This window comes from Xyrauchen texanus, chromosome 47 (genome assembly GCF_025860055.1).
Source record: "Xyrauchen texanus isolate HMW12.3.18 chromosome 47, RBS_HiC_50CHRs, whole genome shotgun sequence".
Lineage (NCBI taxonomy): Eukaryota > Metazoa > Chordata > Actinopteri > Cypriniformes > Catostomidae > Xyrauchen > Xyrauchen texanus.
The window spans coordinates 9,517,164-9,805,521 of record NC_068322.1 but is presented as its reverse complement, the minus strand read 5'-3'; the positions used below and the strand labels follow the sequence as shown (position 1 = coordinate 9,805,521).

Genomic DNA, 288,358 nt, shown 5'->3' with positions numbered 1-288,358 from the left:
GTATGTACGTATAATTCACTTTACTGCGAGATATCTAAAAAGCATACATGTTTGTCTACTGCAGACTCTTCTAAAATGCATATTTTCATTCTAAAGTCAAATAATGAACAGTTTGTTGTCTAGATTTGAATGGTTGTCAAATTAGCCTATACCTATAGACATGCTATAAATTCTGTATTATGCAAATTCATGCGTGAGGTGTTTAACCCTATCTAGTGTGCACAATCAACTAAGATACTATACTATATAATACATGTATAATAGATATTATACTATATAATACAATATATTCAGCTCCTGAGAAATTGTTACAGTGAGCCGAGCATACATGAATATTCATTAATTTTCATCATCAAGATTCAGATTGGATGAAGGACTATTTAGCAAAAGGTAAAGAAAAGCGTTGACAAAGTTAAAACTAAACTGCAACTGTTTACATTTCCGTAACAATAGATGGTTTTGTTAAAAGTGCTTTTTAACAATCAGTGCGCTTTGTATGGTCTTGCACGAATTATTACAGCTATGCTGGGATACAATTAGTTATTACAGTACAATTAATTATTTTTCAACAAAGAGGTTTATATACTGTATATATATATATATATATATATATATATATATATATATATATATATATATATATATATATATATATATATATTAGGGCTGTCAATCGATAAACATTTTTAATTGAATTAATGACATGTGTCCCGATTAATTAATCACATATACAAACATTTGCTGAGAAAGCCCCTCATATAAATATTTAAAATGATAATTATATATATATATATATATATATATATATATATATATATATATATATATATATATATATTCAGATAATTAAAATGCATTAACTCTTGTAGCAGAAGAGTTAATCATTGATAAGACAATACAAAAAGCGGCTTTAGAATACAATGTATTGTTTACTACCATATTATTGAACATAAGCCAATCATTGGCATACAGTTCACAGCAATCCATTTCACAAGTGAATGTCAATCAGTTCGAGATTTATTATGAGGCTTGTTTAAGGACCCGTCAATTTACATCTGCGTCCAGCATCAGACATGCTTGTGTAGCGTCTTGGGTGTGTTGTATCATAAACATAACATTTTTAGGTCACTGTGTCAAGTTAAATATAGTTTAATACTTAGAACACATCTTGAGATCCCTTTGTTTGAATATTCACTCCATCAAGTGTTGGAGTGAAATATCTGTGTTGTTCTGTCTGCTGTATGGTTGTTTTCTTCACTGTATAAAGTGAGCGTTGCCATACACAGCTGATATTTCAATTACTAAATTAAAATGAATCGCACCGAATTAACGAGTTAAATCGATATTTGGGTTGTCGATTTAACTTGATAATTCAGTGCGATTAATGTTTTTAAAAATAACTTGTTAAAAAAGTGTACGCAATTAATCGCAATGCCCCCAGACCGTAATAAGAAAGATATCTTGGTAAATGGTCCGCACTTATATAGCGATTTTTTTTAACCTTAGAGGTTACCAAAGCGCTTTACAATGTGTCCCAGTCACCCATCCACACTCACATTCACACACCAATGGCGACAGAACTAGCCTGCCATTGGGAGCAACTCGGGGTTCAGTGTCTTGCCCAAGGACACTTCGGCATGTGGAGCCGTGTGGGCCGGGATTCGACCACCAACCCTGCGATTGGTAGCCGACCCGCTCTACCATCTGAGCCACAGCCGCCCCTCTTCTTATCTTATCATGTGGCTCTTTGCGCATGACACTGCAGACACTCACAGCATGATGAGAATATGCTACTCTCCGCAATCCACGCACAACTAACCACACACCCCATTGAGAGTGAGAACCCCTAATCATGACCATGAGGAGGTTTCCTCATGTGACTCTACCCTCCTTAGCAACCGGGCTAATTTGGTTGCTTTGGAGACCCGGCTGGAGTCACTCAGCACACTGGATTCAAACTCACGACTCCAGGGGTGGATGTCAGCGTCAATGCTCGCTTAAATTTGTTTTAACCTGACATGATCTTGATAATATTAATGCATACTCATGTGATGTCAATGTCATCGTCTCTTTCAGAAAAAAAAAAATCAAGCTGTCATTTCATGTGCTCTTGGGGGCCCCCTGGTGGCCACCGGGGCCCTAAGCAGCCTCTGCAGGCGAGGAGCACTTCCCAGCACATACATCCACTGATCCTACTGTTCCTTCCATGTCTGTTTCAACCTCAGCGGATGTGGCAAATTAATAGCACAGCAGCCTTTGTATTTGCTCAGTTTACTGTAGAATATCCTGATATTAATATTTCTAATTATAATTATTAATGTAATTTCCTTATATATCCTTCTACTTCTGTGATCATTGGGATCGATGTCACATCTACCCTCTTAGCAACTTCCAGCCTACACCATGGATCAGCAGCTCCTCCAGTTGACCCAGCTGAGTGGACATATATCCTGTCTGACTCAGAAAGGACTGATCTGGTAAGCAGAGGGCCACTGCCTATAAAGGAAAACTTCACATTCCCTGAAAAACCTGATGGCCGAAGCTTCCACTACACCTACAGAAAATTAATTCAGGGGGAAAAAATGTAAGTGGAGCTGCTCAATTATTAAAAAAAAAAAATGATGCAGTCTACAGCTTCTGCTGCAAATTGTTCTCTAGGAGGTCCACAAAACTAGTAACAGAGGGATAACAAGATTGTGTAAATATAGGTGTGCTACTGTTACAATTAAAACCATAGAAGGGTAAAATTGGAATGTTGTAAGCAACACAGCTATAACTAATATAATTGATAAGGGGTGTGTTAGATTTATAGTGTGCAAATAATCAAACATTGACAATATTCAGTCATATTGGTGGCACCGAGGGGCCCCCAAATCAAATTTGGCTTAGGGCCCCATAAAGGCTTGGGCCGGCCCTGGGCTATGGTAATGTTATTTCATGTGACTAACATTTATATAGCATATAATGCAGAAGATCTGAATTGGTGCAACATGCCTTTGATGTATGCAGTGGATGAATTTGTCATTGCACTTACATTATACCATGCTTTAAAATAAGAGATGAGAATAACACCTGTTAGTTAGACTTGATGATTGTCCTGGATCATAGATTTAATCGATTATTTAATGCTAGTGGCTATCAATACTATACTGATCAATTCTGTACTTTTTTTTTAATGGTTGCCACAGGGAACATTCTGATACAGTTATATTCAGTTAAACACATTGCTTATTATTTCACACTTAAATTGTGATCTCTAGAAAGCATTGTACGTTCTTCTGATATTTTGTTTTGTTTATTTAGCTATATGTCATAAAATATTTAAACCTTTTAAAGAATTAAATAAACTCATAATAAGGCTGTGCTGTTAGAGATTCAAGTAGTTGCATAGTTCATTCTTTTACTGCAGTTTCACTTTAAATATTCATTAGTGTTCAATAAAAGGACAATTTACCCACAAGCCTATTTTGGAAGGACCTTTCCTTTCTGTCTAACAGAGGAAAAGGAGAATGTTAAACATTAGTCAGATAATTTAACTCCTCACCAAAGATCATTACAAGTTGGATGCTATCACACAAATTATTGAAACAGCTGGGTAGAAGGAAAAATAATTTTACTTGTCCACAGTGTAAGACGTGGTCAAATAACAGAACCAGTCCCTGCCCTGCGGCCGCCTCCCAGGCCTCCTGAACCAGTCCCTGCCCAGATTAAAAGGGGTACTAAATGAATGAAGCACTGCTGCAATAACCGAAATCAGTAGTTCAAATACATTTTTGGCCCTTTAAGTCTTGGTTTTATAATTATATATATAATTATAAAATAACCCCCCACCTCCCAACCCATTTTTGTGTGACTTCAGCAAGCTCTGACAGTTAAATGTAAATTTTCCCGCCAAAACTGCAGTTGTGATACAAGTGTGCCACACAAGCCCTCAAAAGTGAAGCCAAAACGTCTCGATCGCCCCCCCGGTGACTGGTCCTAGTATAGGTCATAAACCCTGCCTCCCCATGTTATTCAACGGGACGTGAGACCAACTAAACAATTAAATTACACTTCACATGTCTTTTTTCCAAAGATAGTTTCTGTCATTTACTGTAGTTTCTACCACATTGATGTAATTTCAAGTGTTTGTTTTCAAAATAAGTTTGTTTTTAGTTAGTTACATGATGCTATAGAAACGGTTGTGATTGACTTCTCTGAGTGAAGTAGTCACTGAAGCACCAACTGACTTTTTTTCGGGATCTTCGGAGGACTGAGGAGATTGGAGCTTTAAATTTAATATCTAAATTTCTATAATTATTTCACACCGTCATAAGTCAAAAGTGCAGGGGCGTGTGCTTGCGATTGATTCAGCGAGAGTGAGGGCAGGGCCTTGATTTCACAGCTTTACTTACTGCTCACTACTGCGCAGGTCTGGTCCCGAAATCGCAATTGTGCAGACTTAAGTCCCAAGATGTCAGCGCCATATCGGGACACTGGCGGCTTCAGTTCTCACCAATGGAAAAGAGAGAAGGGGCGTCGTCCATCTTTTTTTACAGTCTATGTTGTGATACAGTTCAGTGTCACCTATTACTCAGTGTAGTTTTACCTCTATGGGATGTGTAAGTCTATGACTATTTATTCTCTTCTTTTTAGAAGAATGTTATAGCAGCACTACTGTGGCAGATGAAGGATATATATCTCGTTCTGTTTTCCCTCAAGAGTTTTCAGCTGTAAGCTTGCAAATGTCTGAAAGCTGGTGAGATTTGTCAATACTTGTTTTGTTGGGCATCATTTTAATAAAGTAGTAATCACATGAAGGAAACAAGTTTTAACACACAATAATCACATGGATGAAACGATTTTTAATAGACTTTATTCTTTTAATGTTTCATAGGACTGCAAAACCTCACTGGTGTGATGCCAGTATTTCTCTCACTGGCTAGTGGTTACAAATGTGCTAGGACATCTCAAAGCATTCTATGTCCTCCTGTCCTTCCTCGTTTGTTTTTTCAAGGTAGCTTGGCAAGACTGGTCTTTAACACAAGTCCGTTCTCTGCATTTTTAGCATTGAGACAAACACACATTGACTATTTCCAAACAGGTTTCCCAAACTTTTTTCCCGAACCTGTTTTCCATTGTTTGGAAAGCACATAGCCCCACCCCTAACTCATGCCATTGGTTGATCCAATGTTGCTATTGTCGGATGCTAAAACATGTTCGCTCCCCAATGTTTGCTATTTCAGCGTAATCAACTGCATTCAGTTGGCTTACATATTGTTGTCTCTGCATGGTAATAGAAATATGTTAGCATCCATAAAATTACATGCTTTCCATATAGGCCTAAGTGTAAAAAAACAAAAGCTTCCTAGTCCTGAAAATAACTGTTCCCTTTCACTCAACTTTATTGAAAGTTACATCCAATTTCTGTGATCTATTGGGGGAAACAATCACTATTATATGGGAACATTACTACTGACTAAGCAGACAAAGTCCATGTGCAATGAGTTATAAAAAAATTGAATTGATACAATGGCGTTCTCAAGGTTGCAACTTAATCTTAGTGAATTGGTCGCTGTCCAGTCTCCCCATTTACCCCTTCACGGGTTTACATTGGGTGAATCTGTCTCCCCCTCCTGTCTCGTTCTCTTTTCTTTCCTTTATTATTTTCCACTCAGTTTCTCGCGGTTTAAAATGGCGGCGTTGAGCAGCGCCGAGTCCCCACCGGCCGTCTTCAACGGAGACACTATGAACCGCAATCCGGCGCGGGACCCGGGACTGGACGATCTGGGTGCGGGGCTCGAAGCCGCCTGTACCGGAGGAGCGGCGATGCCCGAATGTCAACAAGACATTCCCGAGGAGGTACAATGGGGGAGTCGGGGTTGAAGGAGAGAGCTCGGCTGATGAGCGGAGCTGGGCTGGATGGAGATCATTTGGAAACACCGGCTGTAATGCGGATCGTGGGGGATGCAATGCATTGTAGGGGGCGAGATGATGCACAAATATATAGTCGAGCAAATGCGGATACATATGCATATTCGCAAGGTGCATTTCCGAATGACGCCATTTATAATTCTCTCCCGTTTTCAATGCAGTTTTCTGAGCCTATGTTTATCAGAAGGCCTGTCCGTTTTTCATTGGCTTTGGTTTAATTTAGCTCAGGCAGGCCAACTCGATAGCTCAATAACGAGCAAACTACAGATCGAACCATATTGCATTGTTTTGTTTTATATCCTTTGTGTCACCAGCTGGCGCGAGCTGCGAATCTGCTTTCAAATGCATTTAAATTTAAATCTGTAGCGATGTCATTGTGCTTGTACACGATCCCTGCGTTGCACCGAAAATAAATAAATATTATATATATATATATATATATATATATATATATATATATATATATATATATATATAGGGCTGTCAATTTGTAATCGAATTAATTACATGGTTTTCCGATTAATTAATAGCGATAAATCGCATTTAATCACATATACATATATTTTCTGAGAAAGCCCCTCATTTAACAATAATTCAATATATAATGATGAAATAATGATACATAGTTATCTTTAAATATAAATATATATAAAATAAAATAAATATCCAGATAATTAAAATTACATTCTTGTGGCAGAAGAGTAAGACAATACAAAAAGCGGCTTTATAATACAATGTATTGTTTACTACCATATTATTGATCATAAGCCAATCATTGGCATACAGTTCACAGCAATCCATTTCACAAGTGAATTTGTCAATCAGTTGGAGGTTTATAATGAGGCTTGTTTAAGGACCCGTCAATGTACACCTGCTTCAGACATGCTTGTGTAGCGTCTTGGGTGCGTTGCATCATAAACATACATTTTTAGGTCACTGTGTCAAGTTAAATAGTTTAATACTTAGAACTCATCTTGAGATCTCTTAGTTTTGATTTGCGCTCCAAGTGTTTTGAACGCAAGAACGTTACGCATGTCTGTGTTGTTCTGTCTTTTCTTCACTGTATAAACTGCGCATTGCAACAGAGCTGAAGTTTCACTTACTGCCCTCTAGAGTAAACAGGTGGTACTACAAGCTTGCATTTCTCAGGAATCTTCCATATAATAATAATTCCGTATTAATTGCATAAATGTTTTTTAACGTGTTATTTTTAGTCAAATTAATCGCACTGAATTAATGTGTTAAATTGACAGCCTTAAAATTTATATATATATATACTTCAAAGTTTTGACACCCAGCAAGGTGCATGTGTGCACAAATCACCTGTTCTACTATAACAGGCCTTCTCTATTACAGAAACGCACAGCTCACCTGTTTCGCTGGTAGACTAGTAGGATTAAAGACTAGGTTGTGCAAGTTATCGTTATGTGAATGCTTAGTGGTAATTAGATTAATTTTACTGGTGGCTTACTGTGCTATACTGTCTGATTATGCTTGTGCTTCTCATAATATTAATTGTATATTTATGTAAAATTAGGTAGTTTTTTTTTTAATTCATGTTTTTCATGCACTCTTGGTGAATATTGGTGTATGGTTTGATTATGAAACACAGTCCATAAAACTCATTCCCTTTGATTTGTTGTATTGTCAGCTAGATGCATTTGTTTGATTTCAGGGATTGTAAGCATGACTGTTTTAAGCAACACAAATTGTGTATTTAAGGTATACATTTTATCATGTGTTTTCTGGGAATAGAACCCACATTCTTGTTGTTGCTAGATTTGCTACAGGAACACTGCAGTATGAATATTAAGGATAAGTTGTGGATAGCAATGCAAGTATTTCACATGCATTGTGCTAATTTAAACTGTCTTGTTTTTATTGCATCATGTTGAAAACATGCGGTCTATTACTACATGGGGTTTGCATTAAAAGTGAGGCCTCTAACAAATGTCTGTCAAAACAAAAACTGTCAGGAGACAATCACAACAGTTTCATCCTTGTCATGGGTACCTTTTGAACAGGATGCTGTAAATTCCATTTCTTGCACTCATTTGATTAGAAGAGCCAGTTTTTCTGTGGCATTGATTAAAATCAAGTGCCTGCTTGATTCTTGGAATGTAGGATTTTTAATCAGAACTCAAGTTAGATGCACTTAAAAATGCTATTTCCTTGGAGGCCGTAGAGGCATTCCAAGTTTCTTGCCAGTCTCCTGGAAAATTATTTCTCTCAACAGCAATTATAATGAACTGTACCTGTAAAGTTATGCAGTACCATCAAATTGTGTTTACTTGGCTGGGACTTTTCCAGTGAACTTTGAGAATGATTAGCCTACGTTTTATGATGCTTCTTGAATTTCTTTGCAAAATTGAAAAATGTTTATTGGCTATTTGAAACAAGTGCATTGCTTGTGCATTTGCAGAAGAAATGCAATGCAAAATGGGCTGATAGCCACCCAGCTGCGAGCCTCCCAGCATTTAGATTAATTTTGTCTTTCTAATTAAAGTTCTGTTGACATTGTCAAGTTTATATAGTTGCGTACTGCGATGCTAGTTAACATGTGAAGTCTGTAGCATTGGAAGGTTTGAAATTGCAGTTGCGAACAATAATCATCTCAGGCCCGGCAGAGGTTTTAAAAGTGTTTCTGGCATGAACTGAAATAAAACATTTAAAAAACTTTCAACAGCCCCAAAAAATGTGTATCATCTCCTGATTTGTTTGAACAATATCTGAAAGATGATTCTTTAAATCAGATTTTTTTTTTATCAGAATTTAATATGCAGAAACTACATAGAAACTATACTTATAGAAACTATAAGTAAGCCGTTCATGGGTCAGCTCGCCTGAAAATGGTTAACACTGTGGCTTGGTTGTTAACATTGTTGACACTGTCAAAACAGCTTTGTTTGAGCATCCCAAACCAGCCTGACATAGCATCATTGCAACCAATGGTGTGAGTTTGTGGCTGAACTAACTGTTTGTTCAGTGGAAGACTGTAGTGACCTCCTGATTGAATTTTTTTTCAATTCTGTTTTTCGATGCAAATGTCGCAGAAATTTTACACTTCACCTTTAGCTTTGGAGTTGCACAAGCGGTGGGAAAATTGGAAGAATTTTTTAAGGTTGCAGAAATAGCACTGTTTAAATTGTACCTTAGGTTAATGGATCTAGATATGTTTGTTTTAAGCTACGTAAACACTGCCAGCGAAATTGCATGCAACACCGACACCATCCCATTCATTTTCTATGAGAGCTGGCGTGGGCACCAGATGTGGGCATGTCCAGCGACGTGACAAAGTTGAGACAAGTTTAAATTTATTCAAACGAAGAGCGACTTACGGAAGTGACAGCCAATACGAGAGAAGACTGTAGAGCTCACGTGATCCTCCTCTCTCTCTCAGCTCCTGCAGTAATGGAAAGATCAGGGGACCCACCCTCTGCAGCAGCTCATCAAGCTGGGTCCTGCCAAGCCTGAAGTACTGCTGGAACCGGACTTCATCCAGCCACAGCTCCTACACCAGCCGGTGGTACTCACCGTGCTGAGTCCGAGATTTAATGGTTTTGTGGACTCAGACAGCCCGCCGTTTGCGTTTTCACCACAGATAAACAGCCGCTGTGGCAAAGAGCACGCCTTGTTTCTCGTTCATCTTTGATATAAAGCATTTTATGTACTGATTCCATTTATATTTAGTCTTTTCCCTCCAAAATGTTTGTTTTTAGTGGCAAGAAAACTGATTCGCTGTCAACAGCAATGGAACGTCATCCGTGAATGTCATTTATAAACGTTACTAGGTAACCAGTAGTGGGAACGCCCACTAGCGACCTAACCGCCAGCCACTGGCGACCTGCAGTGACAAAGTCACTGGCAGTGTGAACTCAGCTTTACAGCTGATATATTTGATTGCTGATACATAGGACTGTCATCTGGGCTGAGAAACTGAATTTGAATTTTTACCTTAAATATTACCAAAATAAATAAATTAATTTAAAATTTCCATCAGATTTTTTTAATTGATGTTGTTTCCTTTGTCCAAAACTAAACTTGTTAAAGTTGTGTGCGAGTTTTAGTTGTTTCATATTCTCAAATGTTAAGTAAAAAGTAAAACAAGGGGTGGAAACCACTTCAATAGACAGTGGTATGTTAACATGGTGTTACCCTAGACTCAAGCAAGCTTAATAATAATGGCAATACAACTGTGTTTTTCCTTCGTTACAGTAGTAATCTTCCCTGATGGCAGTGTAATTTAGCTGAACTCAGTGGTAAACGGAGCACAACAAAATGGAACAGAATGCGATTTTGAGACACACATTTTCAAATTCACACCAAACGCTTTTGCAACCACCCAGTTTGCAAATTGTTTTCTGTGTAAACACATGCTAGATGAACGTTTTTGATTGTTTCAGTGTGTTTTGTTGTTTATTAAGTGTCTCGTACAGAAGCGCTGTTTTATAGATGCCACGTCAAGTTAAGAAGAACTTCAACCTTAAAAACACGGTTTTAGGCACCTGCTTTCGTTTTTTGTTGTATTTTCCACTGCATCTAGTCTTTTATAGATGCAGCCCTTTATCAAAAATTTTATGCACCGTGTTAGTTTTCAAAGGCGTGTTTTTTCCCCCTTAAATTCAATGAATATTAAAAATATTGTCAGGGCTAGATATAAAAGGCCATGTCTATATTTTGCATCTGTTTGCATGCAGTAACTTTTACACATTTTCTCTGGACAGGGCGTACAATGTTAGTTTTTACAGCTTGGTGAAGAAGACAACTAACAATCACTGTTTATCAGATTTAGCGCAAGCATGGGTCCCTCGCTATGCTGTGGTGTAGTTAAAATGTCTTTGCTCAAACGCATGCCCAATCAAAGGAGTGTTATCGAAAAAAGGAAGCTGGGGAAATTTTGGTTTGCTAACGCCTAAATAATTTATTTTCTTTGCAGATATGGAACATCAAACAGATGATTAAGCTAACCCAAGAGCACATAGAAGCCCTTTTAGATAAGTTTGGGGGAGAACACAATCCACCGTCTATATACCTTGAGGTGAGTTGGTTAGAGAAAGAGCTGCTCTCATTAGTTGTGGTGTGACATGTTTATTAATGCTTTGGCAATGAAAATATGGTGTGTTTTAAAATTCCATAGGTACCTGCTGTTATAAATAGAGACTATCATAAATGATAAGTGACCAGAATTTGACACCATGTCATGGATCTTGGCATAAACATTTGTTGTATGCTTGGATGCAGACACTTTTCTCAAGTTATTTTGTTTCGTTTTGGTTTTGTTTTGCTCCTGTTTTGCTTTCAGACCAAAATTTATTGCAACACTGTTAGTTGCAGTCGCTCTGTGATTATCATGAGTGTCTATTCAGTGTAATCAAGATTCTGGCAAATGATCTCACTAGTGTTTGAAATTTTAGAGCAATTGCATATGCTTTCATCTTGCTTTGAATTCAAAGGACGAAGAGATCTGATGAAGCCCTCTTTTTGAGCAATATCCAACACACCCACTGTAAAATTGCCCCTCTTGTATATGCAATAACAGCTAATGCATTTCTGCACACATAACCTAAAATCTGTATAATTTTTAAACATTCAAAACAGATGATCATTTATGTGAAAGGTAAGTATTGATGACTGATTTATATGCCACAGGCCTATGAGGAGTACACAAGTAAGCTGGATGCATTACAACAGCGGGAACAGCAGCTTTTGGAGGCCATAGGAAATGGGACAGAGTTCTGCTCCTCGCCAACCCCCATCCTGATGGATGTGAAGGGGCAGGGCGCCCAGAGCATCCCCTCTGCTCCAAACACCTTGGCTGTCCTGCAGACCCCCACTGACCCAACACGAGGCAATCCCCGCTCACCCCAAAAACCCATTGTAAGGGTTTTCCTGCCCAACAAACAGAGGACAGTGGTGAGTTGAAGTTTGTTGTTACTAGTTGCTGGACACTTGGTCCTGTTTTGCTTTTACATGTACAAAAAGCTGTTTCCATGGTCAATAAAAACCTGGAAATATCAGGGAATTATAAAAATTGTGATTTCAAGGCCTGTGGAAAGGTCAGTGATACAATCCTAAAAATCATGGAAAAGTCATGGACATTTCTACAAAGAAAGAAAATGCTCTCATCAGCTAGATTTTTCTCTTTGTTTAAAGTAAAATTAGCTGGAACACCATAGGGAATTCTGATATATGAGCAATTCGTCCTTCTGGGTCAGTGAATAGGCCAAAACAGTTCACAATTTGGACTGAATTATTCTTGAGCTAATTGGTCTAAATCAAAAAGATAAAAATAAAAAAAATCAGTATCCTGCAATCCCAAATGACTGGAAACATGGAAAAGTCGTGAAATTTCATTGGTCAAAAATGGTGTGAACCTTGATTATTTCTAGGTAGGTGGATCAAAAAATATATGGGCAAACTAGTTGTTTGTTGGATCGCAAGTCATTTGCTTGTGAATCAAACTACACTGGTCATGCTATATGTTTGTTGTTGAATGCAATCAGAATGGACTCTTTTCACACTTGCGGGTTTTGGAACGTGGAAGTATACGACTGCATGTTAAACTTCGATAGCAGTTTAGTGGGAGACCACGGCAAATATCGTTTTTGCCTTCCCATTTGCTCTAACATCAAAAGAAAATGGCAAAAATCGCGTTTCCACTACTTTTCAAATAAATAAATAAAAAATTAGAGCAATGGATTACGATAGTCAGAAGAGAGAAGATGGTAAATTTAATGTCACTTTGCTAAATAAGGTGGAAACGCACCATCACGTCCTGCAAAAAGGGTCCATTGGAACTCAATAGAAAGATGTGTTGTCAATGCACAATGATTTTTATAAGCTTTGTATAATTCATAACAGTCGGTCTCTTTCATCATGTTTAAATAAGACTGCAAAACTCACAACTTGACTTAAACATAATCTATTTTGCTTATTTGCACCATAGATTTAGCATTTTGAATATTTTTTGTGTTCTGTCCACATCTGTGAAAGAATGCAGACAACTGGTTCTGAACAAGAAATGGTTCTCTATTCCCAGCCTGACTGTCAAAATGTTTTGACGATACTTCACAGTACTTGTCAGACAGGGCTTCAGAAATAACTTTTTGAAAATTATTTCCGTTCTGACCATATTGTAGAGCTGTTGGAGACTAAGTGAAATGAGCAAATCTAGGTGACCCCCTTTACTTTGATTCAGCTTGTCTCTGTTGGTTTTGCAAAGTGAAGCTGCGATGTAAAAAGAAATCAAATGTGCCCAGACATAACTACAGACAAGGGAGTCTCAGACTTTCTGTAAGGAGAGAGGAGAGCTACATTTGTGTAAGTGGTCGTCTCATCTGTGTGTGTGTCAGGTCCCAGCTCGTTGTGGGATGAGTGTGAGAGACTCGTTGAAGAAGGCTCTGATGATGCGAGGGTTGATCCCAGAATGCTGCGCGGTCTACAGGATTCAGGATGGGTAATAACTGTTGTTATGCAGACAATTACTAGTGCGACTAATGCTAATGAGTAATAAGCCCACCCAGGACACATACTAATGTCTTCTTTAAATGTATACCATAAAATGAATGCCATTGTTACTGCAAACTGTATTTCATAGTTCTTTACACTGTCCCACCCACAATAGGGAGAAGAAGCCCATTGGCTGGGACACAGACATTTCCTGGTTGACGGGGGAAGAGCTTCATGTTGAGGTTTTAGAGAATGTGCCACTGACGACTCATAATTTTGTGAGTATGATGAAACTGACCACAAACTTTGGCTCAAGATGAATCAGAAATTACCCAAAAAGTATGAAGTAAGAGCCAACGGTTTTGCCAGTTTTATTCAGAATGACAGGACCCACCATAGGTGTGGTCATTAGCACTGGGTAAAAATATAAATTTTCTTATGCATCGCAATCCTCATTCTTAAATGCCAAGAATGATCTTTTACTCTATGTGCAGCCCTCTTCTTCAACAAGAGGAACTCACTCGTATTTACAACCAAATTTTGCGCTATGCAACTATAAACCTCTATGGTTATCCACTGGCTGGTAAATGTTCTGAATTCACCCACCAGTGATTGTGTAGTATAGTGGAGAAGAAGTTCAGCACCGAGATCCTTTCATTTTTGAGAGTAAAAGTTTGGTTTGACTCGGTCCGATCAATGTGTCCAAAAACATAAATCCACACAATCCATTTGTCTTTCTGTTCTTTACAGCCAGTTGTTAACAAAAAAAAATAAAAAATAAGCATTTAATTCTAATCACACATACTGTAGCACTGATGAGGTAAAGCCTTTCGATTCCTCTCTCATTAATATGTGCTCATTTACAGAAGCTCTTTACAGAACAGCTGGATTTCTTAAACAGACAGTATCATTTTATAGCACCTGTTCAGAAAACACACGTAAATACTTATCATGTAAATGGTAAAAATTATGCTTGTAAACAATAAACATGTAAGAAAATATAATATATGCAATATACCCAAACCTCGAGTTGGAAAGTTCTAAAGGAAGTGTTAGGTAGAATGTTAGCCTCAGTCGCCATCTACTCTACTCGGTGAAAGAGACTAAGACTAACAAAATGCCTCACATCTCCTTTTTTGTTTCACTGAAGATAGAAAGTCATACATGTTTTGAACTTTTAGGGTGAACTATCCCTTTAATTAAACTGATTTTTCTGTAAAAAGATAATGTCTTTGAGATATGAAAATGTTCATGTCCTTGGTCTGAACCATGACCGCTGTTATGATGGCTGTTGGCAGGTGCGAAAGACTTTCTTCACACTGGCCTTCTGTGATTTCTGCCGGAAGCTGCTGTTTCAGGGATTCCGCTGTCAGACTTGTGGCTACAAGTTCCACCAGCGCTGCAGTACGGAGGTCCCACTCATGTGTGTCAACTACGATCAGCTGGAGTGAGTCTTCATGGGTGATTTGATCAAATTCTGTATTGTATTACCTCATTGTCACAAAAGGGTGAAAGTTCACTCGCATATATAAGGTAACTTTTTTTTATTTATTTTTAACAAAATATTTTGCATATTGTGTGTAGATACATATATATATATATATATATATATATATTACACCGATCAGACACAACATTAAAACCACCTGCCCCTACTAGTGTAGGTCCTCTTTGTTCCGCCAAAACAGTGCCAATCCGTATCTTAGAAGAGCATTCTGAGATTCTATTCTTCTTAACACAATTGTACAGAGTGGTTATCTGAGTTACTGTTGACTTTGTCAGTTCGAAACAGTTTGGTCATTCTCTGTTGACATCTCATCAACAAGGCGTTTCTATCTACAGGACTTCCTCTCACTGGATGCTTTTTGTTTTTGGCACCATTCAGTGTAAATTTTAGAGACTTGTGTGTGAAATTCCCAGGAGATCATCAGTTACAGAAATACTCAAACCAGCTCGTCTGGCACCAACAATCATCCATCCGATTATAATATCAGCCAATCGGCTGATCAAAATTCTGATATGGGTCAGGAGCTTCAGTTAATGTTCACATCAACCATCAGAATGGGGGAAAAAACTGATTTTGACCGTGGCATGATGTTTTGTGCCAGACGGGCTAGTTTGATGTCTGTGTAAAAGTTTTTCAAATTATTTTTCAAAATAAATGTTTTATGCTCTGGGTAATGATCAAGCATTATTGATTTTCTACTGATTTAAATATTTTACTTGTTTTTTTGTACTATTCTTTTTTTACTGTTCAGTTTACTGTTGGCATCAAAATTTCTGGTGCATCACCCCATTACCCAGGAGGAGTTGTCATCAGAGGGCACGACCCCTGTGTCAGAGATGTGCCCCTCCCTCCCTCCATCTTCTGGGTAAGACACTGGACTATGGGTGTAACAATTCACTAATTTTCTCGATGCATCAATTACAATTCATGCCAATTCATTTACAACAAACTTAATTTTTGCATAAAGAAACGTTAGCAAAAAATCTAATAAACCTCTGTTCTGTTCTTAACGTTTATTGATTCTTTTCCCGAGCAGTTTTCAGAGACTTTCGAGCACCCTATTTTGATCTCTCCGCCTGATGGCCACTGACTATCACATGTGGCAAATAACACTCTTATAACACTCAAAGCACTCTTCTCTAGAGTGAAAATATAGTGTCATTTAAAATTGGGATATCCAAGCCTGAAAAAAATCATGCAAATTAATAAAATCTTATACTTCACAGTTATAGAGTGAAATAGGGAATACGGAAGAACTTTTCTTGTTATGCTCAACTCTAAAAAAAAAATAAATAATTATTGGCACCTTGCACACTTTGTTGTGTTACAAGTTGCTTTTGAATGGGTTTTTAATGTGTTTTCAAGCTACTTTTGGTGCAATAAACAATCTTAAGTAGTTTATCTTGCTTTTTCATGCTTAAAGGGATAGTTCACACAAAAATGTAAATTCTCTCATGATATACTCACCCTCCTGGCATCCAAGATGTGCATGACTTACTCTCTTTTGCTGAAAACAAGTGAAGATTTTTAGTAGAACGTTTAAGCTCTGTAGCTCCTCACAATGCAAGTGAATGGGTACCAAAATTATGAAGCTCCAAAATCCACATAAAGGGAGTACAAAAGTAATCCTGTGGAAAGTCCTTTTTTATCATAAATTCTCCTCCCTGCCAAATTGGGGGCGTTTTGCACAAAGAATATGAATCACCAAAAACATATGAAGAAGAATGTGAAAAGTTAAGGGAAGTGGAGATTGACTGAGCTGTGAGGATAATTAAAAGGAAAAAGGATTTAAATATTGATCTGTTTGTCACCCAGACCTATCATATCACTTCAGAAGATATGGATTTTGTATTGTATGAACCTACAGAGCTGAAATATTCTACTAAAAATCTTTGTTTTGTTCAGCAGATGAAAGAAAGTCATAGACATCTTGGATGGCATGAGGGTGAGAAATTGATGAGAGAATTTTCATTTTGGGGTGAACGAACCCTTTAAGACATATTAGGGGAAATATTTTAAGAATACCATAAATGCGTAAAGATGCTGACTACTACCACTGGAGTCACAAGTTCAAATCCAGGGCATGCTGAGTGATGCCAGTCAGGTCTTCTAACAACCATATTGGCCCGGTTGCTAGGGAGAGTACAGTCACATGGGGTAACCTCCTCATGGTCGCCATAATGAGATTCTTGCTCTCGGTTGGGCACATGGTGAGTTATGCGTGGATGCCACGGAGAATAGCTTGAAGCCTTCACATGCAATATGTCTCTGCGGTAATGCGCTCAACAAGCCACGTGATAAGATCCTCCGTCATCCGGATTGAGGCGAGTCAATACACCACCACGAGGACTAAGAGTGGATTGGGAATTGGGCATTCTAAATTGGGGAGAAAAGATTAAAAAATGACGGAATCTAATCATTAATCAAATCGAATTTCATTGACTTGAATTGAATCATTCTGACTTTGCAAAAAATTGCTTTGGAATCGAATCCAAAACCTATGAAATGTGAATCGAATCGATTCGCTTTCAACCCAAAGATTCACACTACTGCACGGGACTCCCCTGTTGTTCACATATTAGCGTACTGTGCATTGTCCCAAATCTGGTATTCCTAAGAATTTGGACAAGACTTGTCCCAATTTAAAAGTCGGCAGATTTATTTACTGCATTATTTTATGGAAATTGACGCTGGGCTCCTGTCTGTGTTTCATTTAGGTCTCTGTGCCATCCTACTGTGTCCCCATCCAAATCCATTCCCATCCCACAGCCCTTCAGACCCGGAGAGGAGGACCACCGCAACCAGTTTGGCCAGAGGGATCGCTCATCCTCCGCCCCTAATGTGCATCTCAACACCATTGAACCGGTCAACATCGATGTGAGAACTGAAAGATGCACACATAGTTACAAGCAGTTATTCTGTTCTATAAAGCTCTAAATGGGTAACTGACAAAATATCCATGATCTTTGATAGATTTTAGGTAAAAAATTTTATGAATCATAAGAAAATGTTTATATTTTAGGTGCTCTGACTGGTCACCATTTCTTTTAGAGCATTACTTCACACAAAAATGAAAATGTTGTCATTATTTATTCACTCTAATGTTGTTCAAAACCATATGACTTTCTTAAGTGGAAAACAAAATAAGGTGGAATGCAGAATTTAGGGGACTGACAGCCTCAGTCACCATTCACTTTGATTGGAAAAAAAAAAAAAAAACTGCAATTAAAGTGAATTGTGAATGAGGCTAACATTCTGCCTAACAACGGTTTTTGTTTTTCATGAAATAAAGTAAGCCATACATGTTTGAAACGACTTGAGGGTGAGTAAATGGTGGCTGAACTAAGTTTTTCCAAGTTAAGTCTTAATAAGCATTTCATATTAACTACCCAAAAATGTCATACTGGACATTACAAGGGTCTTTGAAACCTTTTGAACAGTTTTGGTAATATTGTGGATAAACAAATGGAAACAGTAGTCCCTGTTAATCTGTGTTATTCTGGTGCAGGATTTGATTCGTGATCAAGGCTTACCAAGGTCAGATGGAGGTAAGAGATCTTGCAAACGTAAAACATACTCTCAGATACATAGGGTTCAAATTGCTTTCCTCATCCCATGTCTTTGTGCTGTCTCTGTGTCATTGGCTTTAGAAGTTTGGGATAGCTGTTCCATTTCACTCAGTCTGCCTGTCAAGCTGACATCCCAATAGACCATTCTCTTCCCCCGTCTGCTTTGTGAATTGCTTCTGCCCATTTCTTTATCAATAGCAGCCTGCTCTAAACTACTAATTCCTGATCAATGCTTATAACACCTGTTCTTTCTGTTTGAGCGGTGCTCCAAAAACTGTCCTGGAAAAATACAACTCCGTTTAAAGGGATAGTTCACTCAAAAATACAATTCTGTCATTATTTACTTACCCACGTGTTGTTTCAAACCCGTAAGACTTTCTATCTTTTGTTGAAATGCAAAAAGAGATTCTATGTGAAATGGGTTTTGGAGCTGTTAAGTCTAACGAATTACAAAATTAACAAAAAAAGCACCTTAAAAGTCTCAAAATTAGTCCATGCGACTTTTGTAGTATATTCACTTAATCATGTCATAGCTTAGTGCCACGGTTTTCAAACTGGGAGGTGCCAGAGCATGTCAGGGGAGGCGTGGAGATTGATAATTTCACCAAGTAAAATAAAAAGGTACTTGGTGAAATTACAATAAAAATTTATTGTATACAATAAAATTATTTAATCAAAATATTTAAAATAGATAACATGCATATCATGCGAAAGCGCATCTATATATCAAATCTCTCAGCTCGGACTCAGGCAACTCTTGCTCAAAACTGGACGTGCGCTCTCAAATAAACTACGCTACTCTACATTTGCAAACCTAATATAAAGCCACACAGCTCCGCCTCTGTTCATTCATATTCTGCTTCTGCAGACGTGTTATATCAAGGAAGAAACAATACAGGAGTTGGAGTTATCAGCTCATCAATTGGCAGGTAACTTTTCTTTTTTTTGTTTTTTTTTTAATGCAGCAAATTCGTATTGTAAGAATTATATTCTGATGCTCGCTGATGATGGCATGGTCTTGTACATTTGGCGGGGGGGGGTTGGCTTTGAAAATTCCTGGCTTCGTGTAATGAACAGAACTGAAGTCATTATTCATTGAAAATCTTGGCCAAAGCTATAGCTCGTCTCTTCAAAGCTATAGTTCGTCTCTTCTTCCTTGCCATGTTCGTACTGTCAATGATAGTTTGTACTTGTGCATCTGTTTAGAGTTTCTCCTCGCTAATGTTGCATTTTACTCACTCTGACAGTGTAAAAAACTGTCAACATAATGCAAAATATTTTCCAGATAATATTTTAATTATTTATTTTTTGGGTATATTTTAATTAATTTTATTTATTTGTAATTTACAAATATATATGTGTATATATGTATATACATATATACATACGTGTGTGTGTGTGTGTGTGTACTGTGTTTCTTCTGCTCAAAACTTCAAACTTAATTCTCTGTCTGCTCGTATGAATGTAACACATTATAAGAAAGCGTTTCACCGCTGTTCAAATGCACTTTGGACCGCAACATTTATATAGATAAATGTTTTCCATCTGAAAAGACTAAATGTTAAATTAAACAAATGACAATAAAATTCAAAGTAATCTCTTCAGTAATCAAAATACTTTTTGAATGTAATTGTATTCTAAATGCCAATGATTTAAATTGTAACTGTAGTGTATCGTTCCAGAATGCTATTCTTCTCACCACAATTGTACAGTTTTGTTTGAGTGGTTATCTGAGTTACCGTAGACTTTGTCAGTTCTAACCAGTCTGGCCATTCTCTGTTGACCTCTCTCATCAACAAAGCATTTCCGTCCACAGAACTGCCACTCACTGGATGTTTTTTTTTTGTTTGTTTATGGCAACATCCTGAGTAAATTCTAGAGAATGTTGTTTGTGCATCCTTGCAATTACCTAATCAGCCAATCGTGGGGCAGCAGTGCAGTGCATAAAATCATGCAGATACCTTCAGATAATGTTCTCATCAACCATCAGAATGGGGAAAAATGTGATCTCAGTTATTTGGACTGTGGCATTATTGTTTGAATTTCCGTAACTGCTGATCTCCTGTGATTTTTCACACACAACAGTCTCTAGAATTTACTCCGAATGGTGCCAAAAACAATAAACATCCAGTGAGTGGCAGTTCTTCAGATGGAAACGCCTTGTTGATGAGAGAGGTCAACAGAGAATGGCCAGACTGGTTAGAACTGACAAAGTCTACGGTAACTCGTATAACTGCTCTGTACAATTGTGGTGAGAAGAATAGCATCCTGGAACGATAACGATAAAGAAATGCACAGTGACACACACATTATGATTCATTAAGTCACGAGCCATCACGTTATAATCTAGCTGCAGCAAGCACATGCTTGAGGGACAAGCGACCCCACGTGTGCATCAGTTGGGTGCAATCTCCTCAGATCGGGATACGCGACTCATAGAAGAGGTGCTGACCGCACAGAGAAATGCCAGTTTCGGAGTTTGTATTTATTTACATGATCTGCTTCCTTATTATTTCAACTTTTATAAAGCTATAACGCATTACATTTCTGCATTAAAGATGTAATGCCAGGGTTTTTCCTTTTAAGATGCTAGACACACAAGTTTTGCTCAAAAAAATAATAATAATTAATTAAAGCCAATTTTTTATTTTGTAAACAATATTATATCACACTTAATATTCTCTTACACACTATAAATATTATTGATCTTACATGAAGATATACAGCTGCCTTTATATTTTAAGAATGGGTTCCTTCGCATGAAGATAATCATATTTCAGGGTCCTTGGCATAAAAAGATTTTAAATCCCCTGGTATAGACCACTTTCATTGTGCTTTTTTGTCATTTTTGGAGCTTGACAGCTCCTGTCCCCATTCCCTTTCTCTATAAAAGAGCAATAGGAACATTCTACCTAATATCTCTCTTAATATTCCACGAAAGAAAGAAAGTCTTGCAAGTTTGGAACAAAATAAGGGTGAGTAAATTATTGCTGGATTTTCATGGATATTGCTGGAAATGTTCCTTTGAAGGATAGACGGCATACCATAACAAAGAAAAACTGGCTCTATATCATCTAAACTTCACTTGATATTCTCTAAACAACCTTTTGAGATTAGACACAGTATTTTGGTAGAGGGAGACAGGAAGTGAACCTGAGCTTCAGGGCCAGTGATCCCGTGTCTGTCTCTCTCCCCCTGCAGCCCCCTCGCAACACCCAGCCCGCTGCTTGAGGAAGAACCGAACGAGGACCTCAAGCCCCCTTCTGTCCTCTCACCCCAATGACATTGTCTTTGATTTTGAGCCTGAGCCAGTGTTCAGAGGTAGCTAGGCCTGTGTGCGTCGCTGTGTCAAACACCTTGTCTCGTCCTCTGCTTGTTTGTCTGTCGGTCTATCACCTTGTGTGTTTTGTTGATGTGGTTCACTCCCTCTTTTTTTTAATTCTGACTTTCTCTGTGAAAACTCAAACAATAATTTTCACTGACATTTGCTACACTCACTTTGCCTTGAAGTTAACACTATATTAACAAATTTAGTTTTATAAAACGGCACGGAACTCATTTCCAAAGGTCAAGTCTGGCTCTGTCCCCTTCTTTTTAAACGGAGATCGCTTTATGCTATTGCTTTTTGTTGCCAGTCTCCTCATCTCCGGGGCCCATCTTAGGCCCCAAACATGCTTAATACACTAGGGCTGCACGATTGTGACAAAAATATTAATTGTTGATTATTTCCCTTGATGGCGCAGTTGCGAATTTAATTTGGTTCTTAATTTACCGTCATTATAATTTATTTGCATAAATAAATAAGGCAAAGAAAGCGAGCCTGTCTGTGATTGGTTACAATGTTCCAACTGCAAAAAACATTGCAAATAGAAAAATTTGATGCAACTTAAGTAATCCTAAATGGAATGCTGTCATTGACACCTCACAATTAGTTAATTGTGGCATCTATAATTGTAAATGCAAATTTTTTGCTTTATTATTCAACTAGTTGTGCAGAAAGCACAATTTGCAACTGTTTGCAAGTACATTAACACAAACGCAAGCTCAATTTCACTTGTTGTGATCTGAAAAGAGTCAGGCCTGAACCCATCTTCTGGTCAGCCCTAAATTATTTCATACATTTTAACATATTTCACAAATGCTCTTTGTGCATAGCATCTCTTTATCGAATCTGTTGGACCTTGAATAAAAAAAACGCAATGCAAGTACATGTTGAATTTTAAGTGTTTCCACATGGGGCAGTGCAGTAGAAAACGCCACTCAAATTAAATGTAATAGTTCAGTTTAATTCACATAAACTCTTCTATTGTGAGTCAACTACTATTATTGCGTTATTAACAGTTTGAAGAGAATCTTGTTCAGAGAGTTTAAGCTTGATAAAGTGTTGACTTGTTTAAAGCTAGCTACCTGAATAATAACACATCCTATTTAACGACGCAACAGTCAATGGTAACTCCATCGCCCCCTAGTGGACTACGGGTTTAACACCACTGTAACTCAAAAACACATTGTGTACAGCAGCACACTTGTAATGCGGAGGTCAAGCATTCACGTTCACATTTGCATTTCTTTTCTTACTGATCTGTGTGTCATGGGTTAATTTTAGACTGCTGGTAACTCAATGAAAGCTAGTTTTGGTGATACTATTAGATTTTGAAACCTTGGCCACTTGGCATAGGAATGGGATCTGGCTCAGGATAGTATGTTATTCTCCATTTGCAGCATGCATCACTCAAAGCCCCCGTTTCACACTGTATCCTTGTATTATCTCCCCTATGTGACTTTATACTTTAAGATTTTATTCCTTTCTTTTCTCTCTCCTTTCTTTTTACCTGTGTCGCTTTCCTTCTTTATTTAAAAAAAAAAAAAAAGATTTTGCTTCTATATATGTCCAGTTAAAGTCTTTATAATTTGTTTCTCAATCTCTCCAAATACCAGCCTCCACAACAGGCCTGTCGGCCACACCTCCTGCCTCCCTTCCTGGTTGCCTGTCCAATGTAAAGTTGTCGAAATCACCGTGCCAGCCGAGGGAGCGGAAGCCATCGTCTTCATCTGAGGACCGCAATAAAATGGTGAGGAGCTTTAGCGGTAGGCTTGACCAAGAATCTCTCTGACCTCAGTGGATCTTATAGTCAAGGTCTGAGGTCATTGTGTAGAATTTAAATTTGAAATGGTTTTCTCTTTTGCTTGGAAGAAAACTCTAGGTCGACGGGACTCAAGCGATGATTGGGAGATCTCAGAAGGTCAGATCACCCTGGGTCAGAGGATAGGATCTGGTTCCTTTGGAACAGTCTACAAGGGAAAGTGGCATGGTGGGTCTTGCAAAAATTTGATCTGAATGTCTTCAGATTAGATTGCAATACTGTTTATAAAGTGTGTGTCTTCCTCTTCCTCATAGGTGATGTGGCGGTAAAGATGTTGAATGTCACAGCTCCCACTCCACAACAACTGCAGGCCTTTAAGAATGAAGTGGGTGTCCTCAGGTACGATAAGCCCAGAACCGCTCATAAATTCTGTTTCTTTTGTTTTCTTTTTTATCATTTATCAATGCAGTTACCCATCTGGAATATATATATTAAAAAAAATATATATATATATATATATATATATATATATATATATATATATATATATATATATATATGTTATGTTTTTATTTATTTATTGTTTATAATGTTTATTTCCATTTGTGGAAAGTGCTCGATTTGCTGTTTTGTAGATGTAGTGCTTCAAACTTTACACCCCATTTATGGAAAATAAAAATGTCATAACATAATCATACATTTCTTTTTGTCTCCTGCAGGAAAACCCGCCATGTGAATATCCTGCTCTTCATGGGCTACACCACCAAACCCCAGCTGGCTATTGTTACACAGTGGTGTGAAGGCTCAAGTCTCTACCACCACCTGCACATCATCGAGACCAAGTTTGAGATGATCAAGCTGATTGACATCGCCCGCCAAACGGCTCAAGGCATGGAGTGAGTCACTGAATCAGCAAATGCATGTTCTTCAGTTAAGAAACTCCTATTATGGCGGTGTAATGTTTATGAAGAAAAAATGTGCACAGAAAGATTGGAATGAACTGCTAATGCAACTCATCTAAATGTTGAATCATCTAAAAACATTTCCACAGCTATCTTCATGCCAAGTCCATCATCCATAGAGATCTGAAGAGCAACAGTATCCTTTGAACTGCAAACTGGTCAGCTGCAATAAATGATCTGGTTTGAATTAGTGGTTGACTGCTAGTGGATTTTGTCGAAGGTGGAAAAGGCTGATATCCGATTTAGCGGCCAATGATTTAAAAAATCAAATCTGTTCATAGAATGTTTTTTTTTACTAACTATTATGGACACATACATGGAGGCTAGTGTAAAATTAATAAAATCCCAAAGTTTATTGTGCAACCGACATCCCAATAATGACTAGATGAAAATGAAGATTTGGTACATAATGCAGGATTTTTAAATATAAACAAGCCCAAAATACACCAGTGTCTCTTATTTTTTTAATGACAGACTTTGCTCAATTAAAAAACTATTGTCAACAGTCAGCATAGATTTTTGCCGATAACTGATCGTTCAAAAATGCAACTATCGACACTGATTAATCTGTAAAACTGATATATCAGTCTACCTCTAGTTTAAATTAATTAATTTAAGTGACTCATGCCAAATTTAATTATTTTAGGCAAAGGGCTAGGACCGGGGTCAAGCCATGAGAATATATAATTTTTTCCAGCTGTGTTATGCTCATAAAGCACCATGCTATATTTTTTTTATTTATTTGTAACCGATTCTAGTAAACATTGAACTGTATATGAAATACCCAATGACGTACAGTAAGTGTTCGCAGATGCTCTTTTGGAATATCTGCCTTAATACCACCTTCCAAGATATCTTCTTGCACGAGGACCTGACAGTAAAGATTGGTGATTTCGGTCTGGCTACAGTGAAGTCCCGCTGGAGTGGCTCACACCAATTTGAGCAGCTTTCTGGCTCGATCTTGTGGATGGTGCGTATCATGGGCAGTAAAGGTCTTTACCTCTTTTTGTCATTGCAATTGTCTTCTGTCTGATTCTATTTAAAATTGGGCTTCGGCTTGCAAGATTCATTAATCTGCATTGACACTTGTGATGATGAAGCCTTGCAGTTAAAGATCTGGGGTGGTAACGGAAAGGTTTTGGGTTCAAACCCCAAAAGGGCTGATTCATGATCTATTACCATTTGTGCCTTTAATCAAAGCACTTAAAGGGATAGTTCACTCAAGAATAAAAATTCTCTCAACATTTACTTACCCTCATGCCATCCCAGAAGGCATTCTTCTGTTGAATGCAAGCAAAGATTTTAAGAATTTCTCAGCTCTGCAGGTTCATACAATGCAAGTGAATGGGTACCATAAGTTTGATGCTCCAAAAAGCACATAAAGCCATCATAAAAGTAAACCGTACAACTCCAGTTTTATAATCCATTTCTTCAGAAGTGTTATGATAGGTGTGGGTGAAAAACAGATCCATATTTAAGTCCATTTTTTTATGGACGCAGAATATGCATGCAGAATGTGAATCGCCAAAAACACAAGAAGAAGATTGTGAAAGTGGAGATTAAAGTGGAGATTGATTGAGCAGGGAGGAGAATTTATAGTAAAAAGGAATTAAATATTAATCTGTATCTCACCAACACCTATCATAACACTTCTGAAGATATAGATTTAACCACTTGAGTCTTATGGATTATATTTATGCTGACTTATGTGATTTTGAATCTTCAAAATGTGATCGGCACCCATGCACTTACATTGTATGAACTGAAAGAGCTGAGAAATTCTTCTAAAAACTTCCTTTGAGTTCAGCAGATGAAAGAAAGTCATACACATCTGGGATGGCAAAAAGTGAGTAAATGATGAGAATTTTCATTTTTGGGTGAGCAATTCCCTTAACTCAAAGTGAAAGCATCAGCTAAATGGCAAGTTTTCGCTTGCATCTTGACTGACACATTGGTCTTTTCCAGGCTCCGGAGGTGATCAGACTGCAGGATAAAAACCCTTATAGTTTCCAGTCAGATGTCTACGCATTTGGCATAGTGTTATATGAGCTTATGTCAGGGGCTCTGCCTTACTCAAACATCAACAACAGAGACCAGGTGAGCGCTTCATCCTTTTTTGAGGATGCTTGTAATATCAAAAGATGAACAGGTTGAAAAATTGGTCCAATGATTGTTGTTTGCCCTTTTGAATAGTATCTTTAGCCATTTTCTGCCTATAAACTTCTTATGCCTTAAACTATTGTTTGGTGTCTGTTATCATTTTCGAATGTTAATGTTATGCATGTCTACTATGCTGCAGCAAATGTGCAGAAATGGAAGAAATCAATTAATAAATCCCTCCCACTTCAGATTATCTTTATGGTTGGCCGGAGTTACCTTTCCCCCGACCTCAGCAAAGTGCGCAGTAATTGCCCCAAGGCCATGAAGAGACTTATGGCTGATTGTCTGAAGAAGAAGAGAGAGGAAAGACCACTTTTCCCTCAGGTATTGTTATGAACACCTGTCAGATCTCTGGATTCTCCATACAGTACACAGAGAAATGTGCTATGCCAGCAATCTGTTTAATAGCATGTAGTTTTATGTTGAGGTACATCACCACAAGATGGCAACAGAGTTGGCATCACAACATTTGAGATGGCAAAATTTTTATTTGGCTGATTCTAACCTATATAATGAACTTTACTATTCATGTGAGCATACTTTATATTGATATATTTTATATACTTTATACATACTTTATATATATATCTGGCTTTCAAAGTATCAACACAACACTGTAGTGTGGGAATATATTACGCTACAATTGCTGTAAATAATTTTTTTTGTTTACATTTTTGCTTTTTGCCAGATCCTGGCCTCCATTGAATTATTGGCACGCTCTCTGCCCAAGATCCACCGCAGCGCATCTGAGCCATCCTTGAACCGTGCTGGCTTCCAGACAGAGGATTTCAGCCTGTACGCCTGCGCTTCCCCCAAGACGCCCATTCAAGCTGGTGGCTATGGCAAGTACACACGCAAACAAACATTGTCTTTTGGCAGATTGATCAAATAATGGGTAAAAAAAGAAAGAAGAAAAATAAGTATTTCAGTAAAAATGTACAGTTGAACATTTGAAGTTAATTTAACACTCTGGAAATAGAAGGTGAAATTGAGCGCATTGCATCGTGAGACACATTGCTCATTGCTTTGTTGTGCACTACACGTTTTGCCAAATCTTGTAGGGATATTTTGTGCATAATGAAAATTGTCCACACTTTGCATATTGTATATATTATATATTCCGAATGGTTCCATTTTTTTCCTGATTCGCTTCTTTATTTCTCTCCTTTTAGGTGAATTTTCAGCGTTTAAATAGTGCTGCACATCCTCAAACGCCCTCCCTTGTCACTTTTTATGATGTCTCGTGTTCCTGCGGTGGGTTCATCCATAAACACAGAAAAGGACTTGTTTCAAAGAATGTGCTGTTTTCTTCCTCTTTACCCGAAGAGCTATGGCCTCAATGGAATTGCTTTTGTTTTATTTATTTTTTTAAAGGACTCTGCAGAGTGTCATTGCTGATTTCACAAATATACTGTCATAAACAGAAAATAGGACAACTCAATAAAGCAGCATAAAGGATGAATGACTGATATGCCAAACGAAACCCTGGTTACTGGAAGCAGAGGCAAAAAAAAATAAAGAATTGTTTGTAGTTGGAAAAAAATCTTGCACTGAAAAAAAGGAGGAGCGAGTTTGGGTTTTGCTGCCTGTGAAGAGGAAAGACTGAAATGGCACACTGATTTTGGAGCATAAGCCCCGCCTTTGCTCTGCCCCTTGAGGGGAAGAACACAGCACTGGCTAACCAGAAAACAGAATCCATGTTTGGACCATTAGCATATGATGAAAAAAATCCTTCATTGGACGGCATAAAGGGGAGGACATCAGGTCGCAGCCAATCATGGAGTATTGCAGGATGTCAGGCGATAACTTGAATGATATTAAGAAATGTTTCTTCCTCTTGCAATGGATTTATTACCTGTGATGTTGCCTTTGGCTGGATTTGCTAATAATACAGTTTTTTCTGTCTTTGGCCTTTTGTTTTCTCCTGGGTCTTAAGTTGTAGATAGACTGACTCGGGATGTTTCTTTCTACAGATATGGCTTGTAAGCAAGGGTAAATGAAGCAAGCATAGAAAGGTCACTGACCTCTTGACCAGCTATTCTAGAATGAAACATTAGGAGATTTTCTAAATTCTGTGCTTTTGTTTTTTTTGTCAAGGCAATCTCCAAGGAACCTAGTAGCTTTTTCATTTTATACAACTATATCAGAGAAACCAGATTAAATGATAAATGCCCCACACAAAGAACCCCGGGTAAATATACAGTATTTAGCCTCTGTTTAGAAGTGCATTTCTGGGGTGGATAAAAAATACTTCAAAGCTGTTTCTGTGTTCCTAAAGGATGCCTTGTGGTAGCTCAAGTTAATTTTCTGAATAAGGCAATCTTCATTGGAGCTGTCAAAGGTAATAATATTATTTGACTCTGAAGTTGCTTGTAGAACAAAAACCCAGTGTATAAAGCAAACACGATGCCTTATGAATTTCAGATGTGGGCAAAATATTTCTGTACTTGTATTTCACTGCAAGTTTCAAGTTTATGCTTTACTGTTGTTATGAGAAGCCATTCCTTTGAGTCCAAAATGGTTAAATTAAGTTATTTTTGTTCCATTCAGAAGTCCCATTGGGACTTCTGCATCGCTGGCGTTCATTCCGATACATTCGTTCACGGGTCATGGCTTTTTTTTTATCATTGTTTTCATGTTACAGACAGGCAGGCCTGCAAAGTTACATTAATTTATATTGCTTTAATTTTAATACTTTTTGTTTGGTGTTTCAAAACCTTTTGGAGTGGTGTGTGTATATATGCAATATATATATATATATATATATTTTCTCTCACTCGTTCTGTGATCGCTGAAATGGACCTTTCAAGCAGTGTGTCTGCACTTTGTAAAAATGACTGATGCAGATAAACAATTTGCCTTTTTAAAGACTAATATATTTTGTCATATTAAGAGGTTGAAGCATGGATTAAAGGATTCCTAAATGAAAAGCTTGGTAGGGCCATTGGACACTAAAAACCAAAGCTTGATCCAACATCCTTACGCCATCTCCGTCCACCTTTGCTATTGCTGGACAACTGGATCTTCAACCAAATTGTTTCACCCTATGATTTCCACAGACATCCTAAGCTCCCGTCCAACTCGCATAGTATCGAAACACTGGCTCTTCGTTTTTACGTGAACAAAGTGGTCTAAAGCTTTGGGCTGTGGTGACTCTAGCACTGTGTAGCCCTAAATTTCACCTGGACCTTGGACATGCCCTCGTTTGGAATAAATCAGTGCTTTTTTGTTTCTTTCAATGTTTATATTGAAACCTGCTATTGCGTCAGTGGCTTCGCTGCCACAGCCTACTTTTTTGTGTATGAAACAAACAAAAAAATGTCTTGCTTTTCACTTAAAATACAAATCCACAAAATGCTCGATAATACACTGATTACCGATTCTCTGGACTTGATCCGCCATTCGCGCTCCGTTACAAAAGCAAAGACACGTTTCTTGCTTTTATTCAGATGGATTTAATTATTTATTTTGTTTCTTTTTAATTATTTTTATAAGAAATATCAAGGGTTATGCTCTGTGAATCGGTTATTTGTTTAACACGCCACTTACCCTTAAGAGGAGATGCAAGTTTCTGCTTCATGACCCTGCTGGTTGTGGCAGTGGTCACTGCCCTGACATATACAGGATAGACATTTAAATGGACTTGGAGTGCCCCGTGTGTTGTGGGCTAAACAGTTCTCAAATTAAGCTGGCAAACCTAACATGGGTTGCATATAAAGATGTATTTTAAGAGTGCTGTATTTATTTTCTATTGGAATGTAACTGAAGATGGTCTGTATTTCTTTGGATTGCACCTTGTCTCTGGATACTTGGGGACATGCTTTGAGATCTCTCTCTCTCTCTCTGTATCCTCTAAACCAATTTTCCTCCAATCTTTTCTTTGTTTTTCATAAATTAGTTTCATCCAAACCCCTTTTTATTCGTTTTGCTTTTTAGGTCCCTCACCGGTCCTTTAACAGAAAACAAAACCTCCATGTCACATTCCTTTCTGTTGCCTTGCCTGCACTTTAAACCCCCGTGTAAGAACTTTCAAGTGAGAACGGTTATACAAATGTTTTGGGAGACTCTTTTCACCTGTAAATAGCTGTACAAAGAAAGTACTGTCCGTTTGCTAGGAGGCATGGAGCTAAAATCGATGAAATTACTTCATATGTTTCAACTTAAGAAATAAAGGTTAAGAGAAGACATTTTGATATATTTCAAATATTTCTGTGTAAACATATTTAAAACTGTATTATATAAAAGGAAAAAGAGCTTAATGTATTTGATGTGAATATGAAAAACTGATATATTAAAGACGTGCATGAAAACTGTCAACACTTCAACTGCATTTATTTTCGGTTTGGTTTCAATTCAGTGAGAAGCATTGCTTTTCAAAGGCACTTTGAAAGCTGATTTATCCTTAATGCAGGGTGACATTATTTTACAATTACACAATTTAACACTATATTTTTTTTGTTGTGATTTTTGCTTACAAAATAGATTTTCAAACTTGAGACCGTTTAGAAAATGTAAAGGCACTATTCTTCTTAAATGGTTGTGATGAGGAGTTGCCTTTAACTGGTTCTCTCTGTAACGCCCCTTTTTAACGCTTGACCTCTGCAAATTGTTTGTGACGGTCTACAAGAAGAGATGCTTTGTCATTTCTCCTATCTCTGAAGCCTGTTCGGATCTTTACATAAAAAAGAAAAGTTAGTGTGGTCAAAAGAACATTTTAAAGGTGTGATATTACAATTGTAAGTTATTGGACACTGCTTGTTGCTACATCTGTGGGTGAGTAACAAGTCTAAATATATTTGCAGAAATATTTTAAATTTATTGTTAATTTTAATTTTTATACTGGTGGCTGATGTATTATATATTATATATATATATTATGGCATGTGTTTGAACCTACAAAGCCATTATTGCAAGAAACATTTACTGTGCACAAATATACTGGTGGCTGATATATATATATATATATATATATATATATATATATATATATATTATATATATTATGGCATGTGTTTGAACCTACAAAGCCATTATTGCAAGAAACATTTACTGTGCACAAATAATATATTTTTTCTCTGAAGTCTGTTATTTCAGTGAGACACTTCACTTAAAGGGATAGTTCACCCAAAAATGTAAATTCTCTCATGATTCACTCACCCTCCTGGCATCTCAGATGTGACTTTCTTTATTCCGCAGGACACAAATGAAGATTTATAGAAGAATATTTCAGCACTGTAGGTCCATACAATGCAAGTGAATGGGTGCCAAAATGTTGACGCTCCAAAAAGCACAATAAGGCATCATAAAAGTAATCCATACGACTGCAGTGTTTTAAGCCATGTCTTCAAAAGTAATATGATCACTGTGGGTGAGAAACAGATCAATATTTAAGGAAGTTTTTGCTTTAAATTATTCTTCTGCCCCATTGGGGGCAATATGCATGAACAATGAGGAAAATTTATAATAAAAATAGTCTTAAATATTGACCTGTTTCTTACACACAGCTCTCATATTGCTTCTGAAGACATTGATTTAATCACTGAATTCTTATGGATTACTTTTATGCTGACTGAGTATGTGAATTTTGGAGCTTAAAAATGTTGGTACCCATTCACTTACATTGTATTGACCAAAACAGTTGAGAAATGCTCCTAAAAATCTTCATTTGAGTTAAGCAGATAGAATGAGGGTGAGTAAATGATGAGAAAATTAAAACATTTTGGGTGAACTTTCCCTTTAAGGTTGAAAGTAAAATATGATTTGAGCCCTCAACTTTTCAGGATTTGTTACTGGATCCTGCATATCTCCATCTAATGAATGTAGCATGTCCAGTTTTATCACTCTGCCAAGATGTAAAGGGAGACACAATGAAAGAGGTATCATTACAAGTACAATAAATAGATAGAAAGTTATCTTAAATATATCACTGTATCCTTAAAGGAAAAGTTATATATACATAAAGAGTTAACAAAAATACAACATGTAGAACTAGTTAAAGATTTAATAATGCATGTTTTATTAAAATGAGTTTGGCTTCTATTTTATATCAGTTTCAGAGCACTCCTTGGCTAATGCACAGCGGCGTCAGAGTATGCAACTAGAACGGACCCTGCATGCACTGGACCAGCAGTATCAGCGGGAGCTAGCCGGGGTGCGAGGTGCACAGCAAGAGTTGAGAAGATCCCTGGACCGCCTCAGACATCAAATTACAACCAAAAGATCTGCTGCTCTTCCCTTTCCTCCATCCTCCACAAATGTGTCCTCCTCAAGTCAACCCAAACAGGCTCTCCAGCAGTCCTGCTGCCCCAATCATATTGTGTGCTCCAGCTGCAACCTCCGTTTGAGGTTGGCTGACTCACTGACCCATCGTTTCACCCCCAGCCTTTGGACCATGTACTGCTGTCCCCTGACCACTTTAAATTCTGGCGAACCCCAACTCAAAGTCTATTGTATGCCCAGCTTTGTAAAGCAACGTAATCTTTCAATCTTAGACAACTCTCTCAGGTACTTGCCCTTTATGTAGTTCATATCTTTATGTACTGTATGACATGATGGCTAATTAAGATGAGAGGTCCCCCAACATTCAAGGGATGGTTCACCCAAAAATGAAAATCCTGTCGTTAGTTACTCACCCTTATTTTGTTCCAAAGCCTGCATGAGAGTCAAGTGTTTATATGAATGTTTTTACAGGGGACATTAACTTGACAGCTAGGCTGAAAAATGGTTTGCAAACACAATAAGACTTTGGCAAGTGTCAATGGGCTATTTTATAACCTCTGAAGAAGCGAATTGTTCCAACTAAAGGCTTTGTTTGCACTTTTAGTGCTGTACACATTCCAGTGCCCTAGGAGGTGTTCCTACGGCCTGAGCTATGCCCGCACTTAGAATACAGTATATCAGCAATGCTCTGGATATTTACTACCACTGTCAGACAAGCTATATTTTCTAGAAGCTAGTAAGAGCACATTCTTGCCTTATGGAGGCTGTACATTTTGAGCATGTGTTGGTCTAATGTGAGTAATGATGGTTGTGTAGTATTTTTACAGCAATTATGAACTTTTGGCCAATATTGGATACTTCTTTTGGTTTGCCAGGTCATGTCACTTAACTGTTGAGCCTGTAAATTACATTACATTATGTCTGTTTTTAAGTTTGTAAAAGCTATTATTTTTCTTTTTATACATACAATAGCAGATTGCATTTTGTGAGAAAACAAAGTTACTATGTTCTGTACAGTGATCTGCATTGTAATATTGTTATTGCATAGTTTGCTACATGTCAATAAACCATGTTTTTAAATAGTGCACTCTCGAGCACGATCAGGTTGGACGAACCACCTGATTGTCCACATTTTTTCATTTTTCACGAGGAACCTATCAATACCCTACCATAGTTTATTCCATTGCTCTATAAAAATGAAATTAGAATATCATAAAACACATCTTTTATCAAAACAGGACCTTTGGACAGCACTACCATCATAATGTGGTTTGGTTTCGTATGATAAAATACTATTCAAATGAATAGTTAACATAAGGGTATATTATCTAATATGCACCTTTCATGTGTGCAAGTAAATATTCTTAAATGGACAAGAAAACTATTTGTTTGCATGCCTTTTTATATAGATTTGGAACAATCAGCCTGTTATGCTACATTTTCAGAAAAACAAATGCATCCTTGCAGAAATATATACTTTAAATATACTGTAGATAATGTATGTGATATATGTTTGTATGTACATACTGTACTATATGGGGCAAACGTTTTAGGCGCTGTTGAAAAATGTGGCATAGTGAGGACTTCTTCAAAAACAATGCCATAAATAGCTTTCTTTCATCAATTGATGTCCTGCAAAGTCCAGTAAACATAAAAAAAGAAGCTAAATCAATATTTGGTGACAACCTTTGCCTTCAAAACAGCAGCAATTCTTCTATGTACACATGGACATAGTTTTTCTTGGTCATTGGCAGATAGGATGTTCCAAGCTTCTTGAAGAACTTGCCACATTTATTCTATAAATTTAGGCTGTCTCAGCCATGTTTGAAGATGAACCCGGAAGTCTAATTCACCATGGGTTCCTTCTGAATTTTCCTTTGGGGTTTTATAATGGGGGTTTTCAACTTATGAGTAAAATAAGATCTGTGGAAAACATTAATGACAGAGCTGGCTCAAGGCATAAGTGAACTAAGAGGCTGCTTAGGGGACCAATGGCCACCAGGGACCCCCCAAGACCCCATGAAATGACAGCTTTATTTATTTATTTATTTATTTTTTTTATATATATATTATGTCAATGGACAATACTTATACAAAGACAGAAGGCACATTCAGACAGTTAGTTGATTGAAGAGACAGCAGCATTGCAGCAAAACAGTAATGCCACAAAAAAGGACATATCCCTCTGGTGCAGAGAAAAAAAAAGAAGAAAACAGAGGAAGAGAAAAAAACAGCAAGATAAAGGTATGTTAAATAGCTAGGCTATGTTGCTTGCTAACGTTAGCTAGCTAGTTATTTAACATAACCTAGGTAGTATATCTTCTTGTTTAGGAAAGTACAAGGTACTTAATATATTATAATACAACATATTACGTTTATGCTAGTTTTAGAAAAATAAGCTTCTCTTCCATAAACCTGGTACTGATAACAGCTTAACATTATTTACATTAGCTGACCATTTCTGGATCTTTGCTATTGTATTCCAATATCATTATGCCTCAATCAGCTATTTATAGATTATGAGTTGTTGTTTAAGGTGTAGAGATGGCTTCCTGTTGTGTATAATAATTTATGTTTTTAAAATAACATTATTTTCCATCATCTATACTCTTATGAAACATTAGAGCACTGTTGAAATATTATGGAGGTGGGGCACAACCAAGTGCCAGTGCTACAGATGATGATGATGATGATGAAGATGATGATGATGATGATGATGATATAGCAGGTGAGGTTTCAATGTTCCCAGATCAATATATTTATATGGATAAACCATGCCTTTTGTGAGATCTTTTTATTTTGACAGACAGTTGTATTACCTTCTAATATGACATCTAACATGGTTAGCTTTTATTATAATTTTTCTTATTATTTTCATCTTTCATCAGGTCCATCCTCTGCAGGCGAGGAGCACTTACCAGCACCTGCATCCACTGATTCTACTGTTCCTTCCTGTTCTGTTTCAACCTCAGCGGATGTGGCAAGTTAATAGCACAGCAGCCTTTGTATTTGCTCAGTTTACTGTAAAATATCCAGAGATTAATATATCTAATTCTAATTATTAATGTAATTTCCTATAGGTCCTTCTAGTTCTGTGGTCATTGGGATCGATTTCACATCTACCCTGCTTAGCAACTTCCAGCCTACACCATGGATCAGCAGCTCCTCCAGTTGACCCAGCTGAGTGGTCATCTATCCTGTCCGACTCAGAAAGGACTGATCTGGTAAGCAGAGGGCCACTGCCTATAAAGGAAAACTTCACATTCCCTGAAAAACCTGATGGCTGAAGCTTCCACTACCACTACACCTACAGATAATTAATTAATGGGGAAAAAAATCTAGTGGAGTTGGCTCGCTTATTCAAAAATAAATAATGCAGTCTACAGCTTCTGCTGCAAATTGTTCTCCAGGAAGTCCACAAAACTGGTAATAGATGAACAACAGGATTGGGTAAATATAGGTGTGCTACTGTTACAAATAAAAACCATGGAAGGGTCAAATCATGGCAGGCAGACATTGGTATGATGTAAGCAACACAGCAACAACTAATACAATTGATAATGAGTGTGTTAGAATTATAGTGTGCGAATAATCAAGCATTGACAATAATCAATCATATTGGCGGCACAGAGGGGGCCCCCAAATCAAATTCTTCTCAGGGCCCCATAAAGGCTTGGGCTGGCCCTGCTTCATGATACCTGAACATTTTGTTCTACAACATATATAACACTTACATAGCCAAACGTGAATTTTCAAGGCACCATGTGATTTAAAAAAAACATGCAATTCAATACAGCTTTAAAATTCACGTTTAATGTATAAAAGTGTGTAATATATGTTGTAGAACAAAATGTCCATGTATCGTCAAGTAATATTTACCACAGACCTTATTTTACTAATACATTTAAAATGCCCATTATAAACTCCATAGGGGTCATACCATCTGTTGTAGGGCTCCATGTTGTATTCATGTTCAATTATATTTGCAAAGGGAACATTGAAATCTAAAATGTATATTTTCTACTGATACACAAAAGCTAAATATATAATATAACCGTATTAAGACCATTTTTTGGGGGGTGGAAAATATAATGCACCTACGACATTTGAGCAGTACTATATTGGCTATATTGCAATATTAATATCATATATTAAAACAGTCTGACTACATGTCAAACTCTTCCGGGCTGTCATTACACGCCTGAATTTATGCCAAAGTTTTCACAGCAAGTCAGCCCACTGTGTGACATCTTTGGAACGCTCTCGGGAGGCTATTTCCAGTCATGCTAGTGCAGCTCCTATCTTTTTGAATGGGGGAACACCGGAATCTCAAAAATGGTTGGTCAATATTACGATCAAAGAACATGTTTCAAATGAGAAAAAACATTTGATAATATTGGAATCATAAATTGTTCTTCTTTACCTCATATTACGCTAAAACACGAAATTTACCCGGCTTGTATAGCTAATGCGCATGCGTTATAGTGAGTTGATTGACTGTGTCTAAAAGGTAATTGGCTCTTTTACGTGTAAGGCGGGACTTCTGTTCTACATATGTTGGGCGGGCGCTCCAATTTCTCCCATTCATTTAAAAAGAAGTGATCCGTCTCTGCAAAATATTTTCTAATTCATTCCCCGCCTATCATGGAAAATAACCAATCCTAGACGAGAAGCTTTAACGCTCTACACTTTTATTGGTCTCATTCCTCTATCAATCACAGAGCTTTATAAATAGCGTATACGCATCCGTAAAAGTATTCTTTTCATGTCTGGAGTGACTGAACGTGTTTCTTTGAATTGACAGAGTGGATTAATCACCGGATATGGCCAGAGGGTATGAAAAATAATTGCAACAAGTTATTTCACACGTCACACTTAAGATATGTGTTTTATTATGATGTAGTTGTTTAATAGTTTTGTAATGACTCAAGATCAGCTGGCACAAAACGTAACATTGGTTGCTTGCATGCATGATTATGACTAAAAATAGTTTTATTATGGTTTTAAAATTATAATAACTATCCTTTCGACTGACTATAGTGTAAATCTGGTCGATTGTGCTTTTATAAAAGTTTCTCTCTTTATCAACATCCGGTGCGTATTAGAAAGGCAGACTTTTGCTCGAACGTTATGATCATTTTTAAATCGTAAATTTTATAAACTGATATCGGGCACATGTATCTGCTTAGTTAAATTAATAAATGTTATATACTTCATATTTGTTTCGCTACGTGTTACTGGTTGAGTTTGCAAGGTGTTTGTGGCCTGTTGTAAGATTTGATGACGTCACATTTACAATCATCGTCTCTTTCAACGTGTCCAAGAATCCCAATGTGAGGAACCGCTTCTGTAATTTACTGTAGGTGTCTCTCAGCACTGGGAATAGTAGACTAGGCGTGTCTGGATGTGCACTGCTAACAGTGATGTGTATATTCTGTAGGTAGAAAGAGATGAAAAGGAGCCAGTAATAGTAGTCATAGTCATAGATTAACTACTAGTATTTTGGTTGAAACGTGCAGCGATATTTGCAAAGTCAGCATTTTTGTTTTTGGAAATATTGAAATTGAGGAACTTAACGAGAAACAATAGGACATAAAAGGGCGTCACCCTTTTATTTTTAGAAGAATATCTCAGCTCTGTAGGTCCATGCAATGGTATGGTGATCAGAACTAGTAAGCTCCAAAAAGCACAAAAAGGCAGCATAAAAGTAATCCATAAGACAGTGGTTATAACTGTAGTACAGTATGTAAGTTTTTAAAATAATTTCGCCTATCCCATCTTAATATGCAGAGATTATTAATGGGCCAGTCATAGATTGATTTTCTCAAACTGTAAGCGCCATCTATCTGTGGCATTTTGTAAACTGCTCTGTTTGTTTTGAGCGACTCATTTAGACCCACCACAACAACATTACTCAACCAATGGTGTTTGACCAAATTGGGGGGTGTTCAACTGTTTTGTGAAGAAAGTAAATTTGGTTTGGTTGCATTAGTGGCACAGAAATTACACACTTCAGCTTTAAATCCAGGTCTTCAGAAGTGATATGACCGGTTTAGGTGCAAAGCAGATCAATGGTTAAGTCCCTATTTACTGTAAATCTCCACTTTCAAGTTCACTTTCACATTCTTCTTTATTTATTTATTTATTTATTTATTTATTTTTTTTTTTTATTGATTCACATTCTAAATGTATATTGCTAACTACTGGTCAGGGCTGGTCAAATGTGGAGATTTATAGGAAAAAATTACATAAATATTGATCTATTTCTCACCCACACCTAACATATTGCTTCTGAAGATATTAATTTAACCACTGGATTCAAATGAATTACTTTTATGCTGACTTTGAAAATCCATAGAATCACAAAGTTCTGGCCACCATTCATTTGCATTGTATGGGCCTACAGAGCTGAGATATTCTTCTAAAAATCTTAATTTGGGATCTGCAGAAGAAACCAAGTCATACACATCTGGAATTGTAAGAGAGTGAGTAAATGATTAGAGAACTTACCCTTTAACTATTGCTTTGAAACCATACTTTTTCTTTTGCAGTTCAAACATCAATAAAGAGCTCTCGGATGTACTGAATGAGCTATGGAGGTTAGATGTGAACCGCATGAAACCTGGAGTTGACTATAAAATCAACCTACAGGTAGGAGGTCAGAGGATGAGACAAATTTCTGCATAAATATTGCATATGTTTTTTGAAAAAATTACATAATAAATAGTGATGATTTGCATGTGTATCTGATAAAGCTTTTTGTGGCTGTGTTGTTTTTTATGGATTGAAGGGACTATTATTTATTGTACGTTTGTTTTCATACAGGGGAAAGCTGGCTTTGTTGCTCCGGGCAGTAATCATGCCAGGGATGGTGCTAGAGCTCCTCTCTTCTCTTATGTCAATGAAGACAAGCTCAAAAGCATTGATACTTATGCCTGTAAGATTTTGTTTCATAATGTATTAAATATTCATAAGCGCTCTTGTTTACAGTTTTGCAACAATCTAGTTATAGTCCGAGTTCTTTCTGGAATTAATAATTATACACACTGGATATTTGTAGACTCGTCTGTTTTATTTTTATGATTCAATAAAGTTTTCGTGTCTGTGTTGTCCTCAGACTTCTTGAATCTGCTGGACAATTATGAGATGGCTACAGGAGTGACTGAGCAGGTGACAAAAGAGGAAATTCAGGAGAACCATCTTTTCCTGGATGCCATTCTGAAAACTGAGGTCATGAAGGTACCTTATCGAATTCCCCACTGGTCCTGTGTTTGTCATTTGTTATATTCATTTGTCATTATATTCATTTGTCTGGCTTACTGTAAGATGTATCAATGCCATGTTTGGACATGCTGAAATTCTGCAACATTATTGTTCAGTGATGGGGGAATTTTTAGTTGTTACCTGGAAAACTGAGAGAAGTCATTACTGATCAGTTTTGGGAAGTAGCACTATTGACTTGAAGGGTAACTAAACACTTGCTCAGCGTCTGACTCCACCCACTAGAAATATTTGAAAACGCTGGAAAAGTGGGCAGACCCCGGCGGGGATAGAGGGAAAGAACCGAGTGCGGGGCTGAGCGGGGGGCACCTGAGACTCGTAGTGACGGATTAATTGACAGCTGCTGTCAGACTCTGTTATTATTATTCCTCAAACGGTCGCAAGACGACATGTACTTGAATCTGGCGTGGTGAGCTGGAACCTGCTTACGTCAGCTGTCACCGCTTAAGTCATGAAGTACCGCAGCAGCCAATAGGAAAATTCAACTGCAGTAGCCACCGTTCAACCTGAAGAGGGCAGCACTCAGACGTTTTTACACCATATATTGTAGAATTAAAACACTTTATACACATATGTCAAAAAAATTACTTGAATCAATGACCAGTACTAATAAAGCCCCATGCTTACAGATCATTAACTAAAAAAAGTTGGTTTAGGGTTTAGTTACCCTTTAAAGGAATAGTTCACCTAAGAATGGAAATTCTCATAATTTACTCACCCTCATGCCATCCCAGATATGTATGACTTTCTTTGTTCTACAGAACACAAACAAAGATATTTAGAAGAATGTCTCAGCTCTGTAGGTCCTCACAATGCAAGTTGATTGTAATCCATAAGACTCTAGTGGTTTAATCCATGACTTGTGAAGTGATCTAAAGGGTTTTGGGTGGTAACAAACCAAAGCATAACTCCTATTTAACCATTTTCACTTTTTCCATTTCAGTCTCTTGGCATGATCATGATTTCAAGCTTGATTACAATTCTTAGTGCTTGGTGCATGCCACAATGGGAGAAAGGTGTTTGCTGTTGTTCCACGCAGGCTCCTCAGCCTTACAGGCTCCATATGGTTAGGATTAAGTATGGGGGTTGGGTTAGGGCTGCCTGCCAGGAACAAACCCAGGCACCTTTGTACAATGGGCTCGACACATGCGCAGAATGCTATGATAACCAATGAGACTGCTGATGTCAAGGTTTATAGTGAAAAAGGAGTTTGATTTTTGGTCTGTTCTATCCAAAACTGATTGGATCGCTTCACAAGACATGGATTAAACCACTGAAGTTGTATAGGTTACTTTTGAAGCTCAAAAAAGCACATAAATGCGGCTTAAAATTTTTCGTCACCATTCACTTGCATTGTTTGGACCTAGAATGTTGAACTGTTGGTAGTGTAGCATGACTAAATGTGCATAGTAGTTGCATAGTGTGCACAACAACTACTATCCAGTTTTACTTTTGTAGTGCATAATAACTAGTGGTGTGGTTATGCACCTATTGTAGTGTACACTACCTTTTGTAATGTTATTAATTTTGTAATGTTTACCACCTAGTGTGTAATTTTGTAGTGTACTTGATGCCAACTGATTTTGCAGTGTGCACTACCTAGTGCACTAGTTTTACTGAAGAGCTTACTCATAAATTCACAGTTAAAATTTTACACTTTGGTTCATAATAACTTCTAAGCATTGGTTGAACCAGCTCATACCAACATACTGCAATGTCAAATTTAATTAGCCTTTATTATTCCAGTTCCTTAGCAGAGTGCAAATGGCAATATTGAGATGAGATCTGGTATGCTTGAATAACAGATTTGCAAGAAGAGAATTGTAGGACAGGGGTGGTGGATCAGGCAGGAGACCGTAACATCAAAGTGTCGTGACCCTGCAGACACCATTATACACATTATCCTGTAATATTGCAGACTATCAGTCCTATTCTGACAAGTTCTGTCTTTTCAGTGTGCACAAAAGTATTTAGTACGCAAAGGTCGAGCCCAGTCGGACCCAGATCAGTTTAAGAGGCAGCTCTATGACGTCTGGTTCAAACTCTATCACAGAGACAGAAGTGGGGGGTAAGTTATGAAGCTCTGTTCAACAGACTTGCATATACTGTAGAGCATCTTAGTCATCTCCTAAAAGTTCCTTCCTATTACAGCACACTTTGGCCTAACAAAGATATATGCCTAGTAATGTGTAATAGTGTAAATGTGTAACTGTTCATGATACATATTGGTACTTGTTCACATGGCCAGTAGAGGGCACTCAATTGATTTGAAATGTTTCTGCATCTTTGAAACTAAGAGTGTGATTTAGCATACGTTAACAACTTTTCACTGCTCAACATCTATAGAGGTTTATACTGTATTTGTCTGCCTGTCTCTGCAGTGAAGATTCCTGTGGATTTGAGCATGTGTTTGTTGGCGAAACCAAGCATGGTACAGAGATCATGGGCCTCCATAACTGGGTCCAGTTTTACCACCAGGAGAAAAACAATCATGTGGACTACAAGGGATACAAGGCCAGAGATAATAAGGATACGGTATTTGAATGAAAAATATTTTATCCACAGATTTTGCTCTGGTTACTGTCAACAGATTTATTGTGTCAGAAATCACATTATGTAGTGTATAGCATCAGCATTTTATTTTTTAAAGGGTCGATTGTGGCATTCAGTTGTGAGATTTTTATATAATGACTGATAAACTGCATAATTGACCATTGTTTGAGGCAACTGATTTCCTTCATATTTGATAAGTAGCCAGGTAATAAGTATGTGTTTATTAATATAATAATGCAAGAGCCCACATTTGAAGTTGGGGCCCTTTCAGGGTTTTTTTTTTTTTAGCAAGCTAAAATATCCCCTAACTATGAACTCTCAATTTTAAGAAACATTTCCAGGTTTGTAACCATCCAAGTATGTACATAACCAGATATTGTAAATGTCAAGATGATGTACTATTGTGTGGATTACTTACTAATATAGGATCTCTAGCTTTGAATTTCTATTTGTCACTGTGGTTAATTTCACAGCCAGATGGGGATGATCACGTGTTAAACCTGCAGTTCAGCTGTAATGGCCTGGTGAAGCCAGTGGGCAGCTGTTTCATTGGCGTCAGCCCAGAGTTCGAGGTGGCCCTCTTTACTATAGTCTTCTTTCTGTCAGACGAACGTATGACCAACGTTAAGGTGAAGGTGGATGAGTACCTGCTAGAGATTGTGGTGTACAGATTTGGGCGCTCCATCGGAACATCATACCCCAAAATGATAAGCAGCAACAACCGGGACCTCTAGATCTCACAGCAAGGTCACATCTTATGTTTTAAAAAATTGGCTGTTTGTCAAATTGGGTTCAGTTATCCAAACTAGCACTAATGCTAACGGTTGCTTATGAAGTTGATAATCCTAAACCCTTAATCTTGGTTTTAAAATATCTTTCAATTATGTATGTTTAAAACTGTCATATCACAAATGATTCATTCCAAACTTGGGATAATTTGCTGAGCATTGCGTTTTCTATTCTATAATCTAGTCTGTACCTCTATCAAATTATTTATTTTATTAGATGGTTATATGCAAAAAAAAAAAAAAAACTTGACATCTGACATTGCAAAGATGGTATATCTGTTTGCACTTAGGTTATTTTATGCAGTTTGGTTAGCCATATAAACTAGTTTATATATTGTGTAATGGTGTAAAATGCACTAAGGTTACAATTCATTTCAAATAATATATATATAATTTTTATATATATTTTTTTTTTTTTTTTTTAGATGATTTAATGTACTAATTGATAAGCATGGCCATAGACCAAAATATAAATGCTGCAATGCTTCAGAAATCATGTACTTGATTCTTATAATACATAGTTAAATAGTAGTTATAGTTAAATCTAAATCATTCTTCTGCTTATTTCTGCTCCAAGACTTATAGAAGACCACTACACAAGTACAAGTTACACTTCTGTTACTTGGGGTTTAATATTACAAAATATAGCCACTTTTGTATGATGTATCAAAAAAAAAAAAAAAAAAAGCATCATCAATGGGGTTGTAATGCTTGTTTTTGTATTGTGGCAAATAACTACGTGCCTTTTATGATTGTTAAAATAAAGACACTTTTATAATGGCTTGTATTTGTTTATTGATATGATGAATTCCAGAACATAATAGTTTTTTTTTTTTTTAACCATAACATTTGATTTTTAAATGAGCAAAGATACATATTTTTTTTAAATCACAGCATTGCTTTAATTTCATATTTTATTTAAAATATATTTAATGTCTTTTGAGATATTTGTATTACATGGGGCGAAAAACGACTGTCCCAAAATATTTTTTTAATACATTAAAAATGTATAGCAAAACTATCTTATTGCAGTTCTACTTGATGATGTGAAATCTAAGTGGACTAAGCTTGTAAATGTTCATAGTATCATGAGATCAAGTAAAATTGAAATGCATCAAAGCATTAACACAAAAAAAGCCATTGCACATGACACCGAGCTAAATGAATGAACCGAGTGTATTCTTACGAAAGGTATTTGTAAACTAAAGAAAAATTAATGTTCTGGAAATTTCAGTCAGAGTCTTGAAATTGTGATTCCAACAAACATTTTTCTGTTCTTTTAATCCAAGAAAATTATTTCCAAGACTTCCTGGAGCTCTTGGTTGCCTTGGTTCCCCTTTGATGGTCACTAACACGGTTACGCAGGACGATGATGTCATACTTCTGCCTCTTTAGCTTCTCTGTCAGCTCGAACTTCTCTGCGTTAAGTTGATTGAGCCACTTCCACAGATCGAGGGCTTTCTCTCCCAGCTTCTCCTGGTTGAGATGGTCAATGTTGAGGGGCTTTCGACGCTCAATAAGAGCCTTGGTCTTCCTCTCGCGTTCCGTCAACCTCTTGCCTTTCTTCTGATCCACCTTCTGAATGTACCCACCATAGCCCTTGTTCGAGAGGATCTTCTTCTTTCTGGCATCCTCTTCAGCGCGCAGTTTGGCTGCCTCCTCCTCGCGCCGCGCCCTCTCCTCAGCCAGGTATGCCTGCCTCTCTCGGTCTCGCTCGGTTCTGATGCGTTGGTGCTCCGCACGATCGGCCCGACGGCGTTCAATGCGGTTCTTCAAAGCCATGAGCTCATCCTCCTCCTTCTGCCTGGTGCTGAAGTGCAGCTCGATGAGACTCTGCAGTTCATTGAAGTCCTTTTCCAGTCTCTTACGGTGGAGATCATCAAAGTCTACCTTCTCTCCATCAGGCAGCTTTGGCGCTGAAATGTTGGGAACAAACATCTTAGGCTTGAGCTTTGGTTCCTCTGGTTCCTGCTCATCTTCCTCCTCTTTCTTTTTCTCTTGTGTTTCCTCTTCCTCCTCAGCTTCTCCTTCCTCGGACTCCTCCTCTTCGTTCACCTCCTCTTGTTCATCCTCATAGTCCTCCACAAACTCCTCTGTGTCACACATGGTGCTCCTGAGTTTTTTGTGTGAAGAGGGGGTCACTGAGGAACAATTTCACTATGCTTAGCTGACTAGGCTAATGCGTGTGAGCGGTTCCCCATGGAAGCCTCATGGCTTTATAGGGTCTGCCCTGACCATGTGACTTGCCAAATGAGTCTGTTGGCTCTTCAGTAAGCTTTTTTGACAGATGCATCAATAATCTATTTCCTTGCGGGGCCTTGTCTTGTCCTACCAGGAGCCCTTCACCCTGACCTCTGACCCACCCAGCCTAAAGCCTTTGTGGTGTGAGGTAGAGTGCCTATTTCAGACTCTAAACAGATGCACATGCACACGTGTGCATTTGGTAAGGATCCTGTTTCACACCATGTTTGATTGGATTAACCATGCATTATTATTTAGGCAGTGATTTAAATTATTTTTTTTTTTCTTTTTCCAGAAATCTAAATCAATGTTCTGCTTTAAGACTTATAGAAGAGAACTACACGAGTAACTGAAGTTACACTCAATCAAATCAACACCTACATAGAAGATTTTCAGCAGAATGAGACTGGTTAAAAGGTCTCACCCAGGATAATTGAATAAAGAGGGATAATTGTCTAACTCTTAGGAAATTGAAAAGCCTTTGTTTGATTTTAAGTGGTCTTTATGGGCCCACTGTAGCCTTGGACTGGTGGACAGACTGGAAGAATTCTAAATGGCATTTTTGTGCCCTGGAAAGATACTGAAGGAAGTGGAATCCACTTGAAAGGTTGCTCCAAACTAGCCAGGAAATTACTTTGGGGTGGGCCACAATAAAAAAATTAATTGACAGGTGTGTGTGTGTGTGTGTGTGTGTGTGTGTGTGTGTGTGTGTGGTCAAATAATAATCTGTAATATTCTGGCTGGGCCTGGGTCTCCTTGTCCATCTTTGATTACACCACTGCTCCAAACTGGCCTTCCACTGCATGCTTCTTTCAGAGTACCCATTTGAAGGGATCCGTCCTTTGGAGAAGAGTAGGGCGTAGAGATGATCCCTTTCGATTGGAATTCGCCCTGCCTGCGTGTAATTTGTGAGTGACAGGTGGAGGTCTTATTTAAAGCAAATTCCTGATTGGCAGACACAGCAAGGGGCAGCTGCATCTATCAATTGGAGCACAGAGTTTGAATTGATTGACAAGGGTCCAAAATAACTCGTAGCAATTTCTTAAATACAATACATTTACTTTTGGGGGAAAGGGAAAATGTAATCTTACAAATGATAAATGTAGCGTACAAACAGTAAGTGTCCAAAATAACTCGTAGCAATTTCTTAAATACAATACATTTACTTTTGGGGGAAAGGGAAAATTGTAATCTTACAAATGATAAATGTAGCGTACAAACAGTAAATATGACCACCGAGCCTCGATGTACACTTGCAGTTCTTAATGTCTGATTTACTGTAGTGAATCTTTAAACAGTGTTTAATTGTGAAATATGGGCCTTATCCTAATATAATTTTTTTTGTCTGTGTTGACACCTAGTCCTAATTCTTATTTATTCCTTCATTAAGTTCAATTTCTTTGAACTTGGGGAATAATGATTCTCCTTCAGTGAAGTTATGTGTGTCTTAATATCCTAGCATTAATTTCTTCATTTGATTCAGGGTTTAAAGACTTGACTGGTGCATTTCAATTTAAGATTATTAATGAATTACTGCACGGATTAATAATCACTTATACGGCTAAATTTCAACATCAAATATCTACAATACATGCAATAACCTTTAAATAGCGTTTTATCCAAAAATATATAAACATGTTGCGGGATTAATTAATCTAACGGTCGCCGTTATTACATACCTTCGATAGCTCAGTTGGTAGAGCGGAGGACTGTAGAGGTTTAACACTGATATCCTTAGGTCGCTGGTTCGAATCCGGCTCGAAGGAAATGTTTTCAGTCCGTAATGAATTTGTCTTTTTAACTGTTATGTGCATTCTCGTTTTGTAATTTTAGCTACAACGTTATATTACTTGTGTTGCTTTGGTATATAGGCATCTATTGTGTATGTTAATGATGCGTTGAATGACTGAAGTATGTTACATAATCCCACCCTCGTGCGTTACCTAAAATAACTGTATTGTTCATTTAAAAAATATGAATTATTAAGAATGTGTTATTATAAACGATTACTTAACTGATTCCTTACTACTTTGTTTAGAGTATCCAAGAGAGTGTGGGCTACTGGTAAAATACAAATAATTAAACACTGCTGTTTAATGTAATTTAAGAACGTAAATAAAAGCATTGGGTCTTTGCTCTTTTGCACCGCTGAAGTGAGAAGCTTGAATAAAATGGACAAACAGCGCTCTCATGTGGACTTTTTACTTTAAACAATTTATGTATCAATTTAGGGACAAACAATAACCTTGCTTATTTCCCTTATTTTATCATTTTATTCGGAGGTTTTATTTCCACCAAAACTTTTGCTTCGTTATTATTTATATCAGTGAGGACATGTCAGTCCAGATTAATGAATTTTGTATTTCATAACGTGACAGATGTATATGAGCCTCTGTTGTCCCTATTTGACCAATCAGTTGTATATGTGCGCATGTGCATGTATGTGTGCGTGACCACGTTTAAACATGCAGACAGGAAAAAAAAATAAATAAATCATCATCGTACTTACATTGCGTAAGATGACACGTCATACAATCTGGAGGCGTGGTCAAACAGGCAGCGTTTTTTATGCAACCGAATGACTAGAAATGTCTACATAGGTCAGAGGTATATTCAAAAAATTTTTGCATTTGAGACAAAGCTGCATTAATTAAGTGAATGAGTGGGACAACATGTACATTTACACTTTATTAAACAAGCAAAACATGGGAAAATGAGAAACATGGTTGTGAATTATAGTTTGATATAGTTTACAGTAATGTTCTGAGGACAGGGGGACACCCAGATAGAGAAAACAAAAATAAGACACAGAGAGGACCACCAACAGGGACCTTTATCAGGGAACAGAGAAGGATTAAGAGAAACATTACAGTCTGGAAAGAGAAAATAGAAGGTAGATATCACAAACAGCTGAGAGAGAGAGAAAGAGCGAGCAAAGAAGAGATAAAAAAAAAAAAACGTAGTGCAAGCAATCAGCCCAAGAAGAGCCTAAAGCAATTTACTGCATGGACAGTCAACAAATGCTTTTAAAACATTCAAAGTCATGTTTTCATAAAGAAGAGAGTACAATTGATCCACAATAATTCTTTATATCAAAAATATATAAATGGGTCTATGACTACATGAAATAGATACAGCACATACAATATTAAATATGTACATGTTGTATGTGTGTATTCGTCAAATCCTTATATAAACAAAAATGTTGCCCCAAACATGAACGCAACGTTGACAGAACATTGCAGCAGTGTACATCACAGAGCCACAACACAATTCCAAAGTTGTCTGGATGTTGCCGACCGTTTTGGTGATGTCCCTGTGATTACGTATAGTCTGAATGTTTTGCAGTGCACGCTGTGTGGATAAGCTTATGGAGAGAATCATTTACTCCCTTTCGTCACTCCCTAGAATGGGATTTTGGTTGCTCTTCCAAAAAACTGCAAAATGTAACAACTTGAAAAGGTGAGAATAAATATAGAGGCCTTTGTGAAGTCATGGAAGCCGATACACAAGGGCCTCTTCCCGTTTCTGGAATGCATATAAAAACAGGAAAACAAATGAGAATTTTATTCCAGAGAATCATAAGGTATGATAACCTAGCTTGATTTTATGCACATATGGACAACAATGACAAACCTGGAGTTTAAGAGCTGCTCTGCCTCAGAACTTTTGAACCTGTGGCAGGACCAGACTCTTCGATGTGTCGTTTTCCAGATGTCTGGAGGGTACTGCTGTGTAACCCTCGCCCTGGAAAAGAGATAATGGCAGCTATAACATTTACATGATATTAGATTTGCCATTGGTTAAATGGATAGTTCACCCACACGTTGTCCCAAACCTGTATCACTTTCTTTCTCAGTTATACACAAAAGGAGATATTTAGTAGAATGTTGTTCTTTTCTATGCAATGACAGTGGATGGCATCCAGTGACAGCTGTGGCATTCTGTGAGATAACTCCTTTTGTGTACCACACAAGAAAGTCACATAGGTTTGGAGGGTGTGTAAATGATGATCTAATTCTCATTTTTGGTGAACTATCCCTTCAAATGTGGTGGTCTTTACCTGGCTGTACAGCAGGGCCAGGTACCTGCTGTGAGTCTTGCCTGTAGCACATCATGCTACTACCATTGCCCGCAAAACCTTCATGATAAACAGATGATTTATGAATTCTTTGTCATATAATTATTATAATATCTATATGTATCTATATCTATACACTGTAGGGGTTAATGATAGGTTAAAATGACTATTTTTACAGGTTACTGTTCACTGAAAAATATTTGAATTTTTACAGATATAGATATTGATGTGTCATTGACATTATTGTTTGTACCTTGTAGTTGTGTGCTGCTGCTTGGCTGGTGGTCTCCTTGAGGGTAAACCATCGTCCTGCTGTGCCATTCACCTTGAGAGGTGGGTTGCATCTGATAGCCTGAAGTAAGTACACAAACCAACGTTGATCTTATGCTCCAAATTTAAAAAGAAATCTGGGGATTATGTTTTGTCAGTAGAATATAAATCTGGGAATGATGCTTTGATCAGTAGAATTGTTTTGTGACAAACTGGTATGCTGTCTTGACGAGAATAAACCAGTAAAATCAAATTAATAAACCCAAAGAAGAGTTTGAGAGTGTGCAAACCTGAAGATGCAGTGGCCTCCTTGGTCACATCTCCAGTTTGTAATCCCATCAAGTTTGTGGAATTCTCGACATTTCCATTGGGATTGGATGGCACCATTGCCAGCAGTCCTATATAGAATGAGGCGAATTCGTTCATGGATCTATTTCCCTAGTATTTCATACATTTAATCACATTCAGTTTTAGCAACTGCTTTCAAAAAATAAAAGTCTCATAAAACCCACAACCCTTCATATCCAAAAGCTACTGAGATCATAAAGGCTCCCAATTTCACATTAGCATTAATGTTTTTATAAGGTGCTAGAATTCAGCAGTTATTATCTTACCTAGGCCACGGTAGCAGGACAGTTGCTGGTAGATCTGTTTCATGCGCTCTATGCTGAGACGGCTCGCCTCAGCGTGATGAACCATGGGCTTGGGATAGTGTACACCAATTATACATTTAGCTGTTTTCTGGATGCTCTCTGGAGCATTCCAAGGGTCATAGATATACTTGGCTGGGAACCCCCTTAACACTGGCAAATATCGCCTTCAAGAAACAAAGGAGATTAAATTAGATCAGAAATGAAAACCTCAGATTTATTTGTTGCCTTATATTTAGTAATAAATACAGAAGATACCCATGGTAAAACCTAAAGGCCTATTCACAGAAGGTATGGATTTTAAAACTATAAAACAAGATTTTAAAATAACAATTATCTTATTTATTTTCAAAGAATGGGTCCATTTATAAATAGTTTTGGATGCCAAAAAAACGATGAATGCTTACGACCTTTCAGAGAATTCAGAAAATTTGGCACTGGACTTGGTGTCAGTAGTTTAGGTGCAAAAATGTTTTTTTTGCATTTCTGTTGTTGTTGTTTAGCCCTTACTCACCGTATGTAGTCTCCGTTGGGGTCAGTGCGGCGGCCGAAGCCAACAGGACAGTAGCAGTGGAAGAACTGCTGGAAGAAGGAGCTGCAGGAGAGCCACATCCAGCTTCCTGCATTCACACTCCAATCGGCATCCAGCAACAGCTCCTCAAAGACCTGTGAAGACAGATGCATGCGAATGCCATTACTGAAGATCTGTCTTATTAGTGTCTGAAGTGTGCTTTAAAGTATTCTTTAATAGTAGGGTAACTGAAAATGAACAATTCAGGTGTTATGGATATTAATAAGGGATTCTAGGAGCATATATACTGTATATAAACACTGATCAGCCACAACATTAAAACCACCTGCCTAATATTGTGTAGGTTCCCCTCCTGCCAACAAAACAGAGCGAGGGGGGACCTACACACTATTAGTCAGGTGGTTTTAATGTCATGGCTGATCGGAGTATATATATATATATATATATATATATATATATATATATATATATATATATATATATATATATATATATATACACACACATGCACTGTTTTGAAGGTAAAGGTGGTCACACCAAATATTGATTTAACTTTTTTATGTTTACTGGACTTTGTATGAGGTTAATTGATAAATGAAAACTATTTATGGCATTATTTTTGAAGACATCGTCACTATGCAACATTTTTCCCAAGTGCCTAAAACGATATATACATATACAGTATATATATATATATATATATATATATATATATATATATATATATATGTATAAATTAATTAATGGCACTACTATGATTTAAAGAGCTTCAATATTTGTTAATCGGATTTGTAAAAATTGTTGGTATTAACGGTCTATATACTGGTATTTTATTGACCTCTGATGATGTACAGCGTTCTAAATTTGTCTACGGTCATCTTTAAGTAAGCATGTTTAAAAAAATAGCCATTATACCTTCATGCCCTCCTCCCAGCTGATCCACAGATCTCCACGGGTAAGGAAACAGGCAACTGCATGTCGTGCCAGGTGGTGAATCCAGCCTTCTTGCCTCAGCTGAGTCATGATGGCATCAATCCAGGGGAAACCCGTCCTGCCCTCTGCCCACTTGGCTAAAGCTTCTGGGTTTTTGTCCCATGGGATCTGCACGCAAATGGGGTTACCTTCCATCTTGTCGAAGCATGGGTTGTTGGTGGCAGCGGTGTAGAAGAATTCACGCCAAAGTAACTGCCCGTAGAGTGACAGAGGAGGTGAGCTGTTCCTTTTGACCTGCGAAATGTGGAAAAGACAGTGAAATAAACTTTTGATACTCAGAAAAGTGAAATTAACTACACTGCTGGTTAAAGATTTGGTCCTGAAACCTTAAGGTTGCAAGGCCAAATCCTGTCAATCCTTGAGCTATCACTATTGTACCATTAAGCATGGCACTTTATCCCAACTTGCTCCAGTGGGAATGTTCTTTAAATGTGATGTGCAGTGGTAACATTTTGTGAAATTTCTCAATTGCCATGGTGAAGTGATAAATATTTTATTTGATTCTATTAATATTTACCGAGCCTGTTCATCAGAAACAACATCATGCTGAAGAATGTAACACACTATAATGAAAAGCTCACCTTCCTGTACAGGTCTGTGAGTTTGAAATAGAAGAGCCGACAGGAGAGGCAGCCAAATCTTAAATACGGACTGAGTCCAGTTGGACTTGCCAACAGGGAATTGGCATTCATTCTTGGACGTTCAAAATTAGCCACCCAAGCCTAAAAGAGAACACTTTTTGATTAGTGTTTGCTATGAAATTATAAAGGCTACATTATTATCCCCAAGTGAGAGAAGCAAATAGAATTCTGTACTGTAACATCCACTACCTGTATGTAGACATGTGAAGAAAGTGTAAGAGACAGTAAATGTCTTATACTCTAACCTTCCTCTCTAGATGCCTCTCTAGGCGAGTGAGGGCCTCTGTTTCTCCTCCAGGCCACACCGCTGAGGACAGACCTTCTGTGTCAAAGCCTGTTTTTAAACATAAAGACAAGTTTTAACTGGTTGTGAATTGTCATGGAAAGTTTGGCATGATTTTATGCAGTGAAATAGTGGCTAACATGGCAACACATGGTTTCTATTGTGGTTCTGTATGTTCTATTTAGTTAAAGAAGGTTATCAATATCTAAGAAAATAAATGTGTGTATGTCATATTTTAAATCTCGTGGAACAACCTTTCTTTATGTTTTTAAAGAGGTTGTTTTTGACATTTAGGTGACTAACCAAGCTCTTCCAAAGAAGGAACCCCAAACTTCTCATCGTGGTCATCGGAGAGCGGTGTGTTGCAGGACCCCATGACCTCTGCTGTGATGGTCTCTGCCGAGGTTTCCACCACCTCCATCCTGCTGATGAGGGTCTGGAAGCGCTTGTACGTGAGCGGAGACTGGCCTCCATTTAGCTCTATGATCCTGAGACAACAATTCACCAGTAAGTAAGAAATAGATCTCATTAGAATGAAATGCATTAAAAGAAACAGGGCGAAAAGAAATGAAATTCACAATAGAATTAAGAAAAGGTACAATGGAAGTTGATATATTTACAGTTTTTTAAAAAGTCAATATCAAGATTCCAGGTTCAAATGTAAAGTATATGAATGTTTACTGGGAATAAACATGTTAGGTCCTGTAACTGGTGTCTCAGTTAATATGAGCTTTGAAGTACATACTTGTCCAGATCGTAGAGCGTGTGCGAGATGCGTACTATCACCTCCACGCCTGCCTCATTGGCCAGCTTATTAATGGCTGCATCTCGCTCCTTCCCAAATGGCTCTGAGTCATACTCGTAGGACATACGAGTAATGTTCCACTCCTGGATGTGTTACAATATCATACCATTAGAGGACAACAAATGTTCACTCATGGAAACTATCATAGCCTATTTAGAGAACACACAGTACTGCAAAAGAATGCAAAGTCACGACTCATGTTGTTCCAAATCTGTTTGAGTCTGTGAGTGTAAGGGTCTAATCGCCTCTGTCTCCATTCACTTTAACTGTATGGGAAAAATATGCAATATAAGTGAATGGAGACTGAGGTTGACGTTCTACCCCTACCTCTACATACCCTTTTGTGTTCAGAACAAAATGAGGGTGAGTAAAATAATTAACTATCCCTTTAAATGTTTTCCTGTTGAAATATTATTACTTTATAATTGTAAAAATCAATTTATTGAAATTCTGTCAATAGTAACTGCATTGTGGTAAATTATGGCAGTGTGAGCTGTACCTTGAACAGCCTGGGGAAGACATCGGTGGGCTGGCCACGGATAACAAATAGTCGTGAGTTGAGTTTGCGGAGGTTGGCGTCCAAGTCTTCCAAACACTGCAGTAAAAACCTGAGAGATAAAATATTGACACACATATACTGAAAAATAATATCATAAGAAATCGAAGAACAAGGATAGTGTAAAAATAGTAACCACTGATAGATTAATGGCTATAACAGACAATTTCATGCTGAAGCTACAGTGCTTGCCAAGTTTTCATCCAATTCTCTAATTATGGTCAATTACCACATTAATATTGAATTCTCTTTGATTTAATTTCTGAGCACTTCTTTAGCACTTTTAATCATTTTAATTTAATATTGTTTGTAATGATTTTCTAACATCCCTGCATTGGACAATAGAGGCAAAATACAGAGAATATTGAACACTAGTGCCAGCTTGACACCATTACCAAGATCGCAACTCTTCATTATAAACAGCAGTGCTTTCAATGAATGAGCTGCACTAATTTAACATTCTTATATATTTTATTATACACAGGGCTGCCGTTGGCACAGAATGCCACCTTTAGATAGCTGTCATTATTATGCATACTGAGTAGAAGACTCTGCTCTCATTAACACCATCAACACACCATGTGCTATTCAGGCTCTCAAGACATCATTTAAGTTTTGCAGCTGAACTAGATGGTTATGTACAGTAAACTAGAAGAAAATGTGAGTTGTGCTTTCTCGTGCAAATCCCAGCCACAGTGCTAGGGTGTTGTGGGTAGTTGCCAGGGCAATGCTACTGTATGTGGTTGGATGGCCTATTATTCATAGTGGTTTTGTAGCACATTGCTATGTGGTTGCAAGGGAGTTCTGGGCGGTTGCTTGGACTTTACTAAGTGGTTTGTTATTGGCCCTGGAATTTTTCTTTTCTTTTTTACATTTTTAACAGTGCTTTCAAAAAGTACACAAACCAATAACACTTTTCATGTTGGACATAACCTATGGTTCAATGAGAGAAGCGCATTTCTACAAATTTGGACTAAAGAATTGTTGTCATGCGCATTATCTTGAGGGATGTTATGATGGAGCAGCTGAATGACCTCCTTGCTTCAAGGAGAGTTTTATTTGCAGTATTGGATTTGTATTGGCAATTGTACCTCGTTTTATTAAATGGTGCCAGGAGACACCGCAGAATAAGTGTAACATCTTATATAATAAGTTCTGAAATGGCCATACGCCACCAGCCTCTGCATACATGGGAGATCCTTGTTCTTAAATCTCTTCTGGCGGATTGTGAAGACCAACTTTAATGATCAGCTGTGGGTTAACCACTTCCAAATGTCAGGGGCTATGTTCAAAGAATTGTGCATCTCGCATTCTCATCACACGTGCACAAATGGTCAAAACAAGTTATTGTTTTGCAGATAAACTGTTTCAACCACATTAATGTGCATTTTAACTTGTGCAAAACTATACAAACTCCACCTCTGCCTAGAGCATTAAATTTTATGCAAATTTGTAGTTATTCGCATATCAAGCGTTTACATTCAGGATTTCTTAAGCGCAATTTCAAAATGCGCATACAAATATTTAGATGAAAACCCAGCTTGAGAGTGACTGAGTGAGTAATCTGATGCAATTCCTTGAGGAAGTATGTTGTTTAACCAATTAAGTTCATACCAACAACTACTGTTGTCAATTTAGTCTGATTTCAATCAATCAGACTAATTCATTAAAAAGAACCGCAATGCACAAGAGATTAATTTGTGAATTTGGACAGCACATTGCATTGTATATTCATTTTGCATGCAGTCAGTGAGGACAACACAATAGAATGCTGTGCTTACTATTTATTGTCAATATATTATTTAATGGCATCCCAGTATTTCTCTCTCATCACATACAATTTACAGGTTCACCAAGTTCAGCTTGGCTAAAATGTAAGCTCTATCTATATATACATGTATGTGTGTATATATATATAAATATATATATTGCTGTGGCACTGCAGATTCAGGTCCATATAGTAGTGTTGGAAACACTGCAGTGTACTGATGGATGATGCCTTCAAAATAAATTATTTTGACAAAACAGACATTACATGTGTGATAAAATTCACATTCTGAGGACAATTCTGTTATAATTTGCTTACCCTCATGTTGTTTCAAACTCTTTCTATTAGTGGTCGACCGATATGGGTTTTTTTTAATGGCCGATGCAGATACAATGCTGATATATCACACAATTTAATATAGTTAAATTCAGTGTTGTGCCTGAACGCGTTCATTGAACGATAGTTCATGAACGCGTTCATATTTTGGGACTGAATGTACTGTATTACTGCCTGATGAACGTTACTGTGTCTCAGTTTAACTTCGTTCAATAGGGTGCCAGATTTCCAGAGTCTTCCAGGCGAAACCCCGGCTAAAACACACCGTAAACAGGCCTTAATATCTAGCGGAAAAAATACAATCTGGCAACACCAGCCACCAGTGTCGCACCGCCGCATGCGTCATCAAAACAAAAACCAGCATGGAGGCGACAGCAGCATATAGGCGACGAAGCAGCAAGGAGGGGTCGTATGATAATATAAAAGAGTTTTATGACCACGTCGGTGAGGATGGAACAAATATGACATTTCTGTGCAAACTTTGCCCGCCGGCTTTCCAAAAAAAAAAAATACGCACTTCAGTCACATCCACAGCAAACCTAAAGCTACGTACACACTGCCAGCGACTTTATCGCTGCAGGTCGCCAGTGGCTGGCGGTGAAGTCGCTAGTGGGTGTTCCCACTACTGGTTGCCTAGTAACGTTTATAAATGACATTCACGGATGTCATTCCATTGCTGTTGACAGCGAATCTCTTTTCTTGCCACTAAAAACAAACATTTTGTAGAGAAAAGACTAAATATAAATGGAATCAGTACATAAAATGCTTTATATCAAAGATGAATCAGAAACAAGGCGTGCTGTTTGCCAGAGCGGCTGTTTATCTGCGGCGAAAATGCAAATGTCGGTCTGTATGGGTCCATAAAATCCCCGCGATCTCAGATACACCTTTCCACGCAGTATTTTTCTTTAAAATGTCCTTGTACGTGGGAAGAGACATATCATAGAGCACTGGAACATTTCTAACAGCAAGAATTAGCCTTTCATCCATCTTTCCGTTACTGCAGGAGCTGAGAGAAAGCGAGAAGGATCACGTGAGCTCTCCCGTCGTCTCTCCTATTGGCTGTCGCTTCCGTTAGTCGCTCCAAAGTTGAACTTTTCTCAACTTTGTCGCGTCGCTGGACACGCCCACATCTAGCGCCAACGGTCGCGACAGCTCGTATCGCCGGAAGTCGCTGTGCTCGCATTGAAAATGAATGGTATTGAGTCGCTGTCGCGCGCGATGTCGCTGGCAGTGTGTACGTACCTTAAAACGGCACATTGAACTGAAGCATCCGACTAGCCTTTCAAGGTATGCGCAAGCAATTAAAAAATCTAAAGACAGGCAAGACAGGTCCTCGGTGTGATGCTGGTAGTGACTATTCTCCCTAACAAATCAGTGATCTGCAGGATTTTGTTGTCACATTTAGTATCGGCTCGGCTCCCTTGGAACCTCGACCGAGGTGGTTCTAAAAAAGTACCAGGTACTAGCCACAGTGGAAAACCCCCAAAAAGTGAGCAGAGTCGAGTTGAGTAGAGTTGTACAGTGCAGTGGAAAAGCCCCATTAGTAATGTCATGTGGCAGTCTAACCTCTGTCCTCTATATCCGTACTGCTGTACGATCCTGCCAGCATGTCCACACATAAAGCATCGTCCCTATACAAGCAGTCAGTGATATGTGTAAATCCCAGTCTAAGCCATAGCCTCTCAGTCAGACTGTTTGTCATTGACTCACTGCCATACACTCAAAACCAAAGACGGTTGTCTCAGTCATCTGACCCAGTGACAAAGTAACAGAACCCAGATCAGATTCAGAGATATATCACGCTTCTGTTTTCATCAGCTGGAGCATTGTAATAATGATCACAGGTATAATATCATAGGGATAATAATGGCTCTGTTGCTTTCAGATGCTTTATATGGAGTTAGGATGAAAATAACAAAATAATCAAAAATACTTTGAACTTCTCTTAGACCAGTGCAGACAGACACCACACTGGAGGTTAAGTCATTCACTAAATTGGGAGCAAGGGAGCATCCTCCAGCCAAGTGCATTCACTCCAAACATCTGACCAAAAGTTCAGTTTCAGACTGCAGATGATTTTTGCACCACTCAACATGTTTGGCAGACATGGGATAATGGTAATCAGTACTTAGATTCAGAATTTATAATGTATAATTTTATTTTAACATGGTTGGCAGTGATTGGACGATGCTGGCCATTACTTTGAATCAGAATTAATTATGCTAATTTCTGATTGACAAAATGCTTCAGCACTGGCTATCACTTTGTTTGACAGAAGAGAAAACGTTGAGATTTGGTTACTAAAGTTTAGTAACAAAAAAAAAAAATGTTAACATAAGTCAAATCAAATCATTTTTATTTGTTTCGTTTTTTTAGAAGAACAGAATTTCAGCTGTATTCTCTGTAATGTCTCAAAAACATGAATAACCAACACTCCTGGAAAAATAATAAACTATTTGATTTTTTTTTTTAAATCTGACTTTCTATATCTTGGTATTATTTAAAATGTCACAATTTAGTCCCACTGTCCACATATGTGAACATACATTTTTAGGAAAACTATTTGTTTAAACATTTTTATTTGCATGTTTATTAGGGGCTACTTGTTACAAATCAAAAAGGGAAATTGAAAAATGCACACAGCTGTCACACTCGGGTCTCAGTAGGTTAATTTAAGTAGGCATTTCTGCCTTTAAACCCAACACAAATTGGCTCCATTCACTTCCATTGGAAGTGGGGGTTTTTAAAGGAGGGACTCATCAAAATACATTTTTGTGGTAATTAACATAAGGCCACAAATGCTGTAGATTGAGCTTAACTGCACCCAGAATATTCCTTTAAGTAGCTATCCACTGCTGAGCACATTACTAAGCATTTTGTAGTAGTCATTATAACCTCCCTCTATAACATAATGACCCATTTCTGTTCACCACACAATAGAGACACTGGAGGGCGGATGAAGGCGGGAGACACTAAGCACCGTTACGTCATTAGCTAGTGTTCAATCAGATGATTTTTTTCCTGTACTCATGAGACATGCAGGGAAAGACAAGGCTGAATCCAGATGTGAACAATTTTATAGAAAACAGATGCCAGAGAGGCATTGATACTTTTAGTGATTGGATACGTTAAAACAATACTTTTATTTTTGACTTCTATAGCTAAAGCTATAGTGTGTAATTTCTCTGCCACTAGCATCACCAAGAGCAAAATGCAAATAAATAAATAAATATAAAATCAAATAAAACAGATTTTAATCAGGTTATCCTGATTTCCTGATCCCAGTCTATCATTGGGTGGAAAAAAGGTAGTCCTGCCATTGGTTGAGCCAATGTGACTGTGTTGGGCAGGTCAGGATATTCAACGCAACAGAACAATGTTTTGATATCGCCACTGTTTACAATTTTCAGTGGATTGTCATAAGCAACCAGGATGCAAGTTTGCTTATGCAAGCTTCTGCATTATGTAATAAAACTATAGTGAAGGACTAAAATCAAAGAATGTCAATAATGTAGCTAATACAGCACTTCAGATATGCAGAAGCTACCAAGAAGGATATCTCTTTTAATTCAAAACTGCATCAATGAGCCTTGGGCACCCATGACACTGTCGCCGGTTGTCTTTCCTTGGACCACTTTTGATAGGTGCTAACCACTGCATACTGGGAACACCCCAAAAGACCTGCTGTTTTGGAGATGCTTTGCAGGCAACCCAGTCGTCTAGCCATCACAAATGGTGATTGGTCCTTGTCAAAGTTGCTTGCCCATTTTTCCTGCTTCCAGTAGTGTTATTCACTTCACCTGTCAGTGGTTTTAATGTTGTGGCTGATCAGTGTGTATATATATATATATATATATATATATATATATATATATATATATATATATATATATATATATATATATATTAGCAATTTAGAATGGTTACTCAAGAATAAGTGGATTCTTGGAGTGATAGCTGCTGGAAATGGGGCCTGTCTAGATTTGATCAAAAAGGGCTTTTTTCAAATAATGATGGTGCTGATTTTTACATCAGTAATGTCCTGACTATACTTTGTGATCAGTTGAATGCCACATTGGTGAATAAAAGTACCAATTCCTTTCCATTAGAGCAAAATCTGAACATTATTCCAAACTTTTGGCCGCCAGTGTATACATGTATATTAGGGGTGTAACAGTTCAAATTTATCATGGTTCGGTTTGTATCATGCTTTTGTGGGGTAAAAGGCCCCCTAGTCACCTTATTTAAAAACTGAATTTTAATCAAAACAACCTTCTGATATTATTTGTTTTTACACAAATTATGTTGCTCCATAAATTTTCAGTAAAAGGCATGTTTTATTTGTAATCTTTATACACTTTGTGAACAAAAGAAAAGTGAATTTTCTTTTAGCCTTTAGCCCTGTTGTTTCCTACGCATAAATTATCCAGTAATTAATCTTTAATACATTATTATTATTAAGTAATTAATCAGTAATACATATTTGTTGCACATTTACATGCGTTCACCAACTATTTACAAATTTTTTCGCTCACCACTTGTTCTATAAAACCATATATTTTGCCCACATATAATTTCTTATTAAATTATTATAAAATTATTAATTGAATTGAATTATTAGTTAAAATGAAAGTTGAAAGTACATACCATGTCATTACTATGCTACAACATTATTAGCCCTCAGTTTTGCATTAGATTTAGATTAGAAATAGTTTGATGTCATTGCATTTTTAAATACAATAGAAAAGACACATTCTAATTCGGAATCCCGATTACAATTATTGAATTTAAAATCAGATAGTACAGAATTGAAGAGAATATTTGAAGACAGGATAGACACTTTAATATTTGACATCCATATTTCATTACCTCCACCTGCTGATCCCAACGTTGGATGATCCCGCGAACCAGGGGTCGAGGATGTATACACAGCGGACAGAGTGCGCGCCTTCGATGGAGTCTCTGAGCGAAGGATTGTCGTGGAGCCTCAAGCCCTTCCTGAACCAGTGGACTGTATTGACCACCATCACTCCACTCAAGTCCCTTTGACCGTTAGTGTTCTGGTTTGCTATATATATACTTCCTTCACGATGTTCTAATACACACTCCCAAGAATATCCTCGAAAGGCGAAGAAAATATAATAACCTAAATAATAATAATAAATAAAGTATATATGCACGTTTAAATGAACTAGGAAAAAGTATTAGCCTTGCTCTAATAAAACATTTTCCATGATCATGTCTAATGATTTTGTACACGGCCACATTTGAATCATTTGGACGCGCGCTAGGTTGCCCGCGCGAGAGCAGAATACACGACTGGTAGTAGGACCAGCACGACGACGCGCAGCACACTTTCCTGTTGTATAACTTGTTTTTCTGAATCACCCAAAATAATTAACTCCGCTGACTATTACTTATATGTCGCCTCTTGTGTTTAATACAGATCAAGTTGTGCTTTATCTGTCTGTTATGAATGTCTCAATGCGCGCGGTCTTCCAGGTTAAATCAATATATAGTATGGCGCGTGAGCCGGAATCAGCGCGATTATGTAAATATTAATATTGGATAAAGTCCATTGAAACAGCGTTACAGGCAACTGTCGCAGAAGTAAATGACATCCCGCATAAAATCTGATTTCATACTACGTGTTCTCAACGTGTCCTGGTTGTTTTCCTTCAATGTTATGTCCACTTGTAAATATATTCTCCCACAGCGACTGTTCCACACACACACACACACACACACACACACACACACACACACACACACACACACACACACACACACACACACACACTTTCGGCCATGGAATTGAATTGGTCGGCTTTGCTCCACCTTTATGATTGCGCACAAGAAAAAGCGCGCTCTGATTGGCATAGCCCAACCGTGACGTAGCTGATCCTCAGTCACGTTCCTTCGGTGTGATTAACCAACACACCAAGGCTTCCCAGGTAAAACATTCACAAGGACAGTCCCTAAATGTCTCTAGCGACAAGATTGAAAGATTGCGTGTTATAGGAACTGCAAAGATTGAGTTGTACATCTCTTCAGCATAAAGACAGTAAAGGACGTTTTAGTTCAGTTCTCGAAGACGATTGACTGGAGAGACGGGCTGTGTCTCGTTTGAAAGACTGCATGCTAGGTAGGACGCGTCCTTTGAAGGCTGCAGCATATCGAGTGTCCTTCTTTAAATATGCCTCGTTTAAACGAGACGGCCTTCGTAGGACAAACGGAAACGGAACGTAACATGTTGCTATGACAGCACGCCACTCTTTAACAAGCGCGAGCGCTTTGAGTGATAAGAGAACAAAGCCCCTCTGGAAGGGAATGTATGAGGTACATTTTAGGAGAAAAGAGAATTTATAGTAAAACTTTTAGTATATTACTTTATTTTAATTATATATTAATATAAATATACATTGTATATACTCTGCACCCATCTACTGTGGTACTTTAACTTGAGAATTAACTTTCCTTGCGTTTGAACATCATATTTACGGGTAAACTGGCATAATAATAATAATAGCCTACTTTTTTACATTTCCGTTGAAGCAAAGAATTGTGGGTTATTAGTGCCCACGAATTCCCGTGAAAGAAGGTCGCATTTGTAAGCTACATTCAAAGTGTCCTAACTCGCATTTCTGAAACGAGACAGCCTCGATGACGTATGCGGCCGACAAATGCGACCTCCGGAGGACGCATCCTTCCAAACGAGACACAGCCCATGGACATAGTTCGTGCAACTGCGCTTTTCTGTGCTGAACTAGGGTGGCGCTGTTCACCAGTGAAAAGTGTAAATCATTACAAATATTTAGTCCTTAAAAGACAGTGTTGATAGATACTCAACATTATACTACACAGCGTAGTTTGTCTTTGAGATATATATATATATGAAGTCTCATACATATGTATGACAGACTTAATTTACATTTCTTAAGAGCGCAATATGTTTGCTTAATTCTGTTGTTACATATTATAATAATATGCACTGCTGCTGTTGTGTAATTACTATACCCACTCTAGATTTTACATTTTCTGAAGAAAATGTGAGTGATGTTTTCCTGTGCAAAGCTATACACATAATATACACCTAATTGTGTGGGGTGTTCATTGTGGATTGTTCATATTTTAATCCTTAGGGAATCTTTTATGATCAATGGTAAAGAAAGCCCCTCATGCACATATTCAAACACGCTCCTTTAGTTCCATTCCCCTCTTTTAAAAGTTCTTTCAATTCATGCCTTTTTTCAAATGTTTATCAATGAAAAATCTTTGATATTCTTTGATAGAGAAGCATTGGTCTGAGAAGTGTATAAATCAGTTCAGCACCCCTTTATTAATAATTTAATGTTATTGGATTGATGCAAGGACAAGTTAATATAGGCTATTAAATATGTATCACACTATTTTAAACTTATGCATGGCAAAACACCCCATACTAGAATTTATTATTCATCTGATATTGAAAATACAGATTACGTTATATAAATATTTTGTGTTACTAAGGCATGGTAGCAAATAATTAGAAGTAATATTCATTGTTTCATTTGGGGTAATTTAATAGGAAGACTAATGCATTGATAGTTTGTGAAGTATTTTGTGTCGTATAACAGCTCAAATTTCTTGCCGCACTGCACCAACATTTAAACAAGAAGAGTTAAAATATTTCAGAATTTAATGTTGGCCAACTAAAACTAATAAAAGGCCTGCAAAGAAATAAGCTTTATTAGAACAAAATTATCTTTGGCAGTTTTAATTGGACTACTTCCAAGATGCTAAAACAGCTTATTTATTATTGTTGCTTGGAGGCAAGTCACATCTTTATTCCTGAATTCTAGCTGCTGATTCTTCAGTGGAATGACCATGTAAACCAGCAATTAATTCTTTTAGTAATTAGTATGCATAAATACAAATGCCAAAGTGTGCAGATGGACAAAAGGCTATAGCATTTATCTTGAAATTATTATAAGCATATTTACAGCTCTCTATGGTGCATAATAATTTTTTTCTCTTTGTAACATCAGTCTTGTATAAGCATGTTGCTGTTCCACTCGAATTGTAACTTGAAAAATGACTGAATGTGTGAATTAACTTGCGCAATTTATTGGCAGAACACGGACCACAGTGTTTTAAGTAAGCTAATTAAAAAAAAGATAACTTTAATCAGTAAATAGACTTAATTTAAAAATATATTTTTCATAAGTGTTCCTTTCATTTTGATTTAACTATAATAGTTTTTGTCCATCCATAAAATTGAACTCATATGTGAATTATGCACAGACACAAAACGCTTTGTCGTTTTTCGTTTCCAGGCAACAAGTAATCATGGAAGAACATATAAAGGAGAAATCTCAATTAAGAAGGACAACCTCATGTATCCCAGCCTGCTGATGCTCACTGATATCTTCTCATGAGCACATCTGAGGTAATTTAATATAGAGCCAATATGAAATCTTGACAAATGCCCAAGATAACTATTTGTATATGAAAGATTCAGAATTCTCAGACAAATTAGTTTCACTCTGTAAGCCCAGAACACTCTATAATTTCAAAATTTCCATTGAAGGTTTAATGCAATTACACATGTTTATTGAGCTAATGTGAAAGTACTCCCACAGATTAAAAATAAATAAAATAAAAAATAATAAGTAACATTAGTTGTAACAGTTCACATTTTTGATAAGCGCATTAGACAGTTTTGAATTGGGTGTGAAGGAGCCTGAACAAAGAATTATGAAGACTCCCACTTTTCCCTAAATTTCTGACATTGTCTAAACCTTGATTTCATTTGCAATTGATTATATTTTTATAGAAAGGGCATGACTTTTGAAAAGAATACTGAGAAGAAACAACTCCATTACAACTAAACTGTACATAATGCACCACAATTTGTGATTATGAAAGTTTTTTCCCCGTGCAACAACAACAGCATTAAATATACAGATAATCATTTAATAAGTCTATTTAAATTACTATGCCCATCAAGTGACAAAAATTAAATATGAGCTGTATATAAAGGCTATTACTTAATATTACCTATAGAGGGGGCCAAATATTAAGCAATTCTCCATCACTGTATCAAACATCACTCTCTATGAACTTCTCTTCCTGCGTTAAACTTAAGGCCCTTTCACACTGCGGGCGGCATGTCACTAGACTTTGTGATCTGTGTCGCTGGTGGGCGTTCCTACTACTGCCGCCGCTCTAACATTATTGGTGGACTGCACAACTGGCCGTAGTAGCTTTTGAAATGCTGTTTAAAGATGATACTGACGATAAAACTAAGATATCATACTAATTTGAAAAGGAATCCGTTCTTATGCCTCTAACAATGCACATTCTGCAGGGGAGAGCATTTTATATGCAGCAGTGCTTAATGCATATCATTAAACAAGATGAACATTATATCAATATATGAAACAAACTCACTGAGAATGAGCCAAACTCGACATGGTTTTTCACACATCATTTTATTAGGCCATATCTATGTATGTGGTTACAGACAAATTATACAGAACAGTGAAATCACTCACAGGAACGGATGATGTAAGATCCTCTGTCTTCACTCTCATTGGTATTCGCTAGTGAATGTTGCTCGTCATTTGCATAAAGTTGAAATTTTCTCAACTTGTCTTATCGCTCCCCACGGCAATCTCTGTCGCCATTGGTCATGACAGCTGGTGTCGCCGGAATTCGCTGTGCTCTCATTGAAAATTAATGGGATGGTGACGCTGTCTCGCGCGATTTGGAATAGGGCATATGTTTGTTTTCAGTTAAGTTTTACATTAAAACTTTATGTTTACTGTTCAGCCAATTCCCACCGCCTCCTTGTTTGTCCTTTAACTGTTACAGTGGTCCCAAAAAGGGATGCGCTTACACAGAGTCCTCGCCGCTGCCATCCACCAGGGGAGCAGCCAAGGCTGTCTGTCTGGGGACGGAGGGGTCGCTGCCAGCCGCTGAGAGCCGGAGGAACCACTGCCGTCTGCCGAAGAAGGGGAGGAGCAGTTTTGTCCACCAGGGGCTGGAGTATATCCTACCATCGGAGGACCGGACGACAGCGCGTCCGGGAGCAGGCAAGCAATTTCTTCTCTCTCTCTCTCTCTCTCTCTCTCTCTCTCTGTGTGTGTGTCTCCCTCACCCTTTACCTCTCCCCATGCCTCCCCTCATCTCTCCCCCAGCTTGAGGGGGGGGTTAGTCAGACTGGTGGCACCCCGGCCTGAATCGGGCAGGGGAGGAGTGTGACGCGGAAGAGGGCATGACCGGGCTGTGATGGTGCATCGGCTGATCAGCAGGAGAGTAAGATAAATGGGAGCTGGAGGTGCCAGTTTTAGAGAGAGAGAGAGAGACGCACACGGCCGCGTTACAGGTGTGTCTATGTTTTTTGTTTTGTTAAGTTTGACATTAAAACGTTGTTTGCTGTTCAGCCAGTTCCCGCCTCCTCCTTGTCCATCTTTAAACTGTTACATGAGTATTGTAATATTTTATTGCTAATTTGAAATGTGTTCTTTGATCGTTATCTTGACCAACTGTTTTTGAAATTTTGGTCTTTCTCCATTCAAGTAGAAAGGAGCTACACTTGCATAACTGGAAATAGCCTCCCGAGAGCATTCCAAAGATGGCCGACAGTGGACTGACTTGCTAGAAAGACTTTGGTGACAGTTGAATGTAACATGAGGAAGGCACAATTTAAAGATTATTTCATCTCACCCAGTTTATATGATGCTGTGTAAATGTCTCTTAATTAAACTGATTTGGATTTTAGAAAAGTTCAGAAAGAAATCTGTCTTTATATGTATGCAATACCATCAATGAAAACATTTCAATGGTATGATAAACATCCGTTTTAAAACTGAGGTATATTGTGAAACCTTGAAAATATTACATCCCTAGTTTAGACAGATGAAAGGTGGAGAGGCTGCGAGAGACTGCTTTGATCTTCAGATTTCAGAATCATTGTGTAAATATCCTCTGGCTAAGAGAGAGAAGGATCTATGATTCAGGAAAAAGATTATGCACAACAATTAATGTGGTGCATTACGCTCTTTTCAACTTTGCACTAAATGTATCTGGAAGTTAAAATGACTAAGGTTTTAGTCTCCAAAATGCATTCCAATCTAATGACCAAAGAGTAGCCTACCATCACCCTGCCCATGTAATAAATAAACTTGAAGGTTCCAGGTTAAATACAATTAAGATCTATCAACAGCATTTGCAGACAGCATTTGTAGCATAAAAAAAGGAAAAATCACGGTTACAGTGAGGTACTTACAATGAAAGTGAATGGGGCCAGTCCATAACATTCAAATGCACACCTTTTCAAAAGAATAGCCACAAGATGTAAAAATTAGTGTTAACATGATTTTAGTGTAAAAAAATCAGGGATTTACAAGCATTATGGTGTTTACCAGACTACAGTCTTTACAGCGTTATGTTGTCATGGCAACAGAGTAGTAATATTGGATTTAACTTTACACAGATATGGTTGGTAAGTGATTTTTTTTTACACTGAAATCATGTTAACACATATAATGTTTACATTCTGTGACTATAGTTTTGAAACAGTGTGTATTTTAACGTTTATTTACTGGCCCCCATTAACTTCTATTGTATTGTTACTTCAAATCCATTCACTTCTATAAGAGCTTTATTGTTACCATGATTTTTGCTTCTTTTTTTAAAAAGGGGGAATGGACAAGTAGATATGATTTTTGTTATAATCAACATTATATTACAAATGGAGTTTACTGTGCTAAATTTGAATTTAACCCCGAGCATTTGTTTTAAGAAAAAAAAAACTGTCCTCGCTGTAGTTTTTTACCCTGTTGATTTGTCGTTGGTTCTCCTCTATCTGCATAGCCCCACCCTCACATGGCTGAAGTGTACACTTTGTCCCTCCCCATGTGTGTTTTATTTGCATGGCCCCTCCCCATAGACGTGGTTTCGCAGGGAATGATGCAGTGGCTGATGAAGGCGTTCTGAGCTCTCAAGTTACGCACGCGAAGTTGGGAGCAGAGGCGCGCGCTGGAATTATTTTTCCCGGTGACTTGCCAAAACGTTAAAGAACTTTTACGTTGCGCTCTTATGGATACAGCAGGTGATATTTACAGCAGTCTGTTCATTTTGGTGGTAATACATTCCTCTACTGCTTAGAGAAGAAGGCGCGCCACAGGAGCGCATTTTGGGCATTCGTTAAAATATCAGGCATAAGCCTAACATTATGAAGTACAGCCATGGCAGCCAAGGATAAGACAGCTGCGAGGACGCTGGAGGATTTAACGCTCGATTCCGGTTATGGTGGAGCGGCGGATTCCTTCAGGTCGTCCAGCGTGTCACTCTGTTGTTCGGACACGCATCTGTCGTATGCGCATGGGGGCAACTGCTGGCATCTAACTGAATCCATGCACAGCAGACAGAACAGTGTGGACACGGTCAACACCGTCCTGGCGGAAGACACGGAGATCCTGGAGTGCTCGGGCCAGTGCGCCAAACTGCCCGAGCTGGAGGAGGACGTGCCGTGGAGTCTCGGCGAGGTGGAAGGCGCGCTACGCAAAGACGAAGAACTGTGCGTGGGGAACGCGTCGCGGGAGATCCTAACCAAGCTGTCCGCTTTGGTCAGCCGTGCAATGGTGAGGGTCGCCAGGGAGGCTCAGCGCTTGAGTCTGCGCTACGCCAGATGCACCAAGCACGAGATCCAGAGCGCCATCAAGATGGTCCTGTCGTGGACCATCTCCGTGAACTGCATCACTGCGGCGCTCAGCGCGCTGTCACTATACAACATGAGCACGGGCGATAAGTTCAGCCGGGGAAAGTCTGCCCGCTGCGGACTCGTCTTCTCCGTGGGGAAGTTCTTCAGGTGGATGGTTGATAGCCGGGTGGCCCTGCGCATCCACGAGCATGCGGCGATTTACCTGAGCGCCTGTATGGAGAACCTCTTTAGAGAGGTGCTCAGCCGAGTGCAGAGGAGCGCGCTGGTCGAAAAGGAGAACGGAGTTCCAAAGTTTACAGTGGAGTCCCTGGAACAGGCCATTAATAATGACTCAGAACTATGGGGTCTTTTGCAGCCGTACCAGCACCTCATTTGTGGCAAGAATGCAAGCGGTAAATATTTAAATCCTACAATTAAAATCCTGGTTTTTATAATCTGACCATCTCATGCGTTTTTGTCATTGGTTTCAGCTGGTATTATGATGAAATTACGTTGTAACTCACCTGTGCTCAGTATCAAACTGATATGAAGTCAGTCAACAGTTGTTCTAGTGAACTGCAAAGCACAGTTATGATACAGTTGCTCAAAGCACTCTACATGGATAGATAGATAGATAGATACATTCATACACTATCTATTTATCTATCTGTCTGTCTGTCTGTCTGTCTATCTGTCTGTCCGTCCGTCCGTCCGTCCCATTGTCACGTTTATATGATACATAGTGACAAGCATAATCAGGTCCTCGCAACTCCTATGTTGGTAAATGTGTATACATACACACACTATATATATATATATATATATATATACACACACACACTGACATGCACAGAACGGGGGCTACAGGGGCCCCTGCCCCTTTCGTTCACAAATGTAAAGGTGCCCTTTTAAGCGGAGGTGCCTTTAAGAGCGTGGTGGTGCCTTAACAACTATTGTTATATATATTGTATATATAACATATTGTAAATGATTGCTGCTACACTAATAATCTCTGTCTCTGCCTTTACTGTTCTCTGCGAAATAAACACATTCTGTGGGAGGACATGTGATAGTCCCAGCAGGATATTTGTTTTCAGACTCCTTTTTCATTTAGACATTGTAACAGGTGCAATCGCAACAGGAAGGGCATCACACTGTGTGCCACAGTACCTATTTCCCCACCTGTTGAAATAACCTCGTTTTCTGTTCATGGCTTATTTTGATGGCATAATGAAGGACTCTAATTAGTAATGTTTGAGATTGCTATCCACTTTTCTAATTTGTCCAGTGTAGTGAAAACATGCATGATTGATTGGGTTGAAAGCATTTATGGTTGAGACAGATTCCAGCAAACTGTTAAAATTCCTGCAATAAAAATAGTTATTCATGACACAAATTTAGGAGTTGACACATGTGTTTTACATCATCACAGGCATGTCCAGACATTCTCAGAGATCCTCATATGATGGACAGTTGAAGAGTAGAGAGAGATGAACTAAAGAGCAGATCTGCATTTCTGTCTTCACATTCCTTCTTTCCATAATACCACTGGCTGCAACAGTCTTTTATTCTGGCAGTCTCATAAACACCATTTTTATATATAGGTTATGTAGATAACACAATTCTTCAATGTTCATTTATTTTTAAGACTTTTGTTTTTTTAGCTGCAGAATTGTGTCATTTACAAGCTACAGGTTATATATTTTTTCCTTTTAGGATCCATACAGGCTGCTGGTGTCATGCACACAATATGATGACAGAAATGCCATGATTTAGGAGAACAGGCGATATAATATATGTATATATATATATATATATATATGAATATTTTTCTTCAGTGTCTTCAAGAAAAGGCACATCTTTTAAACAGATGATATTTGAAAAATGACTATTCCCTAGAGTTTGTTATTTTTGCCTCTTCTGTCCCTTCTGTATTCGAATGAATCAAAAGATTGCAGTGTTTCCAATGCTGAGCTCTTGGCTCAATCTCTTCCAGGCTTCTAATATATTTAATGACACTGTGGCCTTAGAATGTTACATTTTGAAGAAAATTGCTATTTATTTTAGGAGCTTTCTTGATACAGTTGTAAATTCAGCACTGGTTGGTCATCAGCTCTTCTATCCCAGCCTTATACTAAGCTCAACGTTGCTTGAAGAAATTATAAAGCACTTTCGTAGGGGTGCCTGCTATTAGCTCATCAATGCTTGTTGTGCATTGCTGATTGGTCTGAATTGACTGACGCATGTCAGGTTCTCCTCTATGATTATGTCATTTTCCCAACACTTTCTTCCTTTTTCCTCATTCTTTTCATGCCTGGCTTCCCTGCTTGTTTTAAATGCCCTAATGGTTGTCCAACAGTGTATAGATATGTGAATGGTGCTTATGGTAAATTGTCCATGGCCCACCAGCAGGACATATTATCGACAGACTTAACCATTGACTGTCAGCCATTTACAAGAATAATGTTCTCTGACTACAAGAAAATGAGAGAGAAAATGGGAGGAACAACATGGAAATATCAAAGAAAATTGGAAAGAGGTGATGAAGGTGAATAAAATGACGCAGTAAAGATGAATTGACTTGAGATGAGATGACGAAATGAGAAAGTTGGAAGAAGATTAGCGTGAAGACACCAGTATTGGGATAAAAGAAAGAAAACTGTTGAGGAGGTTTTGTGTCTAATGTAGGAGGCAGAAATCGTAGTGGGGATGCAAAAAAGCAGACTGTGAGTCCCAGATAAGCAAAGAAAAAAGCAATTTTGGACATTGATATGAAATCCTTGTTGTCGCTCTCAAAAATACTGCATCTGTTAAATTTTGTGCAGTGTACAAGCTGTCCTTCCACATCTATTATTGATGTATAGTTTAGTTTGCACCTCAATTTATGTAATTGTTTTTTATGATTTGCTGACAGCTGTCCTTTCACTTGTTACTTGTCATGCATATATAAGATAGACAACACACTTGAAATGCATCCCCTGAGATGCCTAAAAAACAGAGGTACATTTACCACTCAAGATCTTTTTAAATGTTGCTTTAGGGCATTTGAATTGAACTGATACCATAACAACAGATGGTCAGCTGCCTTGACCGGGGCTTGTCAATTTTTTTTATATTGTATGATGTATGGCAGATTCAAGACAGAGCAGTAAAACAATGATTAACAAAGAACAAGGTTTTGGTGATTTCAGCCTGAGACCATTCTTACTTTACAGCAGTCATGTACCCTGGTCATGTCATGTCATCCTTCCCCAACAAACTTTCTGTTGGGATTTGCTTTGAGAATGCTACTAAAAACCGCTATCATGTTTAACAAAGACAAATACTGTAAATTAACTTTTATGTATTGCATTAGGCAGCAAGAGGGACTTTATGTCAGCACTATAGTGATTGACTATTTATGGCCATTAGGGATTACTGGTATCAGTTGATAACTGTGCTCGCCAATTAACAGAAGCATCAGCTCTCTGTTGTGTCAGTTATAAAATCTACCAACAGCATTGTCAATGGATAATGTACAATATCTGTTTATAAATATTTGTAGAGAAATGTACTATACAGTACTATAAATTACTATAATTAAATCAGAGTGAGCTCACTGCAAATTCAGCAACAGCAGGTCAAAAGTTTTGCTGCTGAAATTGGTCTCTGCTGACTGAAATTCAAACCATTCCTCCGTGTGTTAAAGCTACAAGTCTTGAATGTATGAGCATGTATGATCTCCAGTTTCTCTCCAGATTCTTTCCTCAGAATGGTGCCAAAAGTGAGATGTGAAGGCGAGTTGTTTTTAGTTGTAAATGGTAGAATACTGTCAACAGGAATGGATTTTATATTAACCATGTGACCTAGCCCAAACCACAACCCTAAAAGTAATGGTCAGTGGAGTTTAAATATAACCTTAAAGGGAAAATGCAAACTTAAAATTACATCCTGGTTTCCATGGGACCAGAACCCATGTCTCTGAGGCTGCTTGCGCTACATTAATTCACACTAATTTAAATGGATGCAAAAATGTCTGCTGGGATATGATGCTTGTCAGTAACTCGTAAGTTAGTAAGAATGGGGTCGATCTTAGGGTACCGGAACATTCAGTAGCAATTTCCTGTGTGATAATGTTGAATTTAACTGTATTAGTCCAAATCACTTACATACTGCATATGCTGGAATTTACATGAGGTATTGGCAACCCCACTCTCTATTTATATTTGCATCGCCCTGGGCTGTGTCTCCCGAAAGCATTGCAAGCTTAATTTGATCAAAGAGACCATTTGTGCCAATGGTTTCTATGATCTATTAGGTGTACAATGCTTTTTGAAAACCCATATCAGTTGACCTTAGTCAATGCAACCTGTATGTTTTTTCTGGACATCTTGGTTGCTGTGAAGTGAGTTACAAAAGTTACATTTGCCCATTTGTAATTTGTCATTATACAATATTTACATTCATTTACTATGCACAACAACCTGTTTAATCCCATTGTTGTTGCAGTCTTGTGGTATTAAAGCCTACAGTGAAATTTTAGCTGGACACCAAAGCCTGTTATTCACAATTTATCCTATAGACCAGTGGTTCTCAACCTTTTTTTGATGAACGGACCCCTACTTCATTCCCTTACCCCAACCCCAAGCCCAGTGGAGACATTGTTGTACCAAAAAACCCACAAAACTCAACACTTTGTGTTATTTGCTTAATTTGCTCACATTGCATACATTTAAAGTTTTGTTACTAAATTAAGCAGGATTATGTGTCATGAATGTGAGACCAAACCTTGCATTTCTTGAATTCAAGCAGATGGAGGGCTATACCTGGGGCCCATAAAATGAAAATGTGTAGACAGAAACTAATAATAAAAGTGCTATTGTTTATATATTTTACATTTGCCTTTTTGAAAATTTTAATTTATTCATTAATTGTATTTATTTTTTATAGTTTAAACAGAGGTATTTGTAACAAGACCATAGTAAACGGATGAAAGCATGGATCTTCACTATCATGGTTAGATGTAACATGATTTCTGTTAAAAAAAACTATGACATTTCTGTATTTATATACAGCAGAATACACATGTAAAAACAATAAATGCAAAAAATAAAATGTATAAGTTGTAACAAAAATGTATTATGTTCCCTCACTCCCCTAATGTAGCCTATGACAAATTTAATAGAGCTGAAGTAGTGATATGATAATATTTATTCTCAATCTATTTCTGCCTAAAGTACAGTTAGTGTTAGTTAGTAAACTCAAGGGTGGTGATGTGGAATACTGTGCCGGATTCAGATGGTTTCCGCTTCTTAAACGTTATAATGCAAAGAGTAACTTGATGATAGATTTGATTATTAGGGCTGATAAATGCCCCCATTTGTAACCTAACGCACCCCCTTTCTACTCATTTGCTCTCAGTGCCTCAGAGACTCAGTATACAGTTTACAGTAGATGTTGACCATTTGTTCCTCAGCTGGAAGGTTGGGAATATTGGATCGCTCCTATTAGAATCAATAAAGCTGTCTGCCTGTCCAATAAAGCTGTCTGCCTGACCTGCAGACAAGGTACAGATTAATTTTTTTGTGTTTCTAATTTGTAAATAAAAACGTCTGCTAAATGACTAAATGTAGTAGAGTACACAACTTGTGTAGCTTCATTTATTGTAATGGGAGCGATCTATAGACACGTTTAGAGCTCTACCTATCAGACTTACAATTAATTGTAAGAATTAATTGTCACCTACAAGAGATTATTACTGCAGTTGTTAGTTGTTATTACTGCACATATCCAGCTTTTGCACTTCACTGAAGCAGTTCATGCATCCATTTGTGGTTGTTTTTTTTAACAGAGATCTAAACACTTTAATTTCCATAAGTTCCAGGCATCCAGAGAGCATCCTGCCACCAGACAAAATGGTACATATTTTAATTTTATGACAATTATGTTGACCTTAGGTAAGTTAATCATGTTAAAGTAACAATAAAGTGCCTCCCGTTGTTGTTTTGAATGAGTATGACAACTAGTAGGAAATTCTCAAGGAACAAAGATGTCACTTCCTTAAAACGACAGTCCTTGAAATGTACTATAGTCTGCTATCTTACTCTATTATTCCCACACTGTGACTGGGTAGATCTTAACTTTGACTTGTCAAAAAATTTACGCCGTCCTATAACTTTGTTTTCTCCTATTCTGACAAGTCCTGACTGCAAAATGTATGGTTGTGCCATGTTTGTTTTTTGCTGAAGTTACAGATTCATTTTGTCTTATATTTCATCGGTTGCAGATTATGCTTTATGAGACTGGATACTAGATGATTATGTCTGGTACATGAAGATAGTGTACTATTAGTGTGGTCTACTTCATCAGTGTGCATGGTGTGCCGCCCCCTGAACCTCACTAGAGGATTAGACTGTTGGAATGCTGGTCCAGCAGGTGGCTGGTGAGTGTACAGTGAGCCCACGCTGAGCTCAGGCCCATGCATAAACACTCTTAGATGTGATTTTCTGCAGCACTCCACTGCATTAGTCCTGCAACACGGATAGCTTGCTGGCGGCACATACCAGCTCTCTCCCACTTCACACCAGTCTGTGATCAAATTGCCATTGCCATTAAAACTCAGATGGCACGTGCATTTTTTAAAATCTTTGATTATTGTTGGTACAAACCTACAAATGTAAAAAGTAATCAATGATTTGCAAGTCTTTTAAAAATATATTTAACGGAAAACAGTAAAAAGACAGGCTTTGAACTATTAATTGCATTAACTATAACTTACACTAACTACTTAGTAATGTATCAACATTATTGTTTTTAAAAATACAAATAATGAATGCTCATTTTATACAGAGTCATGATGGCATTACTTATTACTATCAGCCTATTTACCTGTGGAGGTGTTTTTTATTTTTATTTTTTTACAATTTCTCAACCTTTACAGTGTTACTTTACCCCTGTCTCAACTATTTTGGAATGTATTGCAGGCAACAAACATAGAATGCACTGTATTAAGGGGCCTGGGTAGTTCAGTGTTTAAAAACGCTGACTACCACACCTGGAGTCACAAGTTTGAATCCAGGGTGTGCTGAGTGACTCCAGCCAGGTCTCCTAAGCAACCAAATTGGCCTGGTTGCTAGGGAGGGTAGAGTCACATGGGGTAACCTCCTCGTGTTTGCTGTAATGTGGTTGTCTTTCTCGGTGGGGCTCGTGGTGAGTTGTGCGTGGATGCTGCGGAGAATGGCGTGATGTCTCCACACACGCTATGTGTCCGCGCTAACACGCTCAACAAGCCACGTGATAAAATGCGTGGATTGATGGTCTCAGAGTCACTATGCCACCACGAGAACTTAGAGTGCATTGGGAATTGGGCATTCCAAATTGGGGAGAAAAAGGAAGAAAAAAAAGAGAATGCACTGTATTTAATGTACTGTAAATTTACCAAAAAACAATAAGTTGAAAAGTTGTGAAGACACATCAAGTCTTTTTACTGTTTTCAAAAAGGATACAGGCCAAAAAGTATTTGTAAATCCTTTTTTTTTTTGGTTTCTCCCTCATGTTGTTTGGAATTCTTGTTGCAAAATTCTTGTCCCATAGAATACTAAAAGAGTTGTTATCAAAATGTCAAAGCAGCTCTTTTTCATACAAGGAAATTGCTGTTATGTTCAGTCAGTTTTGCTAGGTTTATTTACAAAAAGTTCATATTAGATCCAGGGCCGGATTAACCATATGGGCAATTGGGAACATGCCCGGCGGCACCATGTTCAGGGGGGCCCCCACGTGACACAGTTTAAATACATGATGTTGGGTGCATTTTTATTTGAATGGTTAATCAAATTTTTCATTAGCGTTAAAAAATCTGGTGTACATTTCTGTCCAGAGATCAGTTACCCTGCTGAAACGGTGCGTAGATGGTGCTGTCACGTGTTAACTGCTACTTTTCTCAACGCTGGCCAGGATGAGCCAATCACAGTCGTTTATTATTACTGGATGAGGATTTAAAAAATGCTTTTATAGATACTGCTGAGGTGGATTTACATTCACAGGTGTGGATCCTTGCAATTATACGTTTTTATTAAAAATCAATATCCAGTGTTAAAATGTCTCCAATAAGATATAAAACTTTCAGACCCATGGGCATGGAGTCTTAATCCTGCCCTGATTAAATTGGATTTTGAACTCGTGTCTCCTTGCACTCTTTATGAAAACTGTACCACAAATGTCTATATTGTATTTCTCCTAAGGCAAGTTAGCCAGGGCTGCCACTAGTGTCCCTTCAAAAAATGTGTTGCTTGACACCCTTGTTAGTATAGTTTTGCGCATAAATTATCAATGTACCTTTTAATATTTTACGTCAGTTTTGTTCAACAATGATATATAATAAATAAATGTTCTGACTGTGACTACAACATGCTGTTTTCATTGTCAAAGCATTGCAATAATTCCTGGGATTAAAATGAGGCTTCTTCATTCATTACAGATTACATTTTTAAAGGAGTTCTTTGATTGTCAGCGCAGGGCATTTTCAAGGGCTCTACAGATCACGTTTTCAGGCTAAATTATTTTGCTGCAGTCACGTTTTAATCTGTTTACATCATCGGAGCATGTTGCTGATCACAAATTGTCTCTGTTTACATGTAAGATTAGTTCTCAAATCCCATCTATATCATTTGACATTTGTGAACTGTATGCTGCTGGAAAACACACATTTCAAAACAGCAGTCTCATGTGTCCTTGACTTTTTTATGTTACTTGTAGAATAACATGCTCTAATCTTTTCAGATATTTTGATGCAGTGTACATCATAATTACTTAATAAGTAGACTATTTGGGTCAGATGTTGTATGTGATTTGTCTGAGAAATAGACCTTAGTGTATCACAATGTTTGATTTTGTCTATAGACATCTGGAGCGGTTTAGCTGAGATGCAACACCAGCAACTGATATAAACACCATTATATATTTTTTTGTTGTTTTCCAAAATGTAATGTTGGAGAAATGGTATAGTGAGTGTTTTGGCCAGACTGGAATTGTTTGCATGAAAATGTTTTATAGCTGTCAAATTATAACAAGCTTAACCATTAAAATGTTGTTTAATGTCAACTAAAGCAACCTCAGATTGTTGTTAACGAATGAAAATTACACAATATAGCCAGCTGTTGCATTCGCCATTTCTCACAAAATTGTACCTTTTTCAATAAAACAAGGGTTTAATGTTTCATATAATCTTTAGAACATGGCCAGTAGTTATTCTGTAAACTCATTGCATCATTTATTTCATATCCCAATGGAAGTTTTACATTACAGTTACGTTACTGTTACATTTCTGGCATCATTTCTGGTCTCTGGTTTTGGTGAAGTGAAACCCATTAAAACAGACTTTGACTTAGATCTCATTAGTACGACGCTGCTCTGTAGGAAGCTAATGAATGATTTTGTTGTCATAAAAGCTGCATATTAAAGCAGCAAGCCTCTTTGTGCCTAAAGTTGCCTTATCTTGAACGTCTTTCTGGTACACGTGCATATCTAAACTTTTTTTCGTTCTTTTTGTTTCAATCATATGGGTTTGATTCAACATGAGCGAGTGAGTACCTGTAAATGATGACAGAATTACCAATGGTAGCTGAACTTTTCCTTTAGATTAAAATAGAGACTGCAGGTTTGTTTAGTTTTTACATTAAACTGTAGGTTGGATGAATTACTATTCTTCCGCTCTTCGTGACAGCCAGAATGAATCTCAGCCATGTGTGCCCTGACAGGTGCTTGTCTGCATCCCTCTCAGGAATTTCCCCATCTGTGTTTTGGATGTCACTGGAATTCTAATAGAGAATGTGTCCCATTTTCAGTTGTGACATAATGCATGGGTATTTTCTGCCTACTTGAGGCACCTCTACCACTTAGTAACATACAATTCCCTGCTCTAACTGCACTGCCCTATAAAGGCAAAATGCAATAAATACACCAACAATAAATCTAAGAAAAATTACTTTTAAGTGTTTTGATTTTCTAGCCAAATGTAATGGTAATGCACAGATTAGATATGTACATAAATCTGAGCATTCAGTAGTTGTATCAGACAGCCAAGCCTGTTTATTCCAGGATAGATTAATGTCTCAGATACCTGTTTTTGGGATTAACATTTTTCTTTACAAAATGTGTAAAAACAGCCTTTAAGCCTAGCCCTAAAACTTTATTATTTCCTTATTCCTTAAATGTGACAATGATGTTGATCCTGGAACAGGCATTACTTGTCAAAAGTACTTTTAGCTGGTGACATTTTCTTTAGGAATGTGTTGGTAAAGTCACGTTATTGTCAATGTGATCTGAACAGTTCAAGCCATCAGATAGAATTGTATAACGCACCAAGTAGAACATGAGCTTTTAAATTTGTTTGGCTTAGTTCTTATGTTCAAATGAGTTGGATTGTGGCATTCAGGTCACCATAATGAATTCTGATTTGTGTTCAGAAGAGCAGTGTTTTTTTCCACAGGTTTAAAAGCAGGATGCTATTGATTAGCAGAGAGCATTTCCATCACTGATTTTTCACGTGTTTTCTAGGGCAAGAAGCGGAGAGTATTATTTTTAACTACAAAAATGCATTGTTTTTTGTAGCCTCTGTTGTTGTTGACATTTAAAATAAATGTGATTATAAAAATTAGATGCTGAAGAGAAGCAGAAGTGAGTAATATTTAATATTTTATTGTGTTTGGAATGGTATGTTTATAGTATTTGTATTCTGAATGTTTTTTTGCAATTCAGATGCTGAATCTTTTGCCAGTTCAATCCAAAAATTCCTCGGATGTTTATTGTGAATCACAGCTTAACAGCCTGAAGCTGTTTGACTTGACGGCCATCTGGAATGACAAGGGAACATTATCTTAAAACTACACTGGATTGCTCAATTCTATTCTGAGCATTCCAATATTCTCAGGAAAAGGATTTAAAGGATTTAAATCTATTTGACAGGCAAAAATAATGTCTCGGTTACTGTCGTAGCCTCTGCACCCTTATGGAGGAAATGAGACGTTGTGTCGATTTAGTGACACTTGGGGTCTCTCTTGAGAGCCTCGGTTACCTCTTATCTTTGAGAAAAGGGAAACAGAATTGGCTTAACATTTTCAACAAATGGCATGAGCTCAAGGCGGGACTATTTGTTAATCTGACCAATTGCATTTGGGGTAAGTGTTAGAGAAACATTTTTGGAAACAATCCCTAATTTTGCATTCAGTTTGGTGATGCTAGTGATGTCGAAATTACACACTTCTTATTGAATTGTCATTTTTTTTTCACTCAGTCAGAGTCAGACACTAAATCTATGTTCTGAACACACCCACAAAAATCTTTCATAATCCATAATTCTTTTTCCTCAGTAGACACTTATGGCTGTGTACATACAGCATAAGCAGTTGTCTCTTGCAGGGTCTTGTGGCATCAGTGCCTGTGTTGTGTACTGTGTCTGACCCTCTGTCGTGCTTATAAAGTTGTAATTAACAGTTTTCAAAAGGCCTCCCATTCCTATTCTCAGAGTCCTAATAATTATTGTTTTGCTGGCAGTCCATGGAGAGAAGGGGAGAGTCCAGATAAACTGGCAAAATAAAATGTGTCTTTCACTCGGCTAAACCGGGAAGGAAACAAACAATTTGTTTGCCTAGGCAAGATGAAGTTGGGAAGCAGAGGGTTTTGTGTGTATGTTGACAGCATGTATGCATATCTCTTTTGGGGATGAAACCACATTTGCAACACATTAACATTTTTTAAGTGAAACAGGACATAAAACAACATGATCACACAAGAAGTCAGCATGTTGTTTCCGAGAGTTACGGTACCCTAGTATAGTCCACATAATGCAGACTCACTGACAAGCGCTATCTTCTATCATACATCTGTACACCGGCACCAGCATATTTACCCTCCCCTGTGCATCACCGGAAGCACGTTGAGTCAGCAGCGTTGGAGACCCAGGTTCAGATTCCGTGTTGAAACCAGGAAGTATTTGTGTTTGCATAATCGGTGGCGACCTTAGTTTGGAAGGTTGGGTGATACACATTCTCCACTTGGTTGAGACATCCAGGATGAGCACACAAACATACCATTGTGAGTAAGGAAACAGATACCTTATAGCAGATATTAACAGATACATAACCAACGAAGCTACTGTACAGTGTCCCTCCTCCTCACTTGTAAACAGCGCTGCTCTTCTGGCTTTGACGCACTTACACCAGTTCTCACTTGTTTCAAATGCCAATGTGATTACGTTACATGTGCACACCGCTGCTCACCGGAAGCATGATTTAGAGTTTAAAAAAGTACATCAATATTTATATTTTTTTTGCACCAAAAGCGATCGTGCCACTTTAGAAGACATTAATTTAACAGATGGTTTAGTATGGATGGAATTATGCTGACTGTCTGTCAAAAGAGAAAACATTCAGTTGTGTTTTAAGGACTTATTGAGCTAAGATTTTTTTCTTCAAATGGTGTTACACACCTGGGATATCATGAGGGTGAGTAAATAATTTGAGAATTTTCATTTTTGGGTGAACTATCCCTTTATAACATTAATACATTGCCTGTGCCTAGTTGACATCAGTTGAAGAGGAATGCCATTTCAGAGGCAAGTTATTACACAGTATTTTGATGAAAGATTATATTGACTTTTTTTCTATGGAATAAATTACTCTGATGAATCTTTCTCAGTTAAGACTGGTAGCATTTAGGAATTAAATGGGTTCAATTTCGATATCATGTTGGCTTAGAACATTTTCAACTTGCACTGCAAATATCTGCATTGGTTGGTCTGTAGCAAGGCACATCTGTGGCAGTTTTGCACAGACACAAAAGTGGGGCAACACAGTACTTTTTGGCAGTGTAACAAGCTTGATGGAGTATGATACATAAATCTTTGGAGAAGGGTATGTTTTTCCCTCTTTTCTGAATTTATCTGGTTAAACCTGCTTTTGTGCCTCTGGCGATGCAGGAAGGCAACACCCATGCGCCTTAAGGTGGACAGGTCCAGGCCTGTGTTGAACTTAGATGTGGTGGGAATTGTACTAAAGTAACTCAGGTCATCTGTCATCTCTGACCACATACATCAACTGGCACACACATGTACATATGATATCACCATACTGCCCACTGTTACCATCATACGCCAACACAGACACAAACACACACACTTTTTATTAATACTCACACACCCACACACACGCTTCTTGTAAATTTTTTGCTGCTCACCGCAGCCTGTGTGTGCCATAGCAACAGAAACAAGTCTTACGGCTAGCTCTTCTTAGGAACACATACTCACTTTTACTATCTATTGAAAAAAACATCCCTCTTCATCCGTTTTTTCCTACCCCCACCAGGCACTCCTCATGCGTACTATTAATCTATCTTCATTTCCCTGGGGCAGCCTGATATGACGGCCCATATACTGTACAGTTAATTTTTCCCTCTGCCTCACAAACATAAATGCAAGATCAGCAGGGGCTTGTAGTCTATGACTTCTCACAGCCTCGCATTGATAGCCCGAGGATTGGAGAGTCTTAACCCTTGGTGTCATAATCGAATACTGACTCCCACAATGCAATTTAACCTCCCACCTCAGAATGTGAGGCTCTTGGGAGAATTCCCCTGAGACCACTTGAAGGAGAGATTCATATTTCAATAATCATAAATTTTACCGCCTTACAAGGATACTTCCACAGCAAAAGAGACTTTTAACATCTCAACGTGCTAACACTGTTAGTAGTTGTGCTTGCTAAGAAAAGCATCTCTATTACTTGTTCGTACTAAGGGTTAGGAACGTAGCCTCGTGATAACCGTAAGACATTGCACTTTTAATCCCATAGCCCAACCAATCAAAAAACTACATTTCTAATCGATACAATGCAGGCATGTAATTTTGGCTGGCCTCTCCTATCCAGCACATTTTAAGAAAGGAAACTTCTGTTATCAAATTTGATTACTTATTACATATTTATTTATACAATACAAATTACTGTTTTTATGTCAGTAACTTATTATATGTTATATGCTTCCCTCATCTCTTTCCTAACTGCAAACAACGAGTAGTTTGACAATGGCAGTTATAATCAAACTACGGTGGGTTTTTGAGTTGTCGAGCAGTATTAATCTCCCTATCCAAGTATACATGACAACATGTGCAATCAAATTGCTGAAGAAAGAATGTCAGCTGAGGAGGTTATGTAGATGTTTTCCGGTTGACCTTTTGTGTCATAGTAGAGCTTCAATGAAATCTACTACAGTGAGACCCACAAAACGGTCACAACAATAACATGGACAACTTTGCAGCCACAAGCATTTCTTACATTCTTAATGCATTGATTTTTGTGCAGATCAGATGTACATTATCTGTTGTGCTTGTGGTGATGTCCAAAGGCAAAATATTGTACAATTTGCTCCTGGATTTTTCTAACTATACGAGCTCTGCTTTGTTTCACTTGGACATTATCCTTATAAACTAGGTGTAAAGCCTAAAAAAATATATATTTGACTGAGGAGAAATGTCGTGAATAAATAAACGATTAAGAAAATATATGGTTTGTCTATATTTTCCTTTCGATCGCTGGTATTTCTTGTCTGAATACATAAAAAGCTCTGTATCTCTACGTGTCATTTGCTTCAGGCTGCACATTCAATAAATCTAATGTTTTCTGCCTCATTCTATGAATAGAATCCACATGAGATCAGTAAAAGAAGCTGTTATAATCACTCGGCGATAACTGAAAGTATTTGTAATGTTTACATCCTGAATTCATAGTGCTAACTCTAGCATGCTAACCTTGGCCTAGGTTACGCTATTTTATTGTATTCTATTATGGAATATGTAAAAATAGTCCACGTAAGACCACGTATACTTGTTTTATATTAAAAAAAAACATGTATTGCTACTGTAAAGATTAATGTGTGGGTTATGTACATTTATATCTATGTATGATATGAATGTTACTATGGCAGATGGATAGGAAGATTATTCAGTAGACAAAAGAATAGTAATTAAAGGCACATCAATGTGTCACAGGTGTGAAAGGTTTACAGACTGCTGATCCATCCAAAAAGGACATTTCTAGCATTCATCATGTGTCCCCGTTTTACAAATTAGATAAATAAGTCTCCGAATATATAACCACCATTAGGCAGTGGTTGATTTAGGGGCAGTGGTGGCTCAGCCCCAGTGGCTCAGACTGACAAGAAGGTCGGGGGTTCAAGCCCCAGAACCACCAGGATGCCACTGTTGAGCCCTTGAGCACTGCTCTTGACCCTATCTGCTCCAGGTGCACTGTATCATTGCTGACCCTGCACTCTGACCCCAGCTTAGCTGGCAAATGTTTTTGGGGGGGCAGTGGTGGCTCAGTAGTTATGGCTCTGGGTTACTGACCAGAAGGTTGGGGGTTCAAGCCCCCTTAAATTTCACATTGAAAAAGTGATTATATAAATTATGTGAAATGTGAAAAATTTTAATCAGCTAAGCATGATTTAAGCACCATCAAAAGCAATACAAAAAGTATTCTGTATGAACTATAAGGAGCTCGGCATTCTCATTCGCTTTATATCTATTTTCCTATACCTCACATACTTTTTCACTCCCTCTTTCATACACACACTCTCTATGATTCTAAGGGGTCTTTTTCTTGTATTATCCACTCTGGAAATCATTAACCAAACCATCATCCTGTATTTCGTATGGGCTTTAAGGATACAAAAGCCACAATTCACAACTATATTCACATATCAAACATTTCATCAGTCCCTGCCCATTTATCAACCCATATTTATGTCCCTGCATGACATATGCCATTGAAGTACAAGTTTAGTTGTGAAAATTAAGAGGAACATTGCTTTAAAGTGAGGTGGGTGCCGATTGGGAAAAGCTCATTAAAAGATAACATTGCACTAAATGTCATCATTAAGTCTTTTAGTTCTGCTTCCTCCATTGGACCAGCTGTTATGATACCTCCCTTTGTTTTCTCTTGTTCCATCTGATGTCCATCCTGATTACTCTCCAGATCACCTGACTGCAATGCAGAACAACCTGCAAACTTTTTATACATTTCTGGGTTAGTTATGGTGTGTATTCCCATAATTCCATGAGAATTAAATAGTTAATTGTGACAAATCACTAGCTCTGTTCTTAAATGCCCAACGCAAGTCTTTATTTTTATACACTTTACAGTTTTACAACAAATGGTTTTCTTTTCAGCAACAAATGCACACACATATAACTACAGACCGTAGTCAGACCATTTCTGGAGAGGAAGTCCGCAACAGCCATCTGCACCCCCGGCCTGTGGACCACCTTGAACTTAAAAGGCTGGAAGGCTAGATTCCAATGGGTGATCCACACGTTGGTATCCTTCATACGATGGAGCCACTGGAGTGGGGCGTGGTCTGAATAGAGGGTGAAAACATGCCCAAACAGATACCAGAGGGTCAGGACCACCTACTTGATTCTTCTATTTCCCCCTGTAAAGGGAGGACACGGGGAACTTGATACTTTGACTCAAAAGTAAAACTTTTAATAACAAAACTCAAAATCACTCTTCAGTGTCACACACATTAGCTTCAGTCAGTCTGTTTCAGAGGGGTAGCTATCTCTCTCTCGGTCTGCTGGTGGTGTCGCTCCTTTATGCTGTTCTCCCTGTGCTTACTGTAATTAGAGACAGGTGTTAGACATAATTTAGCGCAGGTGGAAGTGCCCTTACTTCCTACACTTTCTCTCTCTCCGGATGGACGCTTGACCATGCCCCCCTTGCCACAACCCCATATCCAGCATGGCCTTTAATTCTTCCTGAACCACTTCTTTTTTGTGCTAGGGTAATCGGTAGGAATGACTGCGTACCACTACCCTTGGGGTCGTTTCGATATGGTGCTCTATGAGATTCATATTATTGGAAAGATGTGAAAACACGTCAGAGAATTTTCTTTGCAACATGGCATCCTCTGTGACTTGGGATGGTGAGAGGTGGTCTCCACAAGTGACCGGGGTGACTTGATCGGTGGCTTTTAAGTTCATCTCCAGTCCAAGCTCCTCTCTCTCCGGAACCACCATCTCCAAAGTCAAGGGGACCACCTCTCTCCATGGTTTTAGGAGGTTGAGGTTGCAAATCTGACATGCTCTGCCTCTATCCATTCGTTTCACCTCAAAATCAATTTCCCCAACTCGCCGTGTGACCTCAAAGGGTCCTTGCCACTTGGCAAGTAATTTAGAGCTCAATATGGGGAGCAATACATGGACTTTATATCCCAGTGTAAAATCCCATAGTCGAGTACCCCTATTATTCAGCCGGCTTTGACTTTCTTGAGCCTGGTGTTAATTGCCCATTGTGTAGAGTTTTGCTCTCAAGTCAAGAACGTATTGAATTTAATTTTTGCTGTTTGAAAGTCCATCCTCCCAATTTTCCAGTAGGATGACAAGCATGCCACATGGTCAACACTTATACAATAATTAAAATGGGGAGAAGCCCGTGGAAACTTGCGGGACCTCTCTAACTGCAAATAATAGGGGCTCGAGCCCTTTGTCCCAATTTTGAGCATCCTTGAGCACCACAAATCATATTCTTCAGGGTCTGATTAAATTGTTCGACCAAGCCATCATTTTGGAGGTAGTACTCTCAATGAGGATTTCTTTTGGAATCCCACTCGGGAGATAATGCTGAAGAGTGCCTCTGCAACACTTTGTGCTGAAATGTTGCGCACTGCTTCCGGTTATCGCGTTGCGTAGTCCATAAAAAAAACCACAAAGCAATGCCTGTGTGCCTTCCGCTCTAATGAGCGACGAGGTCCATAACAATTCTTCCGAAGGGGACCTCGATTAATGTAAGGGCGCAAATGGTGCTCTTGGGGTGGCCAGTGTATTGACCAGCTGACATTCACAGCATGCCACACACCACCTGCGAACATCCCTGTGAATGCCCGGCCAATAGAAACAGGCCATTAGAAGGTTCCGTGTTTTTTCCTGTCCTACATGACCCGCCATCGGATTGTAATGAGCCGTACTAACTCCTCTGTACTAAAAATAGAATTGTATTCTCCTTTGAGTGTCCTGCGTCACTCAATACAACCAATCCTTGATAATTGAATAGTACGGATAAGCGAGTGCAATGTCTGACTGGAGGCATTGACCATCGATCACTCTCACTTGGTCGAAGGCGTGCCTAAGGGTCTCGTCTCGCATCTGCTCCAGAGGGAAATCCCCTGCAGGGAATCTTCTAAGGGCTGGGGAAGCTGAAACTTCCCCCTCCCTTATGTCCTCCTTACGTGGAGCTGACAGGTGGCACTGGCACAGCTCCTTCTCAGTCGGGGGCAGCCTGTGGCAAGTCGGGGATACGGACCAGTGTCTCCACCTCCATCGCTGGGCATCCGTCCTGGATATGCCTAGGTTCCCCACAGCTCCAGCATGTCCAGCCTAGTCTTCACGCCCACACTTGTGGCAGTGAATTCACCAGCCTGTGGGGGAGAGCAGAGATGGTTAGGGAAAACCGGCAGGTTGAATCGTCCATGGGACTGGGGAAACAGTTGTGAATTACTCCACTACCACCAGATCGAGTACCTCCTCAGCGGCATGATCTTCAGCCAACAGCCACCTTCGGCAGGTGTCACAGAGCTGTCGAGTGAATGAGAACGGGAGGCCAAGTTCACCGAGCGTCAGCAAGCAGAAATTTTGCCGATGTTGCTCTGGGCTTTAGCCGACCCATTGCAGGATGGCTTTCTTCAGATCCTCATACACAATGAGGTTGGCCACAGGAAGTTGTTGGGCCATAAATGGGGCTTCCTTGGATAACAGCGGCAGTAGGCGGGCTGCCCACTGGGTGCTCGGCCAATTCCATCCTTCGGCCATCTGCTCAAAGAGCTCGATAAAAGCCTCCGGGTCATCCTGAGGTCTCATCTTGGTCAGGGTGACGTGCGGCACGGCCATGGGTGGGTCCGGGGTCGCAGCTGAAGACCCCATCTAGTGTACCAAGTTCCGAAGCACCTGCCAGTCCTCCTCTTGAGCCTGGAACAGTGCATGGAACCGCTGCTCCTTTTCCACATGTAGCTCAAGCAGAGCCTTATGTTGGGCTTGGTGGATTCTGGCAAGGGACTTGAACACTTTGACCAGCGGCGAGGACTCCACAATGCTGTTTTCTTCCTCCTAAATCTCAGGTTTCGGCACCACTGTGACACATCACTAGCTCTCTTCTTAAGGAGGAAGCGGGGGCTGGATAAATATACAAAGTAAGTACATTTGTTTCTAAGGGAAATGTAAGTAGTACTTGCCTGAACAAAACTTGACGCTATGTTGCTAGGTTGTTATGGGTCCCAAGGGAGATCGGTCTTAATGTATTGATACTTCCGATGCTGATGTTGTATCAAGAGGATCAATCCTCACATCAAATATTGATTCTAAAGTTTTTTTGTTTTTTAACTAGCGATGTATTTATTTACCATGACAATAAATGCTGTAAAGTGGGAAAAACTGAATTGCTTTGGATAGGAACTGTCTTCTTCCACTCTTCTTAATAGAGAAGTTCTGAAAGACAGTTAATGACAGAAAGACAGTAAAACATAATTTGGAGTAGATTCACACTATTTTCTATGAAAATAAATATACATGTAACACTTTACAATAAGGTTTCATACATTAACATTAGGTATCATAAACAAACAATTAACAATATATATTTTACAACATTTATTAATCTTCGTTAATGTTAGTTAATAAAATAAATTTGTTCATTGTTAGTTCATGTTAGTGTATAGTGCATTAAATGATGTTAACAATATAACTTTAAAGTATTGTTCATTGTTTGTTCATGTTAACAACTGTTGTTAACTAACATTAACAAATAGAACCAATGTTACCAATGTAACATTTATGGGTTTGTGTGACATTTGTTTATTTACAGTAATATTGTAATGTAGTTTATTTATTGTACTACAACTTTATCTTAAGTTTATTTCCTGTAAATTAAATGTTGCCAAAGCATTGGAACTGTTTAAACATTGTAATTCTTGTTAATACATGATAAAATCATGTGACTTTTAGGCCAATAAACATTACTATAAAATATAACATGAAATGGCTATACAATTAGAATATTTTTGTAAATGGCTCAGAAATAAAATATATATATATATATATATATATATATATATATATATATATATATATATATATATATATATATATATGTATATATATATATATATATATATATATATATATATATATATATATGTATATATTGAAATTAGTTTTGTAGACAAAAATATAATTGTGCCAACATAATAATTTATTTAATTACAACACTAAAATTGTATTTAAAAAAAATAAAAAAAGTTTTAAAAATAAAGAAAAGCAGCCAATAAGTGCCCAGCGTATATATGGGAACTCCTTCAATACTGTTTAAAAAGCATCTCAGGATGATACCTCAAGAAGTTGGTTGAGAAAATGCCAAGAGTACATTTCTGCAAAATCTAGGCAAAGTGTGGCTACTCTGAAGAGGCTAAAATATAACATAGTTTTGATTTATTTTAGATTTTTTTAGTCACAACATAATTGACATATTTCCATTTCTATTATTTCATAGTTGTGATGTCTTTACTATTATTCTAAAATGTGAACAAAATAACAGATATAATAATAATATAAAAAATAAAGAATGTGTAAGTGACCCTAAACGTTTGAACGGTAGAGTATATATATATATATATATATATATAATTATAATAATTGAAAGAAGTATTGGTATTGATATTGGCCTTGATAGTACTTTGTTTTGGATTGAATACCAATAAGTGGCATCACCCATGCCTAGTTCTGGGTGGTGCTTAACCTGTTGCTGTGTGGTTGCTAAGGTGTTGTTAAGGTTTCCTGGTGGTTACTTGATGACCCAAGTCCAAAGAACCCTCTCTCAAATCTTTTTGACATTCTGGCCCCTATTTATGTTTAAATTCTTCCTTTAATGTCATGGGATATTTTTGGTTGCTTTATCATAATTGATTGCCTTAGCAAACATCACTAATAATATAATTATATACAGTATATATAAAAAGCCTTGTCTGTTTAGTTGGCCATGGGTGCATGTTCTACAGCTGTATTAATCAAAGTCTAATTTAGATTTAGAGAGTCCATAAAGTTTTATGGAGTATGTGAATAGTTGATCATCTGTTAATATAAAGAGTCTGACATTTTTAAAAAGAAGAGGCTTGTAAAAATGCATCTCAATAATGTTAAATTAAAATATAATAGTGTGTGTGAGAGGCATTTAGATAAGCTTGTCTGTGTTTCAAGCAATACTTAATTTGCCCTTCTGCCAAATGTTTTCAGTACATACACTGAGTCAGCAGTGTTTGTGTATTCCAACATTGTGTTTGTTTGTAAATGCGTGAGCGTGCATATTAAGTGGCACGTTGATGGACTGTGAACAAAGGAATGTCAGCTTTCTTCACCCATAACGGGATATGAGTCAGTCACATCCATATGCTCAATTACAAAATTATACTTTACACTTGTCTGATGGTTGATGTTTTACTGGTTATGGTCAACGTAAAACCTTAAGGCTATAAGAAATAACAACAGGAAAAAAAATGAAGATTTCATTTTTAGTACTTGGAAAAACATTGTAATACAGTGTCCTGGCAGGGTTTGAGTCTTAAATATAAAGACATTTTTTATACATCCCTGTTTCTTCTGGGTTTTCTGACTCTGAACTATATGTGAACTTATCTTCCTAATAATGTCTGCTGATGCAATTCGTGAGCTCTAGAGCCCACCTGCAGAAATACTGTTGAAATTATGACTGATTTTCTACTGTCACAATATAAAGGTGAAGTTTGTAATTTTTTCTATGTTTAAAATTTTGCTCGTATCCTATTTAATGTACAGAGACAACTATTAGTAATCAAGACATAGACTGGGTTCCCTAAGTAGTGCAAACACGGTGGACAATCAAAAAATGTCTCTGTTTGTTTAAGCGGTCGCACAAGTTAGATGACACATTCAATGACTTCCTTGTCTGAGCTTCTGTAGCTCTGTTTGGAGACACTAATGGCACAGAAATTACACTCCATCTTTGAAGGATGGAAGCCAGAGCAAACAATACTTAAAATTATGTTAGCAGCAAATTGTTTTAGCATGTTCTGGAATACAAGAGAGTTTCAACCCCTAATTGTTTTTTGTTGCATGTTAATTTATAGTGAAGTTCAATATGTACTGAAGTGGTCTGAGACCACCTATCTAATTTAAGCATCTTGTGTGTTTCAGTGGAAGCGAGGAACTTGTTCCTTTTGTACAGGAGTTAACATAGCTTGTGTCACAAATTGGCTTATATTATTGATTGATGACCTATCAATTGATGACATATCTAATTCTTTTTTTCAGAATTATGTTTCTTTGTTTTATTTTATTTTTTCTTTCTTTTTCAAAATCTTAAAAAAAAAACAAAAATCTTTCAGTGTGGCCTCAAACATTTGGAGTCCATGGAATGTGTATGCTTATGTTTAAACAGCAGAGTAGCCTACACCACATTTTTTTAAGTTAACTTGTCTTGAGTCAGGCCTCTGGTTCTCACTTGTCTTGACTCCTCACTGCTCTGCTGATGTAATGTGTACTTGGTTGGAAATATTCCTCATTTGACACTCTGAGATCGATTTGTAGATCCTAAACAAGCTTTCATATTGGCATTATTCTTGCTTTTCATTTATTTATTTATTTTTTGCATTCCATAAAAGTACTTTTCTTTCTCGTTTTCCCTCACTTCCCATAACTGTGACATTTTACATCTGGGTGTAGCAGAAGTTGAACTCCTCATTTTCACATATGATGGAGTGTACAGTCCCACAGCAACACTTGTTTGAAGCAGCAAATGCCTACTGTCATTGGGGAGTGTGGCATATGTGGACCTAGAAAGTGGTGAACATATTTCAGGAATGAGAACACACAAATTCTGTTATCACTATGGAAAGTTATTTCTTTATCAATGCAGAAAATGGTCATGTTGCATTTTGTCACTTTCTCTAAAAAACACTGAAGAAATGTTGCATTAATGCAATGAAAGTGAGACAAATGTTTGTTAATGAACCATTCAAATTTCTCTGCTAATTATATCAAAACTATAATCAAACCATAACATCAATTACTGGCAAAACACATTAATTTGGGATCTTAATGGATTTGACATTGCATGTCTTTAGATGCTGGTGTTGCACCACTGGTTTCGCAAGTCATGATTTTTAAAAATCGAATTAAATAAATTCTTATTATGTTTTTGCATCATACTCTTGCATTAGGTAATTCAAACATGAAAGGAAAAGTCATTTGCTCACCCTCATGTCGGTCCAAACCTGTATGACTTTCTTTTATTGATCACAAAAGAAGATACTATGAGGAATGTTCGAGCCACTGTATTTCGTACAATCAAAATTAATGGTGACTAAAGCTGCGATTTTGCCTATAATCTAATTTTGTTTTAATTTTTGGGTGAACAATCCCTTTAAAAGTGACACACTATTTTGATTTTCTCCTAGCTTTCTGCTTCTCATTAAACTTATCAAGCCTGAGTACAGTGACAACCATCAACTGGCCTTAGTTTAAATAACTGCACTGTAAATTTTATATCAGTCTGTTTGATGGATAGTTATGTATGTGTTTTCCCTGCATGCTATAAGCACAGATTGCATCAGACTCCCTGAGGCTGACAGAGTTTGTTGAAACAGTAAAAGGATCTTCCACTATCCACACGGTAGATTCTCCCACTGTTGATTATGTACACACAGCACACACAGTATATATATAGCTACACATCTTGCTATAGCTTTTTTAGTTACGGTGAAAGAAAGAAAACAAGTGAGACCACTGTAGGGATTGCTTTAAAGGAATTGTAGGTTATTGGGGTGCCAGGCCTGGCTGCGTAGCCTACTTATCTTACAGCTGCAAGTAGGCCAGGCTGTTCCTGAGAGCAGATGAGCCAAATGATTCAGCAAGCAGAGGCTCAAAGGGTCTCCTGGGTTTCTGGGAACTGAAGCATTCTCAAGCACAATAGGCATGGAAACACAATTTAGTTTTTTTAGGTGATTGGTGGTGCTTGCTAAGGGGTGTAGTCTAACTCTTTTGCGAGTTTAGTTGTTTACGGTTGCTGAGCAACTTTACAACTTGTCACATTAATATAGAATTCAATAGATTGCAACCGTCTGGTTCCGGAAGTAAAAATCCCATTAATATTTTCCATAGGGGAATCGATTATGAATCGATCCGAGGTTGTTAATCAATAGTATATGCCTCTGCTGAAGCCGTCATTCTGCATTTTCAACTTTATTTTTTTAAATATAGTGTTAAATAGCAGAATTCCTGGTGAAAAAATGTAAGCATAAGCGTAGTTCTAGCAAGAAGATCTTGGGATTCATTCATCAGGCATCACATCCAATCACAATACAGCCTCTGCTTTATGAGCCTGCCAGGTGCCTCTCTTTGTTCACATACTTTCGTGTTTACACCCCCCACCACCCCATGTGCACCAGTTTGGTGCACATGGTGTAAGCTCCACTCCCCTGCCGTCATCACCTCCGGCAGGATCTGATGGTTCAAGCAGCATCTGCGCACTGAACTGTAGGACTGGGCTTATGCCAAATCTTAATACCAAGTATCTTTTTGTTTGTATTATTCCAATAATCTCAGGTCTTTCTGATAGAACTACACTACCTGTGATTATGAAGGAGAAAATTGACCAATCAGAGAACCGTGGCCAACAAAACACTAAAGCCTTGCTTCGACCACCCACGTCCATGATGTACTGCAAATAATGCAACCGAGTCACTCTCTCTCTTTCACTCTCTCTTTCTATCTTTTTGTCTGATTTCCATATATTTTTTTACTTCAGATCAAAGTTGGTAATGTTGTGATTCACCCTTGCATCTGGTTGATTTGGTTAGTGACTTAAAACTCCTTATGAAGGTTTTTATGAAATCCCATTAATAAATAAATGGGAAGAATATTTCCACAACCAATATGGTTGAAAGAGTGAACAGGCACTGTTGCACTCAATTGATGTGTGGTCACAGTGTGAATATATTGGATTTTATGCATATATTGTATATTAAAATTGGCTTTGATTGTGGCTCATCCAATCAGATCCTACCCATTTCATAAGATTATAAATATAGTTTTACTATTCTGAGTATAATTCCATAAACTTAAATTAAGTAGTTTTTATGAAATAAAAATCTAGTTTTTGTTGCAGTTCATAGATAATAAAATTGCACATTTTGTGTATGCTGAGACAACTTCAGTTTAAATCAGAAAACTTGCCCCAAACATGCCTCATGTACAAATAAACAATTTTAGTGTGTCAAATGCATTACTTTGTGCAGGGCCTCTATAGTTTACAGACCCTGCAACAGAGAGCACCTCATGCTTTCTCAGAAGTCCCTTAGCTCTTTATTGAAGTACAATACTCACACACAAACCTTCGAAGTAGGAAGCTGGGGAGGCAGGGAATTCTGGTGCTGAAGCAGACTAATCAGAGCAGGGAAATGAGGCGAGTCCCACACAGGGCTGCTCTGCCTAGAGGCAGGCCTGATGAATGGAAGAGTCTTCTCATCTGGGAAAGAGAGAAATATTGGGAAAAAGTTGTGGAAGTGCACTCCAGGTGTGACATTGCTGGGTTCCTACCCTGTCTTATGTAGGGTACTTAACCAAGATAGATGGAGGTAGAGTGTAAGCTTTAGGGGAAAGAGCTAGAGAGAATTATTATACTCAGCACCATGGTACGCCCACAGACCATTCAACACCTGATGCATATTGTACACATTAATGGCACTATAAATGGCAAGATGTGGCTGAAATCACTATTTCCAGTTTAATTGGCTGGCTGTTACATAATTTCCGGGAGTCACAGTGTGCAGGTTTTCATCAGTCTGACAAGAAATTAAGTTTACAAGGGTAACAGGCTGATTCAATAAGTGCATCCAAAGATGAAGTTGTGACTGAGGCCATGTCCACACTTATTAGTTTATATTTGAAAACTCAATTTTCAATTGCCTAACATTATAGTTTTTTTCAAAGTGTGCGGTAATGGAGTGCTTTCAAAAGTCTCGAAAGTTTCAAAAGTTTTTGGTGGTGGAAAATGTTGTTCTAGTGTGGATGAGAGGCTTAAATGTAGCCAAATCAATGCTTTTTCAAATTAAAGCAGATTAGTGTGGACGTGGCCTGAATTTGACAACGTTTTGAAGGTTCATGACATTGGATCATTGAAAGATTTTTAAGAGTTTTAAGGCACTTGGTAGCAATTAAATGAGATATAATTTCCTTAAATGGACAATGTATATTCCACTTTTTCTCTTTATTTCTGTGAGGTAATCTGTCCTTTTATATGGATGGAAATACACATACAGTATATTCCAGTAATTTCTTTGGTGTGGTCTTTACAACCAGTTCTCATAATAATGTTGTGTCATTGTTTAATGACTTAGCACTTTGCGGTATGCCCTTCTGTTATTGTGGTATCATCAATTTCAGCTTTACCTGCCTCGAAATGCCATGGGGTAAAAACAAAATTGATTTGACTTAATGCCAGCTTTGTAAAGTGAAAATTTTACAAAGACGTTTTGGAAAGGGTAATCATACATAATGGGTGAACAGGCTTCTTTTAGTTCACAAAAAAATTATGACGAAACGCACCAATGTCTTTTTTTTTTTCCGCTAACACCTTGTCTACACTGAATGTGAGCGTTGGATCAAAAGCAACAGAAACCCATTATAATCAATGATGCGACGTGTCGTGTCAACGCGTCCAGTGTATACAGCCTCAAGGCGCTGCATCGTATCAACAGATGTGCCCGGTGTAGACAGGGTTTCAGGTGTTCATTTGGCAATATTTCTCCTGTTCATTTACATCCCTGAAATATTTATTAATTGGTTAAAAACAATCATGGATAAGGTTTGTTGTCATGTTCTTTATTTATTTTCCTCATCTAACAAATGTTAATTTGTCACAGCGTTATCAAAGCAGGCTTTGTTTGTATGGGGTGCTTTAGTTCATTGTGACACACTGTTGTTAATTTAGTCATGCTTAGAGATTTATTTAGTGTTCCTCATCACCTTTTTTAGACTATATTCAGTAACTTTAGCAAGTTCAAAAAACAGAACCAATCCAATATCCAGTTAGCCTTAATTAAATTTCCCTCTGACAGGTCTTTAAAGGGATAGTTCACCTAGAAATGAAAATTGTGTCATCATTTACTCACCAGAATACTTGTGCATTTAAAGGCCTTGGGAAAGTAAGTTTGCAGCATTTCAACATGTCTTATGTGGTTTACCTTGTGGTTCCTTGAATAGGCCTCAAGTATATGTCTTTGATCAACACTACAAAATCAGTTCTGTTAGTATTACAGCAGTCAAGATAGATGCTAAATAACTAACTCATATCTAAATAATCAGCAAACGGATGAGGTATATTTTAATTTAAAGAAACTAACTGTAGCACTAACAGTGCCATATTCAGTAGGCTCTGGGGTGCAAAAAAATATCACTTAAAGCATGGATGGGGGAAGATATAGAATGACATTTTTTAGTTACCTCTCATCACCTCTGCTACCACATTGCAACTCATTCACATAGGCCAGCTGCTATTTGTATGTTGCAGATTGTCAATCACACAGTTGGGTGGTGTGTGGCAGAGGAGCTGGTTAAAACAGGGCAACCTACATATTGTGAAGCAATGGGGATCATCCAATTTGTGAGGGAGTTGGGAAGTGCCCGTGTTGGGAGGTTTTCATAGGCTTGGACCAGTATCAAACTCTGTTTGTACTTGGCAATATTGTCTTTTATAATATGTAATCCCCTTGTTATTTAGCTTCTGAATACACTCCTGGCTCATTGTTTGTGCTAGAAATATGAGTTTATTTGGATTTAATTTAGAAAATTATATTTTTTCCAGAAAGACCTTTTCAAGGCACATTCTGTTCAGAAGAGTGTGTATTGGTAACCTCAGTGAATAAGCATGTGTGTATACAAGCGTAGGCACAATTATGTGTTATTCCAGATTACTGGGTCAGAAAAGTTGCCCAAGGGTATTGATGATCTTAGAGAGAATTAACTATGATGGTGCAACCTTCGGTCATGGACATGGAAAATAAAAATGCCCAATCTTTTGTGTATGTGTGAGTGTGCACTTGACTTTTGCTTACATACTTGATTAGAATCTCGCCCAAGGGCAGTTTAATAAGAAAACACTGAACCAGTGGCAGGTTTTTGTAATAGGCAGAATAAAAGTGTGCAGGGTAAATGGATTCTTGATATTAAGTGTGATTTTTACCAAGCCAAACTATCTGGGATGTTAGGATTTGCATGGCATTTTTGTAAAATTACATTTAGATTTGATATTGGCTCAACGGGTATGCCAGATTTTATTCAGATAAAAAAGTTAGCGTAAAACGCCCCAATTAGTGTGAAAGTGTATTAAAGCTAGATTAGCATTTTCTGAAGGAAATACCAGTGCTTGCAAGGCAGTAAAATAAACCCAAGTAAATGAGGGAGAAGTGGGAAAATATAGAGAGGTTGATAGGTATATGCAGGGCCTGAAATGTGAACATTTTACAACAATCTCATCTAAATCTCAGGGAGGCTACTTTTCTTAATTCTTACCTCCAGATGGAATACAGCCTACATTATGGCCCTTCTTTTCAGTCCCTTGTTTTTCAGCTAGACCTGATGCAATCATGTGCATTTTACATTTATGTTTTTATTTTTTCTATCTTTAACAAATAATTTTACATTTAGTTAAAGGGCATTTCTCCCAAAAATGAAATTTCTGTCTTTATTACTCATCCTCACCCTCAAGCTTGTATGAATTTCTCTCTTCTGTGGAACGTAAAAGGAGATGTTAAGCAGAATGTTAGTCTCAATCACCATTCACTGTCACGGCATCTTTTCCTTAAAATAAAAGTGAATTGTGACTGAAACGAACATTCTCCCTAATATCATCTTTTGAGTTCCACAGAAGAAACTATGTCATACAGGTTTGCATCAACACAAAGGTGAGTAAAGCCACATTTCCACCATCGGGATGAACAGTTCTCATCGCAAAACTGTACCGATCTGTATCGGTTATGATTTCTTTGTCACTGTGGTGCAGTGAAATAAGGAGAATGCACGTAACAGATACATCTTTTGGCGAAGACATGAGAGGAAACATTGGAGGGAGTGCAGTGTGGTGGGTGTGCTATGGAGGATGATTGCATATTCCAGGTTTTAGTAGACTGCCTTTTTCTCTGGGTTTACTCTATAACAAACAGCAAAGACACAGACCATGTCGCAAAAAGGAAAGTAAAGAGAAAAAGGTTTTCGAGAGGTTTTCCATTATTTGCTGAGGGCTTGTGTTTACCACTGAACACGAACATGTAGAAAGGAAAAAGATCCCAGACTGGCTATAAAGTATAATTATTGAGAAAATATTATATAAGTAAAATATTAAAATAGTATATGAGAATATATTTATGTATTTTGAGTTAAATGAGCCACTAATGTTCTTCCCTGATGAAAAAGGCATCTAGATAAATAAATCACCACATACTAAAGCCATTCAACCTGCACACTTGAGAACGGTTGAGTACGGTTAGCTTACCATTCTGAGAAAGGTTATAATCGTGCCATGCTTGAACCGTGCTAAAGTGGAAAATGTATTGTAACCATTATATACCGTGCTCAGAACCGTTCACCCAATGGTGGAAAAGAGGCTCATGTAATGAAATAATTTTTGAACTTTTCATATTATGTGGACTAGTACGGGTGTAATAGCATGCTGTATTTTGCTGTAAGTTTAATTGCATAAGTTAAATTTAAATGTGTGTGTGTATATATATATATATATACAGTGAGGAAAATAAGTATTTGAACGCCCTGCTCTTTTGCAAGTTCTCCCACTTGGAAATCATGGAGGGGTCTGAAATTGTCATCGTAGGTGCATGTCCACTGTGAGAGACATAATCTAAAAAACAAATCCAGAAATCACAACGTATGATTTTTTTAACTATTTATTTGTATGATACAGCTGCAAATAAGTATTTGAACACCTGAGAAAATCAATGTTAATATTTGGTACAGTAGCCTTTGTTTGCAATTACAGAGGTCAAACGTTTCCTGTAGTTTTTCACCAGGTTTGCACACACTGCAGGAGGGATTTTGGCCCACTCCTCCACACAGATCTTCTCTAGATCAGTCAGGTTTCTGGGCTGTCGCTGACAAACACGGAGTTTGAGCTCCCTCCAAAGATTCTCTATTGGGTTTAGGTCTGGAGACTGGCTAGGCCACGCCAGAACCTTGATATGCTTCTTACAGAGCCACTCCTTGGTTATCCTGGCTGTGTGCTTCGGGTCATTGTCATGTTGGAAGACCCAGCCTCGACCCATCTTCAATGTTCTAACTGAGGGAAGGAGGTTGTTCCCCAAAATCTCGCAATACATGGCCCCGGTCATCCTCTCCTTAATACAGTGCAGTCAGCCCTGTCCCATGTGCAGAAAAACACCCCCAAAGCATGATGCTACCACCCCCATGCTTCACAGTAGGGATGGTGTTCTTGGGATGGTACTCATCATTCTTCTTCCTCCAAACACGGTTAGTGGAATTATGACCAAAAAGTTCTATTTTGGTCTCATCTGACCACATGACTTTCTCCCATGACTCCTCTGGATCATCCAAATGGTCATTGGCAAACTTAAGACGGGCCTTGACATGTGCTGGTTTAAGCAGGGGAACCTTCCGTGCCATGCATGATTACAAACCATGACGTCTTAGTGTATTACCAACAGTAACCTTGGAAACGGTGGTCCCAGCTCTTTTCAGGTCATTGACCAGCTCCTCCCGTGTAGTTCTGGGCTGATTTCTCACCTTTCTTAGGATCACTGAGACCCCACGAGGTGAGATCTTGCATGGAGCCCCAGTCCGAGGGAGATTGACAGTCATGTTTAGCTTCTTCCATTTTCTAATGATTGCTCCAACAGTGGACCTTTTTTCACCAAGCTGCTTGGCAATTTCCCGTAGCCCTTTCCAGCCTTGTGGAGGTGTACAATTTTGTCTCTAGTGTCTTTGGACAGCTCTTTGGTCTTGGCCATGTTAGTAGTTGGATTCTTACTGATTGTATGGGGTGGACAGGTGTCTTTATGCAGCTAACGACCTCAAACAGGTGCATCTAATTTAGGATAATAAATGGCGTGGAGGTGGACATTTTAAAGGCAGACTAACAGGTCTTTGAGGGTCAGAATTCTAGCTGATAGACAGGTGTTCAAATACTTATTTGCAGCTGTATCATACAAATAAATAGTTAAAAAATCATACATTGTGATTTCTGGATTTTTTTTTTAGATTGTGTCTCTCACAGTGGACATGCACCTCACTGATGACAATTTCAGACCCCTCCATGATTTCCAAGTGGGAGAACTTGCAAAATAGCAGGGTGTTCAAATACTTATTTTCCTCACTGTATATATATATATATATATATATATATATATATATATATATATATATATATATATATATATACATTTATATGTATATATATATATATATACATATAAATATATAAATATATATTTATTTAGCTGGGAGATACATTTACAGTGCAAATTATGGTTACTTCAGGGATGCTTGTGCATCAGCATTAGACTATGGCGGCCATATATATCATCACTTATTTTAGGTGGGCATCCTAAGAAAGATAGGTTGGCATACGGCGTATTTCTGCATATGCCCTAGACTACACCACTAGTCAAAGGGTCTGTATTATGAGGGAGCACCATGATTTGATAAGTGGAAAAATTAGATCGTGCCAACATCGTGTGCTTGCAATGTTGACAGCGTTGTTTGTTCTAAACAGGAGCGATAACCCTTACTTATAGAAATGTGGTACAATTCCATTTGCATGTCAAAATAAAACATTTATGGTATAACATATTAAATTCTTTAAATATGCGACAATACACTTTCTAACTCACACTAAACTTAAGAAGCCTTAAATGAGCTGCTGAAAGCTGCATGAGAGAGAAAGAGAAGAGCTAATTTTAAGGTAAATGTTTAAGTAAATAAAGTGTGTGGGAATTCCCTACATTTTGAATGTGGAACATATGGGAATTATTCAATTAAACACAATACCCACAATCAAATATCAGGCCCTGTACATGTAATATAGATGAATAAATAGATTTAAGAAAGAAAATACATAAATTTGCAATTTAGCAGTACAAATTTTATGATGATGTCATTGTTGTCATTACATTTTAAATGCTGAACATTCTTCAAGCCATGGTCACAAACAAAATCATCTGGCACCACCAGGCTTCTTTATCTGCATCTCTTGCATCTCTTATTACCATTATCACTGACATGACCGTCTCTGACTCTCTGGTTTGCAGCAGAATAAAGCCACTTCTTGAGTGTAGAACTTGTCATTGCTTCCACTCAGTGACAAAAAAATAGACTAATTACCCATTTCTATTGCTATTTTGTGATTGGTTGTGTCAGTCTTCAGCACACCCTCAAAGTTAGCAACACACAACCCACCCCCAGACTGCTTTTAACCAATGCACAGATTGTAAAAAGTATAATATTTTATATTATACCATGTTTGCCTAATGTTTGATTTGGGTGGGTAAGACTCATATTTGGATGGGCTCAACCCATCCTGCCCATGCCTACATTCAAAATGCTCTATTGATTTAGCTTCAAAGAGGAAAAGTAAATGCTGAGCTGACCAACCAACATAGAGAACACGCTTTTGATAAATGACAAGATGTTAGTTAGACATACAAAGTCTTTTTGACTTCTGTAATTGGTATGAAGTTTTGCTGGAAGGCACTGTTCTGCATACTATGTGGCTATTGCGTTTGGTCCCTTTCACACTTCATTAGGCTTTTAAAAGTGTTTTTTCCAAATGGCGGGCGAGCCGATAGCCAGCCCACATGATTAAATTGACCAAACCGTGCAGGGGTCATCTGGGACAACTCAGTATTATTTTACATAATTTGGCCTTGAAAACGGGCTTATGCACATGCTCAAAGATGAGATCTGGCCTAGAGTAATGTAGAAGCCTATCTAATTTTAAAAGACAATCTACGATGGCCCTCGTGGATTGCATTGCAAAGCTCTGCAGGTGGATAGATATTCTCATTGCTTGCTTGCATCCTTAGGGAATTTATTTGACAACACTGAAAACCTTCACTCATAGTTCATTGTAGAAAATTCAAAGAGTGACTTATTTTTTGAATTTTGCACTGTCCTGATTGTATGTATTTTATTTTAAAGGGGTAATTTTATGAAAAATTCAAATTGTATTTTTGAGATATGAGTGTGATGTGCTGCAAACATGTTCAAATGTGCCTCAGAATACCAAGATAATTTATTTACACTTTAATATAAACCTTGAACTGTACTGCTGTGGGGAAGCACCTATATCTCTGCATAGCCTATTGACAGATTATTTAGCTTTTCAGTGCAGATAGTTTTGTCTTTGCAAACAGGCTATTATTTAAGAATGGAGCAGCGCCAACTACAGTACATTTGACGTGACTGCAAGCTCTTTTCTCGTAAGTAAGAATTGTATCTCATTTCACATGTGAAGAGGTTAACCAAACATGGGTAGAATGTAAAATGTTGAATATGACCCCTTAATGTCAGTTAATGAAAATTAAATGGTGAATATGAATACAGTGAAACATATTCTGGTAGGCAGTGGCGTTGCAAGACATATAGCTCTGCTGGTGCACAGGCCCCCCATGACTCATATCGCTTTTTCTTTTTTCTTTTTTGAAAGCCTGCTGCGTGCAAGGTGTGCAACACAATGCACTATACAAAATCTTGCTTAACCCACTATTCCTACACTGCAACAAGTACTGGAAAAGGTAAACATGTAGAGATATTAATCTTTATGAAAATATTGTAATACAGTATCTTCAACATACTGTACATGAACATTCTCAACATGTTTTACAGCATAAAATGCATACACTGTAAATAACAAAAATCTGAGAAAACTTCCTTGCACATTTGCATTCTTCTATATTACACATTACACATCAGGAAAACCTCTGTCATCTAAGTCTATAGAATTGCATTATCCAACGTCAGGCAAAACAGCCTCAGACGAAACGGCTTTAGACAAAAAGTTCTCAGAATGAGCAGAGAGTTGGTCGCTAGGCAGAGTTGGTCACTAAACAGGCTGAGTTTGGTTGCTAGCTTGTGAAACTAGCTGAGCTATCTCTAACTTTATAAATGCAGTAGTGTCGTTTCTATAAATTAATAACTAGCTAGCTAACATAATTGGTGTAATTTTAAACTGACGTTTGAAACTCATTAAGTCTACTTGCAACAACTCAAAACAAGCCAAAATATAGTCCTTTATAGTCACTAGGTAATTAGCACACAGCAGCCATAGTTACTGACAACAGTTTATGTAGTGTCCTATTAATTTCATATCCAAAAGATTTATTCAATGTTATCATAATAAAAGACAGTACTACAGAACACAAAAATGTGTTTATTTTCTCTGCAATTACATAGACTTGACGCTTTTTCATCTGATGTCTGAAACCCGACTCTGACAGCTGAGGATGTAGTTTGTTTATCATGTAGTTTGTTTACCTCCCACAAACTCATCTCTCCTTTCTGTTTCCTATTCCTGCTTTGTCCAAATAATTTTCTGATGTCCATCTGTATACAGGAGCCAATAATGTATGTCAAAATAAGACCATTGGTATTATTTAGAAACTTACTTTAGTTTCATCATGTTTTCATAGCCTACCATAATTCTGACTTGTGTGCCGACACCTGGGCAGGGTTGCACCAGCTGTGCGTAAGTTCTGACGTAAGTTAGGAGGTAAAGTTCACATTAAGGGCTAACTGGTTAGTTTGTAACTAAGTCAGTGCTTAATTTGGTTGCACCACCTGTTCTTAAGACAAGACTTAACTAGTAGGTCGTAAACTCTCCATAAAGTAATGCGTAGTTGCATAATATGAGGTTTAAATTTATACACAGAAGTGTTAAAAAGCCACGAATTTCAAGTTTTATCTCGCCATGGTTGATGTTCAAACTTGTCTGCTCGTGTAACTGTCAGTTGTAATAAATGATATCCCCATTAAAATAAGATACGTAATAAAAGTAGATTTGATAAATGTTATATTTGCCCTGTGTAAATAACAATATATTAGGAACTGTATCTAAAATAAATAAGGGGTGATAAATAAATGCTAATACAGCCGGCTGGAAAAAATATACATTTATTCATTTTAATATCTTATATATTGTATATGTTGACGCACACTGTAAACTGAAGAGCCGCTTAAAAGAAAGTTTTTTTTCTCTCTTGTAAATGTAAATAAGTGTAAATTCCAACATCATCATATATGTCGAAATGATTAATGACTGTCATGCAAAACATGAGCACATTGATGTCATTAAATGAGTCTGCTTTTTTATTCCAACCATTACTCCTGGTCGGAGGCTTCCATAAATATTTAGTTCATATGTCGTGTTATGTCCTACCTAAATTTAATGGTGCAATGCTCAAATATTTAGTAGAGCATAAATTGTGACTTAGTGCCACAAATAGGCTAAATTGTAACGTACATAGAGCTGGTGAAACCGGCCCCTGGACTTGTGTGTGTGGCTGTGCACGCTGCAGTGGTTTTGATTACAGCAAGCACGCGGGTGCGCGTCATGGATTTCTGCGAGCATGCATCAGATTTGTTTTTTCGGTTAAACTGCGTTGCTTTTACAAGTGTTGATTGGGTGGGTTACTGTGTTGCATTTAGATGGATCCATTTCTTTTTTTATGGATTATCAATCTAAATGAATGCACTGACAAATAAAGTAAATTGTTAAAACTCAAACTTGAGCATTTACTGGGGCACAGCAGATTTATACTGGGGTACGTGCCCCAGTAAAAGGGGTCTAGTGACGTGCCTGCTGGTAGGACTGTTTTTTAATTATTTTTTTGCTGCCATATATTTTACACCAAGTGCTCATATTCTGTCATTCTTTTCAGAATATATTGTTCATTGCTTCGTCCATCTTTAATACTTTATTAGTTTCTGCTTTTATATGGTCCTTTTGTCTGATAACAAGTCAATACCATGGATCGCATGTTACCAATTCATCCCTAGTCACATCCAACACAAAGCAGCCTTTCACATGAGCCCTATCCATTTTCTTTAGCCTTAGATAAGGCAGTCATCCATAAATTCTGCTCTGAAGGAGACTGGCTTCTGCTAGCCTGCTTTATAGAATATCTGTACTGAAGAATTAATGCAGTTGTGGCCCTCCAAACTGATAAGGACATTCAAGAGACCTAAGAGAATGTCACAACCACTGGCCGACAGGTCACTGCACAGATAATCTCGCTTCCTCACAATTTCCTTGTCACTACAAGATAGTTTTGGCTCTGGGAGATCTAAATTGGGGCCCAAGAGGATAATAGTCCTTTGTCTTTGAGGGCTGGTCACCAAACTTCCAAGCAAATACAGAGGACATGTGCATTGTTGGCCCAAAACATCTCTACACAAGTACATGGATGCAAACGCTGCTCGATACGCAAGTTAAATTTCGTGTGTTGTTGCGTTCTGAACTGTGTCAGACCGCAATACATAAAGTAACACAGATACACCTTGCATTCTCAGTATTGCAACAAGGAACGCTAAAAGCGGACATTAGCCTAAACTGTCATCATCTACTGTCAGCTATCTCTTTCAAGTCCACAACTTTCATGGCAGAGCAACAGTTGGAGAGAAACATTCAGAGCAAGTTTATATCTTAATAGCAAGCTACCTGAACAATAACACATCTACTATAATGGTACAGCCTTTAAACTGATGGTGCAAGCAAGGAGAGGAGCAGCGATCAAAGCAAGAGAAAAAAACATTTAAAAGAAGAAATAAAGAGATAAGTAACAGTAAAGGAGTCACTGGTTCATTACATTTTGCAAGAGCTAGGCATTTGTTAAGTTAATGGTAATAATTCTTCCTGGCCCTCAAAGCCAGACCGAAAATGTCATTTCATTGTAGATTACCAGCTGGTTTCTCATCATGCCATGTCACAGACTCCTCAGATATATTCCATGTCTGTCATCATTAGTACATCCACATGAAAGGAGCTGTCTAGAGATATTACAGGGCCGCCCACGTAGAAATGGCTGACATGCTAGATTTAGATTCTACTGTGAGAAACGTGAATAGAGAATTTCCATCGCCTTATCTGAAAAGAAAGAACTGGGAAAGTACAGTTGATAAGCTTTTTTTAGTCTGAAATGAGCATGCACTGAGGGAGAAGATCAGTGGAGAAAAAGTTTCATTACTGCAATGCACTTTTAAATTTGTTTTTTATACAAAATGTATAATTGCAATGCAGGCAATTTTGTGTTTAAAGGAATAGTTCACCCAAAAATACAAATTCTGTCATCATTTACCTCATGTTGTTCCAAACTTTTATGATCTTTACTAAAATGTTTCACTGAACATCACTTCATTTTAAAAGCCACATGTGCTAACTGCACAGCAGAGAGAGAGAGAGATTTTTTCCTGTCTTACCATTATTATTATATTTCAAAACAGCATAAAAAAAGCAAAACATTTGTGCATAATTTTATCCATTTCACTCGGCATTGTTTTTCATTCATTCACACGATGCACGTTATGGGAAAGTCATATTTTAATATAGGCCTATTTATTATTCTTTATAATGTTGCTTGCATTTCAAAAATCAGTTAGGAATGTCATTAACGAACTAAAAAGATTTAAAATGTATTTACTATTCACCAGAAAAATGCTCCAACATCACATCCTGGGCCATCATCCAGTCAGTGGACTCATTGCTGTATTTTCTAATAATTTTAGCAAGGCACTTTAATACCGTGATACAGTGATACTGTGATATCGCTGTGTTTTTTTCATACCATTACACACCTAGATGCAATTAATTGAATAGTGACTGAGACTAACATTCTGCCTAACATGTGTTGTGTTGCCTGGATGAAAGAAAGTCTATTATAAAATTCTATTTACATAATCTCTGGAATGCTGTCAGTTACTACCAAATCATATTTTGACATTCCTCAGATTGTAAAAACACAAATGTGCTGACAGAAATGCACTTAGAATGGCCCATCAGCCCCTTTCACAAAAACAGCCTTTTCCAGAAAATGTACTGCATTTTTCAGGTAAGAGGGCATGTGTGAACATGACTTTTTTGAAAATACTGGTAAATTTGACTCTTTTTATCAAATTTCCCTTAATGAGAAGTTGTATAATTACCTGTAAATTTCCATACTGATGGTGTATGTGAACAGCACAAGTGGTACATTTACCAGTACAGGCAACCCAATGATTTTCCTGTAATTTACCTGGGAACCCAACGATTTTCCTGTAATTTACCTGGGAACATGTGTGAACAGGGCTATAGACTTCCATTGTAAGTGCTTTAGGTCCTGTCAATAAAGCTTAACTTATGTAATGCATTTAACCCAGAATACTTCTTCAAGTTGTAAAGGCAAAGTGTGATTTCTGTGCCATCAAACAGCATTGCAATCTGTTTATACCCAACTGAGTCGAACATAATAACACTGGTTCAACCAACATTTAACTTCAGTCTTGTTTTGTCGTAGACTTGAAAATGTACCTATAGATGTGAAAACATTTTCATCGCAAGGAATGTCCTTTTTGACCACAGTTCATGATCTATTTTTAGAAATTAACTCCTTTGTAAACCTGCTACAAATGACTGGCCCTTCAAAAGCATCTCTCCCGAGCAGTAGGTGCACAGACACCTGCCTCTGTTTTCCCGCCGAGGTCTGATGACTTTTATCCTGGCTCTGTGAGGGACTCCATCCATCACAGCAAATTTTATCTCCTGTAACGATCCTTCATTTCTCAGCCTGTCTGGGGTCTAATGGAGGGGAATGGAAATAGATTGCAAGGTGCGATGCCGGTCGACAATTTGGGGGCAAAGCCCTTTTAGATCACCCCCTGCCATTGGTGGATTTCCGGTTTTGTAATTACGTTGAGTTCATTATTCTTGTGGTTTCGAGTGTTTTATTTATCTTGAACATTAGTGGTGCTGCTATGGTTAAAACCCTTGTTTATCATGTGGTTGCACAGCAGGGCTCGTTCAATATGCAGTGTGTGTCGGGGTTAATGTGCAAATATGGTTAATTATCTGTCTCTGCTTGTGCTCAATCAAAGGGGCAGATGTCAGAGCTTGCCCTTAAAATTAGATTGACAATTTGATTTTGGGCTTGTTTTTGTTAATTAGAGGCCACTAAAGCATGTAATAATACTGAAATGAAGGACAGTTGTTCATACTGGACAGTGAGAATGTGCTGTTTACAGATTAGATTCAATATTTAATGTGAAATTAACATAACAAACTGCTATAGATAGATTCATTGGGCTGAAGAGACTCAAAAAGTCTTCGTTTGGGTTCAGCAGAAGAAAGTAAGTCATACACATCTGGATGGGATTTTAGTGAGTAAATGATGAGAGATTTTTAATTTTGGAGTGAACTATACCTTTAACTAGACATTGGATAGGAAAACTGCTCATTTTGATTGCCAATTGCTAAATGTCTCTTGAATTTTGAAGGTTTTAACCACTTTGCAGCCAATAATTTATATAGGTCGTATTTTCTTGTGCATTACATATTTTATATATGGTTTTGAGGATGAGGGCATCTCATGCGACCTGTCACTGTTGGCATCTGCCTGATTTGGTTTGTGTCCTCCAAGTGACATGAATTTGTGCATGGAGTTTGGTTGGTGCCTTTGATGTCCAAGATATGGGGAAAATGTTCTCCTCCCTTTTAAAAGTTAATAAGTTAAATACTTTTATTTAGCTATTAACTATGCATGATTGTGCTTGGTTGCATTTTTATTATTTGCTTTTAGCATTGTTTTTCTTGGTCTTTATGACCCTATCAGAACCACTTTTGGGTTGTGACCCAATTGAGTACCACTGATTTAGAGATTGTGACAACTCCCCTTTTATTCCTGAGTACAAGTCCTCATTGGTCATTAATTGTCCTAGCCCCTAATTGTGGTCTTTTTAAAGAAATCGATACACCACTGGCAATATATTTGCCTTCCCAAATATACCACTTTGTGGCTGCTTTGCCTTCAGGGTTGGTTGTAGTGCACATCCCAGACACTACACAGTCTACACTACACAGTCTAACTTATACAGTAGTAAAGATGGTCATGCAATTCAACACGTTCCATTGTGTTATGTTATTGGGATCATGTGTACTCGATATCACACTTAGCATTGTGCCTTTTTGTTGTTGTTGTTGTGAATTGCAGTGAGTCAGTTGACTGACTGATAGGGGTTTATTGACTCAGTGTCCACATGCTTTAACAGGGTCTGGTTCTGCATTCCTTCCCTTACTTTGCCATCCCTGCATGGTTAGGAATCAATGACTGCCTGGTCGAAAAACAACATGCCCTTCCAGGGCATTAACGGTTTCCTAATCAATGAGTGCTTTTATCTGCCAAATCTATGATTGAAGGGAAGGGATTCTGTTAAATTCGTGACAGTTAGTGGCTCTTTTGATCAAAATATTGGCTGAGAGTTAAAAAAAATTAATTGTGATGCTTTTTGCCACTTCAGTGTTTGAATGTTTGAAATATCTATGAAAACATAATTTATATTTGCTTTGTTGAACTCTTAAGTTTCATCAGTTATTGTGCTTTTCTGAGAATTTCAGTCTTTCATCTCTGATGCAAAAGATGCACTGTGAAAGAAAAAGTGTTGAAGTGTTTTGTTTTGCTCTTTGCTTTTAAGATCTAGTCTCAATCAGAGAGTCAGTGTTGCAATTGATTTAGAAAAAAGGTATCGTAAAACTGGTATGAGTTTGAATATTGAAATTGGCAGGAGTCATCATATAATACTCTAAAGTGTGAATGTCTGGATAATATTACCTGCTTACGTTTTACTTTAGATATAGCATATGTTACATGGTTTTTACTCCCTAAACAGCAAAGAAAATTGTAATACATATTTCTGAATAACTAAAATAGTCCTTTCTTACACTGAAAAGGAGTTTTAAAGTCAACATAAAAACAATCTAGACCCAATTTTGTTTCTTAATTCTTCCTTACTGTGCATAATTCATCAGTGCACGTTATTATAAAGAAAAAATATAAACTTGATATTGCTCTGAAATGACTTTCATTTTCGGCTTAGGTCACCAAGGCAGCTTAAGTTTCAACCAATGGGTGCAGGTGGTGTTTTGAGAGGGGGGTAGTCCTCCTCAATTCAATGGCAATTTCCGATCGGCCACTTTTCACTATCAAATAATTTCCAAATGTATAAAATATGTTTAAAGTCCTGCCCTACATTTTTTCTCATCATATTAAGGATGGATTACATGCACTACACAAATTTTACGCAGATTTTTAGTATGATTCCATCTAGACCGAAGATATAAAATATTTTTGATATTTGTATGCCGACTATCAACATCTACAGATTGAAGCCAGCGGAGATTGAATGCATGGGGCGAACACGCACTTATGTGGAGTTAACATTTTTACGCACTCACCTTGCATTGCAGTCTCTAGATGCCATACTGGCAGTATATTCCCACTCTAGACCACACCAAAATGTGCTAGACCCGTGTCTTTTACGTCTCAGAACTCACAGCAACAACAGCAGCAGCAGCTCCGTGCTCATCTGTCATGTTGCTCCGTAGGGCGCATGTTTCTGCAGTTTCGCTGTGTTCGTAGATACTTTGAGTTGTTTTGTTTGTGATGCCCAGTTTTTGTTTACAGCAATTTTCAAAGTCAGCAAGTTTATGATGCAGCGTATTTTGAAATCTCTTCCGATTTTAAAAGTCATGTATTGTAATCCAGCTTTTAGGGAAAAAAATAGTTTGTTTTCCCTATAAATCCAGCTTTATCGCTCCCTCATTCTTTTACCTGTTTCAGCTAAAACTACTCTGCTTTATGGCCATTTATAGCATCCTAATTAAAATGTTGGCATTGGAAATGTTACTGTTGTCCAGAGTAGAGGATTTCTTTCTGGTGTTATAAGGAAGCTTGGGATCTAAATGACATGAGGTCTCTGGGCTCAGATGGCCAAGCACAGGGTTAGTGCCACCACAAAGTCCCATCACCCAAAGTCCTGTCTTCGGGAAAAGCCTTTTTATCTCAGCTGTCTCATTTTATCCTCTGCTAGAGAGAATAGAAGTACTCTGAAATAGCAAATATAGGAACGTGTAGGTCACGTTGACCGTAGTATTACACTTTGTACAGACACAACACTGTGTCACAGTATGCTTTAAAATTTCATAAGAGACACAAGATGAGTATGATTTTGACATTTATGCAATCCACAATGACATCACCCAAATAGACTGGATGTAGTATCTCCAAGTCATGTTCATCTTCAAACATGTTTTCCAGTCTTTAAGTGATCAGAATAGAAAACAAGGAATTTAGAAACTTTGCATTATAAAACTGATATGCATGCCATTGTAGACAGATGAGATGATAAATGCTTGCAGCTAATATCCAGATGACATAGATTGACTGTTTCTGATTTACATAATTGCACAGCATATCCAATACAAACAACCATTTGATGTTGTTGGTGTTGAGTATGTTTAATTTATCACTGTGTCATCTGTTCTGTCTAGAATTGTTTGTGTTTCTTAAATCTTAAACGTATGCGTTTTTAGACAATTGATTTGTTAATGGCAGCAATGACCCAAAAATCTTTATGCAATTGAAGATTACATGTAGTTTTACATTAAGAATATGTAAAACACCTAGAGGATGGATATATGGATGATGGATGGATGGATGGATTGATCGATTGATTTAAATCAGCCATCTACTCAATTAGCTCATTTACATTTTTGCAGTTCTCAGATTTCTCTAATCACACTGAAAATCACTCTGATAATTGCCTTGCAGATGGCCCTGGACTGAGACCAGATCAGTTCTTGTATCTCTTGTATATTTATATTCTCATGGGTATGCCCGCCTGTCCACCGTCAATGTCACATGTGCCTGATCATGTCCCATACACCCTCGGGGAGACCAGTCAGAGTGGCACGTGTCACCAGTATTAGGGATTACCCTTCACAAACTCTGTGCTGTCATGTGGGTGCTAAATCAACAGGGCTTGTCCCACTGTCATATTTACAGGAAGCAATCTGATTTCAGGTCAGTGATCAATTACTACATGGCTAACGGTGTACTTACACTTACACTAACACTATAAATAGTGTCATTTATACCAATAGCTCAACTAAAAGGCATTTGCAGAATATTTATGACAGATGATGCATGTTAATCAATAGACAGATGGAATAAAATAAAAAGGTCATAGATTTTTTACTGGGCACTTGTAACCTACTCTTCCTTTTTCTATCTTGTTAAACTTTTATTTTTGTAAAGAAATTCATACTGGATGTTAGTACAATTTATGTTTTAACAAATTTCTAGCATTTAGATAAAAAGGTTTTTATGTTCATGAGAAACAGATTGACCCTTTGCTTAGCTCCGCCCCATTTGGTTACGGTTGCTTTCTCTGACAAGCTCTGCAGAACTCCCCATAGGAATGAATGGGAGATTGCCTTGAAGGGTGCAGTTTTTGACAAAATATTCTCATAAACGGAATGAATAATATTATTACATGGCTGAAATGAAGAGTGACATCGTAAAGTATATTTATCTGAAGTTTTATTTGAAAAGAAACAGCTAAATTACACAGTAATTTGATCGAAAACTGTGCAGACTATGAATCAGAATTGAGGCAAACGATTACATAAGAGAAAAGAGTCACTTGATAGCGATGATTGCAAACATCATTACATTGGTGTAGTGAAAGGAACTGCTTATAATATCTTCTAACACACTCATTTTGATGCTGTGATCTCTTTATTTACTATCACCATTATTAAGATAATGTTGGTGTTTTACATGTTCATTTGGAAAGGATAAATGACACTTTAATCCATAACATGCTCTTCTCAATATTTTTTTTTTTGAAAGCGAAAGTAAAAACACTGTGTGTATTTTCTCAAAGTAATTTGTATTACTATGTGGCCCAGCAATTTTTTGGATCATTTTGATAAAATCCTGCTTAAAACAACTCAAACTTACTCTCTTAGGCTGCCATTGTAAAAAGGCATATGGTTGTCAGAGAAATGGCGGCGGGGCAACAGTTGCTAAGTCAGGATTGGTCAGAAACTCTTTTAAGGCCGGGCTTAGTGAAGGGTCAGTTCAGTCAAGTGTGTCCAATCTTTTCACCAGTACTGTATTTTTTTTCTGCACACTGTCCTAGTTCAGGCCAGCCCTATGTGAGTTCATTGCTCTAATGTGAAAAACTGTCTGAGAAATTCTAAGTAATTTGATTTCTTAGTTGAAGTTGATGCATAACTAAAGAAGTTTGATGCCATTGAAGTTAATTTACCAGGCAAGGCTCAAGTCATATTCAATCTTTCATAAATCTCTGATCTTGATGTAATGGACTTATGGGCTCTTTCTGTGGGTGAACATGCATTTGGTTCTTTCTGTGCTAAGATTTAGAATGTGTTTTTAACACTGATCCTCTGCTGGGATCAGGATAAGAGGATGTAAACTTTAAAAACTGTAATCCTTGGGAAATATGAAAAACAGAGGTAGACATGCCCTTTTCAAAGACACAAATTTTAATCTGGCAATGGCAGAGCAGTGTAATTATTGGGTTGATCCTTAAAAAAATATGAATGTTGTTTTCTTTTCTTTTTTTAAGAAGGATAGCTGTTGGTTTTTATAAGGGTTTTATATCGTATTATATTCATTTAAATTTAAGGGATAGCTCACCCAAAAATGAAAATTCTCTCATCATGTACTCACTCTCATGCCAACCCAGATTTTTGTTCTGTAGAACACAAAGATTTGCAGAAGAATATTTCAGCTCTTTAGGTTCTCACAATACAAGTGAATGGTGACCAGAACTTTAAGGCTTCAAAAATCACACAAAGGCAGCATAAAAGTAATCCTAAATGTAAGACTCCAGTGGTTAAATCCATGTCTTCAGAAGTGATATGATAGGTGTGTGTGTGAAGCAGATAAATATTTAAGTCCTTCTTTACTATAAATTTCCACTTGAAAAAATGTATGTGAAAGTGGAGATTGGTAGTAAAACATCATTTTGGTGCTATTTGGCCACTTTTCACTTGCATTGTGAGGACCTACAGAGCTGAAATCTTCTTTTAAAAATCTTTTTTTGTATTCTGCTGAAGAAAGAAAGTCTTACACATCTGGGATGGCATGAGGGTGAGTAAATGATTTGAGTGAACTATGCCTTTAACAAATATGTTTGCATTGTGTTTTCCTTTTCATTTACGTTAATAACGCTGAGGCCCTGGAATCATGTATCTATAATTTTTTGCTTCATTTAGCTAATTTAAAAATAGTGTTCTGCTTTCTTTTCTTAATTGCACTTCCACACCTCAACACGTACATTGTTTGCCGAGGTTGAACAACCTTTAGGAATTTAGTTACCTGCCTGCTTGTCAGAGGAAATTTCACTGTTATGGCAGAAACAAACAATCTATTTTAAAACATAGAATATATTCAAATGCTGTGCATCGCTCTGCATATCACCTTGCAAGGTTTTAGTCATGGTTGTCAACCAGTTTGAGATGCTGAGCAGCCTTTTTAATACAGTTGCGTAAGTATGACCCCCCACTCAAGGGCTTAATAGACATTTTTCCCCCCACATTTTTTCCCTTCAGACAGAGGGAAGTGACAGACCAAGAGATTGGATTCTCCTTCCTTTTTGCTCCCACCTGTCTCCCACTCATCACTTTATTTCCACAGGAAGGTGAAATTTTTTTCATGCTCATTTAACTCAGAAGTGTCATGCCCCCTCAGATTTTGAATGCAACCTCCAATAATAATAATAATTGAAATAATAGTAATAATAATAATATATATACCGTATATTGTGCAATTATTGCACTGTAGGTTTTTGTCTAAAAGTTAGTGGCAAATATCTCCCATGTAAATAAAAAATTTGGTCAGTTCATTCAGGAAGCACAATACAAAGATAATTTCAAATATTTAATCACAGATAAATAGCATAATTTTGTCATTTTTTTACACATTTAGTTCCAATAAATAAATAAATAAATAAAAATAGGCCTTTTGTGTAATTATTAGATTCAGTCATTTGTGTGGCTGAAACTCATAATATCTCTCCTAGAGCACCAAGGGAGCCAGGACTGCCACTGGTGCTACTTAAAAAATAGGTACATGATGCCTATTTTATATTTGACATCACTCAGCAAATTTGTCCTTAAAAACTTAAAAACTTTTTGCAAGCCAAGTTCTGATGTCTCAAGGTCAGCACAGACCATGGCTCAAGGGAGGAGACCTTCCTTATGACATCCACTGTCACCTTCAATCATGACAACGTGAAAGTGCCCGCCAGACACTAGAGACCAGTGTGTTTCATATTTTTCTTCAGTATTTGTCATGTAGACACTGATAGACCAGTCGGAAAATGGCATTTCAACTGAAAACGGAAAGAGCAGAAATTGCAATAAAAAACACATTCATCTCAAGTCTTTGAAATAAGCAGCCATTCATAACAGCTTAAGATGATTAAAAAGATGATTTTAAAATAATGCATTGTGAAATTAATGAAGATCACTATAAAAAATACATAAAATTGACAAGAATTTGGAAACAAGTGCCAGAATATAAAATATTATATAATAAAAACTTATAGGCTTCAAACATACACCTATTTTCACCAAACCATTAAACAAAGAATTATTCAATTTCACTTACATAATTTACTTACAGTGCCTGTGCAGTCTTTGAAACGATTTTGTTTTTCTACATAAAGCTTATTGCTGAGATTGAAGTTTCATTATGTTGGCAGGATTACAGAATTAAATGTGCAACAAATTTTTTTCTGAAGATAATGATTTTGAAAAGATCTGAAACTCATGTTTATGGGTAATTGTTGCATAATGTGTCTATTGACATTTTTTTTAAAATCAACATCAAGATTGTAGATTAAGATGTATGAGGAAAGGTGTAAATTTGAGGTCCTGTCAAAGGTCTTGTGGTGACAAATGAAGTATATATATATATATATATATATATATATATATATATATATATATATATATATTACCACATATTACCTCCTTTTCGGTCTGCATGCATAACAATTAATAGTAAAATACTTTAATAGCAAAGTGCATTTTAAAATAGTTTTAAATGGAAGTATACTGTAGCATGCCACACTGCAGGACATGCCAACTTAACAAACATATGCCAACTACCCATATATTAAAATTACAAGCTTGATTGGGTTATTCTGGTCAATTTAAATGATTGTTGTCATTAATTGAGGCAAAACATGTATGCAAATTATTCTAATTAATTTCTCTCTTTCTTTTCCATGATTCATGATGTCATCTCTGATCTCATTTTGTTGGCAGGTAAGATGAACATACTTTCTCCTTGGCTTTTTCTAACCCAGAGATTGCTAAAATGTTATTCTGTATATTGCTAACACCATCTTAACACCATTAAACATCAAACAATCAATGTATAGCAAATTAAAAAAAAATTAGTAATCATGCTCAGCACATGACATTCAACTTGATCCTTCTTCCATGTGAAATACTTCAAATTCAAATATGAAATGATTTTGACGAAGTTATTTGTATACTGTTCAATAGCATGTTATGGAAACACATGCTAGACCTCTATCTTCCTTTGCCCTCTTTGGTCAGAGTGCGCTGACCACTTGACATGAAGTAGCTTGGAGAATGTGATTGCCTCTACAAAAGTTAAATTGGTGTCTCTCTGAATGAGATTTGCTGTTTGGTCTCCTTCCCACCATTGGAATTGTGCAACTTGACAACACTGGTTCAAGAGTTCTTAAGAATAATAAGAAAATAATGACACATGAGGAATATTCCTGGTTCGATGCAAGTTAAGCTCAAACGACAGCATTTGTTACACAATGTTGATTACCACAAAAATTATTTTTACTTCCCACCTTTTCTTTCCAAGAATCTGGTTATAGTGAGGCACAAACAATAGAAGTGAATGGGACCGACCAGTAATCATAAAAATATACTCACTGCTTCAAAAGTAAAGCCACAAGACATAAACAAGGTGCATGTTAACATGATTTACTGCTATAAAATTGTCTACTAACCTTTTCAGTATAAATTTATTTCCAATTTTACAACTTCATTCCCATGATGAAAACCGTAAAGCACTAAAATGACCATTTAAACGACTATATAAACAACCTTAAAGCTCAAATTCTACATACGTTTTAACAAAGGAATTCATGTATGTGCTTTTATGAAATTAAAGCCTTTACTTTTCTGACTTTAAGCCATCCAAAATGTCCTTGTAATCAACAATACGCCACAAATGTTGTCAATTTAGTTTATCGTACTGATCCCAAAATATTCTTTAAATGGATAGTTCACCCAAAAATTCTCTCAGTATTTACTCACCCTCATGTCATCCCAAATATGTATGACTTTCTTTCTTCTTCAGAACAAAACCAAAGATTTTTAGAAGAGCATCTCAGCTCTGTAGGTCCATTCAATGCAATTTAATTGCGACCAGAACTCAGAAGGTCCAAAAAGGACATAAAGGCAGCAAAAAAGTCATCCATATGACTCCTCTGGTGGCTGAATGTGAAAGTAAAAGTACACCAGAATGTGGAAGTGCAAGTGGAGATTTATAGTAAAAAAGCACTTAAATATAGATGTGTGTCTCACCCACACTTATCATATCACTTCTGAAGATACTGTATAGGTTTAACCACTGGAGTGTTATGAATTACTTTTATGCTGCCTTTATGTTCTTTTCTGGTCTTTCTGGTTTATGTTCTGGTCACCATTCACTTGCATTGTGAGGACCTACAGAGCTGAAATATTCTTTTAAAAATCTTTTTTTGTGTTTTGCAAAGAAAGAATGTCATACACATCTAAGACTGCATGAGGGTGAATTTTTGGGTGAACAATGCCTTTAATGAGCCCATTAGAAATTTAAAGCTGAAGTATAGAATTTTTCCAATGTTAAAATACTTTTTGCCATGCCCACTTATTATGCAGAGACAACTACAGTATAAGTTAAGCATTTGTAAGCTGATTACCATTTAAAGTTTTTTTTTATTATTATTATTACTTTAAATTCCTGTGGCTCTACAGTGCTTTTAAAACACATTGCTCATATATGGGCGTCCTGATCAGCTCGACACAGCAACATTGCCTCAACCAATGGCATACGTTTTGGGTGCTACTATTGTTTGCTTGACCAATGACAGAAGGTTTGGGAAACCTGCTTATATTTGCTATTTCTTTTTGGTGATATGGTGTAGTATTTATGACAGACTTAAGTGTAATTGTGAAAGGGCATGTCAAAGCTGACCTGTGACCTCCAAAGTGATTAACAGCTTTTGGGGTGAAGCACACACAGGCTTGCAGCTGTTCATTTTGCTCTGTCAAGTTCTCTTTAAGTTTCATCTTATGTTATAGATCAAAAAGTGGTCTGGTGTTGAAGGTAGCTACACAGCTGTGATGAAAACCCTGTTTGTGAAGGGGCTCATCTGTTCTCAAAAAACTTAGATTGCTGTGTAATATTAATCAAGATTGCATTCTAGTCTAGACCAATTTGCCCTTCAAGATTTAAATAAATCTTGAGCTGCACATATTAGCTAGTGCTGGATATTAAGTTAATTTTTCTTCACATACACCCTGCTGTCAAGTTTATGTAACCCCTTATTTGCTTTCAAACAAAAGATGTATTAGAGAATCCCTTAAGGTTTCTGTAATTTGACTTTTCTAACCAAGTTTTCATCCATCCATTATTTTTTAATTTTTTTGGTTTATTCTCAACCAAGACAACCGTTATGTTGAACAAAACCAAACAGATTTTATCCATGTTTCTTTGCCACTGCATAAAGATACAGATATTTAAATTTTTGCGAAAAATGTCTGTTTTCTACCTCTGAAGAGAGATAGTCTTGCAGAATGTGGGTTGTATATTGCAGGGTTGAAGGGACCAAAGCCTATGATGCCTCTCAGTGGGTGAGCTATAATTGTTTTAGATCATTAATGTAATGGAACCTGGTTCTGGGTATTCATTTGCCAAGTTTAATGTGAAACTGATATCTGAGTAATTGCACTGTGGATTAAATGCCTGTAAACAAGCTTAATCTTAAATCAGTAAAGCTGTGAAAGACATCTTGTCTTGGAGGATTACATCCAATCTTTGACCCAATGCAACAGTTTAGCCCAATTTACAGTTTAGCCTAAGTTTATTCCAATGCAACAGTTTAACTGCTGGGATGTGATCAGAAAATGGGTCGCAAGGAAAAACAATGGAAAATGGAGACATAATGTAGATACAATCATGCACAGTCAGAAGAGCAAAATAAATAGACTTATCTACTTTTAAAAGGGAGGAGACGTTTTGTTTTTGAAGTCAAAGGCCATGCATCCAGTCAAACTCAGTATTATGTTGCACATTCATCTGTCATTTTGTAATATGGTTAACAAGGGGCGCATAAACACACTGGCTCAAGCCCAGGGACCCACAATGCCTGGCACGTGGCATCCGCCAACCCATTTTCCCATATCCATGTACGCAGGAGGAGCATGTCTAAATGCTTTCAGCGGGAGAAATAGTTGCTGACACAGAGACGTTGCACAAATGTTAAAGGCGTCCGTGTAGCACATGTTCAATGCACAGAAGTCCACCCCACCTCCCCCCACTCAACCACTTGAAGGGGGGCCTCTACGGACCAGTGAGCACATGGGCCCAGAGTTACCTTATAGTGCCCCTGTGGATAATACTAATGCAATATTGAGCCCAGTAAATGTTTACTGTGTTAGGCTGGTAAATTACACTTTTTATGGTTTTAATGCATTCAAAATGATAAATTTTCTAATGTTACTAATTTAGCATTTTTTCTTAGTGGGCCTAAGCAATTTATGGTAATTTTAGGAACTTGCATGTATGCACAATAGCATAGTATATGGGTCATTAGCAAAACTAGTTTTGCTGTGCAATATAAAAAAGACTAGATGGGCAGTCAAGGACTAGAGCGATGCAACTCTCCCTAATTTACTTTATGGTCAAAACGAGAGACAACCTCTAGAAAAAGCTGTTGAATCAGTACAGGAGGAACTGTGCATAATTGGTGATGATTGGAGTAGTTAGGTGCTCAATTGAAATAAAGACTAGACAACTCAGTGCTCCATTAAGAATTGTTATCAGACAGTGTGACGAATTAAAGAGAAACTTAATAAGGGCATTGTTTAACTGGACAGTAGTGCTCAACTAAGCTAAATAGAAAGGAGAATAGAAAGTCAGAGGCTATTTACACTGATTATATAAGAAGGTAGATACTGTTTGATTACATTATAGTATTATTATAAATAGTATATGGTATGATAACCTTTATAGTGTGTATAGTATAATTAAAGGAATAGTTGTTAATTCTCCCATTATTCACTTACCCTGATGCCATCCCAGATGAGTATGAATGTCTTTCTTCAGCAGAACACAAATTAAGATTTGTAGAAGTAGATCGAGCTCTGTCAGGTCCTTATAATGCAAGTACACTGGTAACAGCACTTTGGCAGTCCAAAAGTCACATTTAGGCAGCATAAATGTAATCCATGCAACTCGATCAGTGAATGTCTTCTGAATTAAATGTATATGTTTGAGTTAAATATGAGTTCATAATTAAAATGTTGTTATTATTTAAAAGCACTTCCTGCCAGCAGTTGACGCATCACGTGGCTGTCGTGCGACATAAGCGCATCAGCGAGTTCATGCAAGAACTCGGAAGTGGTGCTTATTTACAACAGAAGATCCAACATCACGTGAGAGTTCGGTCATTTCAAACAGCATCAGATCCCTGGATGGAAGCACCGATTTAAAGTTAAAAACGTTTTAATTATCGACTCGCTTCTTACATAAACCTATCAATTTGCTTCACCCCAGTATAATAATAGCATACACTTTGCATTCTATACTGCTGTAAAATAGAATATAATATGATAAAAAACATAGTGTACGTAGTTTCATTAATGTGGATATATAGTATAATCATAGGTGGAGGGTGAACGAACTGCAGGGTAAAGCTCTATGGGGTTAAGATCCATAACACTCTTTTCCAATTTTCTGTTGTCCAATGTCTGTGTTTTTTTCCCACTCTAACCTTTTCTTTTTGTTTTTCTGTTTCAAAAGTGGCTTTTTCTTTGCAATTCTTCCCATAAGGCCTGCACCCCTGAGTCTTCTCTTTACTGTTGTACATGAAACTGGTGTTGAGCGGGTAGAATTCAATGAAGCTGTCAGCTGAGGACATGTGAAGCGTCTATTTCTCAAACTAGAGACTCTGATGTACTTATCCTCTTGTTTAGTTGTACATCTGGTCTTCCAATCCTCTTTCTGTTCTTGTTAGAGCCAGATGTCCTTTGTCTTTGAAGACTGTAGTGTACACCTTTGTATGAAAACTTTTCAATCAATTTAAAGCATTGTATAATCTTCATTCCTCAAAACAATGATTGACTGATGAGTTTCAAGAGAAAGCTTTTTCTTTTTTATAATTTGTGACCTAATATTGACCTTAAGACACGCCAGTCTGTTGCACACTATGGCAATTCAAAAACAAACACTAAGACAATGTTAAGATTTATTTAACAAACCAAATAGCTTTCAGCTGTGTTTGATATAATGGCAAGTGATTTTCTAGTACCAAATTAGCAATTTAGCATGATTACTCAAGGATAAGATGTTGGAGTGATGGCTGCTGGAAATGGGGTCTGTCTGGATTTGATCAAAAATTACTTTTGTTAAATTGTGATGGTGCTGTTTTTTACATCAGTAATGTCCTGACTATACTTTGTGATTTGAATGCCACTTTGGTGAATTAAAGTACCAATTTCCTTCAGAAACAGCAAAATCTGTCCATTATTCCAAACCTTTGGCCGCCAATGTGTATGTGTGTGTGTGTGTGTGTGTGTGTGTGTGTATGTATATATATATATATATATATATATATATATATATATATATTCTATGAAATACCATACGGGTCTATGAATATACATATTTTTTTAATTGAATGGATGTTATAACAGCAATTAAAAGATTTTAAGGTTCCCCACCTCCAAAATCTCAATTTAACCCCTGCATTCAAGACAAAATATTTAATTAAATAGCATCTACTACCAACTGTAAATGTCAAAATCCATACAAAAACTTCCAGATGAATAAAATGGTTATTAATGTTGTTTACACAGATGCTAGTAGGCTACTCATATTAATATTAGGCTACAGCATGCAAATATGCAAGATTAATTTTGTCGGCATAACAGCAAATTAAATACTATGTAGTAAGCACTCTTTGGTAATGCAGCAAAACTGACCCATTTGGACCGGCATATGCCATTAAAAGTGGTCCCGCACCTACAGTATAGGCTAAGATCGTTTACTGGCCAGGGGAAGGCTAAGCCTCTATGAGTATAATTAACAAAAATCATAATAATAAAATAATCACATACCAGTGTGTAATATAATATACAGGATACTGTTTGTTTTAAATGTGGTGTAGTGCTACTGTATGTAGTGTAATACTATTACACAACAACAAAAGAAGAAAAGAAACACAAAACGAATGTTTGGCTCTCGAGTGTATTATCAGTGTTCTTGAGTGACTGTCTATATATATGCATTCATGCAGCTTTCACCGGTCACCTATTTATGTGCATTCATTATAAAGCGGATTTGTCTTTTAATGGTCTAGAGATTGCTTGGCCTTGAAATGATCTTTCTAGCTAAGGAAAGCCTCTCTCACCATGTAAATTTTCCCATGTAAAATCCCTCACAACTTGTTTTATTATGTTACCCTAATGTTTTATTCATGTACGTGAGACATTTTCTTTAAAAGGCTGATGACATGATAATTACATTTAATTTGTTAATGGAGGGAGTGTGATTCAAGTCAGGTTGTATAAAAAACTGCGAAGTGAAGAAGGGTTTAATCAAACCTTCATTTATGCCTGGCATTCATTTTCCTGTGTTATCCATTAGAGAAAGTGAGTGTTTGAGGAAGTGAAAGAGTTATTGCGAAGCACTGTTAACTTGGGACTAATTGAGGTGTGACGTGGAGTGAATGAATCATGAGAATCAAGGCTTTTGATTAGATTCAGAGAGTCTGATTGCACTCATCGGACACACAGGTTGATGTTGGGCAAATCAACCATAACAGCCTGAACTCACCTTGGATTACTTTTTTGGGCCCACTGGCCTAATAAGGATTGTGTTAATGGAGTGTACGGTTTCAAAAGCTTGTGATGGTACATTATAACCTTTTCACACTTTCAACTCCAGTTATTGAAGATTTATAGATCTGTAATTTAGGACTCAATATCAGATTCATGAAAGTACTACAAAAAGATTGCTTCTTAAACTCATATTAGTGTCTGATGTAAGTAGTAGTCATTTAGCTGAGTTTTTCTTTTTTATCCAAAATTATTTAAAGTACATTTATTAGAGGTATAATCACCCTGGAGCAACCTGAGGTGTTAAGTGTTATGCTGTCTTGATTTATCATGTATTAAATGCCACAGTAAGTGATAAACATGTCCCAGAAATTAAATAAAAAAAAATGCTCCCATTTCAAATTCCTCTGTTTTATTTAATTTTTTATTTGTAACATCCATGTAGTTCTTATTTTTCTGTTCTAAGCCTAGTTACATATTATAACATAAATACAGGTTGATGTTGATTAGATTTTTTGGGTAAAAGATGTATAATAATAATAATAATATTAACAATAATAATAATAATCATAATAATCATTATTATTATTGTTATTGTTATTGTTATTAATAACATTAATAATTAATCAATAATAATAACACTTAAAACTTATTCATAAAAATATTATTAATAATTATAATACATGACATAAAGGATGAAAAGGATTTAAAAATGCCCCAGAAAATAAAATTCACCCGCAGTTGTTGCTTCTTAATGGAAAAGTTTATTTCTGATACTGCATGGATCATCCCTTATGTTCTCAAACTTGCAACCTTCCAGTGACCAGCTCTTTATTCAATACATAATGCCACCCCAGATTACGGGCAGTTCTAGAAATATTTTTATGGGGTTACAGGGGGGTGGCATGCAGACTATGAGGGGTGACGACACCAAAGCAAGTGCCCATGCTTGGTTTTAATGGATCAAGATACCAAACTTCATTGCAACAACTACTAGTTCATTAATTGGAGTCACTATCAAATTACAAATGCCCATGAATTTGCGATACAACTGCATTCCCGCAGGAACCACACAGTAACCATTTTGCTACTGATTTGCGAACATTAAAATGTTTTTTTTTTTTTTGTATAACAATAAAAAATAAGTTAGGTGAGTGTATATCACCAATATATTGTCTATTAAACACATAATTTTTTTTTTTAAATGTTCCTTGCAATCTGGACTAAACGTCATTACCTTATGCAGGCCAATTTCTTTTCATGTGTTAAGTGTACCCATGGATGGGAGAGTGCATCACCTTTGTAACTGCTGGAATAAGCCATTTGAAAGTGACTATTAACACAAATTAGGTCTAAATAAACATAAACTGTACAGAAAACTGTACTGTGGGGGGCAGTGCTGCAAGAATATTAATTATGTTATGCACATTAAAAGATTCTTTTAAATTACCTGTTTTGATCCACAGTCCGATTTAAGCACCCAAATACATACTTCACATAATATGGTAATTTCATCTCTATGTATGCCACTATCAGTCTTGGGATTTTGTTAGTCAGTAGATAAATTCATAGATCAGCACTTTAAGAACATGACTGATCGATCTAGTGGTAACTTTTTACCTCTAGGTTTTAGAGGTTCAGTGTTCTAATTTGCCCAGATATAACCTTTAATTTTAATAAACCAAGATTGCATCTGCAAATCAGTGGATGGGTGTTACACTTGGTAAATAAAATGCAATGAAAGATGCAGTGTGATGAGAGTAGCAGAAACAGAAACATTTATTGACAGTTCTGTATATGAAAAAAGCCGAACTCTGAAGTTCAGACAGCGACAACCGCAAAACCTCTGCTCCAGCAGCGGTAACCCGGAAAAAGTAAACGTGCACCTGAGCACCTGTGAACGAGATGACACAGCTCACGATCACCCGTCTGCCATCACACAACCCAGCCATGGAACACTCAGTTTATAAGAGGAAACGCAGTATGCCAATGTGCCCCATCAACTATCAGCACCTGGTTACCCCACACATGAGAGCGAATAAGAGAGAGAGAGATAAAGAGAAAAAGACAACACACACGCACACACACACACACACACACACACACTCAAACAATACAAAAAAAAAAACATCACAATGGTGGACACAGAAAAGAGCACGAAGGGTGGGAAAACTACTAACACTAATGACACTGATAACAGCTGCAACGAATACTTATTATAACATAATTTACCTCTTTTTTTCCCATGTATTTCTCAATGTGGTCACTATTGTGGTTGTTGAGAAAATAAACTAAAAGAACTTAACCGGCAAAAGCCCAAACATTGTACACATGCTGCTGCTGTAATCAGTCACGTGATTGGCTGCTGCGATTGGTCACTGCTGTAAATTTGAGTTACAAAATTATTTTCAAACATTTTAGCATACGCCTTCAGATCAAAATATTTTTAATATCATGAGAAACATTTCAGTCAAGCGTTTTGACCGGTTGTGTATATTAAACATATTTAGCTTCGGACACATTATTTTAAGCCATGATGTTAAAAACAGCTATTTGTCATTTTTGTGTTAGTTGCCAGTGAAAATTTTCGTAGGGACAGTAAAATACAGACGCTTTCTAACAGTTGGGCCAGTAGAAAAAACATTTAAGCTATAATTATAGAGCAGTGGTCTATTAAAATGTAGATCCCAAATGAAATTTATAGCAGATGATTTTATCCAAAGCCACTTGTGGAAAAACACAAGTTAATGCAGAAAAAACTGAAAAATAAAGAGCGAGAGTGCATTTATTTATGGTTGTGGATTAATGAAGTGCTCGCAGAAGAGGTGCGTCTTTCTGCCGTTTTTTGAAGGTTGACATGTCGCTTAGTAATAGTACCTGCCACACTTTGCCATTGATAGACACCTGATGCCATTGAAAAATAATGGTCTGTCTTTGCAGGTGTAAAAGATTCTCTTAAGGGAGCTCAGCCATTAATATAATCGTCATCCCAGGATGCATGCAGTGAAGCCTACGGGGAGCTTTTGTGATCTCACTCTTACATGCTACATTCCACCAACAAAGAAACCAGAAACCCACAAATGATTTATTCAGTATCTTCCACCTGCCCACTGCCGTGGAAACATAATCTTTCCTAAACGAATGAGAGAATGATTGTCCAGGAACTCTGTAAACACTCTAACATAACCCACACTTTCCTCGCTCTGGTATCTAGAGAAGATTCTTCCAGTGATGCCTGATCCTGTGCAATTTCCCTGACTGTCCATGTTTAATATTTCAGTACAAATCTCTCCAGTGGGGTGGTGTTATGTAATTGACCTAATTTGTGGAATCACATTGACTTATTTGTAAAGAAAATATGTATTTTTGATATGCATTTTCACAATTGTACCAGTTTCATGTCCTTCATGACTTCAGGTCAAACATGCTTATGTCTTTAATAATATATACTTCGTATTTTAGGGGTAGTGTTGGTGTGTAGAGGTTAAAGATCATGGCTGATAACCCAAACGGACTATGTTTAAACTTGAGTGTTCGGTGGTCTGTGAGCATTGCTGAGTTTGTCTATCACCATTGTGCCCTTAAGCAAGGGTGCTTAAGGGGACTGTCCTTGTATAAACTACACTGTAAGTCACTTTGGATAAAATGATGAATGATGAATAGCAGCGCATATAACTAAATACAGTTTTGCTTGAGAGAAATATAAAACACTCTAAACAGCATTGAATTTGATTCCTTTTTTCTGTAGCCAAACATTATTTTGGTTCTAAAACCATTCTATGTATTGAAAACAATGATGTAATAGATCATTTCAACACTTGGAGATATCATAAAAAAATAAAATAAATGGTAATTGACAAACACCGAATATTCATAGATAATATTGAGATGTATAAGTATGATATTTGCTCAGTTTTGCTGAAATTTTAAATGTAGCATTGAACTAAAAGCTTTTTTGGCACAGCAATTGAAGGAATATTCCGGGTTCAATACAATTTAAAGCCGAAGTGTGTCATTCCGTTTGGTGGCGCCTCTTGCGCCACCAAACGGAATTGTAAAAATAAACTTTGTTTTCAAAACAGCTCTCTGAATACGCTTTTGTTAAAACTTGTGCATTATTTCAGATGTAAAGTTGGTTAAATTGTTGATTTTTGTGGCGGACTTCTGTCCTAGGCAGATAAACTTCTAGTTATTAAGAGTTTATGGCATTATGTCATCATGCTAACAATTCATTGAATATAACTTTACACAGAAAAGGTAGCCAATTTTATTACACTAAAATCTTGTTAACATGTATGTTGTTTACGTCTCGTGGCAAGACTTTTGAAAAAATAAACATTCATTTTCATTATACTGTAAGTGCCTCGCTGTAACCCAGATTTAAAAAAAAATAAAATAATGAAAGAAAAGGAGAGACAAGTCTTAATAATATATTATGTTATGTTATTTTATTATTAACCTCCTGAGACCCCCGTAAGACTGCTGGGTGCATTATTTATTTCTCTTTTTGATTTGTAACTAGTAGCACCTAAGAAACAAGCAGAAAAAATAAATCTCAATCAGATAGTTTTCCTAAAAAAGTATGTCCAGCGGGACTAAGTTGTGAAATTTTAAATAATACCAAGCGTTACAAAGTTAGATTTTTTCATCGAATTGTTTATGTTTCCAGGAGTGTTGGTTATTCATGTTTTTGAGATGTTATAGACATTGCAGCTGATTTTCTATAAGCTGAGTTTATCATTCTTATTCAACGTAACGGCCAGCATCATCCAATCACTGCCAACCATGTTAAAATACAATTTTGCATAAAAAAAATTCTGATTCTATGTACTGATTATCATTTTCCCATTTCTGCCAAACATGTTGAGTTGAACAAACATCATCTCCAGCCTGAAACTGAACGTTTGGTCGGATTTTTGGAGTGAATGCACTTAGCTGCATAGAAAATTTTAGGATACTCCCTTGCTCCCTATTTAGTGAATGACTTAACCTCCAGTGTGCTGTCTCTCTGCACTGGTCTCAGAACAATGCACCTTATTTTCATCCTAACTCCATGTAAAGCTTCTGAAAGCAACATTTTTCAGCTTTTCGATGAATACATTGATTCATGGACAGTAAATGTTGGAATGCATTTACTTATGTTAATAAATAGAACCGTATTGTACAGTGAACAAAATATAACATTAACAACATTTTTATTAAAATGAAGTGAATTTACCTACAGATGTGTTAATGTTGAAAAATATTCAAAAGAGCAAACAGCAAGCTGACGCGCAAAATATGAATGTTTTTTTTAAAGCCGCATATCAAACAAAACTAGAGACGATACTCTTTACAAACAAACAGGTTTAAATAAAATAGTTAAGTTACATTATGTTGCGTTATATTGCGGTATTTAAAGAAAATATTTAAAGACAATATTGTAGCACACAAAATGCTCATTCTGTTACATATTTATTATTTTCATTTCATTAATATACATTCTTTCCACAGACAAGGTCAAGGTCATAATGCTCTTTTCCTGCACCCTGAGAGGCATTATCTTAAATCATTCTCATATCTTAATTCGAAACACTCTCGAGACCCAGAGAGACAACATAGGGAAATTTTATGGTGTCATTCATCACAATGAGCCAGATGCAGGTTGCCTCTTTAGCTTGAAGTATTGCGAGTGAGGAGAGGATGGCACCTCACTGTGTTAAGAGCTAAATCAAGAAAAGTGTTCCTCAGAGTCCATCTTCTAAGAAATGTATTCAAACTTGGATGTCCCAGAGTTTCTGTCATGATGGCTGTTGAAAGTGTTCTGCTGAAGATTCCAGAAGGGTCAGAAATGAAACAGGGCTTGGGGAAAAAATGCCACAGAAAGTGATAATAATGCCCTTGATGTGTCTATTAACTTTTTATATATTTCAAATATTCTGTTATATTCTAGGCCAATTTATGTTTTTAAACACTCCATTTAAACAGAGACCATTTCATTAATTGATTTAATGGAATTATTAGATATAAATGGCCACAATATATGTTAGAAAAGTATGTTCTCATAAAGGTAAAAATGGCACAAGGCAATTATCACCCCGAAATAAAAAATTCAGGTTGCAAATTGCAACACTCTGGGAATTCGGCTCTCTACTAGTAGAATTGTCTTGTACTGAATGCCTCATGCTGGCAGTTGGGGGAAGTTTATGTTGTGGCTATATTAGCCCCAAAAATATTTTGACACTTAAGCCATGCTTAAAATTGTTGAATGTCAGAGGTAACAAAATATTAAATAAAGAGGCATTTATTTAAAAGATAGCACATTGTCATGCTGGACGATCATGTCAGGATGAGCCTGCAGGAAGGATACCACATGAACACACAGCATTGAGATTGCCTGCAATGACAGCAAACTTAGTCCGATGATGCTGTGACATACCGCCCCAGACCATTACGGACCCTCCACCTCCAAATTGATCCCGCTCCAGAGTACAGGCCTCGTGTAACGCTCATTCCTTCGACAATAAAAACCTGAGTCCAATCATCACCCCTGGTGAGACAAAACCATGACTCGTCAGTGAATAGCACATTTTGCCAGTCCTGACTGGCCCAGCAAAGGTGGGTTTGTACTCATAGGCGACATTGTTGCTGGTGATGTCTGGTACATGCCTTACAACTGTCCTACAAGCCCTCAGTCCAGCCTCTCTCAGCCTATTGCGTACAGTCTGAGCATTGATGGAGGGATTGTGCATTCCTGGTGTAACTCGAGCAGTTGTTGCCATCCTGTACCTGTCCCACAGGTGTAATATTGGGTGTCTCACAGTTCGGACATTGCAATTTATTGCCCTGGCCACATCTGCAGTCCTCATGCCTCTATGCAGCATGCCTAAGGCACGTTCACACAGATGAGCAGGCACCCTGGGTATTCAGTCAGTAGGAAGGTCTCTTTAGTGTCCTAAGTTTTTATAACTGTGACCTTAATTGCCTACCGTCTGTTAACTGTTAGTGTCTTAACGACATTCCACAGGTGCATGTTCATTAATTGTTTATGGTTCATTGAACAAGCATGGAAAACATTGTTTAAACCCTTTAAAATAAAAATCTGTAAAGTTATTTGGATTTTTAAAAAATTATCTTTAAAGTACAGTGTCCTGAAAAAGGGACATTTATTTTTTGCTGAGTTTATATTATATATATACAGTATATATAAATGCATATATATTTGTAACAAGGTTAAGAATTGGAAAGGAGGAGGTGGGAACTGGCTGAACAGTCAAAGTAATATTTTAATAAGCACTTATCCCTCTCCTCGGCTGATTAGCCCAATTGGGGGCCAGGTGTATGTAGTCGTGGCCCGCCCTCCTCCTCATCACAATATTCTTTTAGATGTGACTTAAAGTGTCCAAATATTTTTGGGCCCACTGTTTATAGTGTGAGGGCAGAATATTCCTGTATTCTTGGATCTTGTCATTGAATGCCAGAATTTATTTTTTACATATCTATCGTGATGGCCCCCTGAGTCAAGGAAGGAAAAATGTAGACTAGCTCTGTACTCAGCTATATTATACTTACATTTTAATTCTGAGAAAGGCCTCTCCCAGTCACCCCTTGTGTTGTAAAGATTAATCTTCGTATAGCAGCAGTCAATACCTGTCCTATAACAGCACCTGACAGCCTCCTCATCAGGCCTTTAAAATGTTGGCCCCCTAGAAATTGTTTTCCCTCCCCAATCTCTCCATCATCCTCTATTGTCATGTCTTATCATTTTACTCTCTTTAAAGTGATGGACTATAATCACACCCGGGCTCTATTGATTGATTTCAAGGCATCAATGCTCTCTAGGTCTGCCATTTGAATAGGCCTATAGCTCAGTTATGACACACTAGTTCTAACAGAGAGAGCAACAGTCTATTTTAGCCTTAAGGAAATAAAATCTCTTATTGAACTCACAAAATGCTCACAAACTCAGAGTTTGTTCTTTAAGGCTGTTTTCATACTTGGTTCAATTATTTAATCAGAACCATTACTGAAGCCTTAAAAAAAGCAAGCAAAATTTTATTAACTTACTTAAATTCAGTGTGAATTCTAATTTTAGGTGAAATGCAAAATGGCCGCATTAACTCCAGTGAAATGCAGGAGTTTATTTTTAATATACGCTGATTCGAAGCATTCCCCTCCAGTCATGTTTTGAGTAATTTTGTGCTTTTCATGTTCACATTAATTAGTCCCTGTGTTTTATTTTTGACTTGTTTCAATTGGATCTTTTATATTGTACTCAAGCAACAATGGGTATAGAGTATATCCAAAAACATTTTATGAAGACAAACTTTTAAATCACAGTGTGTTGCATGCGGATGCTACACCCGCATGCCAGTTAAAGTTATCTAATCCTATATTTGATTTTCATATCTTTGAGTTGTCACTTCTCTTTGGATCTCACTTGGCAATGTGTCACCGTGCATCACCGTGGATCAGTGCATCAGATGGTATGAGCTATACCATCATTATTTTGTCATGGGAACATTTGACTCATTTTTTTTTATTATTTGTCTTAAAGGGTAACTAAACCCTAAACCAACTTTTTTTAGTTAATGATCTGTAAGCATGGGGCTTTATTAGTACTGGTCATTGATTCAAGTAATTTTTTTGACATTTGTGTATAAAGTGTTTTAATTCTACAATATATGGTGTAAAAACGTCTGAGTGCTGCCCTCTTCAGGTTTAACGGTGGCTACTGCAGTTGAATTTTCCTATTGGCTGTTTGCGGTACTTCGTGACGTAAGCGGTGACAGCTGACGTAAGCAGGTTCCAGCTCACCACGCCAGATTCATGTACATGTCGTCTTGCGACCGTTTGAGGAATAATAATAACATAGAGTCTGACAACAGCTGTCAATTAATCCGTCACTACGAGTCTCAGGTGCCCCCCCCGCACTCGGTTCGTTCCCTCTATCCCCGCCGGGGTCTGCCCACTTTTCCAGCATTTTCAAATAGTTCTAGTGGGTGGAGTCAGAATCTGAGCAGGTGTTTAGTTACCCTTTAATGCTTGGTTTGTGACTGTACCCTTGACATAGATGTTGAAGTGAGCTGTGGGAATTCACTCGGATTGAAAGCAGAGCCTTTGGCGAAGGTGTTAATTAAATAGAGAACAGATAATCGATAAGGCGGCTAGAGACCAAATACAGTAGGCTGGCTGAAAGCTGCACTCAATCCTTTGTCTTAGAAAGTGCTCAGTGGACTCTCAGATGCAAATTGGATATATCTGGCTTTTGGTGTATTTCAATTGCTCTTGGTTTGTCTACATCAGTTGTTCTCAACTGGTGGGTCACAACCCAAAATGAGAACAAATGGTGGCCCAGAGGTGCACAGCACAACCAAATTAGCAAAGCAAATAAAAGCTAAAAACACAAGGGAAAGAAACCAAAGCACAAAAATGTAATTTCAACACAACATAATTAAACCACAACACAACAAATTTAAGCCACAACACATTGAAATTAAGCCACAACACAAAAGAAAAGCCACAACACAACACAATGAAGCCACAACACAACGGACAAGCCACAGCAAATTATTAAGACACAACACAAAGAAATTAAGCCACAGCACCATGGAAAAGCCACAACACAACAAAAGAAAGCCACAGCATAAAAGAAAAGACAAAGCAAAACAAAATGAATCCGAAACATAACAGAAAAGCCACAGCACAATGGTATACATTAAAAGCTGTTTTCAGCTTTGCTCATTTTGTTGTGTCGTGCACACCTTGGCCACCGTACAAGTATTTTCTGAAAAGTAAAGGAAAATGCAGTTATTAAAATGCAACTTGCCATATAATCATGCATATTTCAAATGGAAAATTAAACAGGCTCATCGGCCATTAAAAGGGAGGAAAAAACACTTCCCCTATCACTTAGTGTTGACGTTGAAGGCCCTACATCCTGTCGAACTTTACAGTATTTTGGTGCAAGCTATCCAAATTAGAAAGATGCCAACATGGATCGGTTGCGTGACATGCCCTCATCCTCGAAATCCATGAACAAAACTACACGCAAGATAAAAGACACCAGACTATGTTAAATATGGATTCATTTACATTGAGGATAAATATAGTTTGTACCGACCTCAATGTGTTTTTTGAGGGCAATAATTGGTAGCCGAGAACATGAAGTAGCCTAATCAAAGTTCAAGACACATTTAGAAACCAAAATTGTCAATTTGTACTTCATGGGATTAATAATACATGTTATAATCAATGTTTAATTGTAAGGACATTTTTGTTCACTTTTAAACATTTAGACATTTTGATTCTGAATTGGGACTCCACTTGAAGTCTAATGTAAAATGTGGGTCCTGAAGGCAAACAAGTTGAGAACCACTGGTCTAGATTGTTAGCTGAGGACATTTACATTAATACGAGTACAAACAGAAGGCCATTACTGGATCAATAAACTCAGACAGACGGTAACAGGAAGGTTTGCTGCATGAGCACTTCTATTAAGTCCAGCACAGACTAAGCTGGCTTTTTGCCTTGTCACAAAGAACTCTTTCAGGGAGGCGCACAGCAGCCTTGGCATTCTCAAGAGTGCCGAGAGCATTGTGGGCTATCAGAGTGAATTAATGTTCAGTCTGGTGTTATCGCTCAGGCTGCTCACTCATCACCCATCTGGGTCTCTAGCAGGTGGGCAAGAGAGTCAATCTGACTGGGCCTGATTGTTGGGACAATTGACCATTGCATTAGGTCAAGGTACAGTTGTGTTCATTTGCAGGAATTGAGCATGTTTTGCCTTTCATCTGAATTGCCTACTTGATCTATTCTACAGAATATTGTTGACTGGAAATTCTTAAAATCATAATATTAAACCTTTTTTTTTTTGGAGAAATTCCAAAACAACAGTTTTGTTTAGGTCAATATGGACCCGGTAGAGTACAGTACCGTGGATATACAGCACAACGCCATTTTGATTATTACATTGACAAACTGTAGGCATGTTTTTACACTGAACATATGCTTTGAAAGAAGCTTTTCATCTGGACAGAATTGCACCTTTGATGATCAATGATGTTAAACCCATTAATTTTGAGTGAAAAAAAAAAAAAACAGATAATGGGAATATTGACAAATTAAATCGGTTTGAAACTAATACAGATTCATGGTTTATATTCTAAAAGTAGGAAAGAGTAAAATATTGATTTTCAGATTAATAGCAATAGCAGACTATGCGCTACCCTCCATTTTAGTGAGCGGAAATCACTCGCATTTGTAACCAAATTTCGCGACATGCGACTAAAATTAATATATTTGGCAACTGACTGGTAAATTATTAGATTTCACTACCAGTAATTATGTAGTATATTAGTGGAGTATTCAGCAGCGAGATCCTTTCACTGTGTGTTGAAAAGTACAAGTTGTTCTGTGTAATGTGTCCAAAGACAAGATCTAGGCAACCCATTAGTCACTGAATAATGTCTCTTAAAATCCATTAGTCACAATAATGTGTGTCTATGTTCTATACAGTCAGTTGATCAAAAACAACAAAAATAAACATTGAATTCTAATCATGCATGGCACAGATGAGATAAAACCATTTGAGTCTCTCTCTTTATTATGCGCTCATTTACAGATGCTCTTTACAGAAGTGCCAGATTTGTTGTACTGTTACGGTACAGGCTGCACTGTACAGACTGGTTGTAGCATGTGTTCAACAAATCAATGTAAATACTTGTAAATAGTACAAATTATGCAATTAAACAATAAACATATTACAAAAAATTATATATTAATTATAATATCTTCAGTGGTGGAAATGGCTGATATTCACTGGGGGGTGAAAGGTCACTGAACAACATTCATGAATTATATGTGCATAAAACATCTTGCATTCAACAGAATGTTTGCTTGGAGAGAATTACCTGTGCAATTCCATCCAAATTAAAGATACAATGTGCAGGAACCTACACATGGGGTGCAGTCATATAAACCTTTTAAATATGTGTTAAAGGTTAAAGAAAGGTTAAATGCAACTTAAAAATATTTTAGACCTCTCAGTTTAGTGCATTGTTAAATGAATGTAAAGTTGTAGGGAAGTGGGAGGATGCAGTTGACACTGACTAAAGAAAAAGGAGACAGGAGTTTCTTTTTGAACTGTAATGACAGTAGCATAAATCATATGAAAATATAATAATCAGTGCATTGCAAAGAGCACTAGATATTACAAACTGTAAAAAGATGAAAATTATGCAATCCATGCATTTCCTTTATGGCTGTGGAGAGCATTAGAACAAACACTTGACTGTGTATTTAATGTATAAAATGGTACAGTAAAAGTCCATACTGGCTTGATAAACTGCATTAATGACAGCTAAAAAGCGTAATTACATATCTCTATATTGACATACATAGTTTCTATTTACAATACACATTTAGGCTAACATAACTATGGATATAATGCTTAGTAAGTTATAATATTAAAAATGAGTAAGGAGGGGGCCTGGGTAGCTCAGCGAGTATTGACGCCGACTACCACCTCTGGAGTCGCAAGTTTGAATCCAGGGTGTGCTGAGTGACTCCATCCAGGTCTCCTAAGCAACCAAATTGGATCGCGGAGAGTAGCATGAGCCTTCACATGCGAAATCTCCGCGGTGTCATGCACAATGAGCCACATGATAAGATGTGTGAATTGGTGGCCTTAGAAGCGGAGGCAACTGAGACTTGTTCTCCGCCACCCGGATTGAGCCGAATAACCGCGCCACCATGAGGATCTACTAAGTAGTGGGAATTGGGCATTTCAAATTGGGAGTAAAGGGGTTAAAAAAATACAAAATAAACGATATAATAAAAACATTGAGTAAGGACTTTTAAAATAGTATCAGTAGTGATGAAACTGAAATAAAAAAAAAAAAGCCAAATCTATTGGATATTTCTCCTTTTCCCGCAATATGAATGAGTGCTGGATAATTGGTATCAGCCATGCTAAACCATGCCCCCAGCATATGATTTATTTGGACACTAAATTACATATATTGCATACTTTATCGATATAATGTAATCATTTCTGAATAGCTTCTTTTATCAAATCTGTTTGGGGCATGGGGGGGTGTGGTCATGTGTCGGTCTTCGGGAGAGAGAGAGTGGTAAGTCTCATCACCTGGTTCATAACTGTCTCTAACACCTGTCTCTCATTATAGTGATGGTGGAGGGAGACTTAAAAGACACGCCAGAGCACAGAGAGGTGTTAGAGACAGTTATGAACCAGGTGACGAACCGACACATGACCATGCCCCCCATGTCACATTGTTAAAGTAGCGGATTCTGTTCATATTATTGTTCGGTGCATCCCTAGACTTACCTGAAATAAATTCTCAGTCTGAATCTGAGGTGATGTGAAGAAGCTTTTTTTTATTTTTGATTTTTGCTCTTCATAGTTTCAGTCATTGTAAATAAAGTTCTGCACTTGAGTTCCACATCTACAACTTGCCAGACCATCTTTACACAATGCTATACCCGAAGATGAACCCAGCAGAGCAAATGGCACTTTTTGTACAAGGATCAAAGGCTGTGACAGATTACAGTTTACATTTTTGGAAGTTGGCCCTGGTTTGTTGGAAAGACCACTAAGGATTATGTTTTGGCATGGGTTGAACAGGACTATCAGGGAGCAGGTGCCTTTGATTGTGATGGGGTTTCATTAATGGAGATTGTTGCTCAAACTGTTCAAGCAGATTATCGTTTGAGCTACATTCCCTGGATGGAGGGGGCACCCAGATCTGCTCAGCAGCCGCTTTTACCCTGCCTGTGTCCCCAGCTCCCCTCACCTCTGAACCCTCTGAGGCCCCAGCTGCTCTGACCCCTGAGACATCTGAGTCTACAGCTGCTTTGGCCTCTGAGCCCTCTGAACCCCTTGTTGCCTTGAGCACTGAGCCCTCTGCGTTACCATCTGCTTTGACCACTGAGCCCTCTACGTCCTCAGCTGCCTTGACCTCTGCGTCCCCAGCTGCCTTGATCACTAAGTCCTCTGCGTCTCCAACTGCCTTGACCACTGGGCCTTCTGCATCCCCAGCTGCCTTGATTTCCATGTCCCCAGCTAACTTGGCCTGTCTGCATGAGTCCCCGGCCGCCTTGACCTCTAAGCCCTCAGAATCCCAGCCGCCTTGACCACCGAACCCTAAGAGCCCTCAGCGGCTCTGTCTCCTGACCTCCAGTGACTTGTCCTCTAGTGACTTGTCCTCGGCCGAGGACTCAGGCAGCGAAGTCAAGGCTCCACCCTGGTCTCCTGGACTGCCAGGAGTGTATAATCATTATATATTGAATTATTGTTAAATGATTGGCTTTCTCAGCAAATATTTGTATATATGATTAATCACAATTAATTAATCGAGACACCATGTAATTAATTCAATTAAAAATGTTAAACGATTGATATATATATATATATATATATATATATATATATATATTCTTCATTTAATAATTGTTGTAGAGACTCCAAAGGCAATTTGACCGAATCAAGATTAAGATTTTTAACCATTACTTGGGTAAAAAAAATGACTTGAACATACTTGTGACGAGAAGGAGGGTGGGGCCGTGAGAATGTACACCAGTCAGCCGTGAGGGGGATAAAGACGAGCCGGAGACACCAGTTCGGGAGAGAGAGAGACACATGCGGCCGCTGTGTGTGTGTGTGTCTATGTGTTTGGGTTTACGTTGATTCAAGTTCATTTATGATATAAAAATTTACATTGACTGCTCAGCCAGTTTCCGCCTCCTCCTTGCCCATCATTTATTAGTTACTTTGGTACTGAAATCCAGGAAGGAGGAGGGATGTAATGTCGTGGAGTCCTCGCCGCTGCCGTCCACCAGGGGAGGAGTCGCAGCCATCCGCCAGGGTACGGAGCTGTTGGTAGTCAGAGGAAGCGCAGCCATTCGCCAGGAAGGGGAGGAGCCGTTCCGTCCGCCAGGGGTCGGAGGACTTGCTGCCGTCAACCTGGGGAGGAGCAGCTGTCATCCACCAGAGGGTGGAGGAGTGGCTGAGGACCAGTCAGCAAGTTTTCGTTCTCTCTCCTTTCTCACTTTCTCTGTCGCTCCACCTTGCTCTTTCCCCTTTCCCTCCCCTCCTCTCTCCCAGGGCTCCAGATAGGTGGGAAAGACCTGCCGGCAGGAATGGAGGGGAGGGGAGTACGTCATGCTGGGGTTTTCCCTGGCCTGAGTCGGGTGATGGAGGAGTGTGACGAGGAGGAGGGCACTAGTTCGGGAGAGAGTAAGCCACATGTGGCCGCTGTGTGTGTGTCTATGGGTTTGTGTTTACATTGATTCAAGTTCATTTATGATATTAAAATTGACTTTGAATGCTCTGCTGGTTACCACCACCTACTTGCCCATCGTTTTCACATTAAAAATATTCAAGTAACCAGCAAACATCTTTACTTACTTGGATGAAGCCAAACTGGACAATCTACTCTCTGTCATAGTTATTACCTTCAGAGCTGAAATATTCAGTTCACATGTGGCTCTGCTGAATGGTAATACAACAGCTATTTTGCACAACCTGAAATCATCTTTATATTGGTACAAAAAATTTTCAAACTCCAAAGTATTTATTTTCCATTATCCTTAAGTCTTTCTATTACTCTCCCAACCTGGTGAAGCTCATACTTAATATCTTCAACACTTGACTCAAAAATCTAATTTTTTCCATTCTCAAAAATCTACTGCTTGATGGATTTAGTGCCTGATAACTTTCATGATGTTGGCATTCGAATTGGCATTCGAAAAAAATCTTTCCATTTCCCCAATCATAGTGTCCAAGACAGTGTAGAACACTGCTCTCTGGTTCTACATGCTGTCAAAGTGTGGAAGCAATGATGGAATTTTGAAGTTTCCTACCTATCTGCTTTGACCGTTTTGGGATATGAAGGGCTGTAGAAATGCCACTCTTTTCAAATGTCAGGTATTTCTACCCAAAGCTCATCAAAAAAGGCTTCACTGCGATGATGTGTCATTGTTTCTTTCAGTGCATCGATGAGCTCAACAGCCTTAGAGTGGTCAACAGATTTAGGCTGGAGCATCTCCGACAAAAAAATTCAGTTGCTTAACACCTTTCGGAAGAGCACAAGACAACCAACAAAATTAACATCAATTTGGGCCAATAAGCCTTTCGCTTCTAAAACTCTTTGAGGATTGTTCTCGGTTGAGACCTCTTCAGGCATTTGCAAAATAGCAGGCAACCTTTCCAAGACATTGTGACATGCTACGTATCTACAAGCCCATTGTGTATCACATTGTGTAACAGCTCTCTTGGTACACCATCATACTGCTGCACTTCAGACCATTTCTCATGGACGTAAGATCCAGACAAGAAGATCATATCATCTTTCCATCAGAGAAAAGAAATTGCCAACATCAGGTACACTTTTGCCAGCATCTACTATGACCAGGGTGAGACAGTGTGCACTCCAATGCACATAAAATGCATGCTTGACAACTTCTTTTATACTAGCTTGGACACCTGAATGTGCCCCACTCATTACAGCTGCCCTGTCATAGCCTTGACCTACAATATTTTTCTTGTACTCCAACCATTCTTCTCCAAACAGCCAATTATTTTCTCAGTTAACCCAGCAGAATCCAGCTTTTCTGCATCAGACCATTACACTCAGGACAATTGAAATTTGCTCTTTTTTTTCTGAACATTCTTAGTTTCGTCTATGATGACAGAAAACTGTACACTTTCTTTAACTTCCTGCATGATATCCTCTCTAACCATTCCTGCCAAACAAGCCAATATTTTGTTCTGGATGGTTTTACTTGTATACTTGGCATTTTTGGCTTGCTGTTCAAGTTTTAATAATGGGATCATGTTTGCCCAGCAAATCTAGCAAGGCTAGAAAATTACATCATCTGTTTGAGTCTGGAGACTCCCGGTGACCCCGCTGAGCTAGATTTTCAGAAGGAGTTAGGATCAGAATTTTAGCTAATGTTTTGATGTACCTCTGATTTTCAGTTACCTTTTTCTTGTAATGCTTATCCATTGGGGGGCCTGGGTAGCTCAGCGAGTAAAGACTCTGACTACCAAATTGGCCCGGTTGCTAGGGAGGGTAGAGTCACATGAGGTAACCTCATTGTGGTTGCTATAATGTGGTTCTCGCTCTCAGTGGGGCGTGTGGTGAGTTGTGCGTGGATGCCGCAGAGAATAGCGTGAAGCCTAGCGTAACGCACTCAACAAGCCACGTGATAAGATGCGTGGATTGACGGCCCGGATTGTGGCGAATTGGGCATTCCAAATTGGAGAGAAAAGAGGAGAAAAAAAATGCTCATCCATCACTCCCAACAGTGAGGTATTTTTGTCTCGCATCTTTTTGTGCTCTGCCCATGCTGCCCATGGTTCTCAGATTTAGCATGCAAAAGAAAACCCACTGTCGTCATATGTAGCCTTCTTGCAATTACTGTACCATTCAGATGCTCTTTGGAGCATAGCATGGTTCATATAGTTTTTTGTAGACATTTGTAGTTAAAAAGTGTATAAGTGTTGTTTTGTCTCTAAAAATAATCATCTTGTGGATTATTTTGATGCACTCTAAATATGCATTTTGGACTGTCCAAAAAATGGAGTACATGCACTTTCATTGTTTAAAGAAGGAGGTCTGAAATGAAATCCCCAAAATCCTAAATTCTGTTTTGATGAAGAAAGAAATTCAGATAATATTAGATGGTCTTTGGGTGAGTAAATTAACAGCATAATTTCACTCTATAATTGTTTGGAGAAACACACTTAAAACAGCAGTGAACCCCTTCTGCCCACAGTCTCCCTTTGCACACACACACACACATACAAAAAACATTCATTACTCTTAATGCAAGACAATACCTAGTCAAATCCATAACACAACAAATGTCTCTTAACAGTTAGAATAAAACAATAAAAGTATGTATGCAGTTACATTGATGACTAGAAACGATAATAAACTTCAGAAACAACAGTAGATCATCTAAGTTTCTGTGAAGCAAGCATGTACACACTCGAAAGGCGAAAGCTCACTGGCAGTATCTTGTACACATAGCCAGTTACATCATAATATAATTATTTTTAACTCTTCCCTCTGTAAAACAAGCAAAAATAGTTTACAGTAATTGTGTTACAATGGAAGTCTTTGGGACAAGGCATTGCATCAGGATAAATGGTCAGATCTACACTGTTTTGAAAGTATAGCCACAAGACTTAATATGATACTGGTGTGATAAAATCCATACTGACGTCCATCCTGTAAACCCAGTTTTGATTGGTTTCTAGGGCTGGTTCGATATTATATTCTTTGATAATCAACAGCATGACGCATATTCTGTTGCTTTAAGTCTCTTATTTTACCTTTGCATTTGCAGTTGACGACTTTTAGCATTTACATTTTAGAATCAAATTGACAATGTTTACACTTGGTCTTCAATTAAAAAAACAAAGCAAATCAAATATTGATCTTGGTTATGTTCTTTTCACCACCAGCCGACATCCTAATACAATGAATCAAAGCAGGTCTTAGGCCAGAGATCTGACAAGCTGTCCTGCCTCTAGAGGCTTAGCTTGTCAGATGTCCTTCAAGGTATAGTCACAGTAACTCAAGGAGCAGGTTTAATCTCTGCTATATTATTGAATGCTGTGGTAGACAGTAGGTGAGGTGGGAATTGAATTGTATTAGACAAGATCCTCCCTAAGGACACTTTTATCCTTGTATTAAAGGGTGTTATTATAAATATTGTATTTTCAATGTCTTACCTAGGATTTAATTGAAAAATATTTTTATGTACTTAAACAGCACCATTTTTGTTGCATAGCTGACACAAGCTGACAGTTCTCAACGATTACAGATTATGCAATTCTGGGTAATTATGAAACAAATATTTGTGGAGGACATGCTGTCAATGTGACCCTGCCATGTCAGAAATATTGGGGTAAAATCAATACATAATATATAGAAAAATAATGGTTACCTTATTACGAGCACTGCAAAGAACCAAAAGACCTTATGACAACATCCTGCAAATGTGGGCCGTACTAATCTGCATCACCATACAGAGAAGGGGCAGTTTATTCAACCATGCCAAAGCTTAAGGAACACCTCAAAGTCAGCTTAATTTGCGATAAGAATTTATCAAGTGATTTTTATTAATGGGCTAATCATCACTATTGTGACAAGCAGAACCCAGAGTGTAAAAAATGCATTGGGATATTTTAATGTTTAATTAGGCATGGTAAATTTAGTATCATCTAGTTAGGACTGTAATTATTTTCCCAAGAAGAAAAGAATCACCCGAGATGAAAATTTTATTTTTGAGTCTCAGAGCAGAAATATCTGATGCCAAGAATTAAATTAATATTATTATGAATTTATTTCTGGGCTGCTTATTTTTTTTTTTTTTTTTTGTGCAACTGCATGGAAAAGATGTAGATCTTAACAGAGAAGTAAAACAGTATGTATGGGATCTTTTTAAAGAAGTACTTCACCAAAATGTTTTAAATTAAAATCTAGCATGTTGATCCAAATCTGTATTACTTTTTTTTTCCTTGGAGCTCAAAAGGAGATATTTAGGAGAATATCCAAACTGCTAATTTAAGGGTGGTTTGGGACAGACGTTGGTCACTAGTCACTTTCATTTTATGAAAAGGTGCTCCTTGGACATATTGTATTTCCTTCGAGAAAGAAAGTCAAACAGGTTTGTAATGAAATCAGTGAGAGTAAATACATTTTCATTTTTGGGCGCGCTGTCCCTTTAAAAAACATGATGGATACAAGTGCTTGTTGCTGTATTTATATCTGCCTTTTGAGGTAGTATTTTCAGCCACTGAATGTCAAAACTCTTAATGCCACACTTGAAATGTCAAAACAATTACACCACACTAATAGACAGCATTTTAGATGTTGTTTGTGTGTTTACACATTTAGAATCTGCACTGATGTGCACTCATTCATATTGTTATCCAGGAATTAAAAAAATAACTACACTATGTTTTATCAGTGGCCAGCATATAGTGATGTCTTGCTCAGCTAATTTCTCAGAAACCTAATTTATTTAACCTGACATATAAAGTGAGTTATATGTGATATATGTAAGTGTTTGTTTTTGTGTGTGTGTGTGTACAATTTTAAGTACGTTTGTAACTACATCCATGTGCCTAAATTTCCAAATGCTGAGTTAGGAACAAAATGAAGAAGAGCACTTTACATCCATTAAAGAATACAGTCAAAAAATGGTCGTGACTAAATCCACTGCTCACTGCTCTTTTTTTCCACAGTGTATCTCTTTCCATCAAGCATTGGTCACTATTAACCTGGCAGCAGTCTTGGCTTTACATAAGACATCCCATTGTTTATGAAGTAAAAGCCCAAGACAATGTGTTAAGGCTTGAGGGATCGCACACACACATAAACACAATGAAATCTGTGTAATGCACATTAGGGACAGCATGAGTAAGATGGTGATGACGTGGTTACAGTGTTCTTTCAGATGTCCTGAATTGATGCTTGAAGCTTGCACAGACACTCACACACTCAAAGAATATGAACACATTCTTCAATGTGAAATTCAGTTAGTGTTTGAACTGACCAGTTTCTTGTAGATTTTGTGTTATTCCAAAGATCATTCTTAAGATACACTGAAAGTGTCATAAATGTAAGGAAGCCATGCTGCTTAGTCAGTGATTGATTTTTACAGACAGTGTTTTTGTATGAAGGAACCTCCTGAATGATTTCAGACTGGAGTCCTAGGTAACGCAACATCATATCTAATGACCTAAAACAAATTGAAGTGAGCTTTAGACATAAACTATATTTAATGACTACAATGCTTACAGGTTTGTGCAATATCATAGGCAATGGTGCATCTATGTTATGCAAACATTGTGTTTGTATGTGCCTTGGTGCCTACTTATCTCCATTTACTGACTGCAAAGGCACTATTTTTCTAGGTTTCGGACAAAGCTAAGATTAAACATCTCCTGTTTTAAGTCTTTGTGGGAACAGATCTTTTTTGAAAATTTTGATGTGATCTAATCTCACAGTGAAATCTGAAAAAGTAGTTTGAATTTTCTTTAGCTGAAATTGTTCTGTGCTTATCAAAATGTGAAACACTGCCCCCAGTGGCCAAAGCGGTAAGTTTTGTTGAGCGTATGGACACATGTGTGAGCTCTGTTGTCCAGGTGTAATGTCCACAGAGGGGCGCCAAAAGCGAGTTGTGAAGTGAGCTGTTTTCAGCTGTACAGGCTGTAAAACAGTGAAAAGGATGAATTCTATATTTTAAAAACTGAACTGCCCACCCCAAACCCCCAAGCATCAACCTAACCATCAGTGGAGTCAAAATGTAATGTTAGAGGAAAAATGCTAACAGAGATGTGCTTGTCACTGATTATGTAAACTTGACTACTTCCTGGTTTCAATGCAGGATCTTAACCTTGGTCTTCCAAATTTACTAATTTGAAACAATGCTAGCTTAGGTTTTGAAGTGACATTAACCCAGGGTTAAGTGTAGTTTGAAAAGCCCTTAAGAGGCTTACTATGACTATATTTGATAATACAGTTGATTGGTTGAAATGTGTCAGGAATGGTTAATATCAGACTGATGGGATAGAGTGACCTAGTGATGTGTGTAAGTTTTTAGTGTGAGTGACAGCTCACTGAAGTCATTTTACACCCCATGGTGTCATAAAGCATTAGCATAATGAGTGATTTAATAACACAAAAAAAAGCACCATGAGCTTCAAATGAGTGATTTGGCATTGAGGTGGTCACAATCTTTTCCATAAGCACTTAACAAGCCACTAATTCTTATTGCAATTTAATCTGTTTTGAATACGATACTGATGCTAGTGAAACTTTGTAATATGGCACTTTTTGTACCACTCTCTCCTTAAGATGATTTGCTTGTAATGTATTCCTCTTTTATAAGTCGCTTTGGATAAAAGTGTCTGCCAAATGAATAAATGTAAAATGTAAATGTCACACAAATCTGATGGAAACATTTTAGAAGATATATATTACATTAGGAATAGGTCCTCTCATTTGATTGGACAAGCAGCATTCCAAGAGTTCTGATATGTTGTATAACAGTACCGGAACAATTATCTGTTTTTATCACTCTGCTTATCTGTGTCTGCGCCATTCCAGACAGCTGCCAGTTTGCGTTGTTCAGTGTCATGCAACAGTCGATCCTTCCCTGCGTGGTTTTGGAACTATTTACATTGGCAGAACAAAATAACTGGCCATATTGTGTCTTTAATGTAAGTTTCTTGATATTAACACCTGTAGAATTATGTATTTTTATGTAGAATTATATAAATAGCATTTTTTTATTTGTCATGTATTTAAAAAAATATTCTATTGATAAAATATAAAATATTTTTATATTTTTAAATTAATATTTTTACAATATATTAAGTAAACTGCGTATACATTTTTAAATATTCTATAAAATATATAATTTTACTTATTAAATATATTCATTCAAATATTTTAGATGATTTTAGCTGGGGGGTTTCAGCTGGTGTTTCACATGCTGCAGTAAATGGTACAAGTATGCAAATGTAAAGCCGTGGCCAAAAGTGTTGGCAGTGACATCAATTTTGTGTTTTGCAAAGTTTGCTGCTTCAGTATTTGTAGATTATTTTTTCACATGTTTCTATGGTATACTGGAAAACAAGGATAAGCATTTCATGAGTTTTAAAGGCTTTTATTGGCAAAAACATTCAATATATGCAAAGAGTCAATATTTACAGTGTTGACCCTTGTTCTTCATAACCTCTGTAATGCACTCTGGCATGTTGGATATTAGCTTCTGGGCCAAAGACTGATCCATTCTTGCCTTATTAGTGCTCTGAGTTAATCACAATTTGTGGGCTTCTGCTTTTCCACTCACCTTTTGAGGATTGACCACAGGTTCTCTAAGATCCGGGGAGTTGCCTGGCCACGGATCCAAAATTTCAATGTAATGATCTCCGAGCCACTTCATTATCACTCTTGTGACATGGTGCTCCATCATGCTGGAAAATGCACGGATCATCACCAAATTTCTCCTGGGTTGTTGGGAGAAGTTGCTCTTGCAGGACGTTTTGATACTATTCTTTATTCATGGCAGTGTTTTTGGGCAGAATTGTGAGAGAGCCCACTCCCTTGGATGAAAAGCAACCCCACACATGGATGGTCTCAGGATGCTTCGCTGTTGGCACGACACAAAACACATGGTACCGTTCACCTTTTCTTCTCCGGACTTTCGATTTTCCAGATGTCCCTTACAGTCAGAAGGAGGATTCATCAGAGAAAATAACTTTGCACCAGTCTTCTGCTGTCTAATCCTTGTAGTTCCTGCAGAATTTCAGTCTGTCCTTGATGTTTTTCTTGGAGAGAAGTGTCTTCTTTGCTGCCCTTCTTGACACCAGGCCATTGATGCACTCATACCAACCTGCTGCCAATTTTGAGCAAACTCTCCTCAGGAGGAGATGTTCCTGGCACTTGATGGACACTCTGGGACGTCCTGAAGCCTTCTTCACTGTAGTTGAACCTCTCTCCTTGAAGTTCTTGATGATCCGCTAAATGGTTCTTTCAGGTGTAATATTCTATGCAGCAATTTCCTTGCATGTGAGGCCATTTTGGTGCAAAGCGATGATGGCTGCACGTCCTTCTTTAGAGGTAACCATTGTAAACAAGAACACATTGATTGGAAGCATTTTTTCCTCCTTTTATAGCAATCAGTCTGCTCTTATAATCCAATCAGAATGATAGAGTGATTTCACCTGACTAGTACTCGTTCACACTTTCCCTGGTGCTGCTGATAAGATTAGTGAAATTATGTTAGCTGGTACTTTTGTGCCAGGGCACAAAAAAACAGTGAAATTAGTTTTTTTGTGACAAAGATAAGGCCAATTAAGCTTTTTGCAATTATTTAAAATGCATCTGATCACTCTGCACAATAATCTAGAAATAATGTGAATCAACACCACAACAACTGAAGCAGAAAACTTGTGAAACACAAAATTAGAACTATACAACAGTAAATAAAAGTAATGGAACAACATTGTTCTGAAAATTACAATTAATTTAGGGAATACTGTCAGTCAAGTCAATTTCCTGAAGCATCAAGTTGGTGTAACCACCATTCAAGGAGCCATTTTGTTATGTGCAGGAAGACCATGTGAAAGAAATGATATCACAGAGAAAATCCCCTGATGACCCTAACTGCTGCATAAAAAGATTAGTAACTCTCTGTAAAATATTCTAGATAATTTGATATGTTTAGGTATGGTAAGGTATGCTTGTGTCAAATGTCAAATTATATGACCCCTGTAAAACGTTGATCATGCAGGTTGCTAAATGCAGGTTGCTTTTATAAGGAGCTTTAGTCAGAATTTGCTCTTAACATAGAGAGGGATGATGCCCTGTGATACCACCAGTGATGTACCGTATGTCTCCATCAGATGAAGACTTCTGAGGTTTGATCCTGCCAGAGTGAAAGCTGCAAAGCAAATCAACAGTCTTTGAAGTGCATATAAGTGGGAACATTTGCTGGTCACGTTAGGCTTGGCTTTAATGTAGCATTACATTAAAGTTTTACTGATGGCTGCTGGCTATTAGACCTTAGATATATTATGTGATCTGTAACTACCCTTTTTGTATGAGTAAATATGTAAAAAAAATGTCTACCGGAATCTGAGCTGCTGTCTCTTTTTTTTTTCCTTTTTGCCAAGTATAAAATCCTGTGGCATTACTAACATTTTAAAATAAACAAATTGCACATATATAAACCAAACAAATGTCAGTGCATAGCTTTCTTTATCTAGTTTATAACAAGGGACATGGCAACCATAATAACTCATTCCCCCACATTTTGGGAAACAATAATTATATCTGAGGACTCATCAACTTGGAGACCAAAGCGAAATGACCAAAACGTTGTATCAGAAATGGGCATAAGCAAAAATCCAAAATATAAGTGAAAAACAGACAGACAGATAGATGGACAGATCATGGATATCTCTGTATCATATAGCTGGTCTTGACAATTGGATCACTCTCCAATCAATTTGCTTCTGCTACGATTTCCTGTTTGATTAATTGATTCAAGTCCTGCAATGTCTGTAAAAAACATCTAACAGTCTACCGTGGCTTCTGAAGGGGCAGAGAGTGGGTGTATACTGCCGTATGGTTTTAATCACCCACAGTGAAAGTGTGGTTTAGCCCTGATGGGTCTAATGGAAAACCCCAGGGGCTTGTCAAGACCAGAACCCTGGCAAAGTGGATTATCACTCCTGTCGTGGGATTAAAGCAGCACAGTTAGAACAAGTGTTTTGCAAGTCTTGCTGAACAGGAAGTGTCCCCCCTCTGGCACTGAAGGACGCATGACATCACAGCTTGATCAGTTTGTCATTGATTATGACAAGATAAAAACTTTATTTTGGAATGCTTTTGATCAATGCATGCAAAGTAACTTCTGATTGATAATCGACACATTGACAACAACAATTAACACTACATTACAGATTTTAAACACTATACAGTATAAACAGATTTTAAAGTTGAAATGAAATAATAACTGACCTATTTAGATTCTTAACACATTTTCCTAGTCTTATTGTGCACCTCAGTGCATATTTTTCCAAAATAAATTAAATATCTTTCTAAACTTCATAATGTAATAACTGTTGTGTCCCACTGAAAAAAGAGAAACATCTGTTGTTGGAACGAGTTGAGAGAAGCATATTACATGTTATTGACATACTGGACATAGAGTACATCAGTCACTTGTATCACATAAAAAAATATTGAATGAGTAACTTTTCAAACATTTTTGAAAGGAACATTTCCTTTCTTAAAAAAAAAGTGTTCGACAGGAGGCTAGCTAAAATTTTATGCCTGCATTGTATTGATTTGAATTCTGTTTGTTGATTGGTTGTTGATTGGTTGGTTAATGTGGCTCGGGATAGGGAAGTTTGGGGCCCCCTGCTGGAGCAGCTGCCCCCGCGACCCGACTTCGGATAAGCGGTTGAAGATGGATGGATGGATGGTTGGTCTCAATGGAAATAAGTCTTACCTTTTCATAATATATCTTACGATTTCGGCATCTTGATACAAATTATTGTCATGAAAGTCTGTTTGGATATCCATAAAGTATATTACTTTTGCTCATTCATGATATTTGAACATATATCCAAAGCAGAAAAATCTCAAAGGCACCATTTAGGATGATATTTTTTGTAATTTTTTTATTTTTACAGTTAACATTTTTGTAATTTGTGTTTGTCACTCTGAAATTACACATCCAATAACAGTTATATGAAACACTTGGCCCATTCTAGACGGCGTAGGCAGTGTGCTTAAGGCCATGGGCAAACTCACTGGAGCTTTATTGAGATGCATGTCATCTCCTAGTCAGCACATTAGTGCTTTGTCAGAGATTTTGCAGCAGACGTTAGGCTGTTTTTAGCCCTTTTGCTAAATGGATTTTTTTTCGTGGTCTATTAAAGTAGTTCCCCCAAAAATGAAAATGACGTCTTCATCTACTCGCCTTCATGTCAACTGAAGCACGTTTATGTTATTTTGTTTAAATGTTTTGTTCTGTTGAAAACAAAAGTTAAAGTAGTAACTGAATGTCCAGGCTGCTTTTTTCTACAAAGTGAAGGTAATGGTGAGGTGACTACAGTTGTTAAGTTCCTTGGTACATTTTTGTCCTTTTAGTCACCATTTCATTGTATGAAAAAGAGTGGCAACATCAGGAATTCCTCAAACACAGGAAACATTATAAATCAAGAAAACAAACATTACATCCATAAATGGAAAACTGACAAAGAACACAGGAAAACCAAGGGATTAAATACACAAGGGGCAAACGAGGAATCTTGGAACACCTAGGCCTAATAATGACAAGAAACAATTAAACAAAGACAATGTCAATGTCAATTTTATTTATATAGAACCATTAAACACAACAAGAGTTGACCAATGTGCTGCACAATAAAAACAGAACACTTAGACAATACAATAACATTACTAAAATACAGTGCAGTTAAACTTTCTCGTTGATTATATGCCAAATCAAAGAGATAGGTTTTTGATGACAATGACAAGAACTACAAAACCCATAATCAAAACACAAGACAGGTAGGGAACAATAAACATACATAGCAACCCCTATTGGTCACCAGGGTATTCGTGACAAAGCCCCCCCCTTATCTAAGGAGCAGCTCCTGAAGCTCCTTAACACAAACACCAAAAATAAAAAAAAACATTCGTGGGAGGAGCAGGTGTTGAAAGCCCAGGGGGCGGAGTCACAAGAGGTGGAGGACAAGGAGGCCAGGGCTGATCAGGCGGATGCCCGGAGACCAAGGAGGCCAGAGCTGATCAGGAGGATGGCCCGGAGACCAAGGAGGGCAGGGCAGATCAGGCGGGTGGCCATGAGACCATCTCTGGCAAATCTGTATTGCCATAAAAATTAAGGCCAATTCAGAAAATGTTACTGAGATGAGTCACTCCAGTTCGACTGGCTTGCCAAGGCATAAAAACCCAACAGTCCCAAAAATAAAGTCTTGCCCGACATAGCTTGCCAAATTCTTCTGCTAGATCCATATCTTGGTCAATTGTTCTGTAATGTTCAATGAGTTGAGGCGAAAGTTCAAGATCTAAATGCAGCTTTTATTGAGGGTATGCAAAGCAAAATCAGAATATCCACAAACATAAGAAACATTAGAAATCAAGAAAACAAACATTACATCCATAAATGGAAATCAGCTGACAAAGAATAGAGGAAAACCAAGGGATTAAATACACAAGGGGCAAATGAGGAAACAAGGAACACCTGAGACTAATAATCACAAGAACCAATGAAACTACAAAACTATAATCAAAACACAAGACAGGCAGGGAACAATAATCATACATGGTGACCCCTAGTGGTCACTAGGGTAATAGAGACAAATAGACATTTGTAGATGTATTGGCAGATTCAAGTCAGAAGCTTTGGATGATTGTCTTAAACAAATGCAACTTAGAATTTGTGTGGAATTTCACATAGAAAAACACAGCTTAATCATTTCAGCTCAACATCAGTCTGCATGCCTTCCATCCTCTTCACTTCTCTTTCACAGTGTTTCTTAAGTTACAATCCCAAATTCCTCCAGCAGTCCCGTCTCACTCATTCTCTCACAGTTTTAAGATCAATCTCTCTCTCTCATTCTCACTCTCCATCTCAACTGTCCTCAAATCTTTTCACATCCCCAGCTTTTTCACTCTCTTTCCATCTGTACATCCATCTCTGTTCTTCTCTTTTCATTAAATCTGCAGACTCCTCTGTGCTTGTGTGAGCACGTGTATATTTGCGTGTTTGTGTGCAAGCTCTTTAAAGAATTCAAGTAGAAATGTTCTGGGTTGCTATGCCTTGTAGGTCTTGCATAGCCACTGAGTGAAGCGAACAGTGAGCTGGCAACCTCCCCATGCCCATTATTGCAACTGTGATCACAACGTTTAGGGCTCACTGGACACAAATATAATTGGGTTCAGCTATATTAGGACAAGTCATATTTTTGTAAAGCGTAAATGCAGAATTCACTGACATAATTAATCACTTGCTATTTAATATGTTTATGAGTTAAATTATTATTCGGGATTCAATGCAAGTTGAGCTCAATTCGACAACATTTGTGGCATAATGTTGATTACCACAAAATAAATATTTTGACTCATTCCTGAATTTCTTAAAAAAAAAAGGAACTTACAATGGAAGTGAATGAGGTCAACTTTATGATGGTTTAAAGGCAGCAATGTGAAGTTTAGACCACTTACACTAACTAAAACTCTTGCACTAATTCTTTAGTGAAAACGTATGTATTATTTGAACTATAAAGTTGTTTAAATTTTCATTTTTTATTACGGACTGCTGTTCTAGATAGATTAACTTTTAGTTATTAAGGGTTTATGGTATTACATTGTCATAATACAAATAATTGAAAATAAATTTACACAGAAAAGGTACGCAATTTTATTACACTAAAACCATTTTTACATGTATATTGTTTACATTTTGTGGTTATACTTTAAAAAGTGAGAATTTTAACCGATTGTCCCCATTCGTTTTCATTGTAAGTGCCTCACAGTAAGCCAGATTTCAAATGAAAATGTTTTTTTTGTGATAATCAACATTATTCCAAAAATGCTGTCGAGTTTAACTTGAATTTAACCCGCAATATTCCTTTAAATTTAAGTGTGTAATTATTGTTTGAGAATCCCAACCAGCTCAGCACAGCAACATTGACTTGACCAAGGACTACCTGACTGTTCGACCAATTGCAGATAGGGTTGTTCTGACAACTTGTTTGAAAACAGTTATTTTCTGGTGCAATTTCTGTTTGGTGACACTAGAGGCGCTAAATAAACTGAATCAAATCAGTGGTTTGTTCTTTTCCTAGATTTTGAAGTTGGGCACAACTGATAAATCTTTACAGATAAGTCAGTGACTATGTACATGTGCATGTTTTTGTCAGTCAGTATCAGTTAAATCTGATTGCAGATTTAGAAAGTACTGTCTACAGTATATACTCCGTAATCAGATGAAAAAAATTTCTGATATGCGAAAATTGTGTTTAAATTGTGACTTGAAATCGTCATGTTATTCTGTGACATCAAAACATAAACAGGCATGCACTTGCACACATTGGATAAGCCAGTAAGAATGCTGGTAAAGGTGGTTACATGCAGAGTGAAGTCGGGGTAATTGGCCAAAATGTAGGTTTTCAGTGTATAATTAACCGTTTATGACCTTACCCCAATAAAGGATAACCGTTTAAAGCAATTACAGTATATGACCTTATACATGTTGTCTTGTTAAGCATAAACGGTGTGAGATTGTGCATGCAAATGCTTTCAGTGTTACCCTAAGATTTACTCAAAAGAGCCAGAAGTTTGTCCTGTCAGTCATCTGACTGATGAAGTAATTTGTTTTCCTGTTTGAGGTGTTTACATTAAGGCTTTTTATTTCAATGGAGCCATCAGTCAGATTATTTTTAGATTATTAGACTCTATGAACTATAAATGCTGCTCTTGTCAATTAAATCTGATTGGCTTATTGTCTGTGTTTCAAACGGACCAGTCTAATAATTGTATTAATATTTGAGCCTTTCAGATAAATTTACCTATCTTGCAATGATAATCTTTAAACTGACACCTTTATGTTGCTGGCATAATTGTCTCATTATGTTTATGATCTGTCTCAAAAATACTTTTCACTGAATTTATCTGTGTTCAAGTGTTTTTAGTGTCATAAAGTTTGTAAAAGATAAACTTATCTCTGGATTGGAATGCTTAAAAATACATTGATATCAGCTAAATGATTCTGGTCCGAACATGCTCTCAGGAGAGGAACTCAAGCCAAGCTAATCTACTGTATATTGAGTTTATTTATCCTATATGTGCACTCCACAAGTTTACTCATGAATAAGCGCTTTTAAATGCAGTCTGATTTTGGCAGATCATGCTGAATCAGTGCTGTGAGCTGCAGTGAAATCCTCTATAGTTCACCCTGCTCTCAATGAACGATTCATCCACAAAAAACAGGCCTGCATCCAAATATCAAACCAATGGATTTTATGGCTTTTATTCAAGGTATTTGCTGCTTCATAAAGGGCTCCATTTTCCAACACAAAAAGGTGAAAAACATAAATAAAGATAAGACATCCACAGCGTATAAAATGCAGAACTGTATTTCACAGGGCAATAAAGAAGCCGCCCTGTGAATTGAGTGTTTTGACTTCTTGAATAGAAAGCGATTTTATTGCATTGTTTTGTCTGAATCCCGTAAGATGCTGTTTAAGCAATATAATATTCCTTTTGTTGTGCCCCTATGCGGCCTGGATATCAGAATTAATTAAAAAAAAGGTTTGATCTCTCTTTTGGAGTTGGATCATATTTGAGTAATGCTCAAAATCCATCTCTTTCAGTGTATAGAGCGTTCAGTGTTATAACAGCAAGAAAATTAGGATATGCTTTTGTAAAAAAATAGATCCATAATTAAGAATAGAATTACCTAATATATTTACTATGCTCTTTCCAAACAGTTTATTAAAAGAGAATAAATGAAATAATTAATTCAGTTACCTTTATCTGCATTTAACGTACAATGGGTTCCAGAAGTCTAAGACCAATGTATTTTTATTTTACAAGTTATATTATCACATAACAGTTAAGTAACAAAAAAATTCAATATTGAGGAAAAAAAAGGTTAGGTTGAATTGAAACATATTTATATATCTCAAATATTTCCTCTACATTTTATAATTGTATTTCTTTTGGATGCCATTGGAAACATTTGTGAAGAAAGAAAGCCTGCAGAGCTGTCCACCAGTGAATCTGCAGTCTGCTCTGAGAAAGTTGCTTTTCAAATTTTGGTCAAACTTCAATGGAAGCTGGTGCCTATAATAAGTAAAAATGCTTTATATTGTTCAGACGTGAGTCAGGGGTCTTGCAGATATTTCCAACAGCCAGCGTGCCATTCCCAAGTGAAGCCTCTGCTTTCAAGCTCTGACTCATCAGAAAGATAGCAGGGTAAAACCCGTATTTTGAGGGCTCTCATTGCATTTAAGTTTTTATTTGCTATAGGGCTGCAGCTAACGATTATTTTGATAATTGATTAATCAAACGATTATTAGAACGATTATTTTACTATTCTGCTATTATTGCAATGATTAATCATTAGTGCGATTATTCAGCTTGTGCCCCGAATTAAAAGGTTGTATTAAACATGCTTACTAACTATAAAGAGGACAAAATCATCTTTTAAAATACCTCTATATGACATTCTCTTCATTAAAGGAAATAAATACTTTTTATTAAGTTTAATTCAGTAAAGAAATTCACAAAAAGTGTTATGAAGTGATTTTGATTTGTTTTACATTTAAAATAGTCTAAAAATCCTTAAAACAAGATACATTTACTTGAGAAGCAACATAAGATATTTATCTTAATGTATCTTAAATATGAATGTATTTTCTTCACTTGGTTATACTTCTGTGAATGCAGTTCTGTAAAGACAAAATGTACTTATATTCAAGATCTGTTCTCTAAAAGCAAGTCTAAATATCTTATATGTAACTTCTCAAGTGAATGCATTGGCTATATAGCAAACAAATAAATAATTGGTCATGAAATATTGATTTGAGTTGAAAAAAGATTTTTAGATATTTTAAAATTATTTGTATTTCTAATATTATATTCAACATTCTCAGAAAACAATTTTTTCTTCTGCAGTATAATTGCTAAATATATTTTTTTAAAAGTTGTTTTAAAGGAGTTTTAAATATTTATATTGGAAAACAAGTCAAAACAAAAACAAATCATAAACGTATTTTGTTGCTGTGTATAATGGGGTGAAGACTACATCTCTCATCTTTCTGTTCACTTCAATCCATCTTTAACTCACAAAAAAACAAACTCTCTCTTATTAATAAAGCTGCATATTTCCAATTTTCTTCACGATAAGAAATGCACAGTGACATATATTATGATTCAATAAGTCACGAGCCATCATGTTATAATCTAGCTGCAGCAATCAGTGCAACAGACGGGAGCAGTTTCAATTTCTCCCCCTCAGATCGGGACATTTGTGCAACTCATAGAGGTGCTGACCACACAGAGAAATTCCAGTTTCAGAGTTTGTAGTTATTTACATGATCTGCTTCCGTATTATTTGAACTTTAATAAAACTATAACGCATTAAATATAACTGCATTTAAGATGTACATTGGAGTTTTCCCTTTAAAGAGCTCTGGCTCCATTTATTCCATAACATGTGTGCTTCTGTATTTATTTATTTGGTATTTTTGTATAATTCCCTCATACTTTTGAGATCTACAGCTGTTTGGAAAGTTTAGAGTGTATCTGGACTGTGAGCTGTGTAATTCTTCCTCTTCTCAGTCAGGTGTGAACTGTAGTGCTGCTCTTGTGTGCAATCATTAGTTTCATATGATCTCATGTTACATTAAATGAGATCAAATAACTGTTCGACAACTAAAATGTTTTATTGTCGATAACATTGACTAATCTTTTCTTAATTTGCTGGTGTATTAGAGTCTGTATGGTGTCTTTGAAGACAACAACATCTCCCAATGGAAAGATGATGGAATAATGCTGCAATATATTTAACTATATCTAAAGACGCAAGACCCAATGACTCATGCTACACCCTGGGAGAGAAATTTCCTTTAATATTCTATAGTTTTTTGGAAGGCTTTTACATTGCCAATATCTCACTTTAGCCGAAGTGCACATTGTGTATTTTGGGATTGAAATGCGTACATGCAGTACTTTAGGGATTTTGACATTTGCTGTAATTTGATATTCTCTTAAAATAAATAAATAAACAGCATTTTTACTTGTAAGCATTATGCATGCAGTTTTAATGACCTCATATTAAGTGGGAGACTATGGACTTTTGGTACTTACTGAATGTACATATTCTTAAAATTATTTTTAAAACATGATGAGTTACTGCACCAAAAACATATTTTCCCCTATACAGTCATACTGTATAAATGTTAACCTAAAATCTTTAATGAACAGGTAACACTTTATAAAATCTTTGGACTTTAACATTATAAAATGTAGTATGAAATAATAGAATGAACAATATTTTAACAGCATTTGGTATTTTTGGTTAATTTATGAAGTTCAATAATTAATGTTAGTTCATGTTAGTTCAATGCATTAACTACTGTAATGTTAATGTATACAACATTAAAAAAGATTATTAGTAAATGTTGAAATTAACATTAACCAAGCCTAATAAATATTGTAAAAGTACAGTTTATTGAAATGTCATGTTAACTAATGCAACCTTATTGTAAAGTGTTTCCAATTAACCTAAAGTCTTGTTGTTAGCATAATACATTTTAAATTTAAGATAAAAAAATAATAATAATTATGTGTGTATATGTGTGTGGGCACTAAAAAAATATTTTTCTTTTATTTATTTATTTTTTGTCCCGAGTCCATCTGGCCATTTCAACCTTCTTGCTGTGTAGCAAATCGATAAATAAGGGGTGTGAAAAACTTCAAAGGAACACACAGGAACTGAGATTGCCTCCACACATTGTGTCCACAAAGCACAATATTTTTTTTTCTTATTCTGCCTTGCTATAGATTACAATCCCTACTTCTCAAAATAGCCCAGAGGAATTGCAAGTTCCGCCACCTGCTTGGAAGAGTGGGTGAAACCCATGGGCAACCCAAACCCTATTTCCTTCCACTATTTCCCCCCCAAACCCTCCTCCTGAGAAATAGCAGCAGTCAGGCAGGCCCACTGCGACTCACATTGCAGCACTCACACAGTGCTTAGGTTACCAGGCAACAGTGCTGTGAAGACGTGTTAGCTGCTGAATCGTAAGTGGAGTGAGCGAGGAACTCCAGAAGCTGTGTAGAAAAGCCCAATGCTGGGAAATGCTAGAAAGTGCTAGAAGTGTGATTGCAGAGCGGTTTGTGGTGTTCGTAGGTGTGCCCCAGTTTCGCCTGCTGGTTGTAACTTCCTCTAACTGTTTTGAGTGCCATACAGAGGCAGAACACTTGTGTACCTGGAGATTGTGATGGCTTTGTGGTTGTGTGAGTCAGAATATGAGTTGTAATTCTACAGTTTGCATGGCTGCCAGAGGGCAACGGCTCCTTTTCTAATGTAGGTCATTGTGCACTTGTCATGGGCTTGTATATTACAAGCTGTTAAGAAAATATTATGAGTTATAAGGATTATTAATTATTATAAAGTCTGAAGAGATTTTCTTACTGAAATAAATGTAAAAATGTTTTCCAGGCGAAAAAACATCCTTTATACAAGATACATTTACTTGAGTTAAATTTACTTTAAGCAAAATTGTGTAATATAATAAGATGTGTTTTTAGAGAATATATCTTGATTTAAGCTTATTTAATAATAAGTTATTGGCAAATTGTTTCTTATTGTTTTAAGCATAATCCTCTGTTAGATTTATGCTTAAAACATATTTGCAATTTGCTTCTCAAATAAATGTATCTTGTTTTAAGTATGTTTCAATATTTCTACTGCGACGAGTGATTAAGAACATGTTTTGGTTTTAAATGAAAGTCAGAAGCATATGTTTGCTATCATGAAGCTCTTACATCTCTCAGAGTTGAGGAGAGGACAAAAATTACAGTGGCAAATGTTATGATCTGTCTCTTTTTCAGTTTCTTTCTTCTCACACAAAAAAAAATATTTAAACTCTAATTAATATTTCATTCACAATTATTTATTTGTTTGCTATATAGCCATGTAACAAGCAGTATATTTTACAGTAAGCCAGTGGTCAGCATCGTAAAATATTGTCCATTTAGTTTTATTTGTTCTCTTTGCAACGGGGGCCTGATCACCCTTTCTTCATTAATATTGTAATAATGACTGTCTGACTTCACATAATCCCTCTTATTACATGGATACTTACCAAATATTCTGTGTGTTCATCACCAAACATAATAGCTCTATTTTAAAGCCTAGTGAGCTGCCTTGCTTTTTCTACTTCTTTCAATGGAAGCATCCTAACCATCATGGAACTTCATAAAGTGACTCAATTGGAACATTCTACTTTGGGACTGTTCACACCAAACGCGTCCATGGGCTAAAATGCTAGATGGAGCATTAGGAATAGAGCAGAAGGCACATGTCTCGACACACGTTTTTAACAGTTAAAATATTTTTAACTTGACACAGCATCTAAATATATAGGGCGCTCCTGCATGAGATGCTGAAAATATAGCAAGATATGACGTAATGGTCAAAGACGTTCTACTTTTGCATGTTTACATAGGAAAACAATCGAAATCCGGCATGGACGAATGCAAAACCACGTTCGAACTGAATGGCTCTTGAGGCAGTAACTTTGGGTGCAACACAAATAGTGCTTCTCTTGCAAAGTGCACAAGAGACTGGACAAATGATTCCAGAGTTAGCATGTTAGCATGTGTGTCTTTGGTCGGTTTGTCTCTCTTCCGGTCAGTCTATGAATTGTCCTGTGTGTAAGTGTTGAAATAAAAAAATTATAAAAATAACTTTTCAGAAATTCCAAATTCCAGCATTATTTCTTTTAGCTGTTAGACAGTTGTTTCCTCAGATAACCACTGATGGGACTTTGCTTTAACTTTCATAATAAACAGAATGTTCCAGTTGATCATGTTTCACAATATTTATTCTCCTCATATGATGGAACAGTCATATATATCTAAAGCTGGAATTTGGACATAGAATCCCTCTATGGCCTTAGAATGACTGACATCTATTGTGTTTTGCTGTATTGCTCTGCCAGGGTAGATGAGAATAGAGGAAGTGCTGGGACTTTGAGACTAGCTGTAGTGGAGGTTGAAGAGGTGAAAAATGCATGAAAATATTGAGAGGAGCTGTGAATAAAAAATAAATCTTTATCCACACTCATGATTAATAACCCATCCAATGGGTTTTAATGATGGAACATTCTGACCCAAAGTTTGTACCTTATCAGTGAAGCAATAAACAGACACTGACAAAATGAGACAATTTTATTTTGTCAGCTGTAATACTGCTGAGAATTCCAGCTGAAGATGGAAGCTGTATTTTGGAAAATGGTTGTGGGCTAAGCTGGTTATTAGCTGGTCCTAAATTAACATGTTGCTTCCAGATGTTCATGAACCCTTAAATCAATCTCAATGGACAAGCATCATATATATTCAAATGTCTATACTTCCAGCCTGCACTACTGTTTGCACGTTCAAAAAAGTCATATCATTAATATAAACAATGGTGAGCATGATTCAAATGTTGCATCTGTTATGTTTTGGGTTAGTTGGTGTACAGTTAATAAAATTTGCATTCTGTTGACTACTGTATATAACATCATTTACAGCTAAAAATACAACTCACTTTTGGTGCCTCTCTATGGACATTTTATAAAGAAACTGAAGCTCACGAATGCCCATACGTTCAACAACACTTCCAGCTTCAGACACTGGTGGCAGTGGTTAGAATTTCGGTAAGCACAGACAATTTCAGCAGTTGACACCTACCAGCTTAAGTGTTATAAATAACAGCAATGAAATCATTCTGGCATGTACATTGCCATTTCTCAAAGGTTTTGGCTGTTTTGCTTCAGAGTATAGCTTCAAGAACTAAATCAAACTTGCCTTCATGAGCAGTCCTGTTGCTAAGACTGAGATGAGGTTCACTTCTAGCGTAGTTCCGTAGTTCCCTCCGGCTTGGAGTTTTATAGTTCTTTTGATATTCTTGACCCAAATCAGTCATATGACATGGTAAACATTCACGTCAGTGCTTTCCTGGGTGTCTAGCGGCTGAGTGCAGAGATACAACTGTGCTCTCACTGACATAATTACTGTCACCACAAAATGAAACAGAATATGCATGGGGCTTTCTACATCATTCAGGGGAACACAGGATGCAAATGGGCCGGGCCCAGAGGCACTGGATCAGGCCCAGCTGTTGATTGGTTAGTTGAAGAATTGATGAAGATCACACTTAAGTGCCAGGCAGAACTAGAGGCTAAAAGTAGAATAGCTTCTTTGTTGTCACAACTCATTTGCTGTCCGTAATTTGATGCATTTCCAGGTAAAACAGAATATTGGGGAAAAATGATATGGCGAAACTTGCATTTTTTTCTCTTCCTTTCTTTTTTCCTCCCTTCATACTTACTAATTTATATCAAATGGAATGGAGTAGGTGGACCTGTTAAACGAGCTCAACCTCCTGGAAAAATTAAACCTAGTGTGCTTTGCCCATGGCAGAACTTGCCGCAACCTGCTTGGATGGTGGAGAACTGAGAAGGAAAATGAATGTGTAGTGACACAGAGGAGACAGACAGGATGAACGAGTGTTTTAGATGGGGAAACACACTCGACTTGGTTGCACTAACTATACTTTCACCTCTCTCTCCTCTAAATCTTCCTCTGTTATAAGTGCCTGAATGTGCTGTATTCTTTTTTCTTCCCCATTTCAGTTTTTTTAGTAATTTCTGAAAGAAAGGATGAAAAAAAAAGAGAATAATTCATATGGAGGTTTGATTCAGAGTCTAATTTCAGATCGTAATGAAGGTGTTTAACTCTAAAGTAAAGGCTGAGGCATTACTTTTCATATATCTTGATTCTGAATGCGTCTAAATGTAGGATTGCTTTCATCTCATTAGCAGAGAGGACACAATATGTGAGTCATTTAATCGAACCTTCCTTTTTTCCCCGTACTTTAAAGTGCTGTGTGTAATTAGTTTGATATTAAAGGAATAATTCTCCCAAAAATGAAAATTCTCGCATCATTTTCTCACCCTCATGCCATCCTAAACTTTCTTCTGCTGAGCACAAACGTAGATTTTATAAAAATATAAAAATATCTCAGCTCTCATGTTCAGTACAATACAAGTGAATTGTGGCCAGAACATTGAAGCTCCAAAAAGCCTGTAAATGCAGCATTAAAGTAATCCATACGACTCTGGTGTTTAAATCCATGTCTTCTGAAACAATGCGAAAGGTGTGGGTGAGAAACAGATCTGGAATGGCATTAGGGTGAGTAAATGATAAGAGCATTTTACTTTTAGGGTGATCTATTACTTTAAAACAATTTCTCCTATCTCAGCTTAATATGCTGAGACAGAGACAGTTTAACAATGTAGTTCTGTGGCACTACATTGCAACATTGGGTCAACCAGTGAGTTTGGGGTAGGACTATCTATTTGACCAATGACAGACAGGGGGAGTGTATTTTCATATAGGAATTTGTATTTGAATTTGCTGCTGTCATGTGTGTTTGGAACCACATGACGGTGAGTGAATTACAACAGAATTGTCATTTTTGGGCTATCTATCCCTTTAATGAAATGTTTAGGATCCTTCCACCCTAAATGTGTGTATTAGTTTCTTTCAACCTTTCTCAAAGCTGTCATCTAAGACATGATAAAACCTGTGTCTTTGGCACCCTATCCAGCAGCCAGTGACTTCGAGTACGTTGTTGCTGCCAGACAAATTGGACTAAATGTCAGCTGAGAAACAGTAATTGCTGCCTAAAGGTTAGGCTAATTTCAACATGTTCAGGCACATTTTATGGTACTTTCAGAGTCCTTTTTGCCACACCTTTGACTTTGAGACACCTATGTCTGAGATTAAGGCCAAAGCCATGTAGTGTCGCAAAGGTTTGTTATGTAATTCTATGGTTCATTACCTAATTGTTGCACTGCAAGACAGTGAGAAACTTAACAAGGCACCATTCCAGTCCTGTATTAGACCTAAAGGTGGTGTAGACTGCACACTTGTTATTTACTTGACTCTGTGGGTGGGTGCCTCTAACTTGTGACTGGTTTTATAGTGAGTTTAAATGTAACAATACGATTTTCACTAATATTTGGTGGAATTAAATTCCTTGCATCAGTGACTGCATAAGGTATCCTCTGTACAATTTAAGTAGCCTATCATAAAGCTCCAAATACTTTATATAGCTAATAAGCTCTAAAGCTTTATATTCCACATTTAAAATTAAATGTTTTTGTAAGTCCATGTGGTATTAGTGGAGCTTATAAGACAAGCATCACTACACCTTTGCTCATACTTGTTGTAGTTTTTTTTTTTTGTAAACATAACACTTGGCACCTAATTGTCCTATTGAGGAAAGGTGTGCCTTTTCTTATCAAACATATTTTCAATTTTCTCCTGGAGAACAATAAAACGGGCAGGAAAAATTCCAATCATTAACCCTCGGTGTGTAAACTCTGAAAGGTGCATGATAATATTTGTGTGTCGGTGTGTGTTGCTCTTTGAATATTACCTTCAAATGTCTTTACAGCAAATATTTAAAGAGTGTGTGTGGCAGCGGGGGTGTGGTCAAGTGCCCATCCGGAGAGAGAAAGCGGTAAGGGCACTTATACCTGAGCTAAATTATGCCTAATACCTGTCTCAAATTCCAGAGAGCATGGGAAAAGTGGCATAAAAGCACCCACACCACCAGCAGAGGGGGGAGAGAGAGAGATACTGGATCGAGAGCCTTAATGTGAAGCTGTTGAGTTAGCGTGAAGTCACTGAGTTATTGTGAACCTGTAAAGCAGGGAAATTGCCAATTAAAAGTTCCCTACCTGTGTTTGAAAAATCCAGCTCCCTGTGTCTTCCTTCTTTTTTACAGTGTGCTATTTGCTTGCTCCTAAATGAGAATATAACTCTCAAAAATAACTCACTTTTGGAACTGTTTTAGTGGTAGCAGCTAAAAGTAGAGTGGTGTGTTTCTGGTTAATACTGTAAAATTCCTCTGCAATGCTGTTGCGACTATAATTGACCCTGTTGATTAATAGTATATAGCTCCAAGATGCCAAAGTTGGTCTCATGAAAATGACATGAGTGTGGCAAAAGTTTGGGGAAAATTATCTCCTTATACATATCACAGCAATTCCAAGATTAAATGTCCACTGAGTGGCGCTAAAAGTGAGTACAATTTTCTCCCAAACAGATGAGGTTCTCAAGGTTAATACTCTTATTGAGTTTTAAAATGAACAAAACTGACCTTCCTACTCTAAACTGATAGTGTCATAAAAGGCATGTGAGATGACAATTGCCACTTTCGGATCATGTGTCCACATGTTCTTTAAGATTCGTTCCCTGGTCTTTACACAGCAAGTGCAACGCTGTAGAGCTACAGCACGATTTGATTATATTTGAAAAAGCTTATAAATGTATTTAGTTGCAGTATGTAATGCAAACAATAAAATGCATTGCCTGAAATCATGGGATATAGAAAAGTATTTTGATATCATAAGATATATTTGTGTGAGGAACAGTGTGAGGTATCTTTTTTAATTGTGTTAGAGTCCTAGTTAAATTTGTATTTACATTTTTACATTTTTTTTGGGAACGCACTCCACTAGAAAAATATGTCGTTGTTGCCAGTTGTGTTGTTTTGAATAGTGAAATATAATAATATACTTCTCAAATAATTTCTTTACTTTCAGGTGGCTTTGCAAGATGATCCGCTTAAACCCTTAAGCCTCTATTTAGGCAGAGTTTTACAAAAAGTCAATAGTACTTATCTGGACAGACAGATCTTCCTTGAAATGACGACAGATTATATATTGTATATAACAGTTTTGGATTTACGAATTGCACACTTTGAACACTTATTTGTGCAGTGTTAGATTTGATTATGGCAATTGTGTAGAAGAAATACTGATGTGGCACCTTGCCTTGGGCTCTTTAAAGGGATAGTTCACCCAAAATGGAACATTCTTTCATAATTTACCTACCCTCATGCCATCCCAGATGTGTTTCACTTTTTTTCTTCTGCAGATCACAAATTAAGATTTTTAGAAGAATATCTCAGCTCTGCTGGTCCTCACAATGCAAGTGAATGGTGACCAAAACTCTGAAGGTCCAAATATCACAAAAAAGACATCATAAAAGTCTCCAGTGTTTTAAAAATGTCCATTCGGTTTTAGGGGAGAACAAACCAAAATAAAACTCCTTTATCATTCTACATCTTGGCATGGCAGTCTCTAGGCACAATCACTATTTCAAGCTCAATGACACTTACTAGTGCTTGATCCATGCACAGAGCGCTAGATGGCACAATAGGAAGTGTAATCAAGCTGGAAATGATCACCAAGGAGACTGCTGTCAAGATTTAGAGTGAAAAAGGAGTTATAGGATTAGATCGCTTCAGAAGACATGGATTAAACCACTGGAGTCGGATGGATTACTTTTGTGCTGCCTTTGTCAGATATTTGGACCTTCAGAGTTCTGCCCACCATTCACTTGCATTGTGTGGACCTACAGAGCTGAAATGGTCTTCTAAAAATCATAATTTGTGTTCAGCAAAAAAAAAAAAGTGCGTTATACATATGGCATGAGGGTGAGTGAATGATGAGAGAATTTTCATTTTTGGGTGAATTGTCCCTTTAAGGGAAAAATAATTGTAGTGGTGGTTCTTCTTGTGTACTGCATTCCTTCATTTTTTTTTGGCCTAGTATTTCTGGCTCTTCTGTAGGCTGTGGACATATGGCCACCATCTGGTTGGGCCTGTTGGCATCAAGGTGTACATGCTGGGCCCCAAGTAGGGGCCTCTGGGTTACACTAACCATCTTACCAGGCATGTCAAACAGAGAATCTCAGTTAGAGAACAGAAAAAGTCAGTTCACCCCTATAGACTACAGCATTACCATGGTCATGGAAAACCTGGAAATATTGAGAAGTTTAAAACAAAAATAGTTTTTCAGGCTCTGAAAAATTATGGAAATTAATAGAAGCTTAAAAGTCATGGCAATTTCCATAGTTAACAAACATACATTATTGTAGTTATACTCTGTTCTAAAATATTTTAACAACTAGATAATGCTCTTGTATAAAATTTGCTTTCAAGCCATAGTGATATGCAGGTAGTGAGCGAATCATTCTTTTGATTTGGTGCATTTTAATGAATCATTTAAAACCATTTAACTAATTGGTCTCAATCATTCATTTGTGAGTTGGTCTAAAAAAAATCCTTAGACAGTTATCACAACAGTAATGGAAATTCATTGGACAAAAGTGTGAAATCCCTTGATCTGTTGCTGGGCAAGTTGGTTTGAGACTTTTTATGACCTTCTGACAGTTCTTCTTCTTATCACATCATGTAGATTGCTTCAGTTTCAAAAGAAATACAGGTTTGAACTTTTTTTTTACCTGGCCAAGATTGAGAATTGAGTAAAGTGAGAATTTGAAAAACTAAAGAGGAAGCCAAGGAAAGAACAGAATAGCATTTGTAAGGTATAAAAGCTTGTAAAATATAGTCTCATTTTATATTTTTCCCCATGCCTTTTTTCTCTCACGCTACTCCCTCTTGCATCTCTTTTTACAAGTCTCTACATCTCCCCGATGTTAACTAGCTGTATCTACCTTTCCTTCCTTTTGTCTCTATAAAGCAGATAAGAAGCATGTTAAAAAAAAGTCAGGGTTGCGAATAGGTCACTGAGTCTGGCTTTGCTATTGGCTTCAAAATTTCTGCTGCCTCCCAACAGCGGTTGGCTACTGCTGAGGCCTGCAGGTCAAAATGCATTCACGTCATAAACCCAAATGCACCACATTTTAAACACACTTTGCAGCATGTTGCCCACACAATGTTAATTAGATAGGCAATCATATTTCTGGGCACAAAATCTTTGCATCCAGGCCTCCTCTGCCATATATTTTACCTTTGCCTCGTACTTTTCTTTAATATACAAACAAAACAGTTATTATAAAGTTTTTCTTTGTACAGGGCACTAGATGTATTTAAGGTGCACTTTTTGTGTTTTATGTTGTCTTCGTTGACTTGCAAAGCGAGTGTATTATTTCTAACCAACACTATTGTAGAAATGCACTGTTCGCAGTTGGATGTGATTATTACAATATTCTGCATGTCCAATGACAGGGGTGTTACTGAGATAGAGTTTTCGGCTGGTCGTGTGATCTCAACATGTCTACCCCCATGAGGCGACCCACTCAATGTAAAATAAAACAGCTTTTTTAAACTACTTGTATGACTGAAGTCTTCATTTAATTTCAGTGTACATAATATTAAACATTTTTCAAAAATGCTATCGATTTCTGTGTGTAGAACTTTTTAAATGGGTGAAAAATACTGTATGTAGCTTCAAAGACCAGGTACAAATCTGATGCATAAACCATGTACTGTAGGAAAAAAGAGAGGGCATTAGAATATAAGTCTGTTTTGATTGGTTGGTTTTGACTGCATGGCTTCTGCCTGTTACCCTCTGTCGTGATGACTCAGGCTCAGGGAGCACAGATGGAGAGCAGCAGCATGAGACTCTTTGATCCCATTATATGATGAGAACAGTATTAATTATTTGTGGTGTGGCAGCATGTCCAGAGGTATTTGTAGCAGGCGGGATAAAATCATCTTTGAAATTGGCTGGATGTCGGAGACTTGGCCTTGCAGGTAGCACACATTTGCCGACATAAGACAGTGATGCTCATGTGCAGACGACCTGAGTGTGAATAATTTCCTAACAGTCCATAAAAAAGAATGAAAAATAAGTAAATTGTCTGGAGAGATTTACTTTTGTTGTCCCTTGTAATGCAAATGACTATTGGGAATATGGCTCTTTTAAACAGGATGCAAAACTCTTTACGTGAACATTTGATGTTAATGCTTATTATAGTGGCAAATTATCTGATTTAGTGTGACTTCCATTAGCAGAAACAATGGTGGTCAGAACATGGAAACGGAATTGAAACACTTCCCAGAAGAGTGAAATGTCATCCTCTAATGTTCAGAATGTTGGTGGTTGGGAATTTCTGTGTCCTTTTCCTCAAAGTAATCTTAGCTGTCAATCATAAGATGTGAAAATTTGGCACAATTTATCTGTGCATGTTATTTGCAATCTTTCATCGAAATAACTTGCTCCGCCTCTGAAATTACTTTTCGTCTGACTTCACCAACTTTTTTAACCAATCCGCTCCAGCCACCTGACTCCATGCCCACTTTTCATTATCCATTCCATTCCTGATGGATAAATCAAGTCCCACCCTATTTTTTCTTATTGAATATCCTGTTTTTCATGGAAATATGATAGAATCATTGGGTAAAATGGCATGCCATGTTTGCTTTAAGAAAGTTCTATGTATTGATGATTACCTCAAAACAAATTCCCTTTATATTCTGAGCACCAGAGGTTTAAGAAAAGGGATTTTTTAGTTTTACAGGACTAATTGAGCTCTACGGATACTGTACAACTCAGCTTGGCCCTCATTAAATTTGCACTGTCCCCTGTTGATCTCCCTGCTTCAAGCAGATGTGAAATGCCAGAAAGGCAAATTGTTGCTCGTAACTACAGCAGCTGTGAAACAGTATGTGTTAAGAAGAAGGGGCATTCACCTCAGTTGTCATGGTGAAGGAAAATTCGGACACCTCAAGGGGTGTTTTAATGAATTAGCATTTGAGGCATACCCCAGCCCGTCTCAAAATTTGACGAAATCAAAGTTGTATGGCGCTTCCCTTGTGTTGTTGTAAACGCAGATATATTTATTTTGTTACTTGTTTTCAGGCAGACCTAAACCCAAGAATAAATTGTAACACCTTACCCACACCCTAAACATCCAAAAAGCCCTGTTTTGTGGCACGGAAGAAAGAGAACCATCCGTGTTTTGAACATGCAATCGTGAGCTTTTACTTTAGTTTTTTTAACCCCTCACCCAAACCCCATACCTAAACCTAACCATAAAGTGGAAACCAAATTGGAAAATTGTTTTTGTATGATTTTACCATCTCGTATGTATTGTCATTGCCTAAGTAGGCTTAGAAGATTTTACACTCGTGCATTGGTTTTCAAACCAAAAACAAATCTCACTCGTAATTTTTTGTTTAAAAACACATTAATGTCTCTAGTCAGATCCTAACTAGAATTAGACAAACATTTTCATCCATCGGAAACGGAGCATTTTATAAATTTTTCTCCATTTTCCAGTTTTCAAACAAAAATGGATTAGTATGGATGTGGCATTCGTGTACTTTGAAGCTTTTGGTGTGGTGGTGGTGTTATGTGAGTTGCATCATTTCTTTTTTAAATTAAAGTAAAAAATAAATCAAAAATATCTCTAATTTCTAAACATATCATTTTATGCAAATAACCAAATACCACAAGACCTAATGACACATTTTCTGTAATTTCTCACCAAAAACGGTCTTTTCCCTCACTGCAAATTTTTTTTATATAGCCTTTCTTCTCTTGTTCAATTTTCATATGACTTTCAATCAAACGTTCAGTGTAACTTTTCAGATGCTCACGATTTCCATACTTGAAAGTAGGACTCAGAAGGAAATATTTTCTTCAGAAGGCAAGCTACTACATTAATTTGTACAGCATCCTTTTCATACACACACTCAGGAATTATTTTGGGAGAAAGCAGCTCCCCTAAAATGTAACTTTTTGTCACTGTGCTTTACCTTCAAATCCAACACATTCCTGCCTCTTTCCACCAATCACACGGCTGCTGGGCAGCTCTGCCCTGTTGCTATGGAGACTTGGCTGTTAATATTCTGTACGAGTCTCACTCTGGTTAGAGAGCGTCCATATACCATAGAAAAATCGATGGGACATTTCTCCAACTAATATATAGGGCCTCTCCTTCAACAAATTGAATGCAAGCTAAAGAGTTTTGTTGTCTCGTTCCTTCGTTGATTTACAATTGTCCTGATCCTCAGAAGGATACTTACATTCAGTTAACGGAACAAAGCTTTTCTGAGCCCCTTTGAATATGAAAAAAATCTAATTGCTCTTTCGCAATTTTATATCTCCTGCAAAGTTGTTACTGCAGGTTGTGGAATTAATCTTTCTCTGGAATTAACAGATTTTTCCCCCCGTGCTTTATCCCGCTAGCGGAAATCAAAACAAAGTGCCTGAGTGTGCTCTCACAGGAGAAGAGGTTTCTATCACAGGAAAAGAATGGGAAATATTGAGTGTAGATGTAATTATTAAGTGTGGAGCTGACAGTATCTCAGGCACGCTAGAATATAGACCTACCACATCACTCACTCTTGCCAGAAATTACGATTACAGGGAGACCAACAAAGGGAACAATCTTTTACTGTGTTAAAACTGTGAGCAAACTGAATTGACTGAATTGCACGAATGCATTATTAAAGGAAATGTCTAACATTCTCATTTATTCACTCTCATGTTGTTCTAAACCCATATTCACCCTTATCTTGGGGACTGAGAGCCTTAGTCGCCATTCAGTTTCATTGCATCTTTTTTTTTTCTTCTACAGAATGAAAGTGAATGGTGACTTTAACATTCTGCCTAACATACATTTTTGTGTTACATGGAAGAAATTAAGTCATATAAGTTTGGAAAACAAACTGTTTGGGACTATACAGGTCATGGTAAAATAAATAGATTTCTATGTTTGATTTTAGGGACTTTTTCGTAAACAATTTTGGTATTGTCTTGGGTTGACACTTAAAATCTGGATCCTTAAGCGAAATCAGTTAAGAACCACTGTACTGTAGTACTCAAACACATACACACACAGTCCTTTCCTTCTCTTAATGTATTTATAGTATTTGTTTATTTAAGCAATGCCGTTTGAAACCTGCACCATCAAATTAATAATCCATTTGACATTTAGCTAATAGCCCATAATTTACCTGCAATTATAGTGTTGATTTTACTCCCATCTGCTTCGCTGACATTGTATGCCTCTCTATTTCCTTAATAAGAAAAAAAATTGGCTCTTTAAGAAGTGGCAGATGTAGTGGCAGAGGGGGATGATGTGATAGTCTGTTGTGTTTGAGAAATTCTGAATTTATGTCCAGTAGATGCATCCAAGTCATCTTTGGATATCACTTAAATTCGAGTAAATCCAGCAGAGAATTAAGGCCTTATCATTGCATTTATTTATTTGGCAGTGGTACTAAAAGTTCCATACTACAAAGTTTCACTACCATCAGAATAGTAGTATTCAAGACAGATTAAAGTGCAACAAAGATTTTATTTATATTTTTCTTTTAGTGACTGCTTAAATGCTCATGGTAAAGATTTATTTTTATCCGTTTTTTGAAGACAGAAAGTGAGTCAGCTTCATGGATGGAGTTGGGAAGGTTATTCCACCAACATGGTACGATGAAACAGAAAGTCTGGGAAAGTTTTTTGGTGCCACTTTGTGTTGGTACAACAAGGCGCCGTTCCTTTGCCGACCACAAGTTACTGGTGAGAATGTAGCTCTGCAGAAATTATTTTAGTATTTTGTTCTGTATTCCAGCATCAGAGCTTTGAATTTGATATGTGCATCAACCATACAACCATCAGCCAGTGAAGAGAGACAAGGATTGGTGTAACATGCGCTGTCATTAAAGACCAGACGTCTAATTGTGCATGCAGGGAGGCCTGCAATGAGAGTGTTACAGTAGTCCAGTCTAGTTTTAACAAGTGACTGAACAAGAAGTTTTGTGGCATGTTCAGAGAGGAAGGGTCTTATCTTCCTGATATTGTAAAGTGTAAATATACATGATCCATCTTTGTGATGTGGTCTGTGAAATTTAGTTGGTTATTGATGGTTGTCCCTAGATTTTTTACTGTTTTTGAAGGTGTTACTGTAGTTGAACCCAGTTGCATGGTGATGTTGTATTCAACAGCAGGGTTGACTGGAAAGACAAGGAGTTCAGTCTTGGGTAGGTTAAAGTTGGTGGTGTTCCTTTATCCAGGCCGAGATGTCTGCCAAACAGGCAGAGACTTTAGCAGTCACCGAAGACAAGTAAAGCTGTGTCTCATCGGTGTAGCAGTGCTAAGAGAAACCATGTGCCTGAATGATGGGTCCCAGTGATGTTGTGTATATAGAGAAGAGAAGTGGCCCAAGCACTGAGCCCTGAGGTACCCCTTTAAGTAGCTGATGTCACTTGGACACCAAACCTCTCCAGGTTACCTTGATGGACCTACCTGAGAAATAGGAATTAAACCAGTTAAGCAGAGTTCCTGTGATGCACAGAGTAGAGAGGTTGGAGAGTAGAATCTGATGGTTGACTGTGTCAAATGCTGCAGAAAGGTCCAGTAGAATCAGGACGGATGATCTGGTTCCAGCTTTCGACTGTCTCAGCGACTCAATGACAGACAGCAGGGCAGTCTGAAGCCTGACTGATTGCCATCCAGTAGCTTGTTCTGTGAGATATAGGCAGAGATCTGATTGAAAACTGATTTTCGCCATGAATGTGATGAGAGAGACGGGTCTGTAGTGTTCTACTTGTGTCGGTTTAAGTGCAGTTTTTTAAGCAGCGGGGTTACTTGAGCATGCTTAAATTTAATGTGAGTGCAGGTAGGATGGATGGAGAGACGGCCGGGAGAAGGTGTGAAGGAATGGGGTCAAGGGAATAGGTGGTAGGGTGGTTGGAGAGGAGGAGTAAAACATAGATACAGAAAAGCTGCATATAGGAGATGGGTGTTTGACAGGGTGTGGTGCTGAAAATGTATTGCTGATGGCTGTAATCTTATTAGTAAAAAATGTTGCAAAGACATCTGCTGTCAGTGATGTGTCAGGCAGTGGAGGGGGAGGACAGAGAAGTTTGTTGAATATTCTAAACAAGCTGCGAGTGTCTGTGGTGGTGTTGATCTTGTTCTGGTGATAGGAGGTTTTTGCAGATTTAATGTTATCTGAAATAGATACAAGCAGAGACAGATACTTACCCAGATCTGTTGCATCTTTAGATTTCAGTAATCCTCTACATAATGACTGCTCCCCAAGGGTCCCCAAGGTCTTGAGAGAAGTCATTAATGAGCTTTTAATGTCCATTGAAAATTAGGTAAGTGTTCACTCATTGAAACGGACTGCATAGTTTTATAAACACTTTTATAAAATATGCTGCAATGCTTGCAAGATGCGTTGCATATAAATTAACTTGAATTGTGCTAGTGAATGCAAAACTTGCTGCCATGTGCTAGGATGTTCTTAGTGGTTGCTTGGGCATTGCTATTTTGTTGATAAGGTGTTCTGAATGGTTGTCAGGATATTGAAATGTGCTTGGAAGGAGTTCTTAGTGGTTACTTGGTGGTTTCTTACTGGCCAAAGTTAAAAGAGCCCATCCAATGTCTCCATGATATTCTCATCCCAGATTTGGCTCAGGTCCCTATTTTAATAGTAGTCTAAGGGATTTTCACCTGTTTTATTGTCTGTCAGTCTGTTTTATTAGAAAAACCCTTAACCCCAATTTCGAGCTACAGCAATAGTGATGCAGTACTTGGCAAATGTGTCCTTGCATCTAAAAAAGCTGAACGGAGCATGATGAATTTAACAGAATGCAGGCGCAATAGTCGAATATATCAGTCTAGATCATGTTGCATAGAAAACTTTCAAAACGTATTAAGAAACAGTGCAGACGGACACAAAAGCGCATTTGGTGCTCCTTAGCAAATGCCACTAATGATGCTTAGTCAGTCCTTATTACATAGACACACCTTTAGTAATTACAGCAGAATATAAAACAAAATTGCAGTAACTCAGTTTCAGAAACACAATATTTTCAATAATACATCCTGTTGTCTTATTTTGTTGAATAAATTGGATTATAGGAGCTAAGGATTACCACTGAACTATAAGAGCTAAGAGATATTCAGGTCAGTGAATAGCTTATTGTTGTAGAGGTTTCTCTGAAAAATAAAAGATTTAACTTAAGCTCAGACATATTCTTTGCAAACATTTGCTAGAAGCTTCACATAATTGATGTCTTTCTTTGAATTAAATTATATATTAAAAAATCTATAAAAAACAAAAAAACAAAACACCAATCAGCGCATAGGATATAAGAAGCTGGACTAGTTCATCTAGATTTGTACATTTTTTAATCTTATTGTTTTTAGTGTCAATGCTTTAAGTGACAGCATGCTTTAGTTATTAGACATTTGCATGGAAAATCCCTCTTGAAAGTGTTCATCTTTTAAGTCTCATTCACTTTAAAGCACAGCATACACACCCCTTTTTTAATGTCCCATATAAGTGTTGTGTTTTAATAAGCCAAGTCAAGTTAAAAATATTCTAAATTGGAACTTTCAATATATCGTTTAGCTGTTTTTGAACACAAGAACACGTTGTTATGTAAACGCTGTAACGATATCTCTAATTTAATTCTAATGTTTTCCTTTCCAGTTCTGGTGTCCATTTGTTGTCAGCTAACACTATGAGGTCACCAAGTTTATCTTTAAAAACAAGTCTGTCCACTTATCTTCTCCAGAGAGCAAGCTTCCTAGTTGTTCTCTAAATAAAGAAGTCTCCCTGTCCCTAGTGCCCTGTCCCTCCCCAACTATGATTAAACTGTCTAGCAACATTTGAACTCCATTATATATGCCATCCTATCTGAAACTTAGTCTTTGCAAACTGTTCTTAGAGTAGAGTTCTCTGCATTTCAGTGTACAAATTGAGCAAGGAATGCATAGTTAAAGAAAGAGGTTTTTAAAAATCACAGACTGCATTATGAGCTAAGGAATGTGTTTTTCAAGCAGTTGGCCAAAGCTTGCATACTAATATTTCACACGGTCACAATCTTCAAAGGACTGTGGTCTCATTTTTCGAATCCAGCCTTCTTCACCTTTAAGTTAACTCCATATCAAGCAAAGAAAAACATTGGTGAGAATAAAAAATAGCAGTTGCTTCACTCTCAGTGGAGAATACAAGTGCTGGAGCTAGATAAAATGCTTGAAACTCGGTGAGGCTGCAAAAATGGAAGACAAGAAACTTCCAAAAAGAAATGTCACTATTTGATCTGATTGTATGAATAATGCAGATGTTTTACTGTCCATAATAATGTTTTAGCACGAGTGAAGGGTTTCACAGACAGAGTTGATTGGGTAAAGTGGTCATACAATATAGAAGTATACCCCCTCCCCCCACCCCCCTCTGAAACTTATATTTTGGCCCGAATGAAAGAGTCATGAGATGAAAGATTACTGCCAATCAAAACATTCTAACGCATATTAAGTAATTCTTTACAATAAGATTGAATATTGTATGTTAGCATTAGTTAAAACTAAAAGCAAAGTAGTATGATACAGCATTTAAGAAGGAATGTTAATTTACTGTATAAATATTGCTATTCATTGTTTGTTTATGTTTGTTCATAATGCATTATCTAATCCATAATGCCTTCATGTTAAGGTATGCAACTTTTTATATATATATATATATGCTGTGGATGGTCACCTTGGTATGGAGCTGTCCAGTTCTTTTGCAGTTTTTGTTTGTTTGTCCTGTGTTTAGTCATTTATTTCAGATCAGTTTTACCAGGGATGAGCTGCTGAAAATTCGGCAGCACACGCCATACAATCTTTGACAGTTTTTTGATTATTCTGACCTTTTGCTGGACATTTTTGTCAGAGCAAGGAATATATATATATATATATATATATATATATAATTTAAAACCCTAGTAAATTTGTTGTAACAATTCCCTGCAGTTTCCAGGTGAAATGAACACTAGAGGTGCTACAACAACTGTTCACTTGGACGCCCCATCAACTGTTTTATTCACTTTCACTCAAATCATTAATTTATTGGCTGAATATGACTTTATAGATACTTATTTTCTCTCTATTCCTCAGACCCTGCTATTTTATGATATCGACACACTTTCACTCTAAAGCATCTTTTGAAAAACGCTTGTATGACAGACCCACCTACATACATACACTTAATCCAATATGATTAGCTTGTGCAGTAGCTCACCTGATAGGGTGTTGGACTAATGAGAGGATCGCGGTTCAAGTCCAGACATGAACTCAAGCTGACATATGACACAACAGAGTCATTGAAGTGGCACGAAATTATGTGGTTGGTTCAGAAAATGTGATTTTTCATTTTGCATTTTAAAGCACCAGTTGTTAGGTTTAGACAAAAGTTTTACTTTGGAGAGGTTTAAAAACATCCATCTAAAATTCTACTTAAAACCTCATCTGGATACGACAACATTTTCCTTGCTTTTGGCGTTCCCAGCTGAACATTTCTCTGGAAACCTGCAGCCAAACATGTTATACAGGGCATACATTCTGTATTGCAAAAATTTTGTCATTTCCATGATTGTCATTTCATGAGATCAGGCTGGTTTATAATGAAAAATATATTTATTTCTGACACAAACACATGGTGCTAAAATTATTACTCATTATCATTATTACTGAGCCCTATAAAAATCCAGCAAACCATTTGTATCTTACATCGTGGGGCTGCATCCATCTCAAAAGGAAATTATAACAAGGCAGTCAACCAAAACAAAGCAGATTCCTTCGCTCAAACTCCCCTCAAGATTTCTTAAAAGCATCATGTCACCCATGAACAAAGTTGTGTCTCTTGACAAAGCATTCAACTTGTCTTCACTGTCTGCTGAATATTGCACATCCTCCATTATGCATATACTCAGTAACCACAGAAATATTCACAGCAGTGCCAGGTCATTTTAATCATAGCTTTATGAAAACTCCATGAGTTTCTGTTTCTCTCCCAGTGATGTCTGGTGCTAATGGATTCATTCAATATACAACAGGATACAGGATATTTACCTACCTCTGAGAGACTGACAACACAAATCCTTTTAGATGAAATTCAAGAATATAGCCTACTTAAAATAGCTTCCTGGTAGACTGGTGTGCATGTATGTGGTACACTTAGCAACAGTCTGGGTAAAAAATTGTCACTTTTGCCCATTGTCAATTGAAAAATCAATTAATAAATACAGCAAATGCTGTTTTTTTTCTTCTTTTTTTATATAAATATTCTAAAATGGCAAAGGGTTTATTTAGGGGTAGGTTATTTCCTGCATTGAGGTTAGTTTGTAGTAATTACAATTAGCTACATATAAAAATAATATAACTCTTTGGAAACCACCATTTTTATAGCTACTGTCTGGGGATCAGATTGGTTCTATATACAGTGCAACAGTGCCCGTCCACTTTTTCAGCCGTCTTTATTCATTAAGAATATTTCCCATTAATCTTTGCCATAAGGAGTTCATAAACTTTTTCATAAAATAGTTCTAAGCCATGAACCAAATCAACCAACTCTGAGGTGAATCACACAACAAACTTTTGTTTGAAGCAAGGAAGTACTTGAAAATCTGACAAAAAGGCAAAGGTACAAGAATTTGTATTCACCGTAATGTCCTTCGTGAGGATAAAACCTACAATCCCTATAAATATTTAACTATTGATTGAAAGTTATCCATTATATGTTTATAGTGAAACATTCAAAAGTAGTTTGAATATTTCGTAGATAGACCGACTTGTTTGCATCATTTACAGTGCTGCTGAGATCATTTGTTGCGCTTTGTTGGCCACAATTCTCTAATTGGTGGATTGTTTCTCTTCAGGGTCATGGGTAGTGTAGTTCTTTAGCAGGAATTCTGCTATTGATTGTGATTTAAAAAAAATGAAGTGTTAATAACACAGACTGATTGCTTTAACAGAAGCATATACCATCAATTAACAACCTCGTAGCTCATGGTAGGTCTATCTTTAAAGGTTTAAAAGTGAATGGCATTTTTTACTCCTGGAAACCAATTGTTGCACTCTTGTTTGTACCAATGGATTGTTAAGGAAAACACTATAATAAACATACTAAATAATGTCTTAAAGGGATAGTTCACCCAAAAATGTAAATTCTCTCTTCACTAACTCACACTCATGCCATCCCAGATGTGTATGACTTTCTTTCGTCAGCAGAACACAAATTAAGATTTGTAGAATAATATCTCAGCTCTGTAGGTTCATACAATGCAAGTGAAGTGTGATCAGGCCTTTGTAGCTCCAAAAATCACATAAAGGAAACATAGAATTAATCTATAACATTCCAGGTTCATCTGCTGAACTCAAATTAAGATTTTCAGAAGAATATTTCAGCTCTTTTGGTCCAAACAGTTCAAGTGAATGGGTGCCAAAAATCCAAAAAATCAAAAAATCACATAAATCGGCATAAAAGTAATCCATAAGACTCCAGTGGTTAAATCCATATATTCAAAAGTGATATGATAATTGTTGGTGAGAAACAGATCACTTTCACATTCTTCTTCTTGTGTTTTTGGTGATTCACATTCTTCATGCACTGGGCAAGGAGAAGAAATTCAAGGAAAAAAGGACTTTAATATTGATCTGTTTCTCACCCACAGTGGAACCTACAGAGCTGGAATATTCTTGTAAAAATCAAAATTTGTGTTCTGCAGAAGAAAGAAAGTCATGCACTGGGATGAAATGACAGTGAGTAAATGATGAGAGAATTTTCATTTTTGTGTGAATTATCCATTTAAGTCAAGTACAGATATCAAACCTTTAATTAATACCCATTTAGAAACACAATCTACTCCCTGCGTGTGAAGACATTCGCTCAGACAGATAGCTGCATGTCTGACCCTATTCACCTGTGGCTGAGCTCAATGTCCCATCTGTCGCAGCCTATTTCTCCTGTTCAAACAAAGGCATTGGCTGTGGATGTGTGCAGTAATTTGATTAGGGTTATTGAATGAACAGTAGACGACCAGGGCTCCAGCCAAAACGACATGTTGCTGCTGAACTCACCTGTGGGGGCATGGCTTGTTACAATTTGAAAGCGGTCCAACACAAAAACAGCTGTTTTAATTGCTTCAGGGGTTGTTTGATTTGGCTCTCAAACAATAATAATGTCATAACACTTTGCTCAAAAAGCTCCATGGCCCCATTGCAGATTAATTTTTTGCCTGTTTTTGTCTTTTTTACGCATTTGTTGACGTTTGATTCTCTGACATCTGATCCAGGTATATTGAGTCTGCCGGACAGTCTGAACCTACACCATGACCAGCAGCGAACAGGGAAAACCGGAGAGGGTCATGCTCACAGCCAGGCAGAACTCCGCACCATTGAACTCTCCCTCCTGGCGACCCGAGTGGGGAGCATTGCAGAGCTCAGTAAGTGCTCACGCCTTATAAATTTGTGTCTTTAGGGTTTTTTTGTGTCTGTCAGGAATGTTGGAATTAATTGAGTTTGTTTTGTGAAAACATAGCCGTGTACATTTTAGAATCACTGAACACAGGCAAACACTTTGTGTTAATTTTCATTAATTACAAGCATTATTGCATCATGCAATTCTTAAAGGGATAGTTCACCCCAAAATGAAAATTAAGTCATTGTTTGCTCATCCCTGTGTTGTTATACCCCATATGACTTTTTCTTAACACAAAGGGAGAAATTGTGAAAAAAAAACCTGTACTCAGTGATGTCATATAATTGCAGTTTGTGGTGACCACTTTTTCAAGCTTCAAAAGTATAAATCAAAAGTCTAATAAATGATTCCATGAGACTCATGATTTTAATGAATGCATACAATGACCTTTGGTGAAAAACAAACAGAAATCTAATGTACTATTTTGTGAAATTGTTGACCGACCGTTACTCTCCTCTGCACGTTTATGAGACTGCACGAGAGCAGTATCAGACGTGAGATGGGGCGTTCAAGTGAAAACTAATTTTGTTTATCTAAAAACAGGTCCGCCACAGCGATATTGACAACAGAAGACAATACAGCTGCACACAAACCAGAGAACAGAACTTAATAAATATGTCTGATGAGTTTGTAGTTGGAGAATAGATAAATTTTTTTGCCCAGCTTTATTTGTTTGAAACAGAGATCTCAATTAAACTGAGAGAGATAGACAGCTGGCTGAAGGCAGCTACAGTCACACTGTGTTCTAATCTGATGGAAAACGACTCGTGATAAAAAAATATATAGAAAAAAATATACAGTTTTTGTCTTAACCAACTGTGATGAGCAACAGGGCATTCTGTCAGTCGCTTGGTTTCTATTTTTGGCATTGCGCGGATTTACGCCATGCAGCCCCACTCGCTATGAACTGGTACCGCTCCAAAAATATTCTCATAACAGTGTATTGAACCAAGCATCTCACTAGCGGGTTAACAACTGTAAGTCGCTTTGGATAAATCGTCGGCTAAATACATAAATAAAAACTACCGGTACTTGATTTTGGCCATGAATGTTACACCTACCGAATGTTTTTGCTGAGGTATCGTATCACTCTCTTTAGTCGGAGGTCTGTCACAAATGCTCACCAGTTCAAAATGGAGACCAAACTTTCCCGCTTCTTATATTTCACAAATAAATAAGGCTGGGCATAGAAATGCATCTATACTCCAACTACAAACTCATCAGACATATTTAGTAAGTTGTTCTCTGGTTTGTGTGCGGTTGTGTTGTGTTCTGTCGTTTCTATCTCTGTGGTGGACGGTGGATCTGTCTTTAGATAAACAAAATGAGTTTTCGCTTGAACCGCGAGCGGGAGGCTGCATAAACTGCAGCTCTCGTGCAGTCTCATAAATGTGCAGAGGAGAGTAATGATCAGATAAAATTTTAACCAAATAATACACTAGATTTCAGTTTGTTTCTTACCAAACCTCATCGTATGCTTTCATAACAATCACGAGTCTCACGGGATAATTTATTAGACTACTGAATTATACTTTTGTGTCCTTTTGAAGCTTGAAGATGTGGTCACCAATTACTGCCTTGTATGACATCACAGATCGCAACATTTTTCACAATTTCTCCCTTTGTATTAAGAAAAAGTAAAAGTCACATGGGGTTATAACAACACACGGGTGAGTAAACTGTTACTGGATTTTCTTTTTTGGTGAACTATCCCTTTCACAGTTGCAATGGAATAAAATTACTTAATCTTCAAATATACTCATGTATTCATGATCATATAAAAATTATTGGTTTGTTAAGCATAATATTAGTCTTGTTCCAAAAACTAATGAGCTCTCTACCTATCATTTTAAGGCATTAAAGCTGTGCTGCTGACAAAAAGGCTGTTCGTATATGTAGATGCCCTCTAAGATACCTTGTTTTGGAAAATACCTTGTTTTGGCAGATACCATGTTGATTTATTTTATTTTATTAAATATATTTAGGCAGTAGACAGCATGGCAGCTGACTCGATTTTGAAACTATTATGTCTGTCGATTACTTATTAATGAGTGTTATTTTAAAGTCCTATTAAACAAATAACCATGTAGTCATTATGTTTCCTTTGGATCATATTGCAATCGTAAAATCATTTTATTAATGTTAGTCTTCTCCCAAAACACCCATTAGTGCATTCAAAATTATAGCAGCTAATTTTCACTTTCTTTAGCATTTTCATTGGCCAGTTCATTAAGTGCATATTTCCTACAGTTTAGCCTATATGTCTGGCATCTATTTTGTCCCTAAGTCCCTAAACAATTTGACATCTGGATAGTCCACCGAGTTGGCTGTTTTTTTTATTTTGCGTGGACATATGAAGTCAATGGGCAGCACTGACTTCAAACACAAACCCCAAAAATTCAGGATGCAATGAATTACACCATCATCCACACTGATTATGTCTCCTCAAGTGTGCCTGCCAAATAAACATATGTGAATCTACTGAAGGCAAATAAATCTGTGTGGAGGGACTTGAGTAAATTCAAACAGTGAGCCAGTGACCCTTCTGTCACTCTAATCAATTTTACATTCTGTGTTGGGAAGCAGAAACATCAACGTCAGCCATGTGAAACACAAAAGCAAACATGCCAAGCAGACTTTTGCTTGCTTGCTTACCCAGATTTATGTACCTGCACGATTTACTTCCAGCACTGTGAAATGTAATTTAGAATAAGTGATTCTCACAGAAACTTTCAAGGACCATGTCATATATATTTAGGACCATTACATTTTTTTTTTATTGTTCTAATATTATTCTCATGACAATTATGCACTTTGCCCCCTTTAATTCTCATTACTATAATAAAAAACATAATAATATATTATTTACATTTTAAGTTTTTAAATGGGAATTTTTTTATGTACTACCTTTATATTTGGTTAATCATTACACAATTCAACTCGAGGGATTTTTTTTATGGAATGAAATGCGTAAATCTTTAAAATATGCAAAAATATTTTTTGAGTGATGAAAATGTAATATGAATCACCATTGAGAATAATGGGAATTACAGCCAGACTATGTAGGGCAATATGTGCATAATTGTCATTTATTTAAATTATAATTGAATTGTGCAATATATACATACATATATATATACTGTACATACATACAAATGAAATTAAATCAAATCAAATCAAATCACTTTATTGTCACACTACCATGTACACAAGTGCAACAGTAGTGTGAAATTCTTGTGTGCAGTTCCGAGCAACATAGCAGTCATGACAGTGACGAGACATATACCAATTACAATAAACAACATATTTACACAACACAATTTACATATCAAATGTACATAATGTATATATGAATATATTGGCTTTAAAAATAGACTTAATTTTTTTCCTTGATTTTTTTTTGTTGGTAAAAATAAGGTCCTGAATACTAAGCAAAACTATACAGGCACAACAAATTAGGGTAGTGATTTAAGAAACTCCAGGTTGTGTTTTTGGCTTATGTAACTCATTATCACAGAGGTGAAGATCCTGGTGTAATGCTGCATCAGTGATGAAGCAATGCAGACTATTAGCTGTTGCATCAACAGATGAGGCATAATAATCAGTTATAATTGACTTTTCTCTCTTTTCCAGCTTTGTGTTCACAATGTATGATGAGCATTTGTACATTGATTTCCACCCCTTCAAAGGCCATCTAATTGACCGTTAAATAATTACAGCTCATTTTCATGCTGTATAACAAATGATGAAAACCTAGATTATGCAATCACTTTTTTGTTTATGAAAATGTCTCATATATGCTCATTTCCTGTTGAATCATCTCATTTTTGGCTGTGTTTCTGTCTAATGAAATTACCTCACGGTGTCCATACTCTGGAAGTTCAGTAGTGGTGGTATAATGTAAAATTGTTTTGTTAGTGTCCAGCATTTTTCACTGAGGCGTATATTATTGAGAGTTCAGACATCTGTCAGTGTGGGGGAAGGACACTGCAGTTAAAAGTGTCCGCTAGACAAATAAACAAGGAAACAGAATACATTGTGGGCCAGTTTAGATTGAGGCCCACCCAGTCCACACTTAACTTTCCTCAAGGCTATTATGTTACAGGTTTTTTTATAAAGTGTCTTTTTCTTTACTTGGCCTTATAATGTGTATTCTCAGGGAAAAATGCTGTTGCCATAGTGGTCTCTAGTAGTCTACCAGTAGCACTTTATGTAAAACTTATACTTTTGTAGGAAATATGTCTGGAATTCACAGACTCCATGCTTTTGATCCCTATTCTTTTCAGGGTGGATTTCTTTATTTATATCCTTCTTGTATTTACACTATGGCCATGATTCAGATATATGTCCCTTCACAGACTCTAGGAGTCCCTTACACCCTGTCTACACCAGGCACATCCGCTGACGTGATGAAAAGCAATGGCTTGAGGCTGTCTACACTGGATGCACCAACACGGACATTCTAAACAGTTTATTTGTGTTGTTGGCTGGAGTAGCACCAGTGCATTCAGCACAAAATGGAATGGGACACCTGTTTACTGTTTACAATGGATGCTTCCAGTGTAGACATCATCACTGATTATAATGGGTTCTATTGTTTTTGACGCAGTGCGCCGCTCACGTCCGGTGTAGACAGGGTATTACAGTTTGTCCTGCACAACAGTTTTTCAGTTGTTCGCTAAATAGTTCCCATCGTAACTTTAAAATTCATCGCTGAAATCTTAAAATTAAAATGAAATTGGAAATATTGAATCTGAGGACTACAGATCTACTGGCGCAAATCTGCCATACATGTTTTGTCCATATAAATGTAATGTTACTTATTTGTTTTAAGCATGCCTTATAGTACACTATCAGTAAAACATTTATATCATGGTCATGTGTCTTTTTCTTTTTCAACCTTTTATCTATCACTACATCTTTTATTTTTCCATACCTTTTATCTATGGCTAACGCTTCATCACTGTCACTGGCAGGATTAATAATAATGACTGTCCAGTCCCCAGCGAGAGAAGTGTAATCAACTCCATTTCGCCTGGAAATAATGATGGTCCAATCAAGCCCATTTTTCTCATCCCATGTGATGTTTCCTGGTGGGGCTGAGCCTTCCGGTAAAACACCAAGTGTCACTTCAGCCTCAGCGTAGCTGTTAAACGGTTTGCAGGTTAAAGTAATCTGAAATAATTTGAAAATAGAAAGAACAAGGCAAATAGAAAGTCATAGCAATGTGATAATTAAGCCTTATTTTTTTAAGAATTCTCCATTACTAGGTAATTTAATCCATTGTATTCCACTAGTCGTCTCCTTAAATAGAACCTCACCCTGATTTTTAGATATTCACCTCTTTTTTGTGTGAGAAATAAGAATAAAAATCTATAAAAAACCAACTGTGTCCTAATTTCTATAAAAGACAGACCACTTCCACTTTGGACTACGTAATAACCATAGTTAACCAAATACGTAAGAAAGACCCGTGATGTGGGTAGTGTGCAAATTAGCACACTCAGACACACTTTTGCAGTTAGTCTCTTATTATCTCTATTTCTCTCTCAGGGCATAGTGTCCTTCAGACCTGTCATTTCTTCCATCACTTATTTCTACCTGCTGAGCTACACAATTTCCTCTCTGAGGCCTTTATAACACACTGTGGTAAAAAAAAAACACAGCCACACACACACACACACACACACACACACACACACACACACACACATACACAGACGTACACAGCTCCTCTTATGTTGATAACCTTTTTGAAAGCTTATTGTCTAAAGGTGCATTTACTTTATCACTTATCAAGCAGATTTGTCATCGGTTTGTGATCTAAATGATCAAATAGCTGAAAGTGAATTGGTGACTTAATAATTTGGCAGTGTTGTAGAAAATATATTTTTGGGATAGCAATACAGTACTAAGGACTCATTTTATAATATATTATAATATATAATATGTTATAATATTTTAAGCTATCAAAATAGTTCAGCCAGTGGTTAAACGTTTTTAGTACTGTATTTCTACACTGAAAACCCTAATAATTTGACTTTACTCAAATGATTGACTAAACTTGTTTCCTCAGTGGAATGAGTAATGGTGTCTGCAAAACTTGTTAACTTGGTGATCATATAGAAATGACTAAAAGTTGAAGTATGTCATTTCTGCGCCTCTATCGCCACCAAACTGAATAAAAAATATAAACTTTGCTTTTACAGTTTTCTGAATACGCCACCTACATAATACGGTGGGTCGGCCGTGAAACGGTGCCGAATGGGCCACGATAATCTTAAATGGGCCACCGCATTATGCAGAACGGGCCACAAAACGGTGCCACGATGTGCCAGAGGGGGCAGTGATATGCAGAAAAGGACAGACAACACCCCCCACACACACACACACTTTTGAGCCAGTTTCTATGTAAAATCCTGGGCCAATTTCTCTTCCCAGCCTGCCCCTGGTTCATGCGCTAGGCATTAATGATCTATTATTAACACTTAAAATCTTACGTGTATGGATTTTTAAGAAAAATACGTTAAAGGAACATATATTGTGTTATGAGCCCAAAACTTCACATTTCAAGTAATGTTTAATTAACACATTTTTTCCCGTAGTAATGACAACATTAGGGTTTATAGTGCAAATATTTCTGCCATTGGAAACAACTTTAAAAAGATTTGGCAGTAGTCCTTTCAGGTGAAGTGTTAATGTCTGCACGACTATCACCAAACAAACTTGCAAAAAGGAAAGAGGATAGGAAGGTTTTTATTTTTTTCCATTGAAAAACGTTCCTCATCACCTTTAAGAAATTTGCTTTATTAGAGGACTGTATTTGGTGTAAAAGCTGGCTTTGGCAGAGCGATAAAATTTAAATCAGAATCAGACTATTGTGCAACTCTAAGTTCTGAAATCTGAAGAAAAGCCGTTCTTTTCCCACTCCTATTCTTGCTGACCTGATCTTCAAGGCCAATTGAGTCATTATTTTCATCTGCAAAAATTGCAGCTGCTCCTGACCTGCCACACCTCCTTCTGTAGATCGCCCACTGCTTACATTATTGACTGACCCCCAAAGAGTGAAAGGAAGACTACAAGATGCAGAACTGACCTTTCAATGATCATTATAGTTCAGAAATAGTTCACCCACATGAAATATTTAGCCATCATTTACTCACACTTATGTCATTCTGACCTTGCTTCTATTTTCCATGCAAGAAAAGTAAAAGGTCAATTATTTCAAGCTTATAAAAGGACAAAACAAAATCACCTTTATATATCATAAATGTAGTCCACAGGATTTGTGCTCTATATTCCAAGTCTTTTGAAACCATGTAATACATTTGTGTGAGGATCACACAGAAAGTTAAGTTGTTTTTCATAAAGGCTATTCCCCTCCTCCAGAGCTCACAAATCTTATTCCGGCTTGTCTTTAAATAAAAAAGTGTTTGCTGTGAATGCATTGTTCCTGGTTTGTTGTCAATTCCTTATGTGGTGGTTTTTGAAGTTTGGCCATATAAATCTCTATCTATCACTATACGAAAGGAAAAAACTAAAACAAATCCAACTGATCTAACAACACAGAAGTAAATGATGACAGAAATGTTACTTCTGCATGAACTATTCCTTTAACAGGGCATTGTAATTTAACATTGCATGGGAGAATGTTTTCTAATTAGCCCCACTTCATTTAGAGTTTTGCTTGTGATGACACAGAAAAAATATGCAAATTATTAAAACACATTACTTCATCAAATGGAACATAGGCCTCCCGACAGTTGTAGTTAGATGACACTCATTTTGTACAAGATAACTACAAATTCTTCCAAGATGGCACATAATTATAGCAATTTGCATTGTATGCATCAGCATTAGCACATAAAAACACTGCTAATTGCTTTTAATAGTGAAATGAGTACGGTTTAGGTTACTAAACACTTTTAAAAAGCATTCACAAATATGAACTCCTGATGCTAATAGACTGTTGTCAGTAGGGAACCTATATTAAATTGTGTGCTTTGTGTGCTTGTGTTTACAGCACTACAACATATGAAATCTGCAATAAACCTTTGCTTGACTATTGAAAATATAATGTGCATTTTAGCATCTACTCTAGAAAATGAGGCGAGAATATTTGAAATATAATGAAAGGAAATCTCCAAGTACCAGTCTTGTGCTAACTCATTGAAAAAATGTCCCACGAGCTGTGCAGCAGATTGCATATCAAGGTGCCTTTTTTCACGGTTAAAGGAAAACCAAGTTATTACACTGAAAGGGAGTAATTATAAAGGCTCCAGCACTATTTCCTGCTGCTTTCACATTGGTAGTTAATGCAGCGACCCCTCCGTTTGCCACGTACTTGGATATAGTATCCTATTGAGGCATTTTCATAGACGCCCTGCTAAGACTTGCATAGGATCGAGAGGCAAAGATATTTTCAACTCTTTAGTACCGTTTTTCAATATGACAATTTACTGTATATTGATTGATATGACTTTATACACCTGTTGGTTCTACTCTTACTTATTTTGTCATACAGACTTAAAGGAATAGTTCACCCAAACAATTTAAATTGTCATAAATTAAGCGCATTAATGATTTTTCTTTTTTTCTGTGGAACACAAAAGGAATGTATGTGTGTGTTTTTTAAATTATTTTATTTACTGGTTGTTGTTGTAATTACAGTAAATCAGGACTGAGGCTTTTAAGATTCCAACAAGAATGCAAAATGACCATGAAAATTGCACAAAATGGTCCAATTGACTTGTGTGCTGCATTTTCAAACAGACCTGATTTTTTTCACTGATAATTATTAACTAAGCTACTAACCACTGAAACTTAATCACTGAGTCAGAAAGAACCAGATCAGTCTGATGAACAAATCCTTCAGGCTCATTTTGTGAACTGGACCAAACGATTTATTGAAAATATTTGACTAAAAATATAAAAAATAATACTAAATGAAATCAATTTTATTTAAAAATTAAAATAGTAAAATAATACATTTATAATTAAAATTAAAATAAAATGATGTATCATTTAATAATACTAATTATATACTGTATAATATGTTAATTTTAATACACAAATGGTTTTATAATAACTTTTATCTTATAATTACAACAATACAATTATTTGTTCATGAATCTTACATCGCTACATTTATGAACTCTAATGTTTGTGCTAAGGAGAGCTAGGGCATAAGATTTTCAGTGAATAATGACTTAAAATTATGGATAATTAACATCTAATATTATATATATTATACAATACTTTGATGTTGCTTTTGTGTCCTTTTAAAGCTTGAAAGCTATTCAAACTTGTAAATGCATGGAAAAAGCAACCAGCACAATTAAAAATTCCACCATTTGTTTTCCACGGAAAAAAAGAACCTCAAACAGGGTTGGAACAAAAGAAGGTGAGTAAATAATGACATTACTTCATGAACTATTGCTTCAAGTCCATCTTGGCCTGTCCATCAAATCTTTTGGAAATCTTGGCCAAAAATAAGTAATTAGCTGTCAACTGACTCTTCAGCAAAAGCACTAGACCTGGATCTCATCCTTTCGTTTATACCCACCATTCTTGCTTTTATCTGTGCAACAAACAAGATGGGCCCAGCAATGATATTATAGCTTTTATTCTCAAATCCAAAATAGTGCTGTTGCGATTTGCTCATAAATTTTGCATACTTTGTAAGCCATTATGTAAACTGCTCCCACGTCTTTTTAGCATTTAAAGAGAGAATGTAAATATGAACTTCTCAGAGCAGCTAATACAGGTTTGTTGTATTTACTTAATGAGCATTCCACTTAGATCTACTGACACACAGGTCATCTTAATACTTTGACCCTTAAGCCCTTGAGAGCTGTGATGAATGCACATGTCTTCTTATTATTCCCTGTCTCATCTCCAGAGATCCGTTTTATGAAATCGCCTTCTATCCAACAACTCTGCATATTTCATCATAAAATGAGATTTGGGGCTAGACGTGTAAGCAAGACTGCCACTCAGCAATCCCAGTCTGGCTCCCCTGGAAAGGTTTCCCTGTTAGACATAGTACTGACATGCATAAATAAAACATGAGAACAGCTTAGAAAGCAACACCCTTGGCAGCTGGATTCTGATTTAGAGGTTGCTTTAGGACAAAACAATTGACTTGAAAAACAAGTTCAGTGTATCTCTAGCTGGTATGCTGGCAGTAATGTCTTTGATCAAATGTGATTATCATTAGTATGGATGGGTGGTATATTAAATATTCATAATATATTTGTTTTGATTTTTCTGGCAATGTTAAATTAAGCTACATTGTGTATATTGAGAGAATTTTAATGCACTTTTTATTCAGCTATTAAGTTTCCCAAAGAGCATGTTATTTGACTAGTTTTGTCATATAACTCACATTTTTAGGGCGTTAATTCAGAGAAGTTTTAATAGTGTCTCTGATTTTGAGTTAGTAAGTTCAACTCATTTACTTTTACTCAAACTTTCCATTTCAGTCAATTGATTCAAAACTCATCATCAATGTTCACGTGCAAGTCTCAGCATGCCATTTTTCATTTATTAAAATGTGTTTTGTTGGTAAATCTCGCTGTTTATTAATCTGTATTTTTTTGTAGGTACTTATAAATAAAAATGAGAAAACATAATTCAAGCCGCTGAAGTGCACCGTAGATCCAACAGCAGTAATCGCTCAGAGGTGAGAGGGAACAGGTGTGTGAATCGCAGCTTGCTGCATACATGGCCATCGGTTCCGAAGAAAATTTCTGAATGAAACAGACGCATTTCTCCACAATTATACCCGTTTGTCCAGGAGCGGGACATGCAAATTATGTCTGCCAACTTCTCATTGGCCTTTTTTCGTAGTTCAGAGGTATATTCGACGCTCAAGAGAGACCCCTAGTGTCGCTTCTTTGACACAACGTCGAAGTGAGCGACAGACGGGGAACATAATTCTTCCCTGTGTTTATTTAATGAAATTTGTGTGAAACCTTGTTTATAACTATATACACACTCACCTAAAGGATTATTAGGAACACATACTAATACTGTGTTTGACCCCCTTTCGCCTTCAGAACTGCCTTAATTCTACGTGGCATTGATTCAACAAGGTGCTGAAAGCATTCTTTAGAAATGTTGGCCCATATTGATAGGATAGCATCTTGCAGTTGATGGAGATTTGTGGAATGCACATCCAGGGCACGAAGCTCCCGTTCCACCACATCCCAAAGATGCTCCATTGGGTTGAGATCTGGTGACTGTGGGGGCCATTTTAGTACAGTGAACTCATTGTCATGTTCAAGAAACCAATTTGAAATGATTCGAGCTTTGTGACATGGTGCATTATCCTGCTGGAAGTAGCCATCAGAGGATGGGTACATGGTGGCCATAAAGGGCTGGACATGGTCAGAAAAAATGCTCAGGTAGGCCGTGGCATTTAAACGATGCCCAATTGGCACTAAGGGGCCTAAAGTGTGCCAAGAAAACATCCCCCACACCATTACACAACCACCACCAGCCTGCACAGTGGTAACAAGGCATGATGGATCCATGTTCTCATTCTGTTTACGCCGAATTCTGACTCTACCATCTGAATGTCTCAACAGAAATCGAGACTCATCAGACCAGGCAACATTTTTCCAGTCTTCAACTGTTCAATTTTGGTGAGCTCTTGCAAATTGTAGCCTCTTTTTCCTATTTGTAGTGGAGATGAATGGTACCCGGTGGGGTCTTCTGCTGTTGTAGCCCATCCACCTCAAGGTTGTGCGTGTTGTGGCTTCACAAATGCTTTGCTGCATACCTCGGTTGTAACGAGTGGTTATTTCAGGCAAAGTTGCTCTTCTATCAGCTTGAATCAGTAGGCCCATTCTCCTCTGACCTCTAGCATCAACAAGGCATTTTCGCCCACAGGACTGCCGCATACTGGATGTTTTTCCTTTTCACACCATTCTTTGTAAACCCTAGAAATGGTTGTGCATGAAAATCCCAGTAACTGAGCAGATTGTGAAATACTCAGACCGGCCCGTCTGGCACCAACAACCATGCCACGCTCAAAATTGCTTAAATCACCTTTCTTTCCCATTCTGACATTCAGTTTGGAGTTCAGAAGATTGTCTTGACCAGGACCACACCCCTAAATGCATTGAAGCAACTGCCATGTAATTGGTTGATTAGATAATTGCATTAATGAGAAATTGAACAGGTGTTCCTAATAATCCTTTAGATGAGTGTATATTATACTGTATTTTGCTCCTTGAATGAAACATTTAGATTTTTCTTAGCTACAGTGGCTGTTTGGTTGAAATGACTACCTGGTCTCATGACAAGTCGTAATAATAGAATGTGATGGTGAACTCAGAAGAAAATGTATGAGTTAGCTTGTGCAAAAACATCTCGGTTACTGTTGTAACCTCTGTTCCCTGATGGAGGGAATGAGACATTGTGTCGATGTAGTGACATTAGGGGTAGTTTTTGAGAGCCCCAAACACCTCTAATCTTCGAGAAAAGGCCAGTGAGAATTGGCGAGTGGAATTTGCATGCCAATCCCCCATACATACGGGTATAAAAGGAGCTGGGAAAGCATGATGGTCAGCTCTTCATCGCCCACAGACTGGGCGGGCAGACCCAAAGATGGCAACCCATTCGAGTTCTCGGCGTCCAACATTGCTCTCCGATGCAGCGATCGAGGACCCATCCTGCTTGCGAGCCCCAAAAGAGATGTTAAGCTGGCCATGAGGTGAGCTGGTCTCATATCGGAACTCGATGGGGGCAGACAAGTGTGCTGGGGAATGGCAGGTCTGCGGCTGGAGTGGCTTTCCCCCGGAAGAAGGAATGCTGTGAGCGCAATGTTGCCATGGTCATGTTCTCGCAATGAGAACACAAACACTCCATGAACGCTTCCTCAGTGTGATCGCAGCCCTGACACGTGAGGCAGCGCCCATGGCCATCGGAGGCGGAGAGATAATGACCGCATCCAGGAATCACACAAAGATTTTAAAAAGAAGCATCTTTAAAAAGACATTCACGTCAATGTGCTGCTCTAATAGAGGAAAATATACTCTTTGCAGAAATATATACTCTCTTAGTAGCGCTGTCGAAGCACCCAGGGGTGTAATATGACTAGGCGTGCAGAGGGAGAGAAAGCCGCTGGAATGCGCTGTATATCCAACAGCATATGCTTCTTTCTGAGGTGAATGGAACAGCAGTGGGATTCAGGTCGCTGATACACAACCGCTCGGCTCCGAAGAAGAAATCTGAATGAGTGGCCGCATTCCAGCTCCTTTTATGGAGTGACACGCAAATTCCACTCGCCAGTTCTCATTGGCCTTTTCTCAGATGTTTGGGGCTCTCAACAGTGACCCCTAGTGTCACTACATCGACACAACGTCGAGTGAGTGACAGAAGGGGAACGAGTTTTACTCTCATCAAGAAAAATAAATGAGCTAATGAACAATGCTATGATTATTTCTTCCCCTAATACAAACCTTAACCATGATTATACTAGGAAAATGAAATATATATTTTTTATCTCACAAGTTTAACCCCTATCTCAAACCTAACCTTGAAGTCAAACCCCTTACCTAAACCCTAAACATAACCATGATTTTAAAGGCCAAATAACTTTTGCACAAGAAAGAAAACATTTGGGTTTGGAATGAGACAAGGAAAGTATACTATATTACAGGTTATTAAAATGCATCTATCATTTATTTTGCTTAAATAAATATAAAACTGTTAACCAAATTTGTTCACACAGGTTTACTCTGTTAAAATGAAATGTAGAGGAAAATGAATAATGTTTATGCCTATATTGTATTAATTTGAAATTGTGTTTGTTAATTGATTGGTCTCAATGGGAATAGAAATCTCACCTTTTCAGACGAGCCAAGTCATAAATGTCTTACTAAAACTAAAAGTTGTCATGAGAATATGTTGGAAATTATGCTCTGGTTCACTCATTGCATTTTATGTGCTCTATTTATTTTTTTAGAGGAAATACATAAATATTGAGATGTACTATACATTTAATATTGTTAAAAAGATGAAAAATGTTGATATATACATATATATATTAGCTATAATGCCCAACCCTTGTAATAATAATAGCTGCACTTTTAAAAGTGCATGATAATGGTTTCCCAGGGGTGGTTAATTATGATGAAAGCCATGTTTTAAATGTACCCATAGATGAGACACTCTTGTGCTTGTGGCCTCTGGTTGATGAATATAGTTTGTCATCATTGTTAATGGCGCCAAGTCTTCAGCTAGATGAATCATTCCCTGAGTGATAGTTTGCCTTTCTAATTCTGGTCTACACAGCTCGTAAGCTGGATGAGGCAATCATCATTCTCAGGAGGATTCGATATGACATGCATACACAAGCACACTGCATAATTTTGTTTGAGAGTTTTTGTGTGTGACTTTTAAATGAAGTCACCTATTTCAATGACACATTTGCTGACTAGTCAGGCATAACTGTAATTCAGTGGTCTTGATCTCCTACAGATTGCCTCGCTGATGAGTAGACCAATGTCAGCTTTGACCTTGAATCCCATTCAAAATATCTGGTGGCAAGAGATGAAATGTCTGCAGATAAACAAAAACAAATGAGACAATCACTGAGAAATTAAAATAACAATCATCACCATTTTTTTGAATGACCAATGCTCCAGGTAGTAAGGCTACATTTCTGTCATTTTTATTTCTGAGATCGACTAGTGATATTAATGTTTGTGTGTCTGTGTGTGTGTGTGCGCGTGCGCGTGTATGCATTGTGGCGGTAATGCTTTATAAGTAACTCATTACGAAATCAGATAAATTTTTTGAGTAACTGTTACGAATGGAGGCAGCGAAGCAGATGCGGATCCAATCGCAGTTCAACTTTATTAAGTAAACAAGCAAGAAAAAACACAAAGGAAAACCCTCAATGGGGAAACAAACATAAAACTAGAAAACACAGGCAGGGAACACACACCAGGCTAACAACATTCAACGAACGACAAGGGGTGAACAAAAAGCAGGGCTTAAATACACAGTGAGTGATGACTGCATGAGATACAGGTGAAAACAATGAACAAAATGGCAGTGAAGATGGCAGGTGGATTCTGGGAAGTGTAGTTCTAAACAATGACAAGTGAACACGAAGGCTAACCAGAAGACAAAAGTGAAAACTAAGGAATGCAAAGGTGGCAGACAAAGGGCAACAGTGAAACAAGACAAGGAATTCCTAACATAGCCCCCCCTCAAGGATCGGATTCCAGACGATCAAAGTAACATAAAACAAAACAAAAAATGTCCATGACTGGGGGGGAGCTTGAGGTGGGCAGACAGACCAAGGGGGCAACAACGGGCAGACAGGCAGTCCAGGGGGCAACGAGGGGCAGACAGACAGTCCAGGGGGCAACGAGGGGCAGACAGACAGTCCAGGGGGCAACAAGAGGTCCAGGGGGGCACAGAGGGCAGGCAGGAAGTCCAGGGGGGCACAGAGGGCAGGCAGGAAGTCCAGGGGGGCACAGAGGGCAGGCAGGAAGTCCAGGGGGGCACAGAGGGCAAGGACAGGTTCAGGTGGTCTGGCTCGCTGGCCACAGGGCAAGGGTAGGTTCAGGAGGCCTGGGAGCTGGCCACAGGGCAGGGACAGGTTCAGGTGGTCTGGGAGCTGGCCACAGGACAAGGGTAGGTTCAGGAGATCTGGGAGCCGGCCACAGGGCAAGGATAGGTTCAGGGAACCTGGGAGGAGGCCACAGGACAGGGACTGGGTCAGGAGGCCTGGGAGGAGGCCACAGGACAGGGACTGGGTCAGGAGGCCTGGGAGGAGGCCACAGGACGGGAACAGGGTTAGGAGGCCTGGGAGGAGGCCACAGGACGGGAACAGGGTCAGGGGGCCTGGGACCTGGAAGGCTCTGGCGGTGAAGCCGTGGGAGGCTCGGGAGGCGGAGCCGCGGGAGGCTCGGGAGGCAGAGCCGCGGGAGGCTCGGGAGGCAGAGCCGCGGGAGGCTCGGGAGGCAGAGCCGAGGGAGGAGGAACCATGGAAAGCTTGGGAGGCTCAGGGGGCGGAGCCGCAGGAGGCTCGGGAGGCGGAGCCGTAGCAGACTCGAGAGACTTGAGAGATGGAGCCCTGGGAGGCGGAGCCCTAGGAGGCTTGGGAGGAGGAGCCCTGGGTGGCTCAGGAGGCTTGAGAGGCGGAGCCCTGGGAGGCTTGAGAGGCGGAGCCCTGGGAGGCTTGAGAGGCGGAGCCCTGGGAGGCTCGAGAGGCGGAGCCCTGGAAAGCTCGGGAGGCTCGAGGGGCGCAGGCTCTAGGATGGGCATGACCATTGGCGCTGGCTTTTGGTCAGTCCAGGCTATTGGCATTAGCCCGGGGATGGTCGAGGCTACAGCCGCTGGCTCAGGGACGGTCGAGGCTACAGCCGCTGGCTCAGGGACGGTCGAGGCTACAGCCGCTGGCTCACTGACCTCTGAGGCGACAGGTACTGGCTCACTGACCTCTGAGGCGACAGGCTCTGGCTGGGTGACTGTGGTATGCGCTGGCTTGGGTTCGCTGACCGTGGCTGACGAGGGCTCTGGCTCGCAGACCGGGGCAGGCGAGGGCTCTGGCTCGCAGACCGGGGCAGGCGAGGGCTCTGGCTCGCAGACCGGGGCAGGCGAGGGCTCTGGCTCGCAGACCGGGGCAGGCGAGGGCTCTGGCTCGCAGACCGGGGCAGGCGAGGGCTCTGGCTCGCAGACCGGGGCAGGCGAGGGCTCTGGCTCGCAGACCGGGGCAGGCGAGGGCTCTGGCTCGCAGACCGGGGCAGGCGAGGGCTCTGGCTGCTGCAGGCTCGGCACGACCGGGGCAGGCTCTGGCTCTGGCCTGCGCGAGGACTCGGGCAGGCAGGCGTGGGCTCTGGCTCGCCGCAGACCTGCGTGGCAGGCGGAGACTGGGAGCAGAAGCCTTTCCTCTTCTCCTCCTCCGCCGGCGGACGAAGCTGGCAACGCTGGCTCGTTGGCCGTGGTAGGCATGAAGGGACGAACCACGGGCGAAGGGAGAGTTACCTCTGTGGGAGGAGTGGCAGGGTTCTCCTCGATGACGCCCACAGTAAACGGTGAACCGCAGGCCAGCAGAGTCTCCTCCACGCAACGCGTGGAGCGCCCAGCCGCGCGTTGCCTGTGGCAACCGCTCCTTGAGCGCACTGTTCAGGCTCGCCCGAAAAACCCCACCAGGTCGGAGTCAGGGAATTCGGTGGCACTCGCAATCGCGAGGAAATCGGCGGATGTGGTCCTCCACCGGACGATTTCCCTGACTAAGGCTGAGCAGCTGACAGCTCGCTTTTCGAACCGCTGGATCCATGTTTGGTCGTTCGTTCTGTTACGAATGGAGGCAGCGAAGCAGACGAGGAGATGTGGATCCAATCGCAGTTCAACTTTATTAAGTAAACAAGCAAGAAAAAACACAAAGGAAAACCCTCAATGGGGAAACAAACATAAAACTAGAAAACACAGGCAGGGAACACACACCAGGCTAACAACATTCAACGAACGACAAGGGGTGAACAAAAAGCAGGGCTTAAATACACAGTGAGTGATGACTGAATGAGATACAGGTGAAAACAATGAACAAAATGGCAGTGAAGATGGCAGGTGGATTCTGGGAAGTGTAGTTCTAAACAATGACAAGTGAACATGAAGGCTAACCAAAAGACAAAAGTGAAAACTAAGGAATGCAAAGGTGGCAGACAAAGGGCAACAGTGAAACAAGACAAGGACTTCCTAACAGTAACGAGTAAAGTAATGCAGTATTTTTTTTTATTTTAATCCATAATATCTGAGTTACTTTTTAAATAAGTAACGTATTGCTTTTGTACACATCTTCTTTCCCAGTATTGAGATAAAACAGAAGTAAAAGTTTGCAAACTTCAGGGAGGTGACGTAGTGCATTATGGGCATTGTAATTCTAGAGAGTGGGAGGCTTACCAGACATGAACAATGAAGTTGTGGTATGTGTACGCATGATGGGTATTGTAGATCTTGAGACTATGAGTCATGCTTATCAGCGATGAGCAGACCACTACAAGTCTCCTTTTAGCCCACCCTGAGATTTATGTATTAAAATCTGCAAAATATTGCTGGTAAAGGAATGTAAATCTGAACACTTCAGTGGAATCCAGTTGTACTAATAATTTGTAGTGCTTGATTTTTTTTGTGCACTAGAGCTTACATGAGCATCCGTCATAAACTTTGCCATTGTCATGACAATAACAGCAAGAGTTAAGGCAACTTTTGGCAAAAGTGAAACTCGTGGTGATTCTCGCGATTGATCATGTATATTTAAAAGTGTGTAAACACAAATTCCCCTTCTGTCACTCACTCGACGTTGTGTCGATTGTAGTGACACAAGGGGTCTCTTCTGAGAGCCTCGTGTCCCTCTGAACTTGACAAAAGGCCAATGTCAAATCATTTGCATGTCCCGCCCCCAGACATACGGGTATAAGGGGAGTTGGAGAGCGACTGTCAGACAGATTTTTTCTTCAGAGCCGAGCTGTTGTGTGATCAGCGAGCTGTATATCACAACTATTTGACCCACCTCTGCAAGAGAGCTTTCTGTTGGATCTGACGGCGCATTCCAGCACTTTCTCCTCTCTGCGTGCTGTGCAGACTCTGCCCCTGGGCGCTTCGACAGCGCTTCTCTCCTAAAAGAGTTGATTTCTCTAAAAGAGTTATTCTCCTCTAAAAGAGTTTTTTTCTGGTAAAAGAGCAACATACATAAATGAGCATTGAATGTCCTTTTTAGGTCGCTTCTTTTTAAAGATGCCCTTCCGCTGCTGTGTAGTTCCTGGATGTGGCCGGTATCTCTCCAGATCCGATGGTCATAGACGCTGCCTTGTGTGCCTGGGTAGCGATCACACTGAGGCAGCATTTGTGGATGGTTCATGTTCTTAATGCAAGGACATGACCATGGCAACATTGTGGTCGCGGCTTTCGTTTCTCAAAACAAATGGCACTCCAGTTGCATTGCTCCATCCCACGTGATTGAGGACGACCCGGCTGGCGATGGAGGTGATTTGGGGATGGCAGCAGGCTCGGTTTCGCTGGGCACAGCCCCACAATCCACCCACCCCTGATGCAGGTTCAGATGTTGAACTTTTTGTAAATGATTTTGTAAAACAGTCGTTATTCTTCTTTATTCATATTGGCTGCCATGTCGATCATACATATTCCTGTTATTGAGTCTTTATTATAAATATGATGTGAAGACCTACTGATTGTAGACTTTCTAAATATCTGTTTGTTTACTATGTTGTTTTGTGTGGCGGTGAGAAAAAATGTAATGCAAAAATAATGCAAAAATAATACAAAAGTAACGTAATCCATTAAAGTTTATAAATGATCCATTAAGGAGTAATGCAGTACTCTTTTTAAAGTAACATTACCCAATGTTTGTGTGTGTGTGTGTGTGTGTGTGTGTGTGTGTGTGCACCAAAAAAGTAATATTGTTGATTTTCATTACCATTTCTCACTCTCTCTCTCTCCAAGCCTTAGAATTCTATAGTTCACTTTTTTTTTCTCGCTGTACTGTCAAATACAGGATATATTGTGACAGGATTACAATCTGTAGTTACAAATTTTAGCGGTTTGTTTCGAACGTACCTTATAACGATCTTTCAGAAAGAAATGCAGAGTAGTAGGTAATACACACAGTCAACAATGTTGAGTTCTGTAGTTACAGTATGTTTCATTTATCGCTAAAGATCAAGGAAAATGTACTTTCTCTTGATATGAGCCCTTTAATACAACACTTATAGATTAATATAGATGTGCTTCTAGGAGACCTTTTGAAGGTTCAGGTTTTCATTCAATGTCATTAGATCACATCCTACTTATTTAAATAATCACTGAAGGTTACTTTCACATTGTGATTTGATGATTTATTGTCCATATTGTATGGAAATGTGATTATTAAAGTCAATCTAAAATGGAATTTGCAACCCATTTACTTTTTAAACATGATGCATTTTTGAATGAAACAGGATACTCAATAATTAAACAAAATTGGAGGGGTAGGATCTTGAGAAGTTGTAAAATGGAAATGGTTTACATCATTGGTTCCACCTGAAGTAGTTTTGTTACATGGTGTGATATATCATGGCATCTAATTCAATGATATCTGACTGGTAATAAGTACATTTTCTGCATGTCATTTAATAAAAAATCAAAAAACACAGCACCTTTAAGAAAGTAAATAGACTTCATTTTTATTTCCTGTTTAAATTATTAAAATAATCCTTAATTTCCTCCCCAATGAGAAACTGCCAATGGGTAAGGAAGGTAGAACATATTCATTTTGTACTGGCTTGCCAGTAAAGACTCCCTTCTCTTTTAGTATTATGCAAAATAGTACAGCATGAAATGAAAAACTTGAATTTTATGTCTCAATAGTGTTCGCTCTTGTGGATGGGCTTGCGGGCGTCTCTGCAGAGTCATATTCCACGGGGGTGTGATCTGTTCCTCATAATTACACCTCCCACTACCTCATTTGCTGAAGGGAAGAGAAAGAGAGAGAGGGAGTTCCACCGAGTCATTTCTTATGATTAATGCAGGTGTGCCTGAGAGGCCTTTTGGGAACGACCAGAGAATAATTACTGCAAAGTATAAAGATGTACGTGTGCCTCCGATCTCTTCCCTCTTCTGACTCCCTCCAAACTACACCAACCGCAAAAGAGCAATTAGAATAGAGAAGGCCATGTAGTGGATCTATCTTTTAGGCTGACTGTTTGTCTGTTGCGATAAAAGATGAGAGTAAAGGGGAATTGTGGACCTATAATTGGAGCAATTTCAAGGCTGAATCACACCCAAAAGGCTTGGTTTGAAAAAGGGAGCCTATGTGATTTTTCTGGTAAAAAGACTGTGCCTCATTCAAGTACTTTGAGTTCTCTAACTTGTGTGGGTTTGGAGGAGGACAACTTTGTCATTCATCAACAGGTTTATTGGACCCTGTTGTGTAGTTGATGTTTGTAGTGTAAAACAGATTTAGTGTTTTTTTCATAGTGTAGTAGAGTTCAATTCAGTCCACTCGGCAGCCATCTTTGGAATGCTCCCAGGTAGCTTTTTTACGGATACAAATGACATAAAAGGACAGCTCTTGTGCTTTCCTGAGTTGACTGAAAGGCGATGTGTATGTCTAAAAGGTGATTGGCTCTTTTACTTCTTACTGTAAGTGTTCCATCCTGAGTCTTTGGTTTTATGTAGTGTAAAATAGAGTTAAATTCAGGGTTTCCAACTTTTCACCATAGGAATACTAGACATTTGCCTAGTCTCTGGGCATCTTCCAGAGTTTAGCTGCTTTAATACAGGACAAGTCAAGTCAATTTTATTTGTATAGTGCTTTTCACAATACACATTGAAGGACACTAGGCCTCCTGAGTGGGACGTTCTCATTTGAACCAAAATATGTGATGTTCTGGCTAATATTGGACAGTTGGCATCCTACTCACATTGTAGATTTTTAGACATTTTAGTAAACTAGATTTTTATAGAAAATGTAAGTGGTGCTTGTCCATGCAAAATTTGCTGCTACAATGTTAGGGCATTGTAGGTGGTTGCCAGGGTGTTGCTATGCAGTTGCTACGGTGTTAAGCATGTGATTTTTAGCATGATGTAATGCAGTTACTGTAGTATTCTGGGTGGTTGCTAACATGTGCCAAATAAATACATGAATGTAGTCAAATCAGCCTACCCCCAAGTCTCAGTGACATTCTGGTTCCTCTTTCAATGCAAGATTTTTTCACCCACTTTATTGACTACTAGGTGAAAATCACAGGTCTAATCTCTGAGAAAATTAATAGCACACCTCTTCTTGTGAATCCACATGATTTGAGGCATTAATTATACCCATAGCACGAACATGCCAAAGTTTAATAGAGTATGGTTGGGGTTTCAAATACCTTACCACAAATAAGAGTAATAATAATAAATGAAATATACAATGCGCTTCTGACATATATAGATTTAAGAAGAGAAAACAATTAAACTCATTAACTGTGGCATTTATAGAGAAGCCAGTCTTAGTGACATCTTTGACATTTTGTTCTTCATTAAGCTGTGCACGCTCTGGTGTTCAGATATTTTATCATGATGCAATGGTGATACCTGTTCCAACACCATATGTCAGAATATTTCTTAGTATTTTGAAAGTCATATTTTCCTCTGATGCTGGTGTGTTGGTTCTAGGGAAAGGTCAGCATCTATAAAGCTCAGCAGAAGTATGAGTGGGATGCCAAGGTCTTTACTCTCTACTGGCCTGCAACTGTGCCCCTCACCCACCCACCCACATGCTCTGGAGGTGGTTCACAGGCCACACTTCAGCTAAGCAACTCTATCAGTACCTGTGTCTGATAATATGTGGATCAGTTATATATGGATCCCATTTTAAACTGAAGAGCTTGACAGTTCTTGTCTATACACATTATAGAAGCAGACAAATGTTAAGAATCTTTCAAGACCCCATTTACACCTGGTTTCTGTCTTGGCTGGTCCAATCACAAGTGAACAGCACTGAATACAGGTGTAAATGGGTTCCAGTGTGTTTTGTGATCTGTTTTGTGAAACACCTACACCATTCGAAGGTGGTCAGGTATGCATACGGCCACACTGCATTTGTAGTTTAAACGCTAATGCGTCCTGACAACATCGAAGGACCACCTACTGATGTAATGTAATCATTGCACTAAAAGAGGAGATTTAAACTTTTCCAGCAAGACAATTATTAAGCCACCCAAAGAATTTACATTTAATTGCATTAGAAACTAATTATCAAACCAAATTACAAAAACTAAGTGTCCAAATACTTTTTTGGGCAACTGTATACTTGCAAAACTCTTGTTTAAAAATGTTGACATGTCTGATATCCATTTGCAATGACACACTGATGAAAAGTGATGAATGCTGTCTCAAAATCAGAGACTATACCTGATTAAAACCTGATGTCTGATTATAAGTGGTCACTGCCAATGATTTTGATATGCACATTTATACTAAGTGTAAACAGGGTGTTAGTGTTAAATGCACAGAAGATAACATACTGTACAGACCTCTGAAAGTTGAAAAGATTTTGTATTCAGTGTTGATTTGTGGTCTGTTGCTGCAGGTAACATGCTAAAATAAATTGCCAAACTTCCCTTAACTGTTTTCTTAATCATTGTGTTGCACACACATAAGCAGTGGGCTCAGTGGAATATATTAGTAATTTTGTTCAGTGAAGAAACACATTTTGGCTGCTTGAATTACAAAGAACACACCAGATTTGAATCCTGTCCTGGCCACCATGATAATAGTCTTCTATTTGGGCCTCTCTCCTTCCTTGTGCAGCTCCAAGTCAATGGCATTTGATTTTAGCTTATTGCAGCAGAAGCCAAAATAGAAACTGTTATAGGCAGAGTGTACAATGTTAACACTAACTCCCAGGATGGACGGTAGGCACACTAGAATTTAATCCTTTCTTATTCCTGCTGAGAAAGTGGTTTCCCTTTTCACGGAGCAGTGCTGAACAACAACAGCTGGTCAGCCACTTCTCTCCTGCATCCCACACTGGTAAAATCAAGTGAAGGCTAGCTTGAGATGAATGGTGTTAGGAAACACTTGGCAGAGCTTGAAAGACATCTTTCAGGCCATCTGGATAGGTGAAGAAATGGGCGTTCTGTTCATGGACAGGTTAACATTCCAATCTTCTGATCATGGTTTTTGTCATCTTTGATAAGGTTTGACAGGGATTTTATTTATGCAGCCAGTTTTGCAAAAAACAATAACAGTAATGAGATCATCTCCCCCCCCCCCCTTGTGGGGGCGATTATAGGCATTTGTCTAATTGCCTTCTTTTAGCAGGTTCTCCTCTATACAATTTGAATGAGGTGAGTACGTGGGAAGTGTAAATTTGCCCTTAATAAGATGCCCTTCCTTTGGATAATTCACAAAGCTAGAATAGCTTGGCAAAGAGTCAGAAAAGCTACCACATATGTAAGAGCATCATGCCCATTCAAACTGTTTTTGAACAAAGTGGATTTTAAATGGCAATTTGAAAATTAAGTTGCATGATTGTTGTGAATTGCTGAGAGCACATTCTGTTTATTTTCACATGCACTATATCGTTATCGTATAAAGCTGTTTCTTTTTTTTAACTTTCTCCTGTCCCAGCTTTCTGCTCTTGATAAAATGAGTCAAAATTGTTGCTAAATTAATGTATAGTTTAACCTCTGGATACTGATTGGACGGGCTGTGCAGTTTTCAAAGCTATTGTAAAATGATTATGAATGCACACATGTGGCCACACATTCTATATTAATGCTCCAAGTTGCTAAGTTGCTTGGCAACCACAAATAGCCTGATGTTAGGATAGGAGCAGTGAGTGGCTTATTGCTTTATTTTGTTGCTTCAAGGTTTCATGGGAATATTGTGAAATTTTTTACACATTTTCTTTTTTTGTGAGGAAGTCGTAGTTTTTGCTGTAGTTGGGAATAATTTCCACCTGTAACGAATGTCTACCTGTCAAATGTACCATTGTGTGTCTCTTTGTGATGTGGTGATCTACAAGCTCTCAAGTTTTGTCTTTTTCTTTGTATTCTTCTTAGTTGTCTATGTCAAAGACTGTGTAGAAGCTATTTTTGATGTACAGCATCAATCTTGGGGGTGTCTTTGTAAATGTACATACATTCTCATGTGCTCAATCACATGTCTTTACGTCCCCCTGTAGGTGATCTTGTGTCTCGTGCCATGCATCACCTTCAGCCTCTGCACATCAAGAACCCCAGCAATGGAACGCCAGTGCATCAGAACCACACTGGAACAGTGCACTGGGAACCCGAAGCCCTCTACACACTCTGCTATTTCATGCACTGCCCACAGATGGAGTGGGAAAACCCTAATGTAGAACCCTCAAAAATTACCTTGCACACTGAGAGGTGAGTGTATGCTGTAAATGAGAACCATAAATGTTGCCAATGCATGTCTCAATAATGCAAATAAATCCTAACATAATCTATTTTAATAGTGGTGCTTAATCTTTGGCGTGTAATTGACCTGCACCATTTAAGCCACAGACATTGATGATACCTCAAATTGTGCAGCTTGTTGTTGAGGAGAGATGTGCTGCTGCTTTTCTATGCAATCAGACTTACAGTACTTAAAGAGCTTTTCAAGATCTACAGTATAGTCAGTCAGTATACAGACTGAAATATCATAAAGGCTTGGGGGTGTATAAGAAGAAACCACCTTGCAACTACAAGCAACTTCCTAGCAACCACCTATAAATTCTCTAGCAACCACACAGAACACCCTTACAACCTCATACAAATGCCATGGCAACCACTTAGAACACCCTAGCATAATTTCAGCAAGTTTTGCAGAGGCAAACAACACAGATTTTCTTCTGAAGGGTGTTGATACAGATTTCCATATTTTATTGGATTCCAATTCACATGCTGTCAATTTATTTCAGATTTTAATATGATTTGAGTTTGATTGTGATTCATTTCGGTATATTTCAGTTATGACCATTTTGCTTACAAAATGAATTTCTCTCTAAACTAATGCTGTAAATTATACAGAAAACCTTCTAACTTGGTACAGTATGAAAATATTAATGTAGTTTAATAATTATCACAAGCTCCAAAAATGTCCAGTTCCGTATCTATATTTTTAACAGATAAATAATCAACACAACCAAAACTGAAGTAAATCTAGTATTCTAAGAATCGATAACAGGATCATTCAAATGAAGATTGCGATTACTTGGCAAGTTAATATTGACACTGTAAGCACAATTGTAGAATTCAAGCCCTTGACATCAAGGAACATGTGATTAAGGGGCTGTTCACACCAAATACGTCATTGTGTCCATCTGTGCAGTTTTTTTTAACTGGTTTTCTTTGTAAACGTGCTAGATGGATGGCTTTGACCGTTACATTGTGCCACATTATGCTGTTTTTCAATGTCTCACTGTTTTTAAGGCCACATTCACAATTTGAAAACGGTTTAATTTCAAAATGTTTACAATTACACATCTCATTCACACTAGAACGTTGTTTTCCTCCAATGAAAACAAAGCATTCTGAAAATTCTCTCTAGTTCCACATACTTTGAAAAACGAATGAAAACAAATTAGTGTGGTTTGTTTTGAAGAGGTGTTAAGGAAACCAGCAGGTGGTGCTCACCCTGTGGTCTGTGTGGGTCCTAATGTCAGGGACACTGTACCTTAAAAAGGCACCATTCTTTGGATGAGATGTTAAACCGAGATCCTGACTCTGTGGTCATTAAAAGTCCCAGGGCACTTCTCATAAAGAGTAGGGGTGTAACCCCGGTGTCCTGGCCAAATTCCCCCCATTGGCCCTTCTCAATCATGGCCTCCTAGAATCCCCATCAATTAATTGGCTCTATAACTCTACTCTCTCCTCTCCACCAAAAGCTGCTGTGTTGAGCATACTGGCGCACTATGGCTGCCATCGCATCATCCAGGTGGATGCTGCACACTGGTGGTGGTTGAGGAGAGTCCACTGTTCACTTTGTAAAGTGCTTTGAGTTTTTGAGAAAAGTGCTATATAAATGTAACGTTTATTCATTCATATGTTCATTCATTCATGTGGCCTGAGACACCATGTCATGATAAAATAACTTATATTTATAAATGCGTCTTAAGACTGGAATGCTGGTGCATTCTGTTCCATTTGTTGCACTACATTTTGAGTTTAGAGTCTACAATGAGTTATTTTATTATAATTTTTTTATATAACAACACATTTGGTCTGAACAGCTTCTTAAACATAATCTTGAATTACCATATATAAATTTTTAGGACAGTGAAGATACAGTAGAACCTCTTAACTCCTGTTTCAGAGTTGTAGATAGGAGTAGTATTGGAATGTTTTGGAGTTATCTCCTACCCGTTGCTGGATCCATTGTGACATTTCTTCCTACATCACACAGATGTGATAATACATTTCAAAGTCAAATATCTTACTTTTTACTCTACTACATTTTCAAAATCAGTCGTTCCTTTTTATTTATGAGTGGATAAAAACGTAACTGGTCAAATGAGCCACCAATCACAGTACAGCGCGCGCGCTTTGTTTTGAACTTGCCTTGGCGGCATCTATTAAGCGCGAACCAGAGGTGCGTTTCCCAAAAGCATCGTTAGCCAACTATGGTCGCAAGTTCCGTCGTTATCATCATAGTTCAATGAGTCGGTGTTTCCCGAAACCATCGTTCCAACGAACATTCGCAAACAGCATCGCAGAGTTGTGTGGTTGGAACGACAGCTCTCGACCTGTGGTTAGAAGCAGAGTTTCTTGTTATTATAACATGTGGGCTTAATAAATTATTATCTTGAGCCAAATAAGCAAGATGACATTCAGTACAATCAGTATCTTTTATTTAGAAGACATACAAATGTCCTTTATGTCTTTTAGTTTGTCAATAGATTTAAAGCACCGTTTTTGAAGAGTGCGCATGTGTGAACGTGCTCTAGTGCGTAAGAACGAGCCTATGATTGAATCTGGAAATAAAGCAAATAACTGAGAAAAATATGAGATAGTCCTCAGATGACATGTCCGTAATTTATAGCAAAACATCTAGCATTAATTCGATCGCAAACAGATTCATTAAAAGTAGTTTTTACTCCACCACATGTGTGACATCATTAACCAACGTGGTTGAACAACCAATTTGCGACAATACGGTTTCGGGAAACAGTCGTGACTAGCAAGTTGATTTCTTAAACAGTGCATCGTACTACGGTAGTGGAGCAGCAAGTTACGTCGTTGTACGGGAAACGCACCCCAGAGCCGTTAAATATGAGAGTTGCGAACATAGACGGTTGCGACAGTGATCTCGCTGCCGCGCGGTCACGTGATTCGTGTAGCTCTCAATAGTTCCAAACAAATTGCGTTGCCAATGATTTTAAGCGGGGCAGAGAGCAGCAGCTATTATTGCAGCAATTATCGGTAAATATTGACGCATAATGTACATTGCTTATTATGTTGACACTAAAATGACTTGCATATAATAGCATTTTTTTCTGGGGAGTAGCAGAAACACTGCATTAATACGTTTTTGTGTTTAATTTTGGAGGAAATTGGCTGCTCCCATAACATAGAATATATATATAAATATATATATATATTTATATATATTCTATGTGTGTGTGTATGTATATATATATATATATATATGTGTGTGTGTGTGTATGTATGTATATATATATATATATATATATATATATATATATATATATATATATATATATATTTATTTAATGGTGTTGTGCAGGTTTATGTGAATGTATCATAACATTAGGATGTTAATAATTATGACCATAGACACTCGAGAAAAATATATACAGTAAATACTGTAAATGTATTATACCTTATGGGAACAGTCCCTTCCCTCCAAAATTAAACACACAAAAAATGTATTCAATTCAAATATATATATATATATATATATATATATACATACATCTGACTAATTAATGCCATTTTATTAATAGATTGGTGTGCCAAGAGTGACATTAGTCTTCATGTAGACTGAGTTAAGCAAGAGTCTTGTGACAAATTATAATAGGACATTATGGCCATAAAAAATCATAGTACTTGGATACTTAAGTACATTTGAAGGCAAATACTTTTGTACTTTTACTCAAGTGAATGTTTAAAGGCAGCACTTCTACTTTTACTTGAGTAATATTTTACCTTGAGTATCTTTAACTCAAGTACATGGTATGTGTACTCCGTCCACCACTGAAAAAGTGTATATATTATTTGAAACCATTAAATTGTAATAATATACAGTATATATGCTTTTTACAGTAGATTTTGGAAATAGTTTTATTTTTTCCATTTTGACCCAAGTTTCCTGAAAGGCTAATTATTGTCATACGGTAAGCGACATAAATCAATGGAAAATCATGAATTTAGCTAAATGTTTATAAAGACCTTGACATTTTTCCAGCAAACCCTGTTTGATCGGGAAACTCCCTTCCTCTGGTCAACGCTTGAGTTGACAAAATTCATGGCTCAGTCTATAACAAAAACCAGGCTCCATTTTTTGAGCCAGATGTGGCTTCACTTTTAAACTCTTTAGTGGAATGAGAACCATGTCCTTTTCCTTCAACATTTCATTGAAGGGAGGGGAGAGGACAAGCACATTAGTCAGGCAAAAGAGAAACATAGAAGGGTTTGTGGTTTGTTTGGGCTGAGCTCGGATTCCTGGCAGGCTTTCCTGCAGTGGGTAGGTGTCCAGGGAAGAAGAATGTGGATCGTGCAAAGCTAGCTGTAGACACAGATCAGAGGAAACACAGATGAAGACAGAGGGATACAATTAAGCTTCAAGGTGTATCCTTGTGCGACCTGGGGTACACATGCATGGACGTTGTATTTTGGCTTTGCTATATGCAACACATAATTTAAATTAATTCAAACTGATCCCGGTTCAGAAGATTCTGGGCTGTCAGTAAAGGGTTGAACTTTTAAAGTATGGAGTCATGTGACAAAACAACATGGCGCCGATTACAGCAGAGTTTGTCTTTGGGAAAAACACCAACAAAATAACATCTGGTCAGAAACCAAATTAAATGTTTTAATTGAAACCTGTTTGAGTCAAAAGATTACAGTTTTACAGATTACGAGATGCCATTTAAATATTTTAGCAAGAACGTCACGCTGCTAAAAACAATGTGCACCTATATATAAATATAGAAATCCTATAATTAATATGACTAAAAGGTACATTTTTAACTGTTCTGAAGCCAGTGCGGACAGACAGAACACTGGAGGTTAAGTCATTCACTAAATAGGAAGCAAGAGAGCAGGGGAGCATACTATAGCTTTCTATGCAGCCAAGTGCATTCAGTCCTAAAATCTGACCAAAAGTTCAGTTTCAGGCTGCAGATGATGTTGTCACCACTCAACATGGTTAGCAGACATGGGAAAATGGCAGTTAGTACTTAGATTCAGAATTAATGATGTATAATGTTATTTTAACATGGTTGGCAGTGATTGGATGATGCTGGCCATTACTTTGAATCTGAATTATTTATGCAAATTTCTGATTGGTAAAATTGTACAGTGCAAAGAGAGAACATTGAGATTTCTTTGCCAAAGTAGAAAAGTCATAATTACATAAGTCATTTTTATTTGTATAGTTATTTTTTATTTGTGCTTTTCCCAATGCGCAATGCTACAAAGCAGCTTCACAGAAAATCAGCTGTAATGTCTGTAAAATCTCAAAACCATGAATAAACAACACTCCTGGAAACCTAATAAAAATATTATAAATCTGAATTTCTATCACTTGGTTCACAATTTAGTGCCGCTGTCCTCATATGTGGACATGCATTTTTAGGAAAACTATTTGCTCTAGAATTATTATTATTATGATAATTTTGCATGTTTAATAGGTGCTACTAGTTACAAATCAAAAATGGAAATGGAAAATGCACGTAGCAGTCATGCTCAGGTCTCAGGAGGGTTTAATGGTGTTTCAAGTTATTGGAGATGAATGTTGGTCAGAACAGAACAGGGACCTAATGTCTTTTTCCATACACAGAAAACACAGTTAAAACTTGCCAAAAGCAAGTAAAGCAAATAAGAATAATTAAATGTATAATACAATTTATATTAATATTTATGCATGGTACATTTTCTCTTTTCACCTGTATCGTGGCTAATGTGGCAAAAAAAGTTCATTTTTGACCCTGTCTGCATAATTATTTTGAGGCTTGTGCACTAACCACTCAAAATGTTACTGCTTAACAGTGATGCTAATTGAACAGGAATTTTTTTTCTACTTCAGGAATTATGATAACATGCTCATTCCCACACATGGCTTGCTTTTTTAGTGCAGAGGGGTGTGTGCAACAAGTTTGACACAAAGACAAGCATTAACATTGTTGTTGTGTAGGCGTACAAGTACTATGAAGCCATTGTTTTTAGGAACTTCAAAGCCATAAACATACTGTAAAGCCCAACCCATTTCACACATGTGTTCTCATGAAAGACAGTTGCAATTATTTCATTGTATATAGCCATCTGCATTACAGGCATGTTTGTAACAGTATAAGGACAGGCAAGGAGGAGGCGGGAACCGGCTGAACATTTTATGATATGAATGAACTTCAAACAACAAAAATATAAGGACACAGACACACATGCAATGCGGCCACGTGTGTCTCTCTCTCAAACTGGTGTCTCTGGCCCCCCTTTATCTCACTCTCCCGCTGATCGACTGATACAGCGCCAGCCATGCACCCTCACGGCCTGACCACGACCTCCTCCTTGTCACAGTATTGGCCCATAATACAACCTGATAAGAATAATTAACTCCAAGAAAGGCACCACAGAAGCTTCAAGCAGAAATACCCAACAAAATATGAAATTTGTGGTAATGATTATTGTGACTCACTGAATTTGATTTTCCTCATGTTATACAACCTATAAAGAATAGTTTTAAATCTTTATATAAAACAATTTTTAAGTTTAAGATCAAAAAGTAATAGGGATGCAAAAGCAGTTCAGCACATACTGTACTATAAGTAACAAAATTGATAGGCCATGTGCAATTAAATGTGCACTTACAGCTGTTTAATTATATTTTTTGCGTGCTGTTTCATCTGTTGCAATGAGAGTGGGATTTTTTTTATTTTTATTTATATATATATATATATATATTTTTTTTTTTGTAATGAGCAGCTTGAATCTCTAATGTTCGTTTTCTGACTGAAAGCCTGTCATTAGGGCTACAGGTCTTTCATATGCTGCAGAGTCCAACCGCACTAATTAGATGCTGCTTAGTGCTGGTAATTAGTAGCAACTGTAATCCCAACAGAGAGTTTATGATTACTTCTCTAAAGTATGTAGAAGCTGCATGCAAACAGATGTCCCCATTAAAAAAGTGGAAAGGTGTTTAGAAGAAACAAATAAATACTTAAAAAAAATAAAATTTGTTGACTAATGAGGTGTGTTCATATCATGATTTTGCTTAGAATTTGATTTAGTTTTGTTGTAGATTGAAGATGAAAGTCATTTTGAGCCTTAAAACATCCATCCATCCATCCATCCATCGTCAACCGCTTATCCTGTGTACAGGGTTGCGGGGGGCTGGAGCCTATCCCAGCTAACATTGGGCGAAAGGCGGGGGACACCCTGGACAGGTCGCCAGTCCATCGCAGGGCCACACATAGACAGACATACACTCGCACTCACACTCACACTCACCTCCACATCCACATCCACATCCACATCCACGGCAATTTTTTTTGGAGACACCAATTAACCTAGCCTGCATGTCCTTTGGATGGTGGGAGGCCTTAAAACATCATTATGTCAAAATACAGATAAAAAGTCAGTTTGCAAAAATGAATTTACGGGCGTGTATATCTCATCAAATTTCATTGTCTATAAGTACTTGTTTTTATGAAAATGACAAATTTAAATGTATACTTAAAGTTTGAAGGTGTTATTTTGCGTATGATGCAGTTTCTGATGTATCATGGGCAGATGGATCTATTTACGGTGCTATGTTACAAGGGATGAAAATTAAAACTATACAGAAACTATATGAATCTAACATTTTCCAAAAATACAAAATAAAAATGATTTATGCACTGTTACAACTAACTAAAACTAAACGGAAATTGAACTTTTTTATTAAAGGGGTCACGACAAACCCTTTTTTTTATTATTTTAATATTTTCCATGAGATTCACTTGTAAAATATTACTAAAAAATTAAAATAATTGCAATAAAAACAGTCATATATTTGTAAAACATTATCATTTTTTGAGGTCTATTTCTACATTTGGTTTATTTAAATCGTCACTCTTTTCTTTTCTAAAAACTACATGTTCTTGTAATTAGGGACACAATGGTATTAAAGGATTTATGTAGAAAACATATAGTTGTATGTAGGCTATATAATTATGATTTTTCTTGTAAAATTATCTTGATATTCTTTGACATTTCTATGTGAGATGTAATGTTATCTTGCATGTTACGTTTTGTTATAAGGCATATTGATAAATGACGCATTGGTTGTTTAATGCATCGGCCAATTATTTGTCATAATACTTTAAAATGTGTGCTATATTTGATTTGGGGCAAGGGTAGGTGTGCGGGTTATTGTTTTGTGTATATATGTTTGTGTTTGTGTCTTTTTTTGTATTGTGTGGTTAACCTTTGTGTCTGTATAGATTGGTGCAGGACCCCCTTGAAAATGAGATGTTACATCTCAAGGGGTTATCCTGAAATAAATTCAATTCAATTTTCCACTCTCATTCTGACCCTTTGTCAGAAGTGCTTTGTTTTGGTGCTTCTTGTCCTTTAAGACTTGACAGTGAACGCCCACTGTTATGATTGGCTCTCTGCTCTTGAATGACCTGCTGTCTTTCATTGATATCTAACTACTCACAGCTAATGGGCATGCCTATAGAAGAGATAAAGTAGGCATTCATATGTTATTGTGGAGGCATTCAGATACAAATGTTTAACACAGTGTGACATCACAATGTGGAGGAAGTAATAAACGTGTCGTTTTGGCAGCTTTGTTTCAACAAATCCTCTTTTTGCAGAGAGGAGGAAGTTTTGAGTTCTGAAATTTACAGTTAGCTTTTATAGTACAATGACCTCTTATATGTCAAAAGATCAAGGAAAATTGTATTCCTCATGCCATGACCCCTTTATAGAAGCTTATTGACTTACTGACACACCTAGCCATAGCCCTAATATAAAACATGTTTATCTGCTGCCCCCGCAGGCCGTTCCTGGTACTGCCTCCTCTGATGGAATGGATCAGAGTGGCAGTGGCACACACAGAACACCGGCGCAGCTTCTCGGTAGACAGTGACGATGTGCGACAGGCGGCCAGACTGCTGTTACCCAGGGTGGACTGTGAGCCAAGGCAGCTGAAGTAGGCTTGGAATGCAATGACACATCCATACACAAATACAAAAACACACAACTGGCATACACACTATATGCACAAAAAAAGCTTTAATTAACAATTTGTCAGTTTTTGGCAGTACATATACAGACACTATGCACTCATTACAAATTGCACAGAGCATCCTTAACTTCCCTGTGGTTTTATTTTCCTAGTGCCAGACTCTGAAGCGCTATGTAAATGCCTTTTTACATGGGTATAGTTGTTTTCAGGTGTGTGCTAATACCTTGAAAGATGCAGGTTGTCTTGGCAAACAAAAAAAAGGTTAGCTTCAGGCATTCTTTTTCCATGGCAACAATCTTTTGAAAGAAGTCTCCTGTGTTAATTTTTTGAGCTACAGAATATTTTCTGTTAAAGCAATTATATGGTACCTGGAATAAATTAAAGAGAATAAAAGATAAGTATGATAATGATTGAATTTCAGTAAATTAGCTGTAAGGAATTATTGCATCATCATCATACAACTGCTTAGTTGATAGTCATGGACTAGCAGCTTTTCTTTGGACGTGTAATAGGTGACCGATAACTAATGTGGTGGTCAATAAATGATTAATCAGCCACTAGTTTTTAAAATAAATGTTAGTCTGTCCTTACTATGACAGGCAAAGACATAGAAGCTACAAGAGCCCAAAATTAATACAATTCCAGCTGTAGTTAGGTCATATGCAGTTATTGTTCAACAAATATCCCAAGAATATCCACAACTAATTAAGATTTGGTGCGTAATGCAGAACGTTTAACTACAAACAAGCTCAAAACACACCAGGGCTTTTTTTTTTTTAAAATGAAGCCCTCACTTTAGTTAAGAATACTTGATTAGATAATGAAAAGATATGCATCGGAATGAGGATTAAAATATGGTTGAATGTCGTCAATCATGAAAGATTTAGATGCAGCAAATCACCACAAGGTGCCAGGGATTGTATAATTTAATCTCAAGAGGCCGCTGTTATACTGTAGAATGAAGCCATATTGTAACTGTAAAATCCTCCAGTGCTGGCCACAGAAAAACTACCGTCAACTATCAGCATAGATTTTTGCAGATAACCGATAGTTCCAAAAGGCAACAATCGGCTCCAATTTATCGGTAAAACGATATATCAGTCTACCTTTATTCTGGATTTTTCTCTTTTTTCAACAGAGCGGATGATTGTTTCTGTGCCACACGGAAGCTGGACGCTGCCTCTACAGAAGCAAAATTCCTGCAGGACCTGGGCTTCCGAATGCTCAACTGTGGACGAACTGACCTGGTTAAACAAGCAGTCAACCTGCTCGGCCCAGATGGCATTAACAGTATGAGTGAACAGGTCAGAAATATTGATATATTCACACATAGACATAATTATTTTTGTACTGTACGAACTATAGATTCTATCCCCTAACCCTATCCCTAAAGCTAAACCTCACAAAAAACGTTCTGCATTTTTACATTTTCAAAAAACATTTATTATGTTTTTTAAGCAATTTGAATTATGGGTACACTAGAAATTTCCTCATAAACCACATTTATAGCATAATACACTTGCAGTTACCAGTTTGTAACCGAACAAAATGTCCTTGTAAACCAACCACACACACACACACACACACACACACACACACACACACACACACACACACACACACACACACACAATTTGACATTGTATAACATTTGCATACCATTTAGGCCTAAATTGTAATATCTTTTTACAGAGGTGTTTATTGTTAATGAGAATTTGTTAGATGAAAAAAAATAAAATCTAGCATCATTGCAATAAATTAAATTCAACATTATTCAAGAAAAAATGAAATTGCTAAATTGGCAATTTTACTCCTCGATTGTGATATTTTCAAGTTAAACAGGATATATTGCATTAGAAAAAAACTGTACTTGACTTGATTTTATCTATCAGTAATTGATTGTGAAAAGTTGTTATGACAGGTGTTTGGAGGGGAGGGGCTTAAAATATAAGAGGGCTTGGTGACATCAGCGAATAAGGAAAGAGAACGTTAACACAATTTAATGAAGAAAAAAATAAGAATAACATATATTTTTTCTGAATATTTCAAATAGAGTGCATTGATTTGTCGCTCACAGACTGGGAATGTGTATTAAGATAGTAAATAGGGTCAGTTTTGATTTCATGTTGACTTTAATCAGGAGCGCCCTTATTTCTTATCAAAACAAACATCTCCTGATGGAGGGAACGAGACGTTGTGTCGATGTAGTGACACTAGGGGTCTCTCTTGAGAGCCTCGGTTACCTCTTATCTTTGAGAAAAGGCCAATGAGAATTGGCAAACAGAATTGTCATGTCCCACCCCCGGACATATGGGTATAAAAGGAGGGAAGCGTGTGTCTGTTCAGACAGGTTTTTAGCTGAGGAGCCACATAGCTCAAGGAATCTCAAGGAGGGCTGAGGGGAGAACGGAGGGTTTCAGTCCAGCCCTACGCTTCCCTCTTTTTTATACCCGTATGTCCGTGGAAGGGGCATGCAAATTTTGTTCACCAATTCTATTAGCCTTTTCTCAAAGATAAGATGTAACCAAGGCTCTCAAGAGAGACCCCTAGTGTCACTATATCGACACAATGTCGAGTGAGTGACAAAAGGGGAACCAAAATCTTTTTATTTCTGTTGATACAGCACCTTTTGCCCTGACGGTAATGCTTTACATCACAGTATCCATGTTAGTCAGATAGAAATGAAAATAATTAACAAAATGTAGTGTGATACAAAAATAGTGTGACTTCCCCTACATCTGGTTTTAATGAATGGCTTTTTAATGAATGGTCTCTTACATTAGATATTCACAGATCTCCTAATTACATTTCTGCAGTATGTCACTTCAAAAGACAAATTGTGCAGTCAGTTACCTATAATATTATAACTCTGTGTGTGAAGACAGATAACCAGAGAGACATCTAGAGGCTAAGAGAATTAAAGAAGAGAGCTGCATGACCTTTACATAAGGAAAAGCCTTTAAATCTGAGTTGATCTGTGTAGTAATCATTCATCGAGACAGTAGTCATGACTCTCGTATTATAAATCAAATAAAGTCATCTGTATCCAGCATGGAGTGCGTGTTATTGTCCCATTCTGTCTTGAATACCACAGCCAGTCTATGCAAAGAATGACAGCGACATGCCGGCGCTGACAAAGTGGATTAAACTAACATGTAAAATTGAAGCGACTTCGAGGCAAAACCGTAAGAATGGGGGAAAAGTGATGAAAGGGGAAATTGTTGAAATCCAGCTGGGAGTCATTTGAGAGCAGATCCATCTTGCTCTGAAAGTGCTCCTCCAAAATTCACAACATCATGCTAGTAAATATGGTACTCATGACTTTAAGTGGAGCCCTGAGGAGAAATGTTGAAGTAGGGCTACTCTGAGAAATGAATTTCCATCTTCATTGTGGAAGTTGTTTGCAGTGTATTTAGCTCTAGATTTAGGTATACAACACAACAAGTAAACAAAATATGATAATCCTTGAATTTAATAACTGATTGACCTTCTTTTGGCAGCCACAACATCCACCAAACGTTTCCTGTAATTGGGTAGTAACAGTCAGGAGGAACGTTGCACCATTATTTTTTACAAAAGTGTTTCAATTCACCCTGCGATGGACTGGCGACCTGTCCAGGGTGTCCCCCGCCTTTCGCCCAATGTTAGCTGGGATAGGCTCCAGCCCCCCGCGACCCTGTACACAGGATAAGCGGTTGACGATGGATGGATGGATGGATGGTGTTTCAATTCAACCATATTCATGAGATATTTGTTGTGAATTGCTCTCTTGAGGTCATGTAAAGCATCTCAGTCTCAATCTAAATGACTCCATTCAGAAGATGAGACCAAATTGTATGAAAATGTTGTATGCAGAAATCCAGGTAAATCCAAGGGCTCACAGACGTAATTTTTCCCGCAACTATCGAGGTATTAATGGTGCATGTTGTTTATAGACTTTTCAAAAACTAACTAATTTAAATGTAACTGCCATTATGTGTATTTATGCACTGGATTTGATGGTCTAGAGTCTGTATTGTTTTCTGTTTAAGGCACTTTAATAGAGCATCATCATAAAGATTACTGTTCCACTCCATTTAAATGGAGGCTTAAAAACATTCAAAGGCTAAAAAAAGCTATTATTTTTAAGGACTTTCTGCCCAATAACCCACAACTAGTGCAGCAGTATAGATAGCACAACACTAAAACTTGTGCTGTTCAACAGAAAGCAAATTTTTTTGGTGTGTTTTGGTGTTGTTTGTGTGTTCCCCAGGGCATGACCCCTCTCATGTATGCATGCGTACGTGGGGACGAGGCCATGGTGCAAATGCTGCTGGATGCTGGAGCAGACATTAACAGCGAGGTCAGTATTTATTTGTGAAGAGTTACAAAGCATCTTGTGCAGCATGGAAGTGTGTTATGCTTGGGCAATATTTAAGGAACTGTAGCGCATCGTTTTGTCTTCTTCACTATGCTTTTTGCATGCATTTGTTATGGCCAATGGCTATAAGGTAACCATCATTCTGCGGAAACTTTCACAAGAGTGTGAGTGCGTGAATCGTGAATCAGTGTATCCTGAACATGAATTTGGGCGCTGGCAAGGGTATCCAACCACTGAATCAACAGACCTGTGATATGCTAGACTGCTCAATAAAACACAATCAACAACATCATTGTATAAATGATGCTGTCAGAAGCAATAATGCTCCCTGGATTTTACAGTGCATTCTGGGAACTTTTAGGTAGCAAACTTTTCAGTGCACTGGAATGTTTGTGCAATTAAGCCCTAGAAATGGCTGATTCCCTGATCAGGGCTGTGACTACTGAATTAATGAGCTGAGGCACCCTGTATTTTTTGCTACCAATGGAAATAGTTGGGTTTAATCTTGCAAGTTTCGCAGAAACTAAGGTTACTACCAACTCTTGTGTAGAGCGAAATAGTGGTTATTTTGCATGTAGAAAATGCCATTAAGGGTCAGGCACACTAATGCCAAAGGGCTTCTTCGTTCTTTGCTCAGAGCCAAAAAGATGTTTGAAACATCTGAGCAACGACATGCTGTTTGCGAACATTCAGACTCCGGCCACACCGCTGGTAGGAGGTGTGGCGCATTTCATAGCATTTTTAGAGGGGCATTTAAATATGATGATGCTCAAGACTACATGTAGAACATCAACTAATGTTACAAATGTGTTATCAATGACTTCAGGCCTCATTCTATGAGTAGAATTCACACAAGATCAGTAAAAGAAGATGTTTTTACTACTTTACTACTTTAAAACAAATTATGTGCACTTCTAGATAATGTGTCATTTGTAATGTTTACCTGTTGCAATCATGGCACTAATGTGCTAATACGCTATACACACCCATAATATGCACCGATTACACACAGGCAGTACCGCCGCTCCTTATAAGCAGACTACACAGTCTGCGTAGGGCATCAACTCCTTAGGGAGGCACCATCTTACACTAGGAGGGCACCAGAAAGTCCACCGGCTGCCCTTACTCGCACGTTATACGTTATTCAAGGACCCGAAAGCAGTTGCAGAACACAGATGATCACTTTGTGCTCATTTCATGTGAAGCCCCCCTATTTTCAATAGTAATTCTCATGACACAAATTCAATTCAATTAAAATTTTTTTATAAAATCAGCATAAATGAAAGGCAGCAACAGAATACTTCTATGATGTATAAATACATAGCAATTTGTTTCTTCACAATCTATTTTTCATATTACAGTAATGAGAATTTGTTTGTGAAATGTGTTAAATTGTCTTGAAAATTATGTTTTTTTGGCTTTACAATACTGTAAAGTTCTATTCATTAACATTAGTAAATGCATAAAGTGTCATAAACTAACAAATAACAAAATCTTTACATAATTTATAAATCTTGGTTGATGATAACTTACCTATAAAAATGCTATTTTTCAAGCTATTTTTCATAATGCATGAACTTACTGGCAACATGTAAGTATATATTGAAATTAACATTAACCAAGATTAATTAATGCTGTAAAAGTAAAAATGCACAATATCACATCATGCTGTGACTAATATATTGAGGTGAATATCTATTTGAGAACCATTATATTTTTGTGAGTAACTCTAACCATATTGTAAAGAGTTACTCACAAAAATATAATGGTTCTCAAATAGACATTCACCTCAATATATTAGTCACAGCATGATGTGATATTGTGCATTTTTACCTTGTGTGTATTCTTCTTTTGAATCTTGAAGTACTTCTTTACATGGAGTCGTTGACTTGGACACAAAGCACCAAAATTTTAACGTTAACTTGTTTTAAAAATTGCTTAGGACTAGTCAAAGTCCATTATCGAGTGAGCAGACACACAGTGCTTCCTAGTCAGATTTACACTGTCAATTGTTTAACCCTAATCTCAGCAGTCTGTTCCAAAAGGTCATGTTTGCCTAGACATTCACAGATACTTGCATAATTTACCATCGACTCAACTTTTTATGCAGCACAGTTGTAAGCATTAATGCCAGACAAGCCTACTTTTTTCATGTTTGGTGCTTTGCATTTGAGTCACTGCTCACTTACTCCTCTAGCGTTGGAACTCGCTGCCAACTGTCTTTCCTGCTGTCTGTCTTTAACTGCTATGAAAGCGTGAACTAGATCCTAACACTTCAAACTCTTTATGGTCAGGATTTGGACCAAAGCAAGAAGGGCATGTAGGAGTTGTCCATAGGAGAGTAAACAAATGTAAACTCTAGTTATTGATTAATGTGGGCTGGATGGAATAACAAAACAAGCACATACTTTTTCTCCTGTTTTTAACTTGAATTAACAAAAGAGCCAAACGGTGGAAGAACTTTCCAGTTTTCTACTTATTCACTCACTCACTCATACCTTCCCCTTTTTTCTTTCTCGTGCTCCTGCAATTTCGCGTTCTGGTATATAATGGCTGAATTTTTCTCTCCCTGAACTTCACCTATATGACTTCCCAGGTGCCCAGCTCACTACACAAGCACCCCTCAGTTTATCCCGACAGCAGGCAGGGGACGCCACTCACATTCGCCGTGTCTCACGGACACGTCCCTGTCGTTCAGGTAGTGACGCTGTGAATGATTCGATGCCTTCCACCTTTGCACTTTCCACCTTTGCACTTTTCCCTGATGTTATCATAATAATAATGGCAAAAGAAACAGTTTGATGTTACCCCCTGTTAAACGTTTGTGGCCTGGATGGGACTGCCCAAGTGGAACTTGAATGTTCATGTGTAAAATAGAGGGAATAATCCAATTATCCTTTTAATTATATCAGGAAAGGCCAAAAGTGTCAAGGAAGATGGAGAAAGGGTTTGTCAGAGGGCAGTTTGTTGTATTCAAAGTTTTATTCCAAAGTGGAATAAAGTCTTATTTTAATTCTAAATAACCTTCCACAAATAGAAATGTTGGACTGATGACCTAATAAGGTCCACTTATATACTGTTGCTCTTCCAGGAAAATGGATAGGCTAGGTGATATTTCTTGGGGTGCTTAATAGGGTTGTGCCGATGGACGATATCATCGTCCATCGTGATGGCTGACCAACATCACGATGTAGAGCCACCATCGTGATGCCACGTCCCCTTTTGCGAGTCTTGCTAGTGTGACTCACTAATCATAGTCTCTTCTATAGTTAACCTAAAAACTTTGCAGGGATTGCTCTGTAAATTAAATTGAGAATATAACTAATGCATATATGCTATTTTAAATACTGTAGTATATGCCAGAGACGTGACGTGTTAGTCTGTGAAAATACCGTGTCAGGCAGGCTACACAAATATTGATCTTGACATTGTTAGCTTCTTGTCATTTTTTTACATGTCTTACACTGTACATTTAGATTAAAATATTTTATGTTGTAGGCTACAAGAAAATAGCCTTTATTAATTAATTATTAGTAGTTGTAGTGTCTCAGAAAATCTTGCTCATTGTCACATAGCTCTTGTATACACTGAAGCGGCAGTTTAAGATAAACCCAGACCAGCGAACGTCAAATAACTTTTGTCTGGTTAATACTTTTAAAGAAAAATTTCCTTGGCCATAAATCCATAATGTCAAATCAAATGAAAGAAACAAGGTGAATATGAATAACACACATTTATTAAAACATAGAAGAACAACAAATAAAGAACTAGAAAACGGGAACAACACTCAGACCGAAACTCGGCATTAACATTTCATATGTATAATTAGCAGCACAATTAACTTCAGCACAGGCTACAAAATAAATTATGTTATTGAAATATTGTAAAGTGGTCATATGAACTACACAAATGAACGTTTAAAAAATAATATGCAAAATCGAATAGCTCCACAGCGGATGGCGAAAAATGCGTAAAGAAGTCTAATATCTTTCACCATAGACCATGTTTAAATTTCCATGTTTCTGGCCAGAAATACCAACATATTCACTTTATCTGGTTTTAATAAGCTGCGGATTGGAGTAACTACACTACCCGCTGTGCTGAAGACCAGCTCTGATGGAGTATTGGTAGCACATATGCACAGATATTTCCGAGCTAATCTTGCCATGAGCGGAAACCTTTTATCGTTCGTTTTCCACCAAGTCAGCGGGTCCTCTTCCCCATCAATGGCCATTTCCTGCAGGTACATGGTCATTTCTGCCTCGACCTTTTGCTCATCAGTGAGTAAAATAACGAAATTATAGTTTTTAAGTGGAAAATAGTATTTATGTAAAGAGATATATTAAAATAAAAAGTGCACAACTCTTCTTAAGTGAAAGCTAAAAAAAAAAAATGCTTCATGTGTCGTACAATCTACTGATAAAGCGCCGACGAGTCATTAGTTGGGTTAGTAAAATAACAAAATTATAATTTTTCATATAATTTTTGAAAATTATATGAAATTATATAATCCCCCCCGCCCCACCCCACGGACGATATCATCGTCCATCGGGATGTTTTACTGTCAACATCGTCAACTGCCAATTTAGAGGACATCGCCCAACCCTAGTGCTTAATCTCCCAGAAGCCCACATCCCCAGCAGGAGATGTATTATCATTAAAATCCATCTTCTTGTGTTGTGTTCCTGTATGAATAATGTCCCAAACACTGCAGCCATTTGCTTCTTTTTGTAATGCTTTTTCCCCCTTCACGTTTTCTCCACTTAATGCATCAAGTGAAATTATTTATGAACAGATTACCATAAAGATGTTTTACTATTAGGAAATGTTTACCAGGGGTAGAATAATTTAATGCAAATTCAGCATTTGTATTTACCAATTCCCTGGTAATATTAAAGTTAAATCCCCAATTATAGTTCTGTGTGCGTTTCATAATGCTAATCTTCTACTTTTCACCTTACCGGGCAGCTTCTTCTCGATGCTCGAGCAACTGTAGAGGGAGGGATTCAGGATGGCATGGAGAATTACACAGAGACTCCATTACAGCTGGCATCTGCGGCAGGTAAAAGGAAAACCCTCACCAACACAGTAAATGACTTACTAAAAGCACTGAACTTTATCAGTGAACAGAAATCTTATTTATATTCATTGTGGTGCAAGAGTCCATGTTGAAATGGACTGAATATCTCATTCAAACTTAGAAATAAACAGAATGTGTTCAGATTTTGAACATTTTTAAGCCAAACAACTTTTGATTTTGCACTATACACAGAGGGCCCGTTTTTTAATGGTTCCATTCTGGTTCATTTGTGCATCTTGAAAATGTGGCAAAATAGTCCTTGCAGACGATGATCACATTATACTTTTGTGCCCCAGACTGGTTCCAGAGCTCTAATTGTATTATACAGAGACTGTCATGGTGGCAGCATTCTCAAGAGCCCTTTGCAAACTTGCTAATGAGCCTTAGCGACACCAGTTTTTTTATTAAGTCCCCAGTGTGAATATGACAAGTCCACGTGGTAAAATTATGTATGGAAACCACTGCCAAATGAGATTTCATAATCTCAGCAGTGGCAATGCTATGAATATGAATTGACCTTAGTGATATTCATTTACATTTGCCACGTGTTTGTCAGCATAATATTGAAATTACCTGTCTAGCCCACTTAGCATACAAGCCCTATAAGAATTGGATAATTCAGGTTTCAGTCAGGTGATAATGGACACTTTCTTAGTGTGACAAAAAGAGGTGGCATGCACAAAAAAGTTATAATTTCATGCAGCCTAGTAGAAAATAAATTAAGCAAAAACAAGCTGATCTGATTGAACAGAAATGTCTAGAAGAAGATTTAGCCGTAAGACCATGTGACGCAATAGAAATGGTTGTAAATGGGATTGTTTGAGCCTCATCAGATGCAAAACTCATCAGGGCTTATTGATTCTGCCTCATTTGTTGAATGTTTGGTCAATTACACCCCTGTGTTAGCATCTGCAGGCTTTTTCTTCTAATGTGGAAACACTTTCTCCTCATTACACCCGTGTGGATGTGCACAGGACAGCCTGCTAATTTACATTAGCAAATCAATCTGGGAATGGCCTGCTTGTCTGTCGGATACAGTACCGCTTCTTACTTGCACATTATATGTTATTCAAGGTCCCGACAGCTGTCGCGGAACACAGACGATCACCTCACGCTGAAACTTTTGCACTGACTATCACAGAGTTCTGTGTAGGGAATCAATTTGGCCAGCGGATACTTTTTAGATACTTTTGTAGCTAAACTGGTAGAACATGTCACTACCAACACCAAGGTTATTGATTCACTATACCAGGGAACACACATATAGATAAAGTGTTTACCATGTTAAGTTTGTTCAACTTTTTCAAGTCAAGTTTAAAAAATAAAAAAAATGGAGCTTTGCATTATAATGAAACACAAGGATAAGGGATGAGAGGATCGTGACTGTGACTGTAAAGCTCCAAAAGGACATCAAATCACCATAAGTCATCTATATCACTGCTGCACTGTTTTACATGTCTTCTAAATCCATTTGACAACATTATGTGAGGAACCATTCAAAATTTTAATCTTAATTCACTGAAAATCTTCCTCTTCACTTATTCAAATCTGGCATGTACACAAGAATGTCTTGTTCATCAAGCGCACCTGAAAGTCAGTGAGTGCACCTGACTCCATCTAAGGGCGGAGCAGAAGAAACTGTGCACAAATTTCATTGGTTCTTGGGTGATTTGATACTGTGGCAAATCTGAATGTGTGATATTGAACTAGATTGAACTTGATTAAGCACCTTTTAAAAACCAGCTGCATCCAGAGGCTGCTCTAATCAGGAGTGGGGATGTTTGATAGGATGGAACCACCTGTAATTTGTCAAAATAGTAATACTCAAAATGACTACTGGGGTCGTAACAACCTTGAAGGCATTGTAAGTTGCTTTGTATAAAAGCATCTGCTAAATTAATTAAATGTTAATTGCCGTTTTGGTTTTAACAGGCAACTTTGAACTGGTCAGTCTGCTTTTGGAAAGAGGAGCAGACCCATTGATTGGCACCACTTACCGTAATGGGATTTCCTCTGGCCCGCTGGGCGAAATGAACTCGTACAGCTTGGCAGCAGCACACGGACACAGGTACCGGTAATACACAACCACTGACTCCATAGCAACAGTGATTACTCACATATGTTAGAGACAGCACATTACCCACAAGCTCAACAGGGAACCAAACTTTCATTACTACATTGACACATTTGTCACCACGCATCATTATTCCTGTTTAGTCATACATCATCCTGACTGCAAGAACTTAATATATCAGATCTGACCTCATAAAACCAGGCATAAAAAGCTTAGCTGGTGTTTCTGGGCACAAACGTGTGTGTAGTTTAATGCCATAACTCCACCCCGTCACTATCCATAGCTGTTGAACTGTATGGGTGACTGGGTGCTCACTCATTCAATCTCACCTATGCCCAGCACTGCATAATGGAAGCTCATTGAAATTCACAGTGCATGCAAGTGAATGAGAATCCAGAATGCTAGACGGCCAACTCGCCCACCTCTATGATATTAAGGCAATCCGTTATAAACGACGTCTGAATGGGAGACGTATCGAGGTCAGAGCCAGAACAGAATGTTTTGTTGGGCATCAAGTTCCTGAGATGTTTGTCGACGTGTATACAGTGATGATTTGTTGTTAATGCAGATTATACTGGTTGTTGAGAGCACTGGTACTTTTTATTAAGTAAAATGTCTTCACGCAAACACACAAGCCTGAGAACTTGTGATAAAATTTTACAGAAAAAATATTTTAATGCATTGATAGATGAAAGTCATAAACACAAATGCGCTCTGGGTGTTTCACAGATAAGCTGTTTAAAACACTTTTTGCTCATCAATATCCGCTGATAGAAAAATGATGCAAGCAAGTAATCTTCATGGCTATGTAAAACAATCTGTCTTTCTCAGAATTTTGTGCTCTCACAGTCAACCCTGGCTTAAAGGGACAGTTCACCCAAAAATGAAAATTTTGTGGAACACAAAAGGAGAATTTTTAACTATCTTCACAGCTCCTTTCCTACAAAAAACTCATAAAGCACCATAAAAGTAGTCAATGACTCGTGCACTCTGCTCCATGTTGTCTGAAGGAAGACAAATTATTTGAGTTAGAAACAGACTGAAATATAAGTTTTTATTCATTGATAATCACCCGCTCTGCCGAAGCTCTGTAATCCTATTCATGTCTGCGCTGAGATAATTTATGGTGGTTTTATGGTGTTTAAAGTGATAGCTCACCCAAAAATAAAAATGTATCTTCATTTACTCACCCTCATGCCATCCCAGATGTGTATGACTTTCTTTCTTCAGCAGAACACAAAAAAAGATTTTAGAAAAATATTTAAGCTCTGTAGGTCCATAAAATGCATGTGAATGGTGATCAGACCTTTGTAGCTTCAGAAATCACATAAAGGAAACGTAGAAGTAATCCATAATGACACCAGTGGTTAAATCCATACCTTCAGAAGCATCATAATAGGTGTGATTGAGAAACAGATCAAAATTTAAGTCCAGTAAGAAATATTGTTCTGTTTCACACCTACACCTATTATATCACTTCTGAATATATGGATTACTTTTATGTTTCCTTTATGTGATTTTTGGAGCAAAAGGTCAAAATTTACAAAGGTCTCATTGCTATTCACTTGCATTGTGAGGACCTACAGATGTGCTGATATGTTCTTCTAAAAATCTTTGTTTGTGTTCTGCTGAAGAAAGAAAGTCAGACAGATCTGGAATGGCATGAAGGTGAGTAAACGATGAGAGAATTTTCTTTTTTGGTGAACTATCTTTTAATGTCCTTTTTGGAGCTTAAAAGACGTGGTCACTATGAACTGTTGTTTTATGGAAAAGAGCTACATGAAACTTCTTCAAAAATCTTCTTGGAACAGCATACAGGTTTGAAACAACATGAGGGCGAGTAAAAAAATGACATAATTTTCATGTTTGGGTGAACTATTTGTTTAATGAATGTACTGTAAATACCTGAGTGAATTGATAACATGCATGTGCTGCTGCAGGAACGTGTTCCGGAAGCTTCTGTCCCAAGTGGAAAAGGACAAGGGGGATGTGCTGTCACTGGAAGAGATCCTAGCCGAAGGCTCTGAGCCAGGAGAGAGGAGAGTGCCACAGTCAGAGGCCACCCTCCGGACAGGCAAGGCCAAACTAAGGGCCCTCCGCGAGGCCATGTACCACAGTGCCGAGCACGGCCATGTGGACATTACCATAGACATCCGCAGCCTGGGTTAGTAAAAACACTGCACGCTTACCACAGGACCTATTTATACCTGGTATTAAGATCCGTCTCAGGTGATCCAATCACAAGTGATCAGCCGAGATGACAGTATGGCTGTTTACACCTGGTAGTATCATGCATTTCAACTGCATCTCTTGTTATCATATTCAGATTTCGAGACGAAGGTCTACTGTTGTGTTTTTGTCTCCAGACCAGGAGGACATCTCAATGTTTTCTTGTCATTTTTGTATGATACACTGTCTTTTATTATCTCATTGCATTCATTTAGACTGCAAGATCACAACACGGATCAGTAGTGGTGGAGCACATACGTTTTTGACAACCTCTGTATTATCAAATTACAAAACGTTTTAGAGACCATTTACACCTGCATTTAGCATTGTCCACTTGTGATCAGATCGCCCAAACTAATTTCAATACCAGGTGAAAACAGGGTTATAGACATTTACAGCCTGCCTCAGTTCTGTCATGCAGCGATCACAATATCTATTCACTTCTTGGAACAGCACTGACACTGAGTATTTAGTTTCAACATACATACATTATACATGCATTCAGTTATACAGTAGGCAGATGGAAAGATCGATTTTGAAGTGTCACATACAGTGGATTAATTGATGAATTGATTGCATATGCAGGCGTGCCCTGGACCCTGCACACATGGCTCGAGTCTCTGCGTACATGCTTTGTACAGCAGCGGCGACCTCTGATCCAGGGCCTGCTGAAGGACTTCAGCTGCATTAAAGAAGATGAGTACACAGAGGAACTTATCACACATGGACTGCCTCTCATGTTCCAGATCCTCCGAGCCAGCAAGGTGCATTCACAATTCTTTATTACATCACATAAGAAATCATGCATTATGTAGAGGACTCTTAAAGGGACAGTTCACCCAAAAATTCTGTCATTGTTCAGTCACCTGTTATATTCTTCCAAACTCATATGATGTGGAAAACAAAACACCATTCACTTTTAGTGTATGGAAAAAAAGATGCAGTGAAAGTGAATGCTGACTGAGGCTAACACTTTACCTAATATCTCCTTTATTGTTCCATGAACAAAAAAAAGCAATGGAACAACATGAGGGTGAGTAAATGATGACTAAAGTTTCACTTTTGGGTGATCTAGCACTTTAATGCAAATTTCTCTGAGAGTCCCTCTGTATTGCTATCTCTAATATTGAAGTGTTTTATTTTTACTGTCAATTTACCTTTAAATGATTTTGCAACACTTAAGAATTGAATGACCCTCATAAGTCTTTGCGTTGTTGTTATCACTGTGCTGCAGTCCATGACTCTGAGCAAACAGTCAATCAACATCAGCCACACCAGGTTCAGCTCTCTCTGTAATTAACATGATAAAACGTCTAATTACAGCTCGTCATAAGTGGTGTGTGTTGGCTTTACCGTAGGCTTGAATGCACTTTACTTTTAGAAAACAGAATTTAGGGTCTAGTTACACCCTGTGTGTGTGATCTGCAGAACGAAGTGATCAGCCAGCAGCTGTCAGTGATCTTTACCCAGTGCTATGGGCCTTTCCCGATCCCCAAACTAACAGAAATTAAAAAGAAGCAAACATCTCGTCTGGGTGAGTACATCAGCTGTAGTCAACATGATATTAATATGGATTCTATTTACTTTCCAATTTCATCTTTCTGTCCTTATTGTGAATGATTCATTTGTGCTCATTAGCCTTTGTACATTTTAATTGTTTTGCTCTTCCACTGAAATGACCATCCTTTTCCACTGATGTCACCTAGGTCATGCATGCTATTGGATAATGTTAACCAGTAGTCAAACGCTATTTATCTTGACTGTATTTTTGCAAACTTGCATTCAGACTCCATTCTTGTTTGGAACTGCCACTTTCCACAATCGAATTAATTCTTGATGGATGAAATCAAAATCCACCCTGCATTTATTTTAGTTGAATATCATGTTTAAGGTCACATTACAGAAATAAATAGGTTGTGAACGCAGTTTCACATTGACTTTAAGTTCATCTTCAAAACTTACACCAGCTCTGCTCAGCTTCTTCCATTATTAACAATTACCATATTGAGCAATGCCTGACACTTGTCCTTGTGTGCCCTGAAAGTCTGTCTAGTGTATTGACTAAGGCAGCTCAGTGCAGTGATCGAACTACTGCATTTATCAACATCATCTCACCAATTAATTCTGGGTTTATATAAATCCCAAGTTGATTCAGCATTTTACACTGATCTTCCCCAAATAGTTTCACTCTAAGCAGAGAAAAGTGCAATAAATGAATTTTCGATTGCAGTTCAAATTGAATTAGGGCTCATAAAGTGTTGGAGGAACGCTTGCGCCATCTAGGCTTTAGACGAGGTATTGCATGCAATGGACTGCAAAATAGACATCGTTTACATGCTCTCTGACTTTCTAATAGTCATCATGACAACCTTTCAAACACAAGACATGGTACCAAGGGCGTAGCCAGTAAATTACTTTTGGGTGGGTTATGTTTTTGGCCAATTTATTTATTTACCAGATTTTCCTTAACAAAAGTGAACTGGCACATTCTTTTTTTGTTTATTTTTTATTTTTTACTATTATATAAATAGATATTTGAAGTAAAAAAAATAATCTCTAACATTCTAGGTGGGCCTGTGTCTAATTTGGGTGGAAATCCCAGCCCACTCTGGGCTACACCACTGCATGGGACAACCTTCTAAATCATTAAGTAGTTTGTGTAATAACTGTTGTGTGGATAAGATGCGATGTGTTTTGTCCTTCAGATCCCCACTTTCTCAACAATAAAGAGATGTCTGATGTGACATTTCTGGTGGAAGGAAAACCCTTTTATGCCCATAAAGTGCTGCTCTTCACTTCCTCACAAAGGTAAATCTCAAAGTATAACACTTTAGAATTTGTTACCTTTACAGTTAAAAATGCACCTTTATACTCATAAACAGCAGAACTGCGCATCTTTAAATACATAATGTAAAACATTTATGATTTTTAGAAGTCGTCTTTTAATAATATATTTATTTGGGGAGACCAGAGGCAATTGTATAATGTTTACATTTTCCCTCATAACTCACATACTTCTAAAAATCTACCTGATTTCCTTCGGCGTAAGAAAAATAAATATTCCCCAACAGTAATAGAATCATTAAAATATTCATAGTGTAAAACTATGAATATTTGAACATATTCAAATTGCATTGAATATGAGAAGTCAAGAGTGTTGCAGTGACCTCATTACAAGGTTGTACATTATTAATCCACTGTATCTCAAATAAGAGCATATACACAAAGTAATCATTGCTTTATTATTAAAAATATATAAATATATACTACTGAATAGTTTTTGTCTTTTACATTGTAAAATATTGATCAGATGATTAGTCAAGATTAGCCTTGATTTTTTAGTGTAATAATGTTTATTACATTTTATCAGGACTCAACCGTTCTATACTTTCAATAAAAATACACTCAATGTTTTCAATAAATACTTATCAATCATTTCAATAATTCTTGGATGGTAGCTACCAATTAAAGTGTTTGCATCTGTTTTAATATTAACTTTTTGCCATCAACCTACAGATAAAATACTTGTAACTTTAAAGTAAAAAATATTACAACTTTAGACAGCTGAAGAATATGACTTGACATCAAAGTCAAGTCAAGTCAAGTCATTTTTATTTATATTGCACTTTTCGCAACACACATCATTCAAAGCAGCTTTACAGAAGATCAGCATTAACAGAAAATGAAAATGTAATATCTATAAAGTCTTAGAGTCATCAATGTGTCGTTTGATAAAATACGATTGTGAATTGTGTTTAAAAATAGGTAATTAAATAATAATTGTATTTAGAACCCCAGTGAGCAAGCAGAAGGTGACTGTTGCAAGGAACACAAAACTCCATAAGATGTTGATTAATGGAGAATTTTTTTTTTTTGTTAGGCTCACTGTGTGGGCCAGTTCCCCTCTGGCTAACATCATGAATATAATGCCAATATTACTTATGTATAGTGCAAGTCATGGTTTACAATTGTTAAACTAAGTAAGTGTTAAGGGTCAGTGTTTAAACAAATATTTTGTGTAAACTGTAAGATTAATGACTAATGTCTTTGAAGTTCATCCTGGAATAACTGCAGAAGTTCACATAGATGCAGTTGTCATTGTTAATTGGCTGATGAAGGCTTTTGTTGGAAAATAATTGAAAGACTATGTATTCCATTATATGAGTGTAGTCCATCAATAGACTGAAGTGATAAAGGCAAAGATAATTTAGGTGATCCGCAGTTCAACTGGCCGGTAATTTCGGTGAGATCTATCCTAAGTCCAAGGTTCAGGCAATGGCATATAATGTATCCAATGTCTAATGGTTGGAGTTGGCATCAGTTCATCCTTTGAAGTCCATCGTAATAGACTGAAGTGATGTTTGGCTGACATCCAGACACTTTTTTGATACATCTTTTTTTTCTTTTTTTTTCGTAAAATAATTATTTATGGTGTTATATTTAACCTTAGTTTTTAGGGTTAGGGGGTTAAGGTTTCCATTTGCCCTTATAATATGGCTTTTAGAAGATGTTCATGCCGTTTCTCTTTCTCTCTTTCTACCCATCAGGTTTAAGTCTCTGCTTTCTAACAGACCAGCAGCTGAAAACACTTGCATAGAGATCAGTCATGTCAAGTACAACATTTTTCAGGTTTGAATCCAGTGACTCACACAAAACCCCTTCAAACTTCTGCCAGCATCACTGACAAACCACCTTAACCTAATTCCCATCTCTGTCTGCCCGATTTGGCTTAATGACAGAATTTGTGATTAATGCAAAACTCACCTGTCTTAAAATTACTCATAGAAGTTCTGCTAAAATTTCCTGAGAACTGTGTGTGCTATGTGCTTCAGCTGGTAATGCAGTACCTCTACTGTGGTGGCACAGAGACTCTGCACATCAGGAACACTGAAATTATGGAGGTATGAAATAGGTTCTCCTCCTTCCTTTATATGTGTGTATTTGGGCAATTTCTATTAGTCATTTTTGGGTGAAATCTGTTAAAGTTTGTCTTGCGTAATCCTGCCTCTTTCCTCCTTACTCCTACCCAAAGTGGCCAGTCTCTAATTAGTCTGATAAATCTCATCACTCATGGATCACCATCTTTACTGGATGGGAGACCCTTTGTGCATAGCACTGCAGCAGAGTTGTTAATGATCAACATTTATGATTTTTTTTTAATTAATTGATTGCTTTTGAGTGTTATAAAGCTTGATGTGCTTAGCTTTGATTGATGGTCCCTCTGCTTCAAAGCTCTTGTCTGCAGCCAAGTTCTTCCAGCTTGAATGTCTCCAAAGACACTGTGAAATAATCTGCTCCAAGAACATCACTACCGACACCTGTGTGGACATATACAAACATGCCAAGGTACACTTAATGCTCAGAAGAAAGTTCAATAATGAATGCTGCTGATATTCATCAGTGTTGAAGCAACCAGATGTTTTTCCATTCACATACTTATAACGTATGTTACTCTACTGGGCTTTTCACACTTTAAATAGTTAACCCTGGACTAATGTAATCCTGGATTATCTGATTCCTTGTTTCACACTGTTCTACCCTGGTTGAGTGATTTATTCTGAATAGTCACTTTTTGGGAGTTAACTATCTTTTTGCATAGTTCTTAAAAAGGTAATCCACTACAAAGTACTAATTACTTCTCTAAAATGGTATATTACTTGGCTGATAAGTTCTTTGAAAAGTAATAAGATTACTTATTACTTTTAAGTAAATAATAATACTATTAATAATATATATATATTATACTATTATATTATATTAATATATAATATATTAATAATACTATTTCAAAATAATGTCTATGTCCTCCTTGTTCATTGTCACACTCAGCAGCACCCGTTTCTCACTTATAATGACTTCTTAGGGGCTACATGCCCTTCAGCTGTCACAGAAACAGACAATTGTATGAACATAATTCATGTTTCGAATTTTGTAATTTAAAATTTTAAATTCGTAATTTAAATTAACCCAATTGCAATTGGGTGCCTGCAAAGACGCAAATTATACGTCATAATTAAGGGTTCACTTCTGCGATTTGGTACGATGCATTCATATTAGCAGCGAACCGCACCGGAGTTTGCATGAACTGTACCCCAGACCACCTTTGCAAGTGGACTCGGGTGCGGTTTGTGGGTGCGAAAACAGTGTTCACATCACCCAAACGAACCAAACTTTGACGTCATTCGAACTCGGGTGCGCACCAAAAGTACTAGTGTGAAAACCTGCTTAATCACTCCACTTAACGTGTTTGCCATCACCGCTTCCCTCAGACGCTTAAACTAAACTCAGCACATAAAAATAATTCTGTGATTGGTACTGTGGCTACAAAATGCACAAATATTTAAGGCAGATGCTATTTGCACCCCAGTGCAAATAATGGTATATGTTATTTACAGGCCATTGCAAATAGTGTCAGATACTATTTGCACCCATATTTAAATACTAATACACAGAATGTGTATCACTGCAGTGTGTTTGTGTTTATTTAGAGTCCCACAGACACACTATATCAACCTCTACCCCTAGACCTAACCTTAACTTTACCTTATTAAAAATAACCTTGGTTTTACTACAGTAACCATGGTTTCAACATAGTATTTTTTTTTATATTTACAGTAACCACAACATTAGCCATGGTTACTATATTACCACCATAATACTGTACCAACAACACCATGGTAAATTTCATTAAAACTATGGTTTCTACCAAAAAATATGGTTACTACAATATTAGTAATACAGTGATGCAATTTCCACACAATTGATACCGAGCCACGGGAACGAGAGCGGGAACAGACCCCGCCTCCGGATCAAACCCCTCTCTGCACTCCTCGACATTCACCATGACCAAATCACTGTGATGAAATTAACATTAATACTATTATAATTATAGATCAAAATTAGTATGAAAGGAAATATTAAGTGTGGAATTAGGAAATCAGATGGGAAAAGGAATGGGATAAAACACGCTTAACGCAGTTGCTAGGACAACAGTACACATTCACTCACCGTCTTTACACCCCAAACCACTACAGCAATTGTATTGGGGTGCAAATAGCTGTCCTGTGTGGCAGATGCTATTTACATCGGGGTGCAAATAGACACTCTGAATATGTAATGAGGTTTATGATTGGTTTTCTGTTGATAATTCACTCACTGTTCTGCATTAATTATTACTGTAGCAGGGCTTCATAATCCAGTGTTAAAAGCAGTGCTAACCTCCTTCCAAAATTACAAGTATGAAATGTTGCTAAACCCTGGGTTAAAATTGACTGGCAGGGTTTAGCGTAGTGTGGAAAGCGCTTATATTTAGGAACATCAAGTCTCACATTTTCATAATATCCCACACATTTTAGTTCCTTGGAGCCTTGGAGCTGGCAGCCTTCATTGAGGGCTATTTCCTGAAGAACATGGTGCTCCTGATCGAGCTGGAAAACTTTAAGCATCTTCTATATGAGGTTCCTGCAGAGAGTCCTGGTCCAGGACCGGCTTATGACGTCCTTCGTGATCTCGAGAGAACCCTTGCCTTGCGGATCCGCTCCATCCATCTCTCTGCCTCCAAGGGCTCGATTGTTTGACACTTTCACCAAATTCATGCAAGATCACACCAGCTCTTACTTTGCTTTCACTGAGAGCCCCATAATTGTGTACCACTATCTGAAAACTAGTTGGAGACATTTAAAACGTCATAGCCAACACGGTTAGCACCTGCCTAATGGGATGGATGTAGGACCAAGAGATTGATTTTTATTCCACAGGCTAACATCTCCACAACATTGCAGAAATGTCAGCCTGCTGAACTCATACCATTCCAAGGGCTACATTATGGGACATTCTTTAAACATCCTAGCAACGTTGTGACAAGCTAATCACACCTGACCAAATGATGTCGTCACTGCCTCGGTCATGCTTGCCAAAGGGTCTGCTTCATTGTTTGGTGGACACTGTCTATTGGAAACGGTTGTCATGCTACCCGCTGTGCACTGAGCTTTACTGTGGACATATTTTTTAAAACATGGTAATATTACTCTCCATTCTGATTTACATAGCCTGCCTTTTGAATCCTGAATTTGTGTAACCTTATCTCCAAGTGACAAATTTCTTGAAATGTAAGGCAAATAATGCATGTTGTTATAAACTGCCATTACGTTTGCTAAGCCACTTGTGTTATAGTTGGACAAAGCTCCTTGGGAAACATCCCTTAGGTGTAGAGTTTAAAAATCAAGGTTTTATATACTTAATATTGACATCCAGCTACTACAATTTTTGGTATCTATGTGAACAACAATACGCCAGCTATTTAAATTCAAGCACTTGTGTTTGATCTAAATGCTTTGCGATTTTATGAAGTAGTGATTTGCTAACAATCAGAGTTGCACATGAAGGATACATCTACAGTTGTCTTTTGTACACTGATCCAACATAAATGACCCAACCAATAGTAGACTTCTTTTTTTTTGCTGTTGAGATTTTTCATTATCTCCTTGTTCTCCACCATTGCATTAGTTTTGAGCTAAGTGTCCCCATTCGTTTCAGCCCACCAGTTTTATTGGCCCTCAAAACTACCACTGTATTACACTCAAAACTGAGCAGTTCATCCTTGCCTTGAGGTCGTGTAATTAACAATCTGTGTCAATAATCTGCATGGGTCCTCCGCAGCCTGTGTCAATCTTATGTAGAAAACTAAATCAATACTCTATAATGTTAGTTTACCTGTTTTGAGAGCTAATTTACCTTCTGTGGATGCAAAATATGATTTAGTCTGATGAAATTACTCACAGGACTTTGTCTTTGTTGCTTGCAAGTCTGTCTAATAGTGTGTTATGAAAGATGCTATTGCACTGGTCACTACTTTTGTGGCCCAATGTACATATTCCCGGTATTCCCGGTATCCTGCTTTTGTTAAATGTGAAAATTTGAAGCCAGCTCCACAAAAAAGAATAGAAACAAAAAGAAAAAAAGAGGCTATTTTAGTTTATCTGCCAAAATGCATGTTCTGGTTTTCCTGTGTTCATCTATACCCTTCAGGATGTTAGAAACTGTACTGGAGGTATGGTGTTACTAGCAGAGGATTTTTAACAATGCTGAACCCAAAGTAACAGATTTTCAATGATCAAACATTTTATCCAAAGAATATCTGAAGATGACATCATACAAATCTCTCTCTATCAGTATAAACCAGAAGATATATTTTTTAATAATATCCATACTATTAACTATTTATAAAAAGTGTCTGCACCTTAGCACATTGTGCTGGTAGTGCTGTCCAAGAGTCCAGTTTTGATTAGAGAGTTATTGTATGATTTATATTTTATGTTCAGTAGAGCAACAAAATATCTTTAATGGTCATGAACATCCAACTCCTCATGTAAAATGAAAAGGTTGGTTAATTAGGTTAAATATAAATTTAAATGCATAGTTTATTGGTATGTAGCTAACTATGGATATAACAATATAATGATGCAAATAATTTAAAACTGTGAAGATTTATTTTAAAAGACGTAGTATAGTTACTTTATTTTCTTATGAAGTACATTTATTATGAAATCCTTGTCTGCTAGTTTGTGTATCAGGGATTTAAAAAAGTCATAATGTAATTGCACATGTCCTTGTGTTTGCAAAATGTCATTGCTTTGACAAACTAAAACAAATCCTGTCATCGTCATTTTGAAGATTGGACCTGATTACTTGCAATGTCTACAGTTTACCCTACAATGATTTGTGGGTTTGCAAAAGCAATACTTGGCACAAATATTTCCGTGCCAATATGTACCATGTAAGGTTACTGCTCTCTTGTCTGACCTTTATTAGTCAGCAAAGCATGAACAGTTATCAATGTAGCCTCTGACCTCTTTGAAAATAATTCACTAGGGCCAAATGTAGAGTCAATGGGTATATAAAAGCTGTACACCTCCTCACATAGAAAGTGACTTGCTCAGTGTTTCCTGGCTTCAGCTTTATCTGCTTCTGGCTGTTTTTCCAATCTCCACTAATGCACACCTTCTGACATCTCTATTAGACAAAACCTGCATGCTTTGACTGGATCAGAGTCTAACAGAATTTGTTGGCACTTATTATTTCACTTAATTGAAACATTGTACATTGTACAAAAGATAATATAGAGAAATATCTATAGAACTTGGTGTAAATATAAGGGATGTGGTTGAGTTTAACAATCAAAACAAGAATGTTACACTTTTGCTACAGTGCAGTTGTTTAATGACATGCATTAATGTACAGCCAATAGAAATGACCATGATTGACCACCGTGTTGCGTCATCATTAAAATTTCTGTGATAAGCTGTAAGCTCTGATTGTTTGTTTATTTGTTTGTTTGTTTGACTGACTGATACCTTAAATGATTAGTATAGAGCTTTTCATGTAATTTCATTGAGAGTGTAATGATTAACTTTGTATACTGTCCTGTACATGTAAAAAGGTTTTGGTTAGAGATAAAGTTGATAAGCCCTTTTATTTTATTTATAAGCTGACTTTTATATGAAAAAAAAAATGAAAAATTAATTATTCAGAATTCCTAGGTTAAACTTGTCAATACTTGTGGATGACAGAACAACAGGAAATGGGATCCTTTCATAAATGGTAGAACTAGCATTCATTTGATACTGATTAATATGGTTAATAATGATATGATTAATTTTGATTAATGATTCATTTTAAACACAATTTTAATCAGTTTTATCAATCAGTATGGAGTGTCAAACAGCCATATATGTATATTTATGTGTTATATTTGCAGGCCAAGATCAGTGTTGGGTGTAATGCATTACAAAGTAATTACTTACTGTAATCAAATTAATTTTTCATTGAAAATGTAAAGTAAGGGATTACTCTTAATTGTTCAGTAATTTAATTACAGTTACTTCTGATATAATTGCGTTATATACTGTTTAGATTATAGAACAGTTATATAAAACAATAGTGAATTTTACATAATATGTAACGTCTAATGTAAAACTAGCCCGTTAAATTATTTGGCCAGTTCATGAATATTTATTTGATTTTATAAAAATGTATATGAAAGAAATAAAAGAACAATTTCATGTCTATCCTTGTATGTTTCATCTGGTCGAGGTTGATAAGGGTTTTAGAAAATAATTAGTAATAAGTAATGCAATTACTTTTCAGACAGATTAAATAGCACAGTAATCTAATTACACTGTAGAAGATGTAATTAGTAGTTAGTAATGAATTACTTTTTAAGGTATTTTACCCAACACTGGCCAAGATAGACTGCAAACTTGTGGTGTGGCCATACCGGTCAACGCTCCCGTTTTTCCCGGGAGTCTCATTTCACACCCATCTCCTGCCCCCCTCCCGTTTCGTTATTTCTCAAACCTCATTATATGAATAATCACATCAAAATATCATTCCAAGGTTGTCCAGTTGCCAGATCTTGTATGAAACGCATCCTACTCACACAATCGACACATCACACAAATTTCAAACCATTTGTGACCTCAACCAGGGGCGTCGGACTGGGGGGGTAAAGGGTACCGAGTACCCAGGGCCCGAGGCAGGGGGGGCCCCTTAGAAGTCAGTTTTCTATACATACATATTTGGTACGGGGCCCAGCAAGATGGTTTGTACCCAGGGCCCAAAATTTGGTGCTACGCCCCTGACCTCAACCTGCAACCTACAACCCAGTTGCGCTGTTGATATCTGCGCAGGTAGTAGACGCGGGAAGTTGAATGAAGCATCACTGGTAGATGGGAGAGGAAGACTCAGGTGGTGCTCTGGCAATATATATTTATATATTTAAAAACAGCTGGACGGAATAATTTAATTTCATATCTCGAAGCCATATCGACAATGCCCACGCCTTTTGCAAAGTGTGTCGCACTGATTTTAATATCGGACACTGGGGAAAATGACGTACTCAGCACATTAAATCACAACGGCACAATGACTGGTTGTGAAGCTATTACTGCAAAACATATGAAATCAGAGGTGTAAAATCATTCATGTTTTGTATACTTAAAAGTAAACTGAATTAGCTTTTTTTTTTTTTTTCATTTTAATATTGAGTGTGCCTTTAAAATAATATTTAGAGTTTGTTACAATTTTTGCTCAATCAACAGAATTTGTGGCGGAATGTTGATTGCCACAAAAAAAAACTGACCCAGCTTTTCTTTTAAAAAAAAGTACAAATCGAGTTTACAGTGCTGAACTTATAATGGAAGTGAATGGGGCAATTTATTTGAAGGTGTAAAGGTAGAAATATGAAGCTTATAATTTTTCAAAAAGCTATTACATTAATTCTACTGTGAAAACTTGTGGACTATTTGAAATGTTTAGTTGTTTAAATAGTCGTTTTTTGGCGGACTTCCATTCTAGGCAGATTAACTTAGTGATGTCACTGATGTTACGTCGTCATGTTAAGGAAGATAGGAAGAGCAACAATCAATTCCTATCTTTTTCTTTTTTATCTACTGGTAGGCTAGCGCCTTGCATGACAGCTCTCCCGTCATTGGTGTGTGAATGTGTGCGTGAATGTGTGAATGAGTCACAGTGTAAAGCACTTTGAAAAGGTTAAGGTTAAACCGTAAGTGCAGACCATAATTCAAGCTGTCATGAAAGATCCAAAGGACGAGTCTGCTTGTTACCTACTTTTTGCAAACCATGTTGGATCCATATGGCTTGTCATTTTTTATATTAATAATCAGTGTTGGGCAACGTTACTTTTAAAAGTAACTCATTATAATATTGCATAACTCCTTAAAAAACTTAATTTAAAAGTGACTTTATGAAAGTAAAGCATTACGTTACTTTTGCATTAATTTTGTGTTAATATTTCCACACAGCCACTTTCTCTACTGCTATGTTATGCATTCCATACAAATAAGCCACGCATTAAGAGACATTACAGGCAGAGTGCGAATTACCCCACCATAATTGGGGGGTACTGCTCCTTCCAGCCAGGTTTCTTAAGCAATCAAATTGGTCCGGTTGCTAGGGAGGGTATAGCCACATGGGGTAATCTCCTCGTGGTCACGATTAGTGGTTCTCACTCTTTTTGGGGTGAGTGGTAAATTGTGCATGGATCGCGGAGAATAGCATGAGCCTCCACATGCTGTGAGTCTCCGTGGTGTCATGCGCCTCACGGATTGAGGTGAGTAGCCTCGCCACCACGAGGACCTACTAAGTAGTGGGAACTGGGTATTCCAAATTGGTAGAAAAGGGATAAAAAAAGTTATATAATAGGTGTGGGTGAGAGACAGATCAACATTTAAGTCCTTTTTTACTATAAATCTCCACTTTCACTTTTTTCTTCTTTTGTTTTTGGCGATTCAAATTCTTCATGCATAATGCCACCTACTGGCCAGGGAGGATATTTATAGTAAAAAGCAACTGCAATATTGATCTGTTTCTCACGTACACCTTTCATATCGTATGGATTACTATTATGCTACCTTTTTTGCTTTATTGAGCTTCAACTTTTTGGTACCGATTCATTTGCATTGTATGGACCTACAGAGCTGTGCATGTACATGACTTTCTTCTGTTGAGCTCAAATGAAGATTTTCCTTCAAAGTGAGTGAGTAAATGATGTGAGAATTGTAATTTTTGGGTGAACTATTCCTTTAAGGACATTTATATTTGCTCAGTCAACACATGGAGGTTATTCTTTACATGTTCTGTTTTAATATGGACAATGACCGAGGGTCTTATTCACGGTAACATTGTTATGAGTTTACCTCAATATGCCAGCCCTTACATTCCAACTGTTTTGTTATGTGCGCTTTGAGCATAAAAAAGGTCAAGAGAAATTATTTTTGAGTGGAAACATACCTGACGAGAGAAAACCACAACATAGTTCTCCACAATCAGATGATGCAAGCAGAAATATGGGCGATGACTCGTTTTGTTGTTGGGTGAGCAAAGTAAACTGTTGTTGTTTCCAGTAAGATGTGTCACTAAAGGTTAAAAGCAGGGCATGTCAACAAGGCCAACGTGTAACCATATGTAGTCAATACATTTTATAGTGGTTTATAGTGAAACCGGTAATCGTCCCATCCCTACAGGTAAGTAGCCGGTAATTCAATGTATGAAGACGTGACATGAGCTATGAAAGAACAAAACACGTTAATAAATGAAGGTTGTAAAATCAACAAGCTAGACGTCAGCTAGCAACTTACAATTATCCATGCACGTCAGCAGCAAACCGTTCTCTATCTCAATTGCTTCTAGCCGCCACGGTGGTTAAAAATGGCACGGTCCACTATAGGGGTGTCTGAAATCGCTTTACATTAAAATGTTCCTACAGTGAAAATATGAGTTGACTTATATTGTAACCGTAAATATATTTTTTCACAATATCAGAAAAATTATCTGACCCCCCCAAAACTGATATTTCTGTCCCTTTGGGGGGTACTGGGACTTCATTGGGGGGTATAGTACCCCCCAGTACCCCCTGTAATTCGAACTATGATTACAGGTCATGCTAGCTACTGTACAACACTCATGTCAAAACAACATTGTAAACAAACAGATATTTAGAAAGTAGGTCTTCACGTCATTTTAAAATAAATAATCAATAACAGGAAAACAATATGCATGATTAGTTTTTCCATCGACATGGCAGCCAATAGGCCTATATGGCAATACGTTTTTCAAAAGTCAGGATAAAATTCAGTGGGGAATGCCAACCTAACATGTTCAAGGAATGTGTCTGATAATAAAATCATATTTTCTCTTAAGTCATCTCGGTGTACGCTTGTTTTGAGTTGATCCGGTGCGTACAAACGTCACATTCTGGTTGATCGCATAAAAATTCAAACGTGCATATTGATAAGGGGTGGGAATCTCTAGACACCTTTCGATTACGAGTCCGACAGCTGCGATTCGATGATAAAACGATTATCGATGCATCTTGATGCATCTTTTTTCAATGCAGAATTTTTTTTCTCACTGACTGCTTTGTACTTTTAAAGCAAAATATTTGTAATGATTCATAATGAATTTACTTCCAATAACGTTTATTAATACAACAAATGGAAGCAATGTGGCAAGTCAAATCAGACAAAAAAATAAACATTTTGCTGAGTCAAAAATCATACAGAGCTTCTGTACTAGCAGCTCTCATACAAAAATTATGCTTGTGTCATATTCTGAATAACTTGTAAATTGCACTTAAATTAAATAAATAATCTAAATTGCACATATACAATGATAAATAAGAGTCTTAAGCTTCTGACTTTAAACTAAATCCTGAACATAAAAGTTTATTTTGCTTTATACCACAATAAAAAGCAGAGGGGAGTCAAAATGTTGACTAAAAAAAACAACTCTTAATGTAAACCTTTAAGATTAATCAGAATTATCGATGCAGCACCATGCAAATATCGTGTCTGTTACTGATGTCATTGTAAACATGCACTATTTGCTGTCAACTATGACAAATTTAGTCCTTTAAGTGAAAGCATCCAAAAGGAATATCCGCCCAGCACTGTATTGAGACTGTTCAAGGCTGTTTTTTCCAATAGCATGCAAACTGAAGTTCATCGTAGAGACCATTGGTGCCTTGGTTTACCATGCTTTTAAGAAACGCAGCCCTGTTTGATTCCTTTAAAGTCACAATTATGGTGATTGGTGTTCTCTTTGTTTTGGCACTTTAACCTCCGTGTTTAAAATAACTTCTTTCAGCCACAGCAAAATGTCACGAGAATATTAGCTCTTTGATGAGGGAACAGAGCAAAGTATACCTTATGACCTTGAAATGAATGCTAATAAGCAGAATATACTGTTTTCCATCACATTGTGAACGATGAATTACTATTAGGGCAGATCCTGATGTCACACTTTGGCAAATTTGACCTTTTTGAATACTTTTAGATTGCTAATCAAATGCCATGATGTGAAATCCACAGACATTGCAACAATGGTGACAAATCAACAATCTAATTTTCTAAAAGATAACTCTGAACATTACAAAACATGTTGCATGTTATTCATGTTGCATTGCAAGCTGGACATTATGTTGCATACATAATTACACCATGAACAGAATAACAGATATTTCTCCTAGTAAGTCAACTCATCCAACCCATCAACTCTGTTCTTTCATCACAGTGCAAACATGTTTTATTGAAACAATTTTGCACCAGCTGAACGATAAATGCAAGTTAAAACAGTAATCACCATAATGGTGGCTTCATCTGCAGCACTTAATGAAGTTAATCCGCTAATAATTCTTAATCTTTTGAACACACGTGAAAAGTCCCACTGGGATTCGAGCACTGGCACTAATCAAATAGACAGCTGTTGTAGTGGGATGCTGGGGACAAATATCCTGTACAATGCGCATTTAATTGTTTCGAACAACGATTCTATTCCAAGGCATATTAGATCACAGTGTGATCAAAGTCACGGTGTGACTTTCAGAAAAAAGGAGTGAAAGGGAACATTTTTCAATAATCTACAGGACAAGGAGGCTTTTAAGACACTTGAAAAATTACTTAGAGGTGAAGTTAGTAATTGTATAATAACAATAAAAAAACATTTCTCCTATCCCATATTAATATGCAGAAACAATTATAAGTAAACCATTTGCAGACTGATTACCCCAAATAGCAAACACTGTGGCACTTTCAACATAGCTTTGCTTGAACATCATCAGCCTGACACAGCAACATTGGTTAGCATGGTCTTTCTAGAGATGCTGGTTCCCTCACCCTAAGTTCTTGCTGGAAGTGTTAGCTGGTTAAACTTGTTGAACCAGGTGATCTTGCAGATTAAAATTAAGTTGGTTGAACTAGATGGTCTTGCTGATAAAACTAGTGAAGCTACATTTTCTTGCAGGTTTCTTGCACACCAATAGCGTGAGTTAGAGGTGGGACTATCTTCTTTTCGACCACCTGTCCATTCTTGCAATTCTAAAACTATGTGACTTCTAGTTCAGCTGTTTTACCCAGTAAGTGGAGAGCTGTTTGAGTCATTTACTCTTATTTACTCTTATTGTTGCTCTTCTGGTTGGGACCTGCCAATATCAAAGGATTTAAAATAATATATATATATATATACATATATATTAATATTCAAATAAAATTTGTATCCTCTTACAAACAACTGGCCACCTCTTATAAATATGGTGTTTATTAATTAATGAGGGTTCGCTTAATGACCACAAGAGAGATCTGATATGCTTTTTTTTCTGGACCTGCAGGGAACTATAGTGGTCACAGAATTAATCAGTTTACACACTTTAAACTTGGGGAAAAAAATAAAAAACTTAATCGAGGCTAGGTTTTTGGAATTAAAGGGATTGATCTCCAAAAAAATGTAATGTAAATCATCATTTACTCACACTAATGTCATCCCAGATGTGTATTGGTGCATCCCAAACCACACACTTCTGCACTATTTTATGCCATTTTGTAGTGTAAGTAGTGCGAGTAGTATGCTAACTGAAAATGCAGCAAAAAAGTAGTATAGGTCTCAATCTGTGGGCATTTTCAAACTGGGATAGGTGTTTTTCAACTATCCAACAAAAGTAGGGAATCTCAATGTAGTAATAAGCTGGCATTTCCAAACCAGGATGGGTGTTTCTGAAATATCCAATGAAAGCTGGGAATCTCAATGTAGTAGGCAAATAGTGTTAAACTGTTAAAAACGCCCATCACGGTTTGAAACGGCCACTGATTTAAAAAAAACAACATTTTTGTTCCGCAGAGACACAAGTCTCACAAAAAAAAGGTGTTCTTTATGTACCTGGATGATGCACATTTTTAACCATCAAAACAGTGTGGAATGTTGGACACTTCATGCACTCAGCACACGCATCTTGCTGTGCAGAGCGGAAGGGGCGACGTTACCTGGCTGCGCTGCTGGTCTGCCAAAACAGTTGTATATAATGGAGAATGTAGCAGCTAGCAAAACTTCAGTGGAGACAGCACCATAAAAATGTGAGTTTAATGCTTTACCATCACCTCATGCTGTGTGAATGTTTGTTGTTTAAGATACAAGTGTTGAACTGAGGTTGGCTATACATGCTAAAGCTAGCGACAAAATGTCACGTGCACTTGAAACATCAATTCCGCTATAGGAAGAGTAATCGAGCTTGAAATTACGATTGCCAAGGAGACTGTGGTCAATGTTTAGAGTGAAAGAGGACTTACAGTTTGGTCTGTTTTCATCCAAAACCAATTCATAGCATCAACAGACATGATTGATTGAAGGTCCAAATATCACAAAGGTTCATTCAGTGTTCTGGTCACATTAACTTTTATTGTGAGGACCAACAGTGTTGAGATATTCTTCTAAAAATCTCTATTTGTATTCTGCAGTAGAAAAAGTCATACACTGTACAGCTGGGATGGCTTGAGGGTGAGTACATTTTAATTATTGTGAACTATCCATTTTTAAACAAACAACTCATATTATATCAAACCAAAGTGCAGTTTGCCATCTGCTCCACTAGTTGGCAAAAGCAGGCTTCACTTCCAGCCTGTGGATCATTTGGCGACATGACGCCTGATTTCGCCTCAACACATTTGGACTGTATTAAACCCATGCAAGTATAAATCCTGCAGATGATCGACTAATGTCTATCAACGGCACATATTCCACCCTATCAGCAAATACAACCGAGACACTGCGATCAAGTGCAGGAATCAGTGTGACTCACCTGTAAGTATCTTTCTGCATATTCAAACTGTATTTCTAACAGTGCTGGTCCTAGCATTTTTGGGGCCCTAAGCAAAAATGTGTGTGGGGGGGCCCCCTGTCAGTATGTTTGTAACATACATACTTTATTTAAATTCATGTTACAAAGAAGCATAGTTAGAAATTGTCATTTTGATGTAATCTCGCTATAAATAATAGACTTCTGTATTAATGATTGTTTACTAGAGTCAGTTGATGTTGTGGGATGCTGAAGTTTGATTCATGTGTTTCCTACTTCCACAGAATAACTAACACCAGAACAGTTCAAATTCTATTGCAGATATAAAACTGTTCCTGCATTACAGTCAGGCAGCAATAAACTATTTTGCAATTGGAGAATAATTTACAGACATTGACTGGACACTTAGCAAGCTTATGCTTTGGATACTAATTTTGTAGCAGTTGCTCAGTTGATGTGTTTGTTCACTCTGAACTAGTGATTTAACAGTGTCATTGAGTCTCGTCTTCATGAGCTTTGGTTTCTCAGACAAACCAGTAAGATGGAAGCTATGTAATCATCATACATCCATTTGATTAAGTTCATCCAATACCACTGTTTTAATGTGTGGTCTTTGAGAGATTCTTTCATTATCCATAATTACATTTCTGTCCAAACCTCCACTGTAATGGTGATATTGTGCTCTAGAGACTGCACAGTTACTCCATCTTTGAGCAGGCTGGTGTGGTTGAGGTCTATAAAGCTCTATTGGCATCATTCAGCTTCTCGTAGTCTTTGTAGACCATGAGTTCAAGATTAGGGGATTTGAGGCAATCTAAAATCAGTACAGTCAGTCCCGTGACTGACCTTTTTCTTAAGAGTGTAATCTTTACAAGAAAGTCTGAAGCCACTTTTCTAGATGATAGAATACAGACAGACTGAACTGTACTGTAGGTTAGGACACTGTTAGGCTTAATGTTCCTGTCAGTATGATCTGGGTGATTCTCACAGGTGTTAAACACACAGGAGTGACCATAACAGGACTGGACACCATTAACAGCCTCTGCCTCTTAAATAGAGGTATAATAAAATATTTAATAAAAAAAAAAAAAGTTCAAGTATACATTTTTAGTTCTATTGAGACATTGAAATGTAAGATTTTAAAGGATATGTCTGTTTTCATTCTTTAAAGGTATATTCCCAGAGACTCTTTAGTCAGTATTAAAGCAGAAAATGAGTGTGCTACAGATAAAGGCACATTTGTTTTCTTTTCCAAATAAATGAGAAGCGAATAATATTTAAAATGTTGTCGTCTACAGGTGCTAAAGTACTCTGGCTTCATTTCATCTGTACTTATTCGCCTCATAAACTTCCAGCTCTTCTCTAGAGGTTGAGTGGAGCATCTGGGATGGTAGTACAGTAGTGTACTGTATACCTGTATGTACATTGACCCACTCAATGTACAATTAAACCACTTTTATTGGCTTTCTGATATGTCTGGAGTCTTCATCAAATGTGACTATACATCATTTTCAACATATTTCTAAAAAATGCTATTCATGTGTTTGTGTAAAATGTCTTTAATTAGCAAAAACTTAGTGCACCTTTAATTTAATGCATGATTCAATTAAGGCAAAGTTAATTTCTGAATATCTAAATTATGTTAAATGATTTGTGTTTATATATCTAGAATCTTTAGAAGAATTGATGTATTTGGACCGTAAACTCAGCCAGTCAAAGCAGAGTTCAGAGACATGTGGATAGCCATTTGCTGTAGTGATGAAAATCTGGTCATGGAAGTCTCCACACTACCCTCCCAGTTAGATCATACACATGGGTGTGTAATGACAATGTGGGGGACCTGGGTTCAAATCCATGATTTCAGCATGAGGTCAGATTTTGAAACAAAAGGAATAATGTTGATGGACTGAATGGTGTGGATAATTAAATAAAAAAATATTTTGTTTTGTTTATTTTCTTATAAACACATGAGAGGCATGTGCCCAATGTCTTACTGACCCAAGTAGGACAGACATTCATTTTGTGCTCCTGTCTGCTTAATTTACATCTTGGTTTTTATTAGTGGCCCAGCTATGGCAGCCAATTTCAGTACTTACAGACCTGTTTGTTTTGCTGTTACACATCTTTGTTCTCACCTCATTTGTTTTAGCGCAGGGTAATTGGTAACTCCACCTCCCCTCCCTGATGATTAATCAGTCAGCCAGCATTGTTTGTTCCTCCCAATGGCTTATTAGTGTTGGGGAGTGAGAATATATAGATTGCCTTCTTCCACCAGGAATTGTCATTGAGTAACTGCACTTTTTCTTGGCTGTTACACGTCATTATCAGAGAGTGAGGTTTGGAGTGTTTTCTGGCTGTTGGCGGGTTTGTTTGCTGCCCATCCACATTTTGATTCCGCACTAATGCGATCACTCTCCCCTTCCGGGGAGGTAGGTTTATATATGATGAACGGTATGTTTGTTTACCATTCACAGTACGTATTTATGACCTGTTCGTAATTGATCTGTGTTTCCTCGCGCTCCTGGTATAAAGCCCCTCTCATACGTCATTCTGAAACTCATATTTTGGAATACTGTTAGTAAACTGTTGAACAAAGCAGGTGAAAATATATTCTAATTTATTAACAAGCCACAAAATAAATGAAACTGCAACTCTTTTGCTAAAAATGTAAAATTACAATATTGAGCCTACAACCTTCCATTTTCCAGCCCAGATTTTAAAGCATGACATATTGTGCTGTTTAAATCTCAGAATCTCAAGCAACAATCCCAGAGCACCTTGGGATTGAGATTTTTGAAGTGCTGATGATCTTTTAAGAGAAATTTCCAAGATATCCTGCTTGCCTTATGAAAAAAGTGGCCATCAACAGTCAATTGACTCAAATTGAGACCAAATTAATATGCATCTTTAAAAAAAAAAGCGACGTATAAATTCATAAAACAGTACACAGTACATGGTTTCACTGATATGGTTATAGAATAACAATATCAATAGTTTGCAGGCAAAATTAACAATTTTCCCCATTCAATAAACATTATGTAAACATAACTGAAAAAGATTCAAAACATGCACAAATATCACAAAAGTCAAGAGTATTAAAAAAAAAACTGAATAAAAATATGTCTGATCATTCAAAAGCAAATTAAGTTTTGAATTGGCCTTTGTCATGTGTAGTCTTTGGTTTTAGCTTGGTGAAAACACTCAAACACTGAATTACAGTATATCCTACAGATCCTAAATAGACATTTCAAAATAACATTTCATCAACATAATATTCTATTGTGTGTTGGGATTGAGTGTGTAAAACTGAAGTATAAACTAGTTGAAGAGCCAGTTGAATCACTGAGTCAAGCTTATTGCCTGGCTCTCAAGCTCACTGGAGGCTTAAAACTAATTGGGATACTTCACAGCTAAAGGCTTATGTGATGACTGACAGGTTTAAACATTTTAGTTTTCATCTGTGGCACTGGCTTCAGGTGGACGTGAGGATACTTCCCTGAAGAATGCATCCTCTTTTAGCATGCTCTGGAGAACACCGGAGACAGAACTTGAAACTTCAGGAACAGCAAACATTTTAAATATTTTCAGACAGCATCTGATTATAGTGACTTACAGTCAGGTTGTTGATTCCCTCTGAGAAGGCGCCAATCTGTCGCACTGTGCCCTCTGAGTCCTCCATCTGCACGATGACATCATTGTTGAACAAAATTATATAAATTAATTTACTGTAGAAGCAGAGAAGGCTGAAACAAAATAGTTTTCTACTATAAGCTATTTTAGCTGCACTGACATGTTTCATGGAGTTGCCTTTACCTGCTCCAGCTGATCCAAGCTGTCCTTATATATGCTAAGGCCTTGGAAACTGCTGCTCTGGGGCATCTGCACATCCATGGGGCAAACGTACTCCTCTAACTCCTCCTGCCGTTTCCGCCTCAAAGTCCCGAATCCTCCGAATGACAGATGCCTTGGCTAAAAGCAGGAGGGCATCAACACACTGTTATTGAGCTATACAAGTGATGCTAATAGACAAAGATGCAGCTTTGAGAGCTGCTACACACCTTAACTTTGGCTGTGGCTGTGAGGACAGCGTAATCTGGATTTTCAAGATACTCCTGCTTCAGTCTCTGTGCCTCTGAACCAATCAGAAGATGGAAATGGGTCGCAAGGTGACGCCTCAACAGTGTCTTATTTGGCGGGATGTTGAGAAGCAAGGCCATGGACTCAACATTGAAACGAGGCTCTAAAACCTGTGAGTGAAAGAAAGCACAGAATGATGATCATGCACGAACATGCTTATATACTCCCATATACGTTTCTGTCCCACTTTGTAAAATTTTTATTTAGATGTACCATTAGACCTCCGTGGACTCCACTTCCTCTCAGGTTGGGTGCGTACTCTGCCAGATCCACAGAGCGAAGCCACTCCATCACTCTGTGATTGGTCCATTGACAGATTTCTGCCGGTGTGACGTAATTCTAATCAGAGGAAATGTAATACAGAAATATGTAAAAGTCATACTCTAAACTATTAGGGCAAAGTGTGTGTTGGTGGCATGGCAGATTGTACTACCTCTGTCGGTCTGCGGTGGAGACAGTTGGGGTCGAAGTGGTTGATACGAAGCAATTGGATGGCCCTCTTAATACTGAGGTGGTGGAGCACACTGCCCACTTTCAGACCCAGCAAGTCATCCTAAAGTATGATATGTTGAGTAAATCAACCTGAATTTTATGCAAAAATTTTATTTGACTCGAATAACACTTACCACAGTCATAAAATGAAGCATACGCCCATCCACTCGACCCTCATCAAACTGAGACTTATACTGAGGCAGACCAATGTCATCCAGCCATCCTTTGAAATAATTAGAAATATATTACAAAATAACAACAACAACAAAAAAATTCTGACTAGGCATTGTATCTATGCTCTTTGAAACACCATTATGCATTACCAAATCTGTTTTTTGTTTTATGAGGCCTTGCACCAAAACATCAATAATTATAATAGATGATTTTGTAAAGATCATGTATATGCATCAATAATGGAATAATAAAAAACAGTTTTAAATAGTTGAAACAATGGGTTATAAAAACAATTTAACAGCAACCTAAATTATGACCTAAAACAGGCCATTTCTTGCTACTGTGCCTTTAAGACTTCTACATGCATTTATAAGCCTCTTTGCATGTAAAATGAAAAACAGCACTTGACTGAATTCAAACATTTACTGTCTGGCTTAAGGTCAAATCCAATACATTTTGGAGTAATATTAATCCTACTTCCTTATTATGTTGACTTGAGAAAGCCAGCACACTATTATTCTAGACATGGTTTAGGATATTTTCAAAATCCCTGAAAGACCGAAATAATCAACTGTAACTCTTCCTAGAACTTTCCATCCGGAAAGTACTGTACATCCACAATCCTTGGCACAGACCTGTGTCAGACTGTTCTGACTTATATCTTTTCTAACTGAGTTTTTGCACAGAGGACGATCAAACATCCAGTAGACTTGTATTGACAGAATGTTCAAACGGGCCAAGACTATTTAAGATCATAAATTCAAATGTAAACAAATCTATCTATCAGACACAATGTGACTGGGTGACTATGTGACAGATAGTCTGGCCATCAAATAAATGGTCAGACACACTATTTAGCTAGTTAGCTTGTGGTCCATACTATCATTTTTGTATAACCATTAAACTTTTAAAATTTGTTTAAACTTTCAGACAATGTATAAATTTGAGCAGCCATATATATTCATCTGACTTACATTAGTAATTATGAGGTTTGGAATGAGCCAATTATGCAGCTTAGTTCTAATAAATTGTATTTTTGGATGATTTGACTTCTGTAACATTACAGTATATTATCATAGTACATTGAACTCCTATCACTAAAGATCAAGTAACATTTGATTTTTCAGTATAATGACCCTTTAATCTCAAAAGTTAAAAGGTGGCTGATTTGTGTCACTTACTGGTAACCCAGTTGTAGTCCAGTTTACCCATGGCATCTTCCTCCTCTGATCCCAGCGCCTGAAGAGCCAGTTGTAGTTTCTTTCTGTGTAAAGGATGCCTGATGCCCAATTCCTGAGGTGCAAAGAGGAATATCATATAGCAAGTAGAAGTAGTCCATTTGAAAAAATTTGATCTGTTTGACTAATATGAAAATGTGGGGCTTTACAGGAGACCTTTTCCAAGTCATGCTGCGATGCCTTCAATAAGGTCTGTCCGGAGCGGATCCATTGCTGCACCTGGTTTATATACAACCCCAGCCCCTGTTCCTGCAGCCACTCGCATACCTGCTGTTTATTCCAGTGTGCAAAGGGGCTTTCCAGCTCACTGAGAAATATAATAACAATATCAAATATTAAACTGCCTCAAAACAAACAAACGACAGTAAAAAAATACCTACTTGTTGCTCCGCTGCAGGTCACGTGACCAGCCCAGTCTGGGTCCAGCTGTAGATCGAACTCCACCCCTTTTAAACTCTGACTCTGGAAAATCATCCAGATCAGAGGAGGTGGACTGACTTCTTTTCATCCTGGAGGAGGAATTATACACATGCGCAACAAGATTATTCTTGGTTACAGTTACATAGAACATAAACATGGCCAGAAACGGAGGTTAAAGACAGAAAAGACCTTCCAAAGAACTTCATTATCCCCTTTGATTTTTTCTTCCCTTCAGGGGAGAGTGTGTCTAACACCTTTGGCTTCCTGGGTGGTGCGCCGGCTAAGTCCAAGTGCTCAGTCCCCTTCTGTTCCCCCTCAACTGTAAATATACAATCCATTAATAATAAGCTGTATCATTTCCCCTTAGTTCAGATTTTTTGCTCGCCCTTGCCCCATAACAAATGTCACTGGCCCCACTACCCAATAAAAAAATAATAATAATTACAAAATAAAAACATTGGTATATATGTACTGTATATGTGTGTGTAAGTTTTGTTATTTTAATCTTTTTATATTGTTAACACACTTTACGTGCTAAAAATACCTATTTTGTATTAAAACATTACTTTCTAAAAATAAAATTACAACAAATAATTTAAATATTAAAAATGTAAATGACATTTTCCTAATGTAAATGTACAGTCATGGTGTAACTCCATGATGGCTTTAAGCTTTATAAACACTTTTGCTGGCTGGAAAATTATTTCATATGATGCAAATAATTTCTGATTTGTTCATAATCATCATCAAAAGAAATTTCTACATGATGATTTCAAGACTCACGTCACTTTAGCAAGTTAGACAAAACAAAAAATCTGTTATTTAAGTTCGCAAGGCATTAACATGTGCGTACTAAATAAATGCAAGCCCAAGAGTTACAGGTAGTGTTTGGCTTAACTCACCTAGGTTAGGGGTGCTGCTTGTCTTGTTTCCTCTAATCTTGAAAAAGCCACGTCCAAAAGAGGAGCGCATTTTTTTTGTGCCAAAACTCTCACCCCCTCCCGAGGAGGGCTGAGAGGGGGAGAAATTTGGCGAGCCTCCATTTTTACTAATTTCATCCTAAAAAAAAAAAATTACAACCAACTGGTAAAAAATCTTTGTTCATACAAAAAACAATATCTTAAAATAATCTCTCTAATAACTTAAAATCCAGTTAAAACAAATGAGACAATCAATAGATCAAACACGCATTCGCATATGTACCATTTTACATCAGACTGTAAGCAGTCATGATCATTTACAGCTGAATGCAGCCATGTGGATGTTTTGTTTAAAATATTTATTTTTGTTAGGCTCCTGTTAAACTAATTTGACCAACTAATTATTTGCCATTGATCACGGTTTATCATTCGGTTGTGAAATGCGGTCACGATTCTTGTGACATTATTGCTTGCAAGGACATTTTTCAACAACAGAGGGTGCCAGAGAGCTGAATATTTAATTCTCCAAGAAACATGCCAATAGAACGGTTAAGAATCTACAGACCTAGATGTCTTTATGGCAGGCGCTTTTATCATTTAATATTCAGATTTGATTTCCATAATTATGTTTTGAATATTCAAAAATAAAATTTCAGATATCTGTTGAGAATTTCTGACTAGTGATAATTAACATTTAAGATATCGACAATGAAACTTTGACCAGTCATTTGTTTCAATAGGATTTCATTGAAAACTATTTTCAGCAGTTTTTCAAGAGTTTTTCCCTAGTAGAAATTATTACAGATATCTCTTAATACAAAAATGATAATTTAAGTTCTCTCTAAATAAGTTGTTACTTGTTATAAAATCAATTGTCGATATCTGTTATTGAATTATGTCTAGTCATAACTTATCTGGTTTTACCTAGTCATAATTACAGATATCAAAAATTCTGCATCTTTGAAGATATCCTAATTAAATTTTTTGATATCTGAAACTAAGATACGACTAGGCAATGTACTCTATGTATAGAAAAGCCTCTTTCAACAATTTAAATAATCGGTCATAACTGATATTAAGTGGCTGTGAATTTCCTAGTTACTATAACTTCTGTATTCTGAATTAATACATAACCTATATTAATTAATAGTACGAACAATTAAATACATTTATTTAATTAGTATATTAAACTTGCTTGTGTACTATTTGCCAATACCGTTATAGCCCAATTGATGGCAGTGTGTGACAGCAACACAGAGAAGTACTGTGGAGAAGTAGTAGATGAGACATGGATCAATAAAGTTAGTTTCTAATAATTACATGCCCACTGTAGACATGCAATGTGCAATTGACCTTTGAGCTAATGTAGAGGTCCTTTCTGATTTTATTTGAGTTTATTTGGGAATGATGGCTGATACAAATGCTCCATCATCATTGTTAACTTGTTATTGGATTATTTATTTTTTAATTGCAAAATTCTGTTTAAAATAAACCAAACCTGCAAGACTAACATTAAAAGATCAATTCTTTATCAGACAAAATGGCGGACGGCAAACATTTCCGAGGATTGTAGAGAGGGAATTTGCATAAGCATTTTAGATATTGGTTAAGGAATTTTCACAAGTAAGAATGTTGATTTAAGAAATCTCTTTTAGAATTCTTCCCAGATATTAAAATATTTGGAGATATAATTGCAGATATCACCAAATAAAGATATTACTGGTAAGTAATCAATTTGAGATATCCATAAATACATTATAGTAATAAATAAATACACTGAAAAGTAATAATTCAAAAGATATCTCATATTAAATACAGACTAGTCATAAATCCAATGCAAATTTATATTGAATTAGATTCAATATAAATATATATATTTTGCCTAGTCATATCTTAGTTTCAGAGTAGGGCTATAACTATCTATTATTTTGATAATCGATTAATCTAATGATTATTCGACTATTATTGCAATGATTAATCATTAGCTTTTAACCGATTATTCAGCTTGTGTCCCGACTTAAAAGGCTGTATTAAATGTACTTACTAACAATAAAGAGGACAAAATAATCTTTTAAAAATAACCTCTAAAAGACATTCACTGAAATAAAGGTGGAAAAAATAATTTTTAAAGTTGAATTAAGTTTAATTCAGTAAAGAAATTCGCTGCAAATAATACTATTGTTATCAAGTGTTTCTGTCTGGGTTTCCATTCAAAATAGTCTACAAATCTTTAAAACAAGATACATTTAATCGAGAAGCAACATACAAGATATTTAGACATGCTTTAAGAGAATGTATCTTAAATATACGTGTATTTTTTCTCTTGGTTATACTTCTGTGAGTGCAGTAAAGACTAAATATACTTATGCTTTAAGAGAACAGATCTTGAATGTGTCTAAATAACTTATATGCTGCTTCTCAAGTGAATGCAACTTTTTTAAATAATTGTTTTATATTTTAAAATATCTTTATTTTCAATATTATATTCAACATTCTCAGATAACAATTTTTTCTTCTGCAGTATATCTGCCAAAAAAAAAATTACATTGTTTTAAGAGTTTAAAATATTTCTATTGGAAAACAAGCCAAAACAAACAAATCAAAACATATTTTGTTGCAGTGTATAATGGGGTGAAGACTACCCCTCTCACCTTTCTGTTCACTTCAATCCATCTTTAACTCACAAAAAAACGAAATCTCTTGTTAATAAAGCTGCGCATTGCCAATTTTCTTCACGATAAGAAATGCACAGTGACATATTATGATTCAATAAGTCACGAGCCATCATGGAGAAATGCCAGTTTCAGAGTTTGTAGTTATTTACATGATCTGCTTCCGTATTATTTGACCTTTAATAAAACTATAACGCATTAAATATAACTGCATTTAGATGTAACGGTGAGGTGTTTCCTTTAAAGATGCTCGACATGCAAGTTTTGCTTAAGCGGAGTGGCAGCTCTGGCTTTGCTTATTCCACAATGAGAGTGCTTCTGGATTTACTTTTGTATTTTTGCATTAGAATTCCCTCATACTTTCAGATCTACATCACCTGAAGCGGTTTGGAAAGTTTAGTGCATCTGGACTATAATCTGTGTAATTCATCCTCTCCTCAGTCAGGTGCGAGCTGCAGTGCTGCTCTCATCATTAGAGTTTAAAGTGATCTCATGTTACATTAAATGAGATCAAACGACTATTCGACAACAAAAAATTTTGTTGACAAATTTTAATTGTCGATGTTGTTGATAACGTCGACTAATCGTTTCAGCCCTATTTCACAGATAAAAACATTTAATTAGGATATCTTTAAAGATGCAGAATTGTAGATATCTGTAATTATGACTAGACATAATTCAATTACAGATATCTACAATGGATTTTATTACTAGTAACAACTAAATTAGATACATCTTAAATTATAATTTGTACTAGATGTAATAATACATCAATTGTAGATATCTGTAATTACAATTTCTACTAGGGAAAAACTTCTGCAATCCTATGGAAACAAATGACTGGTCAAAGTTTCATTGCAGATATCTTAAATGTTAATTATCTCTAGTCAAAAATGCACAACAGATATCTGAAATTTGAGTTTTGACTATTCAAAACATAATTATGGATAGTCAAATCTGAATATTAAATGATAAAAGCACCTGCCATATGCTAGCACCATCTCTGATTTTTAATGGGAATGACAATGAGGCTGTGAGGGATTGAAGTACAGTCTCGTCAATGGACTGTACTGCAGTCTAAAGTGTTTTTTGGATCATTCCATGGACAAAACATTGAAAAAATATCTTTCTAAGAACAATCACTAGACAAAAAAAACTTAAGTACCTACCTCATTACAGCTTGCCAAACGAGGGCTTTCAGGCTGCTGTACCACAGAGACACTAAAAAAAGCAAAATGATCTATCACACCAAAAAATATAGACAAATACATATATTTGAAACACTCAAATGTCATTCTGCTGAAGTCTGTATCCATTTGAGGAGGGTTTTTAATGGGGAGTCCACCAATTATTTTTTGATCTCAAACAAAAATTGCAAACAATACGAAAATATGTATTACACAAAATAGAATATTCAGTTAACCTCAACCAAAGCTACATTTAAGAAGCGAAGCATCATTAAGCATGTAATTGTTATTATAAGCCCATCTGAAAATGTCACACTCAATTTTATACTACAGTATATGTTTTATGTGAAGCTCTCCATTGCATTCACTGTATATACACTGTACTGCAACACTTTTAATAAAAAAAAAAATACCATTGAGGCATAGCCTCATGTCCACAGCAAGTAAACAGACCTGTCTGTAGCTCTTTGTGCATGAGGTCCAAGTGTGGTCACACCGGTGAGGTCAACTTCGGGAAGGAGTTCTGTGCATGGAATAAGCTGAGGCTGTGAGAGAGAAAATACTGATGAACCAAGTATCGAAGTTCAACAAGAGAAGAGCAGAACAAAGATGAACATTTAAACTATTTGCCCTGAGGAGTTTTTCAATGAACAAGAGGAGCAGACGTTGACCAGTTAACATTGACCCCCCCCTGCAGTATATTGCTCTCAAACAAAAACAACAGAGATATTCTCGGTCAAAAAAGTTTATTTTCCAAGTTATTCTCAGTCAGCCCATCACAATGAAAGCACTGCAAGGAAGGGGGTCTAACGGAAGTCTGAGGAACATCCTGTGTACAGAACAGTGTGTGAGATACAGCAGAGATCCTTCATACTTCATCAGTTTCCTCTGTGCCTCCTGTGGAGACATTCTCAGTATTTGTGGACGCTACGTCTGTCCCTTCACACAGCCCCTCCAAGTTCTCTTCTCTGGGTTTGTCTGAGAAAACAGCACAAATTCAATCATTAGACTGGATAAATCCTGTTATTGTGCGGAGATAGGGACCAAAGTTTTGTGGGAAATATTTTGGAACAATTCCAAACAGTAGGAGACAATGAAAATGTACTTCATTAGATGACTTGTGAGATCAAGCTGAATTATCTTTTGTCAAAATCATTATACAGACTGGGGATGCTACAAATGTTTTGTTTATATTCCATCACACAGTTGGCTGCATCCTATGTCTCAGCTACAGAGTCAATTGAGTATACAAGCCATTGGTTTCATGACAATGGGTGAGAACCCTTAAAATGTCACTGAAATGATGGAAGTACATAAAAGTAAGCTTTGGAAATCTCACCTTTTGATACCTGCACTGATGTCACCATATCCTGAACTCTCTTGTACTGCATCAGGGACTGCTGCAGCTCTTTTATCATAAGATCCTAAAAAGAAATTCAGATTCTCAATACATCACAATTTATATTCCATCCATATATTATAAACACACAAGTGGTTATATAAAATGTAAGGCATTTGAAGCAAGGGAAGATTATGAACTACACTTTGACATGTAAACCATCTATTGGCAAGCGTGTGTGGTGTGAATTGATTTTACCACAGCAAAACTCTTTCATATTGATTCATACCTTCTCATCGTTAGCTGCCTTTAAAGATGCAACAGTGCTTCTCATTATCTGCACTTCCATATCTGCACATATATAAAAAACAAAAACAAACAACTCAGAAATCATCAGAAATAACACCTTATAGCATGCAATCATAATATGACATAGAGAAAGGGTTTGTCAACATGTTTGCCTCAGGAATAACTCATGTAAGTTCGCCAGATAAAATAACTGTCATGTTGGAAGTAAAGATGATTTGCAGTGTAGAATAAATGTTGAGAGAATCTAGAAATAACAGAGTTAAAAGCTGGGATGCTTACATGCAAAAATCAGCTAGTCTAGACACGCATCGTTTCAATCCTTCACACTTCATACATTCCAACACAATGTTTTTTTCTTGAGCTTACAGTGTGTTGGGAGAAAGTAGAGAGCACTTTAAATCACACAATGTTTTTGTTCTGTGTCATCCATTGACAGTGCGCAGCCTCAGCTGCAAATGGAGACTTTTTAAAAGCTTTAAGACTTGAAAAAATACAATTAGTACAGTATGTTCATACCAGATTATATTAAAAATGTATATGTACCAAAATATCAACACATACTAATTAGAGGTTGACTGATATTGGATTTTGCAGATACAATAATACGTTGGAAGAAAGGTGATAACTGATAAATTGGCCAATTGTTTTTAAAACTGATATATTGAATGTGCTACAAATTCTTACTGTGATAGGACACAGAAGCAACAAGAAACCAAATTGCCTATAATAACCAGAAAAAAAAATTAAGATTTGGTAAAGATAAAATAACGCAGGGCTTATAACAATAAACAAGCCAAATACTCACCGGGGACTCTGATTTTGAAATGGCAGTACTCCCAGTTGCTCACACAAACAGATAAGTGAAATAAAATATGCCCCCTTACAATAATCTACAACTTATTACTATATACTCACTGTAAAATAAATATTGTCATAAAACAAAAGAAAAAGCATTAATTTCCCTGCGTACAGTGTTGTGTCTTCACTTTGAAGCGTGCAGCATATGCAGACTAAAGATTTAATTAAATCACAGCCTTCTGTTGTTTAATAATTACATTCGGCTATTAACGCGGTTCCTGTTTTTCTGTCCCTAATTTAAAGACCACTTTAAATGATAATTAAGACTTTCATTTTACCATTTAAGATACTTAAGTCTTTTTATGGCCCTACATTTTGAAAACTGAATTTAAGATATTAAGGACCCACGGGAACCCTGTAAAAGCTGCAAGCATAAAAAACATTTGTGCATTATATACAAACTTTTTTTTTTTTTAATCTAACAAGTCTATCAATGTATGTGTTCCATCTAAATGTTCAAAAACAATGATTAAATGTTGAGCCCCCATGCTGCATGTTACACTGTATAGCCATATGTTCACAACAGGCAATGAGACACACAATACCTTTTTCCCTGCTTTGTGACTGCTCCAGGGTCATGACCTCCAGTTGGGCTTGATCCTGAAGTCTTCCAAGTGCCTGCTCTCTCTCCTCCAACTGCTTCTGAAGTGCTATTAGCTGTTCCTGATATATAAAAACCAAATTAATGTACATTATCATAGTGCATATTTATGGTAGTTTTAAAATGCAACACAAAAAATAAACCTAAATTATTTAATATTAAGTGTCCTCATGTAATATTCAAACACTTTAGCTACACTTAATATATTTGCATATGAAATCAATATTAAATCCAGTGGCAAATATTTTAAAGAAATATAGCACAAGTAAACTGTACAAGCAATATATACAAAAAAAAAAAAGTTAGGTTATAAAGATTTTAAACTGAAGGCAAATGTATTTGGACACTTTATTTGACACTTGAAGTTAGTTCTGAGAAAAGATTGCATTAGTTGTTTGAAGATGTAACTTCTTTTGGTATTTTGTTTTGTTACCTAATGCACTGAAATCCATTTGTTTTAAGTGTTGCTTAAGGGTCCAAAATCTATATGGGCCACTGTAGTTATTAGGATTGAAAGAAAAAAAAAAAATGGGTATTCTATAATGCAGTGTGAACAAATGCGGTTCAAGACCTCAATGAGAAAACTACATGAAAACAACAAAACTATAAACATCAAGAAATACATAAAGAGAGACAAGCCACTGTAATGTCCAGAAATACTACAACTTCAGAGCAACAAACTTCTTGACATGATTTTACCTGAGGAATCTATCCAGCCTTGAGCATGAGAATATACTTCATTAGCTTTGACACATTCCAGTGGTAAGCTATGAATCTTTACGACGAGTGAACTACACAGGGATTTCTCTGTGTGCCAAAATGATTCTTACACCAATGCCGTTACACTTCAGTGCTGTTAATCTTGTGTTGTGTAAGTATCACCTGACTATGAGGATTTCTTACTTTTATACAGTTAAGATTTTGGTCATACTCTTGTCTCTCATCCTCCATGCTTGTCAACTTGAGGCGCAAGTCTTTCAACTCCTGAAAAAGACCCTGGGGAGACAGACCACGTAATCTATGCATCAAATGGTCAAGAATGTGAAAGCGAATAAATATTTAAGGAATAGATGGAAATTATGCTCAATGTGCAAAATGTAAACTAACTGTTGCACTAAAACATTTTACATGCTGATTACTTGGGGGCATAAATACTCTTGTTGTAAAAAAATTAAAGCAACGTGATGCGCATGAAAACAAATCACCAATCAGAAAATGTTGCAAAAATAAAGAGTTTTCTACTGGTTTCCTGAACACTGCCACTGGTTGGTCGAACAGCCCCTAACTCACACTCAAACAAATATAACTGTTTCGAAAACACCACAGAGCCAGATTTCAATTTTTGGGGGGAAATTAACCTACAAATGGCTTAGTTGTATCTGCATATTAAACTGGAATAGGGCAATTCAAAATATTTTAAAGGGGCCATGACATACCATTTTTTTTATTTTAATGTTCCTTGAGGTTCACTTATAATCTAAATAAAGTCTTTTTGCACAAAAAAATGTAATCTATTTGTAAAACATGATAATTTTCCACCCTCTTTCTAGCCCTCTGTTAAAAATGCTCTGTTTTGGTGCTGCTTCTCCTTTAATACTTGACGGTAAACCCCCACTGTTCTGATTGGCTCACTGCTCTTGACTGACCTGCTCACTCCTTACTATTTTACTGCTACTGGGCGGGGCTACGGAAGAAATAAGGTTAAGTAGGCGTTGATGTGTTGTGGAGGTTTTCAGATAAAAATGTCTACCACAGTGTGACATCAAAATGTGGATGAAGCAGATTTTCTTTTTGTTTGAGTGTGAGTTAGGGGCTGTTTGACCAACCAATGGCAGTATTTGGGAAACCCGTTAGAAAAATCTTTATTTTCTGCAATATTTCACTGCTCGTGTGCATATGACAAACCTGAAACAAGTTGTTGGCAGCTTGGTTTCAACAATGCTCTTTTTGCAGTGAGAAGGAAGTTTTAAGTTCTGAAATGTACAGTATATTTTATAGTGTTTTTATATGTTAAAAGATCAAGAATATTGATACCTCATGGCATGACCTTTTTAACATTGGGGGGAAAAAATCCTTCAGATTTAAGCTAGCAATATAGGGCATGTGAAAATGAACAGAATGTGCTCTTTTACTTCAAATACACTTACTGACACAGCAGAAGAAAAATAATTAAGCTGAGAAATTCAGACAAATTGTCCTTGAAATGAAATCCATATTTGTGTCTAATGTGGAGGAAACCCAGCCCATTCTTTTGGTTCATGGTGTATTTCTGGTTTCTGAAACTCCTCTAAACTCATGCAAGTAAGAGAAAGCTGAATGGGCTCAGTGTAGTCTGGAGTTTTATAACAGGAAATGGCTCTGGTACTCTGCGTTTTTCTCTCACCCTCTGGAAGCCTTAAGCAGCAATGAATCCGCTACGGCATCTACGGGGGTCAAGTCAAACCATAATAGCCAGTTCTCATTTCAATTAAATGTTCAGGTTGTCAGTTCAGATTAACCTATGCCCTATGCATTTCTGTAGTGGTGATGGTGCAAAAGTGTGCTTGTTACCTCACTTTCTCTGCGATCCTCCTCTGCAGCGGCCAGTTTCAGTTTCAGACTTGATACCTCTGTCAGCAATTCCAGTTTCTTGGTTTCTAAAGCACTCCTAATAAGTAGCTCCTTCAAAATACCAATAATGATCAAATAAGAGACAATGGTTAAAAGCAGTAGAATAATAACTTTAAAAAGTATGGTCAATATCAATAATAAAATTGTCAATATTGACCCTACCCTTATGAAATTTCATAGCTATAAGATTTAAATTGTGCCATTACAAGCTGTTCAGCATTAACTGAAGACAGAAGCTATGGATCTCCAAAAATGTGTGTGTGGGGGGGGTATGGTTTTTATGTCCTTAACAAATGTAATAGTTTCTCAAATGGCATTGTGTCTCTCGTCATTAAAGTCAAACTTGGTGCGATGCATCTTGGCATGCCATATTTCAAAAGATTTTCAGTAAAAAAAAAAAGCTTCTTGGTCTGCTGCTCATGCAAATCCATTGTAAGGTTGCATACAAAAAATAGCATACAAGTTGGATGGACTATGGTGTGTTTTTTTGTCATTTTTAAACACGTCAATTGCATTTCTTTGAAGGATGAAAGTCATATGGGTTTGGCATGTCATTATGGTTCCATTTTTGAGTGAAATATTGCTTTAAAGATATTACTGCCCATTCTTACAACAATGTGACCTAGCTACAGTGCATCTTTGTTACAGTACTTTAAAAGAAGTCACGCACCTGCTGATGTAAATCTTCTGTGGCATTCAGTTTCATGCGGTGTTCCTCAAGACATGTGTCTAGGTCCCTTATCTTTTCTCCCTGAACCTCCACTTGATCTGTAAGAACACTCACCTAAAGGGGTTAGAAGGCAAAATTGTGACATTTAGAAACAACAGTGGCAGTATTCAGCCAGACTGACAATAGGAAAGCAGCAGTACACAATAGAAAATCCCATATTGTAAAGTCTGAAACTTAACTTGTTTTCAACAACACACCTGGAGCACTAAACATTCTTTGTCGCTTTCCAAGCGAGAAAGTCGCTCCTGATAGACCAAATTCTCTCCTGCAGATCCATGGCCATTGGTCTGGAAACATAAACATGTACTTAGAGTTCTAGACATAGTTCTATTCTACATTAAACATACATTAGTAGTCAAAGTTATTGACATACATGACTGAATTTACCTTTCACATGATCTTTAAAACTTGTTGATACAAAGGTTTGTTTAAATGCTTGAAATAATTTAATTATTTTTTTATTAATTGGTCTGAATAGTGAAGGAAAAGTGACCAACAAGTGCCCAGCATACAGAATAATAGCATTCCTTTAATAAGGTTTTAAAAGCAGGTGACCTCATGATGTTGACTGTGAGAATAGTGCAGATCTGCAACTTAAGCAAATGGCTGCTACTCTGAAGAAGCTAAAAAACAAATAGATTTTTTGATCACAACATAGTTCATATACTACCTTTTGATAGATTTGATGACTTTACTATTATTTGAAAATGTTGAAAATAGATATAATGAATGAGTAGGTGCGTCCAAACCATTGACTGACGCTTTTCAAAACCAGACGGATCGGATTAGAAATAGTTCACCCAAAAATTTGAATTCTCTTCTAATTTACCCTCATGCCATACAAGATATGTTTGACTTGCTTTCTTCTGCAGCACACAAAGATTGTAATTGAAAAAAATGGCTCAGATATGTAGATCCATACAATATAAGTGAAAAGTGACAAACTTTAAAGCTCCAAAAGGCACATAAAAGGTAATCTGATTCCAGTAATTTAATCAATGTCTTTTGAAGTGAGAACATGCCAAAATAAAAACTCTTTTCACTGTAAATCTTGCCATCTCAAAGCACAACCATGATTTCAAGCATGATTAAACTTTCTAGCACTTGATGCATGTTCAGAGCACTAGATGGCACTACGTTGTGTAATAAAGTTTGAAATCATGATCGCCAAGGTGATGTCAAGATGAAGAGTTATATTTTGGCCTGTTCTCATCCAAACTTTTATGCTGCCTTTGTGTGCTTTCTGGAGCTTCAAAGTTTTGGTCACCATTCACTTGCATTGGATTGACAGACAGAGCTGAGATATTCTTCTAAAAATCTTAATTTGTGTTCTGCAGAAGAAAGAAAGTCACACACATCTGGGATGACAGGGGTGAGTAAATTATGAGAGACATTTAATTTTTGGGTGAACTATTCCTTTAAGAGGATGAGAACATGTGACAAGGGGTGCAACCTTGATTATTCAGGTTCTTAACAGCTAACAAAACGCAGTTAGATAAACGGAGAAGATACTGAAATGACCATATACAGGCAACTGCTGGTGGGACCTGAAAAAGAAAATCACATGCTGCTGTCTGTGAGTCATGTGAGGTTTCTACACATCAAATTGTGGAATATGAGATGCATGTGAGAGCCTAGATGGTTTTCACATCGTAAGATCTTGATGCCCAGGAGAGGAAATTGCACAAAGCAAGCATTACTTCAGGTTGAATATGGAAAAAGGGGCTGGGGAGCTGAAATGTGCTTAATCCAGATGAATCGTAGCTGGATTTAAGGACGGAAAATGCACAAGGAGAGAGAGATACGTCAGCCACGTGCATTATAAAGAAAACTGTCTATGATATTTTTCCCTTCAGGAGGAATCATGCTGAAATAATTATACTGCAAAGGAATCTTTCCATCAAACTGTACACAGCATAATACAAAAGGATGCATAAAAGTAAAACCATAATGGTAACATAGATCACATTGAAAATAGTATTACAAAAATATGTCCCACTGCTGAAACCATATTCTTTAAACCTGTTTACTTGCAAAGATTGCAGACAGCCTCACGATTGTCACGGTTTACATATACTATGTGCTACTATCGTTAAAATTCTCATTTAACTCAGACAAACTCCACCTCTGATTAGGGCTGGGATAAACGATTATTTTTTAAACGATTAATCTAGCGATTATTTTTTTCGATGCATCGATTAATCTAACGATTCGTTTTTTTCAGTCCGATTCGATTTCGATTCGATTAATCGACTTAATCGTAATACCGGTTTCATTGGGGGTGGGGGTGTATAAAATGTAAAAAAAAAAAAAAACAGACTGCCGATCTGATCAATCAATCATAATACGCCATTTTTGTCCGACAAAGTAGTCAGGAGAGAGAAGATTAACGTCGGTGGATTTGAATTTGAATAATGGATTGTAGGCTACTGTACTGACGTCTTTCCGCAGTTAAAACAACAGTCCTTCTGATGTAGGCTACATTCATGTTTAGCCTATTTGATGCTATAAATTAACCAAGGAAAAGATGATCGGTTCACGAGCAGCTTTAACTGAGGCAATCTGTCACGACACATTAAAGAGCCACAAAATAGTTGGCCTATTTATGGTTTAACTTTCTTTGAATGACCAAATTTGAAAGTTGAGACTTTATTAAATGTTACCTGCTTGGTCCTGTCTGTCAGCGCGTTGTCAGTGTCCTCTATGTATTTTTCACGACATTCATAGCTATAAGCGCATTATTAATAGCTATAAGCGAAAACTTTAGGACGTCGACAACGTATTATAGCCTACTCCAACATCGAGTGCAAAGTGGGGAGTTGAAAAAAAAAAAAAAAAAAACTTACGGTGCTCTGTCATCTGCAGCTGCAACCGGGTGGCGCCTCTTCAGGTGCTGATGCATTGCCGTGGTGCTAGAATGGAAGGCCATCTCCATTTTGCAAAGACGACATATCATGGAATTGTTTCCTTTTAAATTAAAGAATTCCCATACTTTAGAGGAACGAGTGCATGCCGCCTTGCACTTCTGATAGTCTGAGGAGCCACTCGTGTTGCTACTACTTGCCGGCGCCGCCATCTTTGTTTTGGGTCTGACGAATCGACGCGCATATTTTGCGTCGACGTATTTTTTGCGTCAACGTCATCCCTACCTCTGATATTTGACTACTTGATGCAATGTTGTTACAGCATCTGTACTCTCTTAGTTCAAGTTAGGAGTATACATTAAAACAATGCATTCAATACAATGCATGCAATATCAAAGCAGAAGTGGCAAACAATATGGCAAAGTGATTTCAGTGAGATTTATTACATTAAAAAATATATAATTTGTTTAAAATATAAAGAATAATCCTACCAAGTACCTGTTTTCAGAAGGGGGCAGTAAGCGAAACTCCAGCTGTAAATGCAACGTGCAGCTGTACAGACAATAAACCACACTTCTGCGATTCGGAATGCAGGGAGTTTCAAACCATGTTTAATGAAGTCTGACACAGCGACCAAAAAAAGGCTATTTATGACACAATGCAACTAAAGCGAGATGCCCCAAAAGAGTCCGTCTGATACATGTACATTGATGCATCCTTAGAAAAGCCCTTATAATAAATAAATCTTGGACAGATTAACAAATTCAATTGCAAAATGGATTGATGTGGACTGTAGGCCAATACAATAGGCTTATGTAAAATAATACAGAAATAAACAATATATTGCTTTCTATTGCATAATTATTAAAATTATATAATATATTTAAGCAGTAAATATTGAATTATTGTTATTTCAGGAAGCTTTCTCTGCAAATATTTATGCAATTAATTAATCTGCATGTCATTTAATTAATTCGATTCACAGCCCTAATTAAAGCATATGTTCAGAGTCATCACAAGCATCTACATAACATGACTGGGACTACCTTTGCAGTACCCCTTACTTACAGTACCTTTAACATCACTTTTAAATAATGCAAGGAACACCCACCAATTGGCCTTGCAGCCACTCCACCAGACCCTCAGCTGTGGTTTCAGACACCTGACTGCGCAGACTATCCTTCTCCTCTGGATCCATCAGGTCCAGCGCCGCCCTCAGATCCTCCAGGAGGTGCAGTACCCGGAGGCTGCCTAGGAAGGGAGAAGACGGTGACTGACAATCAAACAGTCCGTTGGTGTATCCCAGGGCCTTAGAACCTGTAGCAAAAACAGGAATGAGGATCAGAGTAGGGATTTATGATTAGAAGGCTTTTGTTCCGTTATGAGTAAAGGAATTATATATTTAAAAATGTATGGTATTCTAAAGACTCAGGGGCTATTCACTTAGGATGCGTGAAAGAATCAATCTGTTAATATTAATGGTTGTTCTATAGGTAAACATCTGCCTAACTAGATGCATCACATCACACCATTATGCCATATTTAAAACACATTCTTAAGTTAAAAGGGGTTTTTAAAAATGTGTACCATTCTATTATGCTGCGCTGCATCTAGCCGTTTTTGAATGCAAGAACACGTTCTGTGTAAATGGTCCCCCAGTCTGTATGGTTTTGCTTTAGCCATTTTTAAAACTGACCAAAACACAACCCAGTTTGGAAGATTTGGCACGACTACTCCAGTGCCGTACTCACAATGGGACATAATAACAGAGTGGAAAAGTACAGCCTTTAAAAGTCTCACTCCTGCTCCAAGTAAAGACATTCATTTCTCTCTGATGTGTGCCTGATGTTCCCAGAGATGGACAGTGTTGTTGTAGCATATTGAAAAAGCATTAGATTTCATCAGAGCTGAAATAGTGGAAAAAGCTTGTAATGTCACTCACTACAAACAGCCTCGGCAGAAAATCATTTCTCAGCTCTAACAAATCTGCAAAAATACTGATAGATTGAACATGCCAATTAATTCTCTGTGACTTGATATGAAATTCATCCCAAACTGAACATCGACCAATATCCAAGTGTCTGATTATCAATATGAATAACTGCCTTCTAATTCTCATTTTATTTCTGCTTGTAGACACGATAATAGTTAAATCATTCATCACTAACCTCTGTGAGTGCACAGCCTGCTTTCTGAGACTAGTATAACACAGTCAACAAATAACTAATTTCACCAATTTTATTGGCAATATACACTTGTCCAATGCTCTTCACTTTATTAATTTATCTTAAAATCTTTTGTAATCTAAGAATTTTCACAATTTGTTTTCCACTATGCAAGTACATCTTTGTTTTGGGTCATGCTAACTTGATTGGTAAACCCAATATTAAAGGAAAGATAATAGGTGACGTGTAAATATTGGTTAAAAAATATTTTAAACAATTATCGGTCTATCACTACTTCAATTAAACAACTTGTTGCAATGTCTACTTTTTTTTTTTTTTTTTTTTTAAATATGACCATATTGTAAAGCAAGAGATAATACATTTCGTGCCTACACTCAAATTTGGTTGGTTTAGTTGTGCTATACCTGCAATGATGCCATCCATCTGCTCCAGGGCAGCTGCCAACATCTCACTGGCATCAGACATCATGATCACCTTCTTTAAAACCTGCAAATTGGCATTCAAAGTCAGGAAAGGATAGACCTATTAGAAATAGATATTTAGAGAATAGAAGTTGTAAATTGCAAAGGAATTGAAAATGTTCATTGAATGTTGAGCATCATGCTTCATGAATTATGTCTGGTATTTTCATTTATACATATTCTGTTAAACAGAAAACCACCTGCACTCTAACTATCTGTCTCTCTTTTCTCTGGCACTAGTATGAGTTCCAGTCTCACCATGCAGAATGGGAGGACTCATGTGAGTGATAATGGCATAGTTCTCACAGGATATTTCACTGCCGAGTGTTGGAATGATCGGAATTCCAGGCCTTCACAACAAAGTCCCAGAGGCAGCATGTCCAGCCTGCTAATGCCATTGGCTTATAATTGGCTTGTTTTTTCCCCCTCAGGCTTCCCATTCCCACCCAAAAGGTTCAATCCCCAAACATCCTGGAAGTTCCAATTAAAATTCCTTTTAATTAAAGACAAATTAAATTCACAAGATATCTATACTACACTTATTATGAATTATTAAAAATTACTTAGGCATGTGAGATGGTGGGACATACGGTACTGTGTGTGTGTGTGTGTGTGTGTGTGTGTGTATATATATATATATAGATATATATATGCATATGCATGAAGCATTTGTTTCCAATGATCATGGTTTAAATAATGGGGGGTTGTACTTGCTTGTTTTGATTACTTTGGGTTACCCCCCCACCCCCCAGAATATACCCACCTGTATGTACACACACAAAACATTAAAACCACCTGCCTACTATTGTGTAGGTCAACCTCGTGCTGCAAAAACAGCACCAACCAGCATCTAATGCGATGATATTCTTCTCACCACAGTTGTACAGAGTGGTTATCCGAGTTACCATAGACTTTGCCAGTTCGAACCAGTCTGGCCATTCTGTTGACCGCTCTCATCAACAAGGCACAACAAAGATGAGCTGCTTGAATTTTTGCGCCAGGAGTGGCATAAAGTCACCCAACAGCAATGTGAAAGACTGGTAGAGAGCATGGCAAGACGCATGAAAGCTGTGATTAAAAATCAGGGCTATTCCACCAAATATTGATCTCTGAACTCTTCCCAAGTTAAAACATTAGTATTGTGTTCTTAAACAATGTCCCATGATAGAGAATGCTTCCAGGGTGGAGTATAAATTTAAGGTAATCTATGGTCAAGGGTTCATAATAGTCCTTCCTACGCTGGATTATTTTTAGGCAAATGGGAACATGATGATTATGTATTGTATTCTAGAACAAATAGTTTTTTAGATAATATCATCTGGTGGGGACATTACATTGATGACGTTATCCTATTTTTTCCGTGTTCAGAGGAAGATCTAATATCATTTCACCAATATCTTAATAGCACCAACTCAAATGTTAAACCATCCCTAGAGTACAATAAGGACAAGATACATTTTCTAGACCTTGAATTTAGTAAAGATAGATGCTTTTTTTACATACATCAATATTTAGGAAATCTACTGATAGAAATACAGTTCTTCATGCTAAGACTTTCCATCCCCCTAAATTGATACGAAACATACCGTTTGGTCAGTAAAGACTGCATAGGATTTGTAACAAAGAGCAAGATTTTGAGGATAAATCTAAAGACTTAGAAAAACGCTTTTTAAACAGAGGGTATAAGTTCAAACTCTCCAAAACGCTAACATTTTTGAAAAATATGACAAGGACAGATTTGTTAAAAAGGAAAATGAGATCTGAAACACCAAATAACGTTTATTTTGTTACACAATATAGCACAATTGCAGAAAAAGTCAAAAAGATTATCTGAAAAACTTGACAGTTTGGCGTTTGTGTTAATTTCATGGCGCGCTCCCGTATTATATGTACTTTTAAGGATGAAATAAAGATATATCACCAAGCTGTGATCTGTGTTTCTATAATCAGACACTCGAGCTGCAGATAGCGGGAGTGAGAGACTAGCGTCTCGGTGTTAGACGGTGCATCAGCCGGCGGAACTTTAAATCTCCCGGTCTCGACTCCCGCTCAGATCGGGTCTCTTCCGCGACTGGTTGAAGCAGCTCTGACCGCACTGAGAATTACAGTTTTAGAGTTTGTGTTGTTTACATGGCACGCTCCCGTATTATATGAACTTTAAGGATGAAATAAAGATATATTGCCAAGCTGTGATGCGTGTTATTTTTTCTGGCCACCAGTTCAGTGTCGGTCTGCTCAGCATCCATCTTCACCTGATTTCCATGCTGCACACCGGAAACTCACATGACCACACGTGTCACTCCCGAAACAGAGACTGACTGGTCATCTTTTTATTAGCAGTGTAGAAAATGGGCAAACAGCTCTCGGAGGGAATGGGCTGTCACGTCCACATATGCACTTATTTATTTAATAAAATCGCAGCATTGTGCAGTCTTATAATCGCACAGGCTGACATCGCGATTGCGATATGATTAATCATGCAGCACTAGCTTGAAACAAAAAGAGGGTGAGTAAATGATGAGAGAATAGGCCCAGGCCTTTTAAGTATGTCAGATTTTGTCTAGCTAATGAGTCTATTGTATACAATGCCTTGACTGCAACCATTCAAAATCCACCCATTTTAGGACCTTTCAACAACAATCCTCATCATCAGTAGCTTTTTACCAAATAATATAAACCGTTTTCCATTTAGAACTAAAAAAAGTCAAGACCACAAAGCAGTTCTGACCACAAAGCATGAAACTGCTTAAGTTATGATCTTCTGGATTTGAACTGACATCCAGATCCATTATCACCTCCCCTTTGGCCAGTGTTTGAGAAGGTCTGTCCCATCTTCTCTCCATGGCTTTCCAATAGCTCAGAAATCATTCTCCATGGCTTACAGAAAACATTCTCCACGTTCCCTGGAGGAAATGGTGCTGTATTTAGTCAGCTGCCTGCATGACTTCCAAGGGGGAAGCCCTGGATTTCTAGCAGTTATTCCCAATAGTGCAAGGAGAATTTTGAAACTCAATATTTGCTGATGTGATCGAACCTTTAAAAAGGCAAGAAACAATTGGAGGAATCACAGTAAGATTTAAATTTAATCTGGCTAAACCCAAATTAAGATTACACAGCAAGATATCAGAATAATATGGAAACCAAATATTTTGTATCAGAGTTTTATTTCAAACAAACAGGAGGACTGATGAAATTATATTCAATATTCTATTGACCTATTGTGCACTTACAGTCCCAATTAAAACGATCTCAAGTACGACTTCGCTTTACTTCCATCAGCTCTAATGAGAACCAGCTTCTTTCTCTTCTGTTCACGTTATTTTGACTTTCCACTCCACAAAGTCTGGACGGAAAATCTTATGGATAAAAAAAAAAAAAAAAGAGCTCCTTGTGATAGAGTGGAGGCATCTTTGGCTCCAAACAAACTTTTGAACAATACTTTCCAGTAGTAAATGCAGCAAATTTGAATCAAGCACACAAAATGGACTGAGGAATCAGATTTCCATAAGAGAGCGAACAAACCCCACAACCATATTGATATTAACTTTAATACTAAATGTTTTGTCTCATTTTTTTTGACAGATCGGGTCGGCCTATATCAACATGGTCGAGTACCATGCACCAGTCGCTCCATGATCCAGATGATCAACTCCATACTGTATCCCTTCCCCCGGATTCCTGAAAAACTCCTCCAGATGTGCACCCACTCACATACAATCAGACCCACATCCAGCACTTCCTCTAAACATAGATATCATACAGCCCTCCCTCAGACTCAAAGCATTGTCCACCCCTCACAAAAATTAATTTCTGTGTTTAGCTAGTAAACATACAATAAATTAGCAGACCACAAATTCCCTTAAAGGGTTGTAAAACAAGCCACTGTAGGAGGGACTGTCGTGATTGGCTCAGAGCCCAGACTGACCTACTAATACAAAGGTAGAAGTCATTCTGATTTATTTACGCAGTCTGATGTTGGCCAGATGTGGAGATAGAGGGAGGGGGTAGGGGTAGTTTGAAAGAAAAACAACCCACTACCAGTGGCACAATGCAGCTAATCCTCGGCCCAAACATATAGCTGTGGCCAAAGGTTTTGGCAGTGACACAAATTGTGTTTTGCAAAATTTCTGCTTCAGTTGTTGTAGTGTTGATTCACATTGTTTCTAGATTATTGTGCAGAGTGATCGGGTGCATTTTAAATAATTGAAAAAAGCTTAATTGGCCAAAAAAAAAATTACTTAAATCACAAAAACACAAATTTCACTGTCTTTTATCCCTGGCACAAAATTACCAGCTAGCATCATTTTACTAATTATATCAGCAGCGCCTGGGAAAGTGTGAAAGAGTACTAGTCAAGTGAAATCACTCTATCATTCTGATTGGATTATAAGAGCAGACTGATTGCTATAAAAGGAGGGAAGAAGTGCTTCCAATCATTGTGTTCTTGTTCACAATGGTAAGAAAGACGTGCAGCCATCATCGCTTTGCATCAAAATGGCCTAACATGCAAGGAAATTGCTGCATAGAATATTACACCTGAAAGAACCATTTAGTGGATCATCAAGAACTTCAAGGAGAGAGGTTCAACTACAGTGAAGAAGGCTTCAGAACGTCCCAGAGTGTCCAGCAAGAGCCAGGACCATCTCTTCCTGAGGAGTCAGCAACGAAATCATGTCACTACCAGTGCAGAGCTTGCTCAATATTGGCAGCAGGTTGGTATGAGTGCATCTGCATGCACAGTGACGCGAAGACTTTTGGGAAATGGCCTGGTGTCAAGAAGGGCAGCAAAGAAGCCACTCCTCTCCAAGAAAAACATCAAGGACAGACTGAAATTCTGCAGGAAGTACAAGGATTGGACAGCAGAAGACTGGTGCAAAGTTATTTTCTATGATGAAGCTCCCTTCCGACTGTTTGGGACATCTGGCAAATCGATAGTCTGGAGAAGAAAAGGTGAACTACCATGAGTCCTGTGTCGGGTCAACAGTGAAGCATCCTGAGGCCATCCATGTGTGGGGTTGCTTTTCATCCAAGGGAGTGGGCTCTCTCACAATTCTGCCCAAAAACACTGCCATGAATAAAGACTGGTATCAAAACGTCCTGCAAGTGTAACTTCTCCCAATAATACAGGAGCAATTTGGTTATGATCAGTGCATTTTCCAGCATAATGGAGCACCATGTCACAAGGCAAGATTGACAATGAAGTGGCTCGGAGATCATTACATGAAATTTTGGATACGTGGCCAGGCAACTCCCCGGATCTTAATCCCATAGAGAACCGGTGGTCAATCCTCAAAAGGCGAGTTGACAAGCAGAAGCCCACAACTTGTGATCAACTCCGAGCACTAATAAGGCAAGAATGGATCAGTCAGAATTTGGCCCAGAAGATATCCAAATGCCAGAGTGAATTGCAGATGTTATGAACACTATAAATATTGAATCTTTGCATATATTTAATGTTTTTGCCAATAAAAGCCTTTAAAACTCATGAAATGATTATCATTGTTTTCCAGTATACCATAGAAACATGTGAAAAAATACTCTACAAACACTGAAGCAGCAAACTTTGCAAAATACAAAAACACTGCCAATACTTTTGGCCACGGCTGTACAGTGGGGTCCAAAAGTCTAAGACCACATTGAAAATCTGGGATTAAAAAATAAATTTAAACTTTGAAAAATTGAAAACTAAGAAACATTGTGCTGTCAAATGAATTAGAAATAACCTTTTGAAGATTCTTCACTATTTCTAAGTCACTAATCAAATAAGCTAATTTGTGACATTAACCATGTTAACTCGTTTGAACGAAAGGTCAAGTTTCCTTGCTTCCATTGAACACAAGATGAGCATTCTCAATTCATGCTGGTTAAGATGGATCATAAGGTTTTTGAGTCCATGCCAGCTCGAATGCATGCTGTCTTTTAAGTACAACAGGATATAATCACATAATAAAAAAACTTTAACTGAAATGATTAAGATGATCATATTATTTGTAATGGAAGACGACAAAAAAAAAAAATAAAATAAAATAAAAAAATAAAATGCAGTAAACTGTAAAAATGCAAACTAGAAGCACTTTCACATGCAGTCTCAGACTTATGGACCACACTGTACTTTCAGCCCTCGGTTGGTGCATGCTTCCGAACTATTAACTATAGAAACACACATGTGAGACACATACACCCATCAGCCACAACATTAAAACCACCTGCCCAATTTTGTGTTTAAAACATTAAAACATCCAGTGAGCAGCAGTTCTGTGGATGGAAATGCCTTGTTGATGAGAGAGGTCAATGGAGAATAGCTGGACTGGTTAGAACTGACAAAGTCTACGGTAACTCAGATAACCACTCTGTACAATTGTGGTGAGAAGAATATTATCTCAGAATGCTATTCTGAGATGCGGGTTGGCACTGTTTGGGTGGTACGAGGGGGACCTACACAATATTAGGCAGGTGGTTTTTAATGTTGTGGCTGATCGGTGTATGTTGCCTTCAATACCAAAACAGCTCCTACTGCATTGTTCCCATCTGATATTTATCAACAGCACTGCATGGAAACTCCAATAAAATAAACCATTCAACTGGATGTTGGAGTGTAAAAGTTCAAATTTCCATGTACTGTAGAAAACTCTTCCAATTTCTGCTGGACTGAAGATTACATCCGAATGAGTCTGAGTGAAACTAAAACCATTTCCAGTTAATGACACACATTAATCTTGCAATGCATGCCTTGATAAGAGCACTTTAATGGAAAGGCATGCATGTTAACAGAATCCCTTTTAAGAAGAGTGAACTGTCAGCTGATCTAGACCAGAGACACCACACTGACACAATAATGTAGGCAGAGAGTGATAGGAGTCAACGAGATATAAGAGTCAATATTATTAATTTCACTTGCATTCCCTTTCAATCACTCACAACAGAGTATTGCAAAATATAGTCAGAAAATGGCTTTGTTACGACAATGCTTTGATTCTCATGTGACATTTAGTAGCTGGTCTGCATTTCGTTCATTACAAGGAAACATGCCCAGGACAGGATATGAAATATCTGACCCTCACTTTCTTTGGTCTAAGCTTGCATGGGAGCAATTTGGGGTCTTACAGGTATATTTGAAAAATCAATTCCCTGATGTCATAGCTGACCTTTTCCTACCATGAAGGGCCAGAGTTCCACCCTGGAAGTTACAGTAAACACTGGATTTTCTTACATACTCTAGTGAGCATTAAAGAGCACTTGGCATATTATAGTTCTTATTATAACCTTGCACTCCCTTACTATATTTATTGAGAATTTATATATAACTTCAAATGGTGGCATTCTCTAACAAAAATACACATCTTAAAAATATCAACACCCTTTAAATTCTTAACCTGACGTAATTGTAAAGATTATCTCCACGCAGTAATGCAGCTGAACTTTCTTTAAAGGATCATGAAAACCTCAACAAAAAAAAAGAATTGAGATTTTAACAATTATGTTTACGTTGAACACAATAATATAGTACACTAGTACTAATAATAAAGAATTATGTAATTGCAGATAGCAGACTATATAAAAAGCAATGACATTAATGTGTACACAGAGGTTCACTCGGAGAAAAAAAGAATTGTTGTTTTATCATTTTGAGTTGCAAATACTGCCATTCTTTTATTGAACTTAAGATTATGATTTATTACCAGAAGATCAAGCCTTTTATACACTTGAGTTGCGTTAATCAAATATGTGCCACGCATGCATGCTTAACTAAACAAATGTAATAAGAAAATCGAAATATAGAAATGCCTCATTATAAGATCACAAGAAAAGAAAAGAAGAAAAAAAAAACTATATATTTTTTTTAATTAAGCAGATGAGTATCAGGTGCGATAGAGAAAATGTTATTTTAATGTTTGCATAACTTTTTCCAAAATCGTTAATGACTTACCTTCTAATCTAATGAGTTTTCAAAAGTTATTTGGAAATACAAACTTCCGCTTGGATCAGCAGAGGTATGTGTCCAAAATCAAATGGAAATTCCCTAGAGTCCCTCATATTATTGTGTTAAACTGGTCCAGTGCGAAAGCAACAGCGGGACCTTCGGGCTTGAAGTTGATAGTTGTGCGCTTATCTGCGCCTGCGCCGGTCCAACCAATTACGACGGAGTAGTTATTTACTCCCATGGAAACAGAAAAAGTAGCCAGAGCGTAAATTTGCATAAACAACGTAAGCCAAAATATGACATAATTATTTAACACATTTGATCTCTTCACAATGTATGTTCAATCAATGGTTATTAAAGTTTCTCAGAACACATTAGTGTAGTTATATTATTGTTCAGAACGCTGCTGCAGCATGACATAGAGTTGACGCGTTGTCACATGGTATCAGTTGCTTTCCTCAGCGCTGGTCAGGCTGGACTAATCACAGTCGTTTGTGTATACTGGAAAATACGTTTTTGTCCAAACATTTCAAGGAGATTGCTGGGGTGGATTTCAATGTGCATGTCAGAGGTCAATCTTTGGAGTTCATAGATTAACACGATTACAAGTATAAAGTATAAATGTTTTTTTTTTTTTTCTTTTTTCGGTGAGACACTTATCTGTGGCTTAAAGGAGGGTAAGGCTGCTGACCTTCCTTGCGCCCTCTGGTGGATTATTATTATTATTAGTAGTAGTAGTAGTAGTATTACAGCTAGTACATTCTGCTACAGTTGTTGCATTTACCACAAGTAATAAAAAAAAAATAAATAAAAAAACCTACCCTCCCAGACATTTTGTTTTAAAGAGATTTATATTTTTGGGCTTAATAACATATTAATATTATTAAATATATAAATAAAATGTTACTGCATGCAAAACAAATATCGTTATGTCCCAGCCATTATATTCAACAAAATTAATACTTTTAAATGAGTCAAAGAACATAAATTATATACAGTTTTAGGCAATATATTACAATAATATTGTTGTATATACACAACAAATCAGTAGTTCATGTACATTCTAATAGAAAGGAAATAACGTATAACAACTGACAAACTAGCGAATGCAGCCCTCTTGTGGACATAAAGGGGTATGGCAAATTTCGACGATGTTAAAAAGCATTAAGGCAAATCTGAACCTAAATGATGATAATAATAATAATAATAATAATAATAATGCCAATTTATGACACTTTAAATAAATAAAAATGAAATTACGTACATTTCAATAATGCTAGTATAAAAAGTCACCAAATTCTCAATTTTATATCATACTTCGATGAGTGAAATTATAATTGAAAGAAACCGTCTTTACAAATGATGTAAACCCATATTAATGAATACAAAATACAATTTTCTTCGGATCCTTCATATGCTTTTCACTTTCCTCATTGACTTTATTATAATAATCATTGTTGTTTTCAAGCCCACACTAGATGGCAGGCCAACACGAACTTTTACCAGGTGGACTGAAACAGATCAAAAGAGTCTTTTGTCTAAACATGTTACACTTTGTAAAAAAAAAAAAAAAAAAAATATATATATATATATATATATATATATATTTTTTGTTTGTTTGTTTTATTCTTTTTGGTAGTTTAATATAAAATCACATGTTAATTCAATGTTAATTAATATTTACTTTTTCATATACTGCAGCCAGATGGCTGCTGTATCTCAGATGATCAAGTGTGCTGGTCTAAACACTGACCAACAGCAAAAGATAAGTCACTTCCACTAACCTATAATATCTGGTCTATTTTCTCTGCTTTATGCATCTAGATACACTTTTGAGTCCATGGCAACTAGGCTTACAGGGAACAATTTTTATTTCTTGTTTCTCAATGGCAAAACCACTTATTTAGGCCGTCAGGGAAAAGAGTTTGTACCCTGAGGACAACAACATGGCAGCAACATGAAGCAACACGAATCTCGAGAATACTAATACAGGGCCCATGCAAACTTCAAAGTAAAATCAAAAAGTATTCAAAGTAACTTTTCATAAATCTACTGCAAAATGGTTCATATGTTGTGTGTACACCCTGTATAGCTTCAAACCAACAGAGGCCGATACCTAACAAATAGAATACAAAATCTTCAATGGCCAAATAGAGGGACATTTTAAATACAGCTCTGAGTGAAAGCTATGAGGATGACTCACTCACAGAGAACACAGAGAACCCTCATTATAACAAACACTTCACTATGGACCTGAGACATGCAGGTTTTTTTTATTTAATCATTTTCTGTCCTGGTGTCACAGTCATAGAGATGACCTGTATAAGGACACAGCATATTAATTATCAGGAATGAGACCAGCAATCTCTATTTGTCACCTGGGTAACTGCATATTATCATTCATCTCTATCCATGTCCAATGCCTGTGAATCCAAAAATACACATATGCAGGCAATGAGAAAAACTCTTTATTTTCAATATAATGTATGTCACAAAAATAGAGCTCTCAACACTGCAAACACCAACATCTTTATTGTAGAGATCTGTCACAGAGTATTTCACAAACACTGACATGAATGTGAATAGGCCAAGTGAATGACCGAATTCCTCAATATTTCTATGTGGGAGGTGCTTTAAAACCCCATTTTAAATGGACTGGAGAAGTCTACAATTAGTCATCATTGTATGCACAGCCTTGTGACATTCAGCAATTATCTCTGTTTGCTGGGAGCTGGTAACGAAGAGCCCATGCCTCAGCAGGGGAATAGAGTTAGGCGAGGCACTTAGTGAAACCTAGTAAAGAAATGCCCATAAAGCAGCTCTTAGCCAGATGGATGAGTTGAATTTTGGGCTCTATAAGAGACACCCAATTAAATTGCTCATTTAGAGTCAAGCTTATTTGTATCTTGAGGTTTTCCGTTCCATGTCATTATTTATTCATGTTTCTTTTGTTTTCCCTCTTTAGATACTTTGGGTGAAGAACTAAATGCTTTGAAATTACTTAGAAAATGGCTCTGATTATTTTTAGAGACGTTTAATATAAAGTCTTTCTAACATATGCAAAAATTAGAACGTCGTTTCTGCACTAATGTTGCGTGTTTAATGTAATTGTGCTTGGGATTTTACGGAAATGCTGATAATAATGAACCTGTATTCTTGATGGTCATTCAAAATAGTTTTCAGACATATTCCAGCTCTGGATGACCCAAAGAGTGACTCATGCATGGATACATTTTCCCAGGACTTCACCATGGCAAATGTTAAAGACTTAGAAGATCATTCTTTACTGTTTTTCACTCTTTCTTAAACTTGGGTTGAAACTTAAATGTTTTAAATCAACATACACATTCATACATCAAGTCATTAAGTTGACATTATGTAGATTAAGTATATTTTATTAGCCAAATTTTGAAGTGGGATCTAATGGAAGACATCATATATGTGCATTTCAAATTAAACTACTGGAAGTGTTGTCAATTAATCATATAACAAAAACGTTCAGGTTTTCAGCATGTAGTAGCCCAGAAGAGATAAAATATTAAATCTTAATAAGACAAGACTGACATTAAAGGTCCAGACTATCTGGCGGTCCTTGATTTAATTTTCAAAACATAATTTTTGGTAGATAAGCCAGAAAAAATAATGAGATATGCATTGTGCATCCCCATTCTAACAGGTCACCATTGACTAAAATGTGAGTTGAAGGACAATGGGGGAGACATTATAGGATGTTTAGATACGGTAATTACATTTAAAAGCTAATCTCATGCGACATGGATGTATTGGATACTGACATCATATTAGAGGAAGAATGACAAGGTGTGTGTACAGTATGTACAATTAGAATGATGTTTTATTTTGAGTGCACTAAGAACACCTAGAACAGACAATACTACTAACAAACACAAGCATAATCTTAATGCATAAGACATCACAAAACTTATAAATAACTTATGACTATAATTCTTTATTGTTATGATTTAAAAGAGCCTTTGCAACAAAACAGGAGTAATTAATCTCGCACAACCACTACAATCTCATAACGTTGAGTCTCTGTCTCTGTTTAGTTATTAGAAAACTATAATTTCACTCTACGTAGGCCTACACTTGTGTGTGTGCTCTCTGTATTTGAAAGTATTCACCGTGTAATTTTTGCTTTGGGGAGAAACTTAACAAAAGCATCAAAACACATCCCAAATCTTAGAATTGAATTTCTGTTTGGTTTCTTTGAACCACCAACAGTGATTGATTTAAGATTCCATTGCCAAGAAAAAAAAAAGAAGACATCTGATCTTAGTACGGCTTTCCAAACAAAGACTATGTAAATTTTTCTTTAAAAAAAAACCAAATGCTTTCTTAATGATAACAAGCAATGAGACAATTTAGACAATTTTTAAATCAAAAGGAGGCATTCTGAGAGCCAAATCCTTTTTATAATACTTTTTTAAATATTTTTGACTTAGTCAAAGCAAGTCTGCTTGATTTGCTTTTCTCAAAAGTTAGACGGCATAACAACACTTTTGAAAGGATTTCACCCTTGAAATAAATGAAGTCGGCATTACAATGAGTAGGGATTAAAACACAGACAGTCTACTGTCCCCTCTGTCCTTTCACTCTGTGTAATTACATCATTTCTGATGATATGAAAGAATAAATAATAAAACTGTCTGCAGACATCTGGCTCTCCATGTATCTTAGATGCAGAGGGGACTGGTGACTGTATATGGTTGAGTCTTTATTCAATATCCAGTTTAATAACTTTCAATTAGTTTGTCTTGCAGTTCAACAGTAATTAGGTAACTCCAGTCTAAGGAGCACCTTAATAAATCAAACACATGAAATATAATCTCCCCCAAGGGATTTTAAACAGAATATGCTGTCAGTAAGACATCTCACTTATCTGCCTAATAACAACACAGAGAACACCATTAACATAGATAAGTTATCAGGTGCATTTATTAATCGAATTCCCCATCATATAAATGAAAGGAATTTTATATTATGTATATTTTTTAGTGGGCAATACTAGCTGGCTGTGCCACTGAGGGAGAAATTCAGTCCACGTGCCGTCAGGATAGACCAAATCAGTCTTCATTTGAATTCCATCTGAATTATGCAAACTAACATATCTGTGTGATAAATGCAATTATGCTTACATAAGGACTCGCATTAGACCACCTGTTCCAATATCATATTACTCATTTGTTCAGTTGAAGAACAAATGACATTCTGATTGAAGCTGTAAATCATACTAAGTGACAGAGTCCGAACAGCCGGGTGAATTTACTGAGGTCTATTTCAAAGCTGGGTATGTGCTCAGGTTTGTAACAGTTGCCATGGACAGCTTGACATTGATTGAAGAGTCCAGCCTTAGACTATATATCAGTAGCAAGTGGTTTAAAGGAATATTCCAGGTTCAATACAAGTTACGCTCAATCGCAGCATTTGTGGCAAAATGTTGATGACCACAAAAATAACTTGGTCTCGTCCCTTCTTTTCTTTAAAGGTGCAGTATGTAAGATTCAGAAACCCTTGTTATTAATGACACCTGTGGCCATAAAGTGAACTGCAGCCATCTATCTGTTGCACACACTCCTGCACAAACTTCATAGGGATGAGAGCGAGCATCGACCAAAACAATGACGTAACATACAAAGAGGCTGACAGATGAGGTAGCATAATCAAAATTACACAGCTTGCAATTTGTCAGCGTTAGTAGGCAAGATCAAGTTAGCTAAAATTACACAGATCAATCCTTATGGCACTATATGTCACATGCTTTGTAGTTATGCAAACTTACTTGTCCAATAAGAAGAACACCAATTCAAGGTCGGTGTTGATCCCCAAAGCGAATGAAGGTCCCTCCAGGAATCAAATGCCCTGCCGATGTTCACTCTAGTTTTTGCTTGACCACGATCACATTCCTGCTTAGCCAGACGGGATTCTCCTTCTTGTTTTTTTTGGCTTATGTGTTTGAGTCGTGGTGTGCTGGGAATTATCTCTATGATAATGTTACCTAGTGTTGCACACGGTCTGTTGATGATGTTGAAAAGCGGAACAGAAGCTCCTGTCTGCGGCAAGGTTTTCAGGAGTGCGCATAAACTTCACATCCTTTGGATTTCCCGGCAAAAGCTACCCGCTCCCTTTGCATGAAAATCAGTCTACAGGCTTTAATAGGCAACATAGGAAATCTGTGAAGGTCTCATTTTGTAAGCTGCAATAGAAGGCATAAAAACATTGCCAAAAAAAAAAAAAAAGGTGAATATTACATGAACAATTTTACATATTGCACCTTTAAAAAAAAAAGAAAAAAAAAAAAGCAAGTCAAAGTTGCTGTGAGGCACTTACAATGGAAGTGAATGGGGCCAATTCTTGGAGCATTTAAAGGCAGAAATGTGAAGCTTCTACTTTTATAAAAGCACTGAAATTAACTATTCGTCATGTCTACGGATGTTTTAGGGTTTACACCATTACATCATTTTAACAGTTATGTTGTAAAATTGGATATAACTTTACACAGCAAAAGACTAGTAAGTGATTTTATCAGATTACAATCATGTTCCATAACTTATTGGTGGCTCACTGGAACTCAGATTTTTGCTGTATTTGAAAGAAAAGGAGGGACAAGTTACAATTTATTTTTTTTTTGTTTTTTTGGTGGTAATCAACATTAATCAACAAATGCTTTTGATGCTTAACTTGTATTGAATCCGGAATATTCCTTTAATGTCACATTCCATTTGATGTTTACAGTTTTCTGGTTAAAGGCATATGGATCACCACTTTACTTTAAACTTGGGACTACCAACAAGAAATGATATTCTAAATTATATTAACATGTTGTTTATCCAAATTAATTTCAAATAGTGGAACTTTTTGCAGTTTCCCCCTCAATTTGTATTAAATTATGATGTTCAAATACTTCATTTTGGTGACTATTTATGCACTAAATTGTGCTGGATTCGCTTGTCTGCTGGTATCTTAATGAGCACGCTTTTTGATGCACTAAAAATATTTACTAAAATGTTGTGAAATTGCTTACCAAGTATAACAACCTTACCCTGTTTGGCAGTCTTTTTGAATACATGTTCAATATTCTGCAACAATGACGCTGCTGCCTGCTTTCACTTCCGTCTCTCCTGCTCTTCTCGCCCCATACTCACCATCCAGCTGGATGTCGTTGGCATCACTGATTTAGCGCGGTAAAGTTTGACGTTCTACATTCGGTTTCGCAGATGTAAGGGACAGTCTGAAAACTCAACTCACTACGCTAAAACAGAGGAGATGTCCACTCATTCATTCAATTCACGTGCAAGTTCTGCAATGTTCAGAGGACATACATACATACTGCAGGTGAGATTATTACAATATGATCAATTATATAAGTATAGTAATCAATTTTAGAGTATAGAAGGACTTACTACTTAATCACAAAAATTCTAAAAACAATGTCTCGGTCTGCGGGAGAGGGAGAGTGGTAAGGCTCGTCACCTGGCCTGTAATCATCTCTAACACCAGTCTCACATTATAGGGATGGCGGAGGGAGACATAAAGAACATGCCAGAGCGTCAGAGAGAGTGACTAGAAAGCACAACACCCCTGAGAGAGAGAGAGAGAGAGAGAGAGAGAGAGAGAGAGAGAGAGAGACTTTGACTTTAACAATCCTTTAATTACAAATTTTCGTTAAAATAATTACATAAATACTTAAAACCTACACAAAAAATCCACCATACTTATAACACAACCACTTAGATATAAATTTGCAGAGAACCATCAATGCAAATTTCACATAAACAATTTTCCACTCCCCAAGTATAGTTAAAGGTTCCCATGTCTTTAATTAGCTGATAGTATGCATATTCCACCTTTATCCTTGATTTGATTAACCCCTTTAAAATAGCCACTGCATCAGTTGACCCCACACCAGTTAATTTACTTTTATGTGACAGCCATATTGCCATTTTGGCCTGCCCAAACAAAAAATTAAGCATCACATGGATCTGCTTCCTATTTTTGTTATATTTGGGTCCATAAATAAAAAGTACAGGTGAGAACACTTCTCCTAAATTTCTACACCAATCTTCTATTTGAGATAGCAAAGCTTCAAGTCTGCCACAGTAAAAAAATAAATGTAAAACAGTTTCTGTTTGCCCACAAAATAGACACCCCTCCCCTTCCTGTGGATCAATGTGTGCTCTGTATCTGTTTGTAGCTATTATACCATGCACAATTCTCCACTGAAGGTCCCCGGACCTTTTCTCAATGGGAGGTTTGTACAAGGACCTCCAGCTACCTTTAGGAGAAGTGCCTGATCCAAAATTCTCCTGCCATTTAGATTCTTTTATTCCCTCTAAAGAGTTCATATGTGAGACTTTAACACATGTGACATACAGTGCTTTTTTCCCCGTTTCACTGAAAAGTTCCATTTCGGGAGTCTTGAAGGTAAGCAAAGACCCTTCCCTTTCTTGAAAGGCATTAAAAGCTGGTGCAATTTTTAACTCTGGGAAAAAGTCATTTATATCTTCATTTGATGTCTCCAACCCATGTTTAAAATCCATTGGCAAACATTCAAAAAGCTCATTCAGCGGTCTCTGTGTCAAGCGAATTGACCTCACACCCAGCTTAGCGGCCAGCATCTCAGCAGACATCCATTCATTTGTTGTTATTAAATGTCCAATCTTTGTAATTCCAGCATTCCTTAAACCAGACCTCATTGTCGATGACTTCAAAATGTCTAAGTCCACAACAGGATTGTACAACAGGGGTTCTTCTCTCATCCAAAGGCCTCGCACATCCTGGAGATTCCTTGATATATGTAATATTTGCCAGGCTTTCAACATGGATCGATAAAAAGGTGTTAATCCAGACAAATCAACTCCTTGAGTGTCCATTAGAAAGAGATGTCGGTCTAGCCCCATACTGCCCGCTTTTCTTAGGAGGGCACAGGCTACTCCAGCCCAGCTTACGTTTTTCCCATAAAGTAGTCTTTTTGCTGTCTGAAGTGTAAAAGTTTTTAGTCTGCTTTTAATATCCACCAATCCTTGGCCTCCTTCTTGTTTGGGCAGATATAACACAGCTGCTTTTAGCCAATGCTGACCAGACCAGAAAAAATTCACCAGATGTTTTTGGACACTTTCCACCAATTCCTCGGGGGGTTCTAAGACAGTCATTTTATGCCATAAGCTACTAGATTGTTGCAGACCAAAACTCTTCCCCTATACGATAGCTGGGGTAGCAGCCAATGCCAGTGAGACAACCGAGCACACACCTTTTCCATCAGGCCCTCCCAATTCTGTTTCTTATATTCCTCTCTTCCTAAACATACCCCTAAATACTTTAACCCAGCCCTTCCCCACTGTAATCTAGCTGGAAGTTTCGGACCATTACAATCTACACCACACCATAGGGCATCACTTTTTTCCCAATTTACTTTGGTGGATGAAGCTTTCCTATAACTCTAAAATATCTGTTAAAACCTGAACATCATGACCATTTCTTAAAACCACAGTAATATCATCAGCATATGCTGAAATTTTTACACAATCATTACAATTTAAAACATTTGTCTGTAATCCAGTTAACCTTTCTCTCAATTTGCAAAGGAAAGGTTCAATGACCAACCTATATAGTTGACCTGAGATTGGGCATCCCTGTCTTATGCCTCTTTGTACTTTAACAGGAACACTTAGTCCACCCGCCATTTTTATCATACATGTGGCATTCTTGTACAACAATTTTATCATTGCAACAAAATTGTCTCCAAAACCAAAAGCCTTTAAAACTTTGAAAAGAAACTGGTGATCAACTCGATCAAATGCCTTTTCCTGATCTAATGATAAGATTCCTATATCAACATTATTTCTCAAAGCATAATCAATAACATCACGTATTAAATGCAAATTGTCAGTGATATATCTATCTTTAATACAATAGGATTGATCTTTGTGTATAATTCTGTACATTACTTTGTTTAACCTGTTAGCCAAACACTTTGATATTAGTTTATACTCGGAACATAAAACTGCAACAGGTCTCCAGTTCTTTATTAAAGATCACCTTTCTTGGGAAGTAGAGTTAAAACTGCTTGTTGACAACTTTTAGGCATCAAACCTATACGAAAAACTTCTTGTAGTACTTCATAGAAATCAGTTCCAATTAAGGTCCAGAAGTGCTTGTAAAACTCGCCAGGAAGGCCATCTATACCTGGGGTACGACCTGAGGCAAGTCCTGATACTGCAGCACTTAATTCCTCAAAGGTAAGTTCTGATTCCAAAGTTTGTTTATCTTCAGCGTTTAAACAGGGAAGGTTCTGTAAAAGTTCATTTTGGCTCTTCTCATCTGTGTTCTCAGCAGAATATAACTTATAATAAAATTAAAAGTCCACTGCCAATCTCCGCATTTCTACGGGATCACTTGTATTGTGACCATTACTGTTTTTCAAACTATACATTTTTTTTTCTTGTATACTTTTATGTTCCAAGTTAAAAAAAAAAAAAAGTAGGTCCATCCATATCTTTCAAAGATAAAAACCTGCTCCTCACAAGAGCACCCTTGACTTTCTCATTTAGAATAGAACTCAACTTTAATTTCTTGTCAGTCCACTCTTGTAAATTAGCAGCAAGATCTCTCATCATGTTCTCTTCAATGACTAGAATTTATTTCTCAATCCATTCTAAAGTCGATTTCAAACACAAAGTTGAGTAAGATGTATATTGTTGACAGAATTCCCTTATATGTGTTTTACCAATTTCCCACCAAAGAGTTACATTTTCATATCTACTTTTTCACTTTTCCAAGTTTCCCAAAAGTATTTAAAGGATTCACAAAAAAACTTGTCTTGCAGTAACTTTACATTAAAATGCCAATACGAACTCTTATTTCTTCTATGTATCAAAGTACAGTCAACAGTAATAAGTTTGTGATCAGAAAAAAAAGTGGGGACAATAGCTGTATGTACAATTCTGTTTTTCATATTATTTGATAAATACAATCTAAACGTGCAGCTGAAATTCTCCCCTCATTCACCTTTACCCAAGTATATTGTTTAACCAAGGGATTATTTTCTCTCCAACTATCTGTGAAATTAAAAGTTTTAATAATATTAGCTAAAACAGTAGGTGACAGAAAATTAGGTTCTTCTCCATTTCTATCAAAAGAAGGATCAAGTGTACAATTCCAATCCCCCCCTAAAATGATCAAATCATTAACCTGCTGTTGTTTTAAAAAGATCTTCAATTTATCAAAAGATTTTATCCTATCAGATCCAGTATTAGGTGCATATATATTAACAAAAACAAAAAACAGTCCATCAATCTCAGCTCTAACTGCCAATACCCGCCCTGGCTCAATTTCTTTTTTTGACAGAATTCTACCTTTAGTGCTAGGAGAGAACATAATTGCAGCTCCTGCACTCAGGTTAGTCCCATGAGTAAGAACATACTCATTACCCCACCACAGTTGCCAGTCAACCTCATTATTCACATCACTATGAGTTTCTTGCAGGAAAATCACATCTAAGTTTTTCAACCTGCTAAATTCTACGATAATTTCTGCTTTCCTCCTATCCCTCATCCCATTAACATTTAAGGATCCCACCCGTAAAGTGTCCATAAGGAGAGAGAGAAAGAAAGCAGACACGAAAAAAGAAAAAAAAACTTATTACCCATAGTGATTAATTACATTTTTTTTCCCGTTGTACTTTTTTGTCGGATTGAAGTGATGTGTTTTTTTAATCTAAAACGCTTCTGCTGTGAAAGCTCTTCATGATTACTATGTCTTCTTGCCCACGTGACAGATGTTATAAACTTCTCCAAGTCTGGAAAAAAATCACTAACTTCAATCTTTCTACCCTTCGTATCGTCAAGAAATTCGTTGATTTGAGCCACA

At 37.4% G+C, this 288,358-nt stretch overlaps 6 protein-coding genes, 1 long non-coding RNA gene and 1 other non-coding gene across 10 annotated transcripts; 5 read left to right on the top strand and 3 right to left on the bottom strand.

Annotated features, from left to right (window-relative positions):
* Positions 1–5,651: 5,651 nt before the first annotated feature.
* On the top strand, positions 5,652–31,066 carry LOC127639038 (serine/threonine-protein kinase B-raf-like). Of its 2 annotated transcripts, XM_052120860.1 has the most exons (20): positions 5,652–5,841; positions 10,850–10,951; positions 11,563–11,826; positions 13,266–13,369; positions 13,538–13,640; positions 14,661–14,809; positions 15,621–15,734; positions 17,587–17,746; positions 18,378–18,417; positions 21,640–21,759; positions 23,377–23,510; positions 23,633–23,750; positions 23,837–23,921; positions 24,242–24,418; positions 24,574–24,620; positions 25,336–25,454; positions 26,450–26,581; positions 26,834–26,968; positions 27,333–27,486; positions 27,817–31,066. In XM_052120860.1, the coding sequence occupies exons 1-20, from the start codon at positions 5,674–5,676 to the stop codon at positions 27,837–27,839; spliced, it is 2,448 nt and encodes an 815-aa protein (XP_051976820.1). In that variant the 5' UTR covers positions 5,652–5,673; the 3' UTR covers positions 27,840–31,066. The 2 variants fall into 2 exon arrangements, with proteins under 2 accessions (XP_051976820.1, XP_051976821.1); XM_052120861.1 differs by lacking the exon at positions 21,640–21,759.
* A 6,519-nt stretch (positions 31,067–37,585) lies between these two features.
* LOC127638746 (uridylate-specific endoribonuclease C-like) lies at positions 37,586–44,175 on the top strand. The gene is made up of 7 exons (XM_052120462.1): positions 37,586–37,697; positions 39,415–39,514; positions 39,689–39,800; positions 39,981–40,102; positions 42,100–42,212; positions 42,526–42,679; positions 43,171–44,175. The coding sequence occupies exons 1-7, from the start codon at positions 37,687–37,689 to the stop codon at positions 43,429–43,431; spliced, it is 873 nt and encodes a 290-aa protein (XP_051976422.1). The 5' UTR covers positions 37,586–37,686; the 3' UTR covers positions 43,432–44,175.
* Positions 44,176–44,666: 491 nt separating this feature from the next.
* LOC127638747 (troponin T, cardiac muscle isoforms-like) lies at positions 44,667–45,591 on the bottom strand. Its single transcript, XM_052120463.1, has one exon. It carries the CDS (start codon positions 45,589–45,591, stop codon positions 44,779–44,781), a length of 813 nt encoding a protein of 270 aa, XP_051976423.1. The 3' UTR covers positions 44,667–44,778.
* A 1,813-nt stretch (positions 45,592–47,404) lies between these two features.
* Positions 47,405–47,492, top strand: trnay-gua (transfer RNA tyrosine (anticodon GUA)). Its single transcript is given in 2 exon segments — positions 47,405–47,441; positions 47,457–47,492. It is a non-coding gene; the product is annotated as a tRNA-Tyr (tRNA).
* Positions 47,493–48,408: 916 nt separating this feature from the next.
* On the bottom strand, positions 48,409–62,398 carry LOC127638745 (cryptochrome-1-like). The gene is made up of 14 exons (XM_052120461.1): positions 61,514–62,398; positions 54,481–54,589; positions 53,922–54,064; positions 53,480–53,664; positions 53,139–53,227; positions 52,834–52,974; positions 52,175–52,486; positions 51,242–51,393; positions 50,692–50,894; positions 50,368–50,475; positions 50,061–50,159; positions 49,790–49,867; positions 49,363–49,473; positions 48,409–49,254 (listed from the first exon to the last, which is right to left on the bottom strand). The coding sequence occupies exons 1-13, from the start codon at positions 61,669–61,671 to the stop codon at positions 49,370–49,372; spliced, it is 1,881 nt and encodes a 626-aa protein (XP_051976421.1). The 5' UTR covers positions 61,672–62,398; the 3' UTR covers positions 48,409–49,254; positions 49,363–49,369.
* Positions 62,399–64,956: 2,558 nt separating this feature from the next.
* Positions 64,957–67,251, top strand: LOC127638748 (uncharacterized). Its single transcript, XR_007969897.1, has 3 exons — positions 64,957–65,072; positions 66,500–67,013; positions 67,211–67,251. It is a non-coding gene; the product is annotated as an uncharacterized LOC127638748 (long non-coding RNA).
* Positions 67,252–68,580: 1,329 nt separating this feature from the next.
* On the top strand, positions 68,581–236,999 carry LOC127638744 (ankyrin repeat and BTB/POZ domain-containing protein 3-A-like). 2 transcript variants are annotated; one of them, XM_052120459.1, is made up of 17 exons: positions 68,581–69,745; positions 178,850–178,999; positions 203,732–203,939; positions 212,782–212,934; positions 214,109–214,274; positions 217,223–217,312; positions 219,927–220,028; positions 222,299–222,392; positions 224,343–224,478; positions 226,425–226,648; positions 227,299–227,477; positions 228,142–228,247; positions 229,419–229,521; positions 231,261–231,342; positions 231,546–231,614; positions 231,946–232,059; positions 234,069–236,999. In XM_052120459.1, exons 1-17 carry the CDS (start codon positions 68,878–68,880, stop codon positions 234,288–234,290), a joined length of 3,066 nt encoding a protein of 1,021 aa, XP_051976419.1. In that variant the 5' UTR covers positions 68,581–68,877; the 3' UTR covers positions 234,291–236,999. The 2 variants fall into 2 exon arrangements, with proteins under 2 accessions (XP_051976419.1, XP_051976420.1); XM_052120460.1 differs by lacking the exon at positions 219,927–220,028.
* An 11,144-nt stretch (positions 237,000–248,143) lies between these two features.
* On the bottom strand, positions 248,144–276,641 carry LOC127639187 (liprin-beta-1-like). Its single transcript, XM_052121084.1, has 25 exons — positions 276,479–276,641; positions 268,495–268,576; positions 267,016–267,221; positions 263,238–263,327; positions 262,981–263,094; positions 262,251–262,361; positions 260,604–260,696; positions 259,645–259,762; positions 258,222–258,283; positions 257,933–258,017; positions 257,468–257,571; positions 257,047–257,138; positions 256,576–256,627; positions 252,717–252,873; positions 252,004–252,133; positions 251,775–251,903; positions 251,551–251,701; positions 251,338–251,449; positions 250,117–250,205; positions 249,924–250,043; positions 249,704–249,829; positions 249,412–249,600; positions 249,167–249,322; positions 248,967–249,032; positions 248,144–248,878 (listed from the first exon to the last, which is right to left on the bottom strand). Exons 2-25 carry the CDS (start codon positions 268,556–268,558, stop codon positions 248,801–248,803), a joined length of 2,694 nt encoding a protein of 897 aa, XP_051977044.1. The 5' UTR covers positions 268,559–268,576; positions 276,479–276,641; the 3' UTR covers positions 248,144–248,800.
* Positions 276,642–288,358: the final 11,717 nt, after the last annotated feature.

Coding starts and splice junctions, on each gene's coding strand:
- LOC127638746 (XM_052120462.1), top strand. Junction 39,515..39,688: donor ACTATAAAATCAACCTACAG/GTAGGAGGTCAG, acceptor GTTTTCATACAG/GGGAAAGCTGGCTTTGTTGC. Junction 42,213..42,525: donor CACAGAGACAGAAGTGGGGG/GTAAGTTATGAA, acceptor CTGTCTCTGCAG/TGAAGATTCCTGTGGATTTG.
- LOC127638744 (XM_052120459.1), top strand. CDS start 68,878: ATGGCAGCCAAGGATAAGACAGCTGCGAGGACGCTGGAGGATTTAACG. Junction 226,649..227,298: donor CATAGACATCCGCAGCCTGG/GTTAGTAAAAAC, acceptor TTGCATATGCAG/GCGTGCCCTGGACCCTGCAC. Junction 227,478..228,141: donor AGATCCTCCGAGCCAGCAAG/GTGCATTCACAA, acceptor TGTGATCTGCAG/AACGAAGTGATCAGCCAGCA.
- LOC127639038 (XM_052120860.1), top strand. CDS start 5,674: ATGGCGGCGTTGAGCAGCGCCGAGTCCCCACCGGCCGTCTTCAACGGA. Junction 23,922..24,241: donor AATGAAGTGGGTGTCCTCAG/GTACGATAAGCC, acceptor TGTCTCCTGCAG/GAAAACCCGCCATGTGAATA. Junction 25,455..26,449: donor CTGGCTCGATCTTGTGGATG/GTGCGTATCATG, acceptor GGTCTTTTCCAG/GCTCCGGAGGTGATCAGACT.
- LOC127639187 (XM_052121084.1), bottom strand. CDS start 268,558: ATGATGTCTGATGCCAGTGAGATGTTGGCAGCTGCCCTGGAGCAGATG. Junction 252,134..252,716: donor AAGCAGCACCCCTAACCTAG/GTGAGTTAAGCC, acceptor GTATATTTACAG/TTGAGGGGGAACAGAAGGGG. Junction 250,206..251,337: donor GGACTACAACTGGGTTACCA/GTAAGTGACACA, acceptor ATTATTTCAAAG/GATGGCTGGATGACATTGGT.
- LOC127638745 (XM_052120461.1), bottom strand. CDS start 61,671: ATGGTGGTCAATACAGTCCACTGGTTCAGGAAGGGCTTGAGGCTCCAC. Junction 54,065..54,480: donor TCTTCCCCAGGCTGTTCAAG/GTACAGCTCACA, acceptor TAACACATCCAG/GAGTGGAACATTACTCGTAT. Junction 50,160..50,367: donor GGAGGCCACTGCATCTTCAG/GTTTGCACACTC, acceptor TACTTACTTCAG/GCTATCAGATGCAACCCACC.
- LOC127638747 (XM_052120463.1), bottom strand. CDS start 45,591: ATGTGTGACACAGAGGAGTTTGTGGAGGACTATGAGGATGAACAAGAG.